Genomic DNA, 288,358 nt, shown 5'->3' with positions numbered 1-288,358 from the left:
AGAAGTAGAAAAAATTGCACAAAAACAACCAATTGTATTGAGAGGCCCCTTCAAGGTTATTAAGACAGTCACTAGTGGGAATCCCCCTCCTGACGGGGTGGCCCAGAGGGCCTCAGTGAGAAAGTGGTATGCTCAGGTTGAACATTACTGTAACTTCTTCTCAATGACAGAAGGAGCTGTAAAAACTTTAGCAATCCAAGAAACTGAGAGCTTGGACAAACCTGCCTCTGTAATCAAAGTAACCCCTCCTTTCTGCCCCGAACAATCAGCAAACTCTTGGTTTACTGATGCTTTTGCTAAAGGGGAAGGAAAAGTATGGAAATCTAGGGCAGAAGCCCTCCACTTTTCCTCTGGTGAGCAAATGATTACAGAGGGAGAAGGTAGTACACACAGTGGGGAGCTGATAGCTGTCTGGAGTATTTTTCAACGAGAAGCACAGAATTCCTCTTTGGTCTGCATCTACACTGACTCCTATGCTCTGTACCAAATGATCCTAATAATCCAGCTCATGACCCTGGCCAACCTGTTCTGGTGGACCTCTCTTACTATAGGACTAGTAGCACTTGTGCTAAAACCCCCTCTGAAGAAATATGCATGGGAATCCTCTGGTGCTCTAGGGAAAGAGCATTGGACAAATACATGCTGGAGAATTCCATCATTCTAACTTTTCTGCCTCTCGGCGGCAGAATTCTGTTGTGTTTACTTTTTCAGAAGAACTCCGAGGGACATGAAGACCACCTAATCCATGATAAAACTGGTCATACTTTTCTGCATCCTACCGCAACCCCATGGCCAGAAAGCAGCTGAGTGACCGTGGTCTGAACTAATTGTGGTAGCATGCAGAAAAAGTGAAAGGATCTCTTGAAGCACAAAAAGGTTTGTACGCAGCCAAGCATACAGGATTGTTGGCACAATTTCACATGAACACAAACTGTAGAAGTAGTTTGGTTTTGGTCCAAAAATACTGAAGCACTTTTTTTTTGTTTTGTTTTGTTTTGTTTTTTGTTTTTGTTTTTGTTTTTTAAGTTGAAAGTATTGATTCAAATACTGGAGTAGGACTTGATGTTAATGTTGTGACACCTACCACCCAACCACTGGTTACACTTAGCCCGAAAATTTTTGAAATTGGACCATGTAGAATCAGGAAAACTGGCCAACAACAGATATTGTTTAATCTGTTATGGTCTCTTAAACAAGTCAAATTGCTGATGCAAAACAATATCTGAGAAATACAACCAGCTTGTTCACCCTTTTTGCAGACCTCTTTTCAGGCTTGGACAACCTGGCTGCGACAGTGGAAGCCTCCTAAAAACCGCGTGCCAAGAGACATAACTGGTCTTGTGGGAACAGGATTGGGAATCCTAAATAGTATTGATTCAGAAGTATGAATGAATAAATTGGCTTCCACAACTAAAGATTTAACCAAAATACAACAACCACTGCAATCGTCCTTATCAGCCTTGGGAACACATCAGTGGTTGCTATCAAACATTCTAGCAAATTGGGAAAAGATAAATGTAAATAATAGCAAATTGATCATTGATGCACTTAATGCCGCACAAAGCAACGTTTCCTTAGCTCTTAGCCGTATCCAGGCTCAATGATGGATGCAGTCAGTTGCTGCCTCAAGTAGAAGAGAAGGTGAAGAAGGCACTTTTCCCACTGAAATTAGGAAAATAGTCTGGGACAGTGCCACTGACTTTGAAAGAGATTTCCAATCCTGGTGGAATTTAGTGAATTTTACCTATGACCCTAACACAAACACAGCCACAGCATTTGCGTTGACCATAAGAAATGCCTGGGTGCATTTGATATTCCCTATCATTGCACTAGGATTAAATCATGATGGACCCACTTTCTATCCTTCTGAACATAGAGAATGGGCCCGTCAAATTGATGACAAATGGCAAACTGTCAATTTAGAGTCCTGTACCATCTGAGAACAACTAGGGTTTATCTGTGAAGGTAATGCAATTGTAGCTCAAGATATTTGTCTGGAGACAGAACAAAATAGCTGTCATTTTGATATTCATCCTAACGAGACTTCTGAAACAGTCCTTGTATCTACAGACAATGGGTGTGCCTGCTTCAGAACCGCTTGGGATACTGTGTTTATAGAAAGTACAGTAGTAGCTACTAAAAATCATTCCAATTTTTGTGCTTGCAACTTTACTAAAATTGCAGGATGTGATTTTTCTTTTGTAGCTCCAGTTACTTCACATGAACTTTTAGAATCCAATCTCACGTTGATTCACAAGCTACTGCCTACTCCCATTGGGATGAACCTTTCTCTGGTCAAGCAATTATTACTTCATCAAGATCTAATAGAGATCCTAGGAAAAATCAAGGGGAATGGACAGAAAACTCTGGTAACTGTTCATCATCATGTGCAAGAAATACATCGTGTTGTAGAAAGGGTGAAAAGTGATGCCGAGCACAAGTGGTGGGATACCCTTTTCGGGTAGTCACCCACCGCCACCGGTATCCTGAAGAAATTGTGTCATCCCATTGTTGTTCTTCTGATTTTAGTTATGATTGGTTTTGTTTTATCAGTAATCTTGCTTATTGTAAATTGGAGAATGATGAAACGATGAACAAAATTAACATCTATAATTAATGCACACCACTTGGCCGACATCCTTTACACTAGAGATGTTCCCAGGACAGTAGACACAAGAAGATGATAAGGTTAGAAGATATGTTTTACATCATTTTCTTTTATGATTTGTTCTAATCGCTGTTTTAATTATTTTTGTTTATTGTTTATAAAATTGTACTGAGTAATATCGATTATACTAGGTTTATTACTTTACTGTTTAATATTGATGATACTGGTTTATTATTTGATCAATTTATTGTTTAATTGATTCATATTGATTATTATTTAAATAACTATTATTGATTTACTAATTGTATTTTGCTTATTGTTTAATTCTAATTTGTTGTGATTACTAATATGTTGTGATTGTTTTAGTTTTCCCGTTTTCTCTTTCTTTCCCTTTTCCTCTTCTCTTTTCCCTGGGACCTGCTGCCAACACTTGACGAGTCCTGAAGACTCCACGACGACACCATGGAATCCTGCTGATGAAGATCTTTCGAGGGCAATCGTCAGTCACGGGGTGGTGTAAGAGCCCGTCAGAAGCCCCTCATTTTCCATTCTGCCTTCCGATTGCCACAAGAAAGAATCCCTTCCCCCACTGTAGTTCCGGCTTAGAACAGGACACAGCACAGGTGGGACCACTGAACCGTCATGCTGGCTGTTCCCAACAAGGCCTGGTAAGAACTTGGCAAGGAGTTGGCAAGGACTTGGCAAAGACCTGACATGGAGCCAGCACGGGACAGCCTGATGCGCGGCCTGCTTCTAATCTCCGTTCTTAAGCCCAATGAACTTTTGGGGTGACTCTCGCGGTCCTTCACTGAAGACCCCTCATCTGCCTCGTTACCACTGTGACAAAGAAAGAATGAGAACCCTCCTCCCAAGGACTGAGACTGAGACCCCTGCTATAGGGAGGAGGGGAAATTGGTGGTCTGACCACTAATGACATGACCTGTTTCCCTTCAGTGATTCAAATGGACTTATTCTTCATTGGATTCGTCTTGCTTTGGTGGTTTCTGTGGACTCACCCGTTCCCTCGGGGCGATTACAATGGACTTTCATTATTACACTTGTTCCCCCCCTCTCTCCTCTGTGGACTATAATTGGAGCCCCGAGTCGACCAGAACTTCGAAGACTCCCCCGACACGACAGACGGATCCCCATCGTCCGGAGCACTGAGGATCTCGCCTGTGTTGGTAGCTATTCCCATATCCCTGTTCTCTCTCTAACCTTTTATCTCCTTTCAGATCCCCACTATCGCGTTTACTGTTTTGGCCCCTACTAAAGGTGCATTTGTTGTGATTAACTGATAGTCCCTTGTTGTTTGCCTTTGTTGCACTTTTGGGATGGGTGAAAAGAACCATCACGACACCCCGCAAGAAACGGATCGTGACATTAAAATTGGCGTCACGGACAGGATTTCTGTCTAGACAGAAGGGTTGCAGCTGAAAAGGCACCCATACTGTCTTTGGCAATTCATAAAGGATCCCTTAGTGCAAAGGGCGGGACACTGTTGTTTTGTTGTTGTTGTGTGTATGTGGTCTGGGAAGGAAGGGACAACTTGAAGCAACTAAGCAGAGCCTCCCAGGCAGATGATTGTCCTTTCACCCAGCCAGGGAAGCGAAGGGCGACACAGCGAGGGCTGTGTAGTTTTGTGGAACTTAAGTTTGTAGCTCCCTGTCGTGGTTTTGGTCCCTTCACAAAATGAGTGACAATCTTAGCCTTGAAATTAAAGCTGAATTTTATGCACTACTAGCCAAACACAATGCCAAACCTTCTACAGAAGGAGAAAAATGGGCACAGAGTAATTGGTTGAACTTAGAAAATGTTCTTGATAGAGTGTGTTCATTACAACATGAAACAAAATTCAAACTGGGCAAAAATAAAACTATCTTCTGCTCAGTTTTGGGAGCTTGTCTTATGGCAGCTATAGAAAATGGCTTCCAGCGAAGAAGTGAGGAACATGCTATAATAGACTCCCTTCAAAATCTAGTTGAAATTTTGCAAAAACAGTTCTATGAAGCAAAAAAATGTGATCTATGCATTGCGAGCTGCCTTAACAGAGGAACATATTAACAAATCCCATCATGCTGATTCCTCTACAGAGCTTGAGGAGAAGGAAACTCCTCACATTAAACAAATCTATCCTCATCAAGAACTTGAAGCAGCAAGTAATTGTGGGGAACATTGCTGCCATCACTTGAGACCCTTGATTAAAACAGAGTAGAACTATCTCAGTGATGATGATCTGGAACCTCACATCACAACCAAACGCATACCATCACAACTAAACACGGCCACCGAGCTAGCTAAGCTTAAAAGGGAATACGGACAGCCTCCACATGAATCAGAAACAGAATATGTTTTCCGGGTGTCCCTCACTGGTGGTGATCAAATTCAATTCACTGAACAGGAAGCCAGTGGGTATTGGGGACATGGTGTCTTCTTAACAACAGGAGAGAAAGGTGACACATGGTCCCTGACACAGCGTGCAGCTTTTTGGGCCGGGGGAACAAGCCCCTTGGAAAGGGGAGATCCCATAGCTAGAATTAGTACCCCCGACCAGCTCTTGGAAAATGTGCACAAAGCTGCTTGCCTGCAAATGACTCACAAAAAGAAATGAATTCCTGGCTTTGAATCCCTGATGCAATTACCTGTGAAGCCCAAGATAATGACCCCTTGAATTTGTGGGCTTCCAGAATCACTCAAACCTACAGCAATTCTCCTTCCAAAAACGATAGCAGCTGTATCTCCTGTAGAAAGACCAGACAGATTTCCTAGTCACTGGAACGACCCATTTGTTCCCCTTTATGACTTGTTGAGGAAAGGGGTGAAATGGGATTGGAGTCTTTCTCAGGAGTCAGCATTGCAATTGCTGATTTTTGAAGCAACAGCTCATCAAGCACTGGGCCCTATCCATCCTACAGATCCTTTCCAGGTGGAATGGGCATTTGCCTCCTCAGGGCTGTCAGTACACATATGGCAGCGGGGTCCTGAGGCTCCGACAAGACCTGTTGGTTTTGATTCCCGTGGTTCCAAAGATGCTGAGAAAAGATACACTACCTGGGAAAAAGGATTGTTGATGGTTATCTTAGCTTTCCTAGAAGTAGAAAAAATTGCACAAAAACAACCAATTGTATTGAGAGGCCCCTTCAAGGTTATTAAGACAGTCACTAGTGGGAGTCCCCCTCCTGACGGGGTGGCCCAGAGGGCCTCAGTGAGAAAGTGGTATGCTCAGGTTGAACATTACTGTAACTTCTTCTCAATGACAGAAGGAGCTGTAAAAACTTTAGCAATCCAAGAAACTGAGAGCTTGGACAAACCTGCCTCTGTAATCAAAGTAACCCCTCCTTTCTGCCCCGAACAATCAGCAAACTCTTGGTTTACTGATGCTTTTGCTAAAGGGGAAGGAAAAGGATGGAAATCTAGGGCAGAAGCCCTCCACTTTTCCTCTGGTGAGCAAATGATTACAGAGGGAGAAGGTAGTACACACAGTGGGGAGCTGATAGCTGTCTGGAGTATTTTTCAACGAGAAGCACAGAATTCCTCTTTGGTCTGCATCTACACTGACTCCTATGCTCTGTACCAAATGATCCTAATAATGCAGCTCATGACCCTGGCCAACCTGTTCTGGTGGACCTCTCTTACTATAGGACTAGTAGCACTTGTGCTAAAACCCCCTCTGAAGAAATATGCATGGGAATCCTCTGGTGCTCTAGGGAAAGAGCATTGGACAAATACATGCTGGAGAATTCCATCATTCTAACTTTTCTGCCTCTCGGCGGCAGAATTCTGTTGTGTTTACTTTTTCAGAAGAACTCCGAGGGACATGAAGACCACCTAATCCATGATAAAACTGGTCATACTTTTCTGCATCCTACCGCAACCCCATGGCCAGAAAGCAGCTGAGTGACCGTGGTCTGAACTAATTGTGGTAGCATGCAGAAAAAGTGAAAGGATCTCTTGAAGCACAAAAAGGTTTGTACGCAGCCAAGCATACAGGATTGTTGGCACAATTTCACATGAACACAAACTGTAGAAGTAGTTTGGTTTTGGTCCAAAAATACTGAAGCACTTTTTTTTTGTTTTGTTTTGTTTTGTTTTTTGTTTTTGTTTTTGTTTTTTAAGTTGAAAGTATTGATTCAAATACTGGAGTAGGACTTGATGTTAATGTTGTGACACCTACCACCCAACCACTGGTTACACTTAGCCCGAAAATTTTTGAAATTGGACCATGTAGAATCAGGAAAACTGGCCAACAACAGATATTGTTTAATCTGTTATGGTCTCTTAAACAAGTCAAATTGCTGATGCAAAACAATATCTGAGAAATACAACCAGCTTGTTCACCCTTTTTGCAGACCTCTTTTCAGGCTTGGACAACCTGGCTGCGACAGTGGAAGCCTCCTAAAAACCGCGTGCCAAGAGACATAACTGGTCTTGTGGGAACAGGATTGGGAATCCTAAATAGTATTGATTCAGAAGTATGAATGAATAAATTGGCTTCCACAACTAAAGATTTAACCAAAATACAACAACCACTGCAATCGTCCTTATCAGCCTTGGGAACACATCAGTGGTTGCTATCAAACATTCTAGCAAATTGGGAAAAGATAAATGTAAATAATAGCAAATTGATCATTGATGCACTTAATGCCGCACAAAGCAACGTTTCCTTAGCTCTTAGCCGTATCCAGGCTCAATGATGGATGCAGTCAGTTGCTGCCTCAAGTAGAAGAGAAGGTGAAGAAGGCACTTTTCCCACTGAAATGAGGAAAATAGTCTGGGACAGTGCCACTGACTTTGAAAGAGATTTCCAATCCTGGTGGAATTTAGTGAATTTTACCTATGACCCTAACACAAACACAGCCACAGCATTTGCGTTGACCATAAGAAATGCCTGGGTGCATTTGATATTCCCTATCATTGCACTAGGATTAAATCATGATGGACCCACTTTCTATCCTTCTGAACATAGAGAATGGGCCCGTCAAATTGATGACAAATGGCAAACTGTCAATTTAGAGTCCTGTACCATCTGAGAACAACTAGGGTTTATCTGTGAAGGTAATGCAATTGTAGCTCAAGATATTTGTCTGGAGACAGAACAAAATAGCTGTCATTTTGATATTCATCCTAACGAGACTTCTGAAACAGTCCTTGTATCTACAGACAATGGGTGTGCCTGCTTCAGAACCGCTTGGGATACTGTGTTTATAGAAAGTACAGTAGTAGCTACTAAAAATCATTCCAATTTTTGTGCTTGCAACTTTACTAAAATTGCAGGATGTGATTTTTCTTTTGTAGCTCCAGTTACTTCACATGAACTTTTAGAATCCAATCTCACGTTGATTCACAAGCTACTGCCTACTCCCATTGGGATGAACCTTTCTCTGGTCAAGCAATTATTACTTCATCAAGATCTAATAGAGATCCTAGGAAAAATCAAGGGGAATGGACAGAAAACTCTGGTAACTGTTCATCATCATGTGCAAGAAATACATCGTGTTGTAGAAAGGGTGAAAAGTGATGCCGAGCACAAGTGGTGGGATACCCTTTTCGGGTAGTCACCCACCGCCACCGGTATCCTGAAGAAATTGTGTCATCCCATTGTTGTTCTTCTGATTTTAGTTATGATTGGTTTTGTTTTATCAGTAATCTTGCTTATTGTAAATTGGAGAATGATGAAACGATGAACAAAATTAACATCTATAATTAATGCACACCACTTGGCCGACATCCTTTACACTAGAGATGTTCCCAGGACAGTAGACACAAGAAGATGATAAGGTTAGAAGATATGTTTTACATCATTTTCTTTTATGATTTGTTCTAATCGCTGTTTTAATTATTTTTGTTTATTGTTTATAAAATTGTACTGAGTAATATCGATTATACTAGGTTTATTACTTTACTGTTTAATATTGATGATACTGGTTTATTATTTGATCAATTTATTGTTTAATTGATTCATATTGATTATTATTTAAATAACTATTATTGATTTACTAATTGTATTTTGCTTATTGTTTAATTCTAATTTGTTGTGATTACTAATATGTTGTGATTGTTTTAGTTTTCCCGTTTTCTCTTTCTTTCCCTTTTCCTCTTCTCTTTTCCCTGGGACCTGCTGCCAACACTTGACGAGTCCTGAAGACTCCACGACGACACCATGGAATCCTGCTGATGAAGATCTTTCGAGGGCAATCGTCAGTCACGGGGTGGTGTAAGAGCCCGTCAGAAGCCCCTCATTTTCCATTCTGCCTTCCGATTGCCACAAGAAAGAATCCCTTCCCCCACTGTAGTTCCGGCTTAGAACAGGACACAGCACAGGTGGGACCACTGAACCGTCATGCTGGCTGTTCCCAACAAGGCCTGGTAAGAACTTGGCAAGGAGTTGGCAAGGACTTGGCAAAGACCTGACATGGAGCCAGCACGGGACAGCCTGATTAATCTCCGTTCTTAAGCCCAATGAACTTTTGGGGTGACTCTCGCGGTCCTTCACTGAAGACCCCTCATCTGCCTCGTTACCACTGTGACAAAGAAAGAATGAGAACCCCCCTCCCAAGGACTGAGACTGAGACCCCTGCTATAGGGAGGAGGGGAAATTGGTGGTCTGACCACTAATGACATGACCTGTTTCCCTTCAGTGATTCAAATGGACTTATTCTTCATTGGATTCGTCTTGCTTTGGTGGTTTCTGTGGACTCACCCGTTCCCTCGGGGCGATTACAATGGACTTTCATTATTACACTTGTTCCCCCCCTCTCTCCTCCTCTGTGGACTATAATTGGAGCCCCGAGTCGGCCAGAACTTCGAAGACTCCCCCGACACGACAGACGGATCCCCATCGTCCGGAGCACTGAGGATCTCGCCTGTGTTGGTAGCTATTCCCATATCCCTGTTCTCTCTCTAACCTTTTATCTCCTTTCAGATCCCCACTATGGCGTTTACTGTTTTGGCCCCTACTAAAGGTGCATTTGTTGTGATTAACTGATAGTCCCTTGTTGTTTGCCTTTGTTGCACTTTTGGGATGGGTGAAAAGAACCATCACGACACCCCGCAAGAAACGGATCGTGACATTAAAATTGGCGTCACGGACAGGATTTCTGTCTAGACAGAAGGGTTGCAGCTGAAAAGGCACCCATACTGTCTTTGGCAATTCATAAAGGATCCCTTAGTGCAAAGGGCGGGACACTGTTGTTTTGTTGTTGTTGTTGTGTGTATGTGGTCTGGGAAGGAAGGGACAACTTGAAGCAACTAAGCAGAGCCTCCCAGGCAGATGATTGTCCTTTCACCCAGCCAGGGAAGCGAAGGGCGACACAGCGAGGGCTGTGTAGTTTTGTGGAACTTAAGTTTGTAGCTCCCTGTCGTGGTTTTGGTCCCTTCCCAAAATGAGTGACAATCTTAGCCTTGAAATTAAAGCTGAATTTTATGCACTACTAGCCAAACACAATGCCAAACCTTCTACAGAAGGAGAAAAATGGGCACAGGGTAATTGGTTGAACTTAGAAAATGTTATTGATAGAGTGTGTTCATTACAACATGAAACAAAATTCAAACTGGGCAAAAATAAAACTATCTTCTGCTCAGTTTTGGGAGCTTGTCTTATGGCAGCTATAGAAAATGGCTTCGAGCGAAGAAGTGAGGAACATGCTATAATAGACTCCCTTCAAAATCTAGTTGAAATTTTGCAAAAACAGTTCTATGAAGCAAAAAAATGTGATCTATGCATTGCGAGCTGCCTTAACAGAGGAACATATTAACAAATCACATCATGCTGATTCCTCTACAGAGCTTGAGGAGAAGGAAACTCCTCACATTAAACAAATCTATCCTCATCAAGAACTTGAAGCAGCAAGTAATTGTGGGGAACATTGCTGCCATCACTTGAGACCCTTGATTAAAACAGAGTAGAACTATCTCAGTGATGATGATCTGGAACCTCACATCACAACCAAACGCATACCATCACAACTAAACACGGCCACCGAGCTAGCTAAGCTTAAAAGGGAATACGGACAGCCTCCACATGAATCAGAAACAGAATATGTTTTCCGGGTGTCCCTCACTGGTGGTGATCAAATTCAATTCACTGAACAGGAAGCCAGTGGGTATTGGGGACATGGTGTCTTCTTAACAACAGGAGAGAAAGGTGACACATGGTCCCTGACACAGCGTGCAGCTTTTTGGGCCGGGGGAACAAGCCCCTTGGAAAGGGGAGATCCCATAGCTAGAATTAGTACCCCCGACCAGCTCTTGGAAAATGTGCACAAAGCTGCTTGCCTGCAAATGACTCACCAAAAGAAATGAATTCCTGGCTTTGAATCCCTGATGCAATTACCTGTGAAGCCCAAGATAATGACCCCTTGAATTTGTGGGCTTCCAGAATCACTCAAACCTACAGCAATTCTCCTTCCAAAAACGATAGCAGCTGTATCTCCTGTAGAAAGACCAGACAGATTTCCTAGTCACTGGAACGACCCATTTGTTCCCCTTTATGACTTGTTGAGGAAAGGGGTGAAATGGGATTGGAGTCTTTCTCAGGAGTCAGCATTGCAATTGCTGATTTTTGAAGCAACAGCTCATCAAGCACTGGGCCCTATCCATCCTACAGATCCTTTCCAGGTGGAATGGGCATTTGCCTCCTCAGGGCTGTCAGTACACATATGGCAGCGGGGTCCTGAGGCTCCGACAAGACCTGTTGGTTTTGATTCCCGTGGTTCCAAAGATGCTGAGAAAAGATACACTACCTGGGAAAAAGGATTGTTGATGGTTATCTTAGCTTTCCTAGAAGTAGAAAAAATTGCACAAAAACAACCAATTGTATTGAGAGGCCCCTTCAAGGTTATTAAGACAGTCACTAGTGGGAGTCCCCCTCCTGACGGGGTGGCCCAGAGGGCCTCAGTGAGAAAGTGGTATGCTCAGGTTGAACATTACTGTAACTTCTTCTCAATGACAGAAGGAGCTGTAAAAACTTTAGCAATCCAAGAAACTGAGAGCTTGGACAAACCTGCCTCTGTAATCAAAGTAACCCCTCCTTTCTGCCCCGAACAATCAGCAAACTCTTGGTTTACTGATGCTTTTGCTAAAGGGGAAGGAAAAGTATGGAAATCTAGGGCAGAAGCCCTCCACTTTTCCTCTGGTGAGCAAATGATTACAGAGGGAGAAGGTAGTACACACAGTGGGGAGCTGATAGCTGTCTGGAGTGTTTTTCAACGAGAAGCACAGAATTCCTCTTTGGTCTGCATCTACACTGACTCCTATGCTCTGTACCAAATGATCCTAATAATCCAGCTCATGACCCTGGCCAACCTGTTCTGGTGGACCTCTCTTACTATAGGACTAGTAGCACTTGTGCTAAAACCCCCTCTGAAGAAATATGCATGGGAATCCTCTGGTGCTCTAGGGAAAGAGCATTGGACAAATACATGCTGGATAATTCCATCATTCTAACTTTTCTGCCTCTCGGCGGCAGAATTCTGTTGTGTTGACTTTTTCAGAAGAACTCCGAGGGACATGAAGACCACCTAATCCATGATAAAACTGGTAATACTTTTCTGCATCCTACCGCAACCCCATGGCCAGAAAGCAGCTGAGTGACCGTGGTCTGAACTAATTGTGGTAGCATGCAGAAAAAGTGAAAGGATCTCTTGAAGCACAAAAAGGTTTGTACACACCCAAGCATACAGGATTGTTGGCACAATTTCACATGAACACAAACTGTAGAAGTAGTTTGGTTTTGGTCCAAAAATACTGAAGCACTTTTTTTTTGTTTTGTTTTGGTTTTGTTTTTGTTTTTGTTTTTTAAGTTGAAAGTATTGATTCAAATACTGGAGTAGGACTTGATGTTAATGTTGTGACACCTACCACCCAACCACTGGTTACACTTAGCCCGAAAATTTTTGAAATTGGACCATGTAGAATCAGGAAAACTGGCCAACAACAGATATTGTTTAATCTGTTATGGTCTCTTAAACAAGTCAAATTGCTGATGCAAAACAATATCTGAGAAATACAACCAGCTTGTTCACCCTTTTTGCAGACCTCTTTTCAGGCTTGGACAACCTGGCTGCGACAGTGGAAGCCTCCTAAAAACCGGCTGCCAAGAGACATAACTGGTCTTGTGGGAACAGGATTGGGAATCCTAAATAGTATTGATTCAGAAGTATGAATGAATAAATTGGCTTCCACAACTAAAGATTTAACCAAAATACAACAACCACTGCAATCGTCCTTATCAGCCTTGGGAACACATCAGTGGTTGCTATCAAACATTCTAGCAAATTGGGAAAAGATAAATGTAAATAATAGCAAATTGATCATTGATGCACTTAATGCCACACAAAGCAACGTTTCCTTAGCTCTTAGCCGTATCCAGGCTCAATGATGGATGCAGTCAGTTGCTGCCTCAATTATAAGAGAAGGTGAAGAAGGCACTTTTCCCACTGAAATTAGGAAAATAGTCTGGGACAGTGCCACTGACTTTGAAAGAGATTTCCAATCCTGGTGGAATTTAGTGAATTTTACCTATGACCCTAACACAAACACAGCCACAGCATTTGCGTTGACCATAAGAAATGCCTGGGTGCATTTGATATTCCCTATCATTGCACTAGGATTAAATCATGATGGACCCACTTTCTATCCTTCTGAACATAGAGAATGGGCCCGTCAAATTGATGACAAATGGCAAACTGTCAATTTAGAGTCCTGTACCATCTGAGAACAACTAGGGTTTATCTGTGAAGGTAATGCAATTGTAGCTCAAGATATTTGTCTGGAGACAGAACAAAATAGCTGTCATTTTGATATTCATCCTAACGAGACTTCTGAAACAGTCCTTGTATCTACAGACAATGGGTGTGCCTGCTTCAGAACCGCTTGGGATACTGTGTTTATAGAAAGTACAGTAGTAGCTACTAAAAATCATTCACATTTTTGTGCTTGCAACTTTACTAAAATTGCAGGATGTGATTTTTCTTTTGTAGCTCCAGTTACTTCACATGAACTTTTAGAATCCAATCTCACGTTGATTCACAAGCTACTGCCTACTCCCATTGGGATGAACCTTTCTCTGGTAAAGCAATTATTACTTCATCAAGATCTAATAGAGATCCTAGGAAAAATCAAGGGGAATGGACAGAAAACTCTGGTAACTGTTCATCATCATGTGCAAGAAATACATCGTGTTGTAGAAAGGGTGAAAAGTGATGCCGAGCACAAGTGGTGGGATACCCTTTTCGGGTGGTCACCCACCGCCACCGGTATCCTGAACAAATTGTGTCATCCCATTGTTGTTCTTCTGATTTTAGTTATGATTGGTTTTGTTTTATCAGTAATCTTGCTTATTGTAAATTGGAGAATGATGAAACGATGAACAAAATTAACATCTATAATTAATGCACACCACTTGGCCGACATCCTTTACACTAGAGATGTTCCCAGGACAGTAGACACAAGAAGATGATAAGGTTAGAAGATATGTTTTACATCATTTTCTTTTATGATTTGTTCTAATCGCTGTTTTAATTATTTTTGTTTATTGTTTATAAAATTGTACTGAGTAATATCGATTATACTAGGTTTATTACTTTACTGTTTAATATTGATGATACTGGTTTATTATTTGATCAATTTATTGTTTAATTGATTCATATTGATTATTATTTAAATAACTATTATTGATTTACTAATTGTATTTTGCTTATTGTTTAATTATAATTTGTTGTGATGACTAATATGTTGTGATTGTTTTAGTTTTCCCGTTTTCTCTTTCTTTCCCTTTTCCTCTTCTCTTTTCCCTGGGACCTGCTGCCAACACTTGACGAGTCCTGAAGACTCCACGACGACACCATGGAATCCTGCTGATGAAGATCTTTCGAGGGCAATCGTCAGTCACGGGGTGGTGTAAGAGCCCGTCAGAAGCCCCTCATTTTCCATTCTGCCTTCCGATTGCCACAAGAAAGAATCCCTTCCCCCACTGTAGTTCCGGCTTAGAACAGGACACAGCACAGGTGGGACCACTGAACCGTCATGCTGGCTGTTCCCAACAAGGCCTGGTAAGAACTTGGCAAGGAGTTGGCAAGGACTTGGCAAAGACCTGACATGGAGCCAGCACGGGACAGCCTGATGCGCGGCCTGCTTCTAATCTCCGTTCTTAAGCCCAATGAACTTTTGGGGTGACTCTCGCGGTCCTTCACTGAAGACCCCTCATCTGCCTCGTTACCACTGTGACAAAGAAAGAATGAGAACCCTCCTCCCAAGGACTGAGACTGAGACCCCTGCTATAGGGAGGAGGGGAAATTGGTGGTCTGACCACTAATGACATGACCTGTTTCCCTTCAGTGATTCAAATGGACTTATTCTTCATTGGATTCGTCTTGCTTTGGTGGTTTCTGTGGACTCACCCCTTCCCTCGGGGCGATTACAATGGACTTTCATTATTACACTTGTTCCCCCCCTCTCTCCTCCTCTGTGGACTATAATTGGAGCCCCGAGTCGGCCAGAACTTCGAAGACTCCCCCGACACGACAGACGGATCCCCATCGTCCGGAGCACTGAGGATCTCGCCTGTGTTGGTAGCTATTCCCATATCCCTGTTCTCTCTCTAACCTTTTATCTCCTTTCAGATCCCCACTATGGCGTTTACTGTTTTGGCCCCTACTAAAGGTGCATTTGTTGTGATTAACTGATAGTCCCTTGTTGTTTGCCTTTGTTGCACTTTTGGGATGGGTGAAAAGAACCATCACGACACCCCGCAAGAAACGGATCGTGACATTAAAATTGGCGTCACGGACAGGATTTCTGTCTAGACAGAAGGGTTGCAGCTGAAAAGGCACCCATACTGTCTTTGGCAATTCATAAAGGATCCCTTAGTGCAAAGGGCGGGACACTGTTGTTTTGTTGTTGTTGTGTGTATGTGGTCTGGGAAGGAAGGGACAACTTGAAGCAACTAAGCAGAGCCTCCCAGGCAGATGATTGTCCTTTCACCCAGCCAGGGAAGCGAAGGGCGACACAGCGAGGGCTGTGTAGTTTTGTGGAACTTAAGTTTGTAGCTCCCTGTCGTGGTTTTGGTCCCTTCCCAAAATGAGTGACAATCTTAGCCTTGAAATTAAAGCTGAATTTTATGCACTACTAGCCAAACACAATGCCAAACCTTCTACAGAAGGAGAAAAATGGGCACAGAGTAATTGGTTGAACTTAGAAAATGTTATTGATAGAGTGTGTTCATTACAACATGAAACAAAATTCAAACTGGGCAAAAATAAAACTATCTTCTGCTCAGTTTTGGGAGCTTGTCTTATGGCAGCTATAGAAAATGGCTTCGAGCGAAGAAGTGAGGAACATGCTATAATAGACTCCCTTCAAAATCTAGTTGAAATTTTGCAAAAACAGTTCTATGAAGCAAAAAAATGTGATCTATGCATTGCGAGCTGCCTTAACAGAGGAACATATTAACAAATCACATCATGCTGATTCCTCTACAGAGCTTGAGGAGAAGGAAACTCCTCACATTAAACAAATCTATCCTCATCAAGAACTTGAAGCAGCAAGTAATTGTGGGGAACATTGCTGCCATCACTTGAGACCCTTGATTAAAACAGAGTAGAACTATCTCAGTGATGATGATCTGGAACCTCACATCACAACCAAACGCATACCATCACAACTAAACACGGCCACCGAGCTAGCTAAGCTTAAAAGGGAATACGGACAGCCTCCACATGAATCAGAAACAGAATATGTTTTCCAGGTGTCCCTCACTGGTGGTGATCAAATTCAGTTCACTGAACAGGAAGCCAGTGGGTATTGGGGACATGGTGTCTTCTTAACAACAGGAGAGAAAGGTGACACATGGTCCCTGACACAGCGTGCAGCTTTTTGGGCCGGGGGAACAAGCCCCTTGGAAAGGGGAGATCCCATAGCTAGAATTAGTACCCCCGACCAGCTCTTGGAAAATGTGCACAAAGCTGCTTGCCTGCAAATGACTCACAAAAAGAAATGAATTCCTGGCTTTGAATCCCTGATGCAATTACCTGTGAAGCCCAAGATAATGACCCCTTGAATTTGTGGGCTTCCAGAATCACTCAAACCTACAGCAATTCTCCTTCCAAAAACGATAGCAGCTGTATCTCCTGTAGAAAGACCAGACAGATTTCCTAGTCACTGGAACGACCCATTTGTTCCCCTTTATGACTTGTTGAGGAAAGGGGTGAAATGGGATTGGAGTCTTTCTCAGGAGTCAGCATTGCAATTGCTGATTTTTGAAGCAACAGCTCATCAAGCACTGGGCCCTATCCATCCTACAGATCCTTTCCAGGTGGAATGGGCATTTGCCTCCTCAGGGCTGTCAGTACACATATGGCAGCGGGGTCCTGAGGCTCCGACAAGACCTGTTGGTTTTGATTCCCGTGGTTCCAAAGATGCTGAGAAAAGATACACTACCTGGGAAAAAGGATTGTTGATGGTTATCTTAGCTTTCCTAGAAGTAGAAAAAATTGCACAAAAACAACCAATTGTATTGAGAGGCCCCTTCAAGGTTATTAAGACAGTCACTAGTGGGAGTCCCCCTCCTGACGGGGTGGCCCAGAGGGCCTCAGTGAGAAAGTGGTATGCTCAGGTTGAACATTACTGTAACTTCTTCTCAATGACAGAAGGAGCTGTAAAAACTTTAGCAATCCAAGAAACTGAGAGCTTGGACAAACCTGCCTCTGTAATCAAAGTAACCCCTCCTTTCTGCCCCGAACAATCAGCAAACTCTTGGTTTACTGATGCTTTTGCTAAAGGGGAAGGAAAAGGATGGAAATCTAGGGCAGAAGCCCTCCACTTTTCCTCTGGTGAGCAAATGATTACAGAGGGAGAAGGTAGTACACACAGTGGGGAGCTGATAGCTGTCTGGAGTGTTTTTCAACGAGAAGCACAGAATTCCTCTTTGGTCTGCATCTACACTGACTCCTATGCTCTGTACCAAATGATCCTAATAATCCAGCTCATGACCCTGGCCAACCTGTTCTGGTGGACCTCTCTTACTATAGGACTAGTAGCACTTGTGCTAAAACCCCCTCTGAAGAAATATGCATGGGAATCCTCTGGTGCTCTAGGGAAAGAGCATTGGACAAATACATGCTGGATAATTCCATCATTCTAACTTTTCTGCCTCTCGGCGGCAGAATTCTGTTGTGTTGACTTTTTCAGAAGAACTCCGAGGGACATGAAGACCACCTAATCCATGATAAAACTGGTAATACTTTTCTGCATCCTACCGCAACCCCATGGCCAGAAAGCAGCTGAGTGACCGTGGTCTGAACTAATTGTGGTAGCATGCAGAAAAAGTGAAAGGATCTCTTGAAGCACAAAAAGGTTTGTACGCAGCCAAGCATACAGGATTGTTGGCACAATTTCACATGAACACAAACTGTAGAAGTAGTTTGGTTTTGGTCCAAAAATACTGAAGCACTTTTTTTTTGTTTTGTTTTGTTTTTGTTTTTGTTTTTGTTTTTTAAGTTGAAAGTATTGATTCAAATACTGGAGTAGGACTTGATGTTAATGTTGTGACACCTACCACCCAACCACTGGTTACACTTAGCCCGAAAATTTTTGAAATTGGACCATGTAGAATCAGGAAAACTGGCCAACAACAGATATTGTTTAATCTGTTATGGTCTCTTAAACAAGTCAAATTGCTGATGCAAAACAATATCTGAGAAATACAACCAGCTTGTTCACCCTTTTTGCAGACCTCTTTTCAGGCTTGGACAACCTGGCTGCGACAGTGGAAGCCTCCTAAAAACCGGCTGCCAAGAGACATAACTGGTCTTGTGGGAACAGGATTGGGAATCCTAAATAGTATTGATTCAGAAGTATGAATGAATAAATTGGCTTCCACAACTAAAGATTTAACCAAAATACAACAACCACTGCAATCGTCCTTATCAGCCTTGGGAACACATCAGTGGTTGCTATCAAACATTCTAGCAAATTGGGAAAAGATAAATGTAAATAATAGCAAATTGATCATTGATGCACTTAATGCCACACAAAGCAACGTTTCCTTAGCTCTTAGCCGTATCCAGGCTCAATGATGGATGCAGTCAGTTGCTGCCTCAATTATAAGAGAAGGTGAAGAAGGCACTTTTCCCACTGAAATTAGGAAAATAGTCTGGGACAGTGCCACTGACTTTGAAAGAGATTTCCAATCCTGGTGGAATTTAGTGAATTTTACCTATGACCCTAACACAAACACAGCCACAGCATTTGCGTTGACCATAAGAAATGCCTGGGTGCATTTGATATTCCCTATCATTGCACTAGGATTAAATCATGATGGACCCACTTTCTATCCTTCTGAACATAGAGAATGGGCCCGTCAAATTGATGACAAATGGCAAACTGTCAATTTAGAGTCCTGTACCATCTGAGAACAACTAGGGTTTATCTGTGAAGGTAATGCAATTGTAGCTCAAGATATTTGTCTGGAGACAGAACAAAATAGCTGTCATTTTGATATTCATCCTAACGAGACTTCTGAAACAGTCCTTGTATCTACAGACAATGGGTGTGCCTGCTTCAGAACCGCTTGGGATACTGTGTTTATAGAAAGTACAGTAGTAGCTACTAAAAATCATTCCAATTTTTGTGCTTGCAACTTTACTAAAATTGCAGGATGTGATTTTTCTTTTGTAGCTCCAGTTACTTCACATGAACTTTTAGAATCCAATCTCACGTTGATTCACAAGCTACTGCCTACTGCCATTGGGATGAACCTTTCTCTGGTAAAGCAATTATTACTTCATCAAGATCTAATAGAGATCCTAGGAAAAATCAAGGGGAATGGACAGAAAACTCTGGTAACTGTTCATCATCATGTGCAAGAAATACATCGTGTTGTAGAAAGGGTGAAAAGTGATGCCGAGCACAAGTGGTGGGATACCCTTTTCGGGTGGTCACCCACCGCCACCGGTATCCTGAACAAATTGTGTCATCCCATTGTTGTTCTTCTGATTTTAGTTATGATTGGTTTTGTTTTATCAGTAATCTTGCTTATTGTAAATTGGAGAATGATGAAACGATGAACAAAATTAACATCTATAATTAATGCACACCACTTGGCCGACATCCTTTACACTAGAGATGTTCCCAGGACAGTAGACACAAGAAGATGATAAGGTTAGAAGATATGTTTTACATCATTTTCTTTTATGATTTGTTCTAATCGCTGTTTTAATTATTTTTGTTTATTGTTTATAAAATTGTACTGAGTAATATCGATTATACTAGGTTTATTACTTTACTGTTTAATATTGATGATACTGGTTTATTATTTGATCAATTTATTGTTTAATTGATTCATATTGATTATTATTTAAATAACTATTATTGATTTACTAATTGTATTTTGCTTATTGTTTAATTATAATTTGTTGTGATGACTAATATGTTGTGATTGTTTTAGTTTTCCCGTTTTCTCTTTCTTTCCCTTTTCCTCTTCTCTTTTCCCTGGGACCTGCTGCCAACACTTGACGAGTCCTGAAGACTCCACGACGACACCATGGAATCCTGCTGATGAAGATCTTTCGAGGGCAATCGTCAGTCACGGGGTGGTGTAAGAGCCCGTCAGAAGCCCCTCATTTTCCATTCTGCCTTCCGATTGCCACAAGAAAGAATCCCTTCCCCCACTGTAGTTCCGGCTTAGAACAGGACACAGCACAGGTGGGACCACTGAACCGTCATGCTGGCTGTTCCCAACAAGGCCTGGTAAGAACTTGGCAAGGAGTTGGCAAGGACTTGGCAAAGACCTGACATGGAGCCAGCACGGGACAGCCTGATGCGCGGCCTGCTTCTAATCTCCGTTCTTAAGCCCAATGAACTTTTGGGGTGACTCTCGCGGTCCTTCACTGAAGACCCCTCATCTGCCTCGTTACCACTGTGACAAAGAAAGAATGAGAACCCTCCTCCCAAGGACTGAGACTGAGACCCCTGCTATAGGGAGGAGGGGAAATTGGTGGTCTGACCACTAATGACATGACCTGTTTCCCTTCAGTGATTCAAATGGACTTATTCTTCATTGGATTCGTCTTGCTTTGGTGGTTTCTGTGGACTCACCCCTTCCCTCGGGGCGATTACAATGGACTTTCATTATTACACTTGTTCCCCCCCTCTCTCCTCTGTGGACTATAATTGGAGCCCCGAGTCGGCCAGAACTTCGAAGACTCCCCCGACACGACAGACGGATCCCCATCGTCCGGAGCACTGAGGATCTCGCCTGTGTTGGTAGCTATTCCCATATCCCTGTTCTCTCTCTAACCTTTTATCTCCTTTCAGATCCCCACTATGGCGTTTACTGTTTTGGCCCCTACTAAAGGTGCATTTGTTGTGATTAACTGATAGTCCCTTGTTGTTTGCCTTTGTTGCACTTTTGGGATGGGTGAAAAGAACCATCACGACACCCCGCAAGAAACGGATCGTGACATTAAAATTGGCGTCACGGACAGGATTTCTGTCTAGACAGAAGGGTTGCAGCTGAAAAGGCACCCATACTGTCTTTGGCAATTCATAAAGGATCCCTTAGTGCAAAGGGCGGGACACTGTTGTTTTGTTGTTGTTGTGTGTATGTGGTCTGGGAAGGAAGGGACAACTTGAAGCAACTAAGCAGAGCCTCCCAGGCAGATGATTGTCCTTTCACCCAGCCAGGGAAGCGAAGGGCGACACAGCGAGGGCTGTGTAGTTTTGTGGAACTTAAGTTTGTAGCTCCCTGTCGTGGTTTTGGTCCCTTCCCAAAATGAGTGACAATCTTAGCCTTGAAATTAAAGCTGAATTTTATGCACTACTAGCCAAACACAATGCCAAACCTTCTACAGAAGGAGAAAAATGGGCACAGGGTAATTGGTTGAACTTAGAAAATGTTATTGATAGAGTGTGTTCATTACAACATGAAACAAAATTCAAACTGGGCAAAAATAAAACTATCTTCTGCTCAGTTTTGGGAGCTTGTCTTATGGCAGCTATAGAAAATGGCTTCGAGCGAAGAAGTGAGGAACATGCTATAATAGACTCCCTTCAAAATCTAGTTGAAATTTTGCAAAAACAGTTCTATGAAGCAAAAAAATGTGATCTATGCATTGCGAGCTGCCTTAACAGAGGAACATATTAACAAATCACATCATGCTGATTCCTCTACAGAGCTTGAGGAGAAGGAAACTCCTCACATTAAACAAATCTATCCTCATCAAGAACTTGAAGCAGCAAGTAATTGTGGGGAACATTGCTGCCATCACTTGAGACCCTTGATTAAAACAGAGTAGAACTATCTCAGTGATGATGATCTGGAACCTCACATCACAACCAAACGCATACCATCACAACTAAACACGGCCACCGAGCTAGCTAAGCTTAAAAGGGAATACGGACAGCCTCCACATGAATCAGAAACAGAATATGTTTTCCGGGTGTCCCTCACTGGTGGTGATCAAATTCAATTCACTGAACAGGAAGCCAGTGGGTATTGGGGACATGGTGTCTTCTTAACAACAGGAGAGAAAGGTGACACATGGTCCCTGACACAGCGTGCAGCTTTTTGGGCCGGGGGAACAAGCCCCTTGGAAAGGGGAGATCCCATAGCTAGAATTAGTACCCCCGACCAGCTCTTGGAAAATGTGCACAAAGCTGCTTGCCTGCAAATGACTCACCAAAAGAAATGAATTCCTGGCTTTGAATCCCTGATGCAATTACCTGTGAAGCCCAAGATAATGACCCCTTGAATTTGTGGGCTTCCAGAATCACTCAAACCTACAGCAATTCTCCTTCCAAAAACGATAGCAGCTGTATCTCCTGTAGAAAGACCAGACAGATTTCCTAGTCACTGGAACGACCCATTTGTTCCCCTTTATGACTTGTTGAGGAAAGGGGTGAAATGGGATTGGAGTCTTTCTCAGGAGTCAGCATTGCAATTGCTGATTTTTGAAGCAACAGCTCATCAAGCACTGGGCCCTATCCATCCTACAGATCCTTTCCAGGTGGAATGGGCATTTGCCTCCTCAGGGCTGTCAGTACACATATGGCAGCGGGGTCCTGAGGCTCCGACAAGACCTGTTGGTTTTGATTCCCGTGGTTCCAAAGATGCTGAGAAAAGATACACTACCTGGGAAAAAGGATTGTTGATGGTTATCTTAGCTTTCCTAGAAGTAGAAAAAATTGCACAAAAACAACCAATTGTATTGAGAGGCCCCTTCAAGGTTATTAAGACAGTCACTAGTGGGAGTCCCCCTCCTGACGGGGTGGCCCAGAGGGCCTCAGTGAGAAAGTGGTATGCTCAGGTTGAACATTACTGTAACTTCTTCTCAATGACAGAAGGAGCTGTAAAAACTTTAGCAATCCAAGAAACTGAGAGCTTGGACAAACCTGCCTCTGTAATCAAAGTAACCCCTCCTTTCTGCCCCGAACAATCAGCAAACTCTTGGTTTACTGATGCTTTTGCTAAAGGGGAAGGAAAAGGATGGAAATCTAGGGCAGAAGCCCTCCACTTTTCCTCTGGTGAGCAAATGATTACAGAGGGAGAAGGTAGTACACACAGTGGGGAGCTGATAGCTGTCTGGAGTATTTTTCAACGAGAAGCACAGAATTCCTCTTTGGTCTGCATCTACACTGACTCCTATGCTCTGTACCAAATGATCCTAATAATCCAGCTCATGACCCTGGCCAACCTGTTCTGGTGGACCTCTCTTACTATAGGACTAGTAGCACTTGTGCTAAAACCCCCTCTGAAGAAATATGCATGGGAATCCTCTGGTGCTCTAGGGAAAGAGCATTGGACAAATACATGCTGGATAATTCCATCATTCTAACTTTTCTGCCTCTCGGCGGCAGAATTCTGTTGTGTTTACTTTCTCAGAAGAACTCCGAGGGACATGAAGACCACCTAATCCATGATAAAACTGGTAATACTTTTCTGCATCCTACCGCAACCCCATGGCCAGAAAGCAGCTGAGTGACCGTGGTCTGAACTAATTGTGGTAGCATGCAGAAAAAGTGAAAGGATCTCTTGAAGCACAAAAAGGTTTGTACGCAGCCAAGCATACAGGATTGTTGGCACAATTTCACATGAACACAAACTGTAGAAGTAGTTTGGTTTTGGTCCAAAAATACTGAAGCACTTTTTTTTTGTTTTGTTTTGTTTTTGTTTTTGTTTTTGTTTTTTAAGTTGAAAGTATTGATTCAAATACTGGAGTAGGACTTGATGTTAATGTTGTGACACCTACCACCCAACCACTGGTTACACTTAGCCCGAAAATTTTTGAAATTGGACCATGTAGAATCAGGAAAACTGGCCAACAACAGATATTGTTTAATCTGTTATGGTCTCTTAAACAAGTCAAATTGCTGATGCAAAACAATATCTGAGAAATACAACCAGCTTGTTCACCCTTTTTGCAGACCTCTTTTCAGGCTTGGACAACCTGGCTGCGACAGTGGAAGCCTCCTAAAAACCGGCTGCCAAGAGACATAACTGGTCTTGTGGGAACAGGATTGGGAATCCTAAATAGTATTGATTCAGAAGTATGAATGAATAAATTGGCTTCCACAACTAAAGATTTAACCAAAATACAACAACCACTGCAATCGTCCTTATCAGCCTTGGGAACACATCAGTGGTTGCTATCAAACATTCTAGCAAATTGGGAAAAGATAAATGTAAATAATAGCAAATTGATCATTGATGCACTTAATGCCACACAAAGCAACGTTTCCTTAGCTCTTAGCCGTATCCAGGCTCAATGATGGATGCAGTCAGTTGCTGCCTCAATTATAAGAGAAGGTGAAGAAGGCACTTTTCCCACTGAAATTAGGAAAATAGTCTGGGACAGTGCCACTGACTTTGAAAGAGATTTCCAATCCTGGTGGAATTTAGTGAATTTTACCTATGACCCTAACACAAACACAGCCACAGCATTTGCGTTGACCATAAGAAATGCCTGGGTGCATTTGATATTCCCTATCATTGCACTAGGATTAAATCATGATGGACCCACTTTCTATCCTTCTGAACATAGAGAATGGGCCCGTCAAATTGATGACAAATGGCAAACTGTCAATTTAGAGTCCTGTACCATCTGAGAACAACTAGGGTTTATCTGTGAAGGTAATGCAATTGTAGCTCAAGATATTTGTCTGGAGACAGAACAAAATAGCTGTCATTTTGATATTCATCCTAACGAGACTTCTGAAACAGTCCTTGTATCTACAGACAATGGGTGTGCCTGCTTCAGAACCGCTTGGGATACTGTGTTTATAGAAAGTACAGTAGTAGCTACTAAAAATCATTCAAATTTTTGTGCTTGCAACTTTACTAAAATTGCAGGATGTGATTTTTCTTTTGTAGCTCCAGTTACTTCACATGAACTTTTAGAATCCAATCTCACGTTGATTCACAAGCTACTGCCTACTCCCATTGGGATGAACCTTTCTCTGGTAAAGCAATTATTACTTCATCAAGATCTAATAGAGATCCTAGGAAAAATCAAGGGGAATGGACAGAAAACTCTGGTAACTGTTCATCATCATGTGCAAGAAATACATCGTGTTGTAGAAAGGGTGAAAAGTGATGCCGAGCACAAGTGGTGGGATACCCTTTTCGGGTGGTCACCCACCGCCACCGGTATCCTGAACAAATTGTGTCATCCCATTGTTGTTCTTCTGATTTTAGTTATGATTGGTTTTGTTTTATCAGTAATCTTGCTTATTGTAAATTGGAGAATGATGAAACGATTAACAAAATTAACATCTATAATTAATGCACACCACTTGGCCGACATCCTTTACACTAGAGATGTTCCCAGGACAGTAGACACAAGAAGATGATAAGGTTAGAAGATATGTTTTACATCATTTTCTTTTATGATTTGTTCTAATCGCTGTTTTAATTATTTTTGTTTATTGTTTATAAAATTGTACTGAGTAATATCGATTATACTAGGTTTATTACTTTACTGTTTAATATTGATGATACTGGTTTATTATTTGATCAATTTATTGTTTAATTGATTCATATTGATTATTATTTAAATAACTATTATTGATTTACTAATTGTATTTTGCTTATTGTTTAATTATAATTTGTTGTGATGACTAATATGTTGTGATTGTTTTAGTTTTCCCGTTTTCTCTTTCTTTCCCTTTTCCTCTTCTCTTTTCCCTGGGACCTGCTGCCAACACTTGACGAGTCCTGAAGACTCCACGACGACACCATGGAATCCTGCTGATGAAGATCTTTCGAGGGCAATCGTCAGTCACGGGGTGGTGTAAGAGCCCGTCAGAAGCCCCTCATTTTCCATTCTGCCTTCCGATTGCCACAAGAAAGAATCCCTTCCCCCACTGTAGTTCCGGCTTAGAACAGGACACAGCACAGGTGGGACCACTGAACCGTCATGCTGGCTGTTCCCAACAAGGCCTGGTAAGAACTTGGCAAGGAGTTGGCAAGGACTTGGCAAAGACCTGACATGGAGCCAGCACGGGACAGCCTGATGCGCGGCCTGCTTCTAATCTCCGTTCTTAAGCCCAATGAACTTTTGGGGTGACTCTCGCGGTCCTTCACTGAAGACCCCTCATCTGCCTCGTTACCACTGTGACAAAGAAAGAATGAGAACCCTCCTCCCAAGGACTGAGACTGAGACCCCTGCTATAGGGAGGAGGGGAAATTGGTGGTCTGACCACTAATGACATGACCTGTTTCCCTTCAGTGATTCAAATGGACTTATTCTTCATTGGATTCGTCTTGCTTTGGTGGTTTCTGTGGACTCACCCGTTCCCTCGGGGCGATTACAATGGACTTTCATTATTACACTTGTTCCCCCCCTCTCTCCTCTGTGGACTATAATTGGAGCCCCGAGTCGGCCAGAACTTCGAAGACTCCCCCGACACGACAGACGGATCCCCATCGTCCGGAGCACTGAGGATCTCGCCTGTGTTGGTAGCTATTCCCATATCCCTCTTCTCTCTCTAACCTTTTATCTCCTTTCAGATCCCCACTATGGCGTTTACTGTTTTGGCCCCTACTAAAGGTGCATTTGTTGTGATTAACTGATAGTCCCTTGTTGTTTGCCTTTGTTGCACTTTTGGGATGGGTGAAAAGAACCATCACGACACCCCGCAAGAAACGGATCGTGACATTAAAATTGGCGTCACGGATAGGATTTCTGTCTAGACAGAAGGGTTGCAGCTGAAAAGGCACCCATACTGTCTTTGGCAATTCATAAAGGATCCCTTAGTGCAAAGGGCGGGACACTGTTGTTTTGTTGTTGTTGTGTGTATGTGGTCTGGGAAGGAAGGGACAACTTGAAGCAACTAAGCAGAGCCTCCCAGGCAGATGATTGTCCTTTCACCCAGCCAGGGAAGCGAAGGGCGACACAGCGAGGGCTGTGTAGTTTTGTGGAACTTAAGTTTGTAGCTCCCTGTCGTGGTTTTGGTCCCTTCCCAAAATGAGTGACAATCTTAGCCTTGAAATTAAAGCTGAATTTTATGCACTACTAGCCAAACACAATGCCAAACCTTCTACAGAAGGAGAAAAATGGGCACAGAGTAATTGGTTGAACTTAGAAAATGTTATTGATAGAGTGTGTTCATTACAACATGAAACAAAATTCAAACTGGGCAAAAATAAAACTATCTTCTGCTCAGTTTTGGGAGCTTGTCTTATGGCAGCTATAGAAAATGGCTTCGAGCGAAGAAGTGAGGAACATGCTATAATAGACTCCCTTCAAAATCTAGTTGAAATTTTGCAAAAACAGTTCTATGAAGCAAAAAAATGTGATCTATGCATTGCGAGCTGCCTTAACAGAGGAACATATTAACAAATCACATCATGCTGATTCCTCTACAGAGCTTGAGGAGAAGGAAACTCCTCACATTAAACAAATCTATCCTCATCAAGAACTTGAAGCAGCAAGTAATTGTGGGGAACATTGCTGCCATCACTTGAGACCCTTGATTAAAACAGAGTAGAACTATCTCAGTGATGATGATCTGGAACCTCACATCACAACCAAACGCATACCATCACAACTAAACACGGCCACCGAGCTAGCTAAGCTTAAAAGGGAATACGGACAGCCTCCACATGAATCAGAAACAGAATATGTTTTCCGGGTGTCCCTCACTGGTGGTGATCAAATTCAATTCACTGAACAGGAAGCCAGTGGGTATTGGGGACATGGTGTCTTCTTAACAACAGGAGAGAAAGGTGACACATGGTCCCTGACACAGCGTGCAGCTTTTTGGGCCGGGGGAACAAGCCCCTTGGAAAGGGGAGATCCCATAGCTAGAATTAGTACCCCCGACCAGCTCTTGGAAAATGTGCACAAAGCTGCTTGCCTGCAAATGACTCACAAAAAGAAATGAATTCCTGGCTTTGAATCCCTGATGCAATTACCTGTGAAGCCCAAGATAATGACCCCTTGAATTTGTGGGCTTCCAGAATCACTCAAACCTACAGCAATTCTCCTTCCAAAAACGATAGCAGCTGTATCTCCTGTAGAAAGACCAGACAGATTTCCTAGTCACTGGAACGACCCATTTGTTCCCCTTTATGACTTGTTGAGGAAAGGGGTGAAATGGGATTGGAGTCTTTCTCAGGAGTCAGCATTGCAATTGCTGATTTTTGAAGCAACAGCTCATCAAGCACTGGGCCCTATCCATCCTACAGATCCTTTCCAGGTGGAATGGGCATTTGCCTCCTCAGGGCTGTCAGTACACATATGGCAGCGGGGTCCTGAGGCTCCGACAAGACCTGTTGGTTTTGATTCCCGTGGTTCCAAAGATGCTGAGAAAAGATACACTACCTGGGAAAAAGGATTGTTGATGGTTATCTTAGCTTTCCTAGAAGTAGAAAAAATTGCACAAAAACAACCAATTGTATTGAGAGGCCCCTTCAAGGTTATTAAGACAGTCACTAGTGGGAGTCCCCCTCCTGACGGGGTGGCCCAGAGGGCCTCAGTGAGAAAGTGGTATGCTCAGGTTGAACATTACTGTAACTTCTTCTCAATGACAGAAGGAGCTGTAAAAACTTTAGCAATCCAAGAAACTGAGAGCTTGGACAAACCTGCCTCTGTAATCAAAGTAACCCCTCCTTTCTGCCCCGAACAATCAGCAAACTCTTGGTTTACTGATGCTTTTGCTAAAGGGGAAGGAAAAGTATGGAAATCTAGGGCAGAAGCCCTCCACTTTTCCTCTGGTGAGCAAATGATTACAGAGGGAGAAGGTAGTACACACAGTGGGGAGCTGATAGCTGTCTGGAGTGTTTTTCAACGAGAAGCACAGAATTCCTCTTTGGTCTGCATCTACACTGACTCCTATGCTCTGTACCAAATGATCCTAATAATCCAGCTCATGACCCTGGCCAACCTGTTCTGGTGGACCTCTCTTACTATAGGACTAGTAGCACTTGTGCTAAAACCCCCTCTGAAGAAATATGCATGGGAATCCTCTGGTGCTCTAGGGAAAGAGCATTGGACAAATACATGCTGGATAATTCCATCATTCTAACTTTTCTGCCTCTCGGCGGCAGAATTCTGTTGTGTTGACTTTTTCAGAAGAACTCCGAGGGACATGAAGACCACCTAATCCATGATAAAACTGGTAATACTTTTCTGCATCCTACCGCAACCCCATGGCCAGAAAGCAGCTGAGTGACCGTGGTCTGAACTAATTGTGGTAGCATGCAGAAAAAGTGAAAGGATCTCTTGAAGCACAAAAAGGTTTGTACGCAGCCAAGCATACAGGATTGTTGGCACAATTTCACATGAACACAAACTGTAGAAGTAGTTTGGTTTTGGTCCAAAAATACTGAAGCACTTTTTTTTTGTTTTGTTTTGTTTTTGTTTTTGTTTTTGTTTTTTAAGTTGAAAGTATTGATTCAAATACTGGAGTAGGACTTGATGTTAATGTTGTGACACCTACCACCCAACCACTGGTTACACTTAGCCCGAAAATTTTTGAAATTGGACCATGTAGAATCAGGAAAACTGGCCAACAACAGATATTGTTTAATCTGTTATGGTCTCTTAAACAAGTCAAATTGCTGATGCAAAACAATATCTGAGAAATACAACCAGCTTGTTCACCCTTTTTGCAGACCTCTTTTCAGGCTTGGACAACCTGGCTGCGACAGTGGAAGCCTCCTAAAAACCGGCTGCCAAGAGACATAACTGGTCTTGTGGGAACAGGATTGGGAATCCTAAATAGTATTGATTCAGAAGTATGAATGAATAAATTGGCTTCCACAACTAAAGATTTAACCAAAATACAACAACCACTGCAATCGTCCTTATCAGCCTTGGGAACACATCAGTGGTTGCTATCAAACATTCTAGCAAATTGGGAAAAGATAAATGTAAATAATAGCAAATTGATCATTGATGCACTTAATGCCACACAAAGCAACGTTTCCTTAGCTCTTAGCCGTATCCAGGCTCAATGATGGATGCAGTCAGTTGCTGCCTCAATTATAAGAGAAGGTGAAGAAGGCACTTTTCCCACTGAAATTAGGAAAATAGTCTGGGACAGTGCCACTGACTTTGAAAGAGATTTCCAATCCTGGTGGAATTTAGTGAATTTTACCTATGACCCTAACACAAACACAGCCACAGCATTTGCGTTGACCATAAGAAATGCCTGGGTGCATTTGATATTCCCTATCATTGCACTAGGATTAAATCATGATGGACCCACTTTCTATCCTTCTGAACATAGAGAATGGGCCCGTCAAATTGATGACAAATGGCAAACTGTCAATTTAGAGTCCTGTACCATCTGAGAACAACTAGGGTTTATCTGTGAAGGTAATGCAATTGTAGCTCAAGATATTTGTCTGGAGACAGAACAAAATAGCTGTCATTTTGATATTCATCCTAACGAGACTTCTGAAACAGTCCTTGTATCTACAGACAATGGGTGTGCCTGCTTCAGAACCGCTTGGGATACTGTGTTTATAGAAAGTACAGTAGTAGCTACTAAAAATCATTCAAATTTTTGTGCTTGCAACTTTACTAAAATTGCAGGATGTGATTTTTCTTTTGTAGCTCCAGTTACTTCACATGAACTTTTAGAATCCAATCTCACGTTGATTCACAAGCTACTGCCTACTCCCATTGGGATGAACCTTTCTCTGGTAAAGCAATTATTACTTCATCAAGATCTAATAGAGATCCTAGGAAAAATCAAGGGGAATGGACAGAAAACTCTGGTAACTGTTCATCATCATGTGCAAGAAATACATCGTGTTGTAGAAAGGGTGAAAAGTGATGCCGAGCACAAGTGGTGGGATACCCTTTTCGGGTGGTCACCCACCGCCACCGGTATCCTGAACAAATTGTGTCATCCCATTGTTGTTCTTCTGATTTTAGTTATGATTGGTTTTGTTTTATCAGTAATCTTGCTTATTGTAAATTGGAGAATGATGAAACGATTAACAAAATTAACATCTATAATTAATGCACACCACTTGGCCGACATCCTTTACACTAGAGATGTTCCCAGGACAGTAGACACAAGAAGATGATAAGGTTAGAAGATATGTTTTACATCATTTTCTTTTATGATTTGTTCTAATCGCTGTTTTAATTATTTTTGTTTATTGTTTATAAAATTGTACTGAGTAATATCGATTATACTAGGTTTATTACTTTACTGTTTAATATTGATGATACTGGTTTATTATTTGATCAATTTATTGTTTAATTGATTCATATTGATTATTATTTAAATAACTATTATTGATTTACTAATTGTATTTTGCTTATTGTTTAATTATAATTTGTTGTGATGACTAATATGTTGTGATTGTTTTAGTTTTCCTGTTTTCTCTTTCTTTCCCTTTTCCTCTTCTCTTTTCCCTGGGACCTGCTGCCAACACTTGACGAGTCCTGAAGACTCCACGACGACACCATGGAATCCTGCTGATGAAGATCTTTCGAGGGCAATCGTCAGTCACGGGGTGGTGTAAGAGCCCGTCAGAAGCCCCTCATTTTCCATTCTGCCTTCCGATTGCCACAAGAAAGAATCCCTTCCCCCACTGTAGTTCCGGCTTAGAACAGGACACAGCACAGGTGGAACCACTGAACCGTCATGCTGGCTGTTCCCAACTAGGCCTGGTAAGAACTTGGCAAGGAGTTGGCAAGGACTTGGCAAAGACCTGACATGGAGCCAGCACGGGACAGCCTGATGCGCGGCCTGCTTCTAATCTCCGTTCTTAAGCCCAATGAACTTTTGGGGTGACTCTCGCGGTCCTTCATTGAAGACCCCTCATCTGCCTCGTTACCACTGTGACAAAGAAAGAATGAGAACCCTCCTCCCAAGGACTGAGACTGAGACCCCTGCTATAGGGAGGAGGGGAAATTGGTGGTCTGACCACTAATGACATGACCTGTTTCCCTTCAGTGATTCAAATGGACTTATTCTTCATTGGATTCGTCTTGCTTTGGTGGTTTCTGTGGACTCACCCGTTCCCTCGGGGCGATTACAATGGACTTTCATTATTACACTTGTTCCCCCCCTCTCTCCTCTGTGGACTATAATTGGAGCCCCGAGTCGGCCAGAACTTCGAAGACTCCCCCGACACGACAGACGGATCCCCATCGTCCGGAGCACTGAGGATCTCGCCTGTGTTGGTAGCTATTCCCATATCCCTGTTCTCTCTCTAACCTTTTATCTCCTTTCAGATCCCCACTATGGCGTTTACTGTTTTGGCCCCTACTAAAGGTGCATTTGTTGTGATTAACTGATAGTCCCTTGTTGTTTGCCTTTGTTGCACTTTTGGGATGGGTGAAAAGAACCATCACGACACCCCGCAAGAAACGGATCGTGACATTAAAATTGGCGTCACGGACAGGATTTCTGTCTAGACAGAAGGGTTGCAGCTGAAAAGGCACCCATACTGTCTTTGGCAATTCATAAAGGATCCCTTAGTGCAAAGGGCGGGACACTGTTGTTTTGTTGTTGTTGTGTGTATGTGGTCTGGGAAGGAAGGGACAACTTGAAGCAACTAAGCAGAGCCTCCCAGGCAGATGATTGTCCTTTCACCCAGCCAGGGAAGCGAAGGGCGACACAGCGAGGGCTGTGTAGTTTTGTGGAACTTAAGTTTGTAGCTCCCTGTCGTGGTTTTGGTCCCTTCCCAAAATGAGTGACAATCTTAGCCTTGAAATTAAAGCTGAATTTTATGCACTACTAGCCAAACACAATGCCAAACCTTCTACAGAAGGAGAAAAATGGGCACAGAGTAATTGGTTGAACTTAGAAAATGTTATTGATAGAGTGTGTTCATTACAACATGAAACAAAATTCAAACTGGGCAAAAATAAAACTATCTTCTGCTCAGTTTTGGGAGCTTGTCTTATGGCAGCTATAGAAAATGGCTTCGAGCGAAGAAGTGAGGAACATGCTATAATAGACTCCCTTCAAAATCTAGTTGAAATTTTGCAAAAACAGTTCTATGAAGCAAAAAAATGTGATCTATGCATTGCGAGCTGCCTTAACAGAGGAACATATTAACAAATCACATCATGCTGATTCCTCTACAGAGCTTGAGGAGAAGGAAACTCCTCACATTAAACAAATCTATCCTCATCAAGAACTTGAAGCAGCAAGTAATTGTGGGGAACATTGCTGCCATCACTTGAGACCCTTGATTAAAACAGAGTAGAACTATCTCAGTGATGATGATCTGGAACCTCACATCACAACCAAACGCATACCATCACAACTAAACACGGCCACCGAGCTAGCTAAGCTTAAAAGGGAATACGGACAGCCTCCACATGAATCAGAAACAGAATATGTTTTCCGGGTGTCCCTCACTGGTGGTGATCAAATTCAATTCACTGAACAGGAAGCCAGTGGGTATTGGGGACATGGTGTCTTCTTAACAACAGGAGAGAAAGGTGACACATGGTCCCTGACACAGCGTGCAGCTTTTTGGGCCGGGGGAACAAGCCCCTTGGAAAGGGGAGATCCCATAGCTAGAATTAGTACCCCCGACCAGCTCTTGGAAAATGTGCACAAAGCTGCTTGCCTGCAAATGACTCACAAAAAGAAATGAATTCCTGGCTTTGAATCCCTGATGCAATTACCTGTGAAGCCCAAGATAATGACCCCTTGAATTTGTGGGCTTCCAGAATCACTCAAACCTACAGCAATTCTCCTTCCAAAAACGATAGCAGCTGTATCTCCTGTAGAAAGACCAGACAGATTTCCTAGTCACTGGAACGACCCATTTGTTCCCCTTTATGACTTGTTGAGGAAAGGGGTGAAATGGGATTGGAGTCTTTCTCAGGAGTCAGCATTGCAATTGCTGATTTTTGAAGCAACAGCTCATCAAGCACTGGGCCCTATCCATCCTACAGATCCTTTCCAGGTGGAATGGGCATTTGCCTCCTCAGGGCTGTCAGTACACATATGGCAGCGGGGTCCTGAGGCTCCGACAAGACCTGTTGGTTTTGATTCCCATGGTTCCAAAGATGCTGAGAAAAGATACACTACCTGGGAAAAAGGATTGTTGATGGTTATCTTAGCTTTCCTAGAAGTAGAAAAAATTGCACAAAAACAACCAATTGTATTGAGAGGCCCCTTCAAGGTTATTAAGACAGTCACTAGTGGGAGTCCCCCTCCTGACGGGGTGGCCCAGAGGGCCTCAGTGAGAAAGTGGTATGCTCAGGTTGAACATTACTGTAACTTCTTCTCAATGACAGAAGGAGCTGTAAAAACTTTAGCAATCCAAGAAACTGAGAGCTTGGACAAACCTGCCTCTGTAATCAAAGTAACCCCTCCTTTCTGCCCCGAACAATCAGCAAACTCTTGGTTTACTGATGCTTTTGCTAAAGGGGAAGGAAAAGGATGGAAATCTAGGGCAGAAGCCCTCCACTTTTCCTCTGGTGAGCAAATGATTACAGAGGGAGAAGGTAGTACACACAGTGGGGAGCTGATAGCTGTCTGGAGTATTTTTCAACGAGAAGCACAGAATTCCTCTTTGGTCTGCATCTACACTGACTCCTATGCTCTGTACCAAATGATCCTAATAATCCAGCTCATGACCCTGGCCAACCTGTTCTGGTGGACCTCTCTTACTATAGGACTAGTAGCACTTGTGCTAAAACCCCCTCTGAAGAAATATGCATGGGAATCCTCTGGTGCTCTAGGGAAAGAGCATTGGACAAATACATGCTGGATAATTCCATCATTCTAACTTTTCTGCCTCTCGGCGGCAGAATTCTGTTGTGTTGACTTTTTCAGAAGAACTCCGAGGGACATGAAGACCACCTAATCCATGATAAAACTGGTAATACTTTTCTGCATCCTACCGCAACCCCATGGCCAGAAAGCAGCTGAGTGACCGTGGTCTGAACTAATTGTGGTAGCATGCAGAAAAAGTGAAAGGATCTCTTGAAGCACAAAAAGGTTTGTACGCAGCCAAGCATACAGGATTGTTGGCACAATTTCACATGAACACAAACTGTAGAAGTAGTTTGGTTTTGGTCCAAAAATACTGAAGCACTTTTTTTTTGTTTTGTTTTGTTTTTGTTTTTGTTTTTGTTTTTTAAGTTGAAAGTATTGATTCAAATACTGGAGTAGGACTTGATGTTAATGTTGTGACACCTACCACCCAACCACTGGTTACACTTAGCCCGAAAATTTTTGAAATTGGACCATGTATAATCAGGAAAACTGGCCAACAACAGATATTGTTTAATCTGTTATGGTCTCTTAAACAAGTCAAATTGCTGATGCAAAACAATATCTGAGAAATACAACCAGCTTGTTCACCCTTTTTGCAGACCTCTTTTCAGGCTTGGACAACCTGGCTGCGACAGTGGAAGCCTCCTAAAAACCGGCTGCCAAGAGACATAACTGGTCTTGTGGGAACAGGATTGGGAATCCTAAATAGTATTGATTCAGAAGTATGAATGAATAAATTGGCTTCCACAACTAAAGATTTAACCAAAATACAACAACCACTGCAATCGTCCTTATCAGCCTTGGGAACACATCAGTGGTTGCTATCAAACATTCTAGCAAATTGGGAAAAGATAAATGTAAATAATAGCAAATTGATCATTGATGCACTTAATGCCACACAAAGCAACGTTTCCTTAGCTCTTAGCCGTATCCAGGCTCAATGATGGATGCAGTCAGTTGCTGCCTCAATTATAAGAGAAGGTGAAGAAGGCACTTTTCCCACTGAAATTAGGAAAATAGTCTGGGACAGTGCCACTGACTTTGAAAGAGATTTCCAATCCTGGTGGAATTTAGTGAATTTTACCTATGACCCTAACACAAACACAGCCACAGCATTTGCGTTGACCATAAGAAATGCCTGGGTGCATTTGATATTCCCTATCATTGCACTAGGATTAAATCATGATGGACCCACTTTCTATCCTTCTGAACATAGAGAATGGGCCCGTCAAATTGATGACAAATGGCAAACTGTCAATTTAGAGTCCTGTACCATCTGAGAACAACTAGGGTTTATCTGTGAAGGTAATGCAATTGTAGCTCAAGATATTTGTCTGGAGACAGAACAAAATAGCTGTCATTTTGATATTCATCCTAACGAGACTTCTGAAACAGTCCTTGTATCTACAGACAATGGGTGTGCCTGCTTCAGAACCGCTTGGGATACTGTGTTTATAGAAAGTACAGTAGTAGCTACTAAAAATCATTCCAATTTTTGTGCTTGCAACTTTACTAAAATTGCAGGATGTGATTTTTCTTTTGTAGCTCCAGTTACTTCACATGAACTTTTAGAATCCAATCTCACGTTGATTCACAAGCTACTGCCTACTCCCATTGGGATGAACCTTTCTCTGGTAAAGCAATTATTACTTCATCAAGATCTAATAGAGATCCTAGGAAAAATCAAGGGGAATGGACAGAAAACTCTGGTAACTGTTCATCATCATGTGCAAGAAATACATCGTGTTGTAGAAAGGGTGAAAAGTGATGCCGAGCACAAGGGATACCCTTTTCGGGTGGTCACCCACCGCCACCGGTATCCTGAAGAAATTGTGTCATCCCATTGTTGTTCTTCTGATTTTAGTTATGATTGGTTTTGTTTTATCAGTAATCTTGCTTATTGTAAATTGGAGAATGATGAAACGATTAACAAAATTAACATCTATAATTAATGCACACCACTTGGCCGACATCCTTTACACTAGAGATGTTCCCAGGACAGTAGACACAAGAAGATGATAAGGTTAGAAGATACGTTTTACATCATTTTCTTTTATGATTTGTTCTAATCGCTGTTTTAATTATTTTTGTTTATTGTTTATAAAATTGTACTGAGTAATATCGATTATACTAGGTTTATTACTTTACTGTTTAATATTGATGATACTGGTTTATTATTTGATCAATTTATTGTTTAATTGATTCATATTGATTATTATTTAAATAACTATTATTGATTTACTAATTGTATTTTGCTTATTGTTTAATTATAATTTGTTGTGATGACTAATATGTTGTGATTGTTTTAGTTTTCCCGTTTTCTCTTTCTTTCCCTTTTCCTCTTCTCTTTTCCCTGGGACCTGCTGCCAACACTTGACGAGTCCTGAAGACTCCACGACGACACCATGGAATCCTGCTGATGAAGATCTTTCGAGGGCAATCGTCAGTCACGGGGTGGTGTAAGAGCCCGTCAGAAGCCCCTCATTTTCCATTCTGCCTTCCTATTGCCACAAGAAAGAATCCCTTCCCCCACTGTAGTTCCGGCTTAGAACAGGACACAGCACAGGTGGGACCACTGAACCGTCATGCTGGCTGTTCCCAACAAGGCCTGGTAAGAACTTGGCAAGGAGTTGGCAAGGACTTGGCAAAGACCTGACATGGAGCCAGCACGGGACAGCCTGATGCGCGGCCTGCTTCTAATCTCCGTTCTTAAGCCCAATGAACTTTTGGGGTGACTCTCGCGGTCCTTCACTGAAGACCCCTCATCTGCCTCGTTACCACTGTGACAAAGAAAGAATGAGAACCCTCCTCCCAAGGACTGAGACTGAGACCCCTGCTATAGGGAGGAGGGGAAATTGGTGGTCTGACCACTAATGACATGACCTGTTTCCCTTCAGTGATTCAAATGGACTTATTCTTCATTGGATTCGTCTTGCTTTGGTGGTTTCTGTGGACTCACCCGTTCCCTCGGGGCGATTACAATGGACTTTCATTATTACACTTGTTCCCCCCCTCTCTCCTCTGTGGACTATAATTGGAGCCCCGAGTCGGCCAGAACTTCGAAGACTCCCCCGACACGACAGACGGATCCCCATCGTCCGGAGCACTGAGGATCTCGCCTGTGTTGGTAGCTATTCCCATATCCCTGTTCTCTCTCTAACCTTTTATCTCCTTTCAGATCCCCACTATGGCGTTTACTGTTTTGGCCCCTACTAAAGGTGCATTTGTTGTGATTAACTGATAGTCCCTTGTTGTTTGCCTTTGTTGCACTTTTGGGATGGGTGAAAAGAACCATCACGACACCCCGCAAGAAACGGATCGTGACATTAAAATTGGCGTCACGGACAGGATTTCTGTCTAGACAGAAGGGTTGCAGCTGAAAAGGCACCCATACTGTCTTTGGCAATTCATAAAGGATCCCTTAGTGCAAAGGGCGGGACACTGTTGTTTTGTTGTTGTTGTGTGTATGTGGTCTGGGAAGGAAGGGACAACTTGAAGCAACTAAGCAGAGCCTCCCAGGCAGATGATTGTCCTTTCACCCAGCCAGGGAAGCGAAGGGCGACACAGCGAGGGCTGTGTAGTTTTGTGGAACTTAAGTTTGTAGCTCCCTGTCGTGGTTTTGGTCCCTTCCCAAAATGAGTGACAATCTTAGCCTTGAAATTAAAGCTGAATTTTATGCACTACTAGCCAAACACAATGCCAAACCTTCTACAGAAGGAGAAAAATGGGCACAGAGTAATTGGTTGAACTTAGAAAATGTTATTGATAGAGTGTGTTCATTACAACATGAAACAAAATTCAAACTGGGCAAAAATAAAACTATCTTCTGCTCAGTTTTGGGAGCTTGTCTTATGGCAGCTATAGAAAATGGCTTCCAGCGAAGAAGTGAGGAACATGCTATAATAGACTCCCTTCAAAATCTAGTTGAAATTTTGCAAAAACAGTTCTATGAAGCAAAAAAATGTGATCTATGCATTGCGAGCTGCCTTAACAGAGGAACATATTAACAAATCACATCATGCTGATTCCTCTACAGAGCTTGAGGAGAAGGAAACTCCTCACATTAAACAAATCTATCCTCATCAAGAACTTGAAGCAGCAAGTAATTGTGGGGAACATTGCTGCCATCACTTGAGACCCTTGATTAAAACAGAGTAGAACTATCTCAGTGATGATGATCTGGAACCTCACATCACAACCAAACGCATACCATCACAACTAAACACGGCCACCGAGCTAGCTAAGCTTAAAAGGGAATACGGACAGCCTCCACATGAATCAGAAACAGAATATGTTTTCCGGGTGTCCCTCACTGGTGGTGATCAAATTCAGTTCACTGAACAGGAAGCCAGTGGGTATTGGGGACATGGTGTCTTCTTAACAACAGGAGAGAAAGGTGACACATGGTCCCTGACACAGCGTGCAGCTTTTTGGGCCGGGGGAACAAGCCCCTTGGAAAGGGGAGATCCCATAGCTAGAATTAGTACCCCCGACCAGCTCTTGGAAAATGTGCACAAAGCTGCTTGCCTGCAAATGACTCACAAAAAGAAATGAATTCCTGGCTTTGAATCCCTGATGCAATTACCTGTGAAGCCCAAGATAATGACCCCTTGAATTTGTGGGCTTCCAGAATCACTCAAACCTACAGCAATTCTCCTTCCAAAAACGATAGCAGCTGTATCTCCTGTAGAAAGACCAGACAGATTTCCTAGTCACTGGAACGACCCATTTGTTCCCCTTTATGACTTGTTGAGGAAAGGGGTGAAATGGGATTGGAGTCTTTCTCAGGAGTCAGCATTGCAATTGCTGATTTTTGAAGCAACAGCTCATCAAGCACTGGGCCCTATCCATCCTACAGATCCTTTCCAGGTGGAATGGGCATTTGCCTCCTCAGGGCTGTCAGTACACATATGGCAGCGGGGTCCTGAGGCTCCGACAAGACCTGTTGGTTTTGATTCCCGTGGTTCCAAAGATGCTGAGAAAAGATACACTACCTGGGAAAAAGGATTGTTGATGGTTATCTTAGCTTTCCTAGAAGTAGAAAAAATTGCACAAAAACAACCAATTGTATTGAGAGGCCCCTTCAAGGTTATTAAGACAGTCACTAGTGGGAGTCCCCCTCCTGACGGGGTGGCCCAGAGGGCCTCAGTGAGAAAGTGGTATGCTCAGGTTGAACATTACTGTAACTTCTTCTCAATGACAGAAGGAGCTGTAAAAACTTTAGCAATCCAAGAAACTGAGAGCTTGGACAAACCTGCCTCTGTAATCAAAGTAACCCCTCCTTTCTGCCCCGAACAATCAGCAAACTCTTGGTTTACTGATGCTTTTGCTAAAGGGGAAGGAAAAGGATGGAAATCTAGGGCAGAAGCCCTCCACTTTTCCTCTGGTGAGCAAATGATTACAGAGGGAGAAGGTAGTACACACAGTGGGGAGCTGATAGCTGTCTGGAGTGTTTTTCAACGAGAAGCACAGAATTCCTCTTTGGTCTGCATCTACACTGACTCCTATGCTCTGTACCAAATGATCCTAATAATCCAGCTCATGACCCTGGCCAACCTGTTCTGGTGGACCTCTCTTACTATAGGACTAGTAGCACTTGTGCTAAAACCCCCTCTGAAGAAATATGCATGGGAATCCTCTGGTGCTCTAGGGAAAGAGCATTGGACAAATACATGCTGGATAATTCCATCATTCTAACTTTTCTGCCTCTCGGCGGCAGAATTCTGTTGTGTTGACTTTTTCAGAAGAACTCCGAGGGACATGAAGACCACCTAATCCATGATAAAACTGGTAATACTTTTCTGCATCCTACCGCAACCCCATGGCCAGAAAGCAGCTGAGTGACCGTGGTCTGAACTAATTGTGGTAGCATGCAGAAAAAGTGAAAGGATCTCTTGAAGCACAAAAAGGTTTGTACGCAGCCAAGCATACAGGATTGTTGGCACAATTTCACATGAACACAAACTGTAGAAGTAGTTTGGTTTTGGTCCAAAAATACTGAAGCACTTTTTTTTTGTTTTGTTTTGGTTTTGTTTTTGTTTTTGTTTTTTAAGTTGAAAGTATTGATTCAAATACTGGAGTAGGACTTGATGTTAATGTTGTGACACCTACCACCCAACCACTGGTTACACTTAGCCCGAAAATTTTTGAAATTGGACCATGTAGAATCAGGAAAACTGGCCAACAACAGATATTGTTTAATCTGTTATGGTCTCTTAAACAAGTCAAATTGCTGATGCAAAACAATATCTGAGAAATACAACCAGCTTGTTCACCCTTTTTGCAGACCTCTTTTCAGGCTTGGACAACCTGGCTGCGACAGTGGAAGCCTCCTAAAAACCGGCTGCCAAGAGACATAACTGGTCTTGTGGGAACAGGATTGGGAATCCTAAATAGTATTGATTCAGAAGTATGAATGAATAAATTGGCTTCCACAACTAAAGATTTAACCAAAATACAACAACCACTGCAATCGTCCTTATCAGCCTTGGGAACACATCAGTGGTTGCTATCAAACATTCTAGCAAATTGGGAAAAGATAAATGTAAATAATAGCAAATTGATCATTGATGCACTTAATGCCACACAAAGCAACGTTTCCTTAGCTCTTAGCCGTATCCAGGCTCAATGATGGATGCAGTCAGTTGCTGCCTCAATTATAAGAGAAGGTGAAGAAGGCACTTTTCCCACTGAAATTAGGAAAATAGTCTGGGACAGTGCCACTGACTTTGAAAGAGATTTCCAATCCTGGTGGAATTTAGTGAATTTTACCTATGACCCTAACACAAACACAGCCACAGCATTTGCGTTGACCATAAGAAATGCCTGGGTGCATTTGATATTCCCTATCATTGCACTAGGATTAAATCATGATGGACCCACTTTCTATCCTTCTGAACATAGAGAATGGGCCCGTCAAATTGATGACAAATGGCAAACTGTCAATTTAGAGTCCTGTACCATCTGAGAACAACTAGGGTTTATCTGTGAAGGTAATGCAATTGTAGCTCAAGATATTTGTCTGGAGACAGAACAAAATAGCTGTCATTTTGATATTCATCCTAACGAGACTTCTGAAACAGTCCTTGTATCTACAGACAATGGGTGTGCCTGCTTCAGAACCGCTTGGGATACTGTGTTTATAGAAAGTACAGTAGTAGCTACTAAAAATCATTCCAATTTTTGTGCTTGCAACTTTACTAAAATTGCAGGATGTGATTTTTCTTTTGTAGCTCCAGTTACTTCACATGAACTTTTAGAATCCAATCTCACGTTGATTCACAAGCTACTGCCTACTCCCATTGGGATGAACCTTTCTCTGGTAAAGCAATTATTACTTCATCAAGATCTAATAGAGATCCTAGGAAAAATCAAGGGGAATGGACAGAAAACTCTGGTAACTGTTCATCATCATGTGCAAGAAATACATCGTGTTGTAGAAAGGGTGAAAAGTGATGCCGAGCACAAGTGGTGGGATACCCTTTTCGGGTGGTCACCCACCGCCACCGGTATCCTGAACAAATTGTGTCATCCCATTGTTGTTCTTCTGATTTTAGTTATGATTGGTTTTGTTTTATCAGTAATCTTGCTTATTGTAAATTGGAGAATGATGAAACGATTAACAAAATTAACATCTATAATTAATGCACACCACTTGGCCGACATCCTTTACACTAGAGATGTTCCCAGGACAGTAGACACAAGAAGATGATAAGGTTAGAAGATATGTTTTACATCATTTTCTTTTATGATTTGTTCTAATCGCTGTTTTAATTATTTTTGTTTATTGTTTATAAAATTGTACTGAGTAATATCGATTATACTAGGTTTATTACTTTACTGTTTAATATTGATGATACTGGTTTATTATTTGATCAATTTATTGTTTAATTGATTCATATTGATTATTATTTAAATAACTATTATTGATTTACTAATTGTATTTTGCTTATTGTTTAATTATAATTTGTTGTGATTACTAATATGTTGTGATTGTTTTAGTTTTCCTGTTTTCTCTTTCTTTCCCTTTTCCTCTTCTCTTTTCCCTGGGACCTGCTGCCAACACTTGACGAGTCCTGAAGACTCCACGACGACACCATGGAATCCTGCTGATGAAGATCTTTCGAGGGCAATCGTCAGTCACGGGGTGGTGTAAGAGCCCGTCAGAAGCCCCTCATTTTCCATTCTGCCTTCCGATTGCCACAAGAAAGAATCCCTTCCCCCACTGTAGTTCCGGCTTAGAACAGGACACAGCACAGGTGGAACCACTGAACCGTCATGCTGGCTGTTCCCAACTAGGCCTGGTAAGAACTTGGCAAGGAGTTGGCAAGGACTTGGCAAAGACCTGACATGGAGCCAGCACGGGACAGCCTGATGCGCGGCCTGCTTCTAATCTCCGTTCTTAAGCCCAATGAACTTTTGGGGTGACTCTCGCGGTCCTTCATTGAAGACCCCTCATCTGCCTCGTTACCACTGTGACAAAGAAAGAATGAGAACCCTCCTCCCAAGGACTGAGACTGAGACCCCTGCTATAGGGAGGAGGGGAAATTGGTGGTCTGACCACTAATGACATGACCTGTTTCCCTTCAGTGATTCAAATGGACTTATTCTTCATTGGATTCGTCTTGCTTTGGTGGTTTCTGTGGACTCACCCGTTCCCTCGGGGCGATTACAATGGACTTTCATTATTACACTTGTTCCCCCCCTCTCTCCTCTGTGGACTATAATTGGAGCCCCGAGTCGGCCAGAACTTCGAAGACTCCCCCGACACGACAGACGGATCCCCATCGTCCGGAGCACTGAGGATCTCGCCTGTGTTGGTAGCTATTCCCATATCCCTCTTCTCTCTCTAACCTTTTATCTCCTTTCAGATCCCCACTATCGCGTTTACTGTTTTGGCCCCTACTAAAGGTGCATTTGTTGTGATTAACTGATAGTCCCTTGTTGTTTGCCTTTGTTGCACTTTTGGGATGGGTGAAAAGAACCATCACGACACCCCGCAAGAAGCGGATCGTGACAGAGGCGGGCTGGTTACCCCAGGCCTGCTAAGCGAGAGCGTCAGTCTCCCATGCTGCGTTTCCGTCTTTTTCGCGAGAAAAGCGGCCAGTAAAGACACGAAGCGAGTAATAAAAAGAGTGAGAGAACCCCCCTGGGACTGGGTCTCAGAGAAAGAGTGGGACCTCTTGGGGGGGGGGGGGGAGTAAAATGTAATTTATTAGAAAAAAAAATGAATTAAAAGGTAAAAAGAGGGTTTTCTTGGCATAATCTATTGGGGAAAAATAAAAGGTAAAATGTGTAGGAGGGGCCCCTAAAAATTCTGCTGGATTGAGGGATAAGAATGCCCGAGAACATCCAAGATCAAACCTGCTGGATTGAGGGATTAATATTCCAAGAGCATCCAGGGTTGATTCAAACCTGCTGGATTGAGGGATTAATGTTCCAAGAGCATCCAGGGTTGATTCAAACCTGCTGGATTGAGGGATTAATGTTCCAAGAGCATCCAGGGTTAAGTCAAACCTGCTGGGTTGAGGGATTAACATTCCAAGAGCACCCAGAATTAAGTTTGCTGGGTTGTTGAGAGCACCCAAGATTGAGTAAAAATTTTGCCAGTTTGAAGAGAAGTCTGACAGGATCTAGAGTTGGGAACCACACAGCTAGATTGAGGGGTATCCAAGAACACTGGGACTAGCCAGGGACACCTACAAGTGTAATAGGTGTGTTGAAAAAGAAAAGGTACCTTGTTGTTGTGGTTGTTTTGTTATGTGTAAGAGTAAGTAAAATAAAGTTAAGTGAATGTAGACGAAGGAAAGTATATGTATGCATCCTGCCCTGTTAAGCAGCCTCACTGTGCTTCCCTGCTGTCACTGACAAACACAAGTTACGAACCCTCAGAACTGAAAAAGTTCCATCAAATATTGCTTCCATTGATGACCATGATATTGTCTATAATACCTTGCTCCAACTTATGTTATGTAAGTGTTAATACCCCTATCCTACCAGTTGGTAAACCTGATGGGTCATACCGGTTAGTACAGGATCTGCGGGCCATAAACAAGGTCACTGAGGATCTGTATCCTGTGGTGGCCAATCCCTACACGTTATTAACTTGCTTAACCCCCGAGCTAACTTGGTTTACCGTTTTAGATTTAAAAGATGCCTTCTTTTGCCTTCCTATCCACGAAGCCAGAAAATTTTTGCATTTGAATGGGAAAATCCTAAGAGCGGGCCAAGAACTCAACTGACATGGACCAGACTCCCACAAGGATTCAAAAACTCACCCACTTTGTTTGGAGAACAACTTGCAAAAGAATTAGAGACCTGAGAAGCCCCTCCAGAGGAAGGGAAGTTGCTAGAGTACGTAGATGACATCCTGATAGCCACACGGACAAGGGAAGCATGCACGGCCTGGACGATAAGCCTCTTGAACTTTTTGGGGCTCCAAGGGTACCGAGTATCAAAGAAAAAAGCCCAAGTAGTAAAACAGAAAGTAACTTATCTGGGTTAGGAAGTCAGTGCTAGACAACGTACCTTGGGCCAAAGCCGGAAGGAGGCAATATGCCAGACCCCAAAACCTCAGACGGTAAAGGAACTACGAACTTTCCTGAGGATGACAGGGTGGTGCAGGTTATGGATCTATAACTATGGACTGTTTGTTAAGCCCTTCTATGAACTGATTGCAATTGAAAGCAGGAACATCCAAGAGACAAAGGAAGCTACGCAAGCTTTCAACCAGCTGAAAAAAGCCCTCATGTCAGCTCCAGCCCTGAGATTGCCGGACGTGAGTAAGCCTTTCCTTTTATTCTCCCATGAGAAGCAAGGAATCGCCTTAGGAATACTAGCACAGGACCTGGGCCCATATCGGAGAGCAGTGGCTTACTTCTCTAAGCAATTGGATACAGCAGCTAAAGGGTGGCCTGGGTGCCTCAGAGCTGTTGCAGCAGTCATCCTGAACATCCAAGAGGCACACAAATTCACCCTAGGCCAGAAAAGAACTGTGCTAGTGTCTCACACAGTGTCTGCAGTGCTAGAGGTAAAAGGTGGGCATTGGCTTTCCCCACAACGGCTCCTGAGATACCAAGCTATCATAGCGGAGCAAGATGATGTAGAGATAGTAGTGGCTAACATTGTCAATCCAGCCTCCTTCCTCAGTAGAAACCAAGGGGAACCAGTGGAACATGACTGCCTGGAGACCATTGAAGCCACCTACTCCAGCTGCCCTGACTCGAAGGACACCCCTCTCGAGAATGCAGAAGTCTCGTTTACTGATGGAAGCAGTTATATCATCAGTGGAAAACGGCACGCCGGCTAGGCAGTTCCAACGTGCAAGGAAGTAATATCATCTGGGCCCCTGCCAACAAATACCTCTGCACAGAAGGCCGAGATAATTGCTCTAACTCGGGCCCTAGAATTGGCAAGAGGGAAAGAAATAAACATATACACGGACTCGAAGTATGCATTTGGAGTAGTGCATGCTCACAGAGCCATTTAGAAAGAGAGAGGACTGCTGAAGTCTCAAGGGAAAAATATTAAAGATGCATCAGAAGTACTGCGACTTCTAGCAGCAGTCCAGTTGCCAGAGAAAGTAGCGATCATGCACATTAAGGCACATCAGAAGATCAACTCCGAATTGGAAGAAGGAAACGAGCTGGCAGATAGGGAAGCAAAAGAAGCAGCAAGACGGGCAAATTTCCCCTAAAGGTAAGCCAAGATACAACAAACCAGAAAAAAAATTAATCTATGAGCAAAAAGGAGACTATAACCAAGAGGGATGGGCCACCATAGAAGGAAAATTAGTTCTACCCTCCTATTTATGATGGTCCCTAATAAAGGAAGAACACCAGAAAACCATTGGGGTATTGATGCTCTAGCATAACTAGACATTTACAACTCGACAATGTGACCTTTGCCTCCAGACCAACCCCAAAAATACTCCCAAACCAAAGCTTAGCCAGATGAGGAAGGGTCATGGGCCGGAGCAGCAATGGCAGATTGATTGTACAGAATTGCCAAGAAAAGGGGGGTATAAGTTTTTCCTGGTGCTAACAGATACCTTTTCAGGATGGCCAGAAGCATTCCCCACCAGGACTTCTAAAGCTCAAGAAGTAACTAAGGTATTGGTACAAGAAAACATACCACGCTTTAGAGTCCTGGCCACAATCTCCTCAAATAGAGGACCACATTTTATTGTAAAATTCGTGCAACAAGTTAGCCAATACTTGAACATAGACTGAGAACTTCGCACCCCATATAACCCACAATCAAGTGGTCAGGTAAAAAAAATGAATCATTTGATCGAACAACAAATTGTACAATTGGGACAAGAAGCTAATTTGTCATGGACTCAATCCCTCCCATTAGCACTACTGCAGATCCGAACCAAACCCAAGACTAAAGAAAAGCTAAACCACTTTGAATTGCTTTATGAAAAACCATATGGGGTGCGAAAGAGAATGTCTACCCAAGACATGTCACTAACCTCCTGTATGTTAAGTCTCTTAACTTGGTGTATCCAGCACCAATCACTAGCTAATAAACACAAGTCATAACTAGTGAAATACACTGTTTAGAAGACTTTATGTCACCCAATTATAATCCTATTAATTTTAGTTACTGTAAGTTTAATGATGTCTACTTTAACACTCATGTAGAATTCGAGGATGTTAAAACACATGGCCAGTCTGACATCACTCTCTAGAACTCATAGAATCTTACTGAAAGAGGACGGTCATGATAGTAGATCAGAATTTAAATCAAGACCCCTGTAGTAAAAGAATTTAATCTATTTTAAGAAAAGGGGGGACTGAAGCAGAGATTTTTAGAGTTAGGTTAACAAAATGAATGAAGCATTTCTAATTTAGCTTGTAGAGTTATGTGTTGAATTTTCAACCTTTTACTTAAGAAACCTCTGCCTAGTACAAAGGGCATAGGAAAATGCAAATTTCTGAAGCTTCTTGCATAGAGAACAATACCAGAAGAAGGAAAGAACCCAGATAAAGAAGCTCCTCTGTCTCCAAGCCTATCAAGACTGACAGACGTACTCAGATAAGCACCAAAGGACCAAAAGCGCACGCGCAGAGAGGAAAAGTTCAAAAGTTCAATCATGAGGAAGACCACAATCTTCAGCCTCAGGACCACCAAGAGACCCCCGTACGACCACCACAGCAAACCACGCATGCCCAGAAGGGCGTGGACTTACTTCGCATGAGAAGCGAGGACAGGCGGGGCCAGGGGTGGAATATGCATGAAAATGTTGTGCAATGTATTGCATATGGAACGCCTTTAAGAATAAAAGGGTGGGTCAGACTGAGGCTCGGGGCACAAGTTTTGGAGAGCTATCTCACTTGTGCCGGGCGCTGACATACGTACCCACTTCATAACTACCCCAGGTTATGGAGTCTATTTATTTCTTCCGCGTATCGTTTCAGAGGTTTCTTGCCTTCGCCAGGCTGCAACGTGCCCGCTAGTACCAAGAACTGGGCAGGAGTGGGCAGAGAGCACGGCCATCTGCCAGCAGGTTGCAGCTTGCCCAGGAAAATGCAGTGTCCTTGGAATGAGCAGCAAATCTTATTTCCTGGCAAGGTCGGGCTAAGTGAGCAGTGCTGGGACACTTTCTCCTTGAGAACTGGAGCGGAAAAGCTTTGCGCTAAGATGTAGGCGACTCGAGAGGCAGAATACGCAGCTCCGCAGCTGGCCGAAAGCAAGTGCCGCTTCCCGGCGTCTTTCGGCAAAAGCGGCGCTTCGGAGCGCACCGCTGCCGCTCCAGTCATCTGTGCGCGAAGTAGCGGCTTCTTCGCCTCCGGCAGCCGGAGATCGCGGTAGCTTGCAAGAGGCGAAGAACGAAGCCGCGAAGAAGCCGGCTTGTGTGCGAAACTCGCAGACAGCTGCAGGACGGTGGCTGCTGCTCTCCTGCCTCTTGAATTCACTCTTGGCATGCCGATGGGAGGTGTTCCAGGACAACCTTCCTGAGTTTTTATTTTGGTTTTCATGCATCCCACCTTGGAAATTCTTGTTGCTCCCCTGAGGCTCCGAGATGCAGAGAACACGGTGGCAGCTGCTGAGAAGAAGGGCAACTGTGAGTTGGTCAAGAAGCAAGAACACAGGCAGTTGACTGTGCTTGGCTAGGAGCAGCTGCTGGATTCTTGCAATTGCCTTCAGTGCGCACAGAAGCCCGCTGCTCTGCTGCTTGGTTTTTCGCCTTCAGTCAATTACACACTGCTGAAGTTGAGGCAGGCAGTTCAGCTTTGCTGCTTTTCAGCATCTCAGCTGCCCTTCTGCTCTGTGACAGCTCTCCAGGTTTCTTGCCTTCGCCAGGCTGCAACGTGCCCGCTAGTAGCAAGAACTGGGCAGGAGTGGGCAGAGAGCACGGCCATCTGCCAGCAGGTTGCAGCTTGCCCAGGAAAATGCAGTGTCCTTGGAATGTGCAGCAAATCCTATTTCCTGGCAAGGTCGGGCTAAGTGAGCAGTGCTGGGACACTTTCTCCTTGAGAACTGGAGCGGAAAAGCTTTGCGCTAAGATGTAGGCGACTCGAGAGGCAGAATACGCAGCTCCGCAGCTGGCCGAAAGCAAGTGCCGCTTCCCGGCGTCTTTCGGCAAAAGCGGCGCTTCGGAGCGCACCGCTGCCGCTCCAGTCATCTGTGCGCGAAGTTGCCGCTTCTTCGCCTCCGGCAGCCGGAGATCGCGGTAGCTTGCAAGAGGCGAAGAACGAAGCCGCGAAGAAGCCGGCTTGTGTGCGAAGCTTGCAGACAGCTGCAGGACAGTGGCTGCCGCTCTCCTGCCTGTTGAATTCACTCTTGGCATGCCAATGGGAGGTGTTCCAGGACAACCTTCCTGAGTTTTTATTTTAGTTTTCATGCATCCCACCTTGGAAATTCTTGTTGCTCCCCAGAGGCTCCGAGATGCAGAGAACACGGTGGCAGCTGCTGAGAAGAAGGGCAACTGTGAGTTGGTCAAGAAGCAAGAACACAGGCAGTTGACTGTGCTTGGCTAGGAGCAGCTGCTGGATTCTTGCAATTGCCTTCAGTGCGCACAGAAGCCCGCTGCTCTGCTGCTTGGTTTTTCGCCTTCAGTCAATTACACACTGCTGAAGTTGAGGCAGGCAGTTCAGCTTTGCTGCTTTTCAGCATCTCAGCTGCCCTTCTGCTCTGTGACAGCTCTCCAGGTTTCTTGCTTTCGCTAGGCTGCAACGTGCCCGCTACTACCCAGAGCTGGGCAGGAGTGGGCAGAGAGCACGGCCATTTGCCAGCAGGTTGCAGCTTGCCCAGGAAAATGCAGTGTCCTTGGAATGTGCAGCAAATCTTATTTCCTGGCAAGGTCGGGCTAAGTGAGCAGTGCTGGGACACTTTCTCCTTGAGAACTGGAGCGGAAAAGCTTTGCGCTAAGATGTAGGCGACTAGAGAGGCAGAATACGCAGCTCCGCAGCTGGCCGAAAGCAAGTGCCGCTTCCCGGCGTCTTTCGGCAAAAGCGGCGCTTCGGAGCGCACCGCTGCCGCTCCAGTCATCTGTGCGCGAAGTTGCCGCTTCTTCGCCTCAGGCAGCCGGAGATCGCGGTAGCTTGCAAGAGGCGAAGAACGAAGCCGCGAAGAAGCCGGCTTGTGTGCGAAGCTCGCAGACAGCTGCAGGACGGTGGCTGCCGCTCTCCAAGCCTCTTGAATTCACTCTTGGCATGCGAGTGGAAGGTGTTCCAGGACAATTTTCCTGGGTTTTGACGTAGTCCTACTTCATCCCACCTTGGAAATTCTTGCTGCTCCCCAGAGGCTCCGAGATGCAGAGAACACGGTGGCAGCTGCTGAGAAGAAGGGCAACTGCGAGTTGGTCAAGAAGCAAGAACACAGGCAGTTGACTGTGCTTGGCTAGGAGCAGCTGCTGGATTCTTGCAATTGCCTTCAGTGCGCACAGAAGCCCGCTGCTCTGCTGCTTGGTTTTTCGCCTTCAGTCAATTACACACTGCTGAAGTTGAGGCAGGCAGTTCAGCTTTGCTGCTTTTCAGCATCTCAGCTGCCCTTCTGCTCTGTGACAGCTCTCGAGGTTTCTTGCCTTCGCCAGGCTGCAACGTGCCCGCTAGTACCAAGAACTGGGCAGGAGTGGGCAGAGAGCACGGCCATCTGCCAGCAGGTTGCAGCTTGCCCAGGAAAATGCAGTGTCCTTGGAATGTGCAGCAAATCCTATTTCCTGGCAAGGTCGGGCTAAGTGAGCAGTGCTGGTACACTTTCTCCTTGAGAACTGGAGCGGAAAAGCTTTTCGCTAAGATGTAGGCGACTCGAGAGGCAGAATACGCAGCTCCGCAGCTGGCCGAAAGCAAGTGCCGCTTCCCGGCGTCTTTCGGCAAAAGCGGCGCTTCGGAGCGCACCGCTGCCGCTCCAGTCATCAGTGCGCGACGTTGCCGCTTCTTCGCCTCCGGCAGCCGGAGATCGCGGTAGCTTGCAAGAGGCGAAGAACGAAGCCGCGAAGAAGCCGGCTTGTGTGCGAAGCTCGCAGACTGCTGCAGGACGGTGGCTGCCGCTCTCCTGCCTGTTGAATTCACTCTTGGCATGCCAATGGGAGGTGTTCCAGGACAACCTTCCTGAGTTTTTATTTTAGTTTTCATGCATCCCACCTTGGAAATTCTTGTTGCTCCCCAGAGGCTCCGAGATGCAGAGAACACGGTGGCAGCTGCTGAGAAGAAGGGCAACTGTGAGTTGGTCAAGAAGCAAGAACACAGGCAGTTGACTGTGCTTGGCTAGGAGCAGCTGCTGGATTCTTGCAATTGCCTTCAGTGCGCACAGAAGCCCGCTGCTCTGCTGCTTGGTTTTTCGCCTTCAGTCAATTACACACTGCTGAAGTTGAGGCAGGCAGTTCAGCTTTGCTGCTTTTCAGCATCTCAGCTGCCCTTCTGCTCTGTGACAGCTCTCCAGGTTTCTTGCTTTCGCTAGGCTGCAACGTGCCCGCTACTACCCAGAGCTGGGCAGGAGTGGGCAGAGAGCACGGCCATCTGCCAGCAGGTTGCAGCTTGCCCAGGAAAATGCAGTGTCCTTGGAATGTGCAGCAAATCTTATTTCCTGGCAAGGTCGGGCTAAGTGAGCAGTGCTGGTACACTTTCTCCTTGAGAACTGGAGCGGAAAAGCTTTGCGCTAAGATGTAGGCGACTAGAGAGGCAGAATACGGAGCTCCGCAGCTGGCCGAAAGCAAGTGCCGCTTCCCGGCGTCTTTCGGCAAAAGCGGCGCTTCGGAGCGCACCGCTGCCGCTCCAGTCATCTGTGCGCGAAGTTGCCGCTTCTTCGCCTCCGGCAGCCGGAGATCGCGGTAGCTTGCATAGGCGAAGAACGAAGCCGCGAAGAAGCCGGCTTGTGTGCGAAGCTCGCAGACAGCTCCAGACGGTGGCTGCCGCTCTCCAAGCCTCTTGAATTCACTCTTGGCATGCGAGTGGAAGGTGTTCCAGGACAATTTTCCTGGGTTTTGACGTAGTCCTACTTCATCCCACCTTGGAAATTCTTGCTGCTCCCCAGAGGCTCCGAGATGCAGAGAACACGGTGGCAGCTGCTGAGAAGAAGGGCAACTGTGAGTTGGTCAAGAAGCAAGAACACAGGCAGTTGACTGTGCTTGGCGAGGAGCAGCTGCTGGATTCTAGCAATTGCCTTCAGTGCGCACAGAAGCCCGCTGCTCTGCTGCTTGGTTTTTCGCCTTCAGTCAATTACACACTCCTGAAGCTGAGGCAGGCAGTTCAGCTTTGCTGCTTTTCAGCATCTCAGCTGCCCTTCTGCTCTGTGACAGCTCTCGAGGTTTCTTGCCTTCGCCAGGCTGCAACGTGCCCGCTAGTACCAAGAACTGGGCAGGAGTGGGCAGAGAGCACGGCCATCTGCCAGCAGGTTGCAGCTTGCCCAGGAAAATGCAGTGTCCTTGGAATGTGCAGCAAATCCTATTTCCTGGCAAGGTCGGGCTAAGTGAGCAGTGCTGGGACACTTTCTCCTTGAGAACTGGAGCAGAAAAGCTTTGCGCTAAGATGTAGGCGACTAGAGAGGCAGAATACGGAGCTCCGCAGCTGGCCGAAAGCAAGTGCCGCTTCCCGGCGTCTTTCGGCAAAAGCGGCGCTTCGGAGCGCACCGCTGCCGCTCCAGTCATCTGTGCGCGAAGTTGCCGCTTCTTCGCCTCCGGCAGCCGGAGATCGCGGTAGCTTGCAAGAGGCGAAGAACGAAGCCGCGAAGAAGCCGGCTTGTGTGCGAAGCTCGCAGACAGCTGCAGGACGGTGGCTGCCGCTCTCCTGCCTGTTGAATTCACTCTTGGCATGCCAATAGAAGGTGTTCCAGGACAACCTTCCTGAGTTTTTATTTTAGTTTTCATGCATCCCACCTTGGAAATTCTTGTTGCTCCCCTGAGGCTCCGAGATGCAGAGAACACGGTGGCAGCTGCTGAGAAGAAGGGCAACTGTGAGTTGGTCAAGAAGCAAGAACACAGGCAGTTGACTGTGCTTGGCTAGGAGCAGCTGCTGGATTCTTGCAATTGCCTTCAGTGCGCACAGAAGCCCGCTGCTCTGCTGCTTGGTTTTTCGCCTTCAGTCAATTACACACTGCTGAAGTTGAGGCAGGCAGTTCAGCTTTGCTGCTTTTCAGCATCTCAGCTGCCCTTCTGCTCTGTGACAGCTCTCCAGGTTTCTTGCCTTCGCCAGGCTGCAACGTGCCCGCTAGTAGCAAGAACTGGGCAGGAGTGGGCAGAGAGCACGGCCATCTGCCAGCAGGTTGCAGCTTGCCCAGGAAAATGCAGTGTCCTTGGAATGTGCAGCAAATCCTATTTCCTGGCAAGGTCGGGCTAAGTGAGCAGTGCTGGTACACTTTCTCCTTGAGAACTGGAGCGGAAAAGCTTTGCGCTAAGATGTAGGCGACTAGAGAGGCAGAATACGGAGCTCCGCAGCTGGCCGAAAGCAAGTGCCGCTTCCCGGCGTCTTTCGGCAAAAGCGGCGCTTCGGAGCGCACCGCTGCCGCTCCAGTCATCTGTGCGCGAAGTAGCGGCTTCTTCGCCTCCGGCAGCCGGAGATCGCGGTCGCTTGCAAGAGGCGAAGAACGAAGCCGCGAAGAAGCCGGCTTGTGTGCGAAACTCGCAGACAGCTGCAGGACGGTGGCTGCCGCTCTCCTGCCTCTTGAATTCACTCTTGGCATGCCGATGGGAGGTGTTCCAGGACAACCTTCCTGAGTTTTTATTTTAGTTTTCATGCATCCCACCTTGGAAATTCTTGTTGCTCCCCTGAGGCTCCGAGATGCAGAGAACACGGTGGCAGCTGCTGAGAAGAAGGGCAACTGTGAGTTGGTCAAGAAGCAAGAACACAGGCAGTTGACTGTGCTTGGCTAGGAGCAGCTGCTGGATTCTTGCAATTGCCTTCAGTGCGCACAGAAGCCCGCTGCTCTGCTGCTTGGTTTTTCGCCTTCAGTCAATTACACTCTGCTGAAGTTGAGGCAGGCAGTTCAGCTTTGCTGCTTTTCAGCATCTCAGCTGCCCTTCTGCTCTGTGACAGCTCTCCAGGTTTCTTGCCTTCGCCAGGCTGCAACGTGCCCGCTAGTACCAAGAACTGGGCAGGAGTGGGCAGAGAGCACGGCCATCTGCCAGCAGGTTGCAGCTTGCCCAGGAAAATGCAGTGTCCTTGGAATGTGCAGCAAATCCTATTTCCTGGCAAGGTCGGGCTAAGTGAGCAGTGCTGGTACACTTTCTCCTTGAGAACTGGAGCGGAAAAGCTTTGCGCTAAGATGTAGGCGACTAGAGAGGCAGAATACGGAGCTCCGCAGCTGGCCGAAAGCAAGTGCCGCTTCCCAGCGTCTTTCGGCAAAAGCGGCGCTTCGGAGCGCACCGCTGCCGCTCCAGTGATCTGTGCGCGAAGTAGCCGCTTCGTCGCCTCAGGCAGCCGGAGATCGCGGTAGCTTGCAAGAGGAGAAGAACGAAGCCGCGAAGAAGCCGGCTTGTGTGCGAAACTCGCAGACAGCTGCAGGACGGTGGCTGCCGCTCTCCTGCCTGTTGAATTCACTCTTGGCATGCCAATGGGAGGTGTTCCAGGACAACCTTCCTGAGTTTTTATTTTAGTTTTCATGCATCCCACCTTGGAAATTCTTGTTGCTCCCCAGAGGCTCCGAGATGCAGAGAACACGGTGGCAGCTGCTGAGAAGAAGGGCAACTGTGAGTTGGTCAAGAAGCAAGAACACAGGCAGTTGACTGTGCTTGGCGAGGAGCAGCTGCTGGATTCTTGCAATTGCCTTCAGTGCGCACAGAAGCCCGCTGCTCTGCTGCTTCGTGTTTCGCCTTCAGTCAATTACACACTGCTGAAGTTGAGGCAGGCAGTTCAGCTTTGCTGCTTTTCAGCATCTCAGCTGCCCTTCTGCTCTGTGACAGCTCTCCAGGTTTCTTGCTTTCGCTAGGCTGCAAGGTGCCCGCTACTACCCAGAGCTGGGCAGGAGTGGGCAGAGAGCACGGCCATTTGCCAGCAGGTTGCAGCTTGCCCAGGAAAATGCAGTGTCCTTGGAATGTGCAGCAAATCTCATTTCCTGGCAAGGTCGGGCTAAGTGAGCAGTGCTGGTACACTTTCTCCTTGAGAACTGGAGCGGAAAAGCTTTGCGCTAAGATGTAGGCGACTAGAGAGGCAGAATACGGAGCTCCGCAGCTGGCCGAAAGCAAGTGCCGCTTCCCGGCGTCTTTCGGCAAAAGCGGCGCTTCGGAGCGCACCGCTGCCGCTCCAGTGATCTGTGCGCGAAGTTGCCGCTTCTTCGCCTCCGGCAGCCGGAGATCGCGGTAGCTTGCAAGAGGCGAAGAACGAAGCCGCGAAGAAGCCGGCTTGTGTGCGAAGCTCACAGACTGCTGCAGGACGGTGGCTGCCGCTCTCCTGCCTGTTGAATTCACTCTTGGCATGCCAATAGAAGGTGTTCCAGGACAAACTTCCTGAGTTTTTATTTTAGTTTTCATGCATCCCACCTTGGAAATTCTTGTTGCTCCCCTGAGGCTCCGAGATGCAGAGAACACGATGGCAGCTGCTGAAAAGAAGGGCAACTGTGAGTTGGTGAAGAAGCAAGAACACAGGCAGCTGCCTGTGCTTGGCAAGGAGCAGCTGCTGGATTCTTGCAATTGCCTTCAGTGCGCACAGAAGCCCGCTGCTCTGCTGCTTCGTGTTTCGCCTTCAGTCAATTGCACATTGCTGAAGCTGAGGCAGGCAGTTCAGCTTTGCTGCTTTTCAGCATCTCAGCTGCCCTTCTGCTCTGTGACAGCTCTCGAGGTGAAATAGAGATTTTTAGAGTTAGGTTAACAAAATGAATTAAGCATTTCTAATTTAGCTTGTAGAGTTATGTGTTGAATTTTCAACCTTTTGCTTAAGAAACCTCTGCCTAATACAAAGGGCAAAGGAAAATGCAAATTTCTGAAGCTTCTTGCATGAAGAACAATACCAGAAGAAGGAAAGAACCCTTTCCTTCTGAATTAAAATAAAGAAGCTCCTCTGTCTCCAAGCCTATCAAGACTGACAGACGTACTCAGATAAGCACCAAAGGACCAAAAGCGCACGCGCAGAGAGGAAAAGTTCAAAAGTTCAATCATGAGGAAGACCACAATCTTCAGCCTCAGGACCACCAAGAGACCCCCGTACGACCACCACAGCAAACCACGCATGCCCAGAAGGGCGTGGACTTACTTCGCATGAGAAGCGAGGACAGGCGGGGCCAGGGGTGGAATATGCATGAAAATGTTGTGCAATGTATTGCATATGGAACGCCTTTAAGAATAAAAGGGTGGGTCAGACTGAGGCTCGGGGCACAAGTTTTGGAGAGCTATCTCACTTGTGCCGGGCGCTGACATACGTACCCACTTCATAACTACCCCAGGTTATGGAGTCTATTGATTTCTTCCGCGTATCGTTTCAGTCGGGGCTTGCAAAGGTGCTTTAGGCGCGGCCCAGCTGATAGCGCAGCGGGCGCGCGGGCACAAGCCGCGGTTTGAGGAGCTGCTTTGAACGCCGCTAGCTGATAGCGCAGCTAGTGGGAGCGTGGTACAAGCTAGGAGTTACAAGCACCGCTTACAAGCATCGCTAGTTGGTAAAAAGCTTGCAAAAGTAGCCAGCGAGCCCGGCTGGGCTAAGAATTAAGTGTTTGTTATACAATAGCACTGCCCTTCAGTGTTAAAAGCTGTCACTGGTGCAGGGGGAGGGGTTGGGGAAGGCAGTCTAGGGTTGCCATGGGAAACAGCAGTTGTATGAGTTCTCCACCCCCTTTCGTAAGAGAATTGTACCCTCCCCCTGTCCTGTCAGTTGTTGTTCAAGTCTGCCCCTTAGCCTAGAATCTTCTCTGTTCCACGGTTCTTCCACCAAGAACACTCCTTTCCCTTTTCCCCACTGGTTAATGTTATATTTCCCCTCCCTTTAGCCTTCTCCCGATTGTACCCTCGAATGCTAAACCCTCCTACCCCTACGCAGTAAAAGAATCCTCAGCCCGCCCTTCGGGGCTCTCGGAATCTGCCTCTCTACTGCTTCGTTGTCTCCCTGTTTGCCCCTTCTGCGACCCTTCAATCAACGAGCAGGATTTCAGCAGCCCGAGTGTCCCTCCCGTTCTTCTGGTGGACCCTCAGATGTACCAGCTACCCGAGCTTCGTGCCGAGCGGCTAAAAGCCCCCACGGCTCGGCAACTGGGAGATCCTTTGCATTACAGGGCGAATAAAGGGGGGATGAATGTGTGTGAATGCGAGGCTGTAAGAGCCCGTCAGAAGCCCCTCATTTTCCATTCTGCCTTCCGATTGCCACAAGAAAGAATCCCTTCCCCCACTGTAGTTCCGGCTTAGAACAGGACACAGCACAGGTGGGACCACTGAACCGTCATGCTGGCTGTTCCCAACAAGGCCTGGTAAGAACTTGGCAAGGAGTTGGCAAGGACTTGGCAAAGACCTGACATGGAGCCAGCACGGGACAGCCTGATGCGCGGCCTGCTTCTAATCTCCGTTCTTAAGCCCAATGAACTTTTGGGGTGACTCTCGCGGTCCTTCACTGAAGACCCCTCATCTGCCTCGTTACCACTGTGACAAAGAAAGAATGAGAACCCCCCTCCCAAGGACTGAGACTGAGACCCCTGCTATAGGGAGGAGGGGAAATTGGTGGTCTGACCACTAATGACATGACCTGTTTCCCTTCAGTGATTCAAATGGACTTATTCTTCATTGGATTCGTCTTGCTTTGGTGGTTTCTGTGGACTCACCCGTTCCCTCGGGGCAATTACAATGGACTTTCATTATTACACTTGTTCCCCCCCTCTCTCCTCCTCTGTGGACTATAATTGGAGCCCCGAGTCGGCCAGAACTTCGAAGACTCCCCCGACACGACAGACGGATCCCCATCGTCCGGAGCACTGAGGATCTCGCCTGTGTTGGTAGCTATTCCCATATCCCTGTTCTCTCTCTAACCTTTTATCTCCTTTCAGATCCCCACTATGGCGTTTACTGTTTTGGCCCCTACTAAAGGTGCATTTGTTGTGATTAACTGATAGTCCCTTGTTGTTTGCCTTTGTTGCACTTTTGGGATGGGTGAAAAGAACCATCACGACACCCCGCAAGAAACGGATCGTGACATTAAAATTGGCGTCACGGACAGGATTTCTGTCTAGACAGAAGGGTTGCAGCTGAAAAGGCACCCATACTGTCTTTGGCAATTCATAAAGGATCCCTTAGTGCAAAGGGCGGGACACTGTTGTTTTGTTGTTGTTGTGTGTATGTGGTCTGGGAAGGAAGGGACAACTTGAAGCAACTAAGCAGAGCCTCCCAGGCAGATGATTGTCCTTTCACCCAGCCAGGGAAGCGAAGGGCGACACAGCGAGGGCTGTGTAGTTTTGTGGAACTTAAGTTTGTAGCTCCCTGTCGTGGTTTTGGTCCCTTCCCAAAATGAGTGACAATCTTAGCCTTGAAATTAAAGCTGAATTTTATGCACTACTAGCCAAACACAATGCCAAACCTTCTACAGAAGGAGAAAAATGGGCACAGAGTAATTGGTTGAACTTAGAAAATGTTCTTGATAGAGTGTGTTCATTACAACATGAAACAAAATTCAAACTGGGCAAAAATAAAACTATCTTCTGCTCAGTTTTGGGAGCTTGTCTTATGGCAGCTATAGAAAATGGCTTCCAGCGAAGAAGTGAGGAACATGCTATAATAGACTCCCTTCAAAATCTAGTTGAAATTTTGCAAAAACAGTTCTATGAAGCAAAAAAATGTGATCTATGCATTGCGAGCTGCCTTAACAGAGGAACATATTAACAAATCACATCATGCTGATTCCTCTACAGAGCTTGAGGAGAAGGAAACTCCTCACATTAAACAAATCTATCCTCATCAAGAACTTGAAGCAGCAAGTAATTGTGGGGAACATTGCTGCCATCACTTGAGACCCTTGATTAAAACAGAGTAGAACTATCTCAGTGATGATGATCTGGAACCTCACATCACAACCAAACGCATACCATCACAACTAAACACGGCCACCGAGCTAGCTAAGCTTAAAAGGGAATACGGACAGCCTCCACATGAATCAGAAACAGAATATGTTTTCCGGGTGTCCCTCACTGGTGGTGATCAAATTCAATTCACTGAACAGGAAGCCAGTGGGTATTGGGGACATGGTGTCTTCTTAACAACAGGAGAGAAAGGTGACACATGGTCCCTGACACAGCGTGCAGCTTTTTGGGCCGGGGGAACAAGCCCCTTGGAAAGGGGAGATCCCATAGCTAGAATTAGTACCCCCGACCAGCTCTTGGAAAATGTGCACAAAGCTGCTTGCCTGCAAATGACTCACAAAAAGAAATGAATTCCTGGCTTTGAATCCCTGATGCAATTACCTGTGAAGCCCAAGATAATGACCCCTTGAATTTGTGGGCTTCCAGAATCACTCAAACCTACAGCAATTCTCCTTCCAAAAACGATAGCAGCTGTATCTCCTGTAGAAAGACCAGACAGATTTCCTAGTCACTGGAACGACCCATTTGTTCCCCTTTATGACTTGTTGAGGAAAGGGGTGAAATGGGATTGGAGTCTTTCTCAGGAGTCAGCATTGCAATTGCTGATTTTTGAAGCAACAGCTCATCAAGCACTGGGCCCTATCCATCCTACAGATCCTTTCCAGGTGGAATGGGCATTTGCCTCCTCAGGGCTGTCAGTACACATATGGCAGCGGGGTCCTGAGGCTCCGACAAGACCTGTTGGTTTTGATTCCCGTGGTTCCAAAGATGCTGAGAAAAGATACACTACCTGGGAAAAAGGATTGTTGATGGTTATCTTAGCTTTCCTAGAAGTAGAAAAAATTGCACAAAAACAACCAATTGTATTGAGAGGCCCCTTCAAGGTTATTAAGACAGTCACTAGTGGGAGTCCCCCTCCTGACGGGGTGGCCCAGAGGGCCTCAGTGAGAAAGTGGTATGCTCAGGTTGAACATTACTGTAACTTCTTCTCAATGACAGAAGGAGCTGTAAAAACTTTAGCAATCCAAGAAACTGAGAGCTTGGACAAACCTGCCTCTGTAATCAAAGTAACCCCTCCTTTCTGCCCCGAACAATCAGCAAACTCTTGGTTTACTGATGCTTTTGCTAAAGGGGAAGGAAAAGGATGGAAATCTAGGGCAGAAGCCCTCCACTTTTCCTCTGGTGAGCAAATGATTACAGAGGGAGAAGGTAGTACACACAGTGGGGAGCTGATAGCTGTCTGGAGTATTTTTCAACGAGAAGCACAGAATTCCTCTTTGGTCTGCATCTACACTGACTCCTATGCTCTGTACCAAATGATCCTAATAATCCAGCTCATGACCCTGGCCAACCTGTTCTGGTGGACCTCTCTTACTATAGGACTAGTAGCACTTGTGCTAAAACCCCCTCTGAAGAAATATGCATGGGAATCCTCTGGTGCTCTAGGGAAAGAGCATTGGACAAATACATGCTGGATAATTCCATCATTCTAACTTTTCTGCCTCTCGGCGGCAGAATTCTGTTGTGTTGACTTTTTCAGAAGAACTCCGAGGGACATGAAGACCACCTAATCCATGATAAAACTGGTAATACTTTTCTGCATCCTACCGCAACCCCATGGCCAGAAAGCAGCTGAGTGACCGTGGTCTGAACTAATTGTGGTAGCATGCAGAAAAAGTGAAAGGATCTCTTGAAGCACAAAAAGGTTTGTACGCAGCCAAGCATACAGGATTGTTGGCACAATTTCACATGAACACAAACTGTAGAAGTAGTTTGGTTTTGGTCCAAAAATACTGAAGCACTTTTTTTTTGTTTTGTTTTGGTTTTGTTTTTGTTTTTGTTTTTTAAGTTGAAAGTATTGATTCAAATACTGGAGTAGGACTTGATGTTAATGTTGTGACACCTACCACCCAACCACTGGTTACACTTAGCCCGAAAATTTTTGAAATTGGACCATGTAGAATCAGGAAAACTGGCCAACAACAGATATTGTTTAATCTGTTATGGTCTCTTAAACAAGTCAAATTGCTGATGCAAAACAATATCTGAGAAATACAACCAGCTTGTTCACCCTTTTTGCAGACCTCTTTTCAGGCTTGGACAACCTGGCTGCGACAGTGGAAGCCTCCTAAAAACCGGCTGCCAAGAGACATAACTGGTCTTGTGGGAACAGGATTGGGAATCCTAAATAGTATTGATTCAGAAGTATGAATGAATAAATTGGCTTCCACAACTAAAGATTTAACCAAAATACAACAACCACTGCAATCGTCCTTATCAGCCTTGGGAACACATCAGTGGTTGCTATCAAACATTCTAGCAAATTGGGAAAAGATAAATGTAAATAATAGCAAATTGATCATTGATGCACTTAATGCCGCACAAAGCAACGTTTCCTTAGCTCTTAGCCGTATCCAGGCTCAATGATGGATGCAGTCAGTTGCTGCCTCAATTATAAGAGAAGGTGAAGAAGGCACTTTTCCCACTGAAATTAGGAAAATAGTCTGGGACAGTGCCACTGACTTTGAAAGAGATTTCCAATCCTGGTGGAATTTAGTGAATTTTACCTATGACCCTAACACAAACACAGCCACAGCATTTGCGTTGACCATAAGAAATGCCTGGGTGCATTTGATATTCCCTATCATTGCACTAGGATTAAATCATGATGGACCCACTTTCTATCCTTCTGAACATAGAGAATGGGCCCGTCAAATTGATGACAAATGGCAAACTGTCAATTTAGAGTCCTGTACCATCTGAGAACAACTAGGGTTTATCTGTGAAGGTAATGCAATTGTAGCTCAAGATATTTGTCTGGAGACAGAACAAAATAGCTGTCATTTTGATATTCATCCTAACGAGACTTCTGAAACAGTCCTTGTATCTACAGACAATGGGTGTGCCTGCTTCAGAACCGCTTGGGATACTGTGTTTATAGAAAGTACAGTAGTAGCTACTAAAAATCATTCCAATTTTTGTGCTTGCAACTTTACTAAAATTGCAGGATGTGATTTTTCTTTTGTAGCTCCAGTTACTTCACATGAACTTTTAGAATCCAATCTCACGTTGATTCACAAGCTACTGCCTACTCCCATTGGGATGAACCTTTCTCTGGTAAAGCAATTATTACTTCATCAAGATCTAATAGAGATCCTAGGAAAAATCAAGGGGAATGGACAGAAAACTCTGGTAACTGTTCATCATCATGTGCAAGAAATACATCGTGTTGTAGAAAGGGTGAAAAGTGATGCCGAGCACAAGTGGTGGGATACCCTTTTCGGGTGGTCACCCACCGCCACCGGTATCCTGAAGAAATTGTGTCATCCCATTGTTGTTCTTCTGATTTTAGTTATGATTGGTTTTGTTTTATCAGTAATCTTGCTTATTGTAAATTGGAGAATGATGAAACGATTAACAAAATTAACATCTATAATTAATGCACACCACTTGGCCGACATCCTTTACACTAGAGATGTTCCCAGGACAGTAGACACAAGAAGATGATAAGGTTAGAAGATATGTTTTACATCATTTTCTTTTATGATTTGTTCTAATCGCTGTTTTAATTATTTTTGTTTATTGTTTATAAAATTGTACTGAGTAATATCGATTATACTAGGTTTATTACTTTACTGTTTAATATTGATGATACTGGTTTATTATTTGATCAATTTATTGTTTAATTGATTCATATTGATTATTATTTAAATAACTATTATTGATTTACTAATTGTATTTTGCTTATTGTTTAATTATAATTTGTTGTGATGACTAATATGTTGTGATTGTTTTAGTTTTCCCGTTTTCTCTTTCTTTCCCTTTTCCTCTTCTCTTTTCCCTGGGACCTGCTGCCAACACTTGACGAGTCCTGAAGACTCCACGACGACACCATGGAATCCTGCTGATGAAGATCTTTCGAGGGCAATCGTCAGTCACGGGGTGGTGTAAGAGCCCGTCAGAAGCCCCTCATTTTCCATTCTGCCTTCCGATTGCCACAAGAAAGAATCCCTTCCCCCACTGTAGTTCCGGCTTAGAACAGGACACAGCACAGGTGGGACCACTGAACCGTCATGCTGGCTGTTCCCAACTAGGCCTGGAAAGAACTTGGCAAGGAGTTGGCAAGGACTTGGCAAAGACCTGACATGGAGCCAGCACGGGACAGCCTGATGCGCGGCCTGCTTCTAATCTCCGTTCTTAAGCCCAATGAACTTTTGGGGTGACTCTCGCGGTCCTTCACTGAAGACCCCTCATCTGCCTCGTTACCACTGTGACAAAGAAAGAATGAGAACCCTCCTCCCAAGGACTGAGACTGAGACCCCTGCTATAGGGAGGAGGGGAAATTGGTGGTCTGACCACTAATGACATGACCTGTTTCCCTTCAGTGATTCAAATGGACTTATTCTTCATTGGATTCGTCTTGCTTTGGTGGTTTCTGTGGACTCACCCGTTCCCTCGGGGCGATTACAATGGACTTTCATTATTACACTTGTTCCCCCCCTCTCTCCTCTGTGGACTATAATTGGAGCCCCGAGTCGACCAGAACTTCGAAGACTCCCCCGACACGACAGACGGATCCCCATCGTCCGGAGCACTGAGGATCTCGCCTGTGTTGGTAGCTATTCCCATATCCCTGTTCTCTCTCTAACCTTTTATCTCCTTTCAGATCCCCACTATGGCGTTTACTGTTTTGGCCCCTACTAAAGGTGCATTTGTTGTGATTAACTGATAGTCCCTTGTTGTTTGCCTTTGTTGCACTTTTGGGATGGGTGAAAAGAACCATCACGACACCCCGCAAGAAACGGATCGTGACATTAAAATTGGCGTCACGGACAGGATTTCTGTCTAGACAGAAGGGTTGCAGCTGAAAAGGCACCCATACTGTCTTTGGCAATTCATAAAGGATCCCTTAGTGCAAAGGGCGGGACACTGTTGTTTTGTTGTTGTTGTGTGTATGTGGTCTGGGAAGGAAGGGACAACTTGAAGCAACTAAGCAGAGCCTCCCAGGCAGATGATTGTCCTTTCACCCAGCCAGGGAAGCGAAGGGCGACACAGCGAGGGCTGTGTAGTTTTGTGGAACTTAAGTTTGTAGCTCCCTGTCGTGGTTTTGGTCCCTTCCCAAAATGAGTGACAATCTTAGCCTTGAAATTAAAGCTGAATTTTATGCACTACTAGCCAAACACAATGCCAAACCTTCTACAGAAGGAGAAAAATGGGCACAGAGTAATTGGTTGAACTTAGAAAATGTTATTGATAGAGTGTGTTCATTACAACATGAAACAAAATTCAAACTGGGCAAAAATAAAACTATCTTCTGCTCAGTTTTGGGAGCTTGTCTTATGGCAGCTATAGAAAATGGCTTCCAGCGAAGAAGTGAGGAACATGCTATAATAGACTCCCTTCAAAATCTAGTTGAAATTTTGCAAAAACAGTTCTATGAAGCAAAAAAATGTGATCTATGCATTGCGAGCTGCCTTAACAGAGGAACATATTAACAAATCACATCATGCTGATTCCTCTACAGAGCTTGAGGAGAAGGAAACTCCTCACATTAAACAAATCTATCCTCATCAAGAACTTGAAGCAGCAAGTAATTGTGGGGAACATTGCTGCCATCACTTGAGACCCTTGATTAAAACAGAGTAGAACTATCTCAGTGATGATGATCTGGAACCTCACATCACAACCAAACGCATACCATCACAACTAAACACGGCCACCGAGCTAGCTAAGCTTAAAAGGGAATACGGACAGCCTCCACATGAATCAGAAACAGAATATGTTTTCCGGGTGTCCCTCACTGGTGGTGATCAAATTCAATTCACTGAACAGGAAGCCAGTGGGTATTGGGGACATGGTGTCTTCTTAACAACAGGAGAGAAAGGTGACACATGGTCCCTGACACAGCGTGCAGCTTTTTGGGCCGGGGGAACAAGCCCCTTGGAAAGGGGAGATCCCATAGCTAGAATTAGTACCCCCGACCAGCTCTTGGAAAATGTGCACAAAGCTGCTTGCCTGCAAATGACTCACAAAAAGAAATGAATTCCTGGCTTTGAATCCCTGATGCAATTACCTGTGAAGCCCAAGATAATGACCCCTTGAATTTGTGGGCTTCCAGAATCACTCAAACCTACAGCAATTCTCCTTCCAAAAACGATAGCAGCTGTATCTCCTGTAGAAAGACCAGACAGATTTCCTAGTCACTGGAACGACCCATTTGTTCCCCTTTATGACTTGTTGAGGAAAGGGGTGAAATGGGATTGGAGTCTTTCTCAGGAGTCAGCATTGCAATTGCTGATTTTTGAAGCAACAGCTCATCAAGCACTGGGCCCTATCCATCCTACAGATCCTTTCCAGGTGGAATGGGCATTTGCCTCCTCAGGGCTGTCAGTACACATATGGCAGCGGGGTCCTGAGGCTCCGACAAGACCTGTTGGTTTTGATTCCCGTGGTTCCAAAGATGCTGAGAAAAGATACACTACCTGGGAAAAAGGATTGTTGATGGTTATCTTAGCTTTCCTAGAAGTAGAAAAAATTGCACAAAAACAACCAATTGTATTGAGAGGCCCCTTCAAGGTTATTAAGACAGTCACTAGTGGGAGTCCCCCTCCTGACGGGGTGGCCCAGAGGGCCTCAGTGAGAAAGTGGTATGCTCAGGTTGAACATTACTGTAACTTCTTCTCAATGACAGAAGGAGCTGTAAAAACTTTAGCAATCCAAGAAACTGAGAGCTTGGACAAACCTGCCTCTGTAATCAAAGTAACCCCTCCTTTCTGCCCCGAACAATCAGCAAACTCTTGGTTTACTGATGCTTTTGCTAAAGGGGAAGGAAAAGGATGGAAATCTAGGGCAGAAGCCCTCCACTTTTCCTCTGGTGAGCAAATGATTACAGAGGGAGAAGGTAGTACACACAGTGGGGAGCTGATAGCTGTCTGGAGTATTTTTCAACGAGAAGCACAGAATTCCTCTTTGGTCTGCATCTACACTGACTCCTATGCTCTGTACCAAATGATCCTAATAATCCAGCTCATGACCCTGGCCAACCTGTTCTGGTGGACCTCTCTTACTATAGGACTAGTAGCACTTGTGCTAAAACCCCCTCTGAAGAAATATGCATGGGAATCCTCTGGTGCTCTAGGGAAAGAGCATTGGACAAATACATGCTGGATAATTCCATCATTCTAACTTTTCTGCCTCTCGGCGGCAGAATTCTGTTGTGTTGACTTTTTCAGAAGAACTCCGAGGGACATGAAGACCACCTAATCCATGATAAAACTGGTAATACTTTTCTGCATCCTACCGCAACCCCATGGCCAGAAAGCAGCTGAGTGACCGTGGTCTGAACTAATTGTGGTAGCATGCAGAAAAAGTGAAAGGATCTCTTGAAGCACAAAAAGGTTTGTACGCAGCCAAGCATACAGGATTGTTGGCACAATTTCACATGAACACAAACTGTAGAAGTAGTTTGGTTTTGGTCCAAAAATACTGAAGCACTTTTTTTTTGTTTTGTTTTGTTTTTGTTTTTGTTTTTGTTTTTTAAGTTGAAAGTATTGATTCAAATACTGGAGTAGGACTTGATGTTAATGTTGTGACACCTACCACCCAACCACTGGTTACACTTAGCCCGAAAATTTTTGAAATTGGACCATGTAGAATCAGGAAAACTGGCCAACAACAGATATTGTTTAATCTGTTATGGTCTCTTAAACAAGTCAAATTGCTGATGCAAAACAATATCTGAGAAATACAACCAGCTTGTTCACCCTTTTTGCAGACCTCTTTTCAGGCTTGGACAACCTGGCTGCGACAGTGGAAGCCTCCTAAAAACCGGCTGCCAAGAGACATAACTGGTCTTGTGGGAACAGGATTGGGAATCCTAAATAGTATTGATTCAGAAGTATGAATGAATAAATTGGCTTCCACAACTAAAGATTTAACCAAAATACAACAACCACTGCAATCGTCCTTATCAGCCTTGGGAACACATCAGTGGTTGCTATCAAACATTCTAGCAAATTGGGAAAAGATAAATGTAAATAATAGCAAATTGATCATTGATGCACTTAATGCCACACAAAGCAACGTTTCCTTAGCTCTTAGCCGTATCCAGGCTCAATGATGGATGCAGTCAGTTGCTGCCTCAATTATAAGAGAAGGTGAAGAAGGCACTTTTCCCACTGAAATTAGGAAAATAGTCTGGGACAGTGCCACTGACTTTGAAAGAGATTTCCAATCCTGGTGGAATTTAGTGAATTTTACCTATGACCCTAACACAAACACAGCCACAGCATTTGCGTTGACCATAAGAAATGCCTCGGTGCATTTGATATTCCCTATCATTGCACTAGGATTAAATCATGATGGACCCACTTTCTATCCTTCTGAACATAGAGAATGGGCCCGTCAAATTGATGACAAATGGCAAACTGTCAATTTAGAGTCCTGTACCATCTGAGAACAACTAGGGTTTATCTGTGAAGGTAATGCAATTGTAGCTCAAGATATTTGTCTGGAGACAGAACAAAATAGCTGTCATTTTGATATTCATCCTAACGAGACTTCTGAAACAGTCCTTGTATCTACAGACAATGGGTGTGCCTGCTTCAGAACCGCTTGGGATACTGTGTTTATAGAAAGTACAGTAGTAGCTACTAAAAATCATTCCAATTTTTGTGCTTGCAACTTTACTAAAATTGCAGGATGTGATTTTTCTTTTGTAGCTCCAGTTACTTCACATGAACTGTTAGAATCCAATCTCACGTTGATTCACAAGCTACTGCCTACTGCCATTGGGATGAACCTTTCTCTGGTAAAGCAATTATTACTTCATCAAGATCTAATAGAGATCCTAGGAAAAATCAAGGGGAATGGACAGAAAACTCTGGTAACTGTTCATCATCATGTGCAAGAAATACATCGTGTTGTAGAAAGGGTGAAAAGTGATGCCGAGCACAAGTGGTGGGATACCCTTTTCGGGTGGTCACCCACCGCCACCGGTATCCTGAAGAAATTGTGTCATCCCATTGTTGTTCTTCTGATTTTAGTTATGATTGGTTTTGTTTTATCAGTAATCTTGCTTATTGTAAATTGGAGAATGATGAAACGATTAACAAAATTAACATCTATAATTAATGCACACCACTTGGCCGACATCCTTTACACTAGAGATGTTCCCAGGACAGTAGACACAAGAAGATGATAAGGTTAGAAGATATGTTTTACATCATTTTCTTTTATGATTTGTTCTAATCGCTGTTTTAATTATTTTTGTTTATTGTTTATAAAATTGTACTGAGTAATATCGATTATACTAGGTTTATTACTTTACTGTTTAATATTGATGATACTGGTTTATTATTTGATCAATTTATTGTTTAATTGATTCCTATTGATTATTATTTAAATAACTATTATTGATTTACTAATTGTATTTTGCTTATTGTTTAATTATAATTTGTTGTGATGACTAATATGTTGTGATTGTTTTAGTTTTCCCGTTTTCTCTTTCTTTCCCTTTTCCTCTTCTCTTTTCCCTGGGACCTGCTGCCAACACTTGACGAGTCCTGAAGACTCCACGACGACACCATGGAATCCTGCTGATGAAGATCTTTCGAGGGCAATCGTCAGTCACGGGGTGGTGTAAGAGCCCGTCAGAAGCCCCTCATTTTCCATTCTGCCTTCCGATTGCCACAAGAAAGAATCCCTTCCCCCACTGTAGTTCCGGCTTAGAACAGGACACAGCACAGGTGGGACCACTGAACCGTCATGCTGGCTGTTCCCAACAAGGCCTGGTAAGAACTTGGCAAGGACTTGGCAAGGACTTGGCAAAGACCTGACATGGAGCCAGCACGGGACAGCCTGATGCGCGGCCTGCTTCTAATCTCCGTTCTTAAGCCCAATGAACTTTTGGGGTGACTCTCGCGGTCCTTCACTGAAGACCCCTCATCTGCTTCGTTACCACTGTGACAAAGAAAGAATGAGAACCCCCCTCCCAAGGACTGAGACTGAGACCCCTGCTATAGGGAGGAGGGGAAATTGGTGGTCTGACCACTAATGACATGACCTGTTTCCCTTCAGTGATTCAAATGGACTTATTCTTCATTGGCTTCGTCTTGCTTTGGTGGTTTCTGTGGACTCACCCGTTCCCTCGGGGCGATTACAATGGACTTTCATTATTACACTTGTTCCCCCCCTCTCTCCTCTGTGGACTATAATTGGAGCCCCGAGTCGGCCAGAACTTCGAAGACTCCCCCGACACGACAGACGGATCCCCATCGTCCGGAGCACTGAGGATCTCGCCTGTGTTGGTAGCTATTCCCATATCCCTGTTCTCTCTCTAACCTTTTATCTCCTTTCAGATCCCCACTATGGCGTTTACTGTTTTGGCCCCTACTAAAGGTGCATTTGTTGTGATTAACTGATAGTCCCTTGTTGTTTGCCTTTGTTGCACTTTTGGGATGGGTGAAAAGAACCATCACGACACCCCGCAAGAAACGGATCGTGACATTAAAATTGGCGTCACGGACAGGATTTCTGTCTAGACAGAAGGGTTGCAGCTGAAAAGGCACCCATACTGTCTTTGGCAATTCATAAAGGATCCCTTAGTGCAAAGGGCGGGACACTGTTGTTTTGTTGTTGTTGTGTGTATGTGGTCTGGGAAGGAAGGGACAACTTGAAGCAACTAAGCAGAGCCTCCCAGGCAGATGATTGTCCTTTCACCCAGCCAGGGAAGCGAAGGGCGACACAGCGAGGGCTGTGTAGTTTTGTGGAACTTAAGTTTGTAGCTCCCTGTCGTGGTTTTGGTCCCTTCCCAAAATGAGTGACAATCTTAGCCTTGAAATTAAAGCTGAATTTTATGCACTACTAGCCAAACACAATGCCAAACCTTCTACAGAAGGAGAAAAATGGGCACAGAGTAATTGGTTGAACTTAGAAAATGTTCTTGATAGAGTGTGTTCATTACAACATGAAACAAAATTCAAACTGGGCAAAAATAAAACTATCTTCTGCTCAGTTTTGGGAGCTTGTCTTATGGCAGCTATAGAAAATGGCTTCCAGCGAAGAAGTGAGGAACATGCTATAATAGACTCCCTTCAAAATCTAGTTGAAATTTTGCAAAAACAGTTCTATGAAGCAAAAAAATGTGATCTATGCATTGCGAGCTGCCTTAACAGAGGAACATATTAACAAATCACATCATGCTGATTCCTCTACAGAGCTTGAGGAGAAGGAAACTCCTCACATTAAACAAATCTATCCTCATCAAGAACTTGAAGCAGCAAGTAATTGTGGGGAACATTGCTGCCATCACTTGAGACCCTTGATTAAAACAGAGTAGAACTATCTCAGTGATGATGATCTGGAACCTCACATCACAACCAAACGCATACCATCACAACTAAACACGGCCACCGAGCTAGCTAAGCTTAAAAGGGAATACGGACAGCCTCCACATGAATCAGAAACAGAATATGTTTTCCGGGTGTCCCTCACTGGTGGTGATCAAATTCAATTCACTGAACAGGAAGCCAGTGGGTATTGGGGACATGGTGTCTTCTTAACAACAGGAGAGAAAGGTGACACATGGTCCCTGACACAGCGTGCAGCTTTTTGGGCCGGGGGAACAAGCCCCTTGGAAAGGGGAGATCCCATAGCTAGAATTAGTACCCCCGACCAGCTCTTGGAAAATGTGCACAAAGCTGCTTGCCTGCAAATGACTCACAAAAAGAAATGAATTCCTGGCTTTGAATCCCTGATGCAATTACCTGTGAAGCCCAAGATAATGACCCCTTGAATTTGTGGGCTTCCAGAATCACTCAAACCTACAGCAATTCTCCTTCCAAAAACGATAGCAGCTGTATCTCCTGTAGAAAGACCAGACAGATTTCCTAGTCACTGGAACGACCCATTTGTTCCCCTTTATGACTTGTTGAGGAAAGGGGTGAAATGGGATTGGAGTCTTTCTCAGGAGTCAGCATTGCAATTGCTGATTTTTGAAGCAACAGCTCATCAAGCACTGGGCCCTATCCATCCTACAGATCCTTTCCAGGTGGAATGGGCATTTGCCTCCTCAGGGCTGTCAGTACACATATGGCAGCGGGGTCCTGAGGCTCCGACAAGACCTGTTGGTTTTGATTCCCGTGGTTCCAAAGATGCTGAGAAAAGATACACTACCTGGGAAAAAGGATTGTTGATGGTTATCTTAGCTTTCCTAGAAGTAGAAAAAATTGCACAAAAACAACCAATTGTATTGAGAGGCCCCTTCAAGGTTATTAAGACAGTCACTAGTGGGAGTCCCCCTCCTGACGGGGTGGCCCAGAGGGCCTCAGTGAGAAAGTGGTATGCTCAGGTTGAACATTACTGTAACTTCTTCTCAATGACAGAAGGAGCTGTAAAAACTTTAGCAATCCAAGAAACTGAGAGCTTGGACAAACCTGCCTCTGTAATCAAAGTAACCCCTCCTTTCTGCCCCGAACAATCAGCAAACTCTTGGTTTACTGATGCTTTTGCTAAAGGGGAAGGAAAAGGATGGAAATCTAGGGCAGAAGCCCTCCACTTTTCCTCTGGTGAGCAAATGATTACAGAGGGAGAAGGTAGTACACACAGTGGGGAGCTGATAGCTGTCTGGAGTATTTTTCAACGAGAAGCACAGAATTCCTCTTTGGTCTGCATCTACACTGACTCCTATGCTCTGTACCAAATGATCCTAATAATCCAGCTCATGACCCTGGCCAACCTGTTCTGGTGGACCTCTCTTACTATAGGACTAGTAGCACTTGTGCTAAAACCCCCTCTGAAGAAATATGCATGGGAATCCTCTGGTGCTCTAGGGAAAGAGCATTGGACAAATACATGCTGGATAATTCCATCATTCTAACTTTTCTGCCTCTCGGCGGCAGAATTCTGTTGTGTTTACTTTTTCAGAAGAACTCCGAGGGACATGAAGACCACCTAATCCATGATAAAACTGGTAATACTTTTCTGCATCCTACCACAACCCCATGGCCAGAAAGCAGCTGAGTGACCGTGGTCTGAACTAATTGTGGTAGCATGCAGAAAAAGTGAAAGGATCTCTTGAAGCACAAAAAGGTTTGTACGCAGCCAAGCATACAGGATTGTTGGCACAATTTCACATGAACACAAACTGTAGAAGTAGTTTGGTTTTGGTCCAAAAATACTGAAGCACTTTTTTTTTGTTTTGTTTTGTTTTTGTTTTTGTTTTTGTTTTTTAAGTTGAAAGTATTGATTCAAATACTGGAGTAGGACTTGATGTTAATGTTGTGACACCTACCACCCAACCACTGGTTACACTTAGCCCGAAAATTTTTGAAATTGGACCATGTAGAATCAGGAAAACTGGCCAACAACAGATATTGTTTAATCTGTTATGGTCTCTTAAACAAGTCAAATTGCTGATGCAAAACAATATCTGAGAAATACAACCAGCTTGTTCACCCTTTTTGCAGACCTCTTTTCAGGCTTGGACAACCTGGCTGCGACAGTGGAAGCCTCCTAAAAACCGGCTGCCAAGAGACATAACTGGTCTTGTGGGAACAGGATTGGGAATCCTAAATAGTATTGATTCAGAAGTATGAATGAATAAATTGGCTTCCACAACTAAAGATTTAACCAAAATACAACAACCACTGCAATCGTCCTTATCAGCCTTGGGAACACATCAGTGGTTGCTATCAAACATTCTAGCAAATTGGGAAAAGATAAATGTAAATAATAGCAAATTGATCATTGATGCACTTAATGCCACACAAAGCAACGTTTCCTTAGCTCTTAGCCGTATCCAGGCTCAATGATGGATGCAGTCAGTTGCTGCCTCAATTATAAGAGAAGGTGAAGAAGGCACTTTTCCCACTGAAATTAGGAAAATAGTCTGGGACAGTGCCACTGACTTTGAAAGAGATTTCCAATCCTGGTGGAATTTAGTGAATTTTACCTATGACCCTAACACAAACACAGCCACAGCATTTGCGTTGACCATAAGAAATGCCTGGGTGCATTTGATATTCCCTATCATTGCACTAGGATTAAATCATGATGGACCCACTTTCTATCCTTCTGAACATAGAGAATGGGCCCGTCAAATTGATGACAAATGGCAAACTGTCAATTTAGAGTCCTGTACCATCTGAGAACAACTAGGGTTTATCTGTGAAGGTAATGCAATTGTAGCTCAAGATATTTGTCTGGAGACAGAACAAAATAGCTGTCATTTTGATATTCATCCTAACGAGACTTCTGAAACAGTCCTTGTATCTACAGACAATGGGTGTGCCTGCTTCAGAACCGCTTGGGATACTGTGTTTATAGAAAGTACAGTAGTAGCTACTAAAAATCATTCCAATTTTTGTGCTTGCAACTTTACTAAAATTGCAGGATGTGATTTTTCTTTTGTAGCTCCAGTTACTTCACATGAACTGTTAGAATCCAATCTCACGTTGATTCACAAGCTACTGCCTACTCCCATTGGGATGAACCTTTCTCTGGTAAAGCAATTATTACTTCATCAAGATCTAATAGAGATCCTAGGAAAAATCAAGGGGAATGGACAGAAAACTCTGGTAACTGTTCATCATCATGTGCAAGAAATACATCGTGTTGTAGAAAGGGTGAAAAGTGATGCCGAGCACAAGTGGTGGGATACCCTTTTCGGGTGGTCACCCACCGCCACCGGTATCCTGAAGAAATTGTGTCATCCCATTGTTGTTCTTCTGATTTTAGTTATGATTGGTTTTGTTTTATCAGTAATCTTGCTTATTGTAAATTGGAGAATGATGAAACGATTAACAAAATTAACATCTATAATTAATGCACACCACTTGGCCGACATCCTTTACACTAGAGATGTTCCCAGGACAGTAGACACAAGAAGATGATAAGGTTAGAAGATATGTTTTACATCATTTTCTTTTATGATTTGTTCTAATCGCTGTTTTAATTATTTTTGTTTATTGTTTATAAAATTGTACTGAGTAATATCGATTATACTAGGTTTATTACTTTACTGTTTAATATTGATGATACTGGTTTATTATTTGATCAATTTATTGTTTAATTGATTCCTATTGATTATTATTTAAATAACTATTATTGATTTACTAATTGTATTTTGCTTATTGTTTAATTATAATTTGTTGTGATGACTAATATGTTGTGATTGTTTTAGTTTTCCCGTTTTCTCTTTCTTTCCCTTTTCCTCTTCTCTTTTCCCTGGGACCTGCTGCCAACACTTGACGAGTCCTGAAGACTCCACGACGACACCATGGAATCCTGCTGATGAAGATCTTTCGAGGGCAATCGTCAGTCACGGGGTGGTGTAAGAGCCCGTCAGAAGCCCCTCATTTTCCATTCTGCCTTCCGATTGCCACAAGAAAGAATCCCTTCCCCCACTGTAGTTCCGGCTTAGAACAGGACACAGCACAGGTGGGACCACTGAACCGTCATGCTGGCTGTTCCCAACAAGGCCTGGTAAGAACTTGGCAAGGACTTGGCAAGGACTTGGCAAAGACCTGACATGGAGCCAGCACGGGACAGCCTGATGCGCGGCCTGCTTCTAATCTCCGTTCTTAAGCCCAATGAACTTTTGGGGTGACTCTCGCGGTCCTTCACTGAAGACCCCTCATCTGCTTCGTTACCACTGTGACAAAGAAAGAATGAGAACCCCCCTCCCAAGGACTGAGACTGAGACCCCTGCTATAGGGAGGAGGGGAAATTGGTGGTCTGACCACTAATGACATGACCTGTTTCCCTTCAGTGATTCAAATGGACTTATTCTTCATTGGCTTCGTCTTGCTTTGGTGGTTTCTGTGGACTCACCCGTTCCCTCGGGGCGATTACAATGGACTTTCATTATTACACTTGTTCCCCCCCTCTCTCCTCTGTGGACTATAATTGGAGCCCCGAGTCGACCAGAACTTCGAAGACTCCCCCGACACGACAGACGGATCCCCATCGTCCGGAGCACTGAGGATCTCGCCTGTGTTGGTAGCTATTCCCATATCCCTGTTCTCTCTCTAACCTTTTATCTCCTTTCAGATCCCCACTATGGCGTTTACTGTTTTGGCCCCTACTAAAGGTGCATTTGTTGTGATTAACTGATAGTCCCTTGTTGTTTGCCTTTGTTGCACTTTTGGGATGGGTGAAAAGAACCATCACGACACCCCGCAAGAAGCGGATCGTGACAGAGGCGGGCTGGTTACCCCAGGCCTGCTAAGCGAGAGCGTCAGTCTCCCATGCTGCGTTTCCGTCTTTTTCGCGAGAAAAGCGGCCAGTAAAGACACGAAGCGAGTAATAAAAAGAGTGAGAGAACCCCCCTGGGACTGGGTCTCAGAGAAAGAGTGGGACCTCTTGGGGGGGGGGGGGGGAGTAAAATGTAATTTATTAGAAAAAAAAATGAATTAAAAGGTAAAAAGAGGGTTTTCTTGGCATAATCTATTGGGGAAAAATAAAAGGTAAAATGTGTAGGAGGGGCCCCTAAAAATTCTGCTGGATTGAGGGATAAGAATGCCCGAGAACATCCAAGATCAAACCTGCTGGATTGAGGGATTAATATTCCAAGAGCATCCAGGGTTGATTCAAACCTGCTGGATTGAGGGATTAATGTTCCAAGAGCATCCAGGGTTGATTCAAACCTGCTGGATTGAGGGATTAATGTTCCAAGAGCATCCAGGGTTAAGTCAAACCTGCTGGGTTGAGGGATTAACATTCCAAGAGCACCCAGAATTAAGTTTGCTGGGTTGTTGAGAGCACCCAAGATTGAGTAAAAATTTTGCCAGTTTGAAGAGAAGTCTGACAGGATCTAGAGTTGGGAACCACACAGCTAGATTGAGGGGTATCCAAGAACACTGGGACTAGCCAGGGACACCTACAAGTGTAATAGGTGTGTTGAAAAAGAAAAGGTACCTTGTTGTTGTGGTTGTTTTGTTATGTGTAAGAGTAAGTAAAATAAAGTTAAGTGAATGTAGACGAAGGAAAGTATATGTATGCATCCTGCCCTGTTAAGCAGCCTCACTGTGCTTCCCTGCTGTCACCGACAAACACAAGTTACGAACCCTCAGAACTGAAAAAGTTCCATCAAATATTGCTTCCATTGATGACCATGATATTGTCTATAATACCTTGTTCCAACTTATGTTATGTAAGTGTTAATACCCCTATCCTACCAGTTGGTAAACCTGATGGGTCATACCGGTTAGTACAGGATCTGCGGGCCATAAACAAGGTCACGGAGGATCTGTATCCTGTGGTGGCCAATCCCTACACGTTATTAACTTGCTTAACCCCCGAGCTAACTTGGTTTACCGTTTTAGATTTAAAAGATGCCTTCTTTTGCCTTCCTATCCACGAAGCCAGAAAATTTTTGCATTTGAATGGGAAAATCCTAAGAGCGGGCGAAGAACTCAACTGACATGGACCAGACTCCCACAAGGATTCAAAAACTCACCCACTTTGTTTGGAGAACAACTTGCAAAAGAATTAGAGACCTGAGAAGCCCCTCCAGAGGAAGGGAAGTTGCTAGAGTACGTAGATGACATCCTGATAGCCACACGGACAAGGGAAGCATGCACGGCCTGGACGATAAGCCTCTTGAACTTTTTGGGGCTCCAAGGGTACCGAGTATCAAAGAAAAAAGCCCAAGTAGTAAAACAGAAAGTAACTTATCTGGGTTAGGAAGTCAGTGCTAGACAACGTACCTTGGGCCAAAGCCGGAAGGAGGCAATATGCCAGACCCCAAAACCTCAGACGGTAAAGGAACTACGAACTTTCCTGAGGATGACAGGGTGGTGCAGGTTATGGATCTATAACTATGGACTGTTTGTTAAGCCCTTCTATGAACTGATTGCAATTGAAAGCAGGAACATCCAAGAGACAAAGGAAGCTACGCAAGCTTTCAACCAGCTGAAAAAAGCCCTCATGTCAGCTCCAGCCCTGAGATTGCCGGACGTGAGTAAGCCTTTCCTTTTATTCTCCCATGAGAAGCAAGGAATCGCCTTAGGAATACTAGCACAGGACCTGGGCCCATATCGGAGAGCAGTGGCTTACTTCTCTAAGCAATTGGATACAGCAGCTAAAGGGTGGCCTGGGTGCCTCAGAGCTGTTGCAGCAGTCGTCCTGAACATCCAAGAGGCACACAAATTCACCCTAGGCCAGAAAAGAACTGTGCTAGTGTCTCACACAGTGTCTGCAGTGCTAGAGGTAAAAGGTGGGCATTGGCTTTCCCCACAACGGCTCCTGAGATACCAAGCTATCATAGCGGAGCAAGATGATGTAGAGATAGTAGTGGCTAACATTGTCAATCCAGCCTCCTTCCTCAGTAGAAACCAAGGGGAACCAGTGGAACATGACTGCCTGGAGACCATTGAAGCCACCTACTCCAGCTGCCCTGACTCGAAGGACACCCCTCTCGAGAATGCAGAAGTCTCGTTTACTGATGGAAGCAGTTATATCATCAGTGGAAAACGGCACGCCGGCTAGGCAGTTCCAACGTGCAAGGAAGTAATATCATCTGGGCCCCTGCCAACAAATACCTCTGCACAGAAGGCCGAGATAATTGCTCTAACTCGGGCCCTAGAATTGGCAAGAGGGAAAGAAATAAACATATACACGGACTCGAAGTATGCATTTGGAGTAGTGCATGCTCACAGAGCCATTTAGAAAGAGAGAGGACTGCTGAAGTCTCAAGGGAAAAATATTAAAGATGCATCAGAAGTACTGCGACTTCTAGCAGCAGTCCAGTTGCCAGAGAAAGTAGCGATCATGCACATTAAGGCACATCAGAAGATCAACTCCGAATTGGAAGAAGGAAACGAGCTGGCAGATAGGGAAGCAAAAGAAGCAGCAAGACGGGCAAATTTCCCCTAAAGGTAAGCCAAGATACAACAAACCAGAAAAAAAATTAATCTATGAGCAAAAAGGAGACTATAACCAAGAGGGATGGGCCACCATAGAAGGAAAATTAGTTCTACCCTCCTATTTATGATGGTCCCTAATAAAGGAAGAACACCAGAAAACCATTGGGGTATTGATGCTCTAGCATAACTAGACATTTACAACTCGACAATGTGACCTTTGCCTCCAGACCAACCCCAAAAATACTCCCAAACCAAAGCTTAGCCAGATGAGGAAGGGTCATGGGCCGGAGCAGCAATGGCAGATTGATTGTACAGAATTGCCAAGAAAAGGGGGGTATAAGTTTTTCCTGGTGCTAACAGATACCTTTTCAGGATGGCCAGAAGCATTCCCCACCAGGACTTCTAAAGCTCAAGAAGTAACTAAGGTATTGGTACAAGAAAACATACCACGCTTTAGAGTCCTGGCCACAATCTCCTCAAATAGAGGACCACATTTTATTGTAAAATTCGTGCAACAAGTTAGCCAATACTTGAACATAGACTGAGAACTTCGCACCCCATATAACCCACAATCAAGTGGTCAGGTAAAAAAAATGAATCATTTGATCAAACAACAAATTGTACAATTGGGACAAGAAGCTAATTTGTCATGGACTCAATCCCTCCCATTAGCACTACTGCAGATCCGAACCAAACCCAAGACTAAAGAAAAGCTAAACCACTTTGAATTGCTTTATGAAAAACCATATGGGGTGCGAAAGAGAATGTCTACCCAAGACATGTCACTAACCTCCTGTATGTTAAGTCTCTTAACTTGGTGTATCCAGCACCAATCACTAGCTAATAAACACAAGTCATAACTAGTGAAATACACTGTTTAGAAGACTTTATGTCACCCAATTATAATCCTATTAATTTTAGTTACTGTAAGTTTAATGATGTCTACTTTAACACTCATGTAGAATTCGAGGATGTTAAAACACATGGCCAGTCTGACATCACTCTCTAGAACTCCTAGAATCTTACTGAAAGAGGACGGTCATGATAGTAGATCAGAATTTAAATCAAGACCCCTGTAGTAAAAGAATTTAATCTATTTTAAGAAAAGGGGGGACTGAAGCAGAGATTTTTAGAGTTAGGTTAACAAAATGAATGAAGCATTTCTAATTTAGCTTGTAGAGTTATCTGTTGAATTTTCAACCTTTTACTTAAGAAACCTCTGCCTAGTACAAAGGGCATAGGAAAATGCAAATTTCTGAAGCTTCTTGCATAGAGAACAATACCAGAAGAAGGAAAGAACCCAGATAAAGAAGCTCCTCTGTCTCCAAGCCTATCAAGACTGACAGACGTACTCAGATAAGCACCAAAGGACCAAAAGCGCACGCGCAGAGAGGAAAAGTTCAAAAGTTCAATCATGAGGAAGACCACAATCTTCAGCCTCAGGACCACCAAGAGACCCCCGTACGACCACCACAGCAAACCAGGCATGCCCAGAAGGGCGTGGACTTACTTCGCATGAGAAGCGAGGACAGGCGGGGCCAGGGGTGGAATATGCATGAAAATGTTGTGCAATGTATTGCATATGGAACGCCTTTAAGAATAAAAGGGTGGGTCAGACTGAGGCTCGGGGCACAAGTTTTGGAGAGCTATCTCACTTGTGCCGGGCGCTGACATACGTACCCACTTCATAACTACCCCAGGTTATGGAGTCTATTTATTTCTTCCGCGTACCGTTTCAGAGGTTTCTTGCCTTCGCCAGGCTGCAACGTGCCCGCTAGTACCAAGAACTGGGCAGGAGTGGGCAGAGAGCACGGCCATCTGCCAGCAGGTTGCAGCTTGCCCAGGAAAATGCAGTGTCCTTGGAATGAGCAGCAAATCTTATTTCCTGGCAAGGTCGGGCTAAGTGAGCAGTGCTGGGACACTTTCTCCTTGAGAACTGGAGCGGAAAAGCTTTTCGCTAAGATGTAGGCGACTCGAGAGGCAGAATACGCAGCTCCGCAGCTGGCCGAAAGCAAGTGCCGCTTCCCGGCGTCTTTCGGCAAAAGCGGCGCTTCGGAGCGCACCGCTGCCGCTCCAGTCATCTGTGCGCGAAGTAGCGGCTTCTTCGCCTCCGGCAGCCGGAGATCGCGGTAGCTTGCAAGAGGCGAAGAACGAAGCCGCGAAGAAGCCGGCTTGTGTGCGAAACTCGCAGACAGCTGCAGGACGGTGGCTGCTGCTCTCCTGCCTCTTGAATTCACTCTTGGCATGCCGATGGGAGGTGTTCCAGGACAACCTTCCTGAGTTTTTATTTTGGTTTTCATGCATCCCACCTTGGAAATTCTTGTTGCTCCCCTGAGGCTCCGAGATGCAGAGAACACGGTGGCAGCTGCTGAGAAGGGCAACTGTGAGTTGGTCAAGAAGCAAGAACACAGGCAGTTGACTGTGCTTGGCTAGGAGCAGCTGCTGGATTCTTGCAATTGCCTTCAGTGCGCACAGAAGCCCGCTGCTCTGCTGCTTGGTTTTTCGCCTTCAGTCAATTACACACTGCTGAAGTTGAGGCAGGCAGTTCAGCTTTGCTGCTTTTCAGCATCTCAGCTGCCCTTCTGCTCTGTGACAGCTCTCCAGGTTTCTTGCCTTCGCCAGGCTGCAACGTGCCCGCTAGTACCAAGAACTGGGCAGGAGTGGGCAGAGAGCACGGCCATCTGCCAGCAGGTTGCAGCTTGCCCAGGAAAATGCAGTGTCCTTGGAATGTGCAGCAAATCCTATTTCCTGGCAAGGTCGGGCTAAGTGAGCAGTGCTGGGACACTTTCTCCTTGAGAACTGGAGCGGAAAAGCTTTGCGCTAAGATGTAGGCGACTCGAGAGGCAGAATACGCAGCTCCGCAGCTGGCCGAAAGCAAGTGCCGCTTGCCGGCGTCTTTCGGCAAAAGCGGCGCTTCGGAGCGCACCGCTGCCGCTCCAGTCATCTGTGCGCGAAGTTGCCGCTTCTTCGCCTCCGGCAGCCGGAGATCGCGGTAGCTTGCAAGAGGCGAAGAACGAAGCCGCGAAGAAGCCGGCTTGTGTGCGAAGCTCGCAGACTGCTGCAGGACGGTGGCTGCCGCTCTCCTGCCTGTTGAATTCACTCTTGGCATGCCAATGGGAGGTGTTCCAGGACAACCTTCCTGAGTTTTTATTTTAGTTTTCATGCATCCCACCTTGGAAATTCTTGTTGCTCCCCAGAGGCTCCGAGATGCAGAGAACACGGTGGCAGCTGCTGAGAAGAAGGGCAACTGTGAGTTGGTCAAGAAGCAAGAACACAGGCAGTTGACTGTGCTTGGCTAGGAGCAGCTGCTGGATTCTTGCAATTGCCTTCAGTGCGCACAGAAGCCCGCTGCTCTGCTGCTTGGTTTTTCGCCTTCAGTCAATTACACACTGCTGAAGTTGAGGCAGGCAGTTCAGCTTTGCTGCTTTTCAGCATCTCAGCTGCCCTTCTGCTCTGTGACAGCTCTCCAGGTTTCTTGCTTTCGCTAGGCTGCAACGTGCCCGCTACTACCCAGAGCTGGGCAGGAGTGGGCAGAGAGCACGGCCATTTGCCAGCAGGTTGCAGCTTGCCCAGGAAAATGCAGTGTCCTTGGAATGTGCAGCAAATCTTATTTCCTGGCAAGGTCGGGCTAAGTGAGCAGTGCTGGGACACTTTCTCCTTGAGAACTGGAGCGGAAAAGCTTTGCGCTAAGATGTAGGCGACTAGAGAGGCAGAATACGCAGCTCCGCAGCTGGCCGAAAGCAAGTGCCGCTTGCCGGCGTCTTTCGGCAAAAGCGGCGCTTCGGAGCGCACCGCTGCCGCTCCAGTCATCTGTGCGCGAAGTTGCCGCTTCTTCGCCTCCGGCAGCCGGAGATCGCGGTAGCTTGCAAGAGGCGAAGAACGAAGCCGCGAAGAAGCCGGCTTGTGTGCGAAGCTCGCAGACTGCTGCAGGACGGTGGCTGCCGCTCTCCTGCCTGTTGAATTCACTCTTGGCATGCCAATGGGAGGTGTTCCAGGACAACCTTCCTGAGTTTTTATTTTAGTTTTCATGCATCCCACCTTGGAAATTCTTGTTGCTCCCCAGAGGCTCCGAGATGCAGAGAACACGGTGGCAGCTGCTGAGAAGAAGGGCAACTGTGAGTTGGTCAAGAAGCAAGAACACAGGCAGTTGACTGTGCTTGGCTAGGAGCAGCTGCTGGATTCTTGCAATTGCCTTCAGTGCGCACAGAAGCCCGCTGCTCTGCTGCTTGGTTTTTCGCCTTCAGTCAATTACACACTGCTGAAGTTGAGGCAGGCAGTTCAGCTTTGCTGCTTTTCAGCATCTCAGCTGCCCTTCTGCTCTGTGACAGCTCTCCAGGTTTCTTGCTTTCGCTAGGCTGCAACGTGCCCGCTACTACCCAGAGCTGGGCAGGAGTGGGCAGAGAGCACGGCCATTTGCCAGCAGGTTGCAGCTTGCCCAGGAAAATGCAGTGTCCTTGGAATGTGCAGCAAATCTTATTTCCTGGCAAGGTCGGGCTAAGTGAGCAGTGCTGGGACACTTTCTCCTTGAGAACTGGAGCGGAAAAGCTTTGCGCTAAGATGTAGGCGACTAGAGAGGCAGAATACGCAGCTCCGCAGCTGGCCGAAAGCAAGTGCCGCTTCCCGGCGTCTTTCGGCAAAAGCGGCGCTTCGGAGCGCACCGCTGCCGCTCCAGTCATCTGTGCGCGAAGTTGCCGCTTCTTCGCCTCAGGCAGCCGGAGATCGCGGTAGCTTGCAAGAGGCGAAGAACGAAGCCGCGAAGAAGCCGGCTTGTGTGCGAAGCTCGCAGACAGCTGCAGGACGGTGGCTGCCGCTCTCCAAGCCTCTTGAATTCACTCTTGGCATGCGAGTGGAAGGTGTTCCAGGACAATTTTCCTGGGTTTTGACGTAGTCCTACTTCATCCCACCTTGGAAATTCTTGCTGCTCCCCAGAGGCTCCGAGATGCAGAGAACACGGTGGCAGCTGCTGAGAAGAAGGGCAACTGCGAGTTGGTCAAGAAGCAAGAACACAGGCAGTTGACTGTGCTTGGCTAGGAGCAGCTGCTGGATTCTTGCAATTGCCTTCAGTGCGCACAGAAGCCCGCTGCTCTGCTGCTTGGTTTTTCGCCTTCAGTCAATTACACACTGCTGAAGTTGAGGCAGGCAGTTCAGCTTTGCTGCTTTTCAGCATCTCAGCTGCCCTTCTGCTCTGTGACAGCTCTCGAGGTTTCTTGCCTTCGCCAGGCTGCAACGTGCCCGCTAGTACCAAGAACTGGGCAGGAGTGGGCAGAGAGCACGGCCATCTGCCAGCAGGTTGCAGCTTGCCCAGGAAAATGCAGTGTCCTTGGAATGTGCAGCAAATCCTATTTCCTGGCAAGGTCGGGCTAAGTGAGCAGTGCTGGTACACTTTCTCCTTGAGAACTGGAGCGGAAAAGCTTTTCGCTAAGATGTAGGCGACTCGAGAGGCAGAATACGCAGCTCCGCAGCTGGCCGAAAGCAAGTGCCGCTTCCCGGCGTCTTTCGGCAAAAGCGGCGCTTCGGAGCGCACCGCTGCCGCTCCAGTCATCAGTGCGCGACGTTGCCGCTTCTTCGCCTCCGGCAGCCGGAGATCGCGGTAGCTTGCAAGAGGCGAAGAACGAAGCCGCGAAGAAGCCGGCTTGTGTGCGAAGCTCGCAGACTGCTGCAGGACGGTGGCTGCCGCTCTCCTGCCTGTTGAATTCACTCTTGGCATGCCAATGGGAGGTGTTCCAGGACAACCTTCCTGAGTTTTTATTTTAGTTTTCATGCATCCCACCTTGGAAATTCTTGTTGCTCCCCAGAGGCTCCGAGATGCAGAGAACACGGTGGCAGCTGCTGAGAAGAAGGGCAACTGTGAGTTGGTCAAGAAGCAAGAACACAGGCAGTTGACTGTGCTTGGCTAGGAGCAGCTGCTGGATTCTTGCAATTGCCTTCAGTGCGCACAGAAGCCCGCTGCTCTGCTGCTTGGTTTTTCGCCTTCAGTCAATTACACACTGCTGAAGTTGAGGCAGGCAGTTCAGCTTTGCTGCTTTTCAGCATCTCAGCTGCCCTTCTGCTCTGTGACAGCTCTCCAGGTTTCTTGCTTTCGCTAGGCTGCAACGTGCCCGCTACTACCCAGAGCTGGGCAGGAGTGGGCAGAGAGCACGGCCATCTGCCAGCAGGTTGCAGCTTGCCCAGGAAAATGCAGTGTCCTTGGAATGTGCAGCAAATCTTATTTCCTGGCAAGGTCGGGCTAAGTGAGCAGTGCTGGTACACTTTCTCCTTGAGAACTGGAGCGGAAAAGCTTTGCGCTAAGATGTAGGCGACTAGAGAGGCAGAATACGGAGCTCCGCAGCTGGCCGAAAGCAAGTGCCGCTTCCCGGCGTCTTTCGGCAAAAGCGGCGCTTCGGAGCGCACCGCTGCCGCTCCAGTCATCTGTGCGCGAAGTTGCCGCTTCTTCGCCTCCGGCAGCCGGAGATCGCGGTAGCTTGCATAGGCGAAGAACGAAGCCGCGAAGAAGCCGGCTTGTGTGCGAAGCTCGCAGACAGCTCCAGACGGTGGCTGCCGCTCTCCAAGCCTCTTGAATTCACTCTTGGCATGCGAGTGGAAGGTGTTCCAGGACAATTTTCCTGGGTTTTGACGTAGTCCTACTTCATCCCACCTTGGAAATTCTTGCTGCTCCCCAGAGGCTCCGAGATGCAGAGAACACGGTGGCAGCTGCTGAGAAGAAGGGCAACTGTGAGTTGGTCAAGAAGCAAGAACACAGGCAGTTGACTGTGCTTGGCGAGGAGCAGCTGCTGGATTCTAGCAATTGCCTTCAGTGCGCACAGAAGCCCGCTGCTCTGCTGCTTGGTTTTTCGCCTTCAGTCAATTACACACTCCTGAAGCTGAGGCAGGCAGTTCAGCTTTGCTGCTTTTCAGCATCTCAGCTGCCCTTCTGCTCTGTGACAGCTCTCGAGGTTTCTTGCCTTCGCCAGGCTGCAACGTGCCCGCTAGTACCAAGAACTGGGCAGGAGTGGGCAGAGAGCACGGCCATCTGCCAGCAGGTTGCAGCTTGCCCAGGAAAATGCAGTGTCCTTGGAATGTGCAGCAAATCCTATTTCCTGGCAAGGTCGGGCTAAGTGAGCAGTGCTGGGACACTTTCTCCTTGAGAACTGGAGCAGAAAAGCTTTGCGCTAAGATGTAGGCGACTAGAGAGGCAGAATACGGAGCTCCGCAGCTGGCCGAAAGCAAGTGCCGCTTCCCGGCGTCTTTCGGCAAAAGCGGCGCTTCGGAGCGCACCGCTGCCGCTCCAGTCATCTGTGCGCGAAGTTGCCGCTTCTTCGCCTCCGGCAGCCGGAGATCGCGGTAGCTTGCAAGAGGCGAAGAACGAAGCCGCGAAGAAGCCGGCTTGTGTGCGAAGCTCGCAGACAGCTGCAGGACGGTGGCTGCCGCTCTCCTGCCTGTTGAATTCACTCTTGGCATGCCAATAGAAGGTGTTCCAGGACAACCTTCCTGAGTTTTTATTTTAGTTTTCATGCATCCCACCTTGGAAATTCTTGTTGCTCCCCTGAGGCTCCGAGATGCAGAGAACACGGTGGCAGCTGCTGAGAAGAAGGGCAACTGTGAGTTGGTCAAGAAGCAAGAACACAGGCAGTTGACTGTGCTTGGCTAGGAGCAGCTGCTGGATTCTTGCAATTGCCTTCAGTGCGCACAGAAGCCCGCTGCTCTGCTGCTTGGTTTTTCGCCTTCAGTCAATTACACACTGCTGAAGTTGAGGCAGGCAGTTCAGCTTTGCTGCTTTTCAGCATCTCAGCTGCCCTTCTGCTCTGTGACAGCTCTCCAGGTTTCTTGCCTTCGCCAGGCTGCAACGTGCCCGCTAGTAGCAAGAACTGGGCAGGAGTGGGCAGAGAGCACGGCCATCTGCCAGCAGGTTGCAGCTTGCCCAGGAAAATGCAGTGTCCTTGGAATGTGCAGCAAATCCTATTTCCTGGCAAGGTCGGGCTAAGTGAGCAGTGCTGGTACACTTTCTCCTTGAGAACTGGAGCGGAAAAGCTTTGCGCTAAGATGTAGGCGACTAGAGAGGCAGAATACGGAGCTCCGCAGCTGGCCGAAAGCAAGTGCCGCTTCCCGGCGTCTTTCGGCAAAAGCGGCGCTTCGGAGCGCACCGCTGCCGCTCCAGTCATCTGTGCGCGAAGTAGCGGCTTCTTCGCCTCCGGCAGCCGGAGATCGCGGTCGCTTGCAAGAGGCGAAGAACGAAGCCGCGAAGAAGCCGGCTTGTGTGCGAAACTCGCAGACAGCTGCAGGACGGTGGCTGCCGCTCTCCTGCCTCTTGAATTCACTCTTGGCATGCCGATGGGAGGTGTTCCAGGACAACCTTCCTGAGTTTTTATTTTAGTTTTCATGCATCCCACCTTGGAAATTCTTGTTGCTCCCCTGAGGCTCCGAGATGCAGAGAACACGGTGGCAGCTGCTGAGAAGAAGGGCAACTGTGAGTTGGTCAAGAAGCAAGAACACAGGCAGTTGACTGTGCTTGGCTAGGAGCAGCTGCTGGATTCTTGCAATTGCCTTCAGTGCGCACAGAAGCCCGCTGCTCTGCTGCTTGGTTTTTCGCCTTCAGTCAATTACACTCTGCTGAAGTTGAGGCAGGCAGTTCAGCTTTGCTGCTTTTCAGCATCTCAGCTGCCCTTCTGCTCTGTGACAGCTCTCCAGGTTTCTTGCCTTCGCCAGGCTGCAACGTGCCCGCTAGTACCAAGAACTGGGCAGGAGTGGGCAGAGAGCACGGCCATCTGCCAGCAGGTTGCAGCTTGCCCAGGAAAATGCAGTGTCCTTGGAATGTGCAGCAAATCCTATTTCCTGGCAAGGTCGGGCTAAGTGAGCAGTGCTGGTACACTTTCTCCTTGAGAACTGGAGCGGAAAAGCTTTGCGCTAAGATGTAGGCGACTAGAGAGGCAGAATACGGAGCTCCGCAGCTGGCCGAAAGCAAGTGCCGCTTCCCAGCGTCTTTCGGCAAAAGCGGCGCTTCGGAGCGCACCGCTGCCGCTCCAGTGATCTGTGCGCGAAGTAGCCGCTTCGTCGCCTCAGGCAGCCGGAGATCGCGGTAGCTTGCAAGAGGAGAAGAACGAAGCCGCGAAGAAGCCGGCTTGTGTGCGAAACTCGCAGACAGCTGCAGGACGGTGGCTGCCGCTCTCCTGCCTGTTGAATTCACTCTTGGCATGCCAATGGGAGGTGTTCCAGGACAACCTTCCTGAGTTTTTATTTTAGTTTTCATGCATCCCACCTTGGAAATTCTTGTTGCTCCCCAGAGGCTCCGAGATGCAGAGAACACGGTGGCAGCTGCTGAGAAGAAGGGCAACTGTGAGTTGGTCAAGAAGCAAGAACACAGGCAGTTGACTGTGCTTGGCGAGGAGCAGCTGCTGGATTCTTGCAATTGCCTTCAGTGCGCACAGAAGCCCGCTGCTCTGCTGCTTCGTGTTTCGCCTTCAGTCAATTACACACTGCTGAAGTTGAGGCAGGCAGTTCAGCTTTGCTGCTTTTCAGCATCTCAGCTGCCCTTCTGCTCTGTGACAGCTCTCCAGGTTTCTTGCTTTCGCTAGGCTGCAAGGTGCCCGCTACTACCCAGAGCTGGGCAGGAGTGGGCAGAGAGCACGGCCATTTGCCAGCAGGTTGCAGCTTGCCCAGGAAAATGCAGTGTCCTTGGAATGTGCAGCAAATCTCATTTCCTGGCAAGGTCGGGCTAAGTGAGCAGTGCTGGTACACTTTCTCCTTGAGAACTGGAGCGGAAAAGCTTTGCGCTAAGATGTAGGCGACTAGAGAGGCAGAATACGGAGCTCCGCAGCTGGCCGAAAGCAAGTGCCGCTTCCCGGCGTCTTTCGGCAAAAGCGGCGCTTCGGAGCGCACCGCTGCCGCTCCAGTGATCTGTGCGCGAAGTTGCCGCTTCTTCGCCTCCGGCAGCCGGAGATCGCGGTAGCTTGCAAGAGGCGAAGAACGAAGCCGCGAAGAAGCCGGCTTGTGTGCGAAGCTCACAGACTGCTGCAGGACGGTGGCTGCCGCTCTCCTGCCTGTTGAATTCACTCTTGGCATGCCAATAGAAGGTGTTCCAGGACAAACTTCCTGAGTTTTTATTTTAGTTTTCATGCATCCCACCTTGGAAATTCTTGTTGCTCCCCTGAGGCTCCGAGATGCAGAGAACACGATGGCAGCTGCTGAAAAGAAGGGCAACTGTGAGTTGGTGAAGAAGCAAGAACACAGGCAGCTGCCTGTGCTTGGCAAGGAGCAGCTGCTGGATTCTTGCAATTGCCTTCAGTGCGCACAGAAGCCCGCTGCTCTGCTGCTTCGTGTTTCGCCTTCAGTCAATTGCACATTGCTGAAGCTGAGGCAGGCAGTTCAGCTTTGCTGCTTTTCAGCATCTCAGCTGCCCTTCTGCTCTGTGACAGCTCTCGAGGTGAAATAGAGATTTTTAGAGTTAGGTTAACAAAATGAATTAAGCATTTCTAATTTAGCTTGTAGAGTTATGTGTTGAATTTTCAACCTTTTGCTTAAGAAACCTCTGCCTAATACAAAGGGCAAAGGAAAATGCAAATTTCTGAAGCTTCTTGCATGAAGAACAATACCAGAAGAAGGAAAGAACCCTTTCCTTCTGAATTAAAATAAAGAAGCTCCTCTGTCTCCAAGCCTATCAAGACTGACAGACGTACTCAGATAAGCACCAAAGGACCAAAAGCGCACGCGCAGAGAGGAAAAGTTCAAAAGTTCAATCATGAGGAAGACCACAATCTTCAGCCTCAGGACCACCAAGAGACCCCCGTACGACCACCACAGCAAACCACGCATGCCCAGAAGGGCGTGGACTTACTTCGCATGAGAAGCGAGGACAGGCGGGGCCAGGGGTGGAATATGCATGAAAATGTTGTGCAATGTATTGCATATGGAACGCCTTTAAGAATAAAAGGGTGGGTCAGACTGAGGCTCGGGGCACAAGTTTTGGAGAGCTATCTCACTTGTGCCGGGCGCTGACATACGTACCCACTTCATAACTACCCCAGGTTATGGAGTCTATTGATTTCTTCCGCGTATCGTTTCAGTCGGGGCTTGCAAAGGTGCTTTAGGCGCGGCCCAGCTGATAGCGCAGCGGGCGCGCGGGCACAAGCCGCGGTTTGAGGAGCTGCTTTGAACGCCGCTAGCTGATAGCGCAGCTAGTGGGAGCGTGGTACAAGCTAGGAGTTACAAGCACCGCTTACAAGCATCGCTAGTTGGTAAAAAGCTTGCAAAAGTAGCCAGCGAGCCCGGCTGGGCTAAGAATTAAGTGTTTGTTATACAATAGCACTGCCCTTCAGTGTTAAAAGCTGTCACTGGTGCAGGGGGAGGGGTTGGGGAAGGCAGTCTAGGGTTGCCATGGGAAACAGCAGTTGTATGAGTTCTCCACCCCCTTTCGTAAGAGAATTGTACCCTCCCCCTGTCCTGTCAGTTGTTGTTCAAGTCTGCCCCTTAGCCTAGAATCTTCTCTGTTCCACGGTTCTTCCACCAAGAACACTCCTTTCCCTTTTCCCCACTGGTTAATGTTATATTTCCCCTCCCTTTAGCCTTCTCCCGATTGTACCCTCGAATGCTAAACCCTCCTACCCCTACGCAGTAAAAGAATCCTCAGCCCGCCCTTCGGGGCTCTCGGAATCTGCCTCTCTACTGCTTCGTTGTCTCCCTGTTTGCCCCTTCTGCGACCCTTCAATCAACGAGCAGGATTTCAGCAGCCCGAGTGTCCCTCCCGTTCTTCTGGTGGACCCTCAGATGTACCAGCTACCCGAGCTTCGTGCCGAGCGGCTAAAAGCCCCCACGGCTCGGCAACTGGGAGATCCTTTGCATTACAGGGCGAATAAAGGGGGGATGAATGTGTGTGAATGCGAGGCTGTAAGAGCCCGTCAGAAGCCCCTCATTTTCCATTCTGCCTTCCGATTGCCACAAGAAAGAATCCCTTCCCCCACTGTAGTTCCGGCTTAGAACAGGACACAGCACAGGTGGGACCACTGAACCGTCATGCTGGCTGTTCCCAACAAGGCCTGGTAAGAACTTGGCAAGGAGTTGGCAAGGACTTGGCAAAGACCTGACATGGAGCCAGCACGGGACAGCCTGATGCGCGGCCTGCTTCTAATCTCCGTTCTTAAGCCCAATGAACTTTTGGGGTGACTCTCGCGGTCCTTCACTGAAGACCCCTCATCTGCCTCGTTACCACTGTGACAAAGAAAGAATGAGAACCCCCCTCCCAAGGACTGAGACTGAGACCCCTGCTATAGGGAGGAGGGGAAATTGGTGGTCTGACCACTAATGACATGACCTGTTTCCCTTCAGTGATTCAAATGGACTTATTCTTCATTGGATTCGTCTTGCTTTGGTGGTTTCTGTGGACTCACCCGTTCCCTCGGGGCAATTACAATGGACTTTCATTATTACACTTGTTCCCCCCCTCTCTCCTCCTCTGTGGACTATAATTGGAGCCCCGAGTCGGCCAGAACTTCGAAGACTCCCCCGACACGACAGACGGATCCCCATCGTCCGGAGCACTGAGGATCTCGCCTGTGTTGGTAGCTATTCCCATATCCCTGTTCTCTCTCTAACCTTTTATCTCCTTTCAGATCCCCACTATGGCGTTTACTGTTTTGGCCCCTACTAAAGGTGCATTTGTTGTGATTAACTGATAGTCCCTTGTTGTTTGCCTTTGTTGCACTTTTGGGATGGGTGAAAAGAACCATCACGACACCCCGCAAGAAACGGATCGTGACATTAAAATTGGCGTCACGGACAGGATTTCTGTCTAGACAGAAGGGTTGCAGCTGAAAAGGCACCCATACTGTCTTTGGCAATTCATAAAGGATCCCTTAGTGCAAAGGGCGGGACACTGTTGTTTTGTTGTTGTTGTGTGTATGTGGTCTGGGAAGGAAGGGACAACTTGAAGCAACTAAGCAGAGCCTCCCAGGCAGATGATTGTCCTTTCACCCAGCCAGGGAAGCGAAGGGCGACACAGCGAGGGCTGTGTAGTTTTGTGGAACTTAAGTTTGTAGCTCCCTGTCGTGGTTTTGGTCCCTTCCCAAAATGAGTGACAATCTTAGCCTTGAAATTAAAGCTGAATTTTATGCACTACTAGCCAAACACAATGCCAAACCTTCTACAGAAGGAGAAAAATGGGCACAGAGTAATTGGTTGAACTTAGAAAATGTTCTTGATAGAGTGTGTTCATTACAACATGAAACAAAATTCAAACTGGGCAAAAATAAAACTATCTTCTGCTCAGTTTTGGGAGCTTGTCTTATGGCAGCTATAGAAAATGGCTTCCAGCGAAGAAGTGAGGAACATGCTATAATAGACTCCCTTCAAAATCTAGTTGAAATTTTGCAAAAACAGTTCTATGAAGCAAAAAAATGTGATCTATGCATTGCGAGCTGCCTTAACAGAGGAACATATTAACAAATCACATCATGCTGATTCCTCTACAGAGCTTGAGGAGAAGGAAACTCCTCACATTAAACAAATCTATCCTCATCAAGAACTTGAAGCAGCAAGTAATTGTGGGGAACATTGCTGCCATCACTTGAGACCCTTGATTAAAACAGAGTAGAACTATCTCAGTGATGATGATCTGGAACCTCACATCACAACCAAACGCATACCATCACAACTAAACACGGCCACCGAGCTAGCTAAGCTTAAAAGGGAATACGGACAGCCTCCACATGAATCAGAAACAGAATATGTTTTCCGGGTGTCCCTCACTGGTGGTGATCAAATTCAATTCACTGAACAGGAAGCCAGTGGGTATTGGGGACATGGTGTCTTCTTAACAACAGGAGAGAAAGGTGACACATGGTCCCTGACACAGCGTGCAGCTTTTTGGGCCGGGGGAACAAGCCCCTTGGAAAGGGGAGATCCCATAGCTAGAATTAGTACCCCCGACCAGCTCTTGGAAAATGTGCACAAAGCTGCTTGCCTGCAAATGACTCACAAAAAGAAATGAATTCCTGGCTTTGAATCCCTGATGCAATTACCTGTGAAGCCCAAGATAATGACCCCTTGAATTTGTGGGCTTCCAGAATCACTCAAACCTACAGCAATTCTCCTTCCAAAAACGATAGCAGCTGTATCTCCTGTAGAAAGACCAGACAGATTTCCTAGTCACTGGAACGACCCATTTGTTCCCCTTTATGACTTGTTGAGGAAAGGGGTGAAATGGGATTGGAGTCTTTCTCAGGAGTCAGCATTGCAATTGCTGATTTTTGAAGCAACAGCTCATCAAGCACTGGGCCCTATCCATCCTACAGATCCTTTCCAGGTGGAATGGGCATTTGCCTCCTCAGGGCTGTCAGTACACATATGGCAGCGGGGTCCTGAGGCTCCGACAAGACCTGTTGGTTTTGATTCCCGTGGTTCCAAAGATGCTGAGAAAAGATACACTACCTGGGAAAAAGGATTGTTGATGGTTATCTTAGCTTTCCTAGAAGTAGAAAAAATTGCACAAAAACAACCAATTGTATTGAGAGGCCCCTTCAAGGTTATTAAGACAGTCACTAGTGGGAGTCCCCCTCCTGACGGGGTGGCCCAGAGGGCCTCAGTGAGAAAGTGGTATGCTCAGGTTGAACATTACTGTAACTTCTTCTCAATGACAGAAGGAGCTGTAAAAACTTTAGCAATCCAAGAAACTGAGAGCTTGGACAAACCTGCCTCTGTAATCAAAGTAACCCCTCCTTTCTGCCCCGAACAATCAGCAAACTCTTGGTTTACTGATGCTTTTGCTAAAGGGGAAGGAAAAGGATGGAAATCTAGGGCAGAAGCCCTCCACTTTTCCTCTGGTGAGCAAATGATTACAGAGGGAGAAGGTAGTACACACAGTGGGGAGCTGATAGCTGTCTGGAGTATTTTTCAACGAGAAGCACAGAATTCCTCTTTGGTCTGCATCTACACTGACTCCTATGCTCTGTACCAAATGATCCTAATAATCCAGCTCATGACCCTGGCCAACCTGTTCTGGTGGACCTCTCTTACTATAGGACTAGTAGCACTTGTGCTAAAACCCCCTCTGAAGAAATATGCATGGGAATCCTCTGGTGCTCTAGGGAAAGAGCATTGGACAAATACATGCTGGATAATTCCATCATTCTAACTTTTCTGCCTCTCGGCGGCAGAATTCTGTTGTGTTGACTTTTTCAGAAGAACTCCGAGGGACATGAAGACCACCTAATCCATGATAAAACTGGTAATACTTTTCTGCATCCTACCGCAACCCCATGGCCAGAAAGCAGCTGAGTGACCGTGGTCTGAACTAATTGTGGTAGCATGCAGAAAAAGTGAAAGGATCTCTTGAAGCACAAAAAGGTTTGTACGCAGCCAAGCATACAGGATTGTTGGCACAATTTCACATGAACACAAACTGTAGAAGTAGTTTGGTTTTGGTCCAAAAATACTGAAGCACTTTTTTTTTGTTTTGTTTTGGTTTTGTTTTTGTTTTTGTTTTTTAAGTTGAAAGTATTGATTCAAATACTGGAGTAGGACTTGATGTTAATGTTGTGACACCTACCACCCAACCACTGGTTACACTTAGCCCGAAAATTTTTGAAATTGGACCATGTAGAATCAGGAAAACTGGCCAACAACAGATATTGTTTAATCTGTTATGGTCTCTTAAACAAGTCAAATTGCTGATGCAAAACAATATCTGAGAAATACAACCAGCTTGTTCACCCTTTTTGCAGACCTCTTTTCAGGCTTGGACAACCTGGCTGCGACAGTGGAAGCCTCCTAAAAACCGGCTGCCAAGAGACATAACTGGTCTTGTGGGAACAGGATTGGGAATCCTAAATAGTATTGATTCAGAAGTATGAATGAATAAATTGGCTTCCACAACTAAAGATTTAACCAAAATACAACAACCACTGCAATCGTCCTTATCAGCCTTGGGAACACATCAGTGGTTGCTATCAAACATTCTAGCAAATTGGGAAAAGATAAATGTAAATAATAGCAAATTGATCATTGATGCACTTAATGCCGCACAAAGCAACGTTTCCTTAGCTCTTAGCCGTATCCAGGCTCAATGATGGATGCAGTCAGTTGCTGCCTCAATTATAAGAGAAGGTGAAGAAGGCACTTTTCCCACTGAAATTAGGAAAATAGTCTGGGACAGTGCCACTGACTTTGAAAGAGATTTCCAATCCTGGTGGAATTTAGTGAATTTTACCTATGACCCTAACACAAACACAGCCACAGCATTTGCGTTGACCATAAGAAATGCCTGGGTGCATTTGATATTCCCTATCATTGCACTAGGATTAAATCATGATGGACCCACTTTCTATCCTTCTGAACATAGAGAATGGGCCCGTCAAATTGATGACAAATGGCAAACTGTCAATTTAGAGTCCTGTACCATCTGAGAACAACTAGGGTTTATCTGTGAAGGTAATGCAATTGTAGCTCAAGATATTTGTCTGGAGACAGAACAAAATAGCTGTCATTTTGATATTCATCCTAACGAGACTTCTGAAACAGTCCTTGTATCTACAGACAATGGGTGTGCCTGCTTCAGAACCGCTTGGGATACTGTGTTTATAGAAAGTACAGTAGTAGCTACTAAAAATCATTCCAATTTTTGTGCTTGCAACTTTACTAAAATTGCAGGATGTGATTTTTCTTTTGTAGCTCCAGTTACTTCACATGAACTTTTAGAATCCAATCTCACGTTGATTCACAAGCTACTGCCTACTCCCATTGGGATGAACCTTTCTCTGGTAAAGCAATTATTACTTCATCAAGATCTAATAGAGATCCTAGGAAAAATCAAGGGGAATGGACAGAAAACTCTGGTAACTGTTCATCATCATGTGCAAGAAATACATCGTGTTGTAGAAAGGGTGAAAAGTGATGCCGAGCACAAGTGGTGGGATACCCTTTTCGGGTGGTCACCCACCGCCACCGGTATCCTGAAGAAATTGTGTCATCCCATTGTTGTTCTTCTGATTTTAGTTATGATTGGTTTTGTTTTATCAGTAATCTTGCTTATTGTAAATTGGAGAATGATGAAACGATTAACAAAATTAACATCTATAATTAATGCACACCACTTGGCCGACATCCTTTACACTAGAGATGTTCCCAGGACAGTAGACACAAGAAGATGATAAGGTTAGAAGATATGTTTTACATCATTTTCTTTTATGATTTGTTCTAATCGCTGTTTTAATTATTTTTGTTTATTGTTTATAAAATTGTACTGAGTAATATCGATTATACTAGGTTTATTACTTTACTGTTTAATATTGATGATACTGGTTTATTATTTGATCAATTTATTGTTTAATTGATTCATATTGATTATTATTTAAATAACTATTATTGATTTACTAATTGTATTTTGCTTATTGTTTAATTATAATTTGTTGTGATGACTAATATGTTGTGATTGTTTTAGTTTTCCCGTTTTCTCTTTCTTTCCCTTTTCCTCTTCTCTTTTCCCTGGGACCTGCTGCCAACACTTGACGAGTCCTGAAGACTCCACGACGACACCATGGAATCCTGCTGATGAAGATCTTTCGAGGGCAATCGTCAGTCACGGGGTGGTGTAAGAGCCCGTCAGAAGCCCCTCATTTTCCATTCTGCCTTCCGATTGCCACAAGAAAGAATCCCTTCCCCCACTGTAGTTCCGGCTTAGAACAGGACACAGCACAGGTGGGACCACTGAACCGTCATGCTGGCTGTTCCCAACTAGGCCTGGAAAGAACTTGGCAAGGAGTTGGCAAGGACTTGGCAAAGACCTGACATGGAGCCAGCACGGGACAGCCTGATGCGCGGCCTGCTTCTAATCTCCGTTCTTAAGCCCAATGAACTTTTGGGGTGACTCTCGCGGTCCTTCACTGAAGACCCCTCATCTGCCTCGTTACCACTGTGACAAAGAAAGAATGAGAACCCTCCTCCCAAGGACTGAGACTGAGACCCCTGCTATAGGGAGGAGGGGAAATTGGTGGTCTGACCACTAATGACATGACCTGTTTCCCTTCAGTGATTCAAATGGACTTATTCTTCATTGGATTCGTCTTGCTTTGGTGGTTTCTGTGGACTCACCCGTTCCCTCGGGGCGATTACAATGGACTTTCATTATTACACTTGTTCCCCCCCTCTCTCCTCTGTGGACTATAATTGGAGCCCCGAGTCGACCAGAACTTCGAAGACTCCCCCGACACGACAGACGGATCCCCATCGTCCGGAGCACTGAGGATCTCGCCTGTGTTGGTAGCTATTCCCATATCCCTGTTCTCTCTCTAACCTTTTATCTCCTTTCAGATCCCCACTATGGCGTTTACTGTTTTGGCCCCTACTAAAGGTGCATTTGTTGTGATTAACTGATAGTCCCTTGTTGTTTGCCTTTGTTGCACTTTTGGGATGGGTGAAAAGAACCATCACGACACCCCGCAAGAAACGGATCGTGACATTAAAATTGGCGTCACGGACAGGATTTCTGTCTAGACAGAAGGGTTGCAGCTGAAAAGGCACCCATACTGTCTTTGGCAATTCATAAAGGATCCCTTAGTGCAAAGGGCGGGACACTGTTGTTTTGTTGTTGTTGTGTGTATGTGGTCTGGGAAGGAAGGGACAACTTGAAGCAACTAAGCAGAGCCTCCCAGGCAGATGATTGTCCTTTCACCCAGCCAGGGAAGCGAAGGGCGACACAGCGAGGGCTGTGTAGTTTTGTGGAACTTAAGTTTGTAGCTCCCTGTCGTGGTTTTGGTCCCTTCCCAAAATGAGTGACAATCTTAGCCTTGAAATTAAAGCTGAATTTTATGCACTACTAGCCAAACACAATGCCAAACCTTCTACAGAAGGAGAAAAATGGGCACAGAGTAATTGGTTGAACTTAGAAAATGTTATTGATAGAGTGTGTTCATTACAACATGAAACAAAATTCAAACTGGGCAAAAATAAAACTATCTTCTGCTCAGTTTTGGGAGCTTGTCTTATGGCAGCTATAGAAAATGGCTTCCAGCGAAGAAGTGAGGAACATGCTATAATAGACTCCCTTCAAAATCTAGTTGAAATTTTGCAAAAACAGTTCTATGAAGCAAAAAAATGTGATCTATGCATTGCGAGCTGCCTTAACAGAGGAACATATTAACAAATCACATCATGCTGATTCCTCTACAGAGCTTGAGGAGAAGGAAACTCCTCACATTAAACAAATCTATCCTCATCAAGAACTTGAAGCAGCAAGTAATTGTGGGGAACATTGCTGCCATCACTTGAGACCCTTGATTAAAACAGAGTAGAACTATCTCAGTGATGATGATCTGGAACCTCACATCACAACCAAACGCATACCATCACAACTAAACACGGCCACCGAGCTAGCTAAGCTTAAAAGGGAATACGGACAGCCTCCACATGAATCAGAAACAGAATATGTTTTCCGGGTGTCCCTCACTGGTGGTGATCAAATTCAATTCACTGAACAGGAAGCCAGTGGGTATTGGGGACATGGTGTCTTCTTAACAACAGGAGAGAAAGGTGACACATGGTCCCTGACACAGCGTGCAGCTTTTTGGGCCGGGGGAACAAGCCCCTTGGAAAGGGGAGATCCCATAGCTAGAATTAGTACCCCCGACCAGCTCTTGGAAAATGTGCACAAAGCTGCTTGCCTGCAAATGACTCACAAAAAGAAATGAATTCCTGGCTTTGAATCCCTGATGCAATTACCTGTGAAGCCCAAGATAATGACCCCTTGAATTTGTGGGCTTCCAGAATCACTCAAACCTACAGCAATTCTCCTTCCAAAAACGATAGCAGCTGTATCTCCTGTAGAAAGACCAGACAGATTTCCTAGTCACTGGAACGACCCATTTGTTCCCCTTTATGACTTGTTGAGGAAAGGGGTGAAATGGGATTGGAGTCTTTCTCAGGAGTCAGCATTGCAATTGCTGATTTTTGAAGCAACAGCTCATCAAGCACTGGGCCCTATCCATCCTACAGATCCTTTCCAGGTGGAATGGGCATTTGCCTCCTCAGGGCTGTCAGTACACATATGGCAGCGGGGTCCTGAGGCTCCGACAAGACCTGTTGGTTTTGATTCCCGTGGTTCCAAAGATGCTGAGAAAAGATACACTACCTGGGAAAAAGGATTGTTGATGGTTATCTTAGCTTTCCTAGAAGTAGAAAAAATTGCACAAAAACAACCAATTGTATTGAGAGGCCCCTTCAAGGTTATTAAGACAGTCACTAGTGGGAGTCCCCCTCCTGACGGGGTGGCCCAGAGGGCCTCAGTGAGAAAGTGGTATGCTCAGGTTGAACATTACTGTAACTTCTTCTCAATGACAGAAGGAGCTGTAAAAACTTTAGCAATCCAAGAAACTGAGAGCTTGGACAAACCTGCCTCTGTAATCAAAGTAACCCCTCCTTTCTGCCCCGAACAATCAGCAAACTCTTGGTTTACTGATGCTTTTGCTAAAGGGGAAGGAAAAGGATGGAAATCTAGGGCAGAAGCCCTCCACTTTTCCTCTGGTGAGCAAATGATTACAGAGGGAGAAGGTAGTACACACAGTGGGGAGCTGATAGCTGTCTGGAGTATTTTTCAACGAGAAGCACAGAATTCCTCTTTGGTCTGCATCTACACTGACTCCTATGCTCTGTACCAAATGATCCTAATAATCCAGCTCATGACCCTGGCCAACCTGTTCTGGTGGACCTCTCTTACTATAGGACTAGTAGCACTTGTGCTAAAACCCCCTCTGAAGAAATATGCATGGGAATCCTCTGGTGCTCTAGGGAAAGAGCATTGGACAAATACATGCTGGATAATTCCATCATTCTAACTTTTCTGCCTCTCGGCGGCAGAATTCTGTTGTGTTGACTTTTTCAGAAGAACTCCGAGGGACATGAAGACCACCTAATCCATGATAAAACTGGTAATACTTTTCTGCATCCTACCGCAACCCCATGGCCAGAAAGCAGCTGAGTGACCGTGGTCTGAACTAATTGTGGTAGCATGCAGAAAAAGTGAAAGGATCTCTTGAAGCACAAAAAGGTTTGTACGCAGCCAAGCATACAGGATTGTTGGCACAATTTCACATGAACACAAACTGTAGAAGTAGTTTGGTTTTGGTCCAAAAATACTGAAGCACTTTTTTTTTGTTTTGTTTTGTTTTTGTTTTTGTTTTTGTTTTTTAAGTTGAAAGTATTGATTCAAATACTGGAGTAGGACTTGATGTTAATGTTGTGACACCTACCACCCAACCACTGGTTACACTTAGCCCGAAAATTTTTGAAATTGGACCATGTAGAATCAGGAAAACTGGCCAACAACAGATATTGTTTAATCTGTTATGGTCTCTTAAACAAGTCAAATTGCTGATGCAAAACAATATCTGAGAAATACAACCAGCTTGTTCACCCTTTTTGCAGACCTCTTTTCAGGCTTGGACAACCTGGCTGCGACAGTGGAAGCCTCCTAAAAACCGGCTGCCAAGAGACATAACTGGTCTTGTGGGAACAGGATTGGGAATCCTAAATAGTATTGATTCAGAAGTATGAATGAATAAATTGGCTTCCACAACTAAAGATTTAACCAAAATACAACAACCACTGCAATCGTCCTTATCAGCCTTGGGAACACATCAGTGGTTGCTATCAAACATTCTAGCAAATTGGGAAAAGATAAATGTAAATAATAGCAAATTGATCATTGATGCACTTAATGCCACACAAAGCAACGTTTCCTTAGCTCTTAGCCGTATCCAGGCTCAATGATGGATGCAGTCAGTTGCTGCCTCAATTATAAGAGAAGGTGAAGAAGGCACTTTTCCCACTGAAATTAGGAAAATAGTCTGGGACAGTGCCACTGACTTTGAAAGAGATTTCCAATCCTGGTGGAATTTAGTGAATTTTACCTATGACCCTAACACAAACACAGCCACAGCATTTGCGTTGACCATAAGAAATGCCTCGGTGCATTTGATATTCCCTATCATTGCACTAGGATTAAATCATGATGGACCCACTTTCTATCCTTCTGAACATAGAGAATGGGCCCGTCAAATTGATGACAAATGGCAAACTGTCAATTTAGAGTCCTGTACCATCTGAGAACAACTAGGGTTTATCTGTGAAGGTAATGCAATTGTAGCTCAAGATATTTGTCTGGAGACAGAACAAAATAGCTGTCATTTTGATATTCATCCTAACGAGACTTCTGAAACAGTCCTTGTATCTACAGACAATGGGTGTGCCTGCTTCAGAACCGCTTGGGATACTGTGTTTATAGAAAGTACAGTAGTAGCTACTAAAAATCATTCCAATTTTTGTGCTTGCAACTTTACTAAAATTGCAGGATGTGATTTTTCTTTTGTAGCTCCAGTTACTTCACATGAACTGTTAGAATCCAATCTCACGTTGATTCACAAGCTACTGCCTACTGCCATTGGGATGAACCTTTCTCTGGTAAAGCAATTATTACTTCATCAAGATCTAATAGAGATCCTAGGAAAAATCAAGGGGAATGGACAGAAAACTCTGGTAACTGTTCATCATCATGTGCAAGAAATACATCGTGTTGTAGAAAGGGTGAAAAGTGATGCCGAGCACAAGTGGTGGGATACCCTTTTCGGGTGGTCACCCACCGCCACCGGTATCCTGAAGAAATTGTGTCATCCCATTGTTGTTCTTCTGATTTTAGTTATGATTGGTTTTGTTTTATCAGTAATCTTGCTTATTGTAAATTGGAGAATGATGAAACGATTAACAAAATTAACATCTATAATTAATGCACACCACTTGGCCGACATCCTTTACACTAGAGATGTTCCCAGGACAGTAGACACAAGAAGATGATAAGGTTAGAAGATATGTTTTACATCATTTTCTTTTATGATTTGTTCTAATCGCTGTTTTAATTATTTTTGTTTATTGTTTATAAAATTGTACTGAGTAATATCGATTATACTAGGTTTATTACTTTACTGTTTAATATTGATGATACTGGTTTATTATTTGATCAATTTATTGTTTAATTGATTCCTATTGATTATTATTTAAATAACTATTATTGATTTACTAATTGTATTTTGCTTATTGTTTAATTATAATTTGTTGTGATGACTAATATGTTGTGATTGTTTTAGTTTTCCCGTTTTCTCTTTCTTTCCCTTTTCCTCTTCTCTTTTCCCTGGGACCTGCTGCCAACACTTGACGAGTCCTGAAGACTCCACGACGACACCATGGAATCCTGCTGATGAAGATCTTTCGAGGGCAATCGTCAGTCACGGGGTGGTGTAAGAGCCCGTCAGAAGCCCCTCATTTTCCATTCTGCCTTCCGATTGCCACAAGAAAGAATCCCTTCCCCCACTGTAGTTCCGGCTTAGAACAGGACACAGCACAGGTGGGACCACTGAACCGTCATGCTGGCTGTTCCCAACAAGGCCTGGTAAGAACTTGGCAAGGACTTGGCAAGGACTTGGCAAAGACCTGACATGGAGCCAGCACGGGACAGCCTGATGCGCGGCCTGCTTCTAATCTCCGTTCTTAAGCCCAATGAACTTTTGGGGTGACTCTCGCGGTCCTTCACTGAAGACCCCTCATCTGCTTCGTTACCACTGTGACAAAGAAAGAATGAGAACCCCCCTCCCAAGGACTGAGACTGAGACCCCTGCTATAGGGAGGAGGGGAAATTGGTGGTCTGACCACTAATGACATGACCTGTTTCCCTTCAGTGATTCAAATGGACTTATTCTTCATTGGCTTCGTCTTGCTTTGGTGGTTTCTGTGGACTCACCCGTTCCCTCGGGGCGATTACAATGGACTTTCATTATTACACTTGTTCCCCCCCTCTCTCCTCTGTGGACTATAATTGGAGCCCCGAGTCGGCCAGAACTTCGAAGACTCCCCCGACACGACAGACGGATCCCCATCGTCCGGAGCACTGAGGATCTCGCCTGTGTTGGTAGCTATTCCCATATCCCTGTTCTCTCTCTAACCTTTTATCTCCTTTCAGATCCCCACTATGGCGTTTACTGTTTTGGCCCCTACTAAAGGTGCATTTGTTGTGATTAACTGATAGTCCCTTGTTGTTTGCCTTTGTTGCACTTTTGGGATGGGTGAAAAGAACCATCACGACACCCCGCAAGAAACGGATCGTGACATTAAAATTGGCGTCACGGACAGGATTTCTGTCTAGACAGAAGGGTTGCAGCTGAAAAGGCACCCATACTGTCTTTGGCAATTCATAAAGGATCCCTTAGTGCAAAGGGCGGGACACTGTTGTTTTGTTGTTGTTGTGTGTATGTGGTCTGGGAAGGAAGGGACAACTTGAAGCAACTAAGCAGAGCCTCCCAGGCAGATGATTGTCCTTTCACCCAGCCAGGGAAGCGAAGGGCGACACAGCGAGGGCTGTGTAGTTTTGTGGAACTTAAGTTTGTAGCTCCCTGTCGTGGTTTTGGTCCCTTCCCAAAATGAGTGACAATCTTAGCCTTGAAATTAAAGCTGAATTTTATGCACTACTAGCCAAACACAATGCCAAACCTTCTACAGAAGGAGAAAAATGGGCACAGAGTAATTGGTTGAACTTAGAAAATGTTCTTGATAGAGTGTGTTCATTACAACATGAAACAAAATTCAAACTGGGCAAAAATAAAACTATCTTCTGCTCAGTTTTGGGAGCTTGTCTTATGGCAGCTATAGAAAATGGCTTCCAGCGAAGAAGTGAGGAACATGCTATAATAGACTCCCTTCAAAATCTAGTTGAAATTTTGCAAAAACAGTTCTATGAAGCAAAAAAATGTGATCTATGCATTGCGAGCTGCCTTAACAGAGGAACATATTAACAAATCACATCATGCTGATTCCTCTACAGAGCTTGAGGAGAAGGAAACTCCTCACATTAAACAAATCTATCCTCATCAAGAACTTGAAGCAGCAAGTAATTGTGGGGAACATTGCTGCCATCACTTGAGACCCTTGATTAAAACAGAGTAGAACTATCTCAGTGATGATGATCTGGAACCTCACATCACAACCAAACGCATACCATCACAACTAAACACGGCCACCGAGCTAGCTAAGCTTAAAAGGGAATACGGACAGCCTCCACATGAATCAGAAACAGAATATGTTTTCCGGGTGTCCCTCACTGGTGGTGATCAAATTCAATTCACTGAACAGGAAGCCAGTGGGTATTGGGGACATGGTGTCTTCTTAACAACAGGAGAGAAAGGTGACACATGGTCCCTGACACAGCGTGCAGCTTTTTGGGCCGGGGGAACAAGCCCCTTGGAAAGGGGAGATCCCATAGCTAGAATTAGTACCCCCGACCAGCTCTTGGAAAATGTGCACAAAGCTGCTTGCCTGCAAATGACTCACAAAAAGAAATGAATTCCTGGCTTTGAATCCCTGATGCAATTACCTGTGAAGCCCAAGATAATGACCCCTTGAATTTGTGGGCTTCCAGAATCACTCAAACCTACAGCAATTCTCCTTCCAAAAACGATAGCAGCTGTATCTCCTGTAGAAAGACCAGACAGATTTCCTAGTCACTGGAACGACCCATTTGTTCCCCTTTATGACTTGTTGAGGAAAGGGGTGAAATGGGATTGGAGTCTTTCTCAGGAGTCAGCATTGCAATTGCTGATTTTTGAAGCAACAGCTCATCAAGCACTGGGCCCTATCCATCCTACAGATCCTTTCCAGGTGGAATGGGCATTTGCCTCCTCAGGGCTGTCAGTACACATATGGCAGCGGGGTCCTGAGGCTCCGACAAGACCTGTTGGTTTTGATTCCCGTGGTTCCAAAGATGCTGAGAAAAGATACACTACCTGGGAAAAAGGATTGTTGATGGTTATCTTAGCTTTCCTAGAAGTAGAAAAAATTGCACAAAAACAACCAATTGTATTGAGAGGCCCCTTCAAGGTTATTAAGACAGTCACTAGTGGGAGTCCCCCTCCTGACGGGGTGGCCCAGAGGGCCTCAGTGAGAAAGTGGTATGCTCAGGTTGAACATTACTGTAACTTCTTCTCAATGACAGAAGGAGCTGTAAAAACTTTAGCAATCCAAGAAACTGAGAGCTTGGACAAACCTGCCTCTGTAATCAAAGTAACCCCTCCTTTCTGCCCCGAACAATCAGCAAACTCTTGGTTTACTGATGCTTTTGCTAAAGGGGAAGGAAAAGGATGGAAATCTAGGGCAGAAGCCCTCCACTTTTCCTCTGGTGAGCAAATGATTACAGAGGGAGAAGGTAGTACACACAGTGGGGAGCTGATAGCTGTCTGGAGTATTTTTCAACGAGAAGCACAGAATTCCTCTTTGGTCTGCATCTACACTGACTCCTATGCTCTGTACCAAATGATCCTAATAATCCAGCTCATGACCCTGGCCAACCTGTTCTGGTGGACCTCTCTTACTATAGGACTAGTAGCACTTGTGCTAAAACCCCCTCTGAAGAAATATGCATGGGAATCCTCTGGTGCTCTAGGGAAAGAGCATTGGACAAATACATGCTGGATAATTCCATCATTCTAACTTTTCTGCCTCTCGGCGGCAGAATTCTGTTGTGTTTACTTTTTCAGAAGAACTCCGAGGGACATGAAGACCACCTAATCCATGATAAAACTGGTAATACTTTTCTGCATCCTACCACAACCCCATGGCCAGAAAGCAGCTGAGTGACCGTGGTCTGAACTAATTGTGGTAGCATGCAGAAAAAGTGAAAGGATCTCTTGAAGCACAAAAAGGTTTGTACGCAGCCAAGCATACAGGATTGTTGGCACAATTTCACATGAACACAAACTGTAGAAGTAGTTTGGTTTTGGTCCAAAAATACTGAAGCACTTTTTTTTTGTTTTGTTTTGTTTTTGTTTTTGTTTTTGTTTTTTAAGTTGAAAGTATTGATTCAAATACTGGAGTAGGACTTGATGTTAATGTTGTGACACCTACCACCCAACCACTGGTTACACTTAGCCCGAAAATTTTTGAAATTGGACCATGTAGAATCAGGAAAACTGGCCAACAACAGATATTGTTTAATCTGTTATGGTCTCTTAAACAAGTCAAATTGCTGATGCAAAACAATATCTGAGAAATACAACCAGCTTGTTCACCCTTTTTGCAGACCTCTTTTCAGGCTTGGACAACCTGGCTGCGACAGTGGAAGCCTCCTAAAAACCGGCTGCCAAGAGACATAACTGGTCTTGTGGGAACAGGATTGGGAATCCTAAATAGTATTGATTCAGAAGTATGAATGAATAAATTGGCTTCCACAACTAAAGATTTAACCAAAATACAACAACCACTGCAATCGTCCTTATCAGCCTTGGGAACACATCAGTGGTTGCTATCAAACATTCTAGCAAATTGGGAAAAGATAAATGTAAATAATAGCAAATTGATCATTGATGCACTTAATGCCACACAAAGCAACGTTTCCTTAGCTCTTAGCCGTATCCAGGCTCAATGATGGATGCAGTCAGTTGCTGCCTCAATTATAAGAGAAGGTGAAGAAGGCACTTTTCCCACTGAAATTAGGAAAATAGTCTGGGACAGTGCCACTGACTTTGAAAGAGATTTCCAATCCTGGTGGAATTTAGTGAATTTTACCTATGACCCTAACACAAACACAGCCACAGCATTTGCGTTGACCATAAGAAATGCCTGGGTGCATTTGATATTCCCTATCATTGCACTAGGATTAAATCATGATGGACCCACTTTCTATCCTTCTGAACATAGAGAATGGGCCCGTCAAATTGATGACAAATGGCAAACTGTCAATTTAGAGTCCTGTACCATCTGAGAACAACTAGGGTTTATCTGTGAAGGTAATGCAATTGTAGCTCAAGATATTTGTCTGGAGACAGAACAAAATAGCTGTCATTTTGATATTCATCCTAACGAGACTTCTGAAACAGTCCTTGTATCTACAGACAATGGGTGTGCCTGCTTCAGAACCGCTTGGGATACTGTGTTTATAGAAAGTACAGTAGTAGCTACTAAAAATCATTCCAATTTTTGTGCTTGCAACTTTACTAAAATTGCAGGATGTGATTTTTCTTTTGTAGCTCCAGTTACTTCACATGAACTGTTAGAATCCAATCTCACGTTGATTCACAAGCTACTGCCTACTCCCATTGGGATGAACCTTTCTCTGGTAAAGCAATTATTACTTCATCAAGATCTAATAGAGATCCTAGGAAAAATCAAGGGGAATGGACAGAAAACTCTGGTAACTGTTCATCATCATGTGCAAGAAATACATCGTGTTGTAGAAAGGGTGAAAAGTGATGCCGAGCACAAGTGGTGGGATACCCTTTTCGGGTGGTCACCCACCGCCACCGGTATCCTGAAGAAATTGTGTCATCCCATTGTTGTTCTTCTGATTTTAGTTATGATTGGTTTTGTTTTATCAGTAATCTTGCTTATTGTAAATTGGAGAATGATGAAACGATTAACAAAATTAACATCTATAATTAATGCACACCACTTGGCCGACATCCTTTACACTAGAGATGTTCCCAGGACAGTAGACACAAGAAGATGATAAGGTTAGAAGATATGTTTTACATCATTTTCTTTTATGATTTGTTCTAATCGCTGTTTTAATTATTTTTGTTTATTGTTTATAAAATTGTACTGAGTAATATCGATTATACTAGGTTTATTACTTTACTGTTTAATATTGATGATACTGGTTTATTATTTGATCAATTTATTGTTTAATTGATTCCTATTGATTATTATTTAAATAACTATTATTGATTTACTAATTGTATTTTGCTTATTGTTTAATTATAATTTGTTGTGATGACTAATATGTTGTGATTGTTTTAGTTTTCCCGTTTTCTCTTTCTTTCCCTTTTCCTCTTCTCTTTTCCCTGGGACCTGCTGCCAACACTTGACGAGTCCTGAAGACTCCACGACGACACCATGGAATCCTGCTGATGAAGATCTTTCGAGGGCAATCGTCAGTCACGGGGTGGTGTAAGAGCCCGTCAGAAGCCCCTCATTTTCCATTCTGCCTTCCGATTGCCACAAGAAAGAATCCCTTCCCCCACTGTAGTTCCGGCTTAGAACAGGACACAGCACAGGTGGGACCACTGAACCGTCATGCTGGCTGTTCCCAACAAGGCCTGGTAAGAACTTGGCAAGGACTTGGCAAGGACTTGGCAAAGACCTGACATGGAGCCAGCACGGGACAGCCTGATGCGCGGCCTGCTTCTAATCTCCGTTCTTAAGCCCAATGAACTTTTGGGGTGACTCTCGCGGTCCTTCACTGAAGACCCCTCATCTGCTTCGTTACCACTGTGACAAAGAAAGAATGAGAACCCCCCTCCCAAGGACTGAGACTGAGACCCCTGCTATAGGGAGGAGGGGAAATTGGTGGTCTGACCACTAATGACATGACCTGTTTCCCTTCAGTGATTCAAATGGACTTATTCTTCATTGGCTTCGTCTTGCTTTGGTGGTTTCTGTGGACTCACCCGTTCCCTCGGGGCGATTACAATGGACTTTCATTATTACACTTGTTCCCCCCCTCTCTCCTCTGTGGACTATAATTGGAGCCCCGAGTCGACCAGAACTTCGAAGACTCCCCCGACACGACAGACGGATCCCCATCGTCCGGAGCACTGAGGATCTCGCCTGTGTTGGTAGCTATTCCCATATCCCTGTTCTCTCTCTAACCTTTTATCTCCTTTCAGATCCCCACTATGGCGTTTACTGTTTTGGCCCCTACTAAAGGTGCATTTGTTGTGATTAACTGATAGTCCCTTGTTGTTTGCCTTTGTTGCACTTTTGGGATGGGTGAAAAGAACCATCACGACACCCCGCAAGAAGCGGATCGTGACAGAGGCGGGCTGGTTACCCCAGGCCTGCTAAGCGAGAGCGTCAGTCTCCCATGCTGCGTTTCCGTCTTTTTCGCGAGAAAAGCGGCCAGTAAAGACACGAAGCGAGTAATAAAAAGAGTGAGAGAACCCCCCTGGGACTGGGTCTCAGAGAAAGAGTGGGACCTCTTGGGGGGGGGGGGGGGAGTAAAATGTAATTTATTAGAAAAAAAAATGAATTAAAAGGTAAAAAGAGGGTTTTCTTGGCATAATCTATTGGGGAAAAATAAAAGGTAAAATGTGTAGGAGGGGCCCCTAAAAATTCTGCTGGATTGAGGGATAAGAATGCCCGAGAACATCCAAGATCAAACCTGCTGGATTGAGGGATTAATATTCCAAGAGCATCCAGGGTTGATTCAAACCTGCTGGATTGAGGGATTAATGTTCCAAGAGCATCCAGGGTTGATTCAAACCTGCTGGATTGAGGGATTAATGTTCCAAGAGCATCCAGGGTTAAGTCAAACCTGCTGGGTTGAGGGATTAACATTCCAAGAGCACCCAGAATTAAGTTTGCTGGGTTGTTGAGAGCACCCAAGATTGAGTAAAAATTTTGCCAGTTTGAAGAGAAGTCTGACAGGATCTAGAGTTGGGAACCACACAGCTAGATTGAGGGGTATCCAAGAACACTGGGACTAGCCAGGGACACCTACAAGTGTAATAGGTGTGTTGAAAAAGAAAAGGTACCTTGTTGTTGTGGTTGTTTTGTTATGTGTAAGAGTAAGTAAAATAAAGTTAAGTGAATGTAGACGAAGGAAAGTATATGTATGCATCCTGCCCTGTTAAGCAGCCTCACTGTGCTTCCCTGCTGTCACCGACAAACACAAGTTACGAACCCTCAGAACTGAAAAAGTTCCATCAAATATTGCTTCCATTGATGACCATGATATTGTCTATAATACCTTGTTCCAACTTATGTTATGTAAGTGTTAATACCCCTATCCTACCAGTTGGTAAACCTGATGGGTCATACCGGTTAGTACAGGATCTGCGGGCCATAAACAAGGTCACGGAGGATCTGTATCCTGTGGTGGCCAATCCCTACACGTTATTAACTTGCTTAACCCCCGAGCTAACTTGGTTTACCGTTTTAGATTTAAAAGATGCCTTCTTTTGCCTTCCTATCCACGAAGCCAGAAAATTTTTGCATTTGAATGGGAAAATCCTAAGAGCGGGCGAAGAACTCAACTGACATGGACCAGACTCCCACAAGGATTCAAAAACTCACCCACTTTGTTTGGAGAACAACTTGCAAAAGAATTAGAGACCTGAGAAGCCCCTCCAGAGGAAGGGAAGTTGCTAGAGTACGTAGATGACATCCTGATAGCCACACGGACAAGGGAAGCATGCACGGCCTGGACGATAAGCCTCTTGAACTTTTTGGGGCTCCAAGGGTACCGAGTATCAAAGAAAAAAGCCCAAGTAGTAAAACAGAAAGTAACTTATCTGGGTTAGGAAGTCAGTGCTAGACAACGTACCTTGGGCCAAAGCCGGAAGGAGGCAATATGCCAGACCCCAAAACCTCAGACGGTAAAGGAACTACGAACTTTCCTGAGGATGACAGGGTGGTGCAGGTTATGGATCTATAACTATGGACTGTTTGTTAAGCCCTTCTATGAACTGATTGCAATTGAAAGCAGGAACATCCAAGAGACAAAGGAAGCTACGCAAGCTTTCAACCAGCTGAAAAAAGCCCTCATGTCAGCTCCAGCCCTGAGATTGCCGGACGTGAGTAAGCCTTTCCTTTTATTCTCCCATGAGAAGCAAGGAATCGCCTTAGGAATACTAGCACAGGACCTGGGCCCATATCGGAGAGCAGTGGCTTACTTCTCTAAGCAATTGGATACAGCAGCTAAAGGGTGGCCTGGGTGCCTCAGAGCTGTTGCAGCAGTCGTCCTGAACATCCAAGAGGCACACAAATTCACCCTAGGCCAGAAAAGAACTGTGCTAGTGTCTCACACAGTGTCTGCAGTGCTAGAGGTAAAAGGTGGGCATTGGCTTTCCCCACAACGGCTCCTGAGATACCAAGCTATCATAGCGGAGCAAGATGATGTAGAGATAGTAGTGGCTAACATTGTCAATCCAGCCTCCTTCCTCAGTAGAAACCAAGGGGAACCAGTGGAACATGACTGCCTGGAGACCATTGAAGCCACCTACTCCAGCTGCCCTGACTCGAAGGACACCCCTCTCGAGAATGCAGAAGTCTCGTTTACTGATGGAAGCAGTTATATCATCAGTGGAAAACGGCACGCCGGCTAGGCAGTTCCAACGTGCAAGGAAGTAATATCATCTGGGCCCCTGCCAACAAATACCTCTGCACAGAAGGCCGAGATAATTGCTCTAACTCGGGCCCTAGAATTGGCAAGAGGGAAAGAAATAAACATATACACGGACTCGAAGTATGCATTTGGAGTAGTGCATGCTCACAGAGCCATTTAGAAAGAGAGAGGACTGCTGAAGTCTCAAGGGAAAAATATTAAAGATGCATCAGAAGTACTGCGACTTCTAGCAGCAGTCCAGTTGCCAGAGAAAGTAGCGATCATGCACATTAAGGCACATCAGAAGATCAACTCCGAATTGGAAGAAGGAAACGAGCTGGCAGATAGGGAAGCAAAAGAAGCAGCAAGACGGGCAAATTTCCCCTAAAGGTAAGCCAAGATACAACAAACCAGAAAAAAAATTAATCTATGAGCAAAAAGGAGACTATAACCAAGAGGGATGGGCCACCATAGAAGGAAAATTAGTTCTACCCTCCTATTTATGATGGTCCCTAATAAAGGAAGAACACCAGAAAACCATTGGGGTATTGATGCTCTAGCATAACTAGACATTTACAACTCGACAATGTGACCTTTGCCTCCAGACCAACCCCAAAAATACTCCCAAACCAAAGCTTAGCCAGATGAGGAAGGGTCATGGGCCGGAGCAGCAATGGCAGATTGATTGTACAGAATTGCCAAGAAAAGGGGGGTATAAGTTTTTCCTGGTGCTAACAGATACCTTTTCAGGATGGCCAGAAGCATTCCCCACCAGGACTTCTAAAGCTCAAGAAGTAACTAAGGTATTGGTACAAGAAAACATACCACGCTTTAGAGTCCTGGCCACAATCTCCTCAAATAGAGGACCACATTTTATTGTAAAATTCGTGCAACAAGTTAGCCAATACTTGAACATAGACTGAGAACTTCGCACCCCATATAACCCACAATCAAGTGGTCAGGTAAAAAAAATGAATCATTTGATCAAACAACAAATTGTACAATTGGGACAAGAAGCTAATTTGTCATGGACTCAATCCCTCCCATTAGCACTACTGCAGATCCGAACCAAACCCAAGACTAAAGAAAAGCTAAACCACTTTGAATTGCTTTATGAAAAACCATATGGGGTGCGAAAGAGAATGTCTACCCAAGACATGTCACTAACCTCCTGTATGTTAAGTCTCTTAACTTGGTGTATCCAGCACCAATCACTAGCTAATAAACACAAGTCATAACTAGTGAAATACACTGTTTAGAAGACTTTATGTCACCCAATTATAATCCTATTAATTTTAGTTACTGTAAGTTTAATGATGTCTACTTTAACACTCATGTAGAATTCGAGGATGTTAAAACACATGGCCAGTCTGACATCACTCTCTAGAACTCCTAGAATCTTACTGAAAGAGGACGGTCATGATAGTAGATCAGAATTTAAATCAAGACCCCTGTAGTAAAAGAATTTAATCTATTTTAAGAAAAGGGGGGACTGAAGCAGAGATTTTTAGAGTTAGGTTAACAAAATGAATGAAGCATTTCTAATTTAGCTTGTAGAGTTATCTGTTGAATTTTCAACCTTTTACTTAAGAAACCTCTGCCTAGTACAAAGGGCATAGGAAAATGCAAATTTCTGAAGCTTCTTGCATAGAGAACAATACCAGAAGAAGGAAAGAACCCAGATAAAGAAGCTCCTCTGTCTCCAAGCCTATCAAGACTGACAGACGTACTCAGATAAGCACCAAAGGACCAAAAGCGCACGCGCAGAGAGGAAAAGTTCAAAAGTTCAATCATGAGGAAGACCACAATCTTCAGCCTCAGGACCACCAAGAGACCCCCGTACGACCACCACAGCAAACCAGGCATGCCCAGAAGGGCGTGGACTTACTTCGCATGAGAAGCGAGGACAGGCGGGGCCAGGGGTGGAATATGCATGAAAATGTTGTGCAATGTATTGCATATGGAACGCCTTTAAGAATAAAAGGGTGGGTCAGACTGAGGCTCGGGGCACAAGTTTTGGAGAGCTATCTCACTTGTGCCGGGCGCTGACATACGTACCCACTTCATAACTACCCCAGGTTATGGAGTCTATTTATTTCTTCCGCGTACCGTTTCAGAGGTTTCTTGCCTTCGCCAGGCTGCAACGTGCCCGCTAGTACCAAGAACTGGGCAGGAGTGGGCAGAGAGCACGGCCATCTGCCAGCAGGTTGCAGCTTGCCCAGGAAAATGCAGTGTCCTTGGAATGAGCAGCAAATCTTATTTCCTGGCAAGGTCGGGCTAAGTGAGCAGTGCTGGGACACTTTCTCCTTGAGAACTGGAGCGGAAAAGCTTTTCGCTAAGATGTAGGCGACTCGAGAGGCAGAATACGCAGCTCCGCAGCTGGCCGAAAGCAAGTGCCGCTTCCCGGCGTCTTTCGGCAAAAGCGGCGCTTCGGAGCGCACCGCTGCCGCTCCAGTCATCTGTGCGCGAAGTAGCGGCTTCTTCGCCTCCGGCAGCCGGAGATCGCGGTAGCTTGCAAGAGGCGAAGAACGAAGCCGCGAAGAAGCCGGCTTGTGTGCGAAACTCGCAGACAGCTGCAGGACGGTGGCTGCTGCTCTCCTGCCTCTTGAATTCACTCTTGGCATGCCGATGGGAGGTGTTCCAGGACAACCTTCCTGAGTTTTTATTTTGGTTTTCATGCATCCCACCTTGGAAATTCTTGTTGCTCCCCTGAGGCTCCGAGATGCAGAGAACACGGTGGCAGCTGCTGAGAAGGGCAACTGTGAGTTGGTCAAGAAGCAAGAACACAGGCAGTTGACTGTGCTTGGCTAGGAGCAGCTGCTGGATTCTTGCAATTGCCTTCAGTGCGCACAGAAGCCCGCTGCTCTGCTGCTTGGTTTTTCGCCTTCAGTCAATTACACACTGCTGAAGTTGAGGCAGGCAGTTCAGCTTTGCTGCTTTTCAGCATCTCAGCTGCCCTTCTGCTCTGTGACAGCTCTCCAGGTTTCTTGCCTTCGCCAGGCTGCAACGTGCCCGCTAGTACCAAGAACTGGGCAGGAGTGGGCAGAGAGCACGGCCATCTGCCAGCAGGTTGCAGCTTGCCCAGGAAAATGCAGTGTCCTTGGAATGTGCAGCAAATCCTATTTCCTGGCAAGGTCGGGCTAAGTGAGCAGTGCTGGGACACTTTCTCCTTGAGAACTGGAGCGGAAAAGCTTTGCGCTAAGATGTAGGCGACTCGAGAGGCAGAATACGCAGCTCCGCAGCTGGCCGAAAGCAAGTGCCGCTTGCCGGCGTCTTTCGGCAAAAGCGGCGCTTCGGAGCGCACCGCTGCCGCTCCAGTCATCTGTGCGCGAAGTTGCCGCTTCTTCGCCTCCGGCAGCCGGAGATCGCGGTAGCTTGCAAGAGGCGAAGAACGAAGCCGCGAAGAAGCCGGCTTGTGTGCGAAGCTCGCAGACTGCTGCAGGACGGTGGCTGCCGCTCTCCTGCCTGTTGAATTCACTCTTGGCATGCCAATGGGAGGTGTTCCAGGACAACCTTCCTGAGTTTTTATTTTAGTTTTCATGCATCCCACCTTGGAAATTCTTGTTGCTCCCCAGAGGCTCCGAGATGCAGAGAACACGGTGGCAGCTGCTGAGAAGAAGGGCAACTGTGAGTTGGTCAAGAAGCAAGAACACAGGCAGTTGACTGTGCTTGGCTAGGAGCAGCTGCTGGATTCTTGCAATTGCCTTCAGTGCGCACAGAAGCCCGCTGCTCTGCTGCTTGGTTTTTCGCCTTCAGTCAATTACACACTGCTGAAGTTGAGGCAGGCAGTTCAGCTTTGCTGCTTTTCAGCATCTCAGCTGCCCTTCTGCTCTGTGACAGCTCTCCAGGTTTCTTGCTTTCGCTAGGCTGCAACGTGCCCGCTACTACCCAGAGCTGGGCAGGAGTGGGCAGAGAGCACGGCCATTTGCCAGCAGGTTGCAGCTTGCCCAGGAAAATGCAGTGTCCTTGGAATGTGCAGCAAATCTTATTTCCTGGCAAGGTCGGGCTAAGTGAGCAGTGCTGGGACACTTTCTCCTTGAGAACTGGAGCGGAAAAGCTTTGCGCTAAGATGTAGGCGACTAGAGAGGCAGAATACGCAGCTCCGCAGCTGGCCGAAAGCAAGTGCCGCTTCCCGGCGTCTTTCGGCAAAAGCGGCGCTTCGGAGCGCACCGCTGCCGCTCCAGTGATCTGTGCGCGAAGTTGCCGCTTCTTCGCCTCCGGCAGCCGGAGATCGCGGTAGCTTGCAAGAGGCGAAGAACGAAGCCGCGAAGAAGCCGGCTTGTGTGCGAAGCTCGCAGACTGCTGCAGGACGGTGGCTGCCGCTCTCCTGCCTGTTGAATTCACTCTTGGCATGCCAATGGGAGGTGTTCCAGGACAAACTTCCTGAGTTTTTATTTTAGTTTTCATGCATCCCACCTTGGAAATTCTTGTTGCTCCCCAGAGGCTCCGAGATGCAGAGAACACGGTGGCAGCTGCTGAGAAGAAGGGCAACTGTGAGTTGGTCAAGAAGCAAGAACACAGGCAGTTGACTGTGCTTGGCGAGGAGCAGCTGCTGGATTCTAGCAATTGCCTTCAGTGCGCACAGAAGCCCGCTGCTCTGCTGCTTGGTTTTTCGCCTTCAGTCAATTACACACTGCTGAAGCTGAGGCAGGCAGTTCAGCTTTGCTGCTTTTCAGCATCTCAGCTGCCCTTCTGCTCTGTGACAGCTCTCGAGGTTTCTTGCCTTCGCCAGGCTGCAACGTGCCCGCTAGTACCAAGAACTGGGCAGGAGTGGGCAGAGAGCACGGCCATCTGCCAGCAGGTTGCAGCTTGCCCAGGAAAATGCAGTGTCCTTGGAATGTGCAGCAAATCCTATTTCCTGGCAAGGTCGGGCTAAGTGAGCAGTGCTGGGACACTTTCTCCTTGAGAACTGGAGCGGAAAAGCTTTGCGCTAAGATGTAGGCGACTAGAGAGGCAGAATACGCAGCTCCGCAGCTGGCCGAAAGCAAGTGCCGCTTCCCGGCGTCTTTCGGCAAAAGCGGCGCTTCGGAGCGCACCGCTGCCGCTCCAGTCATCTGTGCGCGAAGTTGCCGCTTCTTCGCCTCCGGCAGCCGGAGATCGCGGTAGCTTGCAAGAGGCGAAGAACGAAGCCGCGAAGAAGCCGGCTTGTGTGCGAAGCTCGCAGACAGCTGCAGGACGGTGGCTGCCGCTCTCCTGCCTGTTGAATTCACTCTTGGCATGCCAATAGAAGGTGTTCCAGGACAAACTTCCTGAGTTTTTATTTTAGTTTTCATGCATCCCACCTTGGAAATTCTTGTTGCTCCCCAGAGGCTCCGAGATGCAGAGAACACGGTGGCAGCTGCTGAGAAGAAGGGCAACTGTGAGTTGGTCAAGAAGCAAGAACACAGGCAGTTGACTGTGCTTGGCTAGGAGCAGCTGCTGGATTCTTGCAATTGCCTTCAGTGCGCACAGAAGCCCGCTGCTCTGCTGCTTGGTTTTTCGCCTTCAGTCAATTACACACTGCTGAAGTTGAGGCAGGCAGTTCAGCTTTGCTGCTTTTCAGCATCTCAGCTGCCCTTCTGCTCTCTGACAGCTCTCCAGGTTTCTTGCCTTCGCCAGGCTGCAACGTGCCCGCTAGTACCAAGAACTGGGCAGGAGTGGGCAGAGAGCACGGCCATCTGCCAGCAGGTTGCAGCTTGCCCAGGAAAATGCAGTGTCCTTGGAATGTGCAGCAAATCCTATTTCCTGGCAAGGTCGGGCTAAGTGAGCAGTGCTGGGACACTTTCTCCTTGAGAACTGGAGCGGAAAAGCTTTGCGCTAAGATGTAGGCGACTCGAGAGGCAGAATACGCAGCTCCGCAGCTGGCCGAAAGCAAGTGCCGCTTCCCGGCGTCTTTCGGCAAAAGCGGCGCTTCGGAGCGCACCGCTGCCGCTCCAGTGATCTGTGCGCGACGTTGCCGCTTCTTCGCCTCCGGCAGCCGGAGATCGCGGTAGCTTGCAAGAGGCGAAGAACGAAGCCGCGAAGAAGCCGGCTTGTGTGCGAAACTCGCAGACAGCTGCAGGACGGTGGCTGCCGCTCTCCTGCCTGTTGAATTCACTCTTGGCATGCCAATGGGAGGTGTTCCAGGACAACCTTCCTGAGTTTTTATTTTAGTTTTCATGCATCCCACCTTGGAAATTCTTGTTGCTCCCCAGAGGCTCCGAGATGCAGAGAACACGGTGGCAGCTGCTGAGAAGAAGGGCAACTGTGAGTTGGTCAAGAAGCAAGAACACAGGCAGTTGACTGTGCTTGGCGAGGAGCAGCTGCTGGATTCTTGCAATTGCCTTCAGTGCGCACAGAAGCCCGCTGCTCTGCTGCTTGGTTTTTCGCCTTCAGTCAATTACACACTGCTGAAGTTGAGGCAGGCAGTTCAGCTTTGCTGCTTTTCAGCATCTCAGCTGCCCTTCTGCTCTGTGACAGCTCTCCAGGTTTCTTGCCTTCGCCAGGCTGCAACGTGCCCGCTAGTACCAAGAACTGGGCAGGAGTGGGCAGAGAGCAGGGCCATCTGCCAGCAGGTTGCAGCTTGCCCAGGAAAATGCAGTGTCCTTGGAATGTGCAGCAAATCCTATTTCCTGGCAAGGTCGGGCTAAGTGAGCAGTGCTGGGACACTTTCTCCTTGAGAACTGGAGCGGAAAAGCTTTGCGCTAAGATGTAGGCGACTAGAGAGGCAGAATACGGAGCTCCGCAGCTGGACGAAAGCAAGTGCCGCTTCCCGGCGTCTTTCGGCAAAAGCGGCGCTTCGGAGCGCACCGCTGCCGCTCCAGTCATCTGTGCGCGAAGTTGCCGCTTCTTCGCCTCCGGCAGCCGGAGATCGCGGTAGCTTGCAAGAGGCGAAGAACGAAGCCGCGAAGAAGCCGGCTTGTGTGCGAAGCTCGCAGACAGCTGCAGGACGGTGGCTGCCGCTCTCCTGCCTGTTGAATTCACTCTTGGCATGCCAATAGAAGGTGTTCCAGGACAAACTTCCTGAGTTTTTATTTTAGTTTTCATGCATCCCACCTTGGAAATTCTTGTTGCTCCCCTGAGGCTCCGAGATGCAGAGAACACGGTGGCAGCTGCTGAGAAGAAGGGCAACTGTGAGTTGGTCAAGAAGCAAGAACACAGGCAGTTGACTGTGCTTGGCTAGGAGCAGCTGCTGGATTCTTGCAATTGCCTTCAGTGCGCACAGAAGCCCGCTGCTCTGCTGCTTGGTTTTTCGCCTTCAGTCAATTACACACTGCTGAAGTTGAGGCAGGCAGTTCAGCTTTGCTGCTTTTCAGCATCTCAGCTGCCCTTCTGCTCTGTGACAGCTCTCGAGGTTTCTTGCCTTCGCCAGGCTGCAACGTGCCCGCTAGTACCAAGAACTGGGCAGGAGTGGGCAGAGAGCACGGCCATCTGCCAGCAGGTTGCAGCTTGCCCAGGAAAATGCAGTGTCCTTGGAATGTGCAGCAAATCCTATTTCCTGGCAAGGTCGGGCTAAGTGAGCAGTGCTGGGACACTTTCTCCTTGAGAACTGGAGCGGAAAAGCTTTGCGCTAAGATGTAGGCGACTCGAGAGGCAGAATACGCAGCTCCGCAGCTGGCCGAAAGCAAGTGCCGCTTCCCGGCGTCTTTCGGCAAAAGCAGCGCTTCGGAGCGCACCGCTGCCGCTCCAGTGATCTGTGCGCGAAGTTGCCGCTTCTTCGCCTCCGGCAGCCGGAGATCGCGGTAGCTTGCAAGAGGCGAAGAACGAAGCCGCGAAGAAGCCGGCTTGTGTGCGAAGCTCGCAGACTGCTGCAGGACGGTGGCTGCCGCTCTCCTGCCTGTTGAATTCACTCTTGGCATGCCAATGGGAGGTGTTCCAGGACAACCTTCCTGAGTTTTTATTTTAGTTTTCATGCATCCCACCTTGGAAATTCTTGTTGCTCCCCAGAGGCTCCGAGATGCAGAGAACACGGTGGCAGCTGCTGAGAAGAAGGGCAACTGTGAGTTGGTCAAGAAGCAAGAACACAGGCAGTTGACTGTGCTTGGCTAGGAGCAGCTGCTGGATTCTTGCAATTGCCTTCAGTGCGCACAGAAGCCCGCTGCTCTGCTGCTTGGTTTTTCGCCTTCAGTCAATTACACACTGCTGAAGTTGAGGCAGGCAGTTCAGCTTTGCTGCTTTTCAGCATCTCAGCTGCCCTTCTGCTCTGTGACAGCTCTCCAGGTTTCTTGCTTTCGCTAGGCTGCAACGTGCCCGCTACTACCCAGAGCTGGGCAGGAGTGGGCAGAGAGCACGGCCATTTGCCAGCAGGTTGCAGCTTGCCCAGGAAAATGCAGTGTCCTTGGAATGTGCAGCAAATCCTATTTCCTGGCAAGGTCGGGCTAAGTGAGCAGTGCTGGGACACTTTCTCCTTGAGAACTGGAGCGGAAAAGCTTTGCGCTAAGATGTAGGCGACTCGAGAGGCAGAATACGCAGCTCCGCAGCTGGCCGAAAGCAAGTGCCGCTTCCCGGCGTCTTTCGGCAAAAGCGGCGCTTCGGAGCGCACCGCTGCCGCTCCAGTGATCTGTGCGCGAAGTTGCCGCTTCTTCGCCTCCGGCAGCCGGAGATCGCGGTAGCTTGCAAGAGGCGAAGAACGAAGCCGCGAAGAAGCCGGCTTGTGTGCGAAGCTCGCAGACTGCTGCAGGACGGTGGCTGCCGCTCTCCTGCCTGTTGAATTCACTCTTGGCATGCCAATGGGAGGTGTTCCAGGACAACCTTCCTGAGTTTTTATTTTAGTTTTCATGCATCCCACCTTGGAAATTCTTGTTGCTCCCCAGAGGCTCCGAGATGCAGAGAACACGGTGGCAGCTGCTGAGAAGAAGGGCAACTGTGAGTTGGTCAAGAAGCAAGAACACAGGCAGTTGACTGTGCTTGGCTAGGAGCAGCTGCTGGATTCTTGCAATTGCCTTCAGTGCGCACAGAAGCCCGCTGCTCTGCTGCTTGGTTTTTCGCCTTCAGTCAATTACACACTGCTGAAGTTGAGGCAGGCAGTTCAGCTTTGCTGCTTTTCAGCATCTCAGCTGCCCTTCTGCTCTCTGACAGCTCTCCAGGTTTCTTGCCTTCGCCAGGCTGCAACGTGCCCGCTAGTACCAAGAACTGGGCAGGAGTGGGCAGAGAGCACGGCCATCTGCCAGCAGGTTGCAGCTTGCCCAGGAAAATGCAGTGTCCTTGGAATGTGCAGCAAATCCTATTTCCTGGCAAGGTCGGGCTAAGTGAGCAGTGCTGGGACACTTTCTCCTTGAGAACTGGAGCGGAAAAGCTTTGCGCTAAGATGTAGGCGACTAGAGAGGCAGAATACGGAGCTCCGCAGCTGGCCGAAAGCAAGTGCCGCTTGCCGGCGTCTTTCGGCAAAAGCGGCGCTTCGGAGCGCACCGCTGCCGCTCCAGTCATCTGTGCGCGAAGTTGCCGCTTCTTCGCCTCCGGCAGCCGGAGATCGCGGTAGCTTGCAAGAGGCGAAGAACGAAGCCGCGAAGAAGCCGGCTTGTGTGCGAAGCTCGCAGACAGCTGCAGGACGGTGGCTGCCGCTCTCCTGCCTGTTGAATTCACTCTTGGCATGCCAATAGAAGGTGTTCCAGGACAAACTTCCTGAGTTTTTATTTTAGTTTTCATGCATCCCACCTTGGAAATTCTTGTTGCTCCCCTGAGGCTCCGAGATGCAGAGAACACGGTGGCAGCTGCTGAGAAGAAGGGCAACTGTGAGTTGGTCAAGAAGCAAGAACACAGGCAGTTGACTGTGCTTGGCTAGGAGCAGCTGCTGGATTCTTGCAATTGCCTTCAGTGCGCACAGAAGCCCGCTGCTCTGCTGCTTGGTTTTTCGCCTTCATTCAATTACACACTGCTGAAGTTGAGGCAGGCAGTTCAGCTTTGCTGCTTTTCAGCATCTCAGCTGCCCTTCTGCTCTGTGACAGCTCTCCAGGTTTCTTGCCTTCGCCAGGCTGCAACGTGCCCGCTACTACCAAGAACTGGGCAGGAGTGGGCAGAGAGCACGGCCATCTGCCAGCAGGTTGCAGCTTGCCCAGGAAAATGCAGTGTCCTTGGAATGTGCAGCAAATCCTATTTCCTGGCAAGGTCGGGCTAAGTGAGCAGTGCTGGTACACTTTCTCCTTGAGAACTGGAGCGGAAAAGCTTTGCGCTAAGATGTAGGCGACTAGAGAGGCAGAATACGGAGCTCCGCAGCTGGCCGAAAGCAAGTGCCGCTTCCCGGCGTCTTTCGGCAAAAGCGGCGCTTCGGAGCGCACCGCTGCCGCTCCAGTCATCTGTGCGCGAAGTTGCCGCTTCTTCGCCTCAGGCAGCCGGAGATCGCGGTAGCTTGCATAGGCGAAGAACGAAGCCGCGAAGAAGCCGGCTTGTGTGCGAAGCTCGCAGACAGCTGCAGGACGGTGGCTGCCGCTCTCCAAGCCTGTTGAATTCACTCTTGGCATGCGAGTGGAAGGTGTTCCAGGACAATTTTCCTGGGTTTTGACGTAGTCCTACTACATCCCACCTTGGAAATTCTTGTTGCTCCCCAGAGGCTCCGAGATGCAGAGAACACGGTGGCAGCTGCTGAGAAGAAGGGCAACTGTGAGTTGGTCAAGAAGCAAGAACACAGGCAGTTGACTGTGCTTGGCGAGGAGCAGCTGCTGGATTCTAGCAATTGCCTTCAGTGCGCACAGAAGCCCGCTGCTCTGCTGCTTGGTTTTTCGCCTTCAGTCAATTACACTCTGCTGAAGTTGAGGCAGGCAGTTCAGCTTTGCTGCTTTTCAGCATCTCAGCTGCCCTTCTGCTCTGTGACAGCTCTCCAGGTTTCTTGCCTTCGCCAGGCTGCAACGTGCCCGCTACTACTCAGAGCTGGGCAGGAGTGGGCAGAGAGCACGGCCATCTGCCAGCAGGTTGCAGCTTGCCCAGGAAAATGCAGTGTCCTTGGAATGTGCAGCAAATCTTATTTCCTGGCAAGGTCGGGCTAAGTGAGCAGTGCTGGGACACTTTCTCCTTGAGAACTGGAGCGGAAAAGCTTTGCGCTAAGATGTAGGCGACTAGAGAGGCAGAATACGCAGCTCCGCAGCTGGCCGAAAGCAAGTGCCGCTTGCCGGCGTCTTTCGGCAAAAGCGGCGCTTCGGAGCGCACCGCTGCCGCTCCAGTCATCTGTGCGCGAAGTTGCCGCTTCTTCGCCTCCGGCAGCCGGAGATCGCGGTAGCTTGCAAGAGGCGAAGAACGAAGCCGCGAAGAAGCCGGCTTGTGTGCGAAGCTCGCAGACTGCTGCAGGACGGTGGCTGCCGCTCTCCTGCCTGTTGAATTCACTCTTGGCATGCCAATAGAAGGTGTTCCAGGACAAACTTCCTGAGTTTTTATTTTAGTTTTCATGCATCCCACCTTGGAAATTCTTGTTGCTCCCCTGAGGCTCCGAGATGCAGAGAACACGATGGCAGCTGCTGAAAAGAAGGGCAACTGTGAGTTGGTGAAGAAGCAAGAACACAGGCAGCTGCCTGTGCTTGGCAAGGAGCAGCTGCTGGATTCTTGCAATTGCCTTCAGTGCGCACAGAAGCCCGCTGCTCTGCTGCTTCGTGTTTCGCCTTCAGTCAATTGCACATTGCTGAAGCTGAGGCAGGCAGTTCAGCTTTGCTGCTTTTCAGCATCTCAGCTGCTTTCTGCTCTGTGACAGCTCTCGAGGTGAAATAGAGATTTTTAGAGTTAGGTTAACAAAATGAATTAAGCATTTCTAATTTAGCTTGTAGAGTTATGTGTTGAATTTTCAACCTTTTGCTTAAGAAACCTCTGCCTAATACAAAGGGCAAAGGAAAATGCAAATTTCTGAATCTTCTTGCATGAAGAACAATACCAGAAGAAGGAAAGAACCCTTTCCTTCTGAATTAAAATAAAGAAGCTCCTCTGTCTCCAAGCCTATCAAGACTGACAGACGTACTCAGATAAGCACCAAAGGACCAAAAGCGCACGCGCAGAGAGGAAAAGTTCAAAAGTTCAATCATGAGGAAGACCACAATCTTCAGCCTCAGGACCACCAAGAGACCCCCGTACGACCACCACAGCAAACCACGCATGCCCAGAAGGGCGTGGACTTACTTCGCATGAGAAGCGAGGACAGGCGGGGCCAGGGGTGGAATATGCATGAAAATGTTGTGCAATGTATTGCATATGGAACGTCTTTAAGAATAAAAGTGTGGGTCAGACTGAGGCTCGGGGCACAAGTTTTGGAGAGCTATCTCACTTGTGCCGGGCGCTGACATACGTACCCACTTCATAACTACCCCAGGTTATGGAGTCTATTGATTTCTTCCGCGTATCGTTTCAGTCGGGGCTTGCAAAGGTGCTTTAGGCGCGGCCCAGCTGATAGCGCAGCGGGCGCGCGGGCACAAGCCGCGGTTTGAGGAGCTGCTTTGAACGCCGCTAGCTGATAGCGCAGCTAGTGGGAGCGTGGTACAAGCTAGGAGTTACAAGCACCGCTTACAAGCATCGCTAGTTGGTAAAAAGCTTGCAAAAGTAGCCAGCGAGCCCGGCTGGGCTAAGAATTAAGTGTTTGTTATACAATAGCACTGCCCTTCAGTGTTAAAAGCTGTCACTGGTGCAGGGGGAGGGGTTGGGGAAGGCAGTCTAGGGTTGCCATGGGAAACAGCAGTTGTATGAGTTCTCCACCCCCTTTCGTAAGAGAATTGTACCCTCCCCCTGTCCTGTCAGTTGTTGTTCAAGTCTGCCCCTTAGCCTAGAATCTTCTCTGTTCCACGGTTCTTCCACCAAGAACACTCCTTTCCCTTTTCCCCACTGGTTAATGTTATATTTCCCCTCCCTTTAGCCTTCTCCCGATTGTACCCTCGAATGCTAAACCCTCCTACCCCTACGCAGTAAAAGAATCCTCACCCCGCCCTTCGGGGCTCTCGGAATCTGCCTCTCTACTGCTTCGTTGTCTCCCTGTTTGCCCCTTCTGCGACCCTTCAATCAACGAGCAGGATTTCAGCAGCCCGAGTGTCCCTCCCGTTCTTCTGGTGGACCCTCAGATGTACCAGCTACCCGAGCTTCGTGCCGAGCGGCTAAAAGCCCCCACGGCTCGGCAACTGGGAGATCCTTTGCATTACAGGGCGAATAAAGGGGGGATGAATGTGTGTGAATGCGAGGCTGTAAGAGCCCGTCAGAAGCCCCTCATTTTCCATTCTGCCTTCCGATTGCCACAAGAAAGAATCCCTTCCCCCACTGTAGTTCCGGCTTAGAACAGGACACAGCACAGGTGGGACCACTGAACCGTCATGCTGGCTGTTCCCAACAAGGCCTGGTAAGAACTTGGCAAGGACTTGGCAAGGACTTGGCAAAGACCTGACATGGAGCCAGCACGGGACAGCCTGATGCGCGGCCTGCTTCTAATCTCCGTTCTTAAGCCCAATGAACTTTTGGGGTGACTCTCGCGGTCCTTCACTGAAGACCCCTCATCTGCCTCGTTACCACTGTGACAAAGAAAGAATGAGAACCCTCCTCCCAAGGACTGAGACTGAGACCCCTGCTATAGGGAGGAGGGGAAATTGGTGGTCTGACCACTAATGACATGACCTGTTTCCCTTCAGTGATTCAAATGGACTTATTCTTCATTGGATTCGTCTTGCTTTGGTGGTTTCTGTGGACTCACCCGTTCCCTCGGGGCGATTACAATGGACTTTCATTATTACACTTGTTCCCCCCCTCTCTCCTCCTCTGTGGACTATAATTGGAGCCCCGAGTCGGCCAGAACTTCGAAGACTCCCCCGACACGACAGACGGATCCCCATCGTCCGGAGCACTGAGGATCTCGCCTGTGTTGGTAGCTATTCCCATATCCCTCTTCTCTCTCTAACCTTTTATCTCCTTTCAGATCCCCACTATCGCGTTTACTGTTTTGGCCCCTACTAAAGGTGCATTTGTTGTGATTAACTGATAGTCCCTTGTTGTTTGCCTTTGTTGCACTTTTGGGATGGGTGAAAAGAACCATCACGACACCCCGCAAGAAACGGATCGTGACATTAAAATTGGCATCACGGACAGGATTTCTGTCTAGACAGAAGGGTTGCAGCTGAAAAGGCACCCATACTGTCTTTGGCAATTCATAAAGGATCCCTTAGTGCAAAGGGCGGGACACTGTTGTTTTGTTGTTGTTGTGTGTATGTGGTCTGGGAAGGAAGGGACAACTTGAAGCAACTAAGCAGAGCCTCCCAGGCAGATTATTGTCCTTTCACCCAGCCAGGGAAGCGAAGGGCGACACAGCGAGGGCTGTGTAGTTTTGTGGAACTTAAGTTTGTAGCTCCCTGTCGTGGTTTTGGTCCCTTCCCAAAATGAGTGACAATCTTAGCCTTGAAATTAAAGCTGAATTTTATGCACTACTAGCCAAACACAATGCCAAACCTTCTACAGAAGGAGAAAAATGGGCACAGAGTAATTGGTTGAACTTAGAAAATGTTATTGATAGAGTGTGTTCATTACAACATGAAACAAAATTCAAACTGGGCAAAAATAAAACTATCTTCTGCTCAGTTTTGGGAGCTTGTCTTATGGCAGCTATAGAAAATGGCTTCCAGCGAAGAAGTGAGGAACATGCTATAATAGACTCCCTTCAAAATCTAGTTGAAATTTTGCAAAAACAGTTCTATGAAGCAAAAAAATGTGATCTATGCATTGCGAGCTGCCTTAACAGAGGAACATATTAACAAATCACATCATGCTGATTCCTCTACAGAGCTTGAGGAGAAGGAAACTCCTCACATTAAACAAATCTATCCTCATCAAGAACTTGAAGCAGCAAGTAATTGTGGGGAACATTGCTGCCATCACTTGAGACCCTTGATTAAAACAGAGTAGAACTATCTCAGTGATGATGATCTGGAACCTCACATCACAACCAAACGCATACCATCACAACTAAACACGGCCACCGAGCTAGCTAAGCTTAAAAGGGAATACGGACAGCCTCCACATGAATCAGAAACAGAATATGTTTTCCGGGTGTCCCTCACTGGTGGTGATCAAATTCAATTCACTGAACAGGAAGCCAGTGGGTATTGGGGACATGGTGTCTTCTTAACAACAGGAGAGAAAGGTGACACATGGTCCCTGACACAGCGTGCAGCTTTTTGGGCCGGGGGAACAAGCCCCTTGGAAAGGGGAGATCCCATAGCTAGAATTAGTACCCCCGACCAGCTCTTGGAAAATGTGCACAAAGCTGCTTGCCTGCAAATGACTCACAAAAAGAAATGAATTCCTGGCTTTGAATCCCTGATGCAATTACCTGTGAAGCCCAAGATAATGACCCCTTGAATTTGTGGGCTTCCAGAATCACTCAAACCTACAGCAATTCTCCTTCCAAAAACGATAGCAGCTGTATCTCCTGTAGAAAGACCAGACAGATTTCCTAGTCACTGGAACGACCCATTTGTTCCCCTTTATGACTTGTTGAGGAAAGGGGTGAAATGGGATTGGAGTCTTTCTCAGGAGTCAGCATTGCAATTGCTGATTTTTGAAGCAACAGCTCATCAAGCACTGGGCCCTATCCATCCTACAGATCCTTTCCAGGTGGAATGGGCATTTGCCTCCTCAGGGCTGTCAGTACACATATGGCAGCGGGGTCCTGAGGCTCCGACAAGACCTGTTGGTTTTGATTCCCGTGGTTCCAAAGATGCTGAGAAAAGATACACTACCTGGGAAAAAGGATTGTTGATGGTTATCTTAGCTTTCCTAGAAGTAGAAAAAATTGCACAAAAACAACCAATTGTATTGAGAGGCCCCTTCAAGGTTATTAAGACAGTCACTAGTGGGACTCCCCCTCCTGACGGGGTGGCCCAGAGGGCCTCAGTGAGAAAGTGGTATGCTCAGGTTGAACATTACTGTAACTTCTTCTCAATGACAGAAGGAGCTGTAAAAACTTTAGCAATCCAAGAAACTGAGAGCTTGGACAAACCTGCCTCTGTAATCAAAGTAACCCCTCCTTTCTGCCCCGAACAATCAGCAAACTCTTGGTTTACTGATGCTTTTGCTAAAGGGGAAGGAAAAGGATGGAAATCTAGGGCAGAAGCCCTCCACTTTTCCTCTGGTGAGCAAATGATTACAGAGGGAGAAGGTAGTACACACAGTGGGGAGCTGATAGCTGTCTGGAGTGTTTTTCAACGAGAAGCACAGAATTCCTCTTTGGTCTGCATCTACACTGACTCCTATGCTCTGTACCAAATGATCCTAATAATCCAGCTCATGACCCTGGCCAACCTGTTCTGGTGGACCTCTCTTACTATAGGACTAGTAGCACTTGTGCTAAAACCCCCTCTGAAGAAATATGCATGGGAATCCTCTGGTGCTCTAGGGAAAGAGCATTGGACAAATACATGCTGGATAATTCCATCATTCTAACTTTTCTGCCTCTCGGCGGCAGAATTCTGTTGTGTTGACTTTTTCAGAAGAACTCCGAGGGACATGAAGACCACCTAATCCATGATAAAACTGGTAATACTTTTCTGCATCCTACCGCAACCCCATGGCCAGAAAGCAGCTGAGTGACCGTGGTCTGAACTAATTGTGGTAGCATGCAGAAAAAGTGAAAGGATCTCTTGAAGCACAAAAAGGTTTGTACGCAGCCAAGCATACAGGATTGTTGGCACAATTTCACATGAACACAAACTGTAGAAGTAGTTTGGTTTTGGTCCAAAAATACTGAAGCACTTTTTTTTTGTTTTGTTTTGGTTTTGTTTTTGTTTTTGTTTTTTAAGTTGAAAGTATTGATTCAAATACTGGAGTAGGACTTGATGTTAATGTTGTGACACCTACCACCCAACCACTGGTTACACTTAGCCCGAAAATTTTTGAAATTGGACCATGTAGAATCAGGAAAACTGGCCAACAACAGATATTGTTTAATCTGTTATGGTCTCTTAAACAAGTCAAATTGCTGATGCAAAACAATATCTGAGAAATACAACCAGCTTGTTCACCCTTTTTGCAGACCTCTTTTCAGGCTTGGACAACCTGGCTGCGACAGTGGAAGCCTCCTAAAAACCGCGTGCCAAGAGACATAACTGGTCTTGTGGGAACAGGATTGGGAATCCTAAATAGTATTGATTCAGAAGTATGAATGAATAAATTGGCTTCCACAACTAAAGATTTAACCAAAATACAACAACCACTGCAATCGTCCTTATCAGCCTTGGGAACACATCAGTGGTTGCTATCAAACATTCTAGCAAATTGGGAAAAGATAAATGTAAATAATAGCAAATTGATCATTGATGCACTTAATGCCGCACAAAGCAACGTTTCCTTAGCTCTTAGCCGTATCCAGGCTCAATGATGGATGCAGTCAGTTGCTGCCTCAATTATAAGAGAAGGTGAAGAAGGCACTTTTCCCACTGAAATTAGGAAAATAGTCTGGGACAGTGCCACTGACTTTGAAAGAGATTTCCAATCCTGGTGGAATTTAGTGAATTTTACCTATGACCCTAACACAAACACAGCCACAGCATTTGCGTTGACCATAAGAAATGCCTGGGTGCATTTGATATTCCCTATCATTGCACTAGGATTAAATCATGATGGACCCACTTTCTATCCTTCTGAACATAGAGAATGGGCCCGTCAAATTGATGACAAATGGCAAACTGTCAATTTAGAGTCCTGTACCATCTGAGAACAACTAGGGTTTATCTGTGAAGGTAATGCAATTGTAGCTCAAGATATTTGTCTGGAGACAGAACAAAATAGCTGTCATTTTGATATTCATCCTAACGAGACTTCTGAAACAGTCCTTGTATCTACAGACAATGGGTGTGCCTGCTTCAGAACCGCTTGGGATACTGTGTTTATAGAAAGTACAGTAGTAGCTACTAAAAATCATTCCAATTTTTGTGCTTGCAACTTTACTAAAATTGCAGGATGTGATTTTTCTTTTGTAGCTCCAGTTACTTCACATGAACTTTTAGAATCCAATCTCACGTTGATTCACAAGCTACTGCCTACTCCCATTGGGATGAACCTTTCTCTGGTAAAGCAATTATTACTTCATCAAGATCTAATAGAGATCCTAGGAAAAATCAAGGGGAATGGACAGAAAACTCTGGTAACTGTTCATCATCATGTGCAAGAAATACATCGTGTTGTAGAAAGGGTGAAAAGTGATGCCGAGCACAAGTGGTGGGATACCCTTTTCGGGTGGTCACCCACCGCCACCGGTATCCTGAAGAAATTGTGTCATCCCATTGTTGTTCTTCTGATTTTAGTTATGATTGGTTTTGTTTTATCAGTAATCTTGCTTATTGTAAATTGGAGAATGATGAAACGATTAACAAAATTAACATCTATAATTAATGCACACCACTTGGCCGACATCCTTTACACTAGAGATGTTCCCAGGACAGTAGACACAAGAAGATGATAAGGTTAGAAGATATGTTTTACATCATTTTCTTTTATGATTTGTTCTAATCGCTGTTTTAATTATTTTTGTTTATTGTTTATAAAATTGTACTGAGTAATATCGATTATACTAGGTTTATTACTTTACTGTTTAATATTGATGATACTGGTTTATTATTTGATCAATTTATTGTTTAATTGATTCATATTGATTATTATTTAAATAACTATTATTGATTTACTAATTGTATTTTGCTTATTGTTTAATTATAATTTGTTGTGATGACTAATATGTTGTGATTGTTTTAGTTTTCCCGTTTTCTCTTTCTTTCCCTTTTCCTCTTCTCTTTTCCCTGGGACCTGCTGCCAACACTTGACGAGTCCTGAAGACTCCACGACGACACCATGGAATCCTGCTGATGAAGATCTTTCGAGGGCAATCGTCAGTCACGGGGTGGTGTAAGAGCCCGTCAGAAGCCCCTCATTTTCCATTCTGCCTTCCGATTGCCACAAGAAAGAATCCCTTCCCCCACTGTAGTTCCGGCTTAGAACAGGACACAGCACAGGTGGGACCACTGAACCGTCATGCTGGCTGTTCCCAACAAGGCCTGGTAAGAACTTGGCAAGGAGTTGGCAAGGACTTGGCAAAGACCTGACATGGAGCCAGCACGGGACAGCCTGATGCGCGGCCTGCTTCTAATCTCCGTTCTTAAGCCCAATGAACTTTTGGGGTGACTCTCGCGGTCCTTCACTGAAGACCCCTCATCTGCCTCGTTACCACTGTGACAAAGAAAGAATGAGAACCCTCCTCCCAAGGACTGAGACTGAGACCCCTGCTATAGGGAGGAGGGGAAATTGGTGGTCTGACCACTAATGACATGACCTGTTTCCCTTCAGTGATTCAAATGGACTTATTCTTCATTGGATTCGTCTTGCTTTGGTGGTTTCTGTGGACTCACCCGTTCCCTCGGGGCGATTACAATGGACTTTCATTATTACACTTGTTCCCCCCCTCTCTCCTCTGTGGACTATAATTGGAGCCCCGAGTCGACCAGAACTTCGAAGACTCCCCCGACACGACAGACGGATCCCCATCGTCCGGAGCACTGAGGATCTCGCCTGTGTTGGTAGCTATTCCCATATCCCTGTTCTCTCTCTAACCTTTTATCTCCTTTCAGATCCCCACTATCGTGTTTACTGTTTTGGCCCCTACTAAAGGTGCATTTGTTGTGATTAAATGATAGTCCCTTGTTGTTTGCCTTTGTTGCACTTTTGGGATGGGTGAAAAGAACCATCACGACACCCCGGAAGAAGCGGATCGTGACATTAAAATTGGCGTCACGGACAGGATTTCTGTCTAGACAGAAGGGTTGCAGCTGAAAAGGCACCCATACTGTCTTTGGCAATTCATAAAGGATCCCTTAGTGCAAAGGGCGGGACACTGTTGTTTTGTTGTTGTTGTGTGTATGTGGTCTGGGAAGGAAGGGACAACTTGAAGCAACTAAGCAGAGCCTCCCAGGCAGATGATTGTCCTTTCACCCAGCCAGGGAAGCGAAGGGCGACACAGCGAGGGCTGTGTAGTTTTGTGGAACTTAAGTTTGTAGCTCCCTGTCGTGGTTTTGGTCCCTTCCCAAAATGAGTGACAATCTTAGCCTTGAAATTAAAGCTGAATTTTATGCACTACTAGCCAAACACAATGCCAAACCTTCTACAGAAGGAGAAAAATGGGCACAGAGTAATTGGTTGAACTTAGAAAATGTTATTGATAGAGTGTGTTCATTACAACATGAAACAAAATTCAAACTGGGCAAAAATAAAACTATCTTCTGCTCAGTTTTGGGAGCTTGTCTTATGGCAGCTATAGAAAATGGCTTCGAGCGAAGAAGTGAGGAACATGCTATAATAGACTCCCTTCAAAATCTAGTTGAAATTTTGCAAAAACAGTTCTATGAAGCAAAAAAATGTGATCTATGCATTGCGAGCTGCCTTAACAGAGGAACATATTAACAAATCACATCATGCTGATTCCTCTACAGAGCTTGAGGAGAAGGAAACTCCTCACATTAAACAAATCTATCCTCATCAAGAACTTGAAGCAGCAAGTAATTGTGGGGAACATTGCTGCCATCACTTGAGACCCTTGATTAAAACAGAGTAGAACTATCTCAGTGATGATGATCTGGAACCTCACATCACAACCAAACGCATACCATCACAACTAAACACGGCCACCGAGCTAGCTAAGCTTAAAAGGGAATACGGACAGCCTCCACATGAATCAGAAACAGAATATGTTTTCCGGGTGTCCCTCACTGGTGGTGATCAAATTCAATTCACTGAACAGGAAGCCAGTGGGTATTGGGGACATGGTGTCTTCTTAACAACAGGAGAGAAAGGTGACACATGGTCCCTGACACAGCGTGCAGCTTTTTGGGCCGGGGGAACAAGCCCCTTGGAAAGGGGAGATCCCATAGCTAGAATTAGTACCCCCGACCAGCTCTTGGAAAATGTGCACAAAGCTGCTTGCCTGCAAATGACTCACCAAAAGAAATGAATTCCTGGCTTTGAATCCCTGATGCAATTACCTGTGAAGCCCAAGATAATGACCCCTTGAATTTGTGGGCTTCCAGAATCACTCAAACCTACAGCAATTCTCCTTCCAAAAACGATAGCAGCTGTATCTCCTGTAGAAAGACCAGACAGATTTCCTAGTCACTGGAACGACCCATTTGTTCCCCTTTATGACTTGTTGAGGAAAGGGGTGAAATGGGATTGGAGTCTTTCTCAGGAGTCAGCATTGCAATTGCTGATTTTTGAAGCAACAGCTCATCAAGCACTGGGCCCTATCCATCCTACAGATCCTTTCCAGGTGGAATGGGCATTTGCCTCCTCAGGGCTGTCAGTACACATATGGCAGCGGGGTCCTGAGGCTCCGACAAGACCTGTTGGTTTTGATTCCCGTGGTTCCAAAGATGCTAAGAAAAGATACACTACCTGGGAAAAAGGATTGTTGATGGTTATCTTAGCTTTCCTAGAAGTAGAAAAAATTGCACAAAAACAACCAATTGTATTGAGAGGCCCCTTCAAGGTTATTAAGACAGTCACTAGTGGGAGTCCCCCTCCTGACGGGGTGGCCCAGAGGGCCTCAGTGAGAAAGTGGTATGCTCAGGTTGAACATTACTGTAACTTCTTCTCAATGACAGAAGGAGCTGTAAAAACTTTAGCAATCCAAGAAACGGAGAGCTTGGACAAACCTGCCTCTGTAATCAAAGTAACCCCTCCTTTCTGCCCCGAACAATCAGCAAACTCTTGGTTTACTGATGCTTTTGCTAAAGGGGAAGGAAAAGTATGGAAATCTAGGGCAGAAGCCCTCCACTTTTCCTCTGGTGAGCAAATGATTACAGAGGGAGAAGGTAGTACACACAGTGGGGAGCTGATAGCTGTCTGGAGTGTTTTTCAACGAGAAGCACAGAATTCCTCTTTGGTCTGCATCTACACTGACTCCTATGCTCTGTACCAAATGATCCTAATAATCCAGCTCATGACCCTGGCCAACCTGTTCTGGTGGACCTCTCTTACTATAGGACTAGTAGCACTTGTGCTAAAACCCCCTCTGAAGAAATATGCATGGGAATCCTCTGGTGCTCTAGGGAAAGAGCATTGGACAAATACATGCTGGATAATTCCATCATTCTAACTTTTCTGCCTCTCGGCGGCAGAATTCTGTTGTGTTGACTTTTTCAGAAGAACTCCGAGGGACATGAAGACCACCTAATCCATGATAAAACTGGTAATACTTTTCTGCATCCTACCGCAACCCCATGGCCAGAAAGCAGCTGAGTGACCGTGGTCTGAACTAATTGTGGTAGCATGCAGAAAAAGTGAAAGGATCTCTTGAAGCACAAAAAGGTTTGTACGCAGCCAAGCATACAGGATTGTTGGCACAATTTCACATGAACACAAACTGTAGAAGTAGTTTGGTTTTGGTCCAAAAATACTGAAGCACTTTTTTTTTGTTTTGTTTTGGTTTTGTTTTTGTTTTTGTTTTTTAAGTTGAAAGTATTGATTCAAATACTGGAGTAGGACTTGATGTTAATGTTGTGACACCTACCACCCAACCACTGGTTACACTTAGCCCGAAAATTTTTGAAATTGGACCATGTAGAATCAGGAAAACTGGCCAACAACAGATATTGTTTAATCTGTTATGGTCTCTTAAACAAGTCAAATTGCTGATGCAAAACAATATCTTGAGAAATACAACCAGCTTGTTCACCCTTTTTGCAGACCTCTTTTCAGGCTTGGACAACCTGGCTGCGACAGTGGAAGCCTCCTAAAAACCGGCTGCCAAGAGACATAACTGGTCTTGTGGGAACAGGATTGGGAATCCTAAATAGTATTGATTCAGAAGTATGAATGAATAAATTGGCTTCCACAACTAAAGATTTAACCAAAATACAACAACCACTGCAATCGTCCTTATCAGCCTTGGGAACACATCAGTGGTTGCTATCAAACATTCTAGCAAATTGGGAAAAGATAAATGTAAATAATAGCAAATTGATCATTGATGCACTTAATGCCACACAAAGCAACGTTTCCTTAGCTCTTAGCCGTATCCAGGCTCAATGATGGATGCAGTCAGTTGCTGCCTCAATTATAAGAGAAGGTGAAGAAGGCACTTTTCCCACTGAAATTAGGAAAATAGTCTGGGACAGTGCCACTGACTTTGAAAGAGATTTCCAATCCTGGTGGAATTTAGTGAATTTTACCTATGACCCTAACACAAACACAGCCACAGCATTTGCGTTGACCATAAGAAATGCCTGGGTGCATTTGATATTCCCTATCATTGCACTAGGATTAAATCATGATGGACCCACTTTCTATCCTTCTGAACATAGAGAATGGGCCCGTCAAATTGATGACAAATGGCAAACTGTCAATTTAGAGTCCTGTACCATCTGAGAACAACTAGGGTTTATCTGTGAAGGTAATGCAATTGTAGCTCAAGATATTTGTCTGGAGACAGAACAAAATAGCTGTCATTTTGATATTCATCCTAACGAGACTTCTGAAACAGTCCTTGTATCTACAGACAATGGGTGTGCCTGCTTCAGAACCGCTTGGGATACTGTGTTTATAGAAAGTACAGTAGTAGCTACTAAAAATCATTCCAATTTTTGTGCTTGCAACTTTACTAAAATTGCAGGATGTGATTTTTCTTTTGTAGCTCCAGTTACTTCACATGAACTTTTAGAATCCAATCTCACGTTGATTCACAAGCTACTGCCTACTCCCATTGGGATGAACCTTTCTCTGGTAAAGCAATTATTACTTCATCAAGATCTAATAGAGATCCTAGGAAAAATCAAGGGGAATGGACAGAAAACTCTGGTAACTGTTCATCATCATGTGCAAGAAATACATCGTGTTGTAGAAAGGGTGAAAAGTGATGCCGAGCACAAGTGGTGGGATACCCTTTTCGGGTGGTCACCCACCGCCACCGGTATCCTGAACAAATTGTGTCATCCCATTGTTGTTCTTCTGATTTTAGTTATGATTGGTTTTGTTTTATCAGTAATCTTGCTTATTGTAAATTGGAGAATGATGAAACGATGAACAAAATTAACATCTATAATTAATGCACACCACTTGGCCGACATCCTTTACACTAGAGATGTTCCCAGGACAGTAGACACAAGAAGATGATAAGGTTAGAAGATACGTTTTACATCATTTTCTTTTATGATTTGTTCTAATCGCTGTTTTAATTATTTTTGTTTATTGTTTATAAAATTGTACTGAGTAATATCGATTATACTAGGTTTATTACTTTACTGTTTAATATTGATGATACTGGTTTATTATTTGATCAATTTATTGTTTAATTGATTCATATTGATTATTATTTAAATAACTATTATTGATTTACTAATTGTATTTTGCTTATTGTTTAATTATAATTTGTTGTGATGACTAATATGTTGTGATTGTTTTAGTTTTCCCGTTTTCTCTTTCTTTCCCTTTTCCTCTTCTCTTTTCCCTGGGACCTGCTGCCAACACTTGACGAGTCCTGAAGACTCCACGACGACACCATGGAATCCTGCTGATGAAGATCTTTCGAGGGCAATCGTCAGTCACGGGGTGGTGTAAGAGCCCGTCAGAAGCCCCTCATTTTCCATTCTGCCTTCCGATTGCCACAAGAAAGAATCCCTTCCCCCACTGTAGTTCCGGCTTAGAACAGGACACAGCACAGGTGGGACCACTGAACCGTCATGCTGGCTGTTCCCAACAAGGCCTGGTAAGAACTTGGCAAGGAGTTGGCAAGGACTTGGCAAAGACCTGACATGGAGCCAGCACGGGACAGCCTGATGCGCGGCCTGCTTCTAATCTCCGTTCTTAAGCCCAATGAACTTTTGGGGTGACTCTCGCGGTCCTTCACTGAAGACCCCTCATCTGCCTCGTTACCACTGTGACAAAGAAAGAATGAGAACCCTCCTCCCAAGGACTGAGACTGAGACCCTTGCTATAGGGAGGAGGGGAAATTGGTGGTCTGACCACTAATGACATGACCTGTTTCCCTTCAGTGATTCAAATGGACTTATTCTTCATTGGATTCGTCTTGCTTTGGTGGTTTCTGTGGACTCACCCGTTCCCTCGGGGCGATTACAATGGACTTTCATTATTACACTTGTTCCCCCCCTCTCTCCTCTGTGGACTATAATTGGAGCCCCGAGTCGGCCAGAACTTCGAAGACTCCCCCGACACGACAGACGGATCCCCATCGTCCGGAGCACTGAGGATCTCGCCTGTGTTGGTAGCTATTCCCATATCCCTGTTCTCTCTCTAACCTTTTATCTCCTTTCAGATCCCCACTATGGCGTTTACTGTTTTGGCCCCTACTAAAGGTGCATTTGTTGTGATTAACTGATAGTCCCTTGTTGTTTGCCTTTGTTGCACTTTTGGGATGGGTGAAAAGAACCATCACGACACCCCGGAAGAAGTGGATCGTGACAGAGGCGGGCTGGTTACCCCAGACCTGCTAAGCGAGAGCGGCAGTCTCCCATGCTGCGTTTCCGTCTTTTTCGCGAGAAAAGCGGCCAGTAAAGAGACGAAGCGAGTAATAAAAAGAGTGAGAGAACCCCCCCTCGGACTGGGTCTCAGAGAAAGAGTGGGACCCCTTAGTGGGGGGGGGGGGGGGGGGGGGAGTAAAAGGTAATTAATTAGAAAAAAAAATTAATGAAAAGGTAAAAAGAGGGTTTTCTTGGCATAATCTATTGGGGAAAAATAAAAGGTAAAATGTGTAGGAGGGGCCCCTAAAAATTCTGCTGGATTGAGGGATAAGAATGCCCGAGAACATCCAAGATCAAACCTGCTGGATTGAGGGATTAATATTCCAAGAGCATCCAGGGTTGATTCAAACCTGCTGGATTGAGGGATTAATGTTCCAAGAGCATCCAGGGTTGATTCAAACCTGCTGGATTGAGGGATTAATGTTCCAAGAGCATCCAGGGTTAAGTCAAACCTGCTGGGTTGAGGGATTAACATTCCAAGAGCACCCAGAATTAAGTTTGCTGGGTTGTTGAGAGCAGCCAAGATTGAGTAAAAATTTTGCCAGTTTGAAGAGAAGTCTGACAGGATCTAGAGTTGGGAACCACACAGCTAGATTGAGGGGTATCCAAGAACACTGGGACTAGCCAGGGACACCTACAAGTGTAATAGGTGTGTTGAAAAAGAAAAGGTACCTTGTTGTTGTGGTTGTTTTGTTATGTGTAAGAGTAAGTAAAATAAAGTTAAGTGAATGTAGACGAAGGAAAGTATATGTATGCATCCTGCCCTGTTAAGCAGCCTCACTGTGCTTCCCTGCTGTCACCGACAAACACAAGTTACGAACCCTCAGAACTGAAAAAGTTCCATCAAATATTGCTTCCATTGATGACCATGATATTGTCTATAATACCTTGTTCCAACTTATGTTATGTAAGTGTTAATACCCCTATCCTACCAGTTGGTAAACCTGATGGGTCATACCGGTTAGTACAGGATCTGCGGGCCATAAACAAGGTCACTGAGGATCTGTATCCTGTGGTGGCCAATCCCTACACGTTATTAACTTGCTTAACCCCGGAGCTAACTTGGTTTACTGTTTTAGATTTAAAAGATGCCTTCTTTTGCCTTCCTATCCACGAAGCCAGAAAATTTTTGCATTTGAATGGGAAAATCCTAAGAGCGGGCGAAGAACTCAACTGACATGGACCAGACTCCCACAAGGATTCAAAAACTCACCCACTTTGTTTGGAGAACAACTTGCAAAAGAATTAGAGACCTGAGAAGCCCCTCCAGAGGAAGGGAAGTTGCTAGAGTACGTAGATGACATCCTGATAGCCACACGGACAAGGGAAGCATGCACGGCCTGGACGATAAGCCTCTTGAACTTTTTGGGGCTCCAAGGGTACCGAGTATCAAAGAAAAAAGCCCAAGTAGTAAACCAGAAAGTAACTTATCTGGGTTACGAAGTCAGTGCTAGACAACGTACCTTGGGCCAAAGCCGGAAGGAGGCAATATGCCAGACCCCAAAACCTCAGACGGTAAAGGAACTACGAACTTTCCTGAGGATGACAGGGTGGTGCAGGTTATGGATCTATAACTATGGACTGTTTGTTAAGCCCTTCTATGAACTGATTGCAACTGAAAGCAGGAACATCCAAGAGACAAAGGAAGCTACGCAAGCTTTCAACCAGCTGAAAAAAGCCCTCATGTCAGCTCCAGCCCTGAGATTGCCGGACGTGAGTAAGCCTTTCCTTTTATTCTCCCATGAGAAGCAAGGAATCGCCTTAGGAATACTAGCACAGGACCTGGGCCCATATCGGAGAGCAGTGGCTTACTTCTCTAAGCAATTGGATACAGCAGCTAAAGGGTGGCCTGGGTGCCTCAGAGCTGTTGCAGCAGTCGTCCTGAACATCCAAGAGGCACACAAATTCACCCTAGGCCAGAAAAGAACTGTGCTAGTGTCTCACACAGTGTCTGCAGTGCTAGAGGTAAAAGGTGGGCATTGGCTTTCCCCACAACGGCTCCTGAGATACCAAGCTATCATAGCGGAGCAAGATGATGTAGAGATAGTAGTGGCTAACATTGTCAATCCAGCCTCCTTCCTCAGTAGAAACCAAGGGGAACCAGTGGAACATGACTGCCTGGAGACCATTGAAGCCACCTACTCCAGCTGCCCTGACTCGAAGGACACCCCTCTCGAGAATGCAGAAGTCTCGTTTACTGATGGAAGCAGTTATATCATCAGTGGAAAACGGCACGCCGGCTAGGCAGTTCCAACGTGCAAGGAAGTAATATCATCTGGGCCCCTGCCAACAAATACCTCTGCACAGAAGGCCGAGATAATTGCTCTAACTCGGGCCCTAGAATTGGCAAGAGGGAAAGAAATAAACATATACACGGACTCGAAGTATGCATTTGGAGTAGTGCATGCTCACAGAGCCATTTAGAAAGAGAGAGGACTGCTGAAGTCTCAAGGGAAAAATATTAAAGATGCATCAGAAGTACTGCGACTTCTAGCAGCAGTCCAGTTGCCAGAGAAAGTAGCGATCATGCACATTAAGGCACATCAGAAGATCAACTCCGAATTGGAAGAAGGAAACGAGCTGGCAGATAGGGAAGCAAAAGAAGCAGCAAGACGGGCAAATTTCCCCTAAAGGTAAGCCAAGATACAACAAACCAGAAAAAAAATTAATCTATGAGCAAAAAGGAGACTATAACCAAGAGGGATGGGCCACCATAGAAGGAAAATTAGTTCTACCCTCCTATTTATGATGGTCCCTAATAAAGGAAGAACACCAGAAAACCATTGGGGTATTGATGCTCTAGCATAACTAGACATTTACAACTCGACAATGTGACCTTTGCCTCCAGACCAACCCCAAAAATACTCCCAAACCAAAGCTTAGCCAGATTAGGAAGGGTCATGGGCCGGAGCAGCAATGGCAGATTGATTGTACAGAATTGCCAAGAAAAGGGGGGTATAAGTTTTTCCTGGTGCTAACAGATACCTTTTCAGGATGGCCAGAAGCATTCCCCACCAGGACTTCTAAAGCTCAAGAAGTAACTAAGGTATTGGTACAAGAAAACATACCACGCTTTAGAGTCCTGGCCACAATCTCCTCAAATAGAGGACCACATTTTATTGTAAAATTCGTGCAACAAGTTAGCCAATACTTGAACATAGACTGAGAACTTCGCACCCCATATAACCCACAATCAAGTGGTCAGGTAAAAAAAATGAATCATTTGATCAAACAACAAATTGTACAATTGGGACAAGAAGCTAATTTGTCATGGACTCAATCCCTCCCATTAGCACTACTGCAGATCCGAACCAAACCCAAGACTAAAGAAAAGCTAAACCACTTTGAATTGCTTTATGAAAAACCATATGGGGTGCGAAAGAGAATGTCTACCCAAGACATGTCACTAACCTCCTGTATGTTAAGTCTCTTAACTTGGTGTATCCAGCACCAATCACTAGCTAATAAACACAAGTCATAACTAGTGAAATACACTGTTTAGAAGACTTTATGTCACCCAATTATAATCCTATTAATTTTAGTTACTGTAAGTTTAATGATGTCTACTTTAACACTCATGTAGAATTCGAGGATGTTAAAACACATGGCCAGTCTGACATCACTCTCTAGAACTCCTAGAATCTTACTGAAAGAGGACGGTCATGATAGTAGATCAGAATTTAAATCAAGACCCCTGTAGTAAAAGAATTTAATCTATTTTAAGAAAAGGGGGGACTGAAGCAGAGATTTTTAGAGTTAGGTTAACAAAATGAATGAAGCATTTCTAATTTAGCTTGTAGAGTTATCTGTTGAATTTTCAACCTTTTACTTAAGAAACCTCTGCCTAGTACAAAGGGCATAGGAAAATGCAAATTTCTGAAGCTTCTTGCATAGAGAACAATACCAGAAGAAGGAAAGAACCCAGATAAAGAAGCTCCTCTGTCTCCAAGCCTATCAAGACTGACAGACGTACTCAGATAAGCACCAAAGGACCAAAAGCGCACGCGCAGAGAGGAAAAGTTCAAAAGTTCAATCATGAGGAAGACCACAATCTTCAGCCTCAGGACCACCAAGAGACCCCCGTACGACCACCACAGCAAACCAGGCATGCCCAGAAGGGCGTGGACTTACTTCGCATGAGAAGCGAGGACAGGCGGGGCCAGGGGTGGAATATGCATGAAAATGTTGTGCAATGTATTGCATATGGAACGTCTTTAAGAATAAAAGTGTGGGTCAGACTGAGGCTCGGGGCACAAGTTTTGGAGAGCTATCTCACTTGTGCCGGGCGCTGACATACGTACCCACTTCATAACTACCCCAGGTTATGGAGTCTATTGATTTCTTCCGCGTATCGTTTCAGAGGTTTCTTGCCTTCGCCAGGCTGCAACGTGCCCGCTAGTACCAAGAACTGGGCAGGAGTGGGCAGAGAGCACGGCCATCTGCCAGCAGGTTGCAGCTTGCCCAGGAAAATGCAGTGTCCTTGGAATGTGCAGCAAATCTTATTTCCTGGCAAGGTCGGGCTAAGTGAGCAGTGCTGGTACACTTTCTCCTTGAGAACTGGAGCGGAAATCTTTTCGCTAAGATGTAGGCGACTAGAGAGGCAGAATACGGAGCTCCGCAGCTGGCCGAAAGCAAGTGCCGCTTCCCGGCGTCTTTCGGCAAAAGCGGCGCTTCGGAGCGCACCGCTGCCGCTCCAGTCATCTGTGCGCGAAGTTGCCGCTTCTTCGCCTCCGGCAGCCGGAGATCGCGGTAGCTTGCATAGGCGAAGAACGAAGCCGCGAAGAAGCCGGCTTGTGTGCGAAGCTCGCAGACAGCTGCAGGACGGTGGCTGCCGCTCTCCTGCCTGTTGAATTCACTCTTGGCATGCCAATAGAAGGTGTTCCAGGACAAACTTCCTGAGTTTTTATTTTAGTTTTCATGCATCCCACCTTGGAAATTCTTGTTGCTCCCCTGAGGCTCCGAGATGCAGAGAACACGGTGGCAGCTGCTGAGAAGAAGGGCAACTGTGAGTTGGTCAAGAAGCAAGAACACAGGCAGTTGACTGTGCTTGGCTAGGAGCAGCTGCTGGATTCTTGCAATTGCCTTCAGTGCGCACAGAAGCCCGCTGCTCTGCTGCTTGGCTTTTCGCCTTCAGTCAATTACACACTGCTGAAGTTGAGGCAGGCAGTTCAGCTTTGCTGCTTTTCAGCATCTCAGCTGCCCTTCTGCTCTGTGACAGCTCTCCAGGTTTCTTGCCTTCGCCAGGCTGCAACGTGCCCGCTACTACCCAGAGCTGGGCAGGAGTGGGCAGAGAGCACGGCCATTTGCCAGCAGGTTGCAGCTTGCCCAGGAAAATGCAGTGTCCTTGGAATGTGCAGCAAATCTCATTTCCTGGCAAGGTCGGGCTAAGTGAGCAGTGCTGGTACACTTTCTCCTTGAGAACTGGAGCGGAAAAGCTTTGCGCTAAGATGTAGGCGACTAGAGAGGCAGAATACGGAGCTCCGCAGCTGGCCGAAAGCAAGTGCCGCTTCCCGGCGTCTTTCGGCAAAAGCGGCGCTTCGGAGCGCACCGCTGCCGCTCCAGTCATCTGTGCGCGAAGTTGCCGCTTCTTCGCCTCCGGCAGCCGGAGATCGCGGTAGCTTGCAAGAGGCGAAGAACGAAGCCGCGAAGAAGCCGGCTTGTGTGCGAAGCTCGCAGACAGCTGCAGGACGGTGGCTGCCGCTCTCCAAGCCTGTTGAATTCACTCTTGGCATGCGAGTGGAAGGTGTTCCAGGACAATTTTCCTGGATTTTGACGTAGTCCTACTTCATCCCACCTTGGAAATTCTTGTTGCTCCCCTGAGGCTCCGAGATGCAGAGAACACGGTGGCAGCTGCTGAGAAGAAGGGCAACTGTGAGTTGGTCAAGAAGCAAGAACACAGGCAGTTGACTGTGCTTGGCTAGGAGCAGCTGCTGGATTCTTGCAATTGCCTTCAGTGCGCACAGAAGCCCGCTGCTCTGCTGCTTGGTTTTTCGCCTTCAGTCAATTACACACTGCTGAAGTTGAGGCAGGCAGTTCAGCTTTGCTGCTTTTCAGCATCTCAGCTGCCCTTCTGCTCTGTGACAGCTCTCCAGGTTTCTTGCCTTCGCCAGGCTGCAACGTGCCCGCTAGTACCAAGAACTGGGCAGGAGTGGGCAGAGAGCACGGCCATCTGCCAGCAGGTTGCAGCTTGCCCAGGAAAATGCAGTGTCCTTGGAATGTGCAGCAAATCCTATTTCCTGGCAAGGTCGGGCTAAGTGAGCAGTGCTGGGACACTTTCTCCTTGAGAACTGGAGCGGAAAAGCTTTGCGCTAAGATGTAGGCGACTCGAGAGGCAGAATACGCAGCTCCGCAGCTGGCCGAAAGCAAGTGCCGCTTCCCGGCGTCTTTCGGCAAAAGCGGCGCTTCGGAGCGCACCGCTGCCGCTCCAGTCATCTGTGCGCGACGTTGCCGCTTCTTCGCCTCCGGCAGCCGGAGATCGCGGTAGCTTGCAAGAGGCGAAGAACGAAGCCGCGAAGAAGCCGGCTTGTGTGCGAAGCTCGCAGACTGCTGCAGGACGGTGGCTGCCGCTCTCCTGCCTGTTGAATTCACTCTTGGCATGCCAATGGGAGGTGTTCCAGGACAACCTTCCTGAGTTTTTATTTTAGTTTTCATGCATCCCACCTTGGAAATTCTTGTTGCTCCCCTGAGGCTCCGAGATGCAGAGAACACGGTGGCAGCTGCTGAGAAGAAGGGCAACTGTGAGTTGGTCAAGAAGCAAGAACACAGGCAGTTGACTGTGCTTGGCTAGGAGCAGCTGCTGGATTCTTGCAATTGCCTTCAGTGCGCACAGAAGCCCGCTGCTCTGCTGCTTGGTTTTTCGCCTTCAGTCAATTACACACTGCTGAGGTTGAGGCAGGCAGTTCAGCTTTGCTGCTTTTCAGCATCTCAGCTGCCCTTCTGCTCTGTGACAGCTCTCCAGGTTTCTTGCTTTCGCTAGGCTGCAACGTGCCCGCTACTACCCAGAGCTGGGCAGGAGTGGGCAGAGAGCACGGCCATCTGCCAGCAGGTTGCAGCTTGCCCAGGAAAATGCAGTGTCCTTGGAATGTGCAGCAAATCTCATTTCCTGGCAAGGTCGGGCTAAGTGAGCAGTGCTGGGACACTTTCTCCTTGAGAACTGGAGCGGAAAAGCTTTGCGCTAAGATGTAGGCGACTAGAGAGGCAGAATACGGAGCTCCGCAGCTGGCCGAAAGCAAGTGCCGCTTCCCGGCGTCTTTCGGCAAAAGCGGCGCTTCGGAGCGCACCGCTGCCGCTCCAGTCATCTGTGCGCGAAGTTGCCGCTTCTTCGCCTCCGGCAGCCGGAGATCGCGGTAGCTTGCATAGGCGAAGAACGAAGCCGCGAAGAAGCCGGCTTGTGTGCGAAGCTCGCAGACAGCTGCAGGACGGTGGCTGCCGCTCTCCAAGCCTCTTGAATTCACTCTTGGCATGCGAGTGGAAGGTGTTCCAGGACAATTTTCCTGGGTTTTGACGTAGTCCTACTTCATCCCACCTTGGAAATTCTTGCTGCTCCCCAGAGGCTCCGAGATGCAGAGAACACGGTGGCAGCTGCTGAGAAGAAGGGCAACTGTGAGTTGGTCAAGAAGCAAGAACACAGGCAGTTGACTGTGCTTGGCGAGGAGCAGCTGCTGGATTCTAGCAATTGCCTTCAGTGCGCACAGAAGCCCGCTGCTCTGCTGCTTGGTTTTTCGCCTTCAGTCAATTACACACTGCTGAAGCTGAGGCAGGCAGTTCAGCTTTGCTGCTTTTCAGCATCTCAGCTGCCCTTCTGCTCTGTGACAGCTCTCCAGGTTTCTTGCCTTCGCCAGGCTGCAACGTGCCCGCTAGTACCAAGAACTGGGCAGGAGTGGGCAGAGAGCACGGCCATCTGCCAGCAGGTTGCAGCTTGCCCAGGAAAATGCAGTGTCCTTGGAATGTGCAGCAAATCCTATTTCCTGGCAAGGTCGGGCTAAGTGAGCAGTGCTGGGACACTTTCTCCTTGAGAACTGGAGCGGAAAAGCTTTGCGCTAAGATGTAGGCGACTAGAGAGGCAGAATACGGAGCTCCGCAGCTGGCCGAAAGCAAGTGCCGCTTCCCGGCGTCTTTCGGCAAAAGCGGCGCTTCGGAGCGCACCGCTGCCGCTCCAGTCATCTGTGCGCGAAGTTGCCGCTTCTTCGCCTCCGGCAGCCGGAGATCGCGGTAGCTTGCAAGAGGCGAAGAACGAAGCCGCGAAGAAGCCGGCTTGTGTGCGAAGCTCGCAGACAGCTGCAGGACGGTGGCTGCCGCTCTCCAAGCCTCTTGAATTCACTCTTGGCATGCGAGTGGAAGGTGTTCCAGGACAATTTTCCTGGGTTTTGACGTAGTCCTACTTCATCCCACCTTGGAAATTCTTGCTGCTCCCCAGAGGCTCCGAGATGCAGAGAACACGGTGGCAGCTGCTGAGAAGAAGGGCAACTGCGAGTTGGTCAAGAAGCAAGAACACAGGCAGTTGACTGTGCTTGGCTAGGAGCAGCTGCTGGATTCTTGCAATTGCCTTCAGTGCGCACAGAAGCCCGCTGCTCTGCTGCTTGGTTTTTCGCCTTCAGTCAATTACACACTGCTGAAGTTGAGGCAGGCAGTTCAGCTTTGCTGCTTTTCAGCATCTCAGCTGCCCTTCTGCTCTCTGACAGCTCTCCAGGTTTCTTGCCTTCGCCAGGCTGCAACGTGCCCGCTAGTACCAAGAACTGGGCAGGAGTGGGCAGAGAGCACGGCCATCTGCCAGCAGGTTGCAGCTTGCCCAGGAAAATGCAGTGTCCTTGGAATGTGCAGCAAATCCTATTTCCTGGCAAGGTCGGGCTAAGTGAGCAGTGCTGGGACACTTTCTCCTTGAGAACTGGAGCGGAAAAGCTTTGCGCTAAGATGTAGGCGACTCGAGAGGCAGAATACGCAGCTCCGCAGCTGGCCGAAAGCAAGTGCCGCTTCCCGGCGTCTTTCGGCAAAAGCGGCGCTTCGGAGCGCACCGCTGCCGCTCCAGTCATCTGTGCGCGAAGTTGCCGCTTCTTCGCCTCCGGCAGCCGGAGATCGCGGTAGCTTGCAAGAGGCGAAGAACGAAGCCGCGAAGAAGCCGGCTTGTGTGCGAAGCTCGCAGACTGCTGCAGGACGGTGGCTGCCGCTCTCCTGCCTGTTGAATTCACTCTTGGCATGCCAATGGGAGGTGTTCCAGGACAACCTTCCTGAGTTTTTATTTTAGTTTTCATGCATCCCACCTTGGAAATTCTTGTTGCTCCCCAGAGGCTCCGAGATGCAGAGAACACGGTGGCAGCTGCTGAGAAGAAGGGCAACTGTGAGTTGGTCAAGAAGCAAGAACACAGGCAGTTGACTGTGCTTGGCGAGGAGCAGCTGCTGGATTCTAGCAATTGCCTTCAGTGCGCACAGAAGCCCGCTGCTCTGCTGCTTGGTTTTTCGCCTTCAGTCAATTACACTCTGCTGAAGTTGAGGCAGGCAGTTCAGCTTTGCTGCTTTTCAGCATCTCAGCTGCCCTTCTGCTCTGTGACAGCTCTCCAGGTTTCTTGCCTTCGCCAGGCTGCAACGTGCCCGCTACTACTCAGAGCTGGGCAGGAGTGGGCAGAGAGCACGGCCATCTGCCAGCAGGTTGCAGCTTGCCCAGGAAAATGCAGTGTCCTTGGAATGTGCAGCAAATCTCATTTCCTGGCAAGGTCGGGCTAAGTGAGCAGTGCTGGGACACTTTCTCCTTGAGAACTGGAGCGGAAAAGCTTTGCGCTAAGATGTAGGCGACTAGAGAGGCAGAATACGGAGCTCCGCAGCTGGCCGAAAGCAAGTGCCGCTTGCCGGCGTCTTTCGGCAAAAGCGGCGCTTCGGAGCGCACCGCTGCCGCTCCAGTCATCTGTGCGCGAAGTTGCCGCTTCTTCGCCTCCGGCAGCCGGAGATCGCGGTAGCTTGCAAGAGGCGAAGAACGAAGCCGCGAAGAAGCCGGCTTGTGTGCGAAGCTCGCAGACAGCTGCAGGACGGTGGCTGCCGCTCTCCTGCCTGTTGAATTCACTCTTGGCATGCCAATAGAAGGTGTTCCAGGACAAACTTCCTGAGTTTTTATTTTAGTTTTCATGCATCCCACCTTGGAAATTCTTGCTGCTCCCCAGAGGCTCCGAGATGCAGAGAACACGATGGCAGCTGCTGAAAAGAAGGGCAACTGTGAGTTGGTGAAGAAGCAAGAACACAGGCAGTTGACTGTGCTTGGCAAGGAGCAGCTGCTGGATTCTTGCAATTGCCTTCAGTGCGCACAGAAGCCCGCTGCTCTGCTGCTTCGTGTTTCGCCTTCAGTCAATTGCACATTGCTGAAGCTGAGGCAGGCAGTTCAGCTTTGCTGCTTTTCAGCATCTCAGCTGCTTTCTGCTCTGTGACAGCTCTCGAGGTGAAATAGAGATTTTTAGAGTTATGTTAACAAAATGAATTAAGCATTTCTAATTTAGCTTGTAGAGTTATGTGTTGAATTTTCAACCTTTTGCTTAAGAAACCTCTGCCTAATACAAAGGGCAAAGGAAAATGCAAATTTCTGAAGCTTCTTGCATGAAGAACAATACCAGAAGAAGGAAAGAACCCTTTCCTTCTGAATTAAAATAAAGAAGCTCCTCTGTCTCCAAGCCTATCAAGACTGACAGACGTACTCAGATAAGCACCAAAGGACCAAAAGCGCACGCGCAGAGAGGAAAAGTTCAAAAGTTCAATCATGAGGAAGACCACAATCTTCAGCCTCAGGACCACCAAGAGACCCCCGTACGACCACCACAGCAAACCACGCATGCCCAGAAGGGCGTGGACTTACTTCGCATGAGAAGCGAGGACAGGCGGGGCCAGGGGTGGAATATGCATGAAAATGTTGTGCAATGTATTGCATATGGAACGTCTTTAAGAATAAAAGTGTGGGTCAGACTGAGGCTCGGGGCACAAGTTTTGGAGAGCTATCTCACTTGTGCCGGGCGCTGACATACGTACCCACTTCATAACTACCCCAGGTTATGGAGTCTATTGATTTCTTCCGCGTATCGTTTCAGTCGGGGCTTGCAAAGGTGCTTTAGGCGCGGCCCAGCTGATAGCGCAGCGGGCGCGCGGGCACAAGCCGCGGTTTGAGGAGCTGCTTTGAACGCCGCTAGCTGATAGCGCAGCTAGTGGGAGCGTGGTACAAGCTAGGAGTTACAAGCACCGCTTACAAGCATCGCTAGTTGGTAAAAAGCTTGCAAAAGTAGCCAGCGAGCCCGGCTGGGCTAAGAATTAAGTGTTTGTTATACAATAGCACTGCCCTTCAGTGTTAAAAGCTGTCACTGGTGCAGGGGGAGGGGTTGGGGAAGGCAGTCTAGGGTTGCCATGGGAAACAGCAGTTGTATGAGTTCTCCACCCCCTTTCGTAAGAGAATTGTACCCTCCCCCTGTCCTGTCAGTTGTTGTTCAAGTCTGCCCCTTAGCCTAGAATCTTCTCTGTTCCACGGTTCTTCCACCAAGAACACTCCTTTCCCTTTTCCCCACTGGTTAATGTTATATTTCCCCTCCCTTTAGCCTTCTCCCGATTGTACCCTCGAATGCTAAACCCTCCTACCCCTACGCAGTAAAAGAATCCTCACCCCGCCCTTCGGGGCTCTCGGAATCTGCCTCTCTACTGCTTCGTTGTCTCCCTGTTTGCCCCTTCTGCGACCCTTCAATCAACGAGCAGGATTTCAGCAGCCCGAGTGTCCCTCCCGTTCTTCTGGTGGACCCTCAGATGTACCAGCTACCCGAGCTTCGTGCCGAGCGGCTAAAAGCCCCCACGGCTCGGCAACTGGGAGATCCTTTGCATTACAGGGCGAATAAAGGGGGGATGAATGTGTGTGAATGCGAGGCTGTAAGAGCCCGTCAGAAGCCCCTCATTTTCCATTCTGCCTTCCGATTGCCACAAGAAAGAATCCCTTCCCCCACTGTAGTTCCGGCTTAGAACAGGACACAGCACAGGTGGGACCACTGAACCGTCATGCTGGCTGTTCCCAACAAGGCCTGGTAAGAACTTGGCAAGGAGTTGGCAAGGACTTGGCAAAGACCTGACATGGAGCCAGCACGGGACAGCCTGATGCGCGGCCTGCTTCTAATCTCCGTTCTTAAGCCCAATGAACTTTTGGGGTGACTCTCGCGGTCCTTCACTGAAGACCCCTCATCTGCCTCGTTACCACTGTGACAAAGAAAGAATGAGAACCCTCCTCCCAAGGACTGAGACTGAGACCCCTGCTATAGGGAGGAGGGGAAATTGGTGGTCTGACCACTAATGACATGACCTGTTTCCCTTCAGTGATTCAAATGGACTTATTCTTCATTGGATTCGTCTTGCTTTGGTGGTTTCTGTGGACTCACCCGTTCCCTCGGGGCGATTACAATGGACTTTCATTATTACACTTGTTCCCCCCCTCTCTCCTCTGTGGACTATAATTGGAGCCCCGAGTCGACCAGAACTTCGAAGACTCCCCCGACACGACAGACGGATCCCCATCGTCCGGAGCACTGAGGATCTCGCCTGTGTTGGTAGCTATTCCCATATCCCTGTTCTCTCTCTAACCTTTTATCTCCTTTCAGATCCCCACTATCGTGTTTACTGTTTTGGCCCCTACTAAAGGTGCATTTGTTGTGATTAACTGATAGTCCCTTGTTGTTTGCCTTTGTTGCACTTTTGGGATGGGTGAAAAGAACCATCACGACACCCCGGAAGAAGCGGATCGTGACATTAAAATTGGCGTCACGGACAGGATTTCTGTCTAGACAGAAGGGTTGCAGCTGAAAAGGCACCCATACTGTCTTTGGCAATTCATAAAGGATCCCTTAGTGCAAAGGGCGGGACACTGTTGTTTTGTTGTTGTTGTGTGTATGTGGTCTGGGAAGGAAGGGACAACTTGAAGCAACTAAGCAGAGCCTCCCAGGCAGATGATTGTCCTTTCACCCAGCCAGGGAAGCGAAGGGCGACACAGCGAGGGCTGTGTAGTTTTGTGGAACTTAAGTTTGTAGCTCCCTGTCGTGGTTTTGGTCCCTTCCCAAAATGAGTGACAATCTTAGCCTTGAAATTAAAGCTGAATTTTATGCACTACTAGCCAAACACAATGCCAAACCTTCTACAGAAGGAGAAAAATGGGCACAGAGTAATTGGTTGAACTTAGAAAATGTTATTGATAGAGTGTGTTCATTACAACATGAAACAAAATTCAAACTGGGCAAAAATAAAACTATCTTCTGCTCAGTTTTGGGAGCTTGTCTTATGGCAGCTATAGAAAATGGCTTCGAGCGAAGAAGTGAGGAACATGCTATAATAGACTCCCTTCAAAATCTAGTTGAAATTTTGCAAAAACAGTTCTATGAAGCAAAAAAATGTGATCTATGCATTGCGAGCTGCCTTAACAGAGGAACATATTAACAAATCACATCATGCTGATTCCTCTACAGAGCTTGAGGAGAAGGAAACTCCTCACATTAAACAAATCTATCCTCATCAAGAACTTGAAGCAGCAAGTAATTGTGGGGAACATTGCTGCCATCACTTGAGACCCTTGATTAAAACAGAGTAGAACTATCTCAGTGATGATGATCTGGAACCTCACATCACAACCAAACGCATACCATCACAACTAAACACGGCCACCGAGCTAGCTAAGCTTAAAAGGGAATACGGACAGCCTCCACATGAATCAGAAACAGAATATGTTTTCCGGGTGTCCCTCACTGGTGGTGATCAAATTCAATTCACTGAACAGGAAGCCAGTGGGTATTGGGGACATGGTGTCTTCTTAACAACAGGAGAGAAAGGTGACACATGGTCCCTGACACAGCGTGCAGCTTTTTGGGCCGGGGGAACAAGCCCCTTGGAAAGGGGAGATCCCATAGCTAGAATTAGTACCCCCGACCAGCTCTTGGAAAATGTGCACAAAGCTGCTTGCCTGCAAATGACTCACAAAAAGAAATGAATTCCTGGCTTTGAATCCCTGATGCAATTACCTGTGAAGCCCAAGATAATGACCCCTTGAATTTGTGGGCTTCCAGAATCACTCAAACCTACAGCAATTCTCCTTCCAAAAACGATAGCAGCTGTATCTCCTGTAGAAAGACCAGACAGATTTCCTAGTCACTGGAACGACCCATTTGTTCCCCTTTATGACTTGTTGAGGAAAGGGGTGAAATGGGATTGGAGTCTTTCTCAGGAGTCAGCATTGCAATTGCTGATTTTTGAAGCAACAGCTCATCAAGCACTGGGCCCTATCCATCCTACAGATCCTTTCCAGGTGGAATGGGCATTTGCCTCCTCAGGGCTGTCAGTACACATATGGCAGCGGGGTCCTGAGGCTCCGACAAGACCTGTTGGTTTTGATTCCCGTGGTTCCAAAGATGCTGAGAAAAGATACACTACCTGGGAAAAAGGATTGTTGATGGTTATCTTAGCTTTCCTAGAAGTAGAAAAAATTGCACAAAAACAACCAATTGTATTGAGAGGCCCCTTCAAGGTTATTAAGACAGTCACTAGTGGGAGTCCCCCTCCTGACGGGGTGGCCCAGAGGGCCTCAGTGAGAAAGTGGTATGCTCAGGTTGAACATTACTGTAACTTCTTCTCAATGACAGAAGGAGCTGTAAAAACTTTAGCAATCCAAGAAACGGAGAGCTTGGACAAACCTGCCTCTGTAATCAAAGTAACCCCTCCTTTCTGCCCCGAACAATCAGCAAACTCTTGGTTTACTGATGCTTTTGCTAAAGGGGAAGGAAAAGGATGGAAATCTAGGGCAGAAGCCCTCCACTTTTCCTCTGGTGAGCAAATGATTACAGAGGGAGAAGGTAGTACACACAGTGGGGAGCTGATAGCTGTCTGGAGTGTTTTTCAACGAGAAGCACAGAATTCCTCTTTGGTCTGCATCTACACTGACTCCTATGCTCTGTACCAAATGATCCTAATAATCCAGCTCATGACCCTGGCCAACCTGTTCTGGTGGACCTCTCTTACTATAGGACTAGTAGCACTTGTGCTAAAACCCCCTCTGAAGAAATATGCATGGGAATCCTCTGGTGCTCTAGGGAAAGAGCATTGGACAAATACATGCTGGATAATTCCATCATTCTAACTTTTCTGCCTCTCGGCGGCAGAATTCTGTTGTGTTGACTTTTTCAGAAGAACTCCGAGGGACATGAAGACCACCTAATCCATGATAAAACTGGTAATACTTTTCTGCATCCTACCGCAACCCCATGGCCAGAAAGCAGCTGAGTGACCGTGGTCTGAACTAATTGTGGTAGCATGCAGAAAAAGTGAAAGGATCTCTTGAAGCACAAAAAGGTTTGTACGCAGCCAAGCATACAGGATTGTTGGCACAATTTCACATGAACACAAACTGTAGAAGTAGTTTGGTTTTGGTCCAAAAATACTGAAGCACTTTTTTTTTGTTTTGTTTTGGTTTTGTTTTTGTTTTTGTTTTTTAAGTTGAAAGTATTGATTCAAATACTGGAGTAGGACTTGATGTTAATGTTGTGACACCTACCACCCAACCACTGGTTACACTTAGCCCGAAAATTTTTGAAATTGGACCATGTAGAATCAGGAAAACTGGCCAACAACAGATATTGTTTAATCTGTTATGGTCTCTTAAACAAGTCAAATTGCTGATGCAAAACAATATCTTGAGAAATACAACCAGCTTGTTCACCCTTTTTGCAGACCTCTTTTCAGGCTTGGACAACCTGGCTGCGACAGTGGAAGCCTCCTAAAAACCGGCTGCCAAGAGACATAACTGGTCTTGTGGGAACAGGATTGGGAATCCTAAATAGTATTGATTCAGAAGTATGAATGAATAAATTGGCTTCCACAACTAAAGATTTAACCAAAATACAACAACCACTGCAATCGTCCTTATCAGCCTTGGGAACACATCAGTGGTTGCTATCAAACATTCTAGCAAATTGGGAAAAGATAAATGTAAATAATAGCAAATTGATCATTGATGCACTTAATGCCACACAAAGCAACGTTTCCTTAGCTCTTAGCCGTATCCAGGCTCAATGATGGATGCAGTCAGTTGCTGCCTCAATTATAAGAGAAGGTGAAGAAGGCACTTTTCCCACTGAAATTAGGAAAATAGTCTGGGACAGTGCCACTGACTTTGAAAGAGATTTCCAATCCTGGTGGAATTTAGTGAATTTTACCTATGACCCTAACACAAACACAGCCACAGCATTTGCGTTGACCATAAGAAATGCCTGGGTGCATTTGATATTCCCTATCATTGCACTAGGATTAAATCATGATGGACCCACTTTCTATCCTTCTGAACATAGAGAATGGGCCCGTCAAATTGATGACAAATGGCAAACTGTCAATTTAGAGTCCTGTACCATCTGAGAACAACTAGGGTTTATCTGTGAAGGTAATGCAATTGTAGCTCAAGATATTTGTCTGGAGACAGAACAAAATAGCTGTCATTTTGATATTCATCCTAACGAGACTTCTGAAACAGTCCTTGTATCTACAGACAATGGGTGTGCCTGCTTCAGAACCGCTTGGGATACTGTGTTTATAGAAAGTACAGTAGTAGCTACTAAAAATCATTCCAATTTTTGTGCTTGCAACTTTACTAAAATTGCAGGATGTGATTTTTCTTTTGTAGCTCCAGTTACTTCACATGAACTTTTAGAATCCAATCTCACGTTGATTCACAAGCTACTGCCTACTCCCATTGGGATGAACCTTTCTCTGGTAAAGCAATTATTACTTCATCAAGATCTAATAGAGATCCTAGGAAAAATCAAGGGGAATGGACAGAAAACTCTGGTAACTGTTCATCATCATGTGCAAGAAATACATCGTGTTGTAGAAAGGGTGAAAAGTGATGCCGAGCACAAGTGGTGGGATACCCTTTTCGGGTGGTCACCCACCGCCACCGGTATCCTGAAGAAATTGTGTCATCCCATTGTTGTTCTTCTGATTTTAGTTATGATTGGTTTTGTTTTATCAGTAATCTTGCTTATTGTAAATTGGAGAATGATGAAACGATTAACAAAATTAACATCTATAATTAATGCACACCACTTGGCCGACATCCTTTACACTAGAGATGTTCCCAGGACAGTAGACACAAGAAGATGATAAGGTTAGAAGATATGTTTTACATCATTTTCTTTTATGATTTGTTCTAATCGCTGTTTTAATTATTTTTGTTTATTGTTTATAAAATTGTACTGAGTAATATCGATTATACTAGGTTTATTACTTTACTGTTTAATATTGATGATACTGGTTTATTATTTGATCAATTTATTGTTTAATTGATTCATATTGATTATTATTTAAATAACTATTATTGATTTACTAATTGTATTTTGCTTATTGTTTAATTATAATTTGTTGTGATGACTAATATGTTGTGATTGTTTTAGTTTTCCCGTTTTCTCTTTCTTTCCCTTTTCCTCTTCTCTTTTCCCTGGGACCTGCTGCCAACACTTGACGAGTCCTGAAGACTCCACGACGACACCATGGAATCCTGCTGATGAAGATCTTTCGAGGGCAATCGTCAGTCACGGGGTGGTGTAAGAGCCCGTCAGAAGCCCCTCATTTTCCATTCTGCCTTCCGATTGCCACAAGAAAGAATCCCTTCCCCCACTGTAGTTCCGGCTTAGAACAGGACACAGCACAGGTGGGACCACTGAACCGTCATGCTGGCTGTTCCCAACAAGGCCTGGTAAGAACTTGGCAAGGAGTTGGCAAGGACTTGGCAAAGACCTGACATGGAGCCAGCACGGGACAGCCTGATGCGCGGCCTGCTTCTAATCTCCGTTCTTAAGCCCAATGAACTTTTGGGGTGACTCTCGCGGTCCTTCACTGAAGACCCCTCATCTGCCTCGTTACCACTGTGACAAAGAAAGAATGAGAACCCTCCTCCCAAGGACTGAGACTGAGACCCCTGCTATAGGGAGGAGGGGAAATTGGTGGTCTGACCACTAATGACATGACCTGTTTCCCTTCAGTGATTCAAATGGACTTATTCTTCATTGGATTCGTCTTGCTTTGGTGGTTTCTGTGGACTCACCCGTTCCCTCGGGGCGATTACAATGGACTTTCATTATTACACTTGTTCCCCCCCTCTCTCCTCTGTGGACTATAATTGGAGCCCCGAGTCGACCAGAACTTCGAAGACTCCCCCGACACGACAGACGGATCCCCATCGTCCGGAGCACTGAGGATCTCGCCTGTGTTGGTAGCTATTCCCATATCCCTGTTCTCTCTCTAACCTTTTATCTCCTTTCAGATCCCCACTATCGTGTTTACTGTTTTGGCCCCTACTAAAGGTGCATTTGTTGTGATTAACTGATAGTCCCTTGTTGTTTGCCTTTGTTGCACTTTTGGGATGGGTGAAAAGAACCATCACGACACCCCGGAAGAAGCGGATCGTGACATTAAAATTGGCGTCACGGACAGGATTTCTGTCTAGACAGAAGGGTTGCAGCTGAAAAGGCACCCATACTGTCTTTGGCAATTCATAAAGGATCCCTTAGTGCAAAGGGCGGGACACTGTTGTTTTGTTGTTGTTGTGTGTATGTGGTCTGGGAAGGAAGGGACAACTTGAAGCAACTAAGCAGAGCCTCCCAGGCAGATGATTGTCCTTTCACCCAGCCAGGGAAGCGAAGGGCGACACAGCGAGGGCTGTGTAGTTTTGTGGAACTTAAGTTTGTAGCTCCCTGTCGTGGTTTTGGTCCCTTCCCAAAATGAGTGACAATCTTAGCCTTGAAATTAAAGCTGAATTTTATGCACTACTAGCCAAACACAATGCCAAACCTTCTACAGAAGGAGAAAAATGGGCACAGAGTAATTGGTTGAACTTAGAAAATGTTATTGATAGAGTGTGTTCATTACAACATGAAACAAAATTCAAACTGGGCAAAAATAAAACTATCTTCTGCTCAGTTTTGGGAGCTTGTCTTATGGCAGCTATAGAAAATGGCTTCGAGCGAAGAAGTGAGGAACATGCTATAATAGACTCCCTTCAAAATCTAGTTGAAATTTTGCAAAAACAGTTCTATGAAGCAAAAAAATGTGATCTATGCATTGCGAGCTGCCTTAACAGAGGAACATATTAACAAATCACATCATGCTGATTCCTCTACAGAGCTTGAGGAGAAGGAAACTCCTCACATTAAACAAATCTATCCTCATCAAGAACTTGAAGCAGCAAGTAATTGTGGGGAACATTGCTGCCATCACTTGAGACCCTTGATTAAAACAGAGTAGAACTATCTCAGTGATGATGATCTGGAACCTCACATCACAACCAAACGCATACCATCACAACTAAACACGGCCACCGAGCTAGCTAAGCTTAAAAGGGAATACGGACAGCCTCCACATGAATCAGAAACAGAATATGTTTTCCGGGTGTCCCTCACTGGTGGTGATCAAATTCAATTCACTGAACAGGAAGCCAGTGGGTATTGGGGACATGGTGTCTTCTTAACAACAGGAGAGAAAGGTGACACATGGTCCCTGACACAGCGTGCAGCTTTTTGGGCCGGGGGAACAAGCCCCTTGGAAAGGGGAGATCCCATAGCTAGAATTAGTACCCCCGACCAGCTCTTGGAAAATGTGCACAAAGCTGCTTGCCTGCAAATGACTCACAAAAAGAAATGAATTCCTGGCTTTGAATCCCTGATGCAATTACCTGTGAAGCCCAAGATAATGACCCCTTGAATTTGTGGGCTTCCAGAATCACTCAAACCTACAGCAATTCTCCTTCCAAAAACGATAGCAGCTGTATCTCCTGTAGAAAGACCAGACAGATTTCCTAGTCACTGGAACGACCCATTTGTTCCCCTTTATGACTTGTTGAGGAAAGGGGTGAAATGGGATTGGAGTCTTTCTCAGGAGTCAGCATTGCAATTGCTGATTTTTGAAGCAACAGCTCATCAAGCACTGGGCCCTATCCATCCTACAGATCCTTTCCAGGTGGAATGGGCATTTGCCTCCTCAGGGCTGTCAGTACACATATGGCAGCGGGGTCCTGAGGCTCCGACAAGACCTGTTGGTTTTGATTCCCGTGGTTCCAAAGATGCTGAGAAAAGATACACTACCTGGGAAAAAGGATTGTTGATGGTTATCTTAGCTTTCCTAGAAGTAGAAAAAATTGCACAAAAACAACCAATTGTATTGAGAGGCCCCTTCAAGGTTATTAAGACAGTCACTAGTGGGAGTCCCCCTCCTGACGGGGTGGCCCAGAGGGCCTCAGTGAGAAAGTGGTATGCTCAGGTTGAACATTACTGTAACTTCTTCTCAATGACAGAAGGAGCTGTAAAAACTTTAGCAATCCAAGAAACGGAGAGCTTGGACAAACCTGCCTCTGTAATCAAAGTAACCCCTCCTTTCTGCCCCGAACAATCAGCAAACTCTTGGTTTACTGATGCTTTTGCTAAAGGGGAAGGAAAAGGATGGAAATCTAGGGCAGAAGCCCTCCACTTTTCCTCTGGTGAGCAAATGATTACAGAGGGAGAAGGTAGTACACACAGTGGGGAGCTGATAGCTGTCTGGAGTGTTTTTCAACGAGAAGCACAGAATTCCTCTTTGGTCTGCATCTACACTGACTCCTATGCTCTGTACCAAATGATCCTAATAATCCAGCTCATGACCCTGGCCAACCTGTTCTGGTGGACCTCTCTTACTATAGGACTAGTAGCACTTGTGCTAAAACCCCCTCTGAAGAAATATGCATGGGAATCCTCTGGTGCTCTAGGGAAAGAGCATTGGACAAATACATGCTGGATAATTCCATCATTCTAACTTTTCTGCCTCTCGGCGGCAGAATTCTGTTGTGTTGACTTTTTCAGAAGAACTCCGAGGGACATGAAGACCACCTAATCCATGATAAAACTGGTAATACTTTTCTGCATCCTACCGCAACCCCATGGCCAGAAAGCAGCTGAGTGACCGTGGTCTGAACTAATTGTGGTAGCATGCAGAAAAAGTGAAAGGATCTCTTGAAGCACAAAAAGGTTTGTACGCAGCCAAGCATACAGGATTGTTGGCACAATTTCACATGAACACAAACTGTAGAAGTAGTTTGGTTTTGGTCCAAAAATACTGAAGCACTTTTTTTTTGTTTTGTTTTGGTTTTGTTTTTGTTTTTGTTTTTTAAGTTGAAAGTATTGATTCAAATACTGGAGTAGGACTTGATGTTAATGTTGTGACACCTACCACCCAACCACTGGTTACACTTAGCCCGAAAATTTTTGAAATTGGACCATGTAGAATCAGGAAAACTGGCCAACAACAGATATTGTTTAATCTGTTATGGTCTCTTAAACAAGTCAAATTGCTGATGCAAAACAATATCTTGAGAAATACAACCAGCTTGTTCACCCTTTTTGCAGACCTCTTTTCAGGCTTGGACAACCTGGCTGCGACAGTGGAAGCCTCCTAAAAACCGGCTGCCAAGAGACATAACTGGTCTTGTGGGAACAGGATTGGGAATCCTAAATAGTATTGATTCAGAAGTATGAATGAATAAATTGGCTTCCACAACTAAAGATTTAACCAAAATACAACAACCACTGCAATCGTCCTTATCAGCCTTGGGAACACATCAGTGGTTGCTATCAAACATTCTAGCAAATTGGGAAAAGATAAATGTAAATAATAGCAAATTGATCATTGATGCACTTAATGCCACACAAAGCAACGTTTCCTTAGCTCTTAGCCGTATCCAGGCTCAATGATGGATGCAGTCAGTTGCTGCCTCAATTATAAGAGAAGGTGAAGAAGGCACTTTTCCCACTGAAATGAGGAAAATAGTCTGGGACAGTGCCACTGACTTTGAAAGAGATTTCCAATCCTGGTGGAATTTAGTGAATTTTACCTATGACCCTAACACAAACACAGCCACAGCATTTGCGTTGACCATAAGAAATGCCTGGGTGCATTTGATATTCCCTATCATTGCACTAGGATTAAATCATGATGGACCCACTTTCTATCCTTCTGAACATAGAGAATGGGCCCGTCAAATTGATGACAAATGGCAAACTGTCAATTTAGAGTCCTGTACCATCTGAGAACAACTAGGGTTTATCTGTGAAGGTAATGCAATTGTAGCTCAAGATATTTGTCTGGAGACAGAACAAAATAGCTGTCATTTTGATATTCATCCTAACGAGACTTCTGAAACAGTCCTTGTATCTACAGACAATGGGTGTGCCTGCTTCAGAACCGCTTGGGATACTGTGTTTATAGAAAGTACAGTAGTAGCTACTAAAAATCATTCCAATTTTTGTGCTTGCAACTTTACTAAAATTGCAGGATGTGATTTTTCTTTTGTAGCTCCAGTTACTTCACATGAACTTTTAGAATCCAATCTCACGTTGATTCACAAGCTACTGCCTACTCCCATTGGGATGAACCTTTCTCTGGTAAAGCAATTATTACTTCATCAAGATCTAATAGAGATCCTAGGAAAAATCAAGGGGAATGGACAGAAAACTCTGGTAACTGTTCATCATCATGTGCAAGAAATACATCGTGTTGTAGAAAGGGTGAAAAGTGATGCCGAGCACAAGTGGTGGGATACCCTTTTCGGGTGGTCACCTACCGCCACCGGTATCCTGAACAAATTGTGTCATCCCATTGTTGTTCTTCTGATTTTAGTTATGATTGGTTTTGTTTTATCAGTAATCTTGCTTATTGTAAATTGGAGAATGATGAAACGATTAACAAAATTAACATCTATAATTAATGCACACCACTTGGCCGACATCCTTTACACTAGAGATGTTCCCAGGACAGTAGACACAAGAAGATGATAAGGTTAGAAGATACGTTTTACATCATTTTCTTTTATGATTTGTTCTAATCGCTGTTTTAATTATTTTTGTTTATTGTTTATAAAATTGTACTGAGTAATATCGATTATACTAGGTTTATTACTTTACTGTTTAATATTGATGATACTGGTTTATTATTTGATCAATTTATTGTTTAATTGATTCATATTGATTATTATTTAAATAACTATTATTGATTTACTAATTGTATTTTGCTTATTGTTTAATTATAATTTGTTGTGATGACTAATATGTTGTGATTGTTTTAGTTTTCCCGTTTTCTCTTTCTTTCCCTTTTCCTCTTCTCTTTTCCCTGGGACCTGCTGCCAACACTTGACGAGTCCTGAAGACTCCACGACGACACCATGGAATCCTGCTGATGAAGATCTTTCGAGGGCAATCGTCAGTCACGGGGTGGTGTAAGAGCCCGTCAGAAGCCCCTCATTTTCCATTCTGCCTTCCGATTGCCACAAGAAAGAATCCCTTCCCCCACTGTAGTTCCGGCTTAGAACAGGACACAGCACAGGTGGGACCACTGAACCGTCATGCTGGCTGTTCCCAACAAGGCCTGGTAAGAACTTGGCAAGGAGTTGGCAAGGACTTGGCAAAGACCTGACATGGAGCCAGCACGGGACAGCCTGATGCGCGGCCTGCTTCTAATCTCCGTTCTTAAGCCCAATGAACTTTTGGGGTGACTCTCGCGGTCCTTCACTGAAGACCCCTCATCTGCCTCGTTACCACTGTGACAAAGAAAGAATGAGAACCCTCCTCCCAAGGACTGAGACTGAGACCCCTGCTATAGGGAGGAGGGGAAATTGGTGGTCTGACCACTAATGACATGACCTGTTTCCCTTCAGTGATTCAAATGGACTTATTCTTCATTGGATTCGTCTTGCTTTGGTGGTTTCTGTGGACTCACCCGTTCCCTCGGGGCGATTACAATGGACTTTCATTATTACACTTGTTCCCCCCCTCTCTCCTCTGTGGACTATAATTGGAGCCCCGAGTCGGCCAGAACTTCGAAGACTCCCCCGACACGACAGACGGATCCCCATCGTCCGGAGCACTGAGGATCTCGCCTGTGTTGGTAGCTATTCCCATATCCCTCTTCTCTCTCTAACCTTTTATCTCCTTTCAGATCCCCACTATGGCGTTTACTGTTTTGGCCCCTACTAAAGGTGCATTTGTTGTGATTAACTGATAGTCCCTTGTTGTTTGCCTTTGTTGCACTTTTGGGATGGGTGAAAAGAACCATCACGACACCCCGGAAGAAGTGGATCGTGACAGAGGCGGGCTGGTTACCCCAGACCTGCTAAGCGAGAGCGGCAGTCTCCCATGCTGCGTTTCCATCTTTTTCGCGAGAAAAGCGGCCAGTAAAGAGACGAAGCGAGTAATAAAAAGAGTGAGAGAACCCCCCCTCGGACTGGGTCTCAGAGAAAGAGTGGGACCCCTTAGTGGGGGGGGGGGGGGGGGGAGTAAAAGGTAATTAATTAGAAAAAAAAATTAATGAAAAGGTAAAAAGAGGGTTTTCTTGGCATAATCTATTGGGGAAAAATAAAAGGTAAAATGTGTAGGAGGGGCCCCTAAAAATTCTGCTGGATTGAGGGATAAGAATGCCCGAGAACATCCAAGATCAAACCTGCTGGATTGAGGGATTAATATTCCAAGAGCATCCAGGGTTGATTCAAACCTGCTGGATTGAGGGATTAATGTTCCAAGAGCATCCAGGGTTGATTCAAACCTGCTGGATTGAGGGATTAATGTTCCAAGAGCATCCAGGGTTAAGTCAAACCTGCTGGGTTGAGGGATTAACATTCCAAGAGCACCCAGAATTAAGTTTGCTGGGTTGTTGAGAGCACCCAAGATTGAGTAAAAATTTTGCCAGTTTGAAGAGAAGTCTGACAGGATCTAGAGTTGGGAACCACACAGCTAGATTGAGGGGTATCCAAGAACACTGGGACTAGCCAGGGACACCTACAAGTGTAATAGGTGTGTTGAAAAAGAAAAGGTACCTTGTTGTTGTGGTTGTTTTGTTATGTGTAAGAGTAAGTAAAATAAAGTTAAGTGAATGTAGACGAAGGAAAGTATATGTATGCATCCTGCCCTGTTAAGCAGCCTCACTGTGCTTCCCTGCTGTCACCGACAAACACAAGTTACGAACCCTCAGAACTGAAAAAGTTCCATCAAATATTGCTTCCATTGATGACCATGATATTGTCTATAATACCTTGTTCCAACTTATGTTATGTAAGTGTTAATACCCCTATCCTACCAGTTGGTAAACCTGATGGGTCATACCGGTTAGTACAGGATCTGCGGGCCATAAACAAGGTCACTGAGGATCTGTATCCTGTGGTGGCCAATCCCTACACGTTATTAACTTGCTTAACCCCCGAGCTAACTTGGTTTACCGTTTTAGATTTAAAAGATGCCTTCTTTTGCCTTCCTATCCACGAAGCCAGAAAATTTTTGCATTTGAATGGGAAAATCCTAAGAGCGGGCGAAGAACTCAACTGACATGGACCAGACTCCCACAAGGATTCAAAAACTCACCCACTTTGTTTGGAGAACAACTTGCAAAAGAATTAGAGACCTGAGAAGCCCCTCCAGAGGAAGGGAAGTTGCTAGAGTACGTAGATGACATCCTGATAGCCACACGGACAAGGGAAGCATGCACGGCCTGGACGATAAGCCTCTTGAACTTTTTGGGGCTCCAAGGGTACCGAGTATCAAAGAAAAAAGCCCAAGTAGTAAACCAGAAAGTAACTTATCTGGGTTACGAAGTCAGTGCTAGACAACGTACCTTGGGCCAAAGCCGGAAGGAGGCAATATGCCAGACCCCAAAACCTCAGACGGTAAAGGAACTACGAACTTTCCTGAGGATGACAGGGTGGTGCAGGTTATGGATCTATAACTATGGACTGTTTGTTAAGCCCTTCTATGAACTGATTGCAACTGAAAGCAGGAACATCCAAGAGACAAAGGAAGCTACGCAAGCTTTCAACCAGCTGAAAAAAGCCCTCATGTCAGCTCCAGCCCTGAGATTGCCGGACGTGAGTAAGCCTTTCCTTTTATTCTCCCATGAGAAGCAAGGAATCGCCTTAGGAATACTAGCACAGGACCTGGGCCCATATCGGAGAGCAGTGGCTTACTTCTCTAAGCAATTGGATACAGCAGCTAAAGGGTGGCCTGGGTGCCTCAGAGCTGTTGCAGCAGTCGTCCTGAACATCCAAGAGGCACACAAATTCACCCTAGGCCAGAAAAGAACTGTGCTAGTGTCTCACACAGTGTCTGCAGTGCTAGAGGTAAAAGGTGGGCATTGGCTTTCCCCACAACGGCTCCTGAGATACCAAGCTATCATAGCGGAGCAAGATGATGTAGAGATAGTAGTGGCTAACATTGTCAATCCAGCCTCCTTCCTCAGTAGAAACCAAGGGGAACCAGTGGAACATGACTGCCTGGAGACCATTGAAGCCACCTACTCCAGCTGCCCTGACTCGAAGGACACCCCTCTCGAGAATGCAGAAGTCTCGTTTACTGATGGAAGCAGTTATATCATCAGTGGAAAACGGCACGCCGGCTAGGCAGTTCCAACGTGCAAGGAAGTAATATCATCTGGGCCCCTGCCAACAAATACCTCTGCACAGAAGGCCGAGATAATTGCTCTAACTCGGGCCCTAGAATTGGCAAGAGGGAAAGAAATAAACATATACACGGACTCGAAGTATGCATTTGGAGTAGTGCATGCTCACAGAGCCATTTAGAAAGAGAGAGGACTGCTGAAGTCTCAAGGGAAAAATATTAAAGATGCATCAGAAGTACTGCCACTTCTAGCAGCAGTCCAGTTGCCAGAGAAAGTAGCGATCATGCACATTAAGGCACATCAGAAGATCAACTCCGAATTGGAAGAAGGAAACGAGCTGGCAGATAGGGAAGCAAAAGAAGCAGCAAGACGGGCAAATTTCCCCTAAAGGTAAGCCAAGATACAACAAACCAGAAAAAAAATTAATCTATGAGCAAAAAGGAGACTATAACCAAGAGGGATGGGCCACCATAGAAGGAAAATTAGTTCTACCCTCCTATTTATGATGGTCCCTAATAAAGGAAGAACACCAGAAAACCATTGGGGTATTGATGCTCTAGCATAACTAGACATTTACAACTCGACAATGTGACCTTTGCCTCCAGACCAACCCCAAAAATACTCCCAAACCAAAGCTTAGCCAGATGAGGAAGGGTCATGGGCCGGAGCAGCAATGGCAGATTGATTGTACAGAATTGCCAAGAAAAGGGGGGTATAAGTTTTTCCTGGTGCTAACAGATACCTTTTCAGGATGGCCAGAAGCATTCCCCACCAGGACTTCTAAAGCTCAAGAAGTAACTAAGGTATTGGTACAAGAAAACATACCACGCTTTAGAGTCCTGGCCACAATCTCCTCAAATAGAGGACCACATTTTATTGTAAAATTCGTGCAACAAGTTAACCAATACTTGAACATAGACTGAGAACTTCACAACCCATATAACCCACAATCAAGTGGTCAGGTAAAAAAAATGAATCATTTGATCAAACAACAAATTGTACAATTGGGACAAGAAGCTAATTTGTCATGGACTCAATCCCTCCCATTAGCACTACTGCAGATCCGAACCAAACCCAAGACTAAAGAAAAGCTAAACCACTTTGAATTGCTTTATGAAAAACCATATGGGGTGCGAAAGAGAATGTCTACCCAAGACATGTCACTAACCTCCTGTATGTTAAGTCTCTTAACTTGGTGTATCCAGCACCAATCACTAGCTAATAAACACAAGTCATAACTAGTGAAATACACTGTTTAGAAGACTTTATGTCACCCAATTATAATCCTATTAATTTTAGTTACTGTAAGTTTAATGATGTCTACTTTAACACTCATGTAGAATTCGAGGATGTTAAAACACATGGCCAGTCTGACATCACTCTCTAGAACTCCTAGAATCTTACTGAAAGAGGACGGTCATGATAGTAGATCAGAATTTAAATCAAGACCCCTGTAGTAAAAGAATTTAATCTATTTTAAGAAAAGGGGGGACTGAAGCAGAGATTTTTAGAGTTAGGTTAACAAAATGAATGAAGCATTTCTAATTTAGCTTGTAGAGTTATCTGTTGAATTTTCAACCTTTTACTTAAGAAACCTCTGCCTAGTACAAAGGGCATAGGAAAATGCAAATTTCTGAAGCTTCTTGCATAGAGAACAATACCAGAAGAAGGAAAGAACCCAGATAAAGAAGCTCCTCTGTCTCCAAGCCTATCAAGACTGACAGACGTACTCAGATAAGCACCAAAGGACCAAAAGCGCACGCGCAGAGAGGAAAAGTTCAAAAGTTCAATCATGAGGAAGACCACAATCTTCAGCCTCAGGACCACCAAGAGACCCCCGTACGACCACCACAGCAAACCACGCATGCCCAGAAGGGCGTGGACTTACTTCGCATGAGAAGCGAGGACAGGCGGGGCCAGGGGTGGAATATGCATGAAAAAGTTGTGCAATGTATTGCATATGGAACGTCTTTAAGAATAAAAGTGTGGGTCAGACTGAGGCTCGGGGCACAAGTTTTGGAGAGCTATCTCACTTGTGCCGGGCGCTGACATACGTACCCACTTCATAACTACCCCAGGTTATGGAGTCTATTGATTTCTTCCGCGTATCGTTTCAGTCGGGGCTTGCAAAGGTGCTTTAGGCGCGGCCCAGCTGATAGCGCAGCGGGCGCGCGGGCACAAGCCGCGGTTTGAGGAGCTGCTTTGAACGCCGCTAGCTGATAGCGCAGCTAGTGGGAGCGTGGTACAAGCTAGGAGTTACAAGCACCGCTTACAAGCATCGCTAGTTGGTAAAAAGCTTGCAAAAGTAGCCAGCGAGCCCGGCTGGGCTAAGAATTAAGTGTTTGTTATACAATAGCACTGCCCTTCAGTGTTAAAAGCTGTCACTGGTGCAGGGGGAGGGGTTGGGGAAGGCAGTCTAGGGTTGCCATGGGAAACAGCAGTTGTATGAGTTCTCCACCCCCTTTCGTAAGAGAATTGTACCCTCCCCCTGTCCTGTCAGTTGTTGTTCAAGTCTGCCCCTTAGCCTAGAATCTTCTCTGTTCCACGGTTCTTCCACCAAGAACACTCCTTTCCCTTTTCCCCACTGGTTAATGTTATATTTCCCCTCCCTTTAGCCTTCTCCCGATTGTACCCTGGAATGCTAAACCCTCCTACCCCTACGCAGTAAAAGAATCCTCACCCCGCCCGTCGGGGCTCTCGGAATCTGCCTCTCTACTGCTTCGTTGTCTCCCTGTTTGCCCCTTCTGCGACCCTTCAATCAACGAGCAGGATTTCAGCAGCCCGAGTGTCCCTCCCGTTCTTCTGGTGGACCCTCAGATGTACCAGCTACCCGAGCTTCGTGCCGAGCGGCTAAAAGCCCCCACGGCTCGGCAACTGGGAGATCCTTTGCATTACAGGGCGAATAAAGGGGGGATGAATGTGTGTGAATGCGAGGCTGTAAGAGCCCGTCAGAAGCCCCTCATTTTCCATTCTGCCTTCCGATTGCCACAAGAAAGAATCCCTTCCCCCACTGTAGTTCCGGCTTAGAACAGGACACAGCACAGGTGGGACCACTGAACCGTCATGCTGGCTGTTCCCAACAAGGCCTGGTAAGAACTTGGCAAGGAGTTGGCAAGGACTTGGCAAAGACCTGACATGGAGCCAGCACGGGACAGCCTGATGCGCGGCCTGCTTCTAATCTCCGTTCTTAAGCCCAATGAACTTTTGGGGTGACTCTCGCGGTCCTTCACTGAAGACCCCTCATCTGCCTCGTTACCACTGTGACAAAGAAAGAATGAGAACCCTCCTCCCAAGGACTGAGACTGAGACCCCTGCTATAGGGAGGAGGGGAAATTGGTGGTCTGACCACTAATGACATGACCTGTTTCCCTTCAGTGATTCAAATGGACTTATTCTTCATTGGATTCGTCTTGCTTTGGTGGTTTCTGTGGACTCACCCGTTCCCTCGGGGCGATTACAATGGACTTTCATTATTACACTTGTTCCCCCCCTCTCTCCTCTGTGGACTATAATTGGAGCCCCGAGTCGGCCAGAACTTCGAAGACTCCCCCGACACGACAGACGGATCCCCATCGTCCGGAGCACTGAGGATCTCGCCTGTGTTGGTAGCTATTCCCATAGCCCTGTTCTCTCTCTAACCTTTTATCTCCTTTCAGATCCCCACTATGGCGTTTACTGTTTTGGCCCCTACTAAAGGTGCATTTGTTGTGATTAACTGATAGTCCCTTGTTGTTTGCCTTTGTTGCACTTTTGGGATGGGTGAAAAGAACCATCACGACACCCCGCAAGAAACGGATCGTGACATTAAAATTGGCGTCACGGACAGGATTTCTGTCTAGACAGAAGGGTTGCAGCTGAAAAGGCACCCATACTGTCTTTGGCAATTCATAAAGGATCCCTTAGTGCAAAGGGCGGGACACTGTTGTTTTGTTGTTGTTGTGTGTATGTGGTCTGGGAAGGAAGGGACAACTTGAAGCAACTAAGCAGAGCCTCCCAGGCAGATGATTGTCCTTTCACCCAGCCAGGGAAGCGAAGGGCGACACAGCGAGGGCTGTGTAGTTTTGTGGAACTTAAGTTTGTAGCTCCCTGTCGTGGTTTTGGTCCCTTCACAAAATGAGTGACAATCTTAGCCTTGAAATTAAAGCTGAATTTTATGCACTACTAGCCAAACACAATGCCAAACCTTCTACAGAAGGAGAAAAATGGGCACAGGGTAATTGGTTGAACTTAGAAAATGTTCTTGATAGAGTGTGTTCATTACAACATGAAACAAAATTCAAACTGGGCAAAAATAAAACTATCTTCTGCTCAGTTTTGGGAGCTTGTCTTATGGCAGCTATAGAAAATGGCTTCGAGCGAAGAAGCGAGGAACATGCTATAATAGACTCCCTTCAAAATCTAGTTGAAATTTTGCAAAAACAGTTCTATGAAGCAAAAAAATGTGATCTATGCATTGCGAGCTGCCTTAACAGAGGAACATATTAACAAATCACATCATGCTGATTCCTCTACAGAGCTTGAGGAGAAGGAAACTCCTCACATTAAACAAATCTATCCTCATCAAGAACTTGAAGCAGCAAGTAATTGTGGGGAACATTGCTGCCATCACTTGAGACCCTTGATTAAAACAGAGTAGAACTATCTCAGTGATGATGATCTGGAACCTCACATCACAACCAAACGCATACCATCACAACTAAACACGGCCACCGAGCTAGCTAAGCTTAAAAGGGAATACGGACAGCCTCCACATGAATCAGAAACAGAATATGTTTTCCGGGTGTCCCTCACTGGTGGTGATCAAATTCAATTCACTGAACAGGAAGCCAGTGGGTATTGGGGACATGGTGTCTTCTTAACAACAGGAGAGAAAGGTGACACATGGTCCCTGACACAGCGTGCAGCTTTTTGGGCCGGGGGAACAAGCCCCTTGGAAAGGGGAGATCCCATAGCTAGAATTAGTACCCCCGACCAGCTCTTGGAAAATGTGCACAAAGCTGCTTGCCTGCAAATGACTCACAAAAAGAAATGAATTCCTGGCTTTGAATCCCTGATGCAATTACCTGTGAAGCCCAAGATAATGACCCCTTGAATTTGTGGGCTTCCAGAATCACTCAAACCTACAGCAATTCTCCTTCCAAAAACGATAGCAGCTGTATCTCCTGTAGAAAGACCAGACAGATTTCCTAGTCACTGGAACGACCCATTTGTTCCCCTTTATGACTTGTTGAGGAAAGGGGTGAAATGGGATTGGAGTCTTTCTCAGGAGTCAGCATTGCAATTGCTGATTTTTGAAGCAACAGCTCATCAAGCACTGGGCCCTATCCATCCTACAGATCCTTTCCAGGTGGAATGGGCATTTGCCTCCTCAGGGCTGTCAGTACACATATGGCAGCGGGGTCCTGAGGCTCCGACAAGACCTGTTGGTTTTGATTCCCGTGGTTCCAAAGATGCTGAGAAAAGATACACTACCTGGGAAAAAGGATTGTTGATGGTTATCTTAGCTTTCCTAGAAGTAGAAAAAATTGCACAAAAACAACCAATTGTCTTGAGAGGCCCCTTCAAGGTTATTAAGACAGTCACTAGTGGGAGTCCCCCTCCTGACGGGGTGGCCCAGAGGGCCTCAGTGAGAAAGTGGTATGCTCAGGTTGAACATTACTGTAACTTCTTCTCAATGACAGAAGGAGCTGTAAAAACTTTAGCAATCCAAGAAACTGAGAGCTTGGACAAACCTGCCTCTGTAATCAAAGTAACCCCTCCTTTCTGCCCCGAACAATCAGCAAACTCTTGGTTTACTGATGCTTTTGCTAAAGGGGAAGGAAAAGGATGGAAATCTAGGGCAGAAGCCCTCCACTTTTCCTCTGGTGAGCAAATGATTACAGAGGGAGAAGGTAGTACACACAGTGGGGAGCTGATAGCTGTCTGGAGTGTTTTTCAACGAGAAGCACAGAATTCCTCTTTGGTCTGCATCTACACTGACTCCTATGCTCTGTACCAAATGATCCTAATAATCCAGCTCATGACCCTGGCCAACCTGTTCTGGTGGACCTCTCTTACTATAGGACTAGTAGCACTTGTGCTAAAACCCCCTCTGAAGAAATATGCATGGGAATCCTCTGGTGCTCTAGGGAAAGAGCATTGGACAAATACATGCTGGATAATTCCATCATTCTAACTTTTCTGCCTCTCGGCGGCAGAATTCTGTTGTGTTTACTTTCTCAGAAGAACTCCGAGGGACATGAAGACCACCTAATCCATGATAAAACTGGTAATACTTTTCTGCATCCTACCGCAACCCCATGGCCAGAAAGCAGCTGAGTGACCGTGGTCTGAACTAATTGTGGTAGCATGCAGAAAAAGTGAAAGGATCTCTTGAAGCACAAAAAGGTTTGTACGCAGCCAAGCATACAGGATTGTTGGCACAATTTCACATGACCACAAACTGTAGAAGTAGTTTGGTTTTGGTCCAAAAATACTGAAGCACTTTTTTTTTGTTTTGTTTTGTTTTTGTTTTTGTTTTTGTTTTTTAAGTTGAAAGTATTGATTCAAATACTGGAGTAGGACTTGATGTTAATGTTGTGACACCTACCACCCAACCACTGGTTACACTTAGCCCGAAAATTTTTGAAATTGGACCATATAGAATCAGGAAAACTGGCCAACAACAGATATTGTTTAATCTGTTATGGTCTCTTAAACAAGTCAAATTGCTGATGCAAAACAATATCTGAGAAATACAACCAGCTTGTTCACCCTTTTTGCAGACCTCTTTTCAGGCTTGGACAACCTGGCTGCGACAGTGGAAGCCTCCTAAAAACCGCGTGCCAAGAGACATAACTGGTCTTGTGGGAACAGGATTGGGAATCCTAAATAGTATTGATTCAGAAGTATGAATGAATAAATTGGCTTCCACAACTAAAGATTTAACCAAAATACAACAACCACTGCAATCGTCCTTATCAGCCTTGGGAACACATCAGTGGTTGCTATCAAACATTCTAGCAAATTGGGAAAAGATAAATGTAAATAATAGCAAATTGATCATTGATGCACTTAATGCCACACAAAGCAACGTTTCCTTAGCTCTTAGCCGTATCCAGGCTCAATGATGGATGCAGTCAGTTGCTGCCTCAATTATAAGAGAAGGTGAAGAAGGCACTTTTCCCACTGAAATTAGGAAAATAGTCTGGGACAGTGCCACTGACTTTGAAAGAGATTTCCAGTCCTGGTGGAATTTAGTGAATTTTACCTATGACCCTAACACAAACACAGCCACAGCATTTGCGTTGACCATAAGAAATGCCTCGGTGCATTTGATATTCCCTATCATTGCACTAGGATTAAATCATGATGGACCCACTTTCTATCCTTCTGAACATAGAGAATGGGCCCGTCAAATTGATGACAAATGGCAAACTGTCAATTTAGAGTCCTGTACCATCTGAGAACAACTAGGGTTTATCTGTGAAGGTAATGCAATTGTAGCTCAAGATATTTGTCTGGAGACAGAACAAAATAGCTGTCATTTTGATATTCATCCTAACGAGACTTCTGAAACAGTCCTTGTATCTACAGACAATGGGTGTGCCTGCTTCAGAACCGCTTGGGATACTGTGTTTATAGAAAGTACAGTAGTAGCTACTAAAAATCATTCCAATTTTTGTGCTTGCAACTTTACTAAAATTGCAGGATGTGATTTTTCTTTTGTAGCTCCAGTTACTTCACATGAACTTTTAGAATCCAATCTCACGTTGATTCACAAGCTACTGCCTACTGCCATTGGGATGAACCTTTCTCTGGTAAAGCAATTATTACTTCATCAAGATCTAATAGAGATCCTAGGAAAAATCAAGGGGAATGGACAGAAAACTCTGGTAACTGTTCATCATCATGTGCAAGAAATACATCGTGTTGTAGAAAGGGTGAAAAGTGATGCCGAGCACAAGTGGTGGGATACCCTTTTCGGGTGGTCACCCACCGCCACCGGTATCCTGAAGAAATTGTGTCATCCCATTGTTGTTCTTCTGATTTTAGTTATGATTGGTTTTGTTTTATCAGTAATCTTGCTTATTGTAAATTGGAGAATGATGAAACGATGAACAAAATTAACATCTATAATTAATGCACACCACTTGGCCGACATCCTTTACACTAGAGATGTTCCCAGGACAGTAGACACAAGAAGATGATAAGGTTAGAAGATACGTTTTACATCATTTTCTTTTATGATTTGTTCTAATCGCTGTTTTAATTATTTTTGTTTATTGTTTATAAAATTGTACTGAGTAATATCGATTATACTAGGTTTATTACTTTACTGTTTAATATTGATGATACTGGTTTATTATTTGATCAATTTATTGTTTAATTGATTCCTATTGATTATTATTTAAATAACTATTATTGATTTACTAATTGTATTTTGCTTATTGTTTAATTATAATTTGTTGTGATGACTAATATGTTGTGATTGTTTTAGTTTTCCCGTTTTCTCTTTCTTTCCCTTTTCCTCTTCTCTTTTCCCTGGGACCTGCTGCCAACACTTGACGAGTCCTGAAGACTCCACGACGACACCATGGAATCCTGCTGATGAAGATCTTTCGAGGGCAATCGTCAGTCACGGGGTGGTGTAAGAGCCCGTCAGAAGCCCCTCATTTTCCATTCTGCCTTCCGATTGCCACAAGAAAGAATCCCTTCCCCCACTGTAGTTCCGGCTTAGAACAGGACACAGCACAGGTGGGACCACTGAACCGTCATGCTGGCTGTTCCCAACAAGGCCTGGTAAGAACTTGGCAAGGAGTTGGCAAGGACTTGGCAAAGACCTGACATGGAGCCAGCACGGGACAGCCTGATGCGCGGCCTGCTTCTAATCTCCGTTCTTAAGCCCAATGAACTTTTGGGGTGACTCTCGCGGTCCTTCACTGAAGACCCCTCATCTGCCTCGTTACCACTGTGACAAAGAAAGAATGAGAACCCTCCTCCCAAGGACTGAGACTGAGACCCCTGCTATAGGGAGGAGGGGAAATTGGTGGTCTGACCACTAATGACATGACCTGTTTCCCTTCAGTGATTCAAATGGACTTATTCTTCATTGGATTCGTCTTGCTTTGGTGGTTTCTGTGGACTCACCCCTTCCCTCGGGGCGATTACAATGGACTTTCATTATTACACTTGTTCCCCCCCTCTCTCCTCCTCTGTGGACTATAATTGGAGCCCCGAGTCGGCCAGAACTTCGAAGACTCCCCCGACACGACAGACGGATCCCCATCGTCCGGAGCACTGAGGATCTCGCCTGTGTTGGTAGCTATTCCCATATCCCTCTTCTCTCTCTAACCTTTTATCTCCTTTCAGATCCCCACTATGGCGTTTACTGTTTTGGCCCCTACTAAAGGTGCATTTGTTGTGATTAACTGATAGTCCCTTGTTGTTTGCCTTTGTTGCACTTTTGGGATGGGTGAAAAGAACCATCACGACACCCCGGAAGAAGCGGATCGTGACAGAGGCGGGCTGGTTACCCCAGACCTGCTAAGCGAGAGCGGCAGTCTCCCATGCTGCGTTTCCATCTTTTTCGCGAGAAAAGCGGCCAGTAAAGAGACGAAGCGAGTAATAAAAAGAGTGAGAGAACCCCCCCTCGGACTGGGTCTCAGAGAAAGAGTGGGACCCCTTAGTGGGGGGGGGGGGGGGGGGAGTAAAAGGTAATTAATTAGAAAAAAAAATTAATGAAAAGGTAAAAAGAGGGTTTTCTTGGCATAATCTATTGGGGAAAAATAAAAGGTAAAATGTGTAGGAGGGGCCCCTAAAAATTCTGCTGGATTGAGGGATAAGAATGCCCGAGAACATCCAAGATCAAACCTGCTGGATTGAGGGATTAATATTCCAAGAGCATCCAGGGTTGATTCAAACCTGCTGGATTGAGGGATTAATGTTCCAAGAGCATCCAGGGTTGATTCAAACCTGCTGGATTGAGGGATTAATGTTCCAAGAGCATCCAGGGTTAAGTCAAACCTGCTGGGTTGAGGGATTAACATTCCAAGAGCACCCAGAATTAAGTTTGCTGGGTTGTTGAGAGCAGCCAAGATTGAGTAAAAATTTTGCCAGTTTGAAGAGAAGTCTGACAGGATCTAGAGTTGGGAACCACACAGCTAGATTGAGGGGTATCCAAGAACACTGGGACTAGCCAGGGACACCTACAAGTGTAATAGGTGTGTTGAAAAAGAAAAGGTACCTTGTTGTTGTGGTTGTTTTGTTATGTGTAAGAGTAAGTAAAATAAAGTTAAGTGAATGTAGACAAAGGAAAGTATATGTATGCATCCTGCCCTGTTAAGCAGCCTCACTGTGCTTCCCTGCTGTCACCGACAAACACAAGTTACGAACCCTCAGAACTGAAAAAGTTCCATCAAATATTGCTTCCATTGATGACCATGATATTGTCTATAATACCTTGTTCCAACTTATGTTATGTAAGTGTTAATACCCCTATCCTACCAGTTGGTAAACCTGATGGGTCATACCGGTTAGTACAGGATCTGCGGGCCATAAACAAGGTCACTGAGGATCTGTATCCTGTGGTGGCCAATCCCTACACGTTATTAACTTGCTTAACCCCCGAGCTAACTTGGTTTACCGTTTTAGATTTAAAAGATGCCTTCTTTTGCCTTCCTATCCACGAAGCCAGAAAATTTTTGCATTTGAATGGGAAAATCCTAAGAGCGGGCGAAGAACTCAACTGACATGGACCAGACTCCCACAAGGATTCAAAAACTCACCCACTTTGTTTGGAGAACAACTTGCAAAAGAATTAGAGACCTGAGAAGCCCCTCCAGAGGAAGGGAAGTTGCTAGAGTACGTAGATGACATCCTGATAGCCACACGGACAAGGGAAGCATGCACGGCCTGGACGATAAGCCTCTTGAACTTTTTGGGGCTCCAAGGGTACCGAGTATCAAAGAAAAAAGCCCAAGTAGTAAACCAGAAAGTAACTTATCTGGGTTACGAAGTCAGTGCTAGACAACGTACCTTGGGCCAAAGCCGGAAGGAGGCAATATGCCAGACCCCAAAACCTCAGACGGTAAAGGAACTACGAACTTTCCTGAGGATGACAGGGTGGTGCAGGTTATGGATCTATAACTATGGACTGTTTGTTAAGCCCTTCTATGAACTGATTGCAACTGAAAGCAGGAACATCCAAGAGACAAAGGAAGCTACGCAAGCTTTCAACCAGCTGAAAAAAGCCCTCATGTCAGCTCCAGCCCTGAGATTGCCGGACGTGAGTAAGCCTTTCCTTTTATTCTCCCATGAGAAGCAAGGAATCGCCTTAGGAATACTAGCACAGGACCTGGGCCCATATCGGAGAGCAGTGGCTTACTTCTCTAAGCAATTGGATACAGCAGCTAAAGGGTGGCCTGGGTGCCTCAGAGCTGTTGCAGCAGTCGTCCTGAACATCCAAGAGGCACACAAATTCACCCTAGGCCAGAAAAGAACTGTGCTAGTGTCTCACACAGTGTCTGCAGTGCTAGAGGTAAAAGGTGGGCATTGGCTTTCCCCACAACGGCTCCTGAGATACCAAGCTATCATAGCGGAGCAAGATGATGTAGAGATAGTAGTGGCTAACATTGTCAATCCAGCCTCCTTCCTCAGTAGAAACCAAGGGGAACCAGTGGAACATGACTGCCTGGAGACCATTGAAGCCACCTACTCCAGCTGCCCTGACTCGAAGGACACCCCTCTCGAGAATGCAGAAGTCTCGTTTACTGATGGAAGCAGTTATATCATCAGTGGAAAACGGCACGCCGGCTAGGCAGTTCCAACGTGCAAGGAAGTAATATCATCTGGGCCCCTGCCAACAAATACCTCTGCACAGAAGGCCGAGATAATTGCTCTAACTCGGGCCCTAGAATTGGCAAGAGGGAAAGAAATAAACATATACACGGACTCGAAGTATGCATTTGGAGTAGTGCATGCTCACAGAGCCATTTAGAAAGAGAGAGGACTGCTGAAGTCTCAAGGGAAAAATATTAAAGATGCATCAGAAGTACTGCGACTTCTAGCAGCAGTCCAGTTGCCAGAGAAAGTAGCGATCATGCACATTAAGGCACATCAGAAGATCAACTCCGAATTGGAAGAAGGAAACGAGCTGGCAGATAGGGAAGCAAAAGAAGCAGCAAGACGGGCAAATTTCCCCTAAAGGTAAGCCAAGATACAACAAACCAGAAAAAAAATTAATCTATGAGCAAAAAGGAGACTATAACCAAGAGGGATGGGCCACCATAGAAGGAAAATTAGTTCTACCCTCCTATTTATGATGGTCCCTAATAAAGGAAGAACACCAGAAAACCATTGGGGTATTGATGCTCTAGCATAACTAGACATTTACAACTCGACAATGTGACCTTTGCCTCCAGACCAACCCCAAAAATACTCCCAAACCAAAGCTTAGCCAGATTAGGAAGGGTCATGGGCCGGAGCAGCAATGGCAGATTGATTGTACAGAATTGCCAAGAAAAGGGGGGTATAAGTTTTTCCTGGTGCTAACAGATACCTTTTCAGGATGGCCAGAAGCATTCCCCACCAGGACTTCTAAAGCTCAAGAAGTAACTAAGGTATTGGTACAAGAAAACATACCACGCTTTAGAGTCCTGGCCACAATCTCCTCAAATAGAGGACCACATTTTATTGTAAAATTCGTGCAACAAGTTAACCAATACTTGAACATAGACTGAGAACTTCGCACCCCATATAACCCACAATCAAGTGGTCAGGTAAAAAAAATGAATCATTTGATCAAACAACAAATTGTACAATTGGGACAAGAAGCTAATTTGTCATGGACTCAATCCCTCCCATTAGCACTACTGCAGATCCGAACCAAACCCAAGACTAAAGAAAAGCTAAACCACTTTGAATTGCTTTATGAAAAACCATATGGGGTGCGAAAGAGAATGTCTACCCAAGACATGTCACTAACCTCCTGTATGTTAAGTCTCTTAACTTGGTGTATCCAGCACCAATCACTAGCTAATAAACACAAGTCATAACTAGTGAAATACACTGTTTAGAAGACTTTATGTCACCCAATTATAATCCTATTAATTTTAGTTACTGTAAGTTTAATGATGTCTACTTTAACACTCATGTAGAATTCGAGGATGTTAAAACACATGGCCAGTCTGACATCACTCTCTAGAACTCCTAGAATCTTACTGAAAGAGGACGGTCATGATAGTAGATCAGAATTTAAATCAAGACCCCTGTAGTAAAAGAATTTAATCTATTTTAAGAAAAGGGGGGACTGAAGCAGAGATTTTTAGAGTTAGGTTAACAAAATGAATGAAGCATTTCTAATTTAGCTTGTAGAGTTATCTGTTGAATTTTCAACCTTTTACTTAAGAAACCTCTGCCTAGTACAAAGGGCATAGGAAAATGCAAATTTCTGAAGCTTCTTGCATAGAGAACAATACCAGAAGAAGGAAAGAACCCAGATAAAGAAGCTCCTCTGTCTCCAAGCCTATCAAGACTGACAGACGTACTCAGATAAGCACCAAAGGACCAAAAGCGCACGCGCAGAGAGGAAAAGTTCAAAAGTTCAATCATGAGGAAGACCACAATCTTCAGCCTCAGGACCACCAAGAGACCCCCGTACGACCACCACAGCAAACCAGGCATGCCCAGAAGGGCGTGGACTTACTTCGCATGAGAAGCGAGGACAGGCGGGGCCAGGGGTGGAATATGCATGAAAATGTTGTGCAATGTATTGCATATGGAACGTCTTTAAGAATAAAAGTGTGGGTCACACTGAGGCTCGGGGCACAAGTTTTGGAGAGCTATCTCACTTGTGCCGGGCGCTGACATACGTACCCACTTCATAACTACCCCAGGTTATGGAGTCTATTGATTTCTTCCGCGTATCGTTTCAGAGGTTTCTTCCCTTCGCCAGGCTGCAACGTGCCCGCTAGTACCAAGAACTGGGCAGGAGTGGGCAGAGAGCACGGCCATCTGCCAGCAGGTTGCAGCTTGCCCAGGAAAATGCAGTGTCCTTGGAATGTGCAGCAAATCTTATTTCCTGGCAAGGTCGGGCTAAGTGAGCAGTGCTGGGACACTTTCTTCTTGAGAACTGGAGCGGAAAAGCTTTTCGCTAAGATGTAGGCGACTCGAGAGGCAGAATACGCAGCTCCGCAGCTGGCCGAAAGCAAGTGCCGCTTCCCGGCGTCTTTCGGCAAAAGCGGCGCTTCGGAGCGCACCGCTGCCGCTCCAGTGATCTGTGCGCGAAGTAGCCGCTTCGTCGCCTCAGGCAGCCGGAGATCGCGGTAGCTTGCAAGAGGCGAAGAACGAAGCCGCGAAGAAGCCGGCTTGTGTGCGAAGCTCGCAGACTGCTGCAGGACGGTGGCTGCCGCTCTCCTGCCTGTTGAATTCACTCTTGGCATGCCAATGGGAGGTGTTCCAGGACAAACTTCCTGAGTTTTTATTTTAGTTTTCATGCATCCCACCTTGGAAATTCTTGTTGCTCCCCAGAGGCTCCGAGATGCAGAGAACACGGTGGCAGCTGCTGAGAAGAAGGGCAACTGTGAGTTGGTCAAGAAGCAAGAACACAGGCAGTTGACTGTGCTTGGCGAGGAGCAGCTGCTGGATTCTTGCAATTGCCTTCAGTGCGCACAGAAGCCCGCTGCTCTGCTGCTTGGTTTTTCGCCTTCAGTCAATTACACACTGCTGAAGTTGAGGCAGGCAGTTCAGCTTTGCTGCTTTTCAGCATCTCAGCTGCCCTTCTGCTCTGTGACAGCTCTCGAGGTTTCTTGCCTTCGCCAGGCTGCAACGTGCCCGCTACTACCCAGAGCTGGGCAGGAGTGGGCAGAGAGCACGGCCATCTGCCAGCAGGTTGCAGCTTGCCCAGGAAAATGCAGTGTCCTTGGAATGTGCAGCAAATCTCATTTCCTGGCAAGGTCGGGCTAAGTGAGCAGTGCTGGGACACTTTCTCCTTGAGAACTGGAGCGGAAAAGCTTTTCGCTAAGATGTAGGCGACTAGAGAGGCAGAATACGGAGCTCCGCAGCTGGCCGAAAGCAAGTGCCGCTTGCCGGCGTCTTTCGGCAAAAGCGGCGCTTCGGAGCGCACCGCTGCCGCTCCAGTCATCTGTGCGCGAAGTTGCCGCTTCTTCGCCTCAGGCAGCCGGAGATCGCGGTAGCTTGCATAGGCGAAGAACGAAGCCGCGAAGAAGCCGGCTTGTGTGCGAAGCTCGCAGACAGCTGCAGGACGGTGGCTGCCGCTCTCCAAGCCTCTTGAATTCACTCTTGGCATGCGAGTGGAAGGTGTTCCAGGACAATTTTCCTGGGTTTTGACGTAGTCCTACTACATCCCACCTTGGAAATTCTTGTTGCTCCCCAGAGGCTCCGAGATGCAGAGAACACGGTGGCAGCTGCTGAGAAGAAGGGCAACTGTGAGTTGGTCAAGAAGCAAGAACACAGGCAGTTGACTGTGCTTGGCGAGGAGCAGCTGCTGGATTCTAGCAATTGCCTTCAGTGCGCACAGAAGCCCGCTGCTCTGCTGCTTGGTTTTTCGCCTTCAGTCAATTACACACTGCTGAAGTTGAGGCAGGCAGTTCAGCTTTGCTGCTTTTCAGCATCTCAGCTGCCCTTCTGCCCTCTGACAGCTCTCCAGGTTTCTTGCCTTCGCCAGGCTGCAACGTGCCCGCTAGTAGCAAGAACTGGGCAGGAGTGGGCAGAGAGCACGGCCATCTGCCAGCAGGTTGCAGCTTGCCCAGGAAAATGCAGTGTCCTTGGAATGTGCAGCAAATCTTATTTCCTGGCAAGGTCGGGCTAAGTGAGCAGTGCTGGGACACTTTCTCCTTGAGAACTGGAGCGGAAAAGCTTTGCGCTAAGATGTAGGCGACTCGAGAGGCAGAATACGCAGCTCCGCAGCTGGCCGAAAGCAAGTGCCGCTTCCCGGCGTCTTTCGGCAAAAGCGGCGCTTCGGAGCGCACCGCTGCCGCTCCAGTGATCTGTGCGCGAAGTAGCCGCTTCGTCCCCTCAGGCAGCCGGAGATCGCGGTAGCTTGCAAGAGGCGAAGAACGAAGCCGCGAAGAAGCCGGCTTGTGTGCGAAGCTCGCAGACTGCTGCAGGACGGTGGCTGCCGCTCTCCTGCCTGTTGAATTCACTCTTGGCATGCCAATGGGAGGTGTTCCAGGACAACCTTCCTGAGTTTTTATTTTAGTTTTCATGCATCCCACCTTGGAAATTCTTGTTGCTCCCCTGAGGCTCCGAGATGCAGAGAACACGGTGGCAGCTGCTGAGAAGAAGGGCAACTGTGAGTTGGTCAAGAAGCAAGAACACAGGCAGTTGACTGTGCTTGGCGAGGAGCAGCTGCTGGATTCTTGCAATTGCCTTCAGTGCGCACAGAAGCCCGCTGCTCTGCTGCTTGGTTTTTCGCCTTCAGTCAATTACACACTGCTGAAGTTGAGGCAGGCAGTTCAGCTTTGCTGCTTTTCAGCATCTCAGCTGCCCTTCTGCTCTGTGACAGCTCTCCAGGTTTCTTGCCTTCGCCAGGCTGCAACGTGCCCGCTACTACCCAGAGCTGGGCAGGAGTGGGCAGAGAGCACGGCCATCTGCCAGCAGGTTGCAGCTTGCCCAGGAAAATGCAGTGTCCTTGGAATGTGCAGCAAATCTCATTTCCTGGCAAGGTCGGGCTAAGTGAGCAGTGCTGGGACACTTTCTCCTTGAGAACTGGAGCGGAAAAGCTTTTCGCTAAGATGTAGGCGACTAGAGAGGCAGAATACGGAGCTCCGCAGCTGGCCGAAAGCAAGTGCCGCTTGCCGGCGTCTTTCGGCAAAAGCGGCGCTTCGGAGCGCACCGCTGCCGCTCCAGTCATCTGTGCGCGAAGTTGCCGCTTCTTCGCCTCAGGCAGCCGGAGATCGCGGTAGCTTGCATAGGCGAAGAACGAAGCCGCGAAGAAGCCGGCTTGTGTGCGAAGCTCGCAGACAGCTGCAGGACGGTGGCTGCCGCTCTCCAAGCCTCTTGAATTCACTCTTGGCATGCGAGTGGAAGGTGTTCCAGGACAATTTTCCTGGGTTTTGACGTAGTCCTACTACATCCCACCTTGGAAATTCTTGTTGCTCCCCTGAGGCTCCGAGATGCAGAGAACACGGTGGCAGCTGCTGAGAAGAAGGGCAACTGTGAGTTGGTCAAGAAGCAAGAACACAGGCAGTTGACTGTGCTTGGCGAGGAGCAGCTGCTGGATTCTAGCAATTGCCTTCAGTGCGCACAGAAGCCCGCTGCTCTGCTGCTTGGTTTTTCGCCTTCAGTCAATTACACACTGCTGAAGTTGAGGCAGGCAGTTCAGCTTTGCTGCTTTTCAGCATCTCAGCTGCCCTTCTGCCCTCTGACAGCTCTCCAGGTTTCTTGCCTTCGCCAGGCTGCAACGTGCCCGCTAGTAGCAAGAACTGGGCAGGAGTGGGCAGAGAGCACGGCCATCTGCCAGCAGGTTGCAGCTTGCCCAGGAAAATGCAGTGTCCTTGGAATGTGCAGCAAATCTTATTTCCTGGCAAGGTCGGGCTAAGTGAGCAGTGCTGGGACACTTTCTTCTTGAGAACTGGAGCGGAAAAGCTTTTCGCTAAGATGTAGGCGACTCGAGAGGCAGAATACGCAGCTCCGCAGCTGGCCGAAAGCAAGTGCCGCTTCCCGGCGTCTTTCGGCAAAAGCGGCGCTTCGGAGCGCACCGCTGCCGCTCCAGTGATCTGTGCGCGAAGTAGCCGCTTCGTCGCCTCAGGCAGCCGGAGATCGCGGTAGCTTGCAAGAGGCGAAGAACGAAGCCGCGAAGAAGCCGGCTTGTGTGCGAAGCTCGCAGACTGCTGCAGGACGGTGGCTGCCGCTCTCCTGCCTGTTGAATTCACTCTTGGCATGCCAATGGGAGGTGTTCCAGGACAAACTTCCTGAGTTTTTATTTTAGTTTTCATGCATCCCACCTTGGAAATTCTTGTTGCTCCCCAGAGGCTCCGAGATGCAGAGAACACGGTGGCAGCTGCTGAGAAGAAGGGCAACTGTGAGTTGGTCAAGAAGCAAGAACACAGGCAGTTGACTGTGCTTGGCGAGGAGCAGCTGCTGGATTCTAGCAATTGCCTTCAGTGCGCACAGAAGCCCGCTGCTCTGCTGCTTGGTTTTTCGCCTTCAGTCAATTACACACTGCTGAAGTTGAGGCAGGCAGTTCAGCTTTGCTGCTTTTCAGCATCTCAGCTGCCCTTCTGCTCTGTGACAGCTCTCCAGGTTTCTTGCCTTCGCCAGGCTGCAACGTGCCCGCTAGTACCAAGAACTGGGCAGGAGTGGGCAGAGAGCACGGCCATCTGCCAGCAGGTTGCAGCTTGCCCAGGAAAATGCAGTGTCCTTGGAATGTGCAGCAAATCTCATTTCCTGGCAAGGTCGGGCTAAGTGAGCAGTGCTGGGACACTTTCTCCTTGAGAACTGGAGCGGAAAAGCTTTTCGCTAAGATGTAGGCGACTAGAGAGGCAGAATACGGAGCTCCGCAGCTGGCCGAAAGCAAGTGCCGCTTCCCGGCGTCTTTCGGCAAAAGCGGCGCTTCGGAGCGCACCGCTGCCGCTCCAGTCATCTGTGCGCGAAGTTGCCGCTTCTTCGCCTCAGGCAGCCGGAGATCGCGGTAGCTTGCATAGGCGAAGAACGAAGCCGCGAAGAAGCCGGCTTGTGTGCGAAGCTCGCAGACAGCTGCAGGACGGTGGCTGCCGCTCTCCAAGCCTCTTGAATTCACTCTTGGCATGCGAGTGGAAGGTGTTCCAGGACAATTTTCCTGGGTTTTGACGTAGTCCTACTACATCCCACCTTGGAAATTCTTGTTGCTCCCCAGAGGCTCCGAGATGCAGAGAACACGGTGGCAGCTGCTGAGAAGAAGGGCAACTGTGAGTTGGTCAAGAAGCAAGAACACAGGCAGTTGACTGTGCTTGGCGAGGAGCAGCTGCTGGATTCTAGCAATTGCCTTCAGTGCGCACAGAAGCCCGCTGCTCTGCTGCTTGGTTTTTCGCCTTCAGTCAATTACACACTGCTGAAGTTGAGGCAGGCAGTTCAGCTTTGCTGCTTTTCAGCATCTCAGCTGCCCTTCTGCTCTGTGACAGCTCTCGAGGTTTCTTGCCTTCGCCAGGCTGCAACGTGCCCGCTAGTAGCAAGAACTGGGCAGGAGTGGGCAGAGAGCACGGCCATCTGCCAGCAGGTTGCAGCTTGCCCAGGAAAATGCAGTGTCCTTGGAATGTGCAGCAAATCTTATTTCCTGGAAAGGTCGGGCTAAGTGAGCAGTGCTGGGACACTTTCTCCTTGAGAACTGGAGCGGAAAAGCTTTGCGCTAAGATGTAGGCGACTAGAGAGGCAGAATACGGAGCTCCGCAGCTGGCCGAAAGCAAGTGCCGCTTCCCGGCGTCTTTCGGCAAAAGCGGCGCTTCGGAGCGCACCGCTGCCGCTCCAGTCATCTGTGCGCGAAGTTGCCGCTTCTTCGCCTCAGGCAGCCGGAGATCGCGGTAGCTTGCAAGAGGCGAAGAACGAAGCCGCGAAGAAGCCGGCTTGTGTGCGAAGCTCGCAGACAGCTGCAGGACGGTGGCTGCCGCTCTCCTGCCTGTTGAATTCACTCTTGGCATGCCAATAGAAGGTGTTCCAGGACAAACTTCCTGAGTTTTTATTTTAGTTTTCATGCATCCCACCTTGGAAATTCTTGTTGCTCCCCTGAGGCTCCGAGATGCAGAGAACACGGTGGCAGCTGCTGAGAAGAAGGGCAACTGTGAGTTGGTCAAGAAGCAAGAACACAGGCAGCTGCCTGTGCTTGGCAAGGAGCAGCTGCTGGATTCTTGCAATTGCCTTCAGTGCGCACAGAAGCCCGCTGCTCTGCTGCTTCGTGTTTCGCCTTCAGTCAATTGCACATTGCTGAAGCTGAGGCAGGCAGTTCAGCTTTGCTGCTTTTCAGCATCTCAGCTGCTTTCTGCTCTGTGACAGCTCTCGAGGTGAAATAGAGATTTTTAGAGTTAGGTTAACAAAATGAATTAAGCATTTCTAATTTAGCTTGTAGAGTTATGTGTTGAATTTTCAACCTTTTGCTTAAGAAACCTCTGCCTAATACAAAGGGCAAAGGAAAATGCAAATTTCTGAAGCTTCTTGCATAAAGAACAATACCAGAAGAAGGAAAGAACCCTTTCCTTCTGAATTAAAATAAAGAAGCTCCTCTGTCTCCAAGCCTATCAAGACTGACAGACGTACTCAGATAAGCACCAAAGGACCAAAAGCGCACGCGCAGAGAGGAAAAGTTCAAAAGTTCAATCATGAGGAAGACCACAATCTTCAGCCTCAGGACCACCAAGAGACCCCCGTACGACCACCACAGCAAACCACGCATGCCCAGAAGGGCGTGGACTTACTTCGCATGAGAAGCGAGGACAGGCGGGGCCAGGGGTGGAATATGCATGAAAATGTTGTGCAATGTATTGCATATGGAACGTCTTTAAGAATAAAAGTGTGGGTCAGACTGAGGCTCGGGGCACAAGTTTTGGAGAACTATCTCACTTGTGCCGGGCGCTGACATACGTACCCACTTCATAACTACCCCAGGTTATGGAGTCTATTGATTTCTTCCGCGTATCGTTTCAGTCGGGGCTTGCAAAGGTGCTTTAGGCGCGGCCCAGCTGATAGCGCAGCGGGCGCGCGGGCACAAGCCGCGGTTTGAGGAGCTGCTTTGAACGCCGCTAGCTGATAGCGCAGCTAGTGGGAGCGTGGTACAAGCTAGGAGTTACAAGCACCGCTTACAAGCATCGCTAGTTGGTAAAAAGCTTGCAAAAGTAGCCAGCGAGCCCGGCTGGGCTAAGAATTAAGTGTTTGTTATACAATAGCACTGCCCTTCAGTGTTAAAAGCTGTCACTGGTGCAGGGGGAGGGGTTGGGGAAGGCAGTCTAGGGTTGCCATGGGAAACAGCAGTTGTATGAGTTCTCCACCCCCTTTCGTAAGAGAATTGTACCCTCCCCCTGTCCTGTCAGTTGTTGTTCAAGTCTGCCCCTTAGCCTAGAATCTTCTCTGTTCCACGGTTCTTCCACCAAGAACACTCCTTTCCCTTTTCCCCACTGGTTAATGTTATATTTCCCCTCCCTTTAGCCTTCTCCCGATTGTACCCTCGAATGCTAAACCCTCCTACCCCTACGCAGTAAAAGAATCCTCAGCCCGCCCTTCGGGGCTCTCGGAATCTGCCTCTCTACTGCTTCGTTGTCTCCCTGTTTGCCCCTTCTGCGACCCTTCAATCAACGAGCAGGATTTCAGCAGCCCGAGTGTCCCTCCCGTTCTTCTGGTGGACCCTCAGATGTACCAGCTACCCGAGCTTCGTGCCGAGCGGCTAAAAGCCCCCACGGCTCGGCAACTGGGAGATCCTTTGCATTACAGGGCGAATAAAGGGGGGATGAATGTGTGTGAATGCGAGGCTGTAAGAGCCCGTCAGAAGCCCCTCATTTTCCATTCTGCCTTCCGATTGCCACAAGAAAGAATCCCTTCCCCCACTGTAGTTCCGGCTTAGAACAGGACACAGCACAGGTGGGACCACTGAACCGTCATGCTGGCTGTTCCCAACAAGGCCTGGTAAGAACTTGGCAAGGACTTGGCAAGGACTTGGCAAAGACCTGACATGGAGCCAGCACGGGACAGCCTGATGCGCGGCCTGCTTCTAATCTCCGTTCTTAAGCCCAATGAACTTTTGGGGTGACTCTCGCGGTCCTTCACTGAAGACCCCTCATCTGCCTCGTTACCACTGTGACAAAGAAAGAATGAGAACCCTCCTCCCAAGGACTGAGACTGAGACCCCTGCTATAGGGAGGAGGGGAAATTGGTGCTCTGACCACTAATGACATGACCTGTTTCCCTTCAGTGATTCAAATGGACTTATTCTTCATTGGATTCGTCTTGCTTTGGTGGTTTCTGTGGACTCACCCGTTCCCTCGGGGCGATTACAATGGACTTTCATTATTACACTTGTTCCCCCCCTCTCTCCTCTGTGGACTATAATTGGAGCCCCGAGTCGGCCAGAACTTCGAAGACTCCCCCGACACGACAGACGGATCCCCATCGTCCGGAGCACTGAGGATCTCGCCTGTGTTGGTAGCTATTCCCATATCCCTGTTCTCTCTCTAACCTTTTATCTCCTTTCAGATCCCCACTATGGCGTTTACTGTTTTGGCCCCTACTAAAGGTGCATTTGTTGTGATTAACTGATAGTCCCTTGTTGTTTGCCTTTGTTGCACTTTTGGGATGGGTGAAAAGAACCATCACGACACCCCGGAAGAAGCGGATCGTGACAGAGGCGGGCTGGTTACCCCAGACCTGCTAAGCGAGAGCGGCAGTCTCCCATGCTGCGTTTCCATCTTTTTCGCGAGAAAAGCGGCCAGTAAAGAGACGAAGCGAGTAATAAAAAGAGTGAGAGAACCCCCCCTCGGACTGGGTCTCAGAGAAAGAGTGGGACCCCTTAGTGGGGGGGGGGGGGGGGGGAGTAAAAGGTAATTAATTAGAAAAAAAAATTAATGAAAAGGTAAAAAGAGGGTTTTCTTGGCATAATCTATTGGGGAAAAATAAAAGGTAAAATGTGTAGGAGGGGCCCCTAAAAATTCTGCTGGATTGAGGGATAAGAATGCCCGAGAACATCCAAGATCAAACCTGCTGGATTGAGGGATTAATATTCCAAGAGCATCCAGGGTTGATTCAAACCTGCTGGATTGAGGGATTAATGTTCCAAGAGCATCCAGGGTTGATTCAAACCTGCTGGATTGAGGGATTAATGTTCCAAGAGCATCCAGGGTTAAGTCAAACCTGCTGGGTTGAGGGATTAACATTCCAAGAGCACCCAGAATTAAGTTTGCTGGGTTGTTGAGAGCACCCAAGATTGAGTAAAAATTTTGCCAGTTTGAAGAGAAGTCTGACAGGATCTAGAGTTGGGAACCACACAGCTAGATTGAGGGGTATCCAAGAACACTGGGACTAGCCAGGGACACCTACAAGTGTAATAGGTGTGTTGAAAAAGAAAAGGTACCTTGTTGTTGTGGTTGTTTTGTTATGTGTAAGAGTAAGTAAAATAAAGTTAAGTGAATGTAGACGAAGGAAAGTATATGTATGCATCCTGCCCTGTTAAGCAGCCTCACTGTGCTTCCCTGCTGTCACCGACAAACACAAGTTACGAACCCTCAGAACTGAAAAAGTTCCATCAAATATTGCTTCCATTGATGACCATGATATTGTCTATAATACCTTGTTCCAACTTATGTTATGTAAGTGTTAATACCCCTATCCTACCAGTTGGTAAACCTGATGGGTCATACCGGTTAGTACAGGATCTGCGGGCCATAAACAAGGTCACTGAGGATCTGTATCCTGTGGTGGCCAATCCCTACACGTTATTAACTTGCTTAACCCCCGAGCTAACTTGGTTTACCGTTTTAGATTTAAAAGATGCCTTCTTTTGCCTTCCTATCCACGAAGCCAGAAAATTTTTGCATTTGAATGGGAAAATCCTAAGAGCGGGCGAAGAACTCAACTGACATGGACCAGACTCCCACAAGGATTCAAAAACTCACCCACTTTGTTTGGAGAACAACTTGCAAAAGAATTAGAGACCTGAGAAGCCCCTCCAGAGGAAGGGAAGTTGCTAGAGTACCTAGATGACATCCTGATAGCCACACGGACAAGGGAAGCATGCACGGCCTGGACGATAAGCCTCTTGAACTTTTTGGGGCTCCAAGGGTACCGAGTATCAAAGAAAAAAGCCCAAGTAGTAAACCAGAAAGTAACTTATCTGGGTTACGAAGTCAGTGCTAGACAACGTACCTTGGGCCAAAGCCGGAAGGAGGCAATATGCCAGACCCCAAAACCTCAGACGGTAAAGGAACTACGAACTTTCCTGAGGATGACAGGGTGGTGCAGGTTATGGATCTATAACTATGGACTGTTTGTTAAGCCCTTCTATGAACTGATTGCAACTGAAAGCAGGAACATCCAAGAGACAAAGGAAGCTACGCAAGCTTTCAACCAGCTGAAAAAAGCCCTCATGTCAGCTCCAGCCCTGAGATTGCCGGACGTGAGTAAGCCTTTCCTTTTATTCTCCCATGAGAAGCAAGGAATCGCCTTAGGAATACTAGCACAGGACCTGGGCCCATATCGGAGAGCAGTGGCTTACTTCTCTAAGCAATTGGATACAGCAGCTAAAGGGTGGCCTGGGTGCCTCAGAGCTGTTGCAGCAGTCGTCCTGAACATCCAAGAGGCACACAAATTCACCCTAGGCCAGAAAAGAACTGTGCTAGTGTCTCACACAGTGTCTGCAGTGCTAGAGGTAAAAGGTGGGCATTGGCTTTCCCCACAACGGCTCCTGAGATACCAAGCTATCATAGCGGAGCAAGATGATGTAGAGATAGTAGTGGCTAACATTGTCAATCCAGCCTCCTTCCTCAGTAGAAACCAAGGGGAACCAGTGGAACATGACTGCCTGGAGACCATTGAAGCCACCTACTCCAGCTGCCCTGACTCGAAGGACACCCCTCTCGAGAATGCAGAAGTCTCGTTTACTGATGGAAGCAGTTATATCATCAGTGGAAAACGGCACGCCGGCTAGGCAGTTCCAACGTGCAAGGAAGTAATATCATCTGGGCCCCTGCCAACAAATACCTCTGCACAGAAGGCCGAGATAATTGCTCTAACTCGGGCCCTAGAATTGGCAAGAGGGAAAGAAATAAACATATACACGGACTCGAAGTATGCATTTGGAGTAGTGCATGCTCACAGAGCCATTTAGAAAGAGAGAGGACTGCTGAAGTCTCAAGGGAAAAATATTAAAGATGCATCAGAAGTAATGCGACTTCTAGCAGCAGTCCAGTTGCCAGAGAAAGTAGCGATCATGCACATTAAGGCACATCAGAAGATCAACTCCGAATTGGAAGAAGGAAACGAGCTGGCAGATAGGGAAGCAAAAGAAGCAGCAAGACGGGCAAATTTCCCCTAAAGGTAAGCCAAGATACAACAAACCAGAAAAAAAATTAATCTATGAGCAAAAAGGAGACTATAACCAAGAGGGATGGGCCACCATAGAAGGAAAATTAGTTCTACCCTCCTATTTATGATGGTCCCTAATAAAGGAAGAACACCAGAAAACCATTGGGGTATTGATGCTCTAGCATAACTAGACATTTACAACTCGACAATGTGACCTTTGCCTCCAGACCAACCCCAAAAATACTCCCAAACCAAAGCTTAGCCAGATGAGGAAGGGTCATGGGCCGGAGCAGCAATGGCAGATTGATTGTACAGAATTGCCAAGAAAAGGGGGGTATAAGTTTTTCCTGGTGCTAACAGATACCTTTTCAGGATGGCCAGAAGCATTCCCCACCAGGACTTCTAAAGCTCAAGAAGTAACTAAGGTATTGGTACAAGAAAACATACCACGCTTTAGAGTCCTGGCCACAATCTCCTCAAATAGAGGACCACATTTTATTGTAAAATTCGTGCAACAAGTTAACCAATACTTGAACATAGACTGAGAACTTCACAACCCATATAACCCACAATCAAGTGGTCAGGTAAAAAAAATGAATCATTTGATCAAACAACAAATTGTACAATTGGGACAAGAAGCTAATTTGTCATGGACTCAATCCCTCCCATTAGCACTACTGCAGATCCGAACCAAACCCAAGACTAAAGAAAAGCTAAACCACTTTGAATTGCTTTATGAAAAACCATATGGGGTGCGAAAGAGAATGTCTACCCAAGACATGTCACTAACCTCCTGTATGTTAAGTCTCTTAACTTGGTGTATCCAGCACCAATCACTAGCTAATAAACACAAGTCATAACTAGTGAAATACACTGTTTAGAAGACTTTATGTCACCCAATTATAATCCTATTAATTTTAGTTACTGTAAGTTTAATGATGTCTACTTTAACACTCATGTAGAATTCGAGGATGTTAAAACACATGGCCAGTCTGACATCACTCTCTAGAACTCCTAGAATCTTACTGAAAGAGGACGGTCATGATAGTAGATCAGAATTTAAATCAAGACCCCTGTAGTAAAAGAATTTAATCTATTTTAAGAAAAGGGGGGACTGAAGCAGAGATTTTTAGAGTTAGGTTAACAAAATGAATGAAGCATTTCTAATTTAGCTTGTAGAGTTATCTGTTGAATTTTCAACCTTTTACTTAAGAAACCTCTGCCTAGTACAAAGGGCATAGGAAAATGCAAATTTCTGAAGCTTCTTGCATAGAGAACAATACCAGAAGAAGGAAAGAACCCAGATAAAGAAGCTCCTCTGTCTCCAAGCCTATCAAGACTGACAGACGTACTCAGATAAGCACCAAAGGACCAAAAGCGCACGCGCAGAGAGGAAAAGTTCAAAAGTTCAATCATGAGGAAGACCACAATCTTCAGCCTCAGGACCACCAAGAGACCCCCGTACGACCACCACAGCAAACCACGCATGCCCAGAAGGGCGTGGACTTACTTCGCATGAGAAGCGAGGACAGGCGGGGCCAGGGGTGGAATATGCATGAAAATGTTGTGCAATGTATTGCATATAGAACGTCTTTAAGAATAAAAGTGTGGGTCACACTGAGGCTCGGGGCACAAGTTTTGGAGAGCTATCTCACTTGTGCCGGGCGCTGACATACGTACCCACTTCATAACTACCCCAGGTTATGGAGTCTATTGATTTCTTCCGCGTATCGTTTCAGTCGGGGCTTGCAAAGGTGCTTTAGGCGCGGCCCAGCTGATAGCGCAGCGGGCGCGCGGGCACAAGCCGCGGTTTGAGGAGCTGCTTTGAACGCCGCTAGCTGATAGCGCAGCTAGTGGGAGCGTGGTACAAGCTAGGAGTTACAAGCACCGCTTACAAGCATCGCTAGTTGGTAAAAAGCTTGCAAAAGTAGCCAGCGAGCCCGGCTGGGCTAAGAATTAAGTGTTTGTTATACAATAGCACTGCCCTTCAGTGTTAAAAGCTGTCACTGGTGCAGGGGGAGGGGTTGGGGAAGGCAGTCTAGGGTTGCCATGGGAAACAGCAGTTGTATGAGTTCTCCACCCCCTTTCGTAAGAGAATTGTACCCTCCCCCTGTCCTGTCAGTTGTTGTTCAAGTCTGCCCCTTAGCCTAGAATCTTCTCTGTTCCACGGTTCTTCCACCAAGAACACTCCTTTCCCTTTTCCCCACTGGTTAATGTTATATTTCCCCTCCCTTTAGCCTTCTCCCGATTGTACCCTCGAATGCTAAACCCTCCTACCCCTACGCAGTAAAAGAATCCTCAGCCCGCCCTTCGGGGCTCTCGGAATCTGCCTCTCTACTGCTTCGTTGTCTCCCTGTTTGCCCCTTCTGCGACCCTTCAATCAACGAGCAGGATTTCAGCAGCCCGAGTGTCCCTCCCGTTCTTCTGGTGGACCCTCAGATGTACCAGCTACCCGAGCTTCGTGCCGAGCGGCTAAAAGCCCCCACGGCTCGGCAACTGGGAGATCCTTTGCATTACAGGGCGAATAAAGGGGGGATGAATGTGTGTGAATGCGAGGCTGTAAGAGCCCGTCAGAAGCCCCTCATTTTCCATTCTGCCTTCCGATTGCCACAAGAAAGAATCCCTTCCCCCACTGTAGTTCCGGCTTAGAACAGGACACAGCACAGGTGGGACCACTGAACCGTCATGCTGGCTGTTCCCAACAAGGCCTGGTAAGAACTTGGCAAGGAGTTGGCAAGGACTTGGCAAAGACCTGACATGGAGCCAGCACGGGACAGCCTGATGCGCGGCCTGCTTCTAATCTCCGTTCTTAAGCCCAATGAACTTTTGGGGTGACTCTCGCGGTCCTTCACTGAAGACCCCTCATCTGCCTCGTTACCACTGTGACAAAGAAAGAATGAGAACCCTCCTCCCAAGGACTGAGACTGAGACCCCTGCTATAGGGAGGAGGGGAAATTGGTGGTCTGACCACTAATGACATGACCTGTTTCCCTTCAGTGATTCAAATGGACTTATTCTTCATTGGATTCGTCTTGCTTTGGTGGTTTCTGTGGACTCACCCGTTCCCTCGGGGCAATTACAATGGACTTTCATTATTACACTTGTTCCCCCCCTCTCTCCTCTGTGGACTATAATTGGAGCCCCGAGTCGGCCAGAACTTCGAAGACTCCCCCGACACGACAGACGGATCCCCATCGTCCGGAGCACTGAGGATCTCGCCTGTGTTGGTAGCTATTCCCATAGCCCTGTTCTCTCTCTAACCTTTTATCTCCTTTCAGATCCCCACTATCGCGTTTACTGTTTTGGCCCCTACTAAAGGTGCATTTGTTGTGATTAACTGATAGTCCCTTGTTGTTTGCCTTTGTTGCACTTTTGGGATGGGTGAAAAGAACCATCACGACACCCCGCAAGAAACGGATCGTGACATTAAAATTGGCGTCACGGACAGGATTTCTGTCTAGACAGAAGGGTTGCAGCTGAAAAGGCACCCATACTGTCTTTGGCAATTCATAAAGGATCCCTTAGTGCAAAGGGCGGGACACTGTTGTTTTGTTGTTGTTGTGTGTATGTGGTCTGGGAAGGAAGGGACAACTTGAAGCAACTAAGCAGAGCCTCCCAGGCAGATGATTGTCCTTTCACCCAGCCAGGGAAGCGAAGGGCGACACAGCGAGGGCTGTGTAGTTTTGTGGAACTTAAGTTTGTAGCTCCCTGTCGTGGTTTTGGTCCCTTCCCAAAATGAGTGACAATCTTAGCCTTGAAATTAAAGCTGAATTTTATGCACTACTAGCCAAACACAATGCCAAACCTTCTACAGAAGGAGAAAAATGGGCACAGAGTAATTGGTTGAACTTAGAAAATGTTCTTGATAGAGTGTGTTCATTACAACATGAAACAAAATTCAAACTGGGCAAAAATAAAACTATCTTCTGCTCAGTTTTGGGAGCTTGTCTTATGGCAGCTATAGAAAATGGCTTCGAGCGAAGAAGTGAGGAACATGCTATAATAGACTCCCTTCAAAATCTAGTTGAAATTTTGCAAAAACAGTTCTATGAAGCAAAAAAATGTGATCTATGCATTGCGAGCTGCCTTAACAGAGGAACATATTAACAAATCACATCATGCTGATTCCTCTACAGAGCTTGAGGAGAAGGAAACTCCTCGCATTAAACAAATCTATCCTCATCAAGAACTTGAAGCAGCAAGTAATTGTGGGGAACATTGCTGCCATCACTTGAGACCCTTGATTAAAACAGAGTAGAACTATCTCAGTGATGATGATCTGGAACCTCACATCACAACCAAACGCATACCATCACAACTAAACACGGCCACCGAGCTAGCTAAGCTTAAAAGGGAATACGGACAGCCTCCACATGAATCAGAAACAGAATATGTTTTCCGGGTGTCCCTCACTGGTGGTGATCAAATTCAATTCACTGAACAGGAAGCCAGTGGGTATTGGGGACATGGTGTCTTCTTAACAACAGGAGAGAAAGGTGACACATGGTCCCTGACACAGCGTGCAGCTTTTTGGGCCGGGGGAACAAGCCCCTTGGAAAGGGGAGATCCCATAGCTAGAATTAGTACCCCCGACCAGCTCTTGGAAAATGTGCACAAAGCTGCTTGCCTGCAAATGACTCACAAAAAGAAATGAATTCCTGGCTTTGAATCCCTGATGCAATTACCTGTGAAGCCCAAGATAATGACCCCTTGAATTTGTGGGCTTCCAGAATCACTCAAACCTACAGCAATTCTCCTTCCAAAAACGATAGCAGCTGTATCTCCTGTAGAAAGACCAGACAGATTTCCTAGTCACTGGAACGACCCATTTGTTCCCCTTTATGACTTGTTGAGGAAAGGGGTGAAATGGGATTGGAGTCTTTCTCAGGAGTCAGCATTGCAATTGCTGATTTTTGAAGCAACAGCTCATCAAGCACTGGGCCCTATCCATCCTACAGATCCTTTCCAGGTGGAATGGGCATTTGCCTCCTCAGGGCTGTCAGTACACATATGGCAGCGGGGTCCTGAGGCTCCGACAAGACCTGTTGGTTTTGATTCCCGTGGTTCCAAAGATGCTGAGAAAAGATACACTACCTGGGAAAAAGGATTGTTGATGGTTATCTTAGCTTTCCTAGAAGTAGAAAAAATTGCACAAAAACAACCAATTGTCTTGAGAGGCCCCTTCAAGGTTATTAAGACAGTCACTAGTGGGAGTCCCCCTCCTGACGGGGTGGCCCAGAGGGCCTCAGTGAGAAAGTGGTATGCTCAGGTTGAACATTACTGTAACTTCTTCTCAATGACAGAAGGAGCTGTAAAAACTTTAGCAATCCAAGAAACTGAGAGCTTGGACAAACCTGCCTCTGTAATCAAAGTAACCCCTCCTTTCTGCCCCGAACAATCAGCAAACTCTTGGTTTACTGATGCTTTTGCTAAAGGGGAAGGAAAAGGATGGAAATCTAGGGCAGAAGCCCTCCACTTTTCCTCTGGTGAGCAAATGATTACAGAGGGAGAAGGTAGTACACACAGTGGGGAGCTGATAGCTGTCTGGAGTGTTTTTCAACGAGAAGCACAGAATTCCTCTTTGGTCTGCATCTACACTGACTCCTATGCTCTGTACCAAATGATCCTAATAATCCAGCTCATGACCCTGGCCAACCTGTTCTGGTGGACCTCTCTTACTATAGGACTAGTAGCACTTGTGCTAAAACCCCCTCTGAAGAAATATGCATGGGAATCCTCTGGTGCTCTAGGGAAAGAGCATTGGACAAATACATGCTGGATAATTCCATCATTCTAACTTTTCTGCCTCTCGGCGGCAGAATTCTGTTGTGTTGACTTTTTCAGAAGAACTCCGAGGGACATGAAGACCACCTAATCCATGATAAAACTGGTAATACTTTTCTGCATCCTACCGCAACCCCATGGCCAGAAAGCAGCTGAGTGACCGTGGTCTGAACTAATTGTGGTAGCATGCAGAAAAAGTGAAAGGATCTCTTGAAGCACAAAAAGGTTTGTACGCAGCCAAGCATACAGGATTGTTGGCACAATTTCACATGAACACAAACTGTAGAAGTAGTTTGGTTTTGGTCCAAAAATACTGAAGCACTTTTTTTTTGTTTTGTTTTGTTTTTGTTTTTGTTTTTGTTTTTTAAGTTGAAAGTATTGATTCAAATACTGGAGTAGGACTTGATGTTAATGTTGTGACACCTACCACCCAACCACTGGTTACACTTAGCCCGAAAATTTTTGAAATTGGACCATATAGAATCAGGAAAACTGGCCAACAACAGATATTGTTTAATCTGTTATGGTCTCTTAAACAAGTCAAATTGCTGATGCAAAACAATATCTTGAGAAATACAACCAGCTTGTTCACCCTTTTTGCAGACCTCTTTTCAGGCTTGGACAACCTGGCTGCGACAGTGGAAGCCTCCTAAAAACCGGCTGCCAAGAGACATAACTGGTCTTGTGGGAACAGGATTGGGAATCCTAAATAGTATTGATTCAGAAGTATGAATGAATAAATTGGCTTCCACAACTAAAGATTTAACCAAAATACAACAACCACTGCAATCGTCCTTATCAGCCTTGGGAACACATCAGTGGTTGCTATCAAACATTCTAGCAAATTGGGAAAAGATAAATGTAAATAATAGCAAATTGATCATTGATGCACTTAATGCCACACAAAGCAACGTTTCCTTAGCTCTTAGCCGTATCCAGGCTCAATGATGGATGCAGTCAGTTGCTGCCTCAATTATAAGAGAAGGTGAAGAAGGCACTTTTCCCACTGAAATGAGGAAAATAGTCTGGGACAGTGCCACTGACTTTGAAAGAGATTTCCAATCCTGGTGGAATTTAGTGAATTTTACCTATGACCCTAACACAAACACAGCCACAGCATTTGCGTTGACCATAAGAAATGCCTCGGTGCATTTGATATTCCCTATCATTGCACTAGGATTAAATCATGATGGACCCACTTTCTATCCTTCTGAACATAGAGAATGGGCCCGTCAAATTGATGACAAATGGCAAACTGTCAATTTAGAGTCCTGTACCATCTGAGAACAACTAGGGTTTATCTGTGAAGGTAATGCAATTGTAGCTCAAGATATTTGTCTGGAGACAGAACAAAATAGCTGTCATTTTGATATTCATCCTAACGAGACTTCTGAAACAGTCCTTGTATCTACAGACAATGGGTGTGCCTGCTTCAGAACCGCTTGGGATACTGTGTTTATAGAAAGTACAGTAGTAGCTACTAAAAATCATTCCAATTTTTGTGCTTGCAACTTTACTAAAATTGCAGGATGTGATTTTTCTTTTGTAGCTCCAGTTACTTCACATGAACTTTTAGAATCCAATCTCACGTTGATTCACAAGCTACTGCCTACTGCCATTGGGATGAACCTTTCTCTGGTAAAGCAATTATTACTTCATCAAGATCTAATAGAGATCCTAGGAAAAATCAAGGGGAATGGACAGAAAACTCTGGTAACTGTTCATCATCATGTGCAAGAAATACATCGTGTTGTAGAAAGGGTGAAAAGTGATGCCGAGCACAAGTGGTGGGATACCCTTTTCGGGTGGTCACCCACCGCCACCGGTATCCTGAAGAAATTGTGTCATCCCATTGTTGTTCTTCTGATTTTAGTTATGATTGGTTTTGTTTTATCAGTAATCTTGCTTATTGTAAATTGGAGAATGATGAAACGATGAACAAAATTAACATCTATAATTAATGCACACCACTTGGCCGACATCCTTTACACTAGAGATGTTCCCAGGACAGTAGACACAAGAAGATGATAAGGTTAGAAGATACGTTTTACATCATTTTCTTTTATGATTTGTTCTAATCGCTGTTTTAATTATTTTTGTTTATTGTTTATAAAATTGTACTGAGTAATATCGATTATACTAGGTTTATTACTTTACTGTTTAATATTGATGATACTGGTTTATTATTTGATCAATTTATTGTTTAATTGATTCCTATTGATTATTATTTAAATAACTATTATTGATTTACTAATTGTATTTTGCTTATTGTTTAATTATAATTTGTTGTGATTACTAATATGTTGTGATTGTTTTAGTTTTCCCGTTTTCTCTTTCTTTCCCTTTTCCTCTTCTCTTTTCCCTGGGACCTGCTGCCAACACTTGACGAGTCCTGAAGACTCCACGACGACACCATGGAATCCTGCTGATGAAGATCTTTCGAGGGCAATCGTCAGTCACGGGGTGGTGTAAGAGCCCGTCAGAAGCCCCTCATTTTCCATTCTGCCTTCCGATTGCCACAAGAAAGAATCCCTTCCCCCACTGTAGTTCCGGCTTAGAACAGGACACAGCACAGGTGGGACCACTGAACCGTCATGCTGGCTGTTCCCAACAAGGCCTGGTAAGAACTTGGCAAGGAGTTGGCAAGGACTTGGCAAAGACCTGACATGGAGCCAGCACGGGACAGCCTGATGCGCGGCCTGCTTCTAATCTCCGTTCTTAAGCCCAATGAACTTTTGGGGTGACTCTCGCGGTCCTTCACTGAAGACCCCTCATCTGCCTCGTTACCACTGTGACAAAGAAAGAATGAGAACCCTCCTCCCAAGGACTGAGACTGAGACCCCTGCTATAGGGAGGAGGGGAAATTGGTGCTCTGACCACTAATGACATGACCTGTTTCCCTTCAGTGATTCAAATGGACTTATTCTTCATTGGATTCGTCTTGCTTTGGTGGTTTCTGTGGACTCACCCCTTCCCTCGGGGCGATTACAATGGACTTTCATTATTACACTTGTTCCCCCCCTCTCTCCTCTGTGGACTATAATTGGAGCCCCGAGTCGGCCAGAACTTCGAAGACTCCCCCGACACGACAGACGGATCCCCATCGTCCGGAGCACTGAGGATCTCGCCTGTGTTGGTAGCTATTCCCATAGCCCTGTTCTCTCTCTAACCTTTTATCTCCTTTCAGATCCCCACTATGGCGTTTACTGTTTTGGCCCCTACTAAAGGTGCATTTGTTGTGATTAACTGATAGTCCCTTGTTGTTTGCCTTTGTTGCACTTTTGGGATGGGTGAAAAGAACCATCACGACACCCCGGAAGAAGCGGATCGTGACAGAGGCGGGCTGGTTACCCCAGACCTGCTAAGCGAGAGCGGCAGTCTCCCATGCTGCGTTTCCATCTTTTTCGCGAGAAAAGCGGCCAGTAAAGAGACGAAGCGAGTAATAAAAAGAGTGAGAGAACCCCCCCTCGGACTGGGTCTCAGAGAAAGAGTGGGACCCCTTAGTGGGGGGGGGGGGGGGGGGAGTAAAAGGTAATTAATTAGAAAAAAAAATTAATGAAAAGGTAAAAAGAGGGTTTTCTTGGCATAATCTATTGGGGAAAAATAAAAGGTAAAATGTGTAGGAGGGGCCCCTAAAAATTCTGCTGGATTGAGGGATAAGAATGCCCGAGAACATCCAAGATCAAACCTGCTGGATTGAGGGATTAATATTCCAAGAGCATCCAGGGTTGATTCAAACCTGCTGGATTGAGGGATTAATGTTCCAAGAGCATCCAGGGTTGATTCAAACCTGCTGGATTGAGGGATTAATGTTCCAAGAGCATCCAGGGTTAAGTCAAACCTGCTGGGTTGAGGGATTAACATTCCAAGAGCACCCAGAATTAAGTTTGCTGGGTTGTTGAGAGCACCCAAGATTGAGTAAAAATTTTGCCAGTTTGAAGAGAAGTCTGACAGGATCTAGAGTTGGGAACCACACAGCTAGATTGAGGGGTATCCAAGAACACTGGGACTAGCCAGGGACACCTACAAGTGTAATAGGTGTGTTGAAAAAGAAAAGGTACCTTGTTGTTGTGGTTGTTTTGTTATGTGTAAGAGTAAGTAAAATAAAGTTAAGTGAATGTAGACGAAGGAAAGTATATGTATGCATCCTGCCCTGTTAAGCAGCCTCACTGTGCTTCCCTGCTGTCACCGACAAACACAAGTTACGAACCCTCAGAACTGAAAAAGTTCCATCAAATATTGCTTCCATTGATGACCATGATATTGTCTATAATACCTTGTTCCAACTTATGTTATGTAAGTGTTAATACCCCTATCCTACCAGTTGGTAAACCTGATGGGTCATACCGGTTAGTACAGGATCTGCGGGCCATAAACAAGGTCACTGAGGATCTGTATCCTGTGGTGGCCAATCCCTACACGTTATTAACTTGCTTAACCCCCGAGCTAACTTGGTTTACCGTTTTAGATTTAAAAGATGCCTTCTTTTGCCTTCCTATCCACGAAGCCAGAAAATTTTTGCATTTGAATGGGAAAATCCTAAGAGCGGGCGAAGAACTCAACTGACATGGACCAGACTCCCACAAGGATTCAAAAACTCACCCACTTTGTTTGGAGAACAACTTGCAAAAGAATTAGAGACCTGAGAAGCCCCTCCAGAGGAAGGGAAGTTGCTAGAGTACCTAGATGACATCCTGATAGCCACACGGACAAGGGAAGCATGCACGGCCTGGACGATAAGCCTCTTGAACTTTTTGGGGCTCCAAGGGTACCGAGTATCAAAGAAAAAAGCCCAAGTAGTAAACCAGAAAGTAACTTATCTGGGTTACGAAGTCAGTGCTAGACAACGTACCTTGGGCCAAAGCCGGAAGGAGGCAATATGCCAGACCCCAAAACCTCAGACGGTAAAGGAACTACGAACTTTCCTGAGGATGACAGGGTGGTGCAGGTTATGGATCTATAACTATGGACTGTTTGTTAAGCCCTTCTATGAACTGATTGCAACTGAAAGCAGGAACATCCAAGAGACAAAGGAAGCTACGCAAGCTTTCAACCAGCTGAAAAAAGCCCTCATGTCAGCTCCAGCCCTGAGATTGCCGGACGTGAGTAAGCCTTTCCTTTTATTCTCCCATGAGAAGCAAGGAATCGCCTTAGGAATACTAGCACAGGACCTGGGCCCATATCGGAGAGCAGTGGCTTACTTCTCTAAGCAATTGGATACAGCAGCTAAAGGGTGGCCTGGGTGCCTCAGAGCTGTTGCAGCAGTCGTCCTGAACATCCAAGAGGCACACAAATTCACCCTAGGCCAGAAAAGAACTGTGCTAGTGTCTCACACAGTGTCTGCAGTGCTAGAGGTAAAAGGTGGGCATTGGCTTTCCCCACAACGGCTCCTGAGATACCAAGCTATCATAGCGGAGCAAGATGATGTAGAGATAGTAGTGGCTAACATTGTCAATCCAGCCTCCTTCCTCAGTAGAAACCAAGGGGAACCAGTGGAACATGACTGCCTGGAGACCATTGAAGCCACCTACTCCAGCTGCCCTGACTCGAAGGACACCCCTCTCGAGAATGCAGAAGTCTCGTTTACTGATGGAAGCAGTTATATCATCAGTGGAAAACGGCACGCCGGCTAGGCAGTTCCAACGTGCAAGGAAGTAATATCATCTGGGCCCCTGCCAACAAATACCTCTGCACAGAAGGCCGAGATAATTGCTCTAACTCGGGCCCTAGAATTGGCAAGAGGGAAAGAAATAAACATATACACGGACTCGAAGTATGCATTTGGAGTAGTGCATGCTCACAGAGCCATTTAGAAAGAGAGAGGACTGCTGAAGTCTCAAGGGAAAAATATTAAAGATGCATCAGAAGTACTGCCACTTCTAGCAGCAGTCCAGTTGCCAGAGAAAGTAGCGATCATGCACATTAAGGCACATCAGAAGATCAACTCCGAATTGGAAGAAGGAAACGAGCTGGCAGATAGGGAAGCAAAAGAAGCAGCAAGACGGGCAAATTTCCCCTAAAGGTAAGCCAAGATACAACAAACCAGAAAAAAAATTAATCTATGAGCAAAAAGGAGACTATAACCAAGAGGGATGGGCCACCATAGAAGGAAAATTAGTTCTACCCTCCTATTTATGATGGTCCCTAATAAAGGAAGAACACCAGAAAACCATTGGGGTATTGATGCTCTAGCATAACTAGACATTTACAACTCGACAATGTGACCTTTGCCTCCAGACCAACCCCAAAAATACTCCCAAACCAAAGCTTAGCCAGATTAGGAAGGGTCATGGGCCGGAGCAGCAATGGCAGATTGATTGTACAGAATTGCCAAGAAAAGGGGGGTATAAGTTTTTCCTGGTGCTAACAGATACCTTTTCAGGATGGCCAGAAGCATTCCCCACCAGGACTTCTAAAGCTCAAGAAGTAACTAAGGTATTGGTACAAGAAAACATACCACGCTTTAGAGTCCTGGCCACAATCTCCTCAAATAGAGGACCACATTTTATTGTAAAATTCGTGCAACAAGTTAGCCAATACTTGAACATAGACTGAGAACTTCGCACCCCATATAACCCACAATCAAGTGGTCAGGTAAAAAAAATGAATCATTTGATCAAACAACAAATTGTACAATTGGGACAAGAAGCTAATTTGTCATGGACTCAATCCCTCCCATTAGCACTACTGCAGATCCGAACCAAACCCAAGACTAAAGAAAAGCTAAACCACTTTGAATTGCTTTATGAAAAACCATATGGGGTGCGAAAGAGAATGTCTACCCAAGACATGTCACTAACCTCCTGTATGTTAAGTCTCTTAACTTGGTGTATCCAGCACCAATCACTAGCTAATAAACACAAGTCATAACTAGTGAAATACACTGTTTAGAAGACTTTATGTCACCCAATTATAATCCTATTAATTTTAGTTACTGTAAGTTTAATGATGTCTACTTTAACACTCATGTAGAATTCGAGGATGTTAAAACACATGGCCAGTCTGACATCACTCTCTAGAACTCCTAGAATCTTACTGAAAGAGGACGGTCATGATAGTAGATCAGAATTTAAATCAAGACCCCTGTAGTAAAAGAATTTAATCTATTTTAAGAAAAGGGGGGACTGAAGCAGAGATTTTTAGAGTTAGGTTAACAAAATGAATGAAGCATTTCTAATTTAGCTTGTAGAGTTATCTGTTGAATTTTCAACCTTTTACTTAAGAAACCTCTGCCTAGTACAAAGGGCATAGGAAAATGCAAATTTCTGAAGCTTCTTGCATAGAGAACAATACCAGAAGAAGGAAAGAACCCAGATAAAGAAGCTCCTCTGTCTCCAAGCCTATCAAGACTGACAGACGTACTCAGATAAGCACCAAAGGACCAAAAGCGCACGCGCAGAGAGGAAAAGTTCAAAAGTTCAATCATGAGGAAGACCACAATCTTCAGCCTCAGGACCACCAAGAGACCCCCGTACGACCACCACAGCAAACCAGGCATGCCCAGAAGGGCGTGGACTTACTTCGCATGAGAAGCGAGGACAGGCGGGGCCAGGGGTGGAATATGCATGAAAATGTTGTGCAATGTATTGCATATGGAACGTCTTTAAGAATAAAAGTGTGGGTCACACTGAGGCTCGGGGCACAAGTTTTGGAGAGCTATCTCACTTGTGCCGGGCGCTGACATACGTACCCACTTCATAACTACCCCAGGTTATGGAGTCTATTGATTTCTTCCGCGTATCGTTTCAGTCGGGGCTTGCAAAGGTGCTTTAGGCGCGGCCCAGCTGATAGCGCAGCGGGCGCGCGGGCACAAGCCGCGGTTTGAGGAGCTGCTTTGAACGCCGCTAGCTGATAGCGCAGCTAGTGGGAGCGTGGTACAAGCTAGGAGTTACAAGCACCGCTTACAAGCATCGCTAGTTGGTAAAAAGCTTGCAAAAGTAGCCAGCGAGCCCGGCTGGGCTAAGAATTAAGTGTTTGTTATACAATAGCACTGCCCTTCAGTGTTAAAAGCTGTCACTGGTGCAGGGGGAGGGGTTGGGGAAGGCAGTCTAGGGTTGCCATGGGAAACAGCAGTTGTATGAGTTCTCCACCCCCTTTCGTAAGAGAATTGTACCCTCCCCCTGTCCTGTCAGTTGTTGTTCAAGTCTGCCCCTTAGCCTAGAATCTTCTCTGTTCCACGGTTCTTCCACCAAGAACACTCCTTTCCCTTTTCCCCACTGGTTAATGTTATATTTCCCCTCCCTTTAGCCTTCTCCCGATTGTACCCTCGAATGCTAAACCCTCCTACCCCTACGCAGTAAAAGAATCCTCAGCCCGCCCTTCGGGGCTCTCGGAATCTGCCTCTCTACTGCTTCGTTGTCTCCCTGTTTGCCCCTTCTGCGACCCTTCAATCAACGAGCAGGATTTCAGCAGCCCGAGTGTCCCTCCCGTTCTTCTGGTGGACCCTCAGATGTACCAGCTACCCGAGCTTCGTGCCGAGCGGCTAAAAGCCCCCACGGCTCGGCAACTGGGAGATCCTTTGCATTACAGGGCGAATAAAGGGGGGATGAATGTGTGTGAATGCGAGGCTGTAAGAGCCCGTCAGAAGCCCCTCATTTTCCATTCTGCCTTCCGATTGCCACAAGAAAGAATCCCTTCCCCCACTGTAGTTCCGGCTTAGAACAGGACACAGCACAGGTGGGACCACTGAACCGTCATGCTGGCTGTTCCCAACAAGGCCTGGTAAGAACTTGGCAAGGAGTTGGCAAGGACTTGGCAAAGACCTGACATGGAGCCAGCACGGGACAGCCTGATGCGCGGCCTGCTTCTAATCTCCGTTCTTAAGCCCAATGAACTTTTGGGGTGACTCTCGCGGTCCTTCACTGAAGACCCCTCATCTGCCTCGTTACCACTGTGACAAAGAAAGAATGAGAACCCTCCTCCCAAGGACTGAGACTGAGACCCCTGCTATAGGGAGGAGGGGAAATTGGTGGTCTGACCACTAATGACATGACCTGTTTCCCTTCAGTGATTCAAATGGACTTATTCTTCATTGGATTCGTCTTGCTTTGGTGGTTTCTGTGGACTCACCCGTTCCCTCGGGGCAATTACAATGGACTTTCATTATTACACTTGTTCCCCCCCTCTCTCCTCTGTGGACTATAATTGGAGCCCCGAGTCGGCCAGAACTTCGAAGACTCCCCCGACACGACAGACGGATCCCCATCGTCCGGAGCACTGAGGATCTCGCCTGTGTTGGTAGCTATTCCCATAGCCCTGTTCTCTCTCTAACCTTTTATCTCCTTTCAGATCCCCACTATCGCGTTTACTGTTTTGGCCCCTACTAAAGGTGCATTTGTTGTGATTAACTGATAGTCCCTTGTTGTTTGCCTTTGTTGCACTTTTGGGATGGGTGAAAAGAACCATCACGACACCCCGCAAGAAACGGATCGTGACATTAAAATTGGCGTCACGGACAGGATTTCTGTCTAGACAGAAGGGTTGCAGCTGAAAAGGCACCCATACTGTCTTTGGCAATTCATAAAGGATCCCTTAGTGCAAAGGGCGGGACACTGTTGTTTTGTTGTTGTTGTGTGTATGTGGTCTGGGAAGGAAGGGACAACTTGAAGCAACTAAGCAGAGCCTCCCAGGCAGATGATTGTCCTTTCACCCAGCCAGGGAAGCGAAGGGCGACACAGCGAGGGCTGTGTAGTTTTGTGGAACTTAAGTTTGTAGCTCCCTGTCGTGGTTTTGGTCCCTTCCCAAAATGAGTGACAATCTTAGCCTTGAAATTAAAGCTGAATTTTATGCACTACTAGCCAAACACAATGCCAAACCTTCTACAGAAGGAGAAAAATGGGCACAGAGTAATTGGTTGAACTTAGAAAATGTTCTTGATAGAGTGTGTTCATTACAACATGAAACAAAATTCAAACTGGGCAAAAATAAAACTATCTTCTGCTCAGTTTTGGGAGCTTGTCTTATGGCAGCTATAGAAAATGGCTTCGAGCGAAGAAGTGAGGAACATGCTATAATAGACTCCCTTCAAAATCTAGTTGAAATTTTGCAAAAACAGTTCTATGAAGCAAAAAAATGTGATCTATGCATTGCGAGCTGCCTTAACAGAGGAACATATTAACAAATCACATCATGCTGATTCCTCTACAGAGCTTGAGGAGAAGGAAACTCCTCACATTAAACAAATCTATCCTCATCAAGAACTTGAAGCAGCAAGTAATTGTGGGGAACATTGCTGCCATCACTTGAGACCCTTGATTAAAACAGAGTAGAACTATCTCAGTGATGATGATCTGGAACCTCACATCACAACCAAACGCATACCATCACAACTAAACACGGCCACCGAGCTAGCTAAGCTTAAAAGGGAATACGGACAGCCTCCACATGAATCAGAAACAGAATATGTTTTCCGGGTGTCCCTCACTGGTGGTGATCAAATTCAATTCACTGAACAGGAAGCCAGTGGGTATTGGGGACATGGTGTCTTCTTAACAACAGGAGAGAAAGGTGACACATGGTCCCTGACACAGCGTGCAGCTTTTTGGGCCGGGGGAACAAGCCCCTTGGAAAGGGGAGATCCCATAGCTAGAATTAGTACCCCCGACCAGCTCTTGGAAAATGTGCACAAAGCTGCTTGCCTGCAAATGACTCACAAAAAGAAATGAATTCCTGGCTTTGAATCCCTGATGCAATTACCTGTGAAGCCCAAGATAATGACCCCTTGAATTTGTGGGCTTCCAGAATCACTCAAACCTACAGCAATTCTCCTTCCAAAAACGATAGCAGCTGTATCTCCTGTAGAAAGACCAGACAGATTTCCTAGTCACTGGAACGACCCATTTGTTCCCCTTTATGACTTGTTGAGGAAAGGGGTGAAATGGGATTGGAGTCTTTCTCAGGAGTCAGCATTGCAATTGCTGATTTTTGAAGCAACAGCTCATCAAGCACTGGGCCCTATCCATCCTACAGATCCTTTCCAGGTGGAATGGGCATTTGCCTCCTCAGGGCTGTCAGTACACATATGGCAGCGGGGTCCTGAGGCTCCGACAAGACCTGTTGGTTTTGATTCCCGTGGTTCCAAAGATGCTGAGAAAAGATACACTACCTGGGAAAAAGGATTGTTGATGGTTATCTTAGCTTTCCTAGAAGTAGAAAAAATTGCACAAAAACAACCAATTGTATTGAGAGGCCCCTTCAAGGTTATTAAGACAGTCACTAGTGGGAGTCCCCCTCCTGACGGGGTGGCCCAGAGGGCCTCAGTGAGAAAGTGGTATGCTCAGGTTGAACATTACTGTAACTTCTTCTCAATGACAGAAGGAGCTGTAAAAACTTTAGCAATCCAAGAAACGGAGAGCTTGGACAAACCTGCCTCTGTAATCAAAGTAACCCCTCCTTTCTGCCCCGAACAATCAGCAAACTCTTGGTTTACTGATGCTTTTGCTAAAGGGGAAGGAAAAGTATGGAAATCTAGGGCAGAAGCCCTCCACTTTTCCTCTGGTGAGCAAATGATTACAGAGGGAGAAGGTAGTACACACAGTGGGGAGCTGATAGCTGTCTGGAGTGTTTTTCAACGAGAAGCACAGAATTCCTCTTTGGTCTGCATCTACACTGACTCCTATGCTCTGTACCAAATGATCCTAATAATCCAGCTCATGACCCTGGCCAACCTGTTCTGGTGGACCTCTCTTACTATAGGACTAGTAGCACTTGTGCTAAAACCCCCTCTGAAGAAATATGCATGGGAATCCTCTGGTGCTCTAGGGAAAGAGCATTGGACAAATACATGCTGGAGAATTCCATCATTCTAACTTTTCTGCCTCTCGGCGGCAGAATTCTGTTGTGTTTACTTTCTCAGAAGAACTCCGAGGGACATGAAGACCACCTAATCCATGATCAAACTGGTAATACTTTTCTGCATCCTACCGCAACCCCATGGCCAGAAAGCAGCTGAGTGACCGTGGTCTGAACTAATTGTGGTAGCATGCAGAAAAAGTGAAAGGATCTCTTGAAGCACAAAAAGGTTTGTACGCAGCCAAGCATACAGGATTGTTGGCACAATTTCACATGAACACAAACTGTAGAAGTAGTTTGGTTTTGGTCCAAAAATACTGAAGCACTTTTTTTTTGTTTTGTTTTGTTTTTGTTTTTGTTTTTGTTTTTTAAGTTGAAAGTATTGATTCAAATACTGGAGTAGGACTTGATGTTAATGTTGTGACACCTACCACCCAACCACTGGTTACACTTAGCCCGAAAATTTTTGAAATTGGACCATGTAGAATCAGGAAAACTGGCCAACAACAGATATTGTTTAATCTGTTATGGTCTCTTAAACAAGTCAAATTGCTGATGCAAAACAATATCTGAGAAATACAACCAGCTTGTTCACCCTTTTTGCAGACCTCTTTTCAGGCTTGGACAACCTGGCTGCGACAGTGGAAGCCTCCTAAAAACCGCGTGCCAAGAGACATAACTGGTGTTGTGGGAACAGGATTGGGAATCCTAAATAGTATTGATTCAGAAGTATGAATGAATAAATTGGCTTCCACAACTAAAGATTTAACCAAAATACAACAACCACTGCAATCGTCCTTATCAGCCTTGGGAACACATCAGTGGTTGCTATCAAACATTCTAGCAAATTGGGAAAAGATAGATGTAAATAATAGCAAATTGATCATTGATGCACTTAATGCCACACAAAGCAACGTTTCCTTAGCTCTTAGCCGTATCCAGGCTCAATGATGGATGCAGTCAGTTGCTGCCTCAATTATAAGAGAAGGTGAAGAAGGCACTTTTCCCACTGAAATGAGGAAAATAGTCTGGGACAGTGCCACTGACTTTGAAAGAGATTTCCAATCCTGGTGGAATTTAGTGAATTTTACCTATGACCCTAACACAAACACAGCCACAGCATTTGCGTTGACCATAAGAAATGCCTCGGTGCATTTGATATTCCCTATCATTGCACTAGGATTAAATCATGATGGACCCACTTTCTATCCTTCTGAACACAGAGAATGGGCCCGTCAAATTGATGACAAATGGCAAACTGTCAATTTAGAGTCCTGTACCATCTGAGAACAACTAGGGTTTATCTGTGAAGGTAATGCAATTGTAGCTCAAGATATTTGTCTGGAGACAGAACAAAATAGCTGTCATTTTGATATTCATCCTAACGAGACTTCTGAAACAGTCCTTGTATCTACAGACAATGGGTGTGCCTGCTTCAGAACCGCTTGGGATACTGTGTTTATAGAAAGTACAGTAGTAGCTACTAAAAATCATTCCAATTTTTGTGCTTGCAACTTTACTAAAATTGCAGGATGTGATTTTTCTTTTGTAGCTCCAGTTACTTCACATGAACTTTTAGAATCCAATCTCACGTTGATTCACAAGCTACTGCCTACTGCCATTGGGATGAACCTTTCTCTGGTAAAGCAATTATTACTTCATCAAGATCTAATAGAGATCCTAGGAAAAATCAAGGGGAATGGACAGAAAACTCTGGTAACTGTTCATCATCATGTGCAAGAAATACATCGTGTTGTAGAAAGGGTGAAAAGTGATGCCGAGCACAAGTGGTGGGATACCCTTTTCGGGTGGTCACCCACCGCCACCGGTATCCTGAAGAAATTGTGTCATCCCATTGTTGTTCTTCTGATTTTAGTTATGATTGGTTTTGTTTTATCAGTAATCTTGCTTATTGTAAATTGGAGAATGATGAAACGATGAACAAAATTAACATCTATAATTAATGCACACCACTTGGCCGACATCCTTTACACTAGAGATGTTCCCAGGACAGTAGACACAAGAAGATGATAAGGTTAGAAGATACGTTTTACATCATTTTCTTTTATGATTTGTTCTAATCGCTGTTTTAATTATTTTTGTTTATTGTTTATAAAATTGTACTGAGTAATATCGATTATACTAGGTTTATTACTTTACTGTTTAATATTGATGATACTGGTTTATTATTTGATCAATTTATTGTTTAATTGATTCCTATTGATTATTATTTAAATAACTATTATTGATTTACTAATTGTATTTTGCTTATTGTTTAATTATAATTTGTTGTGATGACTAATATGTTGTGATTGTTTTAGTTTTCCCGTTTTCTCTTTCTTTCCCTTTTCCTCTTCTCTTTTCCCTGGGACCTGCTGCCAACACTTGACGAGTCCTGAAGACTCCACGACGACACCATGGAATCCTGCTGATGAAGATCTTTCGAGGGCAATCGTCAGTCACGGGGTGGTGTAAGAGCCCGTCAGAAGCCCCTCATTTTCCATTCTGCCTTCCGATTGCCACAAGAAAGAATCCCTTCCCCCACTGTAGTTCCGGCTTAGAACAGGACACAGCACAGGTGGGACCACTGAACCGTCATGCTGGCTGTTCCCAACAAGGCCTGGTAAGAACTTGGCAAGGAGTTGGCAAGGACTTGGCAAAGACCTGACATGGAGCCAGCACGGGACAGCCTGATGCGCGGCCTGCTTCTAATCTCCGTTCTTAAGCCCAATGAACTTTTGGGGTGACTCTCGCGGTCCTTCACTGAAGACCCCTCATCTGCCTCGTTACCACTGTGACAAAGAAAGAATGAGAACCCTCCTCCCAAGGACTGAGACTGAGACCCCTGCTATAGGGAGGAGGGGAAATTGGTGCTCTGACCACTAATGACATGACCTGTTTCCCTTCAGTGATTCAAATGGACTTATTCTTCATTGGATTCGTCTTGCTTTGGTGGTTTCTGTGGACTCACCCCTTCCCTCGGGGCGATTACAATGGACTTTCATTATTACACTTGTTCCCCCCCTCTCTCCTCTGTGGACTATAATTGGAGCCCCGAGTCGGCCAGAACTTCGAAGACTCCCCCGACATGACAGACGGATCCCCATCGTCCGGAGCACTGAGGATCTCGCCTGTGTTGGTAGCTATTCCCATAGCCCTGTTCTCTCTCTAACCTTTTATCTCCTTTCAGATCCCCACTATCGCGTTTACTGTTTTGGCCCCTACTAAAGGTGCATTTGTTGTGATTAACTGATAGTCCCTTGTTGTTTGCCTTTGTTGCACTTTTGGGATGGGTGAAAAGAACCATCACGACACCCCGCAAGAAGCGGATCGTGACAGAGGCGGGCTGGTTACCCCAGACCTGCTAAGCGAGAGCGGCAGTCTCCCATGCTGTGTTTCCATCTTTTTCGCGAGAAAAGCGGCCAGTAAAGAGACGAAGCGAGTAATAAAAAGAGTGAGAGAACCCCCCCTGGGACTGGGTCTCAGAGAAAGAGTGGGACCCCTTGGGGGGGGGGGGGGGGGAGTAAAAGGTAATTAATTAGAAAAAAAAATTAATGAAAAGGTAAAAAGAGGGTTTTCTTGGCATAATCTATTGGGGAAAAATAAAAGGTAAAATGTGTAGGAGGGGCCCCTAAAAATTCTGCTGGATTGAGGGATAAGAATGCCCGAGAACATCCAAGATCAAACCTGCTGGATTGAGGGATTAATATTCCAAGAGCATCCAGGGTTGATTCAAACCTGCTGGATTGAGGGATTAATGTTCCAAGAGCATCCAGGGTTGATTCAAACCTGCTGGATTGAGGGATTAATGTTCCAAGAGCATCCAGGGTTAAGTCAAACCTGCTGGGTTGAGGGATTAACATTCCAAGAGCACCCAGAATTAAGTTTGCTGGGTTGTTGAGAGCACCCAAGATTGAGTAAAAATTTTGCCAGTTTGAAGAGAAGTCTGACAGGATCTAGAGTTGGGAACCATACAGCTAGATTGAGGGGTATCCAAGAACACTGGGACTAGCCAGGGACACCTACAAGTGTAATAGGTGTGTTGAAAAAGAAAAGGTACCTTGTTGTTGTGGTTGTTTTGTTATGTGTAAGAGTAAGTAAAATAAAGTTAAGTGAATGTAGACGAAGGAAAGTATATGTATGCATCCTGCCCTGTTAAGCAGCCTCACTGTGCTTCCCTGCTGTCACCGACAAACACAAGTTACGAACCCTCAGAACTGAAAAAGTTCCATCAAATATTGCTTCCATTGATGACCATGATATTGTCTATAATACCTTGTTCCAACTTATGTTATGTAAGTGTTAATACCCCTATCCTACCAGTTGGTAAACCTGATGGGTCATACCGGTTAGTACAGGATCTGCGGGCCATAAACAAGGTCACTGAGGATCTGTATCCTGTGGTGGCCAATCCCTACACGTTATTAACTTGCTTAACCCCCGAGCTAACTTGGTTTACCGTTTTAGATTTAAAAGATGCCTTCTTTTGCCTTCCTATCCACGAAGCCAGAAAATTTTTGCATTTGAATGGGAAAATCCTAAGAGCGGGCGAAGAACTCAACTGACATGGACCAGACTCCCACAAGGATTCAAAAACTCACCCACTTTGTTTGGAGAACAACTTGCAAAAGAATTAGAGACCTGAGAAGCCCCTCCAGAGGAAGGGAAGTTGCTAGAGTACGTAGATGACATCCTGATAGCCACACGGACAAGGGAAGCATGCACGGCCTGGACGATAAGCCTCTTGAACTTTTTGGGGCTCCAAGGGTACCGAGTATCAAAGAAAAAAGCCCAAGTAGTAAACCAGAAAGTAACTTATCTGGGTTACGAAGTCAGTGCTAGACAACGTACCTTGGGCCAAAGCCGGAAGGAGGCAATATGCCAGACCCCAAAACCTCAGACGGTAAAGGAACTACGAACTTTCCTGAGGATGACAGGGTGGTGCAGGTTATGGATCTATAACTATGGACTGTTTGTTAAGCCCTTCTATGAACTGATTGCAACTGAAAGCAGGAACATCCAAGAGACAAAGGAAGCTACGCAAGCTTTCAACCAGCTGAAAAAAGCCCTCATGTCAGCTCCAGCCCTGAGATTGCCGGACGTGAGTAAGCCTTTCCTTTTATTCTCCCATGAGAAGCAAGGAATCGCCTTAGGAATACTAGCACAGGACCTGGGCCCATATCGGAGAGCAGTGGCTTACTTCTCTAAGCAATTGGATACAGCAGCTAAAGGGTGGCCTGGGTGCCTCAGAGCTGTTGCAGCAGTCGTCCTGAACATCCAAGAGGCACACAAATTCACCCTAGGCCAGAAAAGAACTGTGCTAGTGTCTCACACAGTGTCTGCAGTGCTAGAGGTAAAAGGTGGGCATTGGCTTTCCCCACAACGGCTCCTGAGATACCAAGCTATCATAGCGGAGCAAGATGATGTAGAGATAGTAGTGGCTAACATTGTCAATCCAGCCTCCTTCCTCAGTAGAAACCAAGGGGAACCAGTGGAACATGACTGCCTGGAGACCATTGAAGCCACCTACTCCAGCTGCCCTGACTCGAAGGACACCCCTCTCGAGAATGCAGAAGTCTCGTTTACTGATGGAAGCAGTTATATCATCAGTGGAAAACGGCACGCCGGCTAGGCAGTTCCAACGTGCAAGGAAGTAATATCATCTGGGCCCCTGCCAACAAATACCTCTGCACAGAAGGCCGAGATAATTGCTCTAACTCGGGCCCTAGAATTGGCAAGAGGGAAAGAAATAAACATATACACGGACTCGAAGTATGCATTTGGAGTAGTGCATGCTCACAGAGCCATTTAGAAAGAGAGAGGACTGCTGAAGTCTCAAGGGAAAAATATTAAAGATGCATCAGAAGTACTGCCACTTCTAGCAGCAGTCCAGTTGCCAGAGAAAGTAGCGATCATGCACATTAAGGCACATCAGAAGATCAACTCCGAATTGGAAGAAGGAAACGAGCTGGCAGATAGGGAAGCAAAAGAAGCAGCAAGACGGGCAAATTTCCCCTAAAGGTAAGCCAAGATACAACAAACCAGAAAAAAAATTAATCTATGAGCAAAAAGGAGACTATAACCAAGAGGGATGGGCCACCATAGAAGGAAAATTAGTTCTACCCTCCTATTTATGATGGTCCCTAATAAAGGAAGAACACCAGAAAACCATTGGGGTATTGATGCTCTAGCATAACTAGACATTTACAACTCGACAATGTGACCTTTGCCTCCAGACCAACCCCAAAAATACTCCCAAACCAAAGCTTAGCCAGATTAGGAAGGGTCATGGGCCGGAGCAGCAATGGCAGATTGATTGTACAGAATTGCCAAGAAAAGGGGGGTATAAGTTTTTCCTGGTGCTAACAGATACCTTTTCAGGATGGCCAGAAGCATTCCCCACCAGGACTTCTAAAGCTCAAGAAGTAACTAAGGTATTGGTACAAGAAAACATACCACGCTTTAGAGTCCTGGCCACAATCTCCTCAAATAGAGGACCACATTTTATTGTAAAATTCGTGCAACAAGTTAGCCAATACTTGAACATAGACTGAGAACTTCGCACCCCATATAACCCACAATCAAGTGGTCAGGTAAAAAAAATGAATCATTTGATCAAACAACAAATTGTACAATTGGGACAAGAAGCTAATTTGTCATGGACTCAATCCCTCCCATTAGCACTACTGCAGATCCGAACCAAACCCAAGACTAAAGAAAAGCTAAACCACTTTGAATTGCTTTATGAAAAACCATATGGGGTGCGAAAGAGAATGTCTACCCAAGACATGTCACTAACCTCCTGTATGTTAAGTCTCTTAACTTGGTGTATCCAGCACCAATCACTAGCTAATAAACACAAGTCATAACTAGTGAAATACACTGTTTAGAAGACTTTATGTCACCCAATTATAATCCTATTAATTTTAGTTACTGTAAGTTTAATGATGTCTACTTTAACACTCATGTAGAATTCGAGGATGTTAAAACACATGGCCAGTCTGACATCACTCTCTAGAACTCCTAGAATCTTACTGAAAGAGGACGGTCATGATAGTAGATCAGAATTTAAATCAAGACCCCTGTAGTAAAAGAATTTAATCTATTTTAAGAAAAGGGGGGACTGAAGCAGAGATTTTTAGAGTTAGGTTAACAAAATGAATGAAGCATTTCTAATTTAGCTTGTAGAGTTATCTGTTGAATTTTCAACCTTTTACTTAAGAAACCTCTGCCTAGTACAAAGGGCATAGGAAAATGCAAATTTCTGAAGCTTCTTGCATAGAGAACAATACCAGAAGAAGGAAAGAACCCAGATAAAGAAGCTCCTCTGTCTCCAAGCCTATCAAGACTGACAGACGTACTCAGATAAGCACCAAAGGACCAAAAGCGCACGCGCAGAGAGGAAAAGTTCAAAAGTTCAATCATGAGGAAGACCACAATCTTCAGCCTCAGGACCACCAAGAGACCCCCGTACGACCACCACAGCAAACCAGGCATGCCCAGAAGGGCGTGGACTTACTTCGCATGAGAAGCGAGGACAGGCGGGGCCAGGGGTGGAATATGCATGAAAATGTTGTGCAATGTATTGCATATGGAACGTCTTTAAGAATAAAAGTGTGGGTCACACTGAGGCTCGGGGCACAAGTTTTGGAGAGCTATCTCACTTGTGCCGGGCGCTGACATACGTACCCACTTCATAACTACCCCAGGTTATGGAGTCTATTGATTTCTTCCGCGTATCGTTTCAGTCGGGGCTTGCAAAGGTGCTTTAGGCGCGGCCCAGCTGATAGCGCAGCGGGCGCGCGGGCACAAGCCGCGGTTTGAGGAGCTGCTTTGAACGCCGCTAGCTGATAGCGCAGCTAGTGGGAGCGTGGTACAAGCTAGGAGTTACAAGCACCGCTTACAAGCATCGCTAGTTGGTAAAAAGCTTGCAAAAGTAGCCAGCGAGCCCGGCTGGGCTAAGAATTAAGTGTTTGTTATACAATAGCACTGCCCTTCAGTGTTAAAAGCTGTCACTGGTGCAGGGGGAGGGGTTGGGGAAGGCAGTCTAGGGTTGCCATGGGAAACAGCAGTTGTATGAGTTCTCCACCCCCTTTCGTAAGAGAATTGTACCCTCCCCCTGTCCTGTCAGTTGTTGTTCAAGTCTGCCCCTTAGCCTAGAATCTTCTCTGTTCCACGGTTCTTCCACCAAGAACACTCCTTTCCCTTTTCCCCACTGGTTAATGTTATATTTCCCCTCCCTTTAGCCTTCTCCCGATTGTACCCTCGAATGCTAAACCCTCCTACCCCTACGCAGTAAAAGAATCCTCAGCCCGCCCTTCGGGGCTCTCGGAATCTGCCTCTCTACTGCTTCGTTGTCTCCCTGTTTGCCCCTTCTGCGACCCTTCAATCAACGAGCAGGATTTCAGCAGCCCGAGTGTCCCTCCCGTTCTTCTGGTGGACCCTCAGATGTACCAGCTACCCGAGCTTCGTGCCGAGCGGCTAAAAGCCCCCACGGCTCGGCAACTGGGAGATCCTTTGCATTACAGGGCGAATAAAGGGGGGATGAATGTGTGTGAATGCGAGGCTGTAAGAGCCCGTCAGAAGCCCCTCATTTTCCATTCTGCCTTCCGATTGCCACAAGAAAGAATCCCTTCCCCCACTGTAGTTCCGGCTTAGAACAGGACACAGCACAGGTGGGACCACTGAACCGTCATGCTGGCTGTTCCCAACAAGGCCTGGTAAGAACTTGGCAAGGAGTTGGCAAGGACTTGGCAAAGACCTGACATGGAGCCAGCACGGGACAGCCTGATGCGCGGCCTGCTTCTAATCTCCGTTCTTAAGCCCAATGAACTTTTGGGGTGACTCTCGCGGTCCTTCACTGAAGACCCCTCATCTGCCTCGTTACCACTGTGACAAAGAAAGAATGAGAACCCTCCTCCCAAGGACTGAGACTGAGACCCCTGCTATAGGGAGGAGGGGAAATTGGTGGTCTGACCACTAATGACATGACCTGTTTCCCTTCAGTGATTCAAATGGACTTATTCTTCATTGGATTCGTCTTGCTTTGGTGGTTTCTGTGGACTCACCCGTTCCCTCGGGGCAATTACAATGGACTTTCATTATTACACTTGTTCCCCCCCTCTCTCCTCTGTGGACTATAATTGGAGCCCCGAGTCGGCCAGAACTTCGAAGACTCCCCCGACACGACAGACGGATCCCCATCGTCCGGAGCACTGAGGATCTCGCCTGTGTTGGTAGCTATTCCCATAGCCCTGTTCTCTCTCTAACCTTTTATCTCCTTTCAGATCCCCACTATCGCGTTTACTGTTTTGGCCCCTACTAAAGGTGCATTTGTTGTGATTAACTGATAGTCCCTTGTTGTTTGCCTTTGTTGCACTTTTGGGATGGGTGAAAAGAACCATCACGACACCCCGCAAGAAACGGATCGTGACATTAAAATTGGCGTCACGGACAGGATTTCTGTCTAGACAGAAGGGTTGCAGCTGAAAAGGCACCCATACTGTCTTTGGCAATTCATAAAGGATCCCTTAGTGCAAAGGGCGGGACACTGTTGTTTTGTTGTTGTTGTGTGTATGTGGTCTGGGAAGGAAGGGACAACTTGAAGCAACTAAGCAGAGCCTCCCAGGCAGATGATTGTCCTTTCACCCAGCCAGGGAAGCGAAGGGCGACACAGCGAGGGCTGTGTAGTTTTGTGGAACTTAAGTTTGTAGCTCCCTGTCGTGGTTTTGGTCCCTTCCCAAAATGAGTGACAATCTTAGCCTTGAAATTAAAGCTGAATTTTATGCACTACTAGCCAAACACAATGCCAAACCTTCTACAGAAGGAGAAAAATGGGCACAGAGTAATTGGTTGAACTTAGAAAATGTTCTTGATAGAGTGTGTTCATTACAACATGAAACAAAATTCAAACTGGGCAAAAATAAAACTATCTTCTGCTCAGTTTTGGGAGCTTGTCTTATGGCAGCTATAGAAAATGGCTTCGAGCGAAGAAGTGAGGAACATGCTATAATAGACTCCCTTCAAAATCTAGTTGAAATTTTGCAAAAACAGTTCTATGAAGCAAAAAAATGTGATCTATGCATTGCGAGCTGCCTTAACAGAGGAACATATTAACAAATCACATCATGCTGATTCCTCTACAGAGCTTGAGGAGAAGGAAACTCCTCACATTAAACAAATCTATCCTCATCAAGAACTTGAAGCAGCAAGTAATTGTGGGGAACATTGCTGCCATCACTTGAGACCCTTGATTAAAACAGAGTAGAACTATCTCAGTGATGATGATCTGGAACCTCACATCACAACCAAACGCATACCATCACAACTAAACACGGCCACCGAGCTAGCTAAGCTTAAAAGGGAATACGGACAGCCTCCACATGAATCAGAAACAGAATATGTTTTCCGGGTGTCCCTCACTGGTGGTGATCAAATTCAATTCACTGAACAGGAAGCCAGTGGGTATTGGGGACATGGTGTCTTCTTAACAACAGGAGAGAAAGGTGACACATGGTCCCTGACACAGCGTGCAGCTTTTTGGGCCGGGGGAACAAGCCCCTTGGAAAGGGGAGATCCCATAGCTAGAATTAGTACCCCCGACCAGCTCTTGGAAAATGTGCACAAAGCTGCTTGCCTGCAAATGACTCACAAAAAGAAATGAATTCCTGGCTTTGAATCCCTGATGCAATTACCTGTGAAGCCCAAGATAATGACCCCTTGAATTTGTGGGCTTCCAGAATCACTCAAACCTACAGCAATTCTCCTTCCAAAAACGATAGCAGCTGTATCTCCTGTAGAAAGACCAGACAGATTTCCTAGTCACTGGAACGACCCATTTGTTCCCCTTTATGACTTGTTGAGGAAAGGGGTGAAATGGGATTGGAGTCTTTCTCAGGAGTCAGCATTGCAATTGCTGATTTTTGAAGCAACAGCTCATCAAGCACTGGGCCCTATCCATCCTACAGATCCTTTCCAGGTGGAATGGGCATTTGCCTCCTCAGGGCTGTCAGTACACATATGGCAGCGGGGTCCTGAGGCTCCGACAAGACCTGTTGGTTTTGATTCCCGTGGTTCCAAAGATGCTGAGAAAAGATACACTACCTGGGAAAAAGGATTGTTGATGGTTATCTTAGCTTTCCTAGAAGTAGAAAAAATTGCACAAAAACAACCAATTGTATTGAGAGGCCCCTTCAAGGTTATTAAGACAGTCACTAGTGGGAGTCCCCCTCCTGACGGGGTGGCCCAGAGGGCCTCAGTGAGAAAGTGGTATGCTCAGGTTGAACATTACTGTAACTTCTTCTCAATGACAGAAGGAGCTGTAAAAACTTTAGCAATCCAAGAAACGGAGAGCTTGGACAAACCTGCCTCTGTAATCAAAGTAACCCCTCCTTTCTGCCCCGAACAATCAGCAAACTCTTGGTTTACTGATGCTTTTGCTAAAGGGGAAGGAAAAGTATGGAAATCTAGGGCAGAAGCCCTCCACTTTTCCTCTGGTGAGCAAATGATTACAGAGGGAGAAGGTAGTACACACAGTGGGGAGCTGATAGCTGTCTGGAGTGTTTTTCAACGAGAAGCACAGAATTCCTCTTTGGTCTGCATCTACACTGACTCCTATGCTCTGTACCAAATGATCCTAATAATCCAGCTCATGACCCTGGCCAACCTGTTCTGGTGGACCTCTCTTACTATAGGACTAGTAGCACTTGTGCTAAAACCCCCTCTGAAGAAATATGCATGGGAATCCTCTGGTGCTCTAGGGAAAGAGCATTGGACAAATACATGCTGGATAATTCCATCATTCTAACTTTTCTGCCTCTCGGCGGCAGAATTCTGTTGTGTTGACTTTTTCAGAAGAACTCCGAGGGACATGAAGACCACCTAATCCATGATAAAACTGGTAATACTTTTCTGCATCCTACCGCAACCCCATGGCCAGAAAGCAGCTGAGTGACCGTGGTCTGAACTAATTGTGGTAGCATGCAGAAAAAGTGAAAGGATCTCTTGAAGCACAAAAAGGTTTGTACGCAGCCAAGCATACAGGATTGTTGGCACAATTTCACATGAACACAAACTGTAGAAGTAGTTTGGTTTTGGTCCAAAAATACTGAAGCACTTTTTTTTTGTTTTGTTTTGTTTTTGTTTTTGTTTTTGTTTTTTAAGTTGAAAGTATTGATTCAAATACTGGAGTAGGACTTGATGTTAATGTTGTGACACCTACCACCCAACCACTGGTTACACTTAGCCCGAAAATTTTTGAAATTGGACCATATAGAATCAGGAAAACTGGCCAACAACAGATATTGTTTAATCTGTTATGGTCTCTTAAACAAGTCAAATTGCTGATGCAAAACAATATCTTGAGAAATACAACCAGCTTGTTCACCCTTTTTGCAGACCTCTTTTCAGGCTTGGACAACCTGGCTGCGACAGTGGAAGCCTCCTAAAAACCGGCTGCCAAGAGACATAACTGGTCTTGTGGGAACAGGATTGGGAATCCTAAATAGTATTGATTCAGAAGTATGAATGAATAAATTGGCTTCCACAACTAAAGATTTAACCAAAATACAACAACCACTGCAATCGTCCTTATCAGCCTTGGGAACACATCAGTGGTTGCTATCAAACATTCTAGCAAATTGGGAAAAGATAAATGTAAATAATAGCAAATTGATCATTGATGCACTTAATGCCACACAAAGCAACGTTTCCTTAGCTCTTAGCCGTATCCAGGCTCAATGATGGATGCAGTCAGTTGCTGCCTCAATTATAAGAGAAGGTGAAGAAGGCACTTTTCCCACTGAAATGAGGAAAATAGTCTGGGACAGTGCCACTGACTTTGAAAGAGATTTCCAATCCTGGTGGAATTTAGTGAATTTTACCTATGACCCTAACACAAACACAGCCACAGCATTTGCGTTGACCATAAGAAATGCCTGGGTGCATTTGATATTCCCTATCATTGCACTAGGATTAAATCATGATGGACCCACTTTCTATCCTTCTGAACATAGAGAATGGGCCCGTCAAATTGATGACAAATGGCAAACTGTCAATTTAGAGTCCTGTACCATCTGAGAACAACTAGGGTTTATCTGTGAAGGTAATGCAATTGTAGCTCAAGATATTTGTCTGGAGACAGAACAAAATAGCTGTCATTTTGATATTCATCCTAACGAGACTTCTGAAACAGTCCTTGTATCTACAGACAATGGGTGTGCCTGCTTCAGAACCGCTTGGGATACTGTGTTTATAGAAAGTACAGTAGTAGCTACTAAAAATCATTCCAATTTTTGTGCTTGCAACTTTACTAAAATTGCAGGATGTGATTTTTCTTTTGTAGCTCCAGTTACTTCACATGAACTTTTAGAATCCAATCTCACGTTGATTCACAAGCTACTGCCTACTGCCATTGGGATGAACCTTTCTCTGGTAAAGCAATTATTACTTCATCAAGATCTAATAGAGATCCTAGGAAAAATCAAGGGGAATGGACAGAAAACTCTGGTAACTGTTCATCATCATGTGCAAGAAATACATCGTGTTGTAGAAAGGGTGAAAAGTGATGCCGAGCACAAGTGGTGGGATACCCTTTTCGGGTGGTCACCCACCGCCACCGGTATCCTGAAGAAATTGTGTCATCCCATTGTTGTTCTTCTGATTTTAGTTATGATTGGTTTTGTTTTATCAGTAATCTTGCTTATTGTAAATTGGAGAATGATGAAACGATGAACAAAATTAACATCTATAATTAATGCACACCACTTGGCCGACATCCTTTACACTAGAGATGTTCCCAGGACAGTAGACACAAGAAGATGATAAGGTTAGAAGATACGTTTTACATCATTTTCTTTTATGATTTGTTCTAATCGCTGTTTTAATTATTTTTGTTTATTGTTTATAAAATTGTACTGAGTAATATCGATTATACTAGGTTTATTACTTTACTGTTTAATATTGATGATACTGGTTTATTATTTGATCAATTTATTGTTTAATTGATTCCTATTGATTATTATTTAAATAACTATTATTGATTTACTAATTGTATTTTGCTTATTGTTTAATTATAATTTGTTGTGATGACTAATATGTTGTGATTGTTTTAGTTTTCCCGTTTTCTCTTTCTTTCCCTTTTCCTCTTCTCTTTTCCCTGGGACCTGCTGCCAACACTTGACGAGTCCTGAAGACTCCACGACGACACCATGGAATCCTGCTGATGAAGATCTTTCGAGGGCAATCGTCAGTCACGGGGTGGTGTAAGAGCCCGTCAGAAGCCCCTCATTTTCCATTCTGCCTTCCGATTGCCACAAGAAAGAATCCCTTCCCCCACTGTAGTTCCGGCTTAGAACAGGACACAGCACAGGTGGGACCACTGAACCGTCATGCTGGCTGTTCCCAACAAGGCCTGGTAAGAACTTGGCAAGGAGTTGGCAAGGACTTGGCAAAGACCTGACATGGAGCCAGCACGGGACAGCCTGATGCGCGGCCTGCTTCTAATCTCCGTTCTTAAGCCCAATGAACTTTTGGGGTGACTCTCGCGGTCCTTCACTGAAGACCCCTCATCTGCCTCGTTACCACTGTGACAAAGAAAGAATGAGAACCCTCCTCCCAAGGACTGAGACTGAGACCCCTGCTATAGGGAGGAGGGGAAATTGGTGGTCTGACCACTAATGACATGACCTGTTTCCCTTCAGTGATTCAAATGGACTTATTCTTCATTGGATTCGTCTTGCTTTGGTGGTTTCTGTGGACTCACCCCTTCCCTCGGGGCGATTACAATGGACTTTCATTATTACACTTGTTCCCCCCCTCTCTCCTCTGTGGACTATAATTGGAGCCCCGAGTCGGCCAGAACTTCGAAGACTCCCCCGACATGACAGACGGATCCCCATCGTCCGGAGCACTGAGGATCTCGCCTGTGTTGGTAGCTATTCCCATAGCCCTGTTCTCTCTCTAACCTTTTATCTCCTTTCAGATCCCCACTATCGCGTTTACTGTTTTGGCCCCTACTAAAGGTGCATTTGTTGTGATTAACTGATAGTCCCTTGTTGTTTGCCTTTGTTGCACTTTTGGGATGGGTGAAAAGAACCATCACGACACCCCGCAAGAAGCGGATCGTGACAGAGGCGGGCTGGTTACCCCAGACCTGCTAAGCGAGAGCGGCAGTCTCCCATGCTGTGTTTCCATCTTTTTCGCGAGAAAAGCGGCCAGTAAAGAGACGAAGCGAGTAATAAAAAGAGTGAGAGAACCCCCCCTGGGACTGGGTCTCAGAGAAAGAGTGGGACCCCTTGGGGGGGGGGGGGGGGAGTAAAAGGTAATTAATTAGAAAAAAAAATTAATGAAAAGGTAAAAAGAGGGTTTTCTTGGCATAATCTATTGGGGAAAAATAAAAGGTAAAATGTGTAGGAGGGGCCCCTAAAAATTCTGCTGGATTGAGGGATAAGAATGCCCGAGAACATCCAAGATCAAACCTGCTGGATTGAGGGATTAATATTCCAAGAGCATCCAGGGTTGATTCAAACCTGCTGGATTGAGGGATTAATGTTCCAAGAGCATCCAGGGTTGATTCAAACCTGCTGGATTGAGGGATTAATGTTCCAAGAGCATCCAGGGTTAAGTCAAACCTGCTGGGTTGAGGGATTAACATTCCAAGAGCACCCAGAATTAAGTTTGCTGGGTTGTTGAGAGCAGCCAAGATTGAGTAAAAATTTTGCCAGTTTGAAGAGAAGTCTGACAGGATCTAGAGTTGGGAACCATACAGCTAGATTGAGGGGTATCCAAGAACACTGGGACTAGCCAGGGACACCTACAAGTGTAATAGGTGTGTTGAAAAAGAAAAGGTACCTTGTTGTTGTGGTTGTTTTGTTATGTGTAAGAGTAAGTAAAATAAAGTTAAGTGAATGTAGACGAAGGAAAGTATATGTATGCATCCTGCCCTGTTAAGCAGCCTCACTGTGCTTCCCTGCTGTCACCGACAAACACAAGTTACGAACCCTCAGAACTGAAAAAGTTCAATCAAATATTGCTTCCATTGATGACCATGATATTGTCTATAATACCTTGTTCCAACTTATGTTATGTAAGTGTTAATACCCCTATCCTACCAGTTGGTAAACCTGATGGGTCATACCGGTTAGTACAGGATCTGCGGGCCATAAACAAGGTCACTGAGGATCTGTATCCTGTGGTGGCCAATCCCTACACGTTATTAACTTGCTTAACCCCCGAGCTAACTTGGTTTACCGTTTTAGATTTAAAAGATGCCTTCTTTTGCCTTCCTATCCACGAAGCCAGAAAATTTTTGCATTTGAATGGGAAAATCCTAAGAGCGGGCGAAGAACTCAACTGACATGGACCAGACTCCCACAAGGATTCAAAAACTCACCCACTTTGTTTGGAGAACAACTTGCAAAAGAATTAGAGACCTGAGAAGCCCCTCCAGAGGAAGGGAAGTTGCTAGAGTACGTAGATGACATCCTGATAGCCACACGGACAAGGGAAGCATGCACGGCCTGGACGATAAGCCTCTTGAACTTTTTGGGGCTCCAAGGGTACCGAGTATCAAAGAAAAAAGCCCAAGTAGTAAACCAGAAAGTAACTTATCTGGGTTACGAAGTCAGTGCTAGACAACGTACCTTGGGCCAAAGCCGGAAGGAGGCAATATGCCAGACCCCAAAACCTCAGACGGTAAAGGAACTACGAACTTTCCTGAGGATGACAGGGTGGTGCAGGTTATGGATCTATAACTATGGACTGTTTGTTAAGCCCTTCTATGAACTGATTGCAACTGAAAGCAGGAACATCCAAGAGACAAAGGAAGCTACGCAAGCTTTCAACCAGCTGAAAAAAGCCCTCATGTCAGCTCCAGCCCTGAGATTGCCGGACGTGAGTAAGCCTTTCCTTTTATTCTCCCATGAGAAGCAAGGAATCGCCTTAGGAATACTAGCACAGGACCTGGGCCCATATCGGAGAGCAGTGGCTTACTTCTCTAAGCAATTGGATACAGCAGCTAAAGGGTGGCCTGGGTGCCTCAGAGCTGTTGCAGCAGTCGTCCTGAACATCCAAGAGGCACACAAATTCACCCTAGGCCAGAAAAGAACTGTGCTAGTGTCTCACACAGTGTCTGCAGTGCTAGAGGTAAAAGGTGGGCATTGGCTTTCCCCACAACGGCTCCTGAGATACCAAGCTATCATAGCGGAGCAAGATGATGTAGAGATAGTAGTGGCTAACATTGTCAATCCAGCCTCCTTCCTCAGTAGAAACCAAGGGGAACCAGTGGAACATGACTGCCTGGAGACCATTGAAGCCACCTACTCCAGCTGCCCTGACTCGAAGGACACCCCTCTCGAGAATGCAGAAGTCTCGTTTACTGATGGAAGCAGTTATATCATCAGTGGAAAACGGCACGCCGGCTAGGCAGTTCCAACGTGCAAGGAAGTAATATCATCTGGGCCCCTGCCAACAAATACCTCTGCACAGAAGGCCGAGATAATTGCTCTAACTCGGGCCCTAGAATTGGCAAGAGGGAAAGAAATAAACATATACACGGACTCGAAGTATGCATTTGGAGTAGTGCATGCTCACAGAGCCATTTAGAAAGAGAGAGGACTGCTGAAGTCTCAAGGGAAAAATATTAAAGATGCATCAGAAGTACTGCCACTTCTAGCAGCAGTCCAGTTGCCAGAGAAAGTAGCGATCATGCACATTAAGGCACATCAGAAGATCAACTCCGAATTGGAAGAAGGAAACGAGCTGGCAGATAGGGAAGCAAAAGAAGCAGCAAGACGGGCAAATTTCCCCTAAAGGTAAGCCAAGATACAACAAACCAGAAAAAAAATTAATCTATGAGCAAAAAGGAGACTATAACCAAGAGGGATGGGCCACCATAGAAGGAAAATTAGTTCTACCCTCCTATTTATGATGGTCCCTAATAAAGGAAGAACACCAGAAAACCATTGGGGTATTGATGCTCTAGCATAACTAGACATTTACAACTCGACAATGTGACCTTTGCCTCCAGACCAACCCCAAAAATACTCCCAAACCAAAGCTTAGCCAGATTAGGAAGGGTCATGGGCCGGAGCAGCAATGGCAGATTGATTGTACAGAATTGCCAAGAAAAGGGGGGTATAAGTTTTTCCTGGTGCTAACAGATACCTTTTCAGGATGGCCAGAAGCATTCCCCACCAGGACTTCTAAAGCTCAAGAAGTAACTAAGGTATTGGTACAAGAAAACATACCACGCTTTAGAGTCCTGGCCACAATCTCCTCAAATAGAGGACCACATTTTATTGTAAAATTCGTGCAACAAGTTAACCAATACTTGAACATAGACTGAGAACTTTGCACCCCATATAACCCACAATCAAGTGGTCAGGTAAAAAAAATGAATCATTTGATCAAACAACAAATTGTACAATTGGGACAAGAAGCTAATTTGTCATGGACTCAATCCCTCCCATTAGCACTACTGCAGATCCGAACCAAACCCAAGACTAAAGAAAAGCTAAACCACTTTGAATTGCTTTATGAAAAACCATATGGGGTGCGAAAGAGAATGTCTACCCAAGACATGTCACTAACCTCCTGTATGTTAAGTCTCTTAACTTGGTGTATCCAGCACCAATCACTAGCTAATAAACACAAGTCATAACTAGTGAAATACACTGTTTAGAAGACTTTATGTCACCCAATTATAATCCTATTAATTTTAGTTACTGTAAGTTTAATGATGTCTACTTTAACACTCATGTAGAATTCGAGGATGTTAAAACACATGGCCAGTCTGACATCACTCTCTAGAACTCCTAGAATCTTACTGAAAGAGGACGGTCATGATAGTAGATCAGAATTTAAATCAAGACCCCTGTAGTAAAAGAATTTAATCTATTTTAAGAAAAGGGGGGACTGAAGCAGAGATTTTTAGAGTTAGGTTAACAAAATGAATGAAGCATTTCTAATTTAGCTTGTAGAGTTATCTGTTGAATTTTCAACCTTTTACTTAAGAAACCTCTGCCTAGTACAAAGGGCATAGGAAAATGCAAATTTCTGAAGCTTCTTGCATAGAGAACAATACCAGAAGAAGGAAAGAACCCAGATAAAGAAGCTCCTCTGTCTCCAAGCCTATCAAGACTGACAGACGTACTCAGATAAGCACCAAAGGACCAAAAGCGCACGCGCAGAGAGGAAAAGTTCAAAAGTTCAATCATGAGGAAGACCACAATCTTCAGCCTCAGGACCACCAAGAGACCCCCGTACGACCACCACAGCAAACCAGGCATGCCGAGAAGGGCGTGGACTTACTTCGCATGAGAAGCGAGGACAGGCGGGGCCAGGGGTGGAATATGCATGAAAATGTTGTGCAATGTATTGCATATGGAACGTCTTTAAGAATAAAAGTGTGGGTCACACTGAGGCTCGGGGCACAAGTTTTGGAGAGCTATCTCACTTGTGCCGGGCGCTGACATACGTACCCACTTCATAACTACCCCAGGTTATGGAGTCTATTGATTTCTTCCGCGTATCGTTTCAGTCGGGGCTTGCAAAGGTGCTTTAGGCGCGGCCCAGCTGATAGCGCAGCGGGCGCGCGGGCACAAGCCGCGGTTTGAGGAGCTGCTTTGAACGCCGCTAGCTGATAGCGCAGCTAGTGGGAGCGTGGTACAAGCTAGGAGTTACAAGCACCGCTTACAAGCATCGCTAGTTGGTAAAAAGCTTGCAAAAGTAGCCAGCGAGCCCGGCTGGGCTAAGAATTAAGTGTTTGTTATACAATAGCACTGCCCTTCAGTGTTAAAAGCTGTCACTGGTGCAGGGGGAGGGGTTGGGGAAGGCAGTCTAGGGTTGCCATGGGAAACAGCAGTTGTATGAGTTCTCCACCCCCTTTCGTAAGAGAATTGTACCCTCCCCCTGTCCTGTCAGTTGTTGTTCAAGTCTGCCCCTTAGCCTAGAATCTTCTCTGTTCCACGGTTCTTCCACCAAGAACACTCCTTTCCCTTTTCCCCACTGGTTAATGTTATATTTCCCCTCCCTTTAGCCTTCTCCCGATTGTACCCTCGAATGCTAAACCCTCCTACCCCTACGCAGTAAAAGAATCCTCAGCCCGCCCTTCGGGGCTCTCGGAATCTGCCTCTCTACTGCTTCGTTGTCTCCCTGTTTGCCCCTTCTGCGACCCTTCAATCAACGAGCAGGATTTCAGCAGCCCGAGTGTCCCTCCCGTTCTTCTGGTGGACCCTCAGATGTACCAGCTACCCGAGCTTCGTGCCGAGCGGCTAAAAGCCCCCACGGCTCGGCAACTGGGAGATCCTTTGCATTACAGGGCGAATAAAGGGGGGATGAATGTGTGTGAATGCGAGGCTGTAAGAGCCCGTCAGAAGCCCCTCATTTTCCATTCTGCCTTCCGATTGCCACAAGAAAGAATCCCTTCCCCCACTGTAGTTCCGGCTTAGAACAGGACACAGCACAGGTGGGACCACTGAACCGTCATGCTGGCTGTTCCCAACAAGGCCTGGTAAGAACTTGGCAAGGACTTGGCAAGGACTTGGCAAAGACCTGACATGGAGCCAGCACGGGACAGCCTGATGCGCGGCCTGCTTCTAATCTCCGTTCTTAAGCCCAATGAACTTTTGGGGTGACTCTCGCGGTCCTTCACTGAAGACCCCTCATCTGCCTCGTTACCACTGTGACAAAGAAAGAATGAGAACCCTCCTCCCAAGGACTGAGACTGAGACCCCTGCTATAGGGAGGAGGGGAAATTGGTGGTCTGACCACTAATGACATGACCTGTTTCCCTTCAGTGATTCAAATGGACTTATTCTTCATTGGATTCGTCTTGCTTTGGTGGTTTCTGTGGACTCACCCGTTCCCTCGGGGCAATTACAATGGACTTTCATTATTACACTTGTTCCCCCCCTCTCTCCTCTGTGGACTATAATTGGAGCCCCGAGTCGGCCAGAACTTCGAAGACTCCCCCGACACGACAGACGGATCCCCATCGTCCGGAGCACTGAGGATCTCGCCTGTGTTGGTAGCTATTCCCATATCCCTCTTCTCTCTCTAACCTTTTATCTCCTTTCAGATCCCCACTATCGCGTTTACTGTTTTGGCCCCTACTAAAGGTGCATTTGTTGTGATTAACTGATAGTCCCTTGTTGTTTGCCTTTGTTGCACTTTTGGGATGGGTGAAAAGAACCATCACGACACCCCGCAAGAAACGGATCGTGACATTAAAATTGGCGTCACGGACAGGATTTCTGTCTAGACAGAAGGGTTGCAGCTGAAAAGGCACCCATACTGTCTTTGGCAATTCATAAAGGATCCCTTAGTGCAAAGGGCGGGACACTGTTGTTTTGTTGTTGTTGTGTGTATGTGGTCTGGGAAGGAAGGGACAACTTGAAGCAACTAAGCAGAGCCTCCCAGGCAGATTATTGTCCTTTCACCCAGCCAGGGAAGCGAAGGGCGACACAGCGAGGGCTGTGTAGTTTTGTGGAACTTAAGTTTGTAGCTCCCTGTCGTGGTTTTGGTCCCTTCCCAAAATGAGTGACAATCTTAGCCTTGAAATTAAAGCTGAATTTTATGCACTACTAGCCAAACACAATGCCAAACCTTCTACAGAAGGAGAAAAATGGGCACAGAGTAATTGGTTGAACTTAGAAAATGTTATTGATAGAGTGTGTTCATTACAACATGAAACAAAATTCAAACTGGGCAAAAATAAAACTATCTTCTGCTCAGTTTTGGGAGCTTGTCTTATGGCAGCTATAGAAAATGGCTTCCAGCGAAGAAGTGAGGAACATGCTATAATAGACTCCCTTCAAAATCTAGTTGAAATTTTGCAAAAACAGTTCTATGAAGCAAAAAAATGTGATCTATGCATTGCGAGCTGCCTTAACAGAGGAACATATTAACAAATCACATCATGCTGATTCCTCTACAGAGCTTGAGGAGAAGGAAACTCCTCACATTAAACAAATCTATCCTCATCAAGAACTTGAAGCAGCAAGTAATTGTGGGGAACATTGCTGCCATCACTTGAGACCCTTGATTAAAACAGAGTAGAACTATCTCAGTGATGATGATCTGGAACCTCACATCACAACCAAACGCATACCATCACAACTAAACACGGCCACCGAGCTAGCTAAGCTTAAAAGGGAATACGGACAGCCTCCACATGAATCAGAAACAGAATATGTTTTCCGGGTGTCCCTCACTGGTGGTGATCAAATTCAATTCACTGAACAGGAAGCCAGTGGGTATTGGGGACATGGTGTCTTCTTAACAACAGGAGAGAAAGGTGACACATGGTCCCTGACACAGCGTGCAGCTTTTTGGGCCGGGGGAACAAGCCCCTTGGAAAGGGGAGATCCCATAGCTAGAATTAGTACCCCCGACCAGCTCTTGGAAAATGTGCACAAAGCTGCTTGCCTGCAAATGACTCACAAAAAGAAATGAATTCCTGGCTTTGAATCCCTGATGCAATTACCTGTGAAGCCCAAGATAATGACCCCTTGAATTTGTGGGCTTCCAGAATCACTCAAACCTACAGCAATTCTCCTTCCAAAAACGATAGCAGCTGTATCTCCTGTAGAAAGACCAGACAGATTTCCTAGTCACTGGAACGACCCATTTGTTCCCCTTTATGACTTGTTGAGGAAAGGGGTGAAATGGGATTGGAGTCTTTCTCAGGAGTCAGCATTGCAATTGCTGATTTTTGAAGCAACAGCTCATCAAGCACTGGGCCCTATCCATCCTACAGATCCTTTCCAGGTGGAATGGGCATTTGCCTCCTCAGGGCTGTCAGTACACATATGGCAGCGGGGTCCTGAGGCTCCGACAAGACCTGTTGGTTTTGATTCCCGTGGTTCCAAAGATGCTGAGAAAAGATACACTACCTGGGAAAAAGGATTGTTGATGGTTATCTTAGCTTTCCTAGAAGTAGAAAAAATTGCACAAAAACAACCAATTGTATTGAGAGGCCCCTTCAAGGTTATTAAGACAGTCACTAGTGGGAGTCCCCCTCCTGACGGGGTGGCCCAGAGGGCCTCAGTGAGAAAGTGGTATGCTCAGGTTGAACATTACTGTAACTTCTTCTCAATGACAGAAGGAGCTGTAAAAACTTTAGCAATCCAAGAAACGGAGAGCTTGGACAAACCTGCCTCTGTAATCAAAGTAACCCCTCCTTTCTGCCCCGAACAATCAGCAAACTCTTGGTTTACTGATGCTTTTGCTAAAGGGGAAGGAAAAGTATGGAAATCTAGGGCAGAAGCCCTCCACTTTTCCTCTGGTGAGCAAATGATTACAGAGGGAGAAGGTAGTACACACAGTGGGGAGCTGATAGCTGTCTGGAGTGTTTTTCAACGAGAAGCACAGAATTCCTCTTTGGTCTGCATCTACACTGACTCCTATGCTCTGTACCAAATGATCCTAATAATCCAGCTCATGACCCTGGCCAACCTGTTCTGGTGGACCTCTCTTACTATAGGACTAGTAGCACTTGTGCTAAAACCCCCTCTGAAGAAATATGCATGGGAATCCTCTGGTGCTCTAGGGAAAGAGCATTGGACAAATACATGCTGGAGAATTCCATCATTCTAACTTTTCTGCCTCTCGGCGGCAGAATTCTGTTGTGTTTACTTTCTCAGAAGAACTCCGAGGGACATGAAGACCACCTAATCCATGATCAAACTGGTAATACTTTTCTGCATCCTACCGCAACCCCATGGCCAGAAAGCAGCTGAGTGACCGTGGTCTGAACTAATTGTGGTAGCATGCAGAAAAAGTGAAAGGATCTCTTGAAGCACAAAAAGGTTTGTACGCAGCCAAGCATACAGGATTGTTGGCACAATTTCACATGAACACAAACTGTAGAAGTAGTTTGGTTTTGGTCCAAAAATACTGAAGCACTTTTTTTTTGTTTTGTTTTGTTTTTGTTTTTGTTTTTGTTTTTTAAGTTGAAAGTATTGATTCAAATACTGGAGTAGGACTTGATGTTAATGTTGTGACACCTACCACCCAACCACTGGTTACACTTAGCCCGAAAATTTTTGAAATTGGACCATGTAGAATCAGGAAAACTGGCCAACAACAGATATTGTTTAATCTGTTATGGTCTCTTAAACAAGTCAAATTGCTGATGCAAAACAATATCTGAGAAATACAACCAGCTTGTTCACCCTTTTTGCAGACCTCTTTTCAGGCTTGGACAACCTGGCTGCGACAGTGGAAGCCTCCTAAAAACCGCGTGCCAAGAGACATAACTGGTCTTGTGGGAACAGGATTGGGAATCCTAAATAGTATTGATTCAGAAGTATGAATGAATAAATTGGCTTCCACAACTAAAGATTTAACCAAAATACAACAACCACTGCAATCGTCCTTATCAGCCTTGGGAACACATCAGTGGTTGCTATCAAACATTCTAGCAAATTGGGAAAAGATAGATGTAAATAATAGCAAATTGATCATTGATGCACTTAATGCCACACAAAGCAACGTTTCCTTAGCTCTTAGCCGTATCCAGGCTCAATGATGGATGCAGTCAGTTGCTGCCTCAATTATAAGAGAAGGTGAAGAAGGCACTTTTCCCACTGAAATGAGGAAAATAGTCTGGGACAGTGCCACTGACTTTGAAAGAGATTTCCAATCCTGGTGGAATTTAGTGAATTTTACCTATGACCCTAACACAAACACAGCCACAGCATTTGCGTTGACCATAAGAAATGCCTCGGTGCATTTGATATTCCCTATCATTGCACTAGGATTAAATCATGATGGACCCACTTTCTATCCTTCTGAACACAGAGAATGGGCCCGTCAAATTGATGACAAATGGCAAACTGTCAATTTAGAGTCCTGTACCATCTGAGAACAACTAGGGTTTATCTGTGAAGGTAATGCAATTGTAGCTCAAGATATTTGTCTGGAGACAGAACAAAATAGCTGTCATTTTGATATTCATCCTAACGAGACTTCTGAAACAGTCCTTGTATCTACAGACAATGGGTGTGCCTGCTTCAGAACCGCTTGGGATACTGTGTTTATAGAAAGTACAGTAGTAGCTACTAAAAATCATTCCAATTTTTGTGCTTGCAACTTTACTAAAATTGCAGGATGTGATTTTTCTTTTGTAGCTCCAGTTACTTCACATGAACTTTTAGAATCCAATCTCACGTTGATTCACAAGCTACTGCCTACTGCCATTGGGATGAACCTTTCTCTGGTAAAGCAATTATTACTTCATCAAGATCTAATAGAGATCCTAGGAAAAATCAAGGGGAATGGACAGAAAACTCTGGTAACTGTTCATCATCATGTGCAAGAAATACATCGTGTTGTAGAAAGGGTGAAAAGTGATGCCGAGCACAAGTGGTGGGATACCCTTTTCGGGTGGTCACCCACCGCCACCGGTATCCTGAAGAAATTGTGTCATCCCATTGTTGTTCTTCTGATTTTAGTTATGATTGGTTTTGTTTTATCAGTAATCTTGCTTATTGTAAATTGGAGAATGATGAAACGATGAACAAAATTAACATCTATAATTAATGCACACCACTTGGCCGACATCCTTTACACTAGAGATGTTCCCAGGACAGTAGACACAAGAAGATGATAAGGTTAGAAGATATGTTTTACATCATTTTCTTTTATGATTTGTTCTAATCGCTGTTTTAATTATTTTTGTTTATTGTTTATAAAATTGTACTGAGTAATATCGATTATACTAGGTTTATTACTTTACTGTTTAATATTGATGATACTGGTTTATTATTTGATCAATTTATTGTTTAATTGATTCATATTGATTATTATTTAAATAACTATTATTGATTTACTAATTGTATTTTGCTTATTGTTTAATTATAATTTGTTGTGATGACTAATATGTTGTGATTGTTTTAGTTTTCCTGTTTTCTCTTTCTTTCCCTTTTCCTCTTCTCTTTTCCCTGGGACCTGCTGCCAACACTTGACGAGTCCTGAAGACTCCACGACGACACCATGGAATCCTGCTGATGAAGATCTTTCGAGGGCAATCATCAGTCACGGGGTGGTGTAAGAGCCCGTCAGAAGCCCCTCATTTTCCATTCTGCCTTCCGATTGCCACAAGAAAGAATCCCTTCCCCCACTGTAGTTCCGGCTTAGAACAGGACACAGCACAGGTGGGACCACTGAACCGTCATGCTGGCTGTTCCCAACAAGGCCTGGTAAGAACTTGGCAAGGACTTGGCAAGGACTTGGCAAAGACCTGACATGGAGCCAGCACGGGACAGCCTGATGCGCGGCCTGCTTCTAATCTCCGTTCTTAAGCCCAATGAACTTTTGGGGTGACTCTCGCGGTCCTTCACTGAAGACCCCTCATCTGCCTCGTTACCACTGTGACAAAGAAAGAATGAGAACCCTCCTCCCAAGGACTGAGACTGAGACCCCTGCTATAGGGAGGAGGGGAAATTGGTGGTCTGACCACTAATGACATGACCTGTTTCCCTTCAGTGATTCAAATGGACTTATTCTTCATTGGATTCGTCTTGCTTTGGTGGTTTCTGTGGACTCACCCGTTCCCTCGGGGCAATTACAATGGACTTTCATTATTACACTTGTTCCCCCCCTCTCTCCTCTGTGGACTATAATTGGAGCCCCGAGTCGGCCAGAACTTCGAAGACTCCCCCGACACGACAGACGGATCCCCATCGTCCGGAGCACTGAGGATCTCGCCTGTGTTGGTAGCTATTCCCATAGCCCTGTTCTCTCTCTAACCTTTTATCTCCTTTCAGATCCCCACTATCGCGTTTACTGTTTTGGCCCCTACTAAAGGTGCATTTGTTGTGATTAACTGATAGTCCCTTGTTGTTTGCCTTTGTTGCACTTTTGGGATGGGTGAAAAGAACCATCACGACACCCCGCAAGAAACGGATCGTGACATTAAAATTGGCGTCACGGACAGGATTTCTGTCTAGACAGAAGGGTTGCAGCTGAAAAGGCACCCATACTGTCTTTGGCAATTCATAAAGGATCCCTTAGTGCAAAGGGCGGGACACTGTTGTTTTGTTGTTGTTGTGTGTATGTGGTCTGGGAAGGAAGGGACAACTTGAAGCAACTAAGCAGAGCCTCCCAGGCAGATGATTGTCCTTTCACCCAGCCAGGGAAGCGAAGGGCGACACAGCGAGGGCTGTGTAGTTTTGTGGAACTTAAGTTTGTAGCTCCCTGTCGTGGTTTTGGTCCCTTCCCAAAATGAGTGACAATCTTAGCCTTGAAATTAAAGCTGAATTTTATGCACTACTAGCCAAACACAATGCCAAACCTTCTACAGAAGGAGAAAAATGGGCACAGAGTAATTGGTTGAACTTAGAAAATGTTCTTGATAGAGTGTGTTCATTACAACATGAAACAAAATTCAAACTGGGCAAAAATAAAACTATCTTCTGCTCAGTTTTGGGAGCTTGTCTTATGGCAGCTATAGAAAATGGCTTCGAGCGAAGAAGTGAGGAACATGCTATAATAGACTCCCTTCAAAATCTAGTTGAAATTTTGCAAAAACAGTTCTATGAAGCAAAAAAATGTGATCTATGCATTGCGAGCTGCCTTAACAGAGGAACATATTAACAAATCACATCATGCTGATTCCTCTACAGAGCTTGAGGAGAAGGAAACTCCTCACATTAAACAAATCTATCCTCATCAAGAACTTGAAGCAGCAAGTAATTGTGGGGAACATTGCTGCCATCACTTGAGACCCTTGATTAAAACAGAGTAGAACTATCTCAGTGATGATGATCTGGAACCTCACATCACAACCAAACGCATACCATCACAACTAAACACGGCCACCGAGCTAGCTAAGCTTAAAAGGGAATACGGACAGCCTCCACATGAATCAGAAACAGAATATGTTTTCCGGGTGTCCCTCACTGGTGGTGATCAAATTCAATTCACTGAACAGGAAGCCAGTGGGTATTGGGGACATGGTGTCTTCTTAACAACAGGAGAGAAAGGTGACACATGGTCCCTGACACAGCGTGCAGCTTTTTGGGCCGGGGGAACAAGCCCCTTGGAAAGGGGAGATCCCATAGCTAGAATTAGTACCCCCGACCAGCTCTTGGAAAATGTGCACAAAGCTGCTTGCCTGCAAATGACTCACAAAAAGAAATGAATTCCTGGCTTTGAATCCCTGATGCAATTACCTGTGAAGCCCAAGATAATGACCCCTTGAATTTGTGGGCTTCCAGAATCACTCAAACCTACAGCAATTCTCCTTCCAAAAACGATAGCAGCTGTATCTCCTGTAGAAAGACCAGACAGATTTCCTAGTCACTGGAACGACCCATTTGTTCCCCTTTATGACTTGTTGAGGAAAGGGGTGAAATGGGATTGGAGTCTTTCTCAGGAGTCAGCATTGCAATTGCTGATTTTTGAAGCAACAGCTCATCAAGCACTGGGCCCTATCCATCCTACAGATCCTTTCCAGGTGGAATGGGCATTTGCCTCCTCAGGGCTGTCAGTACACATATGGCAGCGGGGTCCTGAGGCTCCGACAAGACCTGTTGGTTTTGATTCCCGTGGTTCCAAAGATGCTGAGAAAAGATACACTACCTGGGAAAAAGGATTGTTGATGGTTATCTTAGCTTTCCTAGAAGTAGAAAAAATTGCACAAAAACAACCAATTGTATTGAGAGGCCCCTTCAAGGTTATTAAGACAGTCACTAGTGGGAGTCCCCCTCCTGACGGGGTGGCCCAGAGGGCCTCAGTGAGAAAGTGGTATGCTCAGGTTGAACATTACTGTAACTTCTTCTCAATGACAGAAGGAGCTGTAAAAACTTTAGCAATCCAAGAAACGGAGAGCTTGGACAAACCTGCCTCTGTAATCAAAGTAACCCCTCCTTTCTGCCCCGAACAATCAGCAAACTCTTGGTTTACTGATGCTTTTGCTAAAGGGGAAGGAAAAGTATGGAAATCTAGGGCAGAAGCCCTCCACTTTTCCTCTGGTGAGCAAATGATTACAGAGGGAGAAGGTAGTACACACAGTGGGGAGCTGATAGCTGTCTGGAGTGTTTTTCAACGAGAAGCACAGAATTCCTCTTTGGTCTGCATCTACACTGACTCCTATGCTCTGTACCAAATGATCCTAATAATCCAGCTCATGACCCTGGCCAACCTGTTCTGGTGGACCTCTCTTACTATAGGACTAGTAGCACTTGTGCTAAAACCCCCTCTGAAGAAATATGCATGGGAATCCTCTGGTGCTCTAGGGAAAGAGCATTGGACAAATACATGCTGGAGAATTCCATCATTCTAACTTTTCTGCCTCTCGGCGGCAGAATTCTGTTGTGTTGACTTTTTCAGAAGAACTCCGAGGGACATGAAGACCACCTAATCCATGATCAAACTGGTAATACTTTTCTGCATCCTACCGCAACCCCATGGCCAGAAAGCAGCTGAGTGACCGTGGTCTGAACTAATTGTGGTAGCATGCAGAAAAAGTGAAAGGATCTCTTGAAGCACAAAAAGGTTTGTACGCAGCCAAGCATACAGGATTGTTGGCACAATTTCACATGAACACAAACTGTAGAAGTAGTTTGGTTTTGGTCCAAAAATACTGAAGCACTTTTTTTTTGTTTTGTTTTGTTTTTGTTTTTGTTTTTGTTTTTTAAGTTGAAAGTATTGATTCAAATACTGGAGTAGGACTTGATGTTAATGTTGTGACACCTACCACCCAACCACTGGTTACACTTAGCCCGAAAATTTTTGAAATTGGACCATATAGAATCAGGAAAACTGGCCAACAACAGATATTGTTTAATCTGTTATGGTCTCTTAAACAAGTCAAATTGCTGATGCAAAACAATATCTTGAGAAATACAACCAGCTTGTTCACCCTTTTTGCAGACCTCTTTTCAGGCTTGGACAACCTGGCTGCGACAGTGGAAGCCTCCTAAAAACCGGCTGCCAAGAGACATAACTGGTCTTGTGGGAACAGGATTGGGAATCCTAAATAGTATTGATTCAGAAGTATGAATGAATAAATTGGCTTCCACAACTAAAGATTTAACCAAAATACAACAACCACTGCAATCGTCCTTATCAGCCTTGGGAACACATCAGTGGTTGCTATCAAACATTCTAGCAAATTGGGAAAAGATAAATGTAAATAATAGCAAATTGATCATTGATGCACTTAATGCCACACAAAGCAACGTTTCCTTAGCTCTTAGCCGTATCCAGGCTCAATGATGGATGCAGTCAGTTGCTGCCTCAATTATAAGAGAAGGTGAAGAAGGCACTTTTCCCACTGAAATGAGGAAAATAGTCTGGGACAGTGCCACTGACTTTGAAAGAGATTTCCAATCCTGGTGGAATTTAGTGAATTTTACCTATGACCCTAACACAAACACAGCCACAGCATTTGCGTTGACCATAAGAAATGCCTCGGTGCATTTGATATTCCCTATCATTGCACTAGGATTAAATCATGATGGACCCACTTTCTATCCTTCTGAACATAGAGAATGGGCCCGTCAAATTGATGACAAATGGCAAACTGTCAATTTAGAGTCCTGTACCATCTGAGAACAACTAAGGTTTATCTGTGAAGGTAATGCAATTGTAGCTCAAGATATTTGTCTGGAGACAGAACAAAATAGCTGTCATTTTGATATTCATCCTAACGAGACTTCTGAAACAGTCCTTGTATCTACAGACAATGGGTGTGCCTGCTTCAGAACCGCTTGGGATACTGTGTTTATAGAAAGTACAGTAGTAGCTACTAAAAATCATTCCAATTTTTGTGCTTGCAACTTTACTAAAATTGCAGGATGTGATTTTTCTTTTGTAGCTCCAGTTACTTCACATGAACTTTTAGAATCCAATCTCACGTTGATTCACAAGCTACTGCCTACTGCCATTGGGATGAACCTTTCTCTGGTAAAGCAATTATTACTTCATCAAGATCTAATAGAGATCCTAGGAAAAATCAAGGGGAATGGACAGAAAACTCTGGTAACTGTTCATCATCATGTGCAAGAAATACATCGTGTTGTAGAAAGGGTGAAAAGTGATGCCGAGCACAAGTGGTGGGATACCCTTTTCGGGTGGTCACCCACCGCCACCGGTATCCTGAAGAAATTGTGTCATCCCATTGTTGTTCTTCTGATTTTAGTTATGATTGGTTTTGTTTTATCAGTAATCTTGCTTATTGTAAATTGGAGAATGATGAAACGATGAACAAAATTAACATCTATAATTAATGCACACCACTTGGCCGACATCCTTTACACTAGAGATGTTCCCAGGACAGTAGACACAAGAAGATGATAAGGTTAGAAGATACGTTTTACATCATTTTCTTTTATGATTTGTTCTAATCGCTGTTTTAATTATTTTTGTTTATTGTTTATAAAATTGTACTGAGTAATATCGATTATACTAGGTTTATTACTTTACTGTTTAATATTGATGATACTGGTTTATTATTTGATCAATTTATTGTTTAATTGATTCCTATTGATTATTATTTAAATAACTATTATTGATTTACTAATTGTATTTTGCTTATTGTTTAATTATAATTTGTTGTGATTACTAATATGTTGTGATTGTTTTAGTTTTCCCGTTTTCTCTTTCTTTCCCTTTTCCTCTTCTCTTTTCCCTGGGACCTGCTGCCAACACTTGACGAGTCCTGAAGACTCCACGACGACACCATGGAATCCTGCTGATGAAGATCTTTCGAGGGCAATCGTCAGTCACGGGGTGGTGTAAGAGCCCGTCAGAAGCCCCTCATTTTCCATTCTGCCTTCCGATTGCCACAAGAAAGAATCCCTTCCCCCACTGTAGTTCCGGCTTAGAACAGGACACAGCACAGGTGGGACCACTGAACCGTCATGCTGGCTGTTCCCAACAAGGCCTGGTAAGAACTTGGCAAGGAGTTGGCAAGGACTTGGCAAAGACCTGACATGGAGCCAGCACGGGACAGCCTGATGCGCGGCCTGCTTCTAATCTCCGTTCTTAAGCCCAATGAACTTTTGGGGTGACTCTCGCGGTCCTTCACTGAAGACCCCTCATCTGCCTCGTTACCACTGTGACAAAGAAAGAATGAGAACCCTCCTCCCAAGGACTGAGACTGAGACCCCTGCTATAGGGAGGAGGGGAAATTGGTGGTCTGACCACTAATGACATGACCTGTTTCCCTTCAGTGATTCAAATGGACTTATTCTTCATTGGATTCGTCTTGCTTTGGTGGTTTCTGTGGACTCACCCCTTCCCTCGGGGCGATTACAATGGACTTTCATTATTACACTTGTTCCCCCCCTCTCTCCTCTGTGGACTATAATTGGAGCCCCGAGTCGGCCAGAACTTCGAAGACTCCCCCGACATGACAGACGGATCCCCATCGTCCGGAGCACTGAGGATCTCGCCTGTGTTGGTAGCTATTCCCATAGCCCTGTTCTCTCTCTAACCTTTTATCTCCTTTCAGATCCCCACTATGGCGTTTACTGTTTTGGCCCCTACTAAAGGTGCATTTGTTGTGATTAACTGATAGTCCCTTGTTGTTTGCCTTTGTTGCACTTTTGGGATGGGTGAAAAGAACCATCACGACACCCCGGAAGAAGCGGATCGTGACAGAGGCGGGCTGGTTACCCCAGACCTGCTAAGCGAGAGCGGCAGTCTCCCATGCTGTGTTTCCATCTTTTTCGCGAGAAAAGCGGCCAGTAAAGAGACGAAGCGAGTAATAAAAAGAGTGAGAGAACCCCCCCTGGGACTGGGTCTCAGAGAAAGAGTGGGACCCCTTGGGGGGGGGGGGGGGAGTAAAAGGTAATTAATTAGAAAAAAAAATTAATGAAAAGGTAAAAAGAGGGTTTTCTTGGCATAATCTATTGGGGAAAAATAAAAGGTAAAATGTGTAGGAGGGGCCCCTAAAAATTCTGCTGGATTGAGGGATAAGAATGCCCGAGAACATCCAAGATCAAACCTGCTGGATTGAGGGATTAATATTCCAAGAGCATCCAGGGTTGATTCAAACCTGCTGGATTGAGGGATTAATGTTCCAAGAGCATCCAGGGTTGATTCAAACCTGCTGGATTGAGGGATTAATGTTCCAAGAGCATCCAGGGTTAAGTCAAACCTGCTGGGTTGAGGGATTAACATTCCAAGAGCACCCAGAATTAAGTTTGCTGGGTTGTTGAGAGCACCCAAGATTGAGTAAAAATTTTGCCAGTTTGAAGAGAAGTCTGACAGGATCTAGAGTTGGGAACCATACAGCTAGATTGAGGGGTATCCAAGAACACTGGGACTAGCCAGGGACACCTACAAGTGTAATAGGTGTGTTGAAAAAGAAAAGGTACCTTGTTGTTGTGGTTGTTTTGTTATGTGTAAGAGTAAGTAAAATAAAGTTAAGTGAATGTAGACGAAGGAAAGTATATGTATGCATCCTGCCCTGTTAAGCAGCCTCACTGTGCTTCCCTGCTGTCACCGACAAACACAAGTTACGAACCCTCAGAACTGAAAAAGTTCCATCAAATATTGCTTCCATTGATGACCATGATATTGTCTATAATACCTTGTTCCAACTTATGTTATGTAAGTGTTAATACCCCTATCCTACCAGTTGGTAAACCTGATGGGTCATACCGGTTAGTACAGGATCTGCGGGCCATAAACAAGGTCACGGAGGATCTGTATCCTGTGGTGGCCAATCCCTACACGTTATTAACTTGCTTAACCCCCGAGCTAACTTGGTTTACCGTTTTAGATTTAAAAGATGCCTTCTTTTGCCTTCCTATCCACGAAGCCAGAAAATTTTTGCATTTGAATGGGAAAATCCTAAGAGCGGGCGAAGAACTCAACTGACATGGACCAGACTCCCACAAGGATTCAAAAACTCACCCACTTTGTTTGGAGAACAACTTGCAAAAGAATTAGAGACCTGAGAAGCCCCTCCAGAGGAAGGGAAGTTGCTAGAGTACGTAGATGACATCCTGATAGCCACACGGACAAGGGAAGCATGCACGGCCTGGACGATAAGCCTCTTGAACTTTTTGGGGCTCCAAGGGTACCGAGTATCAAAGAAAAAAGCCCAAGTAGTAAACCAGAAAGTAACTTATCTGGGTTACGAAGTCAGTGCTAGACAACGTACCTTGGGCCAAAGCCGGAAGGAGGCAATATGCCAGACCCCAAAACCTCAGACGGTAAAGGAACTACGAACTTTCCTGAGGATGACAGGGTGGTGCAGGTTATGGATCTATAACTATGGACTGTTTGTTAAGCCCTTCTATGAACTGATTGCAACTGAAAGCAGGAACATCCAAGAGACAAAGGAAGCTACGCAAGCTTTCAACCAGCTGAAAAAAGCCCTCATGTCAGCTCCAGCCCTGAGATTGCCGGACGTGAGTAAGCCTTTCCTTTTATTCTCCCATGAGAAGCAAGGAATCGCCTTAGGAATACTAGCACAGGACCTGGGCCCATATCGGAGAGCAGTGGCTTACTTCTCTAAGCAATTGGATACAGCAGCTAAAGGGTGGCCTGGGTGCCTCAGAGCTGTTGCAGCAGTCGTCCTGAACATCCAAGAGGCACACAAATTCACCCTAGGCCAGAAAAGAACTGTGCTAGTGTCTCACACAGTGTCTGCAGTGCTAGAGGTAAAAGGTGGGCATTGGCTTTCCCCACAACGGCTCCTGAGATACCAAGCTATCATAGCGGAGCAAGATGATGTAGAGATAGTAGTGGCTAACATTGTCAATCCAGCCTCCTTCCTCAGTAGAAACCAAGGGGAACCAGTGGAACATGACTGCCTGGAGACCATTGAAGCCACCTACTCCAGCTGCCCTGACTCGAAGGACACCCCTCTCGAGAATGCAGAAGTCTCGTTTACTGATGGAAGCAGTTATATCATCAGTGGAAAACGGCACGCCGGCTAGGCAGTTCCAACGTGCAAGGAAGTAATATCATCTGGGCCCCTGCCAACAAATACCTCTGCACAGAAGGCCGAGATAATTGCTCTAACTCGGGCCCTAGAATTGGCAAGAGGGAAAGAAATAAACATATACACGGACTCGAAGTATGCATTTGGAGTAGTGCATGCTCACAGAGCCATTTAGAAAGAGAGAGGACTGCTGAAGTCTCAAGGGAAAAATATTAAAGATGCATCAGAAGTACTGCCACTTCTAGCAGCAGTCCAGTTGCCAGAGAAAGTAGCGATCATGCACATTAAGGCACATCAGAAGATCAACTCCGAATTGGAAGAAGGAAACGAGCTGGCAGATAGGGAAGCAAAAGAAGCAGCAAGACGGGCAAATTTCCCCTAAAGGTAAGCCAAGATACAACAAACCAGAAAAAAAATTAATCTATGAGCAAAAAGGAGACTATAACCAAGAGGGATGGGCCACCATAGAAGGAAAATTAGTTCTACCCTCCTATTTATGATGGTCCCTAATAAAGGAAGAACACCAGAAAACCATTGGGGTATTGATGCTCTAGCATAACTAGACATTTACAACTCGACAATGTGACCTTTGCCTCCAGACCAACCCCAAAAATACTCCCAAACCAAAGCTTAGCCAGATGAGGAAGGGTCATGGGCCGGAGCAGCAATGGCAGATTGATTGTACAGAATTGCCAAGAAAAGGGGGGTATAAGTTTTTCCTGGTGCTAACAGATACCTTTTCAGGATGGCCAGAAGCATTCCCCACCAGGACTTCTAAAGCTCAAGAAGTAACTAAGGTATTGGTACAAGAAAACATACCACGCTTTAGAGTCCTGGCCACAATCTCCTCAAATAGAGGACCACATTTTATTGTAAAATTCGTGCAACAAGTTAACCAATACTTGAACATAGACTGAGAACTTCACAACCCATATAACCCACAATCAAGTGGTCAGGTAAAAAAAATGAATCATTTGATCAAACAACAAATTGTACAATTGGGACAAGAAGCTAATTTGTCATGGACTCAATCCCTCCCATTAGCACTACTGCAGATCCGAACCAAACCCAAGACTAAAGAAAAGCTAAACCACTTTGAATTGCTTTATGAAAAACCATATGGGGTGCGAAAGAGAATGTCTACCCAAGACATGTCACTAACCTCCTGTATGTTAAGTCTCTTAACTTGGTGTATCCAGCACCAATCACTAGCTAATAAACACAAGTCATAACTAGTGAAATACACTGTTTAGAAGACTTTATGTCACCCAATTATAATCCTATTAATTTTAGTTACTGTAAGTTTAATGATGTCTACTTTAACACTCATGTAGAATTCGAGGATGTTAAAACACATGGCCAGTCTGACATCACTCTCTAGAACTCCTAGAATCTTACTGAAAGAGGACGGTCATGATAGTAGATCAGAATTTAAATCAAGACCCCTGTAGTAAAAGAATTTAATCTATTTTAAGAAAAGGGGGGACTGAAGCAGAGATTTTTAGAGTTAGGTTAACAAAATGAATGAAGCATTTCTAATTTAGCTTGTAGAGTTATCTGTTGAATTTTCAACCTTTTACTTAAGAAACCTCTGCCTAGTACAAAGGGCATAGGAAAATGCAAATTTCTGAAGCTTCTTGCATAGAGAACAATACCAGAAGAAGGAAAGAACCCAGATAAAGAAGCTCCTCTGTCTCCAAGCCTATCAAGACTGACAGACGTACTCAGATAAGCACCAAAGGACCAAAAGCGCACGCGCAGAGAGGAAAAGTTCAAAAGTTCAATCATGAGGAAGACCACAATCTTCAGCCTCAGGACCACCAAGAGACCCCCGTACGACCACCACAGCAAACCAGGCATGCCCAGAAGGGCGTGGACTTACTTCGCATGAGAAGCGAGGACAGGCGGGGCCAGGGGTGGAATATGCATGAAAATGTTGTGCAATGTATTGCATATGGAACGTCTTTAAGAATAAAAGTGTGGGTCACACTGAGGCTCGGGGCACAAGTTTTGGAGAGCTATCTCACTTGTGCCGGGCGCTGACATACGTACCCACTTCATAACTACCCCAGGTTATGGAGTCTATTGATTTCTTCCGCGTATCGTTTCAGTCGGGGCTTGCAAAGGTGCTTTAGGCGCGGCCCAGCTGATAGCGCAGCGGGCGCGCGGGCACAAGCCGCGGTTTGAGGAGCTGCTTTGAACGCCGCTAGCTGATAGCGCAGCTAGTGGGAGCGTGGTACAAGCTAGGAGTTACAAGCACCGCTTACAAGCATCGCTAGTTGGTAAAAAGCTTGCAAAAGTAGCCAGCGAGCCCGGCTGGGCTAAGAATTAAGTGTTTGTTATACAATAGCACTGCCCTTCAGTGTTAAAAGCTGTCACTGGTGCAGGGGGAGGGGTTGGGGAAGGCAGTCTAGGGTTGCCATGGGAAACAGCAGTTGTATGAGTTCTCCACCCCCTTTCGTAAGAGAATTGTACCCTCCCCCTGTCCTGTCAGTTGTTGTTCAAGTCTGCCCCTTAGCCTAGAATCTTCTCTGTTCCACGGTTCTTCCACCAAGAACACTCCTTTCCCTTTTCCCCACTGGTTAATGTTATATTTCCCCTCCCTTTAGCCTTCTCCCGATTGTACCCTCGAATGCTAAACCCTCCTACCCCTACGCAGTAAAAGAATCCTCAGCCCGCCCTTCGGGGCTCTCGGAATCTGCCTCTCTACTGCTTCGTTGTCTCCCTGTTTGCCCCTTCTGCGACCCTTCAATCAACGAGCAGGATTTCAGCAGCCCGAGTGTCCCTCCCGTTCTTCTGGTGGACCCTCAGATGTACCAGCTACCCGAGCTTCGTGCCGAGCGGCTAAAAGCCCCCACGGCTCGGCAACTGGGAGATCCTTTGCATTACAGGGCGAATAAAGGGGGGATGAATGTGTGTGAATGCGAGGCTGTAAGAGCCCGTCAGAAGCCCCTCATTTTCCATTCTGCCTTCCGATTGCCACAAGAAAGAATCCCTTCCCCCACTGTAGTTCCGGCTTAGAACAGGACACAGCACAGGTGGGACCACTGAACCGTCATGCTGGCTGTTCCCAACAAGGCCTGGTAAGAACTTGGCAAGGAGTTGGCAAGGACTTGGCAAAGACCTGACATGGAGCCAGCACGGGACAGCCTGATGCGCGGCCTGCTTCTAATCTCCGTTCTTAAGCCCAATGAACTTTTGGGGTGACTCTCGCGGTCCTTCACTGAAGACCCCTCATCTGCCTCGTTACCACTGTGACAAAGAAAGAATGAGAACCCTCCTCCCAAGGACTGAGACTGAGACCCCTGCTATAAGGGAGGAGGGGAAATTGGTGGTCTGACCACTAATGACATGACCTGTTTCCCTTCAGTGATTCAAATGGACTTATTCTTCATTGGATTCGTCTTGCTTTGGTGGTTTCTGTGGACTCACCCCTTCCCTCGGGGCGATTACAATGGACTTTCATTATTACACTTGTTCCCCCCCTCTCTCCTCTGTGGACTATAATTGGAGCCCCGAGTCGGCCAGAACTTCGAAGACTCCCCCGACACGACAGACGGATCCCCATCGTCCGGAGCACTGAGGATCTCGCCTGTGTTGGTAGCTATTCCCATAGCCCTGTTCTCTCTCTAACCTTTTATCTCCTTTCAGATCCCCACTATCGCGTTTACTGTTTTGGCCCCTACTAAAGGTGCATTTGTTGTGATTAACTGATAGTCCCTTGTTGTTTGCCTTTGTTGCACTTTTGGGATGGGTGAAAAGAACCATCACGACACCCCGCAAGAAACGGATCGTGACATTAAAATTGGCGTCACGGACAGGATTTCTGTCTAGACAGAAGGGTTGCAGCTGAAAAGGCACCCATACTGTCTTTGGCAATTCATAAAGGATCCCTTAGTGCAAAGGGCGGGACACTGTTGTTTTGTTGTTGTTGTGTGTATGTGGTCTGGGAAGGAAGGGACAACTTGAAGCAACTAAGCAGAGCCTCCCAGGCAGATGATTGTCCTTTCACCCAGCCAGGGAAGCGAAGGGCGACACAGCGAGGGCTGTGTAGTTTTGTGGAACTTAAGTTTGTAGCTCCCTGTCGTGGTTTTGGTCCCTTCCCAAAATGAGTGACAATCTTAGCCTTGAAATTAAAGCTGAATTTTATGCACTACTAGCCAAACACAATGCCAAACCTTCTACAGAAGGAGAAAAATGGGCACAGAGTAATTGGTTGAACTTAGAAAATGTTCTTGATAGAGTGTGTTCATTACAACATGAAACAAAATTCAAACTGGGCAAAAATAAAACTATCTTCTGCTCAGTTTTGGGAGCTTGTCTTATGGCAGCTATAGAAAATGGCTTCGAGCGAAGAAGTGAGGAACATGCTATAATAGACTCCCTTCAAAATCTAGTTGAAATTTTGCAAAAACAGTTCTATGAAGCAAAAAAATGTGATCTATGCATTGCGAGCTGCCTTAACAGAGGAACATATTAACAAATCACATCATGCTGATTCCTCTACAGAGCTTGAGGAGAAGGAAACTCCTCACATTAAACAAATCTATCCTCATCAAGAACTTGAAGCAGCAAGTAATTGTGGGGAACATTGCTGCCATCACTTGAGACCCTTGATTAAAACAGAGTAGAACTATCTCAGTGATGATGATCTGGAACCTCACATCACAACCAAACGCATACCATCACAACTAAACACGGCCACCGAGCTAGCTAAGCTTAAAAGGGAATACGGACAGCCTCCACATGAATCAGAAACAGAATATGTTTTCCGGGTGTCCCTCACTGGTGGTGATCAAATTCAATTCACTGAACAGGAAGCCAGTGGGTATTGGGGACATGGTGTCTTCTTAACAACAGGAGAGAAAGGTGACACATGGTCCCTGACACAGCGTGCAGCTTTTTGGGCCGGGGGAACAAGCCCCTTGGAAAGGGGAGATCCCATAGCTAGAATTAGTACCCCCGACCAGCTCTTGGAAAATGTGCACAAAGCTGCTTGCCTGCAAATGACTCACAAAAAGAAATGAATTCCTGGCTTTGAATCCCTGATGCAATTACCTGTGAAGCCCAAGATAATGACCCCTTGAATTTGTGGGCTTCCAGAATCACTCAAACCTACAGCAATTCTCCTTCCAAAAACGATAGCAGCTGTATCTCCTGTAGAAAGACCAGACAGATTTCCTAGTCACTGGAACGACCCATTTGTTCCCCTTTATGACTTGTTGAGGAAAGGGGTGAAATGGGATTGGAGTCTTTCTCAGGAGTCAGCATTGCAATTGCTGATTTTTGAAGCAACAGCTCATCAAGCACTGGGCCCTATCCATCCTACAGATCCTTTCCAGGTGGAATGGGCATTTGCCTCCTCAGGGCTGTCAGTACACATATGGCAGCGGGGTCCTGAGGCTCCGACAAGACCTGTTGGTTTTGATTCCCGTGGTTCCAAAGATGCTGAGAAAAGATACACTACCTGGGAAAAAGGATTGTTGATGGTTATCTTAGCTTTCCTAGAAGTAGAAAAAATTGCACAAAAACAACCAATTGTATTGAGAGGCCCCTTCAAGGTTATTAAGACAGTCACTAGTGGGAGTCCCCCTCCTGACGGGGTGGCCCAGAGGGCCTCAGTGAGAAAGTGGTATGCTCAGGTTGAACATTACTGTAACTTCTTCTCAATGACAGAAGGAGCTGTAAAAACTTTAGCAATCCAAGAAACGGAGAGCTTGGACAAACCTGCCTCTGTAATCAAAGTAACCCCTCCTTTCTGCCCCGAACAATCAGCAAACTCTTGGTTTACTGATGCTTTTGCTAAAGGGGAAGGAAAAGTATGGAAATCTAGGGCAGAAGCCCTCCACTTTTCCTCTGGTGAGCAAATGATTACAGAGGGAGAAGGTAGTACACACAGTGGGGAGCTGATAGCTGTCTGGAGTGTTTTTCAACGAGAAGCACAGAATTCCTCTTTGGTCTGCATCTACACTGACTCCTATGCTCTGTACCAAATGATCCTAATAATCCAGCTCATGACCCTGGCCAACCTGTTCTGGTGGACCTCTCTTACTATAGGACTAGTAGCACTTGTGCTAAAACCCCCTCTGAAGAAATATGCATGGGAATCCTCTGGTGCTCTAGGGAAAGAGCATTGGACAAATACATGCTGGAGAATTCCATCATTCTAACTTTTCTGCCTCTCGGCGGCAGAATTCTGTTGTGTTTACTTTCTCAGAAGAACTCCGAGGGACATGAAGACCACCTAATCCATGATCAAACTGGTAATACTTTTCTGCATCCTACCGCAACCCCATGGCCAGAAAGCAGCTGAGTGACCGTGGTCTGAACTAATTGTGGTAGCATGCAGAAAAAGTGAAAGGATCTCTTGAAGCACAAAAAGGTTTGTACGCAGCCAAGCATACAGGATTGTTGGCACAATTTCACATGAACACAAACTGTAGAAGTAGTTTGGTTTTGGTCCAAAAATACTGAAGCACTTTTTTTTTGTTTTGTTTTGTTTTTGTTTTTGTTTTTGTTTTTTAAGTTGAAAGTATTGATTCAAATACTGGAGTAGGACTTGATGTTAATGTTGTGACACCTACCACCCAACCACTGGTTACACTTAGCCCGAAAATTTTTGAAATTGGACCATATAGAATCAGGAAAACTGGCCAACAACAGATATTGTTTAATCTGTTATGGTCTCTTAAACAAGTCAAATTGCTGATGCAAAACAATATCTGAGAAATACAACCAGCTTGTTCACCCTTTTTGCAGACCTCTTTTCAGGCTTGGACAACCTGGCTGCGACAGTGGAAGCCTCCTAAAAACCGCGTGCCAAGAGACATAACTGGTCTTGTGGGAACAGGATTGGGAATCCTAAATAGTATTGATTCAGAAGTATGAATGAATAAATTGGCTTCCACAACTAAAGATTTAACCAAAATACAACAACCACTGCAATCGTCCTTATCAGCCTTGGGAACACATCAGTGGTTGCTATCAAACATTCTAGCAAATTGGGAAAAGATAAATGTAAATAATAGCAAATTGATCATTGATGCACTTAATGCCACACAAAGCAATGTTTCCTTAGCTCTTAGCCGTATCCAGGCTCAATGATGGATGCAGTCAGTTGCTGCCTCAATTATAAGAGAAGGTGAAGAAGGCACTTTTCCCACTGAAATTAGGAAAATAGTCTGGGACAGTGCCACTGACTTTGAAAGAGATTTCCAATCCTGGTGGAATTTAGTGAATTTTACCTATGACCCTAACACAAACACAGCCACAGCATTTGCGTTGACCATAAGAAATGCCTCGGTGCATTTGATATTCCCTATCATTGCACTAGGATTAAATCATGATGGACCCACTTTCTATCCTTCTGAACACAGAGAATGGGCCCGTCAAATTGATGACAAATGGCAAACTGTCAATTTAGAGTCCTGTACCATCTGAGAACAACTAGGGTTTATCTGTGAAGGTAATGCAATTGTAGCTCAAGATATTTGTCTGGAGACAGAACAAAATAGCTGTCATTTTGATATTCATCCTAACGAGACTTCTGAAACAGTCCTTGTATCTACAGACAATGGGTGTGCCTGCTTCAGAACCGCTTGGGATACTGTGTTTATAGAAAGTACAGTAGTAGCTACTAAAAATCATTCCAATTTTTGTGCTTGCAACTTTACTAAAATTGCAGGATGTGATTTTTCTTTTGTAGCTCCAGTTACTTCACATGAACTTTTAGAATCCAATCTCACGTTGATTCACAAGCTACTGCCTACTGCCATTGGGATGAACCTTTCTCTGGTAAAGCAATTATTACTTCATCAAGATCTAATAGAGATCCTAGGAAAAATCAAGGGGAATGGACAGAAAACTCTGGTAACTGTTCATCATCATGTGCAAGAAATACATCGTGTTGTAGAAAGGGTGAAAAGTGATGCCGAGCACAAGTGGTGGGATACCCTTTTCGGGTGGTCACCCACCGCCACCGGTATCCTGAAGAAATTGTGTCATCCCATTGTTGTTCTTCTGATTTTAGTTATGATTGGTTTTGTTTTATCAGTAATCTTGCTTATTGTAAATTGGAGAATGATGAAACGATGAACAAAATTAACATCTATAATTAATGCACACCACTTGGCCGACATCCTTTACACTAGAGATGTTCCCAGGACAGTAGACACAAGAAGATGATAAGGTTAGAAGATATGTTTTACATCATTTTCTTTTATGATTTGTTCTAATCGCTGTTTTAATTATTTTTGTTTATTGTTTATAAAATTGTACTGAGTAATATCGATTATACTAGGTTTATTACTTTACTGTTTAATATTGATGATACTGGTTTATTATTTGATCAATTTATTGTTTAATTGATTCATATTGATTATTATTTAAATAACTATTATTGATTTACTAATTGTATTTTGCTTATTGTTTAATTATAATTTGTTGTGATGACTAATATGTTGTGATTGTTTTAGTTTTCCTGTTTTCTCTTTCTTTCCCTTTTCCTCTTCTCTTTTCCCTGGGACCTGCTGCCAACACTTGACGAGTCCTGAAGACTCCACGACGACACCATGGAATCCTGCTGATGAAGATCTTTCGAGGGCAATCATCAGTCACGGGGTGGTGTAAGAGCACGTCAGAAGCCCCTCATTTTCCATTCTGCCTTCCGATTGCCACAAGAAAGAATCCCTTCCCCCACTGTAGTTCCGGCTTAGAACAGGACACAGCACAGGTGGGACCACTGAACCGTCATGCTGGCTGTTCCCAACAAGGCCTGGTAAGAACTTGGCAAGGACTTGGCAAGGACTTGGCAAAGACCTGACATGGAGCCAGCACGGGACAGCCTGATGCGCGGCCTGCTTCTAATCTCCGTTCTTAAGCCCAATGAACTTTTGGGGTGACTCTCGCGGTCCTTCACTGAAGACCCCTCATCTGCCTCGTTACCACTGTGACAAAGAAAGAATGAGAACCCTCCTCCCAAGGACTGAGACTGAGACCCCTGCTATAGGGAGGAGGGGAAATTGGTGCTCTGACCACTAATGACATGACCTGTTTCCCTTCAGTGATTCAAATGGACTTATTCTTCATTGGATTCGTCTTGCTTTGGTGGTTTCTGTGGACTCACCCGTTCCCTCGGGGCAATTACAATGGACTTTCATTATTACACTTGTTCCCCCCCTCTCTCCTCTGTGGACTATAATTGGAGCCCCGAGTCGGCCAGAACTTCGAAGACTCCCCCGACACGACAGACGGATCCCCATCGTCCGGAGCACTGAGGATCTCGCCTGTGTTGGTAGCTATTCCCATAGCCCTGTTCTCTCTCTAACCTTTTATCTCCTTTCAGATCCCCACTATCGCGTTTACTGTTTTGGCCCCTACTAAAGGTGCATTTGTTGTGATTAACTGATAGTCCCTTGTTGTTTGCCTTTGTTGCACTTTTGGGATGGGTGAAAAGAACCATCACGACACCCCGCAAGAAACGGATCGTGACATTAAAATTGGCGTCACGGACAGGATTTCTGTCTAGACAGAAGGGTTGCAGCTGAAAAGGCACCCATACTGTCTTTGGCAATTCATAAAGGATCCCTTAGTGCAAAGGGCGGGACACTGTTGTTTTGTTGTTGTTGTGTGTATCTGGTCTGGGAAGGAAGGGACAACTTGAAGCAACTAAGCAGAGCCTCCCAGGCAGATGATTGTCCTTTCACCCAGCCAGGGAAGCGAAGGGCGACACAGCGAGGGCTGTGTAGTTTTGTGGAACTTAAGTTTGTAGCTCCCTGTCGTGGTTTTGGTCCCTTCCCAAAATGAGTGACAATCTTAGCCTTGAAATTAAAGCTGAATTTTATGCACTACTAGCCAAACACAATGCCAAACCTTCTACAGAAGGAGAAAAATGGGCACAGAGTAATTGGTTGAACTTAGAAAATGTTCTTGATAGAGTGTGTTCATTACAACATGAAACAAAATTCAAACTGGGCAAAAATAAAACTATCTTCTGCTCAGTTTTGGGAGCTTGTCTTATGGCAGCTATAGAAAATGGCTTCGAGCGAAGAAGTGAGGAACATGCTATAATAGACTCCCTTCAAAATCTAGTTGAAATTTTGCAAAAACAGTTCTATGAAGCAAAAAAATGTGATCTATGCATTGCGAGCTGCCTTAACAGAGGAACATATTAACAAATCACATCATGCTGATTCCTCTACAGAGCTTGAGGAGAAGGAAACTCCTCACATTAAACAAATCTATCCTCATCAAGAACTTGAAGCAGCAAGTAATTGTGGGGAACATTGCTGCCATCACTTGAGACCCTTGATTAAAACAGAGTAGAACTATCTCAGTGATGATGATCTGGAACCTCACATCACAACCAAACGCATACCATCACAACTAAACACGGCCACCGAGCTAGCTAAGCTTAAAAGGGAATACGGACAGCCTCCACATGAATCAGAAACAGAATATGTTTTCCGGGTGTCCCTCACTGGTGGTGATCAAATTCAATTCACTGAACAGGAAGCCAGTGGGTATTGGGGACATGGTGTCTTCTTAACAACAGGAGAGAAAGGTGACACATGGTCCCTGACACAGCGTGCAGCTTTTTGGGCCGGGGGAACAAGCCCCTTGGAAAGGGGAGATCCCATAGCTAGAATTAGTACCCCCGACCAGCTCTTGGAAAATGTGCACAAAGCTGCTTGCCTGCAAATGACTCACAAAAAGAAATGAATTCCTGGCTTTGAATCCCTGATGCAATTACCTGTGAAGCCCAAGATAATGACCCCTTGAATTTGTGGGCTTCCAGAATCACTCAAACCTACAGCAATTCTCCTTCCAAAAACGATAGCAGCTGTATCTCCTGTAGAAAGACCAGACAGATTTCCTAGTCACTGGAACGACCCATTTGTTCCCCTTTATGACTTGTTGAGGAAAGGGGTGAAATGGGATTGGAGTCTTTCTCAGGAGTCAGCATTGCAATTGCTGATTTTTGAAGCAACAGCTCATCAAGCACTGGGCCCTATCCATCCTACAGATCCTTTCCAGGTGGAATGGGCATTTGCCTCCTCAGGGCTGTCAGTACACATATGGCAGCGGGGTCCTGAGGCTCCGACAAGACCTGTTGGTTTTGATTCCCGTGGTTCCAAAGATGCTGAGAAAAGATACACTACCTGGGAAAAAGGATTGTTGATGGTTATCTTAGCTTTCCTAGAAGTAGAAAAAATTGCACAAAAACAACCAATTGTATTGAGAGGCCCCTTCAAGGTTATTAAGACAGTCACTAGTGGGAGTCCCCCTCCTGACGGGGTGGCCCAGAGGGCCTCAGTGAGAAAGTGGTATGCTCAGGTTGAACATTACTGTAACTTCTTCTCAATGACAGAAGGAGCTGTAAAAACTTTAGCAATCCAAGAAACGGAGAGCTTGGACAAACCTGCCTCTGTAATCAAAGTAACCCCTCCTTTCTGCCCCGAACAATCAGCAAACTCTTGGTTTACTGATGCTTTTGCTAAAGGGGAAGGAAAAGTATGGAAATCTAGGGCAGAAGCCCTCCACTTTTCCTCTGGTGAGCAAATGATTACAGAGGGAGAAGGTAGTACACACAGTGGGGAGCTGATAGCTGTCTGGAGTGTTTTTCAACGAGAAGCACAGAATTCCTCTTTGGTCTGCATCTACACTGACTCCTATGCTCTGTACCAAATGATCCTAATAATCCAGCTCATGACCCTGGCCAACCTGTTCTGGTGGACCTCTCTTACTATAGGACTAGTAGCACTTGTGCTAAAACCCCCTCTGAAGAAATATGCATGGGAATCCTCTGGTGCTCTAGGGAAAGAGCATTGGACAAATACATGCTGGATAATTCCATCATTCTAACTTTTCTGCCTCTCGGCGGCAGAATTCTGTTGTGTTGACTTTTTCAGAAGAACTCCGAGGGACATGAAGACCACCTAATCCATGATAAAACTGGTAATACTTTTCTGCATCCTACCGCAACCCCATGGCCAGAAAGCAGCTGAGTGACCGTGGTCTGAACTAATTGTGGTAGCATGCAGAAAAAGTGAAAGGATCTCTTGAAGCACAAAAAGGTTTGTACGCAGCCAAGCATACAGGATTGTTGGCACAATTTCACATGAACACAAACTGTAGAAGTAGTTTGGTTTTGGTCCAAAAATACTGAAGCACTTTTTTTTTGTTTTGTTTTGTTTTTGTTTTTGTTTTTGTTTTTTAAGTTGAAAGTATTGATTCAAATACTGGAGTAGGACTTGATGTTAATGTTGTGACACCTACCACCCAACCACTGGTTACACTTAGCCCGAAAATTTTTGAAATTGGACCATATAGAATCAGGAAAACTGGCCAACAACAGATATTGTTTAATCTGTTATGGTCTCTTAAACAAGTCAAATTGCTGATGCAAAACAATATCTTGAGAAATACAACCAGCTTGTTCACCCTTTTTGCAGACCTCTTTTCAGGCTTGGACAACCTGGCTGCGACAGTGGAAGCCTCCTAAAAACCGGCTGCCAAGAGACATAACTGGTCTTGTGGGAACAGGATTGGGAATCCTAAATAGTATTGATTCAGAAGTATGAATGAATAAATTGGCTTCCACAACTAAAGATTTAACCAAAATACAACAACCACTGCAATCGTCCTTATCAGCCTTGGGAACACATCAGTGGTTGCTATCAAACATTCTAGCAAATTGGGAAAAGATAAATGTAAATAATAGCAAATTGATCATTGATGCACTTAATGCCACACAAAGCAACGTTTCCTTAGCTCTTAGCCGTATCCAGGCTCAATGATGGATGCAGTCAGTTGCTGCCTCAATTATAAGAGAAGGTGAAGAAGGCACTTTTCCCACTGAAATGAGGAAAATAGTCTGGGACAGTGCCACTGACTTTGAAAGAGATTTCCAATCCTGGTGGAATTTAGTGAATTTTACCTATGACCCTAACACAAACACAGCCACAGCATTTGCGTTGACCATAAGAAATGCCTGGGTGCATTTGATATTCCCTATCATTGCACTAGGATTAAATCATGATGGACCCACTTTCTATCCTTCTGAACATAGAGAATGGGCCCGTCAAATTGATGACAAATGGCAAACTGTCAATTTAGAGTCCTGTACCATCTGAGAACAACTAGGGTTTATCTGTGAAGGTAATGCAATTGTAGCTCAAGATATTTGTCTGGAGACAGAACAAAATAGCTGTCATTTTGATATTCATCCTAACGAGACTTCTGAAACAGTCCTTGTATCTACAGACAATGGGTGTGCCTGCTTCAGAACCGCTTGGGATACTGTGTTTATAGAAAGTACAGTAGTAGCTACTAAAAATCATTCCAATTTTTGTGCTTGCAACTTTACTAAAATTGCAGGATGTGATTTTTCTTTTGTAGCTCCAGTTACTTCACATGAACTTTTAGAATCCAATCTCACGTTGATTCACAAGCTACTGCCTACTGCCATTGGGATGAACCTTTCTCTGGTAAAGCAATTATTACTTCATCAAGATCTAATAGAGATCCTAGGAAAAATCAAGGGGAATGGACAGAAAACTCTGGTAACTGTTCATCATCATGTGCAAGAAATACATCGTGTTGTAGAAAGGGTGAAAAGTGATGCCGAGCACAAGTGGTGGGATACCCTTTTCGGGTGGTCACCCACCGCCACCGGTATCCTGAAGAAATTGTGTCATCCCATTGTTGTTCTTCTGATTTTAGTTATGATTGGTTTTGTTTTATCAGTAATCTTGCTTATTGTAAATTGGAGAATGATGAAACGATGAACAAAATTAACATCTATAATTAATGCACACCACTTGGCCGACATCCTTTACACTAGAGATGTTCCCAGGACAGTAGACACAAGAAGATGATAAGGTTAGAAGATACGTTTTACATCATTTTCTTTTATGATTTGTTCTAATCGCTGTTTTAATTATTTTTGTTTATTGTTTATAAAATTGTACTGAGTAATATCGATTATACTAGGTTTATTACTTTACTGTTTAATATTGATGATACTGGTTTATTATTTGATCAATTTATTGTTTAATTGATTCCTATTGATTATTATTTAAATAACTATTATTGATTTACTAATTGTATTTTGCTTATTGTTTAATTATAATTTGTTGTGATTACTAATATGTTGTGATTGTTTTAGTTTTCCCGTTTTCTCTTTCTTTCCCTTTTCCTCTTCTCTTTTCCCTGGGACCTGCTGCCAACACTTGACGAGTCCTGAAGACTCCACGACGACACCATGGAATCCTGCTGATGAAGATCTTTCGAGGGCAATCGTCAGTCACGGGGTGGTGTAAGAGCCCGTCAGAAGCCCCTCATTTTCCATTCTGCCTTCCGATTGCCACAAGAAAGAATCCCTTCCCCCACTGTAGTTCCGGCTTAGAACAGGACACAGCACAGGTGGGACCACTGAACCGTCATGCTGGCTGTTCCCAACAAGGCCTGGTAAGAACTTGGCAAGGAGTTGGCAAGGACTTGGCAAAGACCTGACATGGAGCCAGCACGGGACAGCCTGATGCGCGGCCTGCTTCTAATCTCCGTTCTTAAGCCCAATGAACTTTTGGGGTGACTCTCGCGGTCCTTCACTGAAGACCCCTCATCTGCCTCGTTACCACTGTGACAAAGAAAGAATGAGAACCCTCCTCCCAAGGACTGAGACTGAGACCCCTGCTATAGGGAGGAGGGGAAATTGGTGGTCTGACCACTAATGACATGACCTGTTTCCCTTCAGTGATTCAAATGGACTTATTCTTCATTGGATTCGTCTTGCTTTGGTGGTTTCTGTGGACTCACCCCTTCCCTCGGGGCGATTACAATGGACTTTCATTATTACACTTGTTCCCCCCCTCTCTCCTCTGTGGACTATAATTGGAGCCCCGAGTCGGCCAGAACTTCGAAGACTCCCCCGACATGACAGACGGATCCCCATCGTCCGGAGCACTGAGGATCTCGCCTGTGTTGGTAGCTATTCCCATAGCCCTGTTCTCTCTCTAACCTTTTATCTCCTTTCAGATCCCCACTATCGTGTTTACTGTTTTGGCCCCTACTAAAGGTGCATTTGTTGTGATTAACTGATAGTCCCTTGTTGTTTGCCTTTGTTGCACTTTTGGGATGGGTGAAAAGAACCATCACGACACCCCGCAAGAAGCGGATCGTGACAGAGGCGGGCTGGTTACCCCAGACCTGCTAAGCGAGAGCGGCAGTCTCCCATGCTGTGTTTCCATCTTTTTCGCGAGAAAAGCGGCCAGTAAAGAGACGAAGCGAGTAATAAAAAGAGTGAGAGAACCCCCCCTGGGACTGGGTCTCAGAGAAAGAGTGGGACCCCTTGGGGGGGGGGGGGGGAGTAAAAGGTAATTAATTAGAAAAAAAAATTAATGAAAAGGTAAAAAGAGGGTTTTCTTGGCATAATCTATTGGGGAAAAATAAAAGGTAAAATGTGTAGGAGGGGCCCCTAAAAATTCTGCTGGATTGAGGGATAAGAATGCCCGAGAACATCCAAGATCAAACCTGCTGGATTGAGGGATTAATATTCCAAGAGCATCCAGGGTTGATTCAAACCTGCTGGATTGAGGGATTAATGTTCCAAGAGCATCCAGGGTTGATTCAAACCTGCTGGATTGAGGGATTAATGTTCCAAGAGCATCCAGGGTTAAGTCAAACCTGCTGGGTTGAGGGATTAACATTCCAAGAGCACCCAGAATTAAGTTTGCTGGGTTGTTGAGAGCACCCAAGATTGAGTAAAAATTTTGCCAGTTTGAAGAGAAGTCTGACAGGATCTAGAGTTGGGAACCACACAGCTAGATTGAGGGGTATCCAAGAACACTGGGACTAGCCAGGGACACCTACAAGTGTAATAGGTGTGTTGAAAAAGAAAAGGTACCTTGTTGTTGTGGTTGTTTTGTTATGTGTAAGAGTAAGTAAAATAAAGTTAAGTGAATGTAGACGAAGGAAAGTATATGTATGCATCCTGCCCTGTTAAGCAGCCTCACTGTGCTTCCCTGCTGTCACCGACAAACACAAGTTACGAACCCTCAGAACTGAAAAAGTTCCATCAAATATTGCTTCCATTGATGACCATGATATTGTCTATAATACCTTGTTCCAACTTATGTTATGTAAGTGTTAATACCCCTATCCTACCAGTTGGTAAACCTGATGGGTCATACCGGTTAGTACAGGATCTGCGGGCCATAAACAAGGTCACTGAGGATCTGTATCCTGTGGTGGCCAATCCCTACACGTTATTAACTTGCTTAACCCCCGAGCTAACTTGGTTTACCGTTTTAGATTTAAAAGATGCCTTCTTTTGCCTTCCTATCCACGAAGCCAGAAAATTTTTGCATTTGAATGGGAAAATCCTAAGAGCGGGCGAAGAACTCAACTGACATGGACCAGACTCCCACAAGGATTCAAAAACTCACCCACTTTGTTTGGAGAACAACTTGCAAAAGAATTAGAGACCTGAGAAGCCCCTCCAGAGGAAGGGAAGTTGCTAGAGTACCTAGATGACATCCTGATAGCCACACGGACAAGGGAAGCATGCACGGCCTGGACGATAAGCCTCTTGAACTTTTTGGGGCTCCAAGGGTACCGAGTATCAAAGAAAAAAGCCCAAGTAGTAAACCAGAAAGTAACTTATCTGGGTTACGAAGTCAGTGCTAGACAACGTACCTTGGGCCAAAGCCGGAAGGAGGCAATATGCCAGACCCCAAAACCTCAGACGGTAAAGGAACTACGAACTTTCCTGAGGATGACAGGGTGGTGCAGGTTATGGATCTATAACTATGGACTGTTTGTTAAGCCCTTCTATGAACTGATTGCAACTGAAAGCAGGAACATCCAAGAGACAAAGGAAGCTACGCAAGCTTTCAACCAGCTGAAAAAAGCCCTCATGTCAGCTCCAGCCCTGAGATTGCCGGACGTGAGTAAGCCTTTCCTTTTATTCTCCCATGAGAAGCAAGGAATCGCCTTAGGAATACTAGCACAGGACCTGGGCCCATATCGGAGAGCAGTGGCTTACTTCTCTAAGCAATTGGATACAGCAGCTAAAGGGTGGCCTGGGTGCCTCAGAGCTGTTGCAGCAGTCGTCCTGAACATCCAAGAGGCACACAAATTCACCCTAGGCCAGAAAAGAACTGTGCTAGTGTCTCACACAGTGTCTGCAGTGCTAGAGGTAAAAGGTGGGCATTGGCTTTCCCCACAACGGCTCCTGAGATACCAAGCTATCATAGCGGAGCAAGATGATGTAGAGATAGTAGTGGCTAACATTGTCAATCCAGCCTCCTTCCTCAGTAGAAACCAAGGGGAACCAGTGGAACATGACTGCCTGGAGACCATTGAAGCCACCTACTCCAGCTGCCCTGACTCGAAGGACACCCCTCTCGAGAATGCAGAAGTCTCGTTTACTGATGGAAGCAGTTATATCATCAGTGGAAAACGGCACGCCGGCTAGGCAGTTCCAACGTGCAAGGAAGTAATATCATCTGGGCCCCTGCCAACAAATACCTCTGCACAGAAGGCCGAGATAATTGCTCTAACTCGGGCCCTAGAATTGGCAAGAGGGAAAGAAATAAACATATACACGGACTCGAAGTATGCATTTGGAGTAGTGCATGCTCACAGAGCCATTTAGAAAGAGAGAGGACTGCTGAAGTCTCAAGGGAAAAATATTAAAGATGCATCAGAAGTACTGCCACTTCTAGCAGCAGTCCAGTTGCCAGAGAAAGTAGCGATCATGCACATTAAGGCACATCAGAAGATCAACTCCGAATTGGAAGAAGGAAACGAGCTGGCAGATAGGGAAGCAAAAGAAGCAGCAAGACGGGCAAATTTCCCCTAAAGGTAAGCCAAGATACAACAAACCAGAAAAAAAATTAATCTATGAGCAAAAAGGAGACTATAACCAAGAGGGATGGGCCACCATAGAAGGAAAATTAGTTCTACCCTCCTATTTATGATGGTCCCTAATAAAGGAAGAACACCAGAAAACCATTGGGGTATTGATGCTCTAGCATAACTAGACATTTACAACTCGACAATGTGACCTTTGCCTCCAGACCAACCCCAAAAATACTCCCAAACCAAAGCTTAGCCAGATTAGGAAGGGTCATGGGCCGGAGCAGCAATGGCAGATTGATTGTACAGAATTGCCAAGAAAAGGGGGGTATAAGTTTTTCCTGGTGCTAACAGATACCTTTTCAGGATGGCCAGAAGCATTCCCCACCAGGACTTCTAAAGCTCAAGAAGTAACTAAGGTATTGGTACAAGAAAACATACCACGCTTTAGAGTCCTGGCCACAATCTCCTCAAATAGAGGACCACATTTTATTGTAAAATTCGTGCAACAAGTTAACCAATACTTGAACATAGACTGAGAACTTCGCACCCCATATAACCCACAATCAAGTGGTCAGGTAAAAAAAATGAATCATTTGATCAAACAACAAATTGTACAATTGGGACAAGAAGCTAATTTGTCATGGACTCAATCCCTCCCATTAGCACTACTGCAGATCCGAACCAAACCCAAGACTAAAGAAAAGCTAAACCACTTTGAATTGCTTTATGAAAAACCATATGGGGTGCGAAAGAGAATGTCTACCCAAGACATGTCACTAACCTCCTGTATGTTAAGTCTCTTAACTTGGTGTATCCAGCACCAATCACTAGCTAATAAACACAAGTCATAACTAGTGAAATACACTGTTTAGAAGACTTTATGTCACCCAATTATAATCCTATTAATTTTAGTTACTGTAAGTTTAATGATGTCTACTTTAACACTCATGTAGAATTCGAGGATGTTAAAACACATGGCCAGTCTGACATCACTCTCTAGAACTCCTAGAATCTTACTGAAAGAGGACGGTCATGATAGTAGATCAGAATTTAAATCAAGACCCCTGTAGTAAAAGAATTTAATCTATTTTAAGAAAAGGGGGGACTGAAGCAGAGATTTTTAGAGTTAGGTTAACAAAATGAATGAAGCATTTCTAATTTAGCTTGTAGAGTTATCTGTTGAATTTTCAACCTTTTACTTAAGAAACCTCTGCCTAGTACAAAGGGCATAGGAAAATGCAAATTTCTGAAGCTTCTTGCATAGAGAACAATACCAGAAGAAGGAAAGAACCCAGATAAAGAAGCTCCTCTGTCTCCAAGCCTATCAAGACTGACAGACGTACTCAGATAAGCACCAAAGGACCAAAAGCGCACGCGCAGAGAGGAAAAGTTCAAAAGTTCAATCATGAGGAAGACCACAATCTTCAGCCTCAGGACCACCAAGAGACCCCCGTACGACCACCACAGCAAACCAGGCATGCCCAGAAGGGCGTGGACTTACTTCGCATGAGAAGCGAGGACAGGCGGGGCCAGGGGTGGAATATGCATGAAAATGTTGTGCAATGTATTGCATATGGAACGTCTTTAAGAATAAAAGTGTGGGTCACACTGAGGCTCGGGGCACAAGTTTTGGAGAGCTATCTCACTTGTGCCGGGCGCTGACATACGTACCCACTTCATAACTACCCCAGGTTATGGAGTCTATTGATTTCTTCCGCGTATCGTTTCAGTCGGGGCTTGCAAAGGTGCTTTAGGCGCGGCCCAGCTGATAGCGCAGCGGGCGCGCGGGCACAAGCCGCGGTTTGAGGAGCTGCTTTGAACGCCGCTAGCTGATAGCGCAGCTAGTGGGAGCGTGGTACAAGCTAGGAGTTACAAGCACCGCTTACAAGCATCGCTAGTTGGTAAAAAGCTTGCAAAAGTAGCCAGCGAGCCCGGCTGGGCTAAGAATTAAGTGTTTGTTATACAATAGCACTGCCCTTCAGTGTTAAAAGCTGTCACTGGTGCAGGGGGAGGGGTTGGGGAAGGCAGTCTAGGGTTGCCATGGGAAACAGCAGTTGTATGAGTTCTCCACCCCCTTTCGTAAGAGAATTGTACCCTCCCCCTGTCCTGTCAGTTGTTGTTCAAGTCTGCCCCTTAGCCTAGAATCTTCTCTGTTCCACGGTTCTTCCACCAAGAACACTCCTTTCCCTTTTCCCCACTGGTTAATGTTATATTTCCCCTCCCTTTAGCCTTCTCCCGATTGTACCCTCGAATGCTAAACCCTCCTACCCCTACGCAGTAAAAGAATCCTCAGCCCGCCCTTCGGGGCTCTCGGAATCTGCCTCTCTACTGCTTCGTTGTCTCCCTGTTTGCCCCTTCTGCGACCCTTCAATCAACGAGCAGGATTTCAGCAGCCCGAGTGTCCCTCCCGTTCTTCTGGTGGACCCTCAGATGTACCAGCTACCCGAGCTTCGTGCCGAGCGGCTAAAAGCCCCCACGGCTCGGCAACTGGGAGATCCTTTGCATTACAGGGCGAATAAAGGGGGGATGAATGTGTGTGAATGCGAGGCTGTAAGAGCCCGTCAGAAGCCCCTCATTTTCCATTCTGCCTTCCGATTGCCACAAGAAAGAATCCCTTCCCCCACTGTAGTTCCGGCTTAGAACAGGACACAGCACAGGTGGGACCACTGAACCGTCATGCTGGCTGTTCCCAACAAGGCCTGGTAAGAACTTGGCAAGGAGTTGGCAAGGACTTGGCAAAGACCTGACATGGAGCCAGCACGGGACAGCCTGATGCGCGGCCTGCTTCTAATCTCCGTTCTTAAGCCCAATGAACTTTTGGGGTGACTCTCGCGGTCCTTCACTGAAGACCCCTCATCTGCCTCGTTACCACTGTGACAAAGAAAGAATGAGAACCCTCCTCCCAAGGACTGAGACTGAGACCCCTGCTATAAGGGAGGAGGGGAAATTGGTGGTCTGACCACTAATGACATGACCTGTTTCCCTTCAGTGATTCAAATGGACTTATTCTTCATTGGATTCGTCTTGCTTTGGTGGTTTCTGTGGACTCACCCCTTCCCTCGGGGCGATTACAATGGACTTTCATTATTACACTTGTTCCCCCCCTCTCTCCTCTGTGGACTATAATTGGAGCCCCGAGTCGGCCAGAACTTCGAAGACTCCCCCGACACGACAGACGGATCCCCATCGTCCGGAGCACTGAGGATCTCGCCTGTGTTGGTAGCTATTCCCATAGCCCTGTTCTCTCTCTAACCTTTTATCTCCTTTCAGATCCCCACTATCGCGTTTACTGTTTTGGCCCCTACTAAAGGTGCATTTGTTGTGATTAACTGATAGTCCCTTGTTGTTTGCCTTTGTTGCACTTTTGGGATGGGTGAAAAGAACCATCACGACACCCCGCAAGAAACGGATCGTGACATTAAAATTGGCGTCACGGACAGGATTTCTGTCTAGACAGAAGGGTTGCAGCTGAAAAGGCACCCATACTGTCTTTGGCAATTCATAAAGGATCCCTTAGTGCAAAGGGCGGGACACTGTTGTTTTGTTGTTGTTGTGTGTATGTGGTCTGGGAAGGAAGGGACAACTTGAAGCAACTAAGCAGAGCCTCCCAGGCAGATGATTGTCCTTTCACCCAGCCAGGGAAGCGAAGGGCGACACAGCGAGGGCTGTGTAGTTTTGTGGAACTTAAGTTTGTAGCTCCCTGTCGTGGTTTTGGTCCCTTCCCAAAATGAGTGACAATCTTAGCCTTGAAATTAAAGCTGAATTTTATGCACTACTAGCCAAACACAATGCCAAACCTTCTACAGAAGGAGAAAAATGGGCACAGAGTAATTGGTTGAACTTAGAAAATGTTATTGATAGAGTGTGTTCATTACAACATGAAACAAAATTCAAACTGGGCAAAAATAAAACTATCTTCTGCTCAGTTTTGGGAGCTTGTCTTATGGCAGCTATAGAAAATGGCTTCGAGCGAAGAAGTGAGGAACATGCTATAATAGACTCCCTTCAAAATCTAGTTGAAATTTTGCAAAAACAGTTCTATGAAGCAAAAAAATGTGATCTATGCATTGCGAGCTGCCTTAACAGAGGAACATATTAACAAATCACATCATGCTGATTCCTCTACAGAGCTTGAGGAGAAGGAAACTCCTCACATTAAACAAATCTATCCTCATCAAGAACTTGAAGCAGCAAGTAATTGTGGGGAACATTGCTGCCATCACTTGAGACCCTTGATTAAAACAGAGTAGAACTATCTCAGTGATGATGATCTGGAACCTCACATCACAACCAAACGCATACCATCACAACTAAACACGGCCACCGAGCTAGCTAAGCTTAAAAGGGAATACGGACAGCCTCCACATGAATCAGAAACAGAATATGTTTTCCGGGTGTCCCTCACTGGTGGTGATCAAATTCAATTCACTGAACAGGAAGCCAGTGGGTATTGGGGACATGGTGTCTTCTTAACAACAGGAGAGAAAGGTGACACATGGTCCCTGACACAGCGTGCAGCTTTTTGGGCCGGGGGAACAAGCCCCTTGGAAAGGGGAGATCCCATAGCTAGAATTAGTACCCCCGACCAGCTCTTGGAAAATGTGCACAAAGCTGCTTGCCTGCAAATGACTCACAAAAAGAAATGAATTCCTGGCTTTGAATCCCTGATGCAATTACCTGTGAAGCCCAAGATAATGACCCCTTGAATTTGTGGGCTTCCAGAATCACTCAAACCTACAGCAATTCTCCTTCCAAAAACGATAGCAGCTGTATCTCCTGTAGAAAGACCAGACAGATTTCCTAGTCACTGGAACGACCCATTTGTTCCCCTTTATGACTTGTTGAGGAAAGGGGTGAAATGGGATTGGAGTCTTTCTCAGGAGTCAGCATTGCAATTGCTGATTTTTGAAGCAACAGCTCATCAAGCACTGGGCCCTATCCATCCTACAGATCCTTTCCAGGTGGAATGGGCATTTGCCTCCTCAGGGCTGTCAGTACACATATGGCAGCGGGGTCCTGAGGCTCCGACAAGACCTGTTGGTTTTGATTCCCGTGGTTCCAAAGATGCTGAGAAAAGATACACTACCTGGGAAAAAGGATTGTTGATGGTTATCTTAGCTTTCCTAGAAGTAGAAAAAATTGCACAAAAACAACCAATTGTATTGAGAGGCCCCTTCAAGGTTATTAAGACAGTCACTAGTGGGAGTCCCCCTCCTGACGGGGTGGCCCAGAGGGCCTCAGTGAGAAAGTGGTATGCTCAGGTTGAACATTACTGTAACTTCTTCTCAATGACAGAAGGAGCTGTAAAAACTTTAGCAATCCAAGAAACTGAGAGCTTGGACAAACCTGCCTCTGTAATCAAAGTAACCCCTCCTTTCTGCCCCGAACAATCAGCAAACTCTTGGTTTACTGATGCTTTTGCTAAAGGGGAAGGAAAAGGATGGAAATCTAGGGCAGAAGCCCTCCACTTTTCCTCTGGTGAGCAAATGATTACAGAGGGAGAAGGTAGTACACACAGTGGGGAGCTGATAGCTGTCTGGAGTGTTTTTCAACGAGAAGCACAGAATTCCTCTTTGGTCTGCATCTACACTGACTCCTATGCTCTGTACCAAATGATCCTAATAATCCAGCTCATGACCCTGGCCAACCTGTTCTGGTGGACCTCTCTTACTATAGGACTAGTAGCACTTGTGCTAAAACCCCCTCTGAAGAAATATGCATGGGAATCCTCTGGTGCTCTAGGGAAAGAGCATTGGACAAATACATGCTGGAGAATTCCATCATTCTAACTTTTCTGCCTCTCGGCGGCAGAATTCTGTTGTGTTTACTTTCTCAGAAGAACTCCGAGGGACATGAAGACCACCTAATCCATGATCAAACTGGTAATACTTTTCTGCATCCTACCGCAACCCCATGGCCAGAAAGCAGCTGAGTGACCGTGGTCTGAACTAATTGTGGTAGCATGCAGAAAAAGTGAAAGGATCTCTTGAAGCACAAAAAGGTTTGTACGCAGCCAAGCATACAGGATTGTTGGCACAATTTCACATGAACACAAACTGTAGAAGTAGTTTGGTTTTGGTCCAAAAATACTGAAGCACTTTTTTTTTGTTTTGTTTTGTTTTTGTTTTTGTTTTTGTTTTTTAAGTTGAAAGTATTGATTCAAATACTGGAGTAGGACTTGATGTTAATGTTGTGACACCTACCACCCAACCACTGGTTACACTTAGCCCGAAAATTTTTGAAATTGGACCATGTAGAATCAGGAAAACTGGCCAACAACAGATATTGTTTAATCTGTTATGGTCTCTTAAACAAGTCAAATTGCTGATGCAAAACAATATCTGAGAAATACAACCAGCTTGTTCACCCTTTTTGCAGACCTCTTTTCAGGCTTGGACAACCTGGCTGCGACAGTGGAAGCCTCCTAAAAACCGCGTGCCAAGAGACATAACTGGTCTTGTGGGAACAGGATTGGGAATCCTAAATAGTATTGATTCAGAAGTATGAATGAATAAATTGGCTTCCACAACTAAAGATTTAACCAAAATACAACAACCACTGCAATCGTCCTTATCAGCCTTGGGAACACATCAGTGGTTGCTATCAAACATTCTAGCAAATTGGGAAAAGATAGATGTAAATAATAGCAAATTGATCATTGATGCACTTAATGCCACACAAAGCAACGTTTCCTTAGCTCTTAGCCGTATCCAGGCTCAATGATGGATGCAGTCAGTTGCTGCCTCAATTATAAGAGAAGGTGAAGAAGGCACTTTTCCCACTGAAATGAGGAAAATAGTCTGGGACAGTGCCACTGACTTTGAAAGAGATTTCCAATCCTGGTGGAATTTAGTGAATTTTACCTATGACCCTAACACAAACACAGCCACAGCATTTGCGTTGACCATAAGAAATGCCTCGGTGCATTTGATATTCCCTATCATTGCACTAGGATTAAATCATGATGGACCCACTTTCTATCCTTCTGAACACAGAGAATGGGCCCGTCAAATTGATGACAAATGGCAAACTGTCAATTTAGAGTCCTGTACCATCTGAGAACAACTAGGGTTTATCTGTGAAGGTAATGCAATTGTAGCTCAAGATATTTGTCTGGAGACAGAACAAAATAGCTGTCATTTTGATATTCATCCTAACGAGACTTCTGAAACAGTCCTTGTATCTACAGACAATGGGTGTGCCTGCTTCAGAACCGCTTGGGATACTGTGTTTATAGAAAGTACAGTAGTAGCTACTAAAAATCATTCCAATTTTTGTGCTTGCAACTTTACTAAAATTGCAGGATGTGATTTTTCTTTTGTAGCTCCAGTTACTTCACATGAACTTTTAGAATCCAATCTCACGTTGATTCACAAGCTACTGCCTACTGCCATTGGGATGAACCTTTCTCTGGTAAAGCAATTATTACTTCATCAAGATCTAATAGAGATCCTAGGAAAAATCAAGGGGAATGGACAGAAAACTCTGGTAACTGTTCATCATCATGTGCAAGAAATACATCGTGTTGTAGAAAGGGTGAAAAGTGATGCCGAGCACAAGTGGTGGGATACCCTTTTCGGGTGGTCACCCACCGCCACCGGTATCCTGAAGAAATTGTGTCATCCCATTGTTGTTCTTCTGATTTTAGTTATGATTGGTTTTGTTTTATCAGTAATCTTGCTTATTGTAAATTGGAGAATGATGAAACGATGAACAAAATTAACATCTATAATTAATGCACACCACTTGGCCGACATCCTTTACACTAGAGATGTTCCCAGGACAGTAGACACAAGAAGATGATAAGGTTAGAAGATATGTTTTACATCATTTTCTTTTATGATTTGTTCTAATCGCTGTTTTAATTATTTTTGTTTATTGTTTATAAAATTGTACTGAGTAATATCGATTATACTAGGTTTATTACTTTACTGTTTAATATTGATGATACTGGTTTATTATTTGATCAATTTATTGTTTAATTGATTCATATTGATTATTATTTAAATAACTATTATTGATTTACTAATTGTATTTTGCTTATTGTTTAATTATAATTTGTTGTGATGACTAATATGTTGTGATTGTTTTAGTTTTCCTGTTTTCTCTTTCTTTCCCTTTTCCTCTTCTCTTTTCCCTGGGACCTGCTGCCAACACTTGACGAGTCCTGAAGACTCCACGACGACACCATGGAATCCTGCTGATGAAGATCTTTCGAGGGCAATCATCAGTCACGGGGTGGTGTAAGAGCACGTCAGAAGCCCCTCATTTTCCATTCTGCCTTCCGATTGCCACAAGAAAGAATCCCTTCCCCCACTGTAGTTCCGGCTTAGAACAGGACACAGCACAGGTGGGACCACTGAACCGTCATGCTGGCTGTTCCCAACAAGGCCTGGTAAGAACTTGGCAAGGACTTGGCAAGGACTTGGCAAAGACCTGACATGGAGCCAGCACGGGACAGCCTGATGCGCGGCCTGCTTCTAATCTCCGTTCTTAAGCCCAATGAACTTTTGGGGTGACTCTCGCGGTCCTTCACTGAAGACCCCTCATCTGCCTCGTTACCACTGTGACAAAGAAAGAATGAGAACCCTCCTCCCAAGGACTGAGACTGAGACCCCTGCTATAGGGAGGAGGGGAAATTGGTGGTCTGACCACTAATGACATGACCTGTTTCCCTTCAGTGATTCAAATGGACTTATTCTTCATTGGATTCGTCTTGCTTTGGTGGTTTCTGTGGACTCACCCGTTCCCTCGGGGCAATTACAATGGACTTTCATTATTACACTTGTTCCCCCCCTCTCTCCTCTGTGGACTATAATTGGAGCCCCGAGTCGGCCAGAACTTCGAAGACTCCCCCGACACGACAGACGGATCCCCATCGTCCGGAGCACTGAGGATCTCGCCTGTGTTGGTAGCTATTCCCATAGCCCTGTTCTCTCTCTAACCTTTTATCTCCTTTCAGATCCCCACTATCGCGTTTACTGTTTTGGCCCCTACTAAAGGTGCATTTGTTGTGATTAACTGATAGTCCCTTGTTGTTTGCCTTTGTTGCACTTTTGGGATGGGTGAAAAGAACCATCACGACACCCCGCAAGAAACGGATCGTGACATTAAAATTGGCGTCACGGACAGGATTTCTGTCTAGACAGAAGGGTTGCAGCTGAAAAGGCACCCATACTGTCTTTGGCAATTCATAAAGGATCCCTTAGTGCAAAGGGCGGGACACTGTTGTTTTGTTGTTGTTGTGTGTATGTGGTCTGGGAAGGAAGGGACAACTTGAAGCAACTAAGCAGAGCCTCCCAGGCAGATGATTGTCCTTTCACCCAGCCAGGGAAGCGAAGGGCGACACAGCGAGGGCTGTGTAGTTTTGTGGAACTTAAGTTTGTAGCTCCCTGTCGTGGTTTTGGTCCCTTCCCAAAATGAGTGACAATCTTAGCCTTGAAATTAAAGCTGAATTTTATGCACTACTAGCCAAACACAATGCCAAACCTTCTACAGAAGGAGAAAAATGGGCACAGAGTAATTGGTTGAACTTAGAAAATGTTATTGATAGAGTGTGTTCATTACAACATGAAACAAAATTCAAACTGGGCAAAAATAAAACTATCTTCTGCTCAGTTTTGGGAGCTTGTCTTATGGCAGCTATAGAAAATGGCTTCGAGCGAAGAAGTGAGGAACATGCTATAATAGACTCCCTTCAAAATCTAGTTGAAATTTTGCAAAAACAGTTCTATGAAGCAAAAAAATGTGATCTATGCATTGCGAGCTGCCTTAACAGAGGAACATATTAACAAATCACATCATGCTGATTCCTCTACAGAGCTTGAGGAGAAGGAAACTCCTCACATTAAACAAATCTATCCTCATCAAGAACTTGAAGCAGCAAGTAATTGTGGGGAACATTGCTGCCATCACTTGAGACCCTTGATTAAAACAGAGTAGAACTATCTCAGTGATGATGATCTGGAACCTCACATCACAACCAAACGCATACCATCACAACTAAACACGGCCACCGAGCTAGCTAAGCTTAAAAGGGAATACGGACAGCCTCCACATGAATCAGAAACAGAATATGTTTTCCGGGTGTCCCTCACTGGTGGTGATCAAATTCAATTCACTGAACAGGAAGCCAGTGGGTATTGGGGACATGGTGTCTTCTTAACAACAGGAGAGAAAGGTGACACATGGTCCCTGACACAGCGTGCAGCTTTTTGGGCCGGGGGAACAAGCCCCTTGGAAAGGGGAGATCCCATAGCTAGAATTAGTACCCCCGACCAGCTCTTGGAAAATGTGCACAAAGCTGCTTGCCTGCAAATGACTCACAAAAAGAAATGAATTCCTGGCTTTGAATCCCTGATGCAATTACCTGTGAAGCCCAAGATAATGACCCCTTGAATTTGTGGGCTTCCAGAATCACTCAAACCTACAGCAATTCTCCTTCCAAAAACGATAGCAGCTGTATCTCCTGTAGAAAGACCAGACAGATTTCCTAGTCACTGGAACGACCCATTTGTTCCCCTTTATGACTTGTTGAGGAAAGGGGTGAAATGGGATTGGAGTCTTTCTCAGGAGTCAGCATTGCAATTGCTGATTTTTGAAGCAACAGCTCATCAAGCACTGGGCCCTATCCATCCTACAGATCCTTTCCAGGTGGAATGGGCATTTGCCTCCTCAGGGCTGTCAGTACACATATGGCAGCGGGGTCCTGAGGCTCCGACAAGACCTGTTGGTTTTGATTCCCGTGGTTCCAAAGATGCTGAGAAAAGATACACTACCTGGGAAAAAGGATTGTTGATGGTTATCTTAGCTTTCCTAGAAGTAGAAAAAATTGCACAAAAACAACCAATTGTATTGAGAGGCCCCTTCAAGGTTATTAAGACAGTCACTAGTGGGAGTCCCCCTCCTGACGGGGTGGCCCAGAGGGCCTCAGTGAGAAAGTGGTATGCTCAGGTTGAACATTACTGTAACTTCTTCTCAATGACAGAAGGAGCTGTAAAAACTTTAGCAATCCAAGAAACGGAGAGCTTGGACAAACCTGCCTCTGTAATCAAAGTAACCCCTCCTTTCTGCCCCGAACAATCAGCAAACTCTTGGTTTACTGATGCTTTTGCTAAAGGGGAAGGAAAAGTATGGAAATCTAGGGCAGAAGCCCTCCACTTTTCCTCTGGTGAGCAAATGATTACAGAGGGAGAAGGTAGTACACACAGTGGGGAGCTGATAGCTGTCTGGAGTGTTTTTCAACGAGAAGCACAGAATTCCTCTTTGGTCTGCATCTACACTGACTCCTATGCTCTGTACCAAATGATCCTAATAATCCAGCTCATGACCCTGGCCAACCTGTTCTGGTGGACCTCTCTTACTATAGGACTAGTAGCACTTGTGCTAAAACCCCCTCTGAAGAAATATGCATGGGAATCCTCTGGTGCTCTAGGGAAAGAGCATTGGACAAATACATGCTGGATAATTCCATCATTCTAACTTTTCTGCCTCTCGGCGGCAGAATTCTGTTGTGTTGACTTTTTCAGAAGAACTCCGAGGGACATGAAGACCACCTAATCCATGATAAAACTGGTAATACTTTTCTGCATCCTACCGCAACCCCATGGCCAGAAAGCAGCTGAGTGACCGTGGTCTGAACTAATTGTGGTAGCATGCAGAAAAAGTGAAAGGATCTCTTGAAGCACAAAAAGGTTTGTACGCAGCCAAGCATACAGGATTGTTGGCACAATTTCACATGAACACAAACTGTAGAAGTAGTTTGGTTTTGGTCCAAAAATACTGAAGCACTTTTTTTTTGTTTTGTTTTGTTTTTGTTTTTGTTTTTGTTTTTTAAGTTGAAAGTATTGATTCAAATACTGGAGTAGGACTTGATGTTAATGTTGTGACACCTACCACCCAACCACTGGTTACACTTAGCCCGAAAATTTTTGAAATTGGACCATATAGAATCAGGAAAACTGGCCAACAACAGATATTGTTTAATCTGTTATGGTCTCTTAAACAAGTCAAATTGCTGATGCAAAACAATATCTTGAGAAATACAACCAGCTTGTTCACCCTTTTTGCAGACCTCTTTTCAGGCTTGGACAACCTGGCTGCGACAGTGGAAGCCTCCTAAAAACCGGCTGCCAAGAGACATAACTGGTCTTGTGGGAACAGGATTGGGAATCCTAAATAGTATTGATTCAGAAGTATGAATGAATAAATTGGCTTCCACAACTAAAGATTTAACCAAAATACAACAACCACTGCAATCGTCCTTATCAGCCTTGGGAACACATCAGTGGTTGCTATCAAACATTCTAGCAAATTGGGAAAAGATAAATGTAAATAATAGCAAATTGATCATTGATGCACTTAATGCCACACAAAGCAACGTTTCCTTAGCTCTTAGCCGTATCCAGGCTCAATGATGGATGCAGTCAGTTGCTGCCTCAATTATAAGAGAAGGTGAAGAAGGCACTTTTCCCACTGAAATGAGGAAAATAGTCTGGGACAGTGCCACTGACTTTGAAAGAGATTTCCAATCCTGGTGGAATTTAGTGAATTTTACCTATGACCCTAACACAAACACAGCCACAGCATTTGCGTTGACCATAAGAAATGCCTGGGTGCATTTGATATTCCCTATCATTGCACTAGGATTAAATCATGATGGACCCACTTTCTATCCTTCTGAACATAGAGAATGGGCCCGTCAAATTGATGACAAATGGCAAACTGTCAATTTAGAGTCCTGTACCATCTGAGAACAACTAGGGTTTATCTGTGAAGGTAATGCAATTGTAGCTCAAGATATTTGTCTGGAGACAGAACAAAATAGCTGTCATTTTGATATTCATCCTAACGAGACTTCTGAAACAGTCCTTGTATCTACAGACAATGGGTGTGCCTGCTTCAGAACCGCTTGGGATACTGTGTTTATAGAAAGTACAGTAGTAGCTACTAAAAATCATTCCAATTTTTGTGCTTGCAACTTTACTAAAATTGCAGGATGTGATTTTTCTTTTGTAGCTCCAGTTACTTCACATGAACTTTTAGAATCCAATCTCACGTTGATTCACAAGCTACTGCCTACTGCCATTGGGATGAACCTTTCTCTGGTAAAGCAATTATTACTTCATCAAGATCTAATAGAGATCCTAGGAAAAATCAAGGGGAATGGACAGAAAACTCTGGTAACTGTTCATCATCATGTGCAAGAAATACATCGTGTTGTAGAAAGGGTGAAAAGTGATGCCGAGCACAAGTGGTGGGATACCCTTTTCGGGTGGTCACCCACCGCCACCGGTATCCTGAAGAAATTGTGTCATCCCATTGTTGTTCTTCTGATTTTAGTTATGATTGGTTTTGTTTTATCAGTAATCTTGCTTATTGTAAATTGGAGAATGATGAAACGATGAACAAAATTAACATCTATAATTAATGCACACCACTTGGCCGACATCCTTTACACTAGAGATGTTCCCAGGACAGTAGACACAAGAAGATGATAAGGTTAGAAGATACGTTTTACATCATTTTCTTTTATGATTTGTTCTAATCGCTGTTTTAATTATTTTTGTTTATTGTTTATAAAATTGTACTGAGTAATATCGATTATACTAGGTTTATTACTTTACTGTTTAATATTGATGATACTGGTTTATTATTTGATCAATTTATTGTTTAATTGATTCCTATTGATTATTATTTAAATAACTATTATTGATTTACTAATTGTATTTTGCTTATTGTTTAATTATAATTTGTTGTGATGACTAATATGTTGTGATTGTTTTAGTTTTCCCGTTTTCTCTTTCTTTCCCTTTTCCTCTTCTCTTTTCCCTGGGACCTGCTGCCAACACTTGACGAGTCCTGAAGACTCCACGACGACACCATGGAATCCTGCTGATGAAGATCTTTCGAGGGCAATCGTCAGTCACGGGGTGGTGTAAGAGCCCGTCAGAAGCCCCTCATTTTCCATTCTGCCTTCCGATTGCCACAAGAAAGAATCCCTTCCCCCACTGTAGTTCCGGCTTAGAACAGGACACAGCACAGGTGGGACCACTGAACCGTCATGCTGGCTGTTCCCAACAAGGCCTGGTAAGAACTTGGCAAGGAGTTGGCAAGGACTTGGCAAAGACCTGACATGGAGCCAGCACGGGACAGCCTGATGCGCGGCCTGCTTCTAATCTCCGTTCTTAAGCCCAATGAACTTTTGGGGTGACTCTCGCGGTCCTTCACTGAAGACCCCTCATCTGCCTCGTTACCACTGTGACAAAGAAAGAATGAGAACCCTCCTCCCAAGGACTGAGACTGAGACCCCTGCTATAGGGAGGAGGGGAAATTGGTGGTCTGACCACTAATGACATGACCTGTTTCCCTTCAGTGATTCAAATGGACTTATTCTTCATTGGATTCGTCTTGCTTTGGTGGTTTCTGTGGACTCACCCGTTCCCTCGGGGCAATTACAATGGACTTTCATTATTACACTTGTTCCCCCCCTCTCTCCTCTGTGGACTATAATTGGAGCCCCGAGTCGGCCAGAACTTCGAAGACTCCCCCGACACGACAGACGGATCCCCATCGTCCGGAGCACTGAGGATCTCGCCTGTGTTGGTAGCTATTCCCATAGCCCTGTTCTCTCTCTAACCTTTTATCTCCTTTCAGATCCCCACTATCGCGTTTACTGTTTTGGCCCCTACTAAAGGTGCATTTGTTGTGATTAACTGATAGTCCCTTGTTGTTTGCCTTTGTTGCACTTTTGGGATGGGTGAAAAGAACCATCACGACACCCCGCAAGAAGCGGATCGTGACAGAGGCGGGCTGGTTACCCCAGACCTGCTAAGCGAGAGCGGCAGTCTCCCATGCTGTGTTTCCATCTTTTTCGCGAGAAAAGCGGCCAGTAAAGAGACGAAGCGAGTAATAAAAAGAGTGAGAGAACCCCCCCTGGGACTGGGTCTCAGAGAAAGAGTGGGACCCCTTGGGGGGGGGGGGGGGGAGTAAAAGGTAATTAATTAGAAAAAAAAATTAATGAAAAGGTAAAAAGAGGGTTTTCTTGGCATAATCTATTGGGGAAAAATAAAAGGTAAAATGTGTAGGAGGGGCCCCTAAAAATTCTGCTGGATTGAGGGATAAGAATGCCCGAGAACATCCAAGATCAAACCTGCTGGATTGAGGGATTAATATTCCAAGAGCATCCAGGGTTGATTCAAACCTGCTGGATTGAGGGATTAATGTTCCAAGAGCATCCAGGGTTGATTCAAACCTGCTGGATTGAGGGATTAATGTTCCAAGAGCATCCAGGGTTAAGTCAAACCTGCTGGGTTGAGGGATTAACATTCCAAGAGCACCCAGAATTAAGTTTGCTGGGTTGTTGAGAGCACCCAAGATTGAGTAAAAATTTTGCCAGTTTGAAGAGAAGTCTGACAGGATCTAGAGTTGGGAACCACACAGCTAGATTGAGGGGTATCCAAGAACACTGGGACTAGCCAGGGACACCTACAAGTGTAATAGGTGTGTTGAAAAAGAAAAGGTACCTTGTTGTTGTGGTTGTTTTGTTATGTGTAAGAGTAAGTAAAATAAAGTTAAGTGAATGTAGACGAAGGAAAGTATATGTATGCATCCTGCCCTGTTAAGCAGCCTCACTGTGCTTCCCTGCTGTCACCGACAAACACAAGTTACGAACCCTCAGAACTGAAAAAGTTCCATCAAATATTGCTTCCATTGATGACCATGATATTGTCTATAATACCTTGTTCCAACTTATGTTATGTAAGTGTTAATACCCCTATCCTACCAGTTGGTAAACCTGATGGGTCATACCGGTTAGTACAGGATCTGCGGGCCATAAACAAGGTCACTGAGGATCTGTATCCTGTGGTGGCCAATCCCTACACGTTATTAACTTGCTTAACCCCCGAGCTAACTTGGTTTACCGTTTTAGATTTAAAAGATGCCTTCTTTTGCCTTCCTATCCACGAAGCCAGAAAATTTTTGCATTTGAATGGGAAAATCCTAAGAGCGGGCGAAGAACTCAACTGACATGGACCAGACTCCCACAAGGATTCAAAAACTCACCCACTTTGTTTGGAGAACAACTTGCAAAAGAATTAGAGACCTGAGAAGCCCCTCCAGAGGAAGGGAAGTTGCTAGAGTACGTAGATGACATCCTGATAGCCACACGGACAAGGGAAGCATGCACGGCCTGGACGATAAGCCTCTTGAACTTTTTGGGGCTCCAAGGGTACCGAGTATCAAAGAAAAAAGCCCAAGTAGTAAACCAGAAAGTAACTTATCTGGGTTACGAAGTCAGTGCTAGACAACGTACCTTGGGCCAAAGCCGGAAGGAGGCAATATGCCAGACCCCAAAACCTCAGACGGTAAAGGAACTACGAACTTTCCTGAGGATGACAGGGTGGTGCAGGTTATGGATCTATAACTATGGACTGTTTGTTAAGCCCTTCTATGAACTGATTGCAACTGAAAGCAGGAACATCCAAGAGACAAAGGAAGCTACGCAAGCTTTCAACCAGCTGAAAAAAGCCCTCATGTCAGCTCCAGCCCTGAGATTGCCGGACGTGAGTAAGCCTTTCCTTTTATTCTCCCATGAGAAGCAAGGAATCGCCTTAGGAATACTAGCACAGGACCTGGGCCCATATCGGAGAGCAGTGGCTTACTTCTCTAAGCAATTGGATACAGCAGCTAAAGGGTGGCCTGGGTGCCTCAGAGCTGTTGCAGCAGTCGTCCTGAACATCCAAGAGGCACACAAATTCACCCTAGGCCAGAAAAGAACTGTGCTAGTGTCTCACACAGTGTCTGCAGTGCTAGAGGTAAAAGGTGGGCATTGGCTTTCCCCACAACGGCTCCTGAGATACCAAGCTATCATAGCGGAGCAAGATGATGTAGAGATAGTAGTGGCTAACATTGTCAATCCAGCCTCCTTCCTCAGTAGAAACCAAGGGGAACCAGTGGAACATGACTGCCTGGAGACCATTGAAGCCACCTACTCCAGCTGCCCTGACTCGAAGGACACCCCTCTCGAGAATGCAGAAGTCTCGTTTACTGATGGAAGCAGTTATATCATCAGTGGAAAACGGCACGCCGGCTAGGCAGTTCCAACGTGCAAGGAAGTAATATCATCTGGGCCCCTGCCAACAAATACCTCTGCACAGAAGGCCGAGATAATTGCTCTAACTCGGGCCCTAGAATTGGCAAGAGGGAAAGAAATAAACATATACACGGACTCGAAGTATGCATTTGGAGTAGTGCATGCTCACAGAGCCATTTAGAAAGAGAGAGGACTGCTGAAGTCTCAAGGGAAAAATATTAAAGATGCATCAGAAGTACTGCCACTTCTAGCAGCAGTCCAGTTGCCAGAGAAAGTAGCGATCATGCACATTAAGGCACATCAGAAGATCAACTCCGAATTGGAAGAAGGAAACGAGCTGGCAGATAGGGAAGCAAAAGAAGCAGCAAGACGGGCAAATTTCCCCTAAAGGTAAGCCAAGATACAACAAACCAGAAAAAAAATTAATCTATGAGCAAAAAGGAGACTATAACCAAGAGGGATGGGCCACCATAGAAGGAAAATTAGTTCTACCCTCCTATTTATGATGGTCCCTAATAAAGGAAGAACACCAGAAAACCATTGGGGTATTGATGCTCTAGCATAACTAGACATTTACAACTCGACAATGTGACCTTTGCCTCCAGACCAACCCCAAAAATACTCCCAAACCAAAGCTTAGCCAGATTAGGAAGGGTCATGGGCCGGAGCAGCAATGGCAGATTGATTGTACAGAATTGCCAAGAAAAGGGGGGTATAAGTTTTTCCTGGTGCTAACAGATACCTTTTCAGGATGGCCAGAAGCATTCCCCACCAGGACTTCTAAAGCTCAAGAAGTAACTAAGGTATTGGTACAAGAAAACATACCACGCTTTAGAGTCCTGGCCACAATCTCCTCAAATAGAGGACCACATTTTATTGTAAAATTCGTGCAACAAGTTAACCAATACTTGAACATAGACTGAGAACTTCGCACCCCATATAACCCACAATCAAGTGGTCAGGTAAAAAAAATGAATCATTTGATCAAACAACAAATTGTACAATTGGGACAAGAAGCTAATTTGTCATGGACTCAATCCCTCCCATTAGCACTACTGCAGATCCGAACCAAACCCAAGACTAAAGAAAAGCTAAACCACTTTGAATTGCTTTATGAAAAACCATATGGGGTGCGAAAGAGAATGTCTACCCAAGACATGTCACTAACCTCCTGTATGTTAAGTCTCTTAACTTGGTGTATCCAGCACCAATCACTAGCTAATAAACACAAGTCATAACTAGTGAAATACACTGTTTAGAAGACTTTATGTCACCCAATTATAATCCTATTAATTTTAGTTACTGTAAGTTTAATGATGTCTACTTTAACACTCATGTAGAATTCGAGGATGTTAAAACACATGGCCAGTCTGACATCACTCTCTAGAACTCCTAGAATCTTACTGAAAGAGGACAGTCATGATAGTAGATCAGAATTTAAATCAAGACCCCTGTAGTAAAAGAATTTAATCTATTTTAAGAAAAGGGGGGACTGAAGCAGAGATTTTTAGAGTTAGGTTAACAAAATGAATGAAGCATTTCTAATTTAGCTTGTAGAGTTATCTGTTGAATTTTCAACCTTTTACTTAAGAAACCTCTGCCTAGTACAAAGGGCATAGGAAAATGCAAATTTCTGAAGCTTCTTGCATAGAGAACAATACCAGAAGAAGGAAAGAACCCAGATAAAGAAGCTCCTCTGTCTCCAAGCCTATCAAGACTGACAGACGTACTCAGATAAGCACCAAAGGACCAAAAGCGCACGCGCAGAGAGGAAAAGTTCAAAAGTTCAATCATGAGGAAGACCACAATCTTCAGCCTCAGGACCACCAAGAGACCCCCGTACGACCACCACAGCAAACCAGGCATGCCCAGAAGGGCGTGGACTTACTTCGCATGAGAAGCGAGGACAGGCGGGGCCAGGGGTGGAATATGCATGAAAATGTTGTGCAATGTATTGCATATGGAACGTCTTTAAGAATAAAAGTGTGGGTCACACTGAGGCTCGGGGCACAAGTTTTGGAGAGCTATCTCACTTGTGCCGGGCGCTGACATACGTACCCACTTCATAACTACCCCAGGTTATGGAGTCTATTGATTTCTTCCGCGTATCGTTTCAGTCGGGGCTTGCAAAGGTGCTTTAGGCGCGGCCCAGCTGATAGCGCAGCGGGCGCGCGGGCACAAGCCGCGGTTTGAGGAGCTGCTTTGAACGCCGCTAGCTGATAGCGCAGCTAGTGGGAGCGTGGTACAAGCTAGGAGTTACAAGCACCGCTTACAAGCATCGCTAGTTGGTAAAAAGCTTGCAAAAGTAGCCAGCGAGCCCGGCTGGGCTAAGAATTAAGTGTTTGTTATACAATAGCACTGCCCTTCAGTGTTAAAAGCTGTCACTGGTGCAGGGGGAGGGGTTGGGGAAGGCAGTCTAGGGTTGCCATGGGAAACAGCAGTTGTATGAGTTCTCCACCCCCTTTCGTAAGAGAATTGTACCCTCCCCCTGTCCTGTCAGTTGTTGTTCAAGTCTGCCCCTTAGCCTAGAATCTTCTCTGTTCCACGGTTCTTCCACCAAGAACACTCCTTTCCCTTTTCCCCACTGGTTAATGTTATATTTCCCCTCCCTTTAGCCTTCTCCCGATTGTACCCTCGAATGCTAAACCCTCCTACCCCTACGCAGTAAAAGAATCCTCAGCCCGCCCTTCGGGGCTCTCGGAATCTGCCTCTCTACTGCTTCGTTGTCTCCCTGTTTGCCCCTTCTGCGACCCTTCAATCAACGAGCAGGATTTCAGCAGCCCGAGTGTCCCTCCCGTTCTTCTGGTGCACCCTCAGATGTACCAGCTACCCGAGCTTCGTGCCGAGCGGCTAAAAGCCCCCACGGCTCGGCAACTGGGAGATCCTTTGCATTACAGGGCGAATAAAGGGGGGATGAATGTGTGTGAATGCGAGGCTGTAAGAGCCCGTCAGAAGCCCCTCATTTTCCATTCTGCCTTCCGATTGCCACAAGAAAGAATCCCTTCCCCCACTGTAGTTCCGGCTTAGAACAGGACACAGCACAGGTGGGACCACTGAACCGTCATGCTGGCTGTTCCCAACAAGGCCTGGTAAGAACTTGGCAAGGACTTGGCAAGGACTTGGCAAAGACCTGACATGGAGCCAGCACGGGACAGCCTGATGCGCGGCCTGCTTCTAATCTCCGTTCTTAAGCCCAATGAACTTTTGGGGTGACTCTCGCGGTCCTTCACTGAAGACCCCTCATCTGCCTCGTTACCACTGTGACAAAGAAAGAATGAGAACCCTCCTCCCAAGGACTGAGACTGAGACCCCTGCTATAAGGGAGGAGGGGAAATTGGTGGTCTGACCACTAATGACATGACCTGTTTCCCTTCAGTGATTCAAATGGACTTATTCTTCATTGGATTCGTCTTGCTTTGGTGGTTTCTGTGGACTCACCCCTTCCCTCGGGGCGATTACAATGGACTTTCATTATTACACTTGTTCCCCCCCTCTCTCCTCTGTGGACTATAATTGGAGCCCCGAGTCGGCCAGAACTTCGAAGACTCCCCCGACACGACAGACGGATCCCCATCGTCCGGAGCACTGAGGATCTCGCCTGTGTTGGTAGCTATTCCCATAGCCCTGTTCTCTCTCTAACCTTTTATCTCCTTTCAGATCCCCACTATCGCGTTTACTGTTTTGGCCCCTACTAAAGGTGCATTTGTTGTGATTAACTGATAGTCCCTTGTTGTTTGCCTTTGTTGCACTTTTGGGATGGGTGAAAAGAACCATCACGACACCCCGCAAGAAACGGATCGTGACATTAAAATTGGCGTCACGGACAGGATTTCTGTCTAGACAGAAGGGTTGCAGCTGAAAAGGCACCCATACTGTCTTTGGCAATTCATAAAGGATCCCTTAGTGCAAAGGGCGGGACACTGTTGTTTTGTTGTTGTTGTGTGTATGTGGTCTGGGAAGGAAGGGACAACTTGAAGCAACTAAGCAGAGCCTCCCAGGCAGATGATTGTCCTTTCACCCAGCCAGGGAAGCGAAGGGCGACACAGCGAGGGCTGTGTAGTTTTGTGGAACTTAAGTTTGTAGCTCCCTGTCGTGGTTTTGGTCCCTTCCCAAAATGAGTGACAATCTTAGCCTTGAAATTAAAGCTGAATTTTATGCACTACTAGCCAAACACAATGCCAAACCTTCTACAGAAGGAGAAAAATGGGCACAGAGTAATTGGTTGAACTTAGAAAATGTTATTGATAGAGTGTGTTCATTACAACATGAAACAAAATTCAAACTGGGCAAAAATAAAACTATCTTCTGCTCAGTTTTGGGAGCTTGTCTTATGGCAGCTATAGAAAATGGCTTCGAGCGAAGAAGTGAGGAACATGCTATAATAGACTCCCTTCAAAATCTAGTTGAAATTTTGCAAAAACAGTTCTATGAAGCAAAAAAATGTGATCTATGCATTGCGAGCTGCCTTAACAGAGGAACATATTAACAAATCACATCATGCTGATTCCTCTACAGAGCTTGAGGAGAAGGAAACTCCTCACATTAAACAAATCTATCCTCATCAAGAACTTGAAGCAGCAAGTAATTGTGGGGAACATTGCTGCCATCACTTGAGACCCTTGATTAAAACAGAGTAGAACTATCTCAGTGATGATGATCTGGAACCTCACATCACAACCAAACGCATACCATCACAACTAAACACGGCCACCGAGCTAGCTAAGCTTAAAAGGGAATACGGACAGCCTCCACATGAATCAGAAACAGAATATGTTTTCCGGGTGTCCCTCACTGGTGGTGATCAAATTCAATTCACTGAACAGGAAGCCAGTGGGTATTGGGGACATGGTGTCTTCTTAACAACAGGAGAGAAAGGTGACACATGGTCCCTGACACAGCGTGCAGCTTTTTGGGCCGGGGGAACAAGCCCCTTGGAAAGGGGAGATCCCATAGCTAGAATTAGTACCCCCGACCAGCTCTTGGAAAATGTGCACAAAGCTGCTTGCCTGCAAATGACTCACAAAAAGAAATGAATTCCTGGCTTTGAATCCCTGATGCAATTACCTGTGAAGCCCAAGATAATGACCCCTTGAATTTGTGGGCTTCCAGAATCACTCAAACCTACAGCAATTCTCCTTCCAAAAACGATAGCAGCTGTATCTCCTGTAGAAAGACCAGACAGATTTCCTAGTCACTGGAACGACCCATTTGTTCCCCTTTATGACTTGTTGAGGAAAGGGGTGAAATGGGATTGGAGTCTTTCTCAGGAGTCAGCATTGCAATTGCTGATTTTTGAAGCAACAGCTCATCAAGCACTGGGCCCTATCCATCCTACAGATCCTTTCCAGGTGGAATGGGCATTTGCCTCCTCAGGGCTGTCAGTACACATATGGCAGCGGGGTCCTGAGGCTCCGACAAGACCTGTTGGTTTTGATTCCCGTGGTTCCAAAGATGCTGAGAAAAGATACACTACCTGGGAAAAAGGATTGTTGATGGTTATCTTAGCTTTCCTAGAAGTAGAAAAAATTGCACAAAAACAACCAATTGTATTGAGAGGCCCCTTCAAGGTTATTAAGACAGTCACTAGTGGGAGTCCCCCTCCTGACGGGGTGGCCCAGAGGGCCTCAGTGAGAAAGTGGTATGCTCAGGTTGAACATTACTGTAACTTCTTCTCAATGACAGAAGGAGCTGTAAAAACTTTAGCAATCCAAGAAACTGAGAGCTTGGACAAACCTGCCTCTGTAATCAAAGTAACCCCTCCTTTCTGCCCCGAACAATCAGCAAACTCTTGGTTTACTGATGCTTTTGCTAAAGGGGAAGGAAAAGGATGGAAATCTAGGGCAGAAGCCCTCCACTTTTCCTCTGGTGAGCAAATGATTACAGAGGGAGAAGGTAGTACACACAGTGGGGAGCTGATAGCTGTCTGGAGTGTTTTTCAACGAGAAGCACAGAATTCCTCTTTGGTCTGCATCTACACTGACTCCTATGCTCTGTACCAAATGATCCTAATAATCCAGCTCATGACCCTGGCCAACCTGTTCTGGTGGACCTCTCTTACTATAGGACTAGTAGCACTTGTGCTAAAACCCCCTCTGAAGAAATATGCATGGGAATCCTCTGGTGCTCTAGGGAAAGAGCATTGGACAAATACATGCTGGAGAATTCCATCATTCTAACTTTTCTGCCTCTCGGCGGCAGAATTCTGTTGTGTTTACTTTCTCAGAAGAACTCCGAGGGACATGAAGACCACCTAATCCATGATCAAACTGGTAATACTTTTCTGCATCCTACCGCAACCCCATGGCCAGAAAGCAGCTGAGTGACCGTGGTCTGAACTAATTGTGGTAGCATGCAGAAAAAGTGAAAGGATCTCTTGAAGCACAAAAAGGTTTGTACGCAGCCAAGCATACAGGATTGTTGGCACAATTTCACATGAACACAAACTGTAGAAGTAGTTTGGTTTTGGTCCAAAAATACTGAAGCACTTTTTTTTTGTTTTGTTTTGTTTTTGTTTTTGTTTTTGTTTTTTAAGTTGAAAGTATTGATTCAAATACTGGAGTAGGACTTGATGTTAATGTTGTGACACCTACCACCCAACCACTGGTTACACTTAGCCCGAAAATTTTTGAAATTGGACCATGTAGAATCAGGAAAACTGGCCAACAACAGATATTGTTTAATCTGTTATGGTCTCTTAAACAAGTCAAATTGCTGATGCAAAACAATATCTGAGAAATACAACCAGCTTGTTCACCCTTTTTGCAGACCTCTTTTCAGGCTTGGACAACCTGGCTGCGACAGTGGAAGCCTCCTAAAAACCGCGTGCCAAGAGACATAACTGGTCTTGTGGGAACAGGATTGGGAATCCTAAATAGTATTGATTCAGAAGTATGAATGAATAAATTGGCTTCCACAACTAAAGATTTAACCAAAATACAACAACCACTGCAATCGTCCTTATCAGCCTTGGGAACACATCAGTGGTTGCTATCAAACATTCTAGCAAATTGGGAAAAGATAGATGTAAATAATAGCAAATTGATCATTGATGCACTTAATGCCACACAAAGCAACGTTTCCTTAGCTCTTAGCCGTATCCAGGCTCAATGATGGATGCAGTCAGTTGCTGCCTCAATTATAAGAGAAGGTGAAGAAGGCACTTTTCCCACTGAAATGAGGAAAATAGTCTGGGACAGTGCCACTGACTTTGAAAGAGATTTCCAATCCTGGTGGAATTTAGTGAATTTTACCTATGACCCTAACACAAACACAGCCACAGCATTTGCGTTGACCATAAGAAATGCCTGGGTGCATTTGATATTCCCTATCATTGCACTAGGATTAAATCATGATGGACCCACTTTCTATCCTTCTGAACACAGAGAATGGGCCCGTCAAATTGATGACAAATGGCAAACTGTCAATTTAGAGTCCTGTACCATCTGAGAACAACTAGGGTTTATCTGTGAAGGTAATGCAATTGTAGCTCAAGATATTTGTCTGGAGACAGAACAAAATAGCTGTCATTTTGATATTCATCCTAACGAGACTTCTGAAACAGTCCTTGTATCTACAGACAATGGGTGTGCCTGCTTCAGAACCGCTTGGGATACTGTGTTTATAGAAAGTACAGTAGTAGCTACTAAAAATCATTCCAATTTTTGTGCTTGCAACTTTACTAAAATTGCAGGATGTGATTTTTCTTTTGTAGCTCCAGTTACTTCACATGAACTTTTAGAATCCAATCTCACGTTGATTCACAAGCTACTGCCTACTGCCATTGGGATGAACCTTTCTCTGGTAAAGCAATTATTACTTCATCAAGATCTAATAGAGATCCTAGGAAAAATCAAGGGGAATGGACAGAAAACTCTGGTAACTGTTCATCATCATGTGCAAGAAATACATCGTGTTGTAGAAAGGGTGAAAAGTGATGCCGAGCACAAGTGGTGGGATACCCTTTTCGGGTGGTCACCCACCGCCACCGGTATCCTGAAGAAATTGTGTCATCCCATTGTTGTTCTTCTGATTTTAGTTATGATTGGTTTTGTTTTATCAGTAATCTTGCTTATTGTAAATTGGAGAATGATGAAACGATGAACAAAATTAACATCTATAATTAATGCACACCACTTGGCCGACATCCTTTACACTAGAGATGTTCCCAGGACAGTAGACACAAGAAGATGATAAGGTTAGAAGATATGTTTTACATCATTTTCTTTTATGATTTGTTCTAATCGCTGTTTTAATTATTTTTGTTTATTGTTTATAAAATTGTACTGAGTAATATCGATTATACTAGGTTTATTACTTTACTGTTTAATATTGATGATACTGGTTTATTATTTGATCAATTTATTGTTTAATTGATTCATATTGATTATTATTTAAATAACTATTATTGATTTACTAATTGTATTTTGCTTATTGTTTAATTATAATTTGTTGTGATGACTAATATGTTGTGATTGTTTTAGTTTTCCTGTTTTCTCTTTCTTTCCCTTTTCCTCTTCTCTTTTCCCTGGGACCTGCTGCCAACACTTGACGAGTCCTGAAGACTCCACGACGACACCATGGAATCCTGCTGATGAAGATCTTTCGAGGGCAATCATCAGTCACGGGGTGGTGTAAGAGCACGTCAGAAGCCCCTCATTTTCCATTCTGCCTTCCGATTGCCACAAGAAAGAATCCCTTCCCCCACTGTAGTTCCGGCTTAGAACAGGACACAGCACAGGTGGGACCACTGAACCGTCATGCTGGCTGTTCCCAACAAGGCCTGGTAAGAACTTGGCAAGGACTTGGCAAGGACTTGGCAAAGACCTGACATGGAGCCAGCACGGGACAGCCTGATGCGCGGCCTGCTTCTAATCTCCGTTCTTAAGCCCAATGAACTTTTGGGGTGACTCTCGCGGTCCTTCACTGAAGACCCCTCATCTGCCTCGTTACCACTGTGACAAAGAAAGAATGAGAACCCTCCTCCCAAGGACTGAGACTGAGACCCCTGCTATAGGGAGGAGGGGAAATTGGTGGTCTGACCACTAATGACATGACCTGTTTCCCTTCAGTGATTCAAATGGACTTATTCTTCATTGGATTCGTCTTGCTTTGGTGGTTTCTGTGGACTCACCCGTTCCCTCGGGGCAATTACAATGGACTTTCATTATTACACTTGTTCCCCCCCTCTCTCCTCTGTGGACTATAATTGGAGCCCCGAGTCGGCCAGAACTTCGAAGACTCCCCCGACACGACAGACGGATCCCCATCGTCCGGAGCACTGAGGATCTCGCCTGTGTTGGTAGCTATTCCCATAGCCCTGTTCTCTCTCTAACCTTTTATCTCCTTTCAGATCCCCACTATCGCGTTTACTGTTTTGGCCCCTACTAAAGGTGCATTTGTTGTGATTAACTGATAGTCCCTTGTTGTTTGCCTTTGTTGCACTTTTGGGATGGGTGAAAAGAACCATCACGACACCCCGCAAGAAACGGATCGTGACATTAAAATTGGCGTCACGGACAGGATTTCTGTCTAGACAGAAGGGTTGCAGCTGAAAAGGCACCCATACTGTCTTTGGCAATTCATAAAGGATCCCTTAGTGCAAAGGGCGGGACACTGTTGTTTTGTTGTTGTTGTGTGTATGTGGTCTGGGAAGGAAGGGACAACTTGAAGCAACTAAGCAGAGCCTCCCAGGCAGATGATTGTCCTTTCACCCAGCCAGGGAAGCGAAGGGCGACACAGCGAGGGCTGTGTAGTTTTGTGGAACTTAAGTTTGTAGCTCCCTGTCGTGGTTTTGGTCCCTTCCCAAAATGAGTGACAATCTTAGCCTTGAAATTAAAGCTGAATTTTATGCACTACTAGCCAAACACAATGCCAAACCTTCTACAGAAGGAGAAAAATGGGCACAGAGTAATTGGTTGAACTTAGAAAATGTTATTGATAGAGTGTGTTCATTACAACATGAAACAAAATTCAAACTGGGCAAAAATAAAACTATCTTCTGCTCAGTTTTGGGAGCTTGTCTTATGGCAGCTATAGAAAATGGCTTCGAGCGAAGAAGTGAGGAACATGCTATAATAGACTCCCTTCAAAATCTAGTTGAAATTTTGCAAAAACAGTTCTATGAAGCAAAAAAATGTGATCTATGCATTGCGAGCTGCCTTAACAGAGGAACATATTAACAAATCACATCATGCTGATTCCTCTACAGAGCTTGAGGAGAAGGAAACTCCTCACATTAAACAAATCTATCCTCATCAAGAACTTGAAGCAGCAAGTAATTGTGGGGAACATTGCTGCCATCACTTGAGACCCTTGATTAAAACAGAGTAGAACTATCTCAGTGATGATGATCTGGAACCTCACATCACAACCAAACGCATACCATCACAACTAAACACGGCCACCGAGCTAGCTAAGCTTAAAAGGGAATACGGACAGCCTCCACATGAATCAGAAACAGAATATGTTTTCCGGGTGTCCCTCACTGGTGGTGATCAAATTCAATTCACTGAACAGGAAGCCAGTGGGTATTGGGGACATGGTGTCTTCTTAACAACAGGAGAGAAAGGTGACACATGGTCCCTGACACAGCGTGCAGCTTTTTGGGCCGGGGGAACAAGCCCCTTGGAAAGGGGAGATCCCATAGCTAGAATTAGTACCCCCGACCAGCTCTTGGAAAATGTGCACAAAGCTGCTTGCCTGCAAATGACTCACAAAAAGAAATGAATTCCTGGCTTTGAATCCCTGATGCAATTACCTGTGAAGCCCAAGATAATGACCCCTTGAATTTGTGGGCTTCCAGAATCACTCAAACCTACAGCAATTCTCCTTCCAAAAACGATAGCAGCTGTATCTCCTGTAGAAAGACCAGACAGATTTCCTAGTCACTGGAACGACCCATTTGTTCCCCTTTATGACTTGTTGAGGAAAGGGGTGAAATGGGATTGGAGTCTTTCTCAGGAGTCAGCATTGCAATTGCTGATTTTTGAAGCAACAGCTCATCAAGCACTGGGCCCTATCCATCCTACAGATCCTTTCCAGGTGGAATGGGCATTTGCCTCCTCAGGGCTGTCAGTACACATATGGCAGCGGGGTCCTGAGGCTCCGACAAGACCTGTTGGTTTTGATTCCCGTGGTTCCAAAGATGCTGAGAAAAGATACACTACCTGGGAAAAAGGATTGTTGATGGTTATCTTAGCTTTCCTAGAAGTAGAAAAAATTGCACAAAAACAACCAATTGTATTGAGAGGCCCCTTCAAGGTTATTAAGACAGTCACTAGTGGGAGTCCCCCTCCTGACGGGGTGGCCCAGAGGGCCTCAGTGAGAAAGTGGTATGCTCAGGTTGAACATTACTGTAACTTCTTCTCAATGACAGAAGGAGCTGTAAAAACTTTAGCAATCCAAGAAACGGAGAGCTTGGACAAACCTGCCTCTGTAATCAAAGTAACCCCTCCTTTCTGCCCCGAACAATCAGCAAACTCTTGGTTTACTGATGCTTTTGCTAAAGGGGAAGGAAAAGTATGGAAATCTAGGGCAGAAGCCCTCCACTTTTCCTCTGGTGAGCAAATGATTACAGAGGGAGAAGGTAGTACACACAGTGGGGAGCTGATAGCTGTCTGGAGTGTTTTTCAACGAGAAGCACAGAATTCCTCTTTGGTCTGCATCTACACTGACTCCTATGCTCTGTACCAAATGATCCTAATAATCCAGCTCATGACCCTGGCCAACCTGTTCTGGTGGACCTCTCTTACTATAGGACTAGTAGCACTTGTGCTAAAACCCCCTCTGAAGAAATATGCATGGGAATCCTCTGGTGCTCTAGGGAAAGAGCATTGGACAAATACATGCTGGATAATTCCATCATTCTAACTTTTCTGCCTCTCGGCGGCAGAATTCTGTTGTGTTGACTTTTTCAGAAGAACTCCGAGGGACATGAAGACCACCTAATCCATGATAAAACTGGTAATACTTTTCTGCATCCTACCGCAACCCCATGGCCAGAAAGCAGCTGAGTGACCGTGGTCTGAACTAATTGTGGTAGCATGCAGAAAAAGTGAAAGGATCTCTTGAAGCACAAAAAGGTTTGTACGCAGCCAAGCATACAGGATTGTTGGCACAATTTCACATGAACACAAACTGTAGAAGTAGTTTGGTTTTGGTCCAAAAATACTGAAGCACTTTTTTTTTGTTTTGTTTTGTTTTTGTTTTTGTTTTTGTTTTTTAAGTTGAAAGTATTGATTCAAATACTGGAGTAGGACTTGATGTTAATGTTGTGACACCTACCACCCAACCACTGGTTACACTTAGCCCGAAAATTTTTGAAATTGGACCATATAGAATCAGGAAAACTGGCCAACAACAGATATTGTTTAATCTGTTATGGTCTCTTAAACAAGTCAAATTGCTGATGCAAAACAATATCTTGAGAAATACAACCAGCTTGTTCACCCTTTTTGCAGACCTCTTTTCAGGCTTGGACAACCTGGCTGCGACAGTGGAAGCCTCCTAAAAACCGGCTGCCAAGAGACATAACTGGTCTTGTGGGAACAGGATTGGGAATCCTAAATAGTATTGATTCAGAAGTATGAATGAATAAATTGGCTTCCACAACTAAAGATTTAACCAAAATACAACAACCACTGCAATCGTCCTTATCAGCCTTGGGAACACATCAGTGGTTGCTATCAAACATTCTAGCAAATTGGGAAAAGATAAATGTAAATAATAGCAAATTGATCATTGATGCACTTAATGCCACACAAAGCAACGTTTCCTTAGCTCTTAGCCGTATCCAGGCTCAATGATGGATGCAGTCAGTTGCTGCCTCAATTATAAGAGAAGGTGAAGAAGGCACTTTTCCCACTGAAATGAGGAAAATAGTCTGGGACAGTGCCACTGACTTTGAAAGAGATTTCCAATCCTGGTGGAATTTAGTGAATTTTACCTATGACCCTAACACAAACACAGCCACAGCATTTGCGTTGACCATAAGAAATGCCTGGGTGCATTTGATATTCCCTATCATTGCACTAGGATTAAATCATGATGGACCCACTTTCTATCCTTCTGAACATAGAGAATGGGCCCGTCAAATTGATGACAAATGGCAAACTGTCAATTTAGAGTCCTGTACCATCTGAGAACAACTAGGGTTTATCTGTGAAGGTAATGCAATTGTAGCTCAAGATATTTGTCTGGAGACAGAACAAAATAGCTGTCATTTTGATATTCATCCTAACGAGACTTCTGAAACAGTCCTTGTATCTACAGACAATGGGTGTGCCTGCTTCAGAACCGCTTGGGATACTGTGTTTATAGAAAGTACAGTAGTAGCTACTAAAAATCATTCCAATTTTTGTGCTTGCAACTTTACTAAAATTGCAGGATGTGATTTTTCTTTTGTAGCTCCAGTTACTTCACATGAACTTTTAGAATCCAATCTCACGTTGATTCACAAGCTACTGCCTACTGCCATTGGGATGAACCTTTCTCTGGTAAAGCAATTATTACTTCATCAAGATCTAATAGAGATCCTAGGAAAAATCAAGGGGAATGGACAGAAAACTCTGGTAACTGTTCATCATCATGTGCAAGAAATACATCGTGTTGTAGAAAGGGTGAAAAGTGATGCCGAGCACAAGTGGTGGGATACCCTTTTCGGGTGGTCACCCACCGCCACCGGTATCCTGAAGAAATTGTGTCATCCCATTGTTGTTCTTCTGATTTTAGTTATGATTGGTTTTGTTTTATCAGTAATCTTGCTTATTGTAAATTGGAGAATGATGAAACGATGAACAAAATTAACATCTATAATTAATGCACACCACTTGGCCGACATCCTTTACACTAGAGATGTTCCCAGGACAGTAGACACAAGAAGATGATAAGGTTAGAAGATACGTTTTACA

This window comes from Vidua macroura, unplaced genomic scaffold, assembly GCF_024509145.1.
Source record: "Vidua macroura isolate BioBank_ID:100142 unplaced genomic scaffold, ASM2450914v1 whyUn_scaffold_105, whole genome shotgun sequence".
Classification (NCBI taxonomy): Eukaryota; Metazoa; Chordata; class Aves; order Passeriformes; family Viduidae; genus Vidua; species Vidua macroura.
This window is presented reverse-complemented; position numbering follows the sequence as displayed.